General features: G+C 50.9%; 3 protein-coding genes across 4 annotated transcripts; 2 read left to right on the top strand and 1 right to left on the bottom strand.

The window, feature by feature from the left end:
* Positions 1–26,638: 26,638 nt before the first annotated feature.
* LOC311179449 (uncharacterized protein C20orf203) lies at positions 26,639–27,860 on the top strand (the record flags this gene model as incomplete). Its single annotated transcript, XM_084246656.1, is given in 5 exon segments — positions 26,639–26,769; positions 27,515–27,566; positions 27,568–27,668; positions 27,670–27,742; positions 27,744–27,860. Coding segments are annotated over 5 exon segments (474 nt in total).
* A 51,604-nt stretch (positions 27,861–79,464) lies between these two features.
* NOL4L (nucleolar protein 4 like) lies at positions 79,465–199,807 on the top strand (the record flags this gene model as incomplete). 2 transcript variants are annotated; one of them, XM_084246810.1, is made up of 11 exons in its annotated part: positions 79,465–79,785; positions 129,537–129,692; positions 135,394–135,505; positions 145,477–145,586; positions 176,914–177,055; positions 191,677–191,936; positions 193,992–194,177; positions 194,261–194,452; positions 194,728–194,850; positions 195,305–195,506; positions 199,587–199,807. In XM_084246810.1, the coding sequence occupies 11 exons, from the start codon at positions 79,465–79,467 to the stop codon at positions 199,805–199,807; spliced, it is 2,025 nt and encodes a 674-aa protein (XP_084102936.1). The 2 variants fall into 2 exon arrangements, with proteins under 2 accessions (XP_084102936.1, XP_084102935.1); XM_084246809.1 differs by having other exon boundaries at positions 191,677–191,954.
* A 9,541-nt stretch (positions 199,808–209,348) lies between these two features.
* ASXL1 (ASXL transcriptional regulator 1) lies at positions 209,349–281,346 on the bottom strand (the record flags this gene model as incomplete). The annotated part of the gene is given in 13 exon segments (XM_084247937.1): positions 209,349–212,261; positions 212,776–213,409; positions 213,696–213,801; positions 216,196–216,292; positions 216,387–216,550; positions 217,789–217,941; positions 218,418–218,511; positions 219,134–219,231; positions 219,308–219,428; positions 272,057–272,165; positions 275,508–275,509; positions 275,511–275,594; positions 281,290–281,346. Coding segments are annotated over 13 exon segments (4,632 nt in total).
* Between the last annotated feature and the right edge of the window lie 4,837 nt (positions 281,347–286,183).

Genomic DNA, 286,183 nt, shown 5'->3' with positions numbered 1-286,183 from the left:
AATAATAATCTCCTCTCTCACCACCCTACCCGAGGCCATCCATTCTCTAAGAAGCCTCGTGAGCCTGGCCAAGGAGCCTGAAAGCACAGCTGCCCTCCCCGTGTAGCTCCTGTAGCCCCCGTGCGTGCCCGTGTCAGGTGCTGGCATGTGCAGCCTTGTTCTCAGGAAGGTGGACAGTGGCTCCAGGGCATTGTTCCAGACCCCACTAGAGGGGCCCTGGAGCAGGGACCAAGAGGACTCAGTCAGAGACTAAGCCTATGAGAGGTGGCGACGGGGCTAGGCAAGCAGCAGGTATGACGGGGCAATGGCAGCCGAGGAGGTAGTGTCATCCTTACAGGGAAGGGGAAGGGCATGGCACTTATGGAAGAACTCGAGGTAGTTTAAGATGTCAGAGCCCAAGAGGCGAGTGTCAGGGACCACAGAAGAGAAGACCAGGAAGAATTCAGAGGCCGGATGCTACCAGGCGAACCTTAGGACTGGCCCCAGAGGAATCCTGTCCAGGCGCTAAGCGGGAGAGCGACAGAAGCACCTGTGCCCTCCTTTAGGCCTGCCGTGCCCTCCTTTAGGCCTGCCCTCCTCCTCAGTAGCTGCCTCCAGCTCAACTCAAGTGGGAGCAAAGGCCCCAAGGGCAAGGGGTGTGTCCAGCACTGCCCGCAGTAAGTGCTCAGACTGTCTTCACCTACAGTGCTGGAGACAGGAGCTGGGTGCCTTGATCCTAGAAGTCCTCCTCCCGCAACATGGTGCAGGTCCTGTGTGTTGGGGCAGCTAAGAAAGCCTGTAAAGCAGGCACCTGGGCAGTAATTCTAACTCTGGCCACTCTAGAGAATCACCTGGACAACGTCAGCAAAACACCAATGTCACACCAGCAGCCCAGGCCCCAGAATCAGGGTTTCTGGAGCAGCAGGGCCTGTATCAGTGTTTTTAGAAGCTCCCAGGTAGCCCCAATGCATGGCCAGGACTGCAGTGACTGGCAGCCTTCGCTGTGCCTCAGCGTCTCCCAGCCCCCAGGAATCAGCATGGGTCAGGACAGCTGCCTTTTTCCCAGGGTCCCCGAGTGATTTGAATGTTTTGAGAACCCTTGGTCCTATCATTTGGGTAGATTTACCTTGTCTTTTAACGTCGGTCTGAGTCTGGTGGGGGCTTGATAGAATGATCAGAGGATGACCCAGATGCAGCACAAAACACTTCTCAGGAAGCAGCACATGTCCCATGGGTCTCTGCCACTCTTGGGGGTGCGGAGGACTGGAAAAATGTTGGGTCATGGCATTAGGCTTACAGATTGCTCTTGTCCACTGTGCACCCAGGGGCCCTTGTTGACAGGGCACTTTCCTGGACCCGGGCTCCACCCTCACCCTCCAGGGCTAGACCAAGCCTCTGTCTCATCAGTGAAGACATGTTCTGACCACTTAACTGCTTGACTAGGTGGTGTGTTCAGAGAAGTTATTCATGTAACAGATATTTGTCAAGTCTACTCTGCACCAGGCATTATGCTTGGCCTTAGGGACACCATAGTGAGCAAAATCAACCTCCTGGGCTTACTCTGCCTGGGGAGGCAGGCAAACATAGGTAAAGAATTTTGTGTCAACTCATAATGTGGGTTAGGATGGGAACAATCTTCATGCAAAGTTAGGGAATAATATCATGTGTTCTTGTGGTGGTCAGGGAAGGTCTCTCTAAGGAGCTGACAAGGAACCTCATTCTGCAGGATAAGGAGCCTGACACAATGAATGAAAGATAGAAGGGGTGGCATGTGCAAAAGCCCTGGGGCTTGCTTGGTGTGTTTGAGAAACCAGGAGGCTAGATTGAATGGAGATGGAGATTGGGGGCAGTGTAAAGAGGGTTCAGTGATCAGCAGCATTCAGAGACCAAGGTCTGTGAAAAGGAATTAAATTCTTCAGTAGGGGAGCAAGCTGCATCTGACAAGCCAGGTAAGAGCACCACAGGGTTTGGGTCATGAAGAGTAAGAACAACAACGTGGAATATCATCTACACGTGGGACTCAAGTTGGAACTCACATGTGACCTGCGGCAGGTCCCTTCCCCTCTGTGCACCTTAGTTGTCCTCTGTGGGCACGTAGGCCCAGGATCCCATGTCTCACTATGTCTAGTCAGGTGTGCTGGGGGCCCCCAGCTATCCCTATAGGACCTAAAGATACAGCAGTGCTTCCCAATGGGGTGTGGCCAGGACAGTGAAAATCTCTTGGAAGTGGGGGCCTCCCTGGTGGCACAGGGGGCTAAGACGCAGCACAATGAAGCTATCCACAGCCACTGGAACATAAGCTCCATCCCCAGCCAGGGAGGTGACCCACATGGCGCAGCAGACCTCTCCTGTCTCGCCCGCTGCTCCCCTCAGCAGTGTATTTCGGTTCTTCTGCCTGTTCTGCTCCCTGCTCTGTCTCCGATGGATTCTCTTACCCTCCTGCGCCTCTGGCCTGTAACCCAGTGCTTGTATAAATAAAGAAATCTTTTAAAAAATTAAAATTAAAAACAAGTACATTAAAAAAAAAAAAGTCTCTTGGAAGCGGTGTGGCTGACATTTGTTCAAAATTGAGAGGAATCCTCACTCTTCTGTGGCTCTGCTGCCCCTCAGGGCTGGCAGCCCCTCAACACTTCCTTCAAGTGGCTTTCCCAGGAGAAAAGTGTAGGTGGCAGCAGGGAGGGGCGCAGGCCATGTGGCTGTGGAGCTGGCTCGGAGACAGTGGTTGGGGTGAGGCTGGAGCTGGGCGCTGGGAAGGTGTCATTTTTTATGAATGATTTCCTGACAGGTAGAGAGGCTGACTCAGCTGGCAGCCTCCCGTGGGCTGGTGTGTGGGGCCAGCTTTTCCGGAGCTGAATACTAATCTGCCTGGGGCAGCTGGCTTGAGGGAAGGAAGGGCCTCAGGATGGTGGGGCGGGCAACTGTGCATCTTTGGCGGTTTTTCTTCCCCAGAGCTTTTCTTAGCTTGTCCAGCGTGGGCTGTGGGGGAGGAACAGGCCCACCCTGTCTCCTCCTTTTTTTCTTTGCCTTCTCCCCTCCTGCCCTCAGAGGCCTGCTGTCAGCAGCTTTCAGCTCCACTGCCCGCCTCATGCTGCCTTCAACAGACATGTGTCTGAGGGAGGGGGTGAAGGCTACTCCCCAAGAACCCTCCGCCCAGCAGGCCTCTGCAGTCAGGTGCCCCTGGGGGATGGGGGGAGGGACATAGACTGAGCTCTCTGGAGACCAGGGTGGCAGAAATGAGGTGGGATTCTGCCTTCTCCATCCATGCTCCTGTCCCCGGGAGAGCTCTCTCCCTAGAGAATCTGTCACCGGCTCTGTCAGCTCCCCCCACCAGAGAAACCATTTCAGAGAGAGACCCTGTGCTTGTGGCTGATTTGGGAGCATTTTCAAGCCTGTCTCAAAGCCAGGGCAGAAGAGGCACATCTCAAACCTTGGGCGTATTTGCCCTCACAGAGGGGGAAGGGAGAGGGGACATGTAGAATGTCTGACCACCCCGAGGCCCCAGTGGGCCCTCACCCCCTGCCAGGGGCCTAGGAGCAGACACCTTATTGTGTGGAGTTCTTACTACGACATTAAGACATTATTACAGGTGAGGACATTTCACAGATGAGGCTCAGGGAAGGCAATTCATTTGCCCAAAGTCACAGAGCAATCAAGTGTCGGGGAGGGGGAGGGGAATGAAGCTTCAACCCAGAATGCCCAGCCCCAAGTATAAAGCCATGCCTTACGTCTGCTGCTTCCTCTTGGAGGGAAGGCGGTGAATTTAGAGGAAAAGTGTGTTTATCATGCACCAGAGAGGCTTGGCTGGGGAGCCAGGGGCCTGAGTGTGACCCGTGGCATGGTCTTGGGCAAATGGGGGCCCTTCTCTGCTCCTCTGTTACCCCGTCTATACCAGGAAAGGTTTAAACTAGATGTTTTTAAAATCCCGCTAGTGCCAACATTCTCCTTCTGGAATCATTAAGACCGAGCTTTGGAGGAGGCTGTGCACTGGCTGGCCTGAGCGTCCCACCACCAGGGACTGGCCTCTGAGCCTTGCTCAGCTCTGGATGGAGAGGCTTGCGGATAAGGGGCTCTGAGCTGAGCTGACTTGTAACCTGAGTAACCCAGCCCTAACCCCAGCTTTACCTGGAAGAGTCTGCGTGACCCTGGGTCAGTTACCGGCCTGCCCAGGCCTCAGAGAAGTGGGCCCATGACCCACATGCTTCCATGGTGCTGAGGGCCCTGGGAGGCTGCGGAAGGAGGCGCCCCAGTGCTCCCTCTCAGGTGTTGATTAGATTCCCGCTGTTGTTATCAACACTTGGAAGCAATTTGCAGGAGCTGCTGCTGTGGGCATGGAGGAGGGGAAGCAGCTGCCCCTGGAGGGCCTAGAAAATCTAGTTGCTCAGGAGCATCTGGGTCAAGGTCTTCTCCTCTCAGTCAGGCCTGCCCCCTCCTCTCCGTGCCAAACCCCTGTGCGGTCACTTGAAGACCCCAGAGCCCTGGGAGAAGCCGAGCAGTGCCCGGACGTCTTGGGAAGCAGCAGGCTCAGACTATGTACTTCCTCCCCACTCACACCTGCCACATCCGGGACGGGTGGTTTCTGTTCCCCTGCGAGGGCTGATAACCTGCCTACGGGGAGGCCCAGAGCGCTCCCCACCACGCTTCCCCCAAGCCCAGCTTCTAGAAGGCCCCAAACCTGGGAGATGCTTAATATGTGCTTGCTGGGTACCTGTCACGGGTGGGCTTTTCGTCCCCAGACCCCAGCGAGGTAGTGAGGAGAGCCAGGTAAGTCACATCAAAGAAAGCATGGAAGACGCCCTGACCACTCCCAGCTGGTGCTGTGGACGGGTGGACGACGGATGGGGGAGGGGTGAAGCCCATGGGAGGACCTGGGTTCTGAGATCTTTGGGGGGCACACACGCTCTCAGCACCACTAAGCCCTGACACCACAGTGATGGCTCCAGCCACGGGCCAGGAAAGACAGTGTGTTGGAGATGCAGCTGCTGCAAGACTGACCTGCCGTCCAGTTCCGCCCAGGAACTGTGTGGGCAGGTCAGTGCAGCCTGCAGCTCCCTCCCAACCCCAGGCACCAGCTGCCTCCTGGAGACACCAGACCACCCAGCTCAACAGTCGTGGTTTGAGCCCCTCCTGCACACCAGACACCGGGCCCCCTGAGATGGAGAATGTGCTTCCGCCCCGGGAAGCCCCGGGGTGACACAAGGCCCACACCAGGTGATCTCACACCAGTTGAGCAGAAGGTTGGGTACTCTGCATGGGGGCACTTAGGAGGGGGCACCTCACTAGTGGCACAACCACCTGTGAGTGTCCTGGCCTGTGCCTCAATGTCCTCATTTGTCCGGTCCAGCCCCACAGGGTCCAGCCCCTGTTTCTATTACCAGCTCCTCTCCCAGTCACTCCCTCTGCTGTTCCGGCCTCCTGCCGCTCCTCAGTTCAAGTGTCACCTCCTCCAGGAGGGCCTTCTGAGCCCTCTGGATCCTTAGATCCCCCGTCATTCTTTATGACACTTGACATGGGTGCAATAACACGTGTGTGTGTTCACCCTTTCATGAGCCTGGACCTTGCCGCTAGGTGAATGTTTGCTGAATGTATGAACGGGCCAGTGATCCCGGTCCCGTGGACCTTGCTCTCCATGCCAAGTGCTGCTCCTGGAGGGTCGGAAAGGCCAGAAGGATTGAAAATGGGGCGGCAGCAGAATGATCAGATCCGTGTTGTGACAAGGCTTTGCTGTCTCCCCCTTGAGTGTTGAGGAGGCAAGGGAAGCTGACTAGACCAGCGTCCAGGCTGTCACAGTCTCTTCCCCTCCTCCCTGCATCCCTCCAGGCCCCACCCCTTCCAAAATGGGGTTTTTCTGCTCAGAGTCCAGTTCTTCAGAAACTGTCCTTGCTGAGAAAACGGATTATTTTTCTTTTTTAAAAAAGATTTATTTATGCATACAAGAGCTGGGGTACAGGCCAGAGGTGTGTGTGGGGTGGGAGGTGTGAGATGATTCACCAGAGACAGAGTGGGGAACAGAACAGGCAGACTGACTGAAATCCACTGCTGAGGGGAGCAGCGGGCAAGGCAGGAGAGGTCTGTTGCACCATGTGGGTAGCTCCCTGGCCGGGGATTGAACTCATGCAGCAGTGGTTGGGGATAGCTTCTTCATAAGTTGCGTCTTAACCCCTTGTGCCACCAGGGAGGCCCAGGAAGATTATTTTCATTCCTTTTTTCTCTTTGGAAGACTAGCCTAATGAAAACTGCACCTCTGGGGAAAGAGAAACATATCCATGTCCGAGCTAGGGGGCCTGTACCCCTCTGGCCTGTAGCACCGAGGCCTGGGAAAGTGTGGCCTACACCATGTGCCTCTCAGGGCAGCTGCTTGACGCAGCTGACCGCAATGAATGTCCTCTGGGGCATCCAGGATCTGGCCCTGATGCTAAGGTGCGGTGCTGCAGGAGGCCCACCAAGCCTGTGGGGGAGAGGGCCATGAGGTTGTGGGGGCCAGAGGAAAACTCATTAGGTATTCTACAACTCAGAAGGAGTCTCTGGGGAGAGGTTGGGTCCTGTGAGGAGGTATCCAGACTTCCTATCACTGATCCCAGCACAAGCAGTGGCCTCCCTCCTGGCTCCTGGGGTTGCTGGGTCCTTGCCTGGACTCCCTGGGGTAGAGAGACAGTGTTGTGTGGGGCGGGCTCAGGGCAGATGCAGACCCAGGCCCCGGGGAGAAGGGTAAAGGCAGGCTGGCGGAAGACAGGAAGGGGAGACTTCGATGTGGACAAAGAGACAATGCAGGGGAGGTCATGGGTTGAGAGAGCTCCAAGCCCAGGGTCAATGCTTCATTTCATTGACTTTACTTTGGTTACTCTGGGCCCCCAGTTTCTTCCCACTCCTTGGCTGGGCAGGGCCTCTGTTTTCCCACTGTTCATAGGGGTAATTAGATTTTATGTAAGGGCCTCGCTGGTGGTGCAAGGGGTTAAGCGTCAGCACTAGGAAGCTATCAGCAGCCTCTGCAGCATGAGTTCAATCTCCAGCCAGGGAGCTACCCACATGGTGCTGCAGACCTCTCCCGTTTCTGGCCCACTGCTCCCCTCAGCAGTACATTTCAGTAGATCTCCCTGTTCTGCTCCCCTCTCTGTCTCTGGTGAATCTTCTCACCCTGCCCACACCTCTGGCCTACACCCCAGCTCTTGTATGCATAAATAAAATAAATCTTTAAAAAAAAGATTTTATGTAAGTTTCTTCCCCACCCCCCATGCTGACCCCTCCCTTTTTTATGTAAGTTTCTATGGATGCGTAAGTACATCATGGATGCATAAGTACATCATTAAGATTATTATGAAGTCCATGAAAGACATTGCACAAATTCCAGTTTCTAACAAATTGCATTCTGACCGAGGTGCTTGGGGATACAAAGAACTGACAGAAATACACCCAGCAGGGCAATGTAAGGGTCCAAAAGTGAGAATTGTGGGGGCTGATTTGGTTTGGTTTTTGGTAAGGATCATTGTTTGTGAGGAAGGGCAGAGAGGACACAAAACATGTGGATATTGTCTATAACAAAATCTTCAAGGGTGACACTAATTAAAAAAACCAGCAAGTCCTTAGAAGGGAGTCATTTTTGTTATTTAAATACAGGTGTTGGGTGGGAATTGTATGGGGACTATAACCAAGATGAAAATGCATACATTGTGCAAAAATGAAAAATGATGTAAAAAATATATAAAATGAAAAAGGAAAATAAATAAATAAATAAATACAGGTGCTCTGGGTTAACCTGATGGCACCCCTGACCCAAGGGCGCCCCCTAGTGATCAGTCATAAAATATGGACTGTTTTCCTGCTTGCTTTTTCCCCCTTATTAAAATAATGTATTGTTTTGATAACAACAGATTGCTTGAATTTTTACCTGAATACCAGATAAATCCAAATATAGCATATACTCTGTAAGACAGTTTTTTAGAAGCAGATGGGCTGGGTGGGAGGACATGGGTATTTTACAGACAGGGTGCCTCTAAGGCTCTTTCCCAAAAAAGTTTGAGTAGGGGCCTCCCTGGTGGCGCAAGGGGTAAAGACACAGCACTATGAAGCTACCCGCAGCCACTGCAGCAGGAATTCCATCCCTGGCCAGGGAGGTGACCCACATGGTGGAACAGACCTCTCCTGACTCGCCTGCTGCTCCCCTCAGCAGTGTAATTCAGTGACTCTGCCTGTTCTGTTCCTCACACCTCACATCTCTGGCCTGTATCCCAGTACTTATATGCATAAATAAATAAATCTTTATTTTATTTTTATTTTTAATTTTTTTTTTAATAGAGGCATGTTTTATTTATTTGTTTGTTTGTTTGTTTGTTTTGTTTATACAAGCACTGGGTACAGTCAGAAGCGCGGGAGGGTGAGAGAATTCACCAGAGCCAGAGCGGGGAGCAGAGCAGGCAGAAGGACCAAAGCACACTGCTGAGGGGAGCAGCGGGCGGCAGGAGAGGTCTGCACGCCATGTGGGACCCTCCTCTGGTGGCTGGGGAGCAGCCGGGGATTGAACCGGCGCTGCAGAGGCCGCTGGCAGCTTTGCAACCCAGCGCTCAACCGCTGCGCCACCGGGGAGGCCCAATAAATAAATCTTTAAAAAAAAGTTTGAGTCAATTTGTACTCCCTTTTTTGGTTCATTTAAACATAAATACCAAAATGAAATCAGGTGGGTCACTTTCTCCACAGTGTCTAGTCCTTAAAATAAAAGAAATAGATTTTTTTTTTAATGTGAGGGAACCAATCTTCTCTGAACACACGGTGGATGCATTGCCCTCAATGGACTGGGTGGGTGTGGTTAGGCCCACTGACCACGGAGACCCCAAGGCTGCGCAGGTCGCACAGTGAGGGGCTCAGTCACACATACTGGCCCTCAGCTGGCCTTGCCTCCCAAGTATGGCTGATCTCCAAACCCTTTGCTGCCCCCTCTCCCTCACCTCCTCTCAGCTTCTTCATCCATCCTGCAACAGACAGCTCCCTTACCAGGTTCTCTGCCTCCCGTGGGGGACACAACAGTGAGCAAAAGCAGGCCTGTCCCTGGACCCTTGAAGAGTCTCACAAATAAACATGTTATTGCAAATAGAGTCCAACAGCCAGAGAAGAGGCGCCGCTGGGTGCAGGTCGAGGGCAGTCTGCAGTCAGCCCGGGGCCAGCTGGTCAGCTGCTGTCTTTACCTGATGGCTCAGGGACCCTTGGGGGGCTTGAAGCAGAGGGTGGTGACTGAGTGAAAGATGGAGCAGAAAGATCAGCATGTGCTTTTGAAGGGGCGCCTGAGTCTCCCATTTTCTCACACATCCCTCAGCCCACCTGGGCCTCTGTGCCCAGGTCCTTCTGTGGCTGGGGCTCCCCCGTGTGGGAGCCTGAGGCCGCGGAGCCGCCTCTGGTAGCCAGGCCACTTCCGCCCTTTGAGCTCCCTGTGGTTGGCGGATGGGGCTGAAATGAGCGGCCAGTCCTGAGGGTGAGGGCAAGGGCAGCTGGACTGTCCCAGCAGCGGCTGTGGGCCTCTTAACTCCCAATTTGTCTGTGGTTCTGAGGGCCCAGCTCAGTCTCTTCCGGCCATTTGTTGCAGTCCTGGGTCTTATCAGGAGAGGATCTTTCCAGAGCTTCTCCCTCCTTCCTAGCCCCATCCTTTCCCCAGGCTTAGAGGTGGGACAAAGAGAGGTGCCCCGCCCTCACTACACAGGGGTCTGCAGGGTGGGGTGGGACTTTCTTTGTGGCCTGCCTTTTCAACCCCTCACTCCTGCTGCGCCCCATTCTTCTCTAGCCCTTGGGGTCTCCCAGGCCTGATGCCAGCGCGGCCTCCCCCTGTCTCAGTCAGAATCTTTTCTACCCTGTGGTGTTTCCCAGTCTGCTACCTGATCCAGTTTCAGTTAGATGGGGCGCGGGAAGGGGCAGGGGTACTCAGGGCTCGTTGGGCACTGCCCTTCAGAGCTCACAGCCCATTGGGATGAGTGCAAGTCAGGGGAAAAACACTTTCTTGGAATGTGTGGGAGTGTGTGCTTGGAGGCAGGGCAGAGGGAGGGGAGGGAAGAGACCTCCTAAATACATGACCCCTAAATACATGCATGCGTGCACTTGTGAACCCCTAAATACATGACCTGTTGGGAAGACAAATTGGGAGGTGGGGAGAGAAAGAGCAGAGAAAAAACACACCACACACACATACACACACACACAATGGTTAATTTCCCGCCACAAAAGTAAAACTATTCAGTTTGAATGACAATTCTTTATTCTGCAATGATGGCCTTCCTATTTTCTGGTGTTTTGTGTCCTTTTTCAGAAGGTGCTTTGTTGTTTGTTTTTTATTGTGGTTAATAAAAAAAAAAAACCCACAGACGCAACATGAAATATTAACCTATTTATGGAACAGTATCATTTACTGAACGCACAGATCTCCAGCACATAGTCATCTAGAGTGACTGACACTGTACCCATTTGACAATAGCTCCCTGTCTCTCCACCCCTGGCATCCCTGTTCTACTTTCTTTTTCTATGACTCTGACTACTCTGGGTACCGCACAAGTGCACTCATGCAATATTTGTTCTTCTGTGATTGGCTTGCCCGGCATAATATCCTCAAGTTTCATACATGTTGTAGTCTGTGTCAGTTTTCTTCTTTTTATGGCCGAGTAATATTCCACTGTGTGCATGTACCATATTGTCTTTGCCAGTCACCCATTGATGGAAGAGTAGGGTGTTCACCTCTTGGCTATTGTGAATAATGTTGCAATGAACATGGATGTGCTCATATCTCTTTAAGATCATCATCTCATTTCTTTCAGGTAAATACCCAGAAGGGAGATTACTGGATCGTTGGTAGTTCTAATTTTTTTTTTTTTTGAGGATCCTCTATACTGTCTTTCCTAATAGCTGAACCATGTCATAATCCCACCAACAGTGCCCAAGGCCTCTTTCCTCCATATTCCCCAATCCTTGTTAACACTTGTCTTGTTGACCAATAGCCATTCTCACATCTGAGGTGCTACCTGGGACTTGACTTTGGTTTCCCTGATGCATAGGGATAGTGAGCATCTTTTTATGTACCTGTTAGCCATTTGTACGTCGTCTTCTTTTTAGTTTAAGATTTATTTATTTATGCATACAAGAGCTGGGGTACAGGCCAGAGGTGAGGGAAGTGAGAGGATCCACCAGAGACAGAGTGGGGAGCAGAACAGGCAGATTGACTGAAACACGGCTGAGGGGAGCAGTAGGCGAGACAGGAGAGGTCTGCTGTGCCATTTGGGTCACCTCCATGGCTGGGGTTCAAACTTGGGCTGCAGTGACTGCGGACAGCTTCGTAGTGCTGTGCTTAACCCCTTGTGCCACCAGGGAAGCCCTTTTACTTTGTTTTCTTCTAGGAGTTTCATGGTTTCAGGTCTTACATGTCAGTCTTCCATTCAATTGGAAATGATTTGTGTATAGCGTAAGTTGAGGGTGCAGTTTTACTCTTTTGCAATTTCAGATAAGAAGCAGCTCCATGTAAAAGTCAGAAATTAGGTTCTGCTCCCTGCTCTGCCTCAGGCTTGCTGAGACAGTGGACCGATCCCTTCTTCTCCCCGGGTATGCCTCAGCTATCTCATCCACTAACAACACGTCACATAAAATGAGTGTCCCTGTGTGTCAGTGGTTGCTCTGAGCACTTTCATAGATATAAACCCATTTACTCCTCCTATGCACCCCAGAGATAGAGATTCTTCATGCTACCAGTATACAGAAGAGGCAAGGGAAGCCCAGATGGGCCAAGTACCTCATTCAAGGTCACACAACTAGCTAGAGGAGCAGCAGGTGGGCCCCCCCCAAGACCATGTCGTCATAATATGATACCTGAAAATTCTTCTTTTCTTGTTCAGAGACGCCATGGTTTGGTGAGATAAAGAAAGTGGAAGACTTTTCAATTCTAGACAAATGTTTCTTTTCTTTTTTTTTTTGAAGATTTATTTATTTATGCATACAGAACTGGGGTACAGGCCAGAGGTGGGGGAGTCATGAGAGGATTCATCAGAGACACAGTGGAGAGAGGAACAGGCAGACTGACTGAAATACATTGCTGAGGGGAGCAGCGGGTGAGTCAGGAGAGGTCTGCTGCGCCATGTGTGTTGCTCCCTGACTGGCCAGGGATTGAACTGCTGCAGAGGTTGTTGCAGAGGCTGCGGATAGCTTCACAGTGCTGTGCTTAATCCCTTGCATCACCAGGGAGGCCTCTAGGCAAGTGTTTCTGAGTCCCTCCAGGTTTTGTTAAACAGAAACCCTGCTGATCTCTTCCCTGGAGAAAGGCAACTATAGGGACAGGGATATTAGGGAAGAATTTGAGAGGAAAGAATAGAAAGCAAGGCCTGTCCTTCCATCTTGCTGTCTGTCCACCGGCTTCTTCAGTTTTCCCTGCAGCAACATTTGTCTGCCCCAGGCTAGGTCCAGGCTACCTGGGTCCGACTAGGGCATTTTCTCTGGGCAACTAACCTGCTTCAAGCGTTCCAGGTGGCAGCTGAAGTCAGCCTCTAACAGCAGCAGCAGATCACATCCTAGCCCTGCTTAAGCCCCTCCTGTGGTTCCTCAAAGCTCTTGGAGTAAAACTGAACGTACCCCCTCCTCACTTCTCCAGCCTTTTCGCTTGCCATACGATAGCCCGGATGTCCCACTCAGTAGCCACCAGCCATATGGAACTGCCGAGCCCTTGAGTGGTGACCAGTCTGAATCGAGAGAGGCTTGTCCATTTGAAATACACCTAGATCTCGAGGCCCTCGCACAAAAAAGGGGGTGTAAAATGTCTTATTAATCATTTTATATTGATTATATAAATATTTTTAAAAGATTTATTTATTTATTTATTTATACAAGCACTGGGTACAGTCAGAAGCGCGGGAGGGTGAGAGAATTCACCAGAGCCAGAGCGGGGAACAGAATAGGGAGACTGACAAAATATACTGCTGAGGGGAGCAGCAGGGGGCAGGAGAGGTCTGCGCGCCATGTGGGACCCTCGCTGGCAGCCGGGGATCGAACCGGTGCTGTGGAGGCTGCGGGCAGCTTCGCAGCCCAGCGCTCAACCGCTGTGCAACCAGGGGAGGCCCCAGCAGGGGGATCTTCAGCCAGGGCCTCTGTCCCCTGCTGGCCAGGGTGAGTGGACACAGGTGGAGGTGATAGCTCTGAGCAGAACTCACAGACTGTTTCAGAAGGACTTTGGGCTTTTTGTGGAATCTTGGGAACCTGCTGTGTTGGTAGAACCAGGATGTAGCGCTTCCCCAGACTTCGTCACCAGAACTCCTGCATCAGCCTGTGTCAGTCACTGCGTGTGCCAGGCCCTTGGAACATGCAGGCCTCTGCTGGGGCAGCCCAGGGTCCATCTTGGCCCTGCTGCTCAGCACATGGTGACCTTGGAGGTCACTCATGTCTGCTCTAAATGAGGATCAGTTCACTGCATAGGCCAGTGAGGACCAGGAGGTGACATGTGGTACAGCCCAGGGACACAGGTGCTCAGGTCAGCCCAGTGTCCTCGCTGCCCTCAGCCACCTCTGCAGGACACTGGCCACCATCACTGAAGCAATGCCTGGCCTCAGTACCTGAGCAAGGGGCACCCGCGCTACAGGGGGCCACCAGGTTATCTCCTCATTCTCTAGTTTCACCCTGAGGACCCTGCCTCTGGCAGAACCTAGAGGAGGAGACACCAGCATTTCTGCGAAAAAGGCCTGTGGGTTTTAATTGACCGTAAGCTCAGAGTGAATCAACGGGGTGACCTGATTGCTAAAATAGTCCAGGAGGAGAGCAGAAGCTTCTAGAACTGGGAGAGGGCAGCTGGGATCTCTGCTGGAGGAAGTGAAGGCACCATTCTTGGAATGCACCCAATTCCCCTCTGGAAAGCAGGAAGCCCCTTCTCTGGAAACCTCTGCCATGGTCCACACCCTGTGAGTGAGAACAGGGTGGGGCAGGAGGAGGCCCTGGCCTGAGAGAGGGCAAAGCCTGCTTCTCTGTCCTTTTCCAAACACTGCTCTTAAATGGACCCAGCGGGCTTTTCTGAAATGGGGCTACTGCCCCAGGCCTTCCCCTCCCAGGTTGGAAGGAATCGAGGGCGTAGGAGCTGGCAGGGTCCTGGGAGGCCAGGTGGACCTGGTGCTCCCTTCTCCCCCCCGGAGAGGCTGACAGCCTGCCCCAGCTTCCCGGAGTGACCGAGGCCAGTTCTCCACCCGCCTGCTGCGCTCAGCACCTCCGAAAGAAATGCCAGGAACAAAGAAGATGCTTCTCCCATAGAGCAGATAATGAACGCCCTGATTCCCAGCCCCTGAAAGCATCATCTCTCAGTGTCCCCAGCCAGGATATTTACAGCCTACAATCGATCTTTCCAGAGGGCCGGGGGCTGGCCTGAGCCGGAGAGGGCGGTGTCCCCAGCCGTTCTTCCATGGGCAGAGATGGCCAGTGACTCCTGGGAGCTCTGTGCCCGCTGCCCTGGCCCCCAATGCCCTGGCTGAGGTCCCTCAGCTCCACCAGGGCTGGCCACCCAGCTCCTTGTGTTAGAGGGAAGGGGGAAACGGAGGGACCCCCACTCTGCTTTCTCTTTTACGTTTAATTATAAAAGCAATTCATACTCATTGTAAAATTTAGAAACCGCAGAAAGGTAAAAAGGAGAAAATGAAAATCATCTGTCATCCCACTGCCCAGAAATAACAGCCGTGGCTATTTGGCTGTATTTCTCTCCAACCCTACTTTTCTACACAGATCACACATATGTATTTAAGTATGTATTTTAATTGTAATCATACTCTGTGGCTGGCTTCGCCCTCGCACCACATTCTAACCTGAACACTGTCTCCAGGGTTAACACTTTCTTTAAAGGTATTTAATGGCCACATAATACCCAATTATTTATTTATTTATTTATTTATTTTATTTATTTTTTAAAGATTTATTTATTTATTTATTTATACATACAAGCATTGGGTACAGTCAGAAGCGCGGGAGGGTGAGAGAATTCACCAGAGCCAGAGCGGGGAGCAGAGCAGGCAGAAGGACCGAAGTACACTGCTGAGGGGAGCAGCGGGCGGCAGGAGAGGTCTGCGCGCCATGTGGGACCCTCCTCTGGTGGCCGGGGAGCAGCTGGGGATCGAACCGGTGCTGCAGAGGCTGTGGGCAGCTTCACAACCCAGAGCTCAACCGCTGCGCCACCGGGGATGCCCCCAATTAATAATTTATTTCACCATTCTCCTTTTTAAAAATTTTCCTATTTTGACTCTTTTTCAACAAGAGAATTGTCAATTAAAAAAAATCCACTTAAAAATACTATAATCTGTCATTTTGGCCACTGAGATGGAGCAGTTCTGGGGTATCCTGTTTGCCATTTACATTTATAACATCTCAGGGTGACAGACAGCAAAGGTTGAGCACTTAGAAAAACCACAAACCCCAAAATAAAACCCAGCACTGTAACAGGGTGGTCCCCAGGAAAAAGGTAGTTTCCATGTTCCTTGCCTCACCCTAGGAAGGGTGGAGCTGAGCATGGAAAAGGAGCTGCAGAGGAGACTGAGGATGAAGGAAGAGGGATGGGGAGCATGAAAGGATCTGGAGGAGCCACATGGACAGAGAGACACGTGAAGGGGCTGAGAGACCCGCGGGCAGGTTAACAATGGCAGCATATATCTTGATTTTGATTTGACTCTTTCCCTTTCAGACTTGTCTGGCCATTTCTGACCCTTTTCTATGGGTCCCCACCAGAAGGTGCTTTAGACTTGTGCCAGGTTTTCGGGCCTCAGTGGCCCTGCTTTGGGCCACCCCTGTTGGCTGGGCATTTACGCACCAGGGGATGGGTAACTTCGGGTGCTTGATTTGAAAATTATATTCTTTGTCTTTTCCGTACTGGACACTAATTGTATTAAAGTTCCTTTCCATTAAAGGTCTTAATGCACTAGAGTATGTTTTGTCTTGATGCAGCGGATGGCAGAACCTATTTAGAGCAGGCAGGTTTGGGGATTCTGGGGTGCCCCTCTCCCAGCCCTGTAACAGCACCATAGAGGTTTGTGTGGGGTGGGGAGCCTAAGAGGGATTTTCCCTTTGTGCCCGCAGTTCAGCTGACCCAGTGGAGGGTAGTCAGGCTCCTCCCACCCGCACGCCCAGGTCTGGTGGCCTTTTCCGGCTGCCTCCTGGGTTGGGTAGGAAGGTGGGGGGATGGGCAGCTGTAAGCTGATCACAGGGTTGGGCAGCACCCAGCTCACTTTCAGCCTGTACTACAAGTTGACCATATGATATGGGCAAGTCCTTTCTCTGATTTTTCTCTCCAGTTCCTAGGCTGTGAATTGCACCATAGGCTGACATTGACCTCTCAAGGTGGCTGGCATTGAATGCAACAACGCTGCCTCTCAGCCAGGATGGCTGTAGTGGGGAGCAAAGGAGTAAAGGGGTGGCGGGGGACCTGGGTGGCCCCAGGAGGTGACTTTCACGTTGTAAAGAGCACACCCCTCCTGGCTCTGAGGCTCTCTGATGTGTCCCCAGCACCAGGACTCTGCAGCCACACCCTGCTGGCTGGCCCTGGCTAGCCTCCAGTCCTCCAGATGGGACAACTCCGTACCCCTCCCAGCTGTTCTGGCCTCTCCAGGACCCTGATCAGTCCCCTGCAGGAGGGGATTGGGTTCCCCAACCCTTCCTGTATGCCTGCTCAGCAGCTCAGAACCAGGCCCAAGTATGACTCATGGAGAAGCAGGTTGGCTGTATCTAGAGAAATCCTCCATTGTATTCAGGGCTCACAGGTCGTCTTGCAGGCTTTTCTGCAGCTTCTGAGCTGGATACCATGAGCCTGTGTGCGTCAGAGGGACAGGGAGCTTGTGCTTCTCATTTCCTGGTGCCCTCAGTGTCCACCCCCGGGCCTGGCCTACAGTAGACTGAATCAATACTAGCAAACTAAGGCAAGTCGTGACCGCTGCCTGCCTCAGATTCCCTTTCCAGTCTACCCTGCTAGGCCTTGAGCTCTGTGAGAGCAGAGATGAGCCTGGGCCAACTGAGTTCACAGTGCCCAAGAAAGACTGGCAGGTGCAGACGATCCGTGAGTGTGCAAAGGAACCGGGCACAGATAACTCGTGTCCAAGTCAGTGCGTGATGCAGGCCTCCCTTTCCCGCCTGCCCTCCATAGTGGGTCCTTCCCTCCCTCTAAAGAGTTTTGGATGGTTGCTTCCTTTGTCTCTCTTTGGCTGAACCTCTGAAGGCTCCTGCCTGTGTGACTTCGGACCTCAGTCAACCTCTCTGAGCCTCCATTACCTCTTCTGTAAAATGGGGCTGTATGGTATAATGAAAGGATTTTGTGAGGCTTGGTGTCCGATTTCCTAGCATGGTGGGTGCCTGGCAGGAGGCCAATCGGGAGACAGCCCTCCTCTTGCTGGCATGGCTTGGCCCTCTGCCCATGGTATGAGTCTCAACATCACTGAATGACTGATTGACTGATAGGGGGGTCTAGAGAATGGTCTTGGCCTGCGGCTGCCCAGGGAGGCAGTAGATGGTTACGCAGCTGGGGAGAGGGGTGCAATTCCCCAGGAACAACTGCTGTTGTCTTTTTTTTTCAAATTAATATATTTTATTTTGGGCCTCCCCTGGGGTGCAGTGATTGAGCGCTGGGCTGCAAAGCTGCCCACAGCCTCTGCAGCGCGGGTTCGATCCCCTGCCACAGGCAAGGGTCCCACATGGTGCGCCCACTGCTCCCCTCAGCAATGTATTTTGTCCATCTGCCTGTTTTGTTCCCCAGCTCTGGTGAATTCTCTCACCCTCCTGCGCTCCTGACTATACCCAGTACGTGTATAAATGAATAAATAAATCTTTAAAAAAAAAAAGAAAAGAAAATTGACTAAAATATAAAAATAGGGTCTCCCCTGGTGGCACAGCAGTTGAGCGCTGGGCTGCGAAGCTGCTGCAGCCTCTGCAGCACCGGTTCAATCCCCGGCTGCTCCCCGGCCACCGGAGGAGGGTCCTGCATGGCGCGCAGACCTCTCCCACAGCCCGCTGCTCCCCTCAGCAGTGTACTTCGGTCCTTCTGCCTGCTCTGCTCCCCGCTCTGGCTCTGGTGAATTCTCTCACCCTCCCGTGCTTCTGACTGTACCCAGTGCTTGTATAAATAAATAAATCTTAAAAAAAATAATAAAATATAAAAATATATATATATTTTATTTTATATAATTCTTACATCATCTTTCATTTTTGCACAATGTATGCATTTTCATTTTGGTTATATTCCCCATACAACTCCCACTCCCGAGAGCTGCTGTCTCTTCTCCCCTGCAAGGGCAGGAGGAATTCACTGCGGTGAGAGCCTTCACAACAGGAGCCCCATGCCTACAGACTATGAGTCTAAAATGGGGGGAAGTGGAGTTGGACCGAGGTTGCACAGGTCTGATGAAAGGAACAAACCAGCTTTGGTCACCGTAACGCACCCCAAGATGACATCACAGATGTACGAATGTCACCGGGAGCCAGGCCAGACCTGGCATGTGCCCCAGCCCCTTGCAGCTCGGGAGGCTGCTGGTGGGACAGCTGAGTCTCTGGCCTCCACCTGGCCCTGCCACAGAGTCACTGCAAGGTGCAGGCAAGTGACACCCCTCTAGCTTCAGTGTCCTCACTACAGAGCGAGGGCAGCCATCCTCCTGGGTACCTGGGGGGTTTCACTGAACCATGCTCATGAGGAGTCTGGGGTGTCCAGCACCAGAGAAAGGCGTTTCCAGCTACCTCCAGTTTTGAGCACCCATACCCTCTCTCTTAGACTCCCCCGACCTCAGTTTGCCTTCTGTAATAGTAAGATGATCTTACTATCCCTTCAGATCATAGGGAGGACTCAATAAAATGAACCACAGAATTCCCCCAGCACTGGTGCCCGGCTTGTGAAAGTGCTCACTTAGCATTAGTAGTGTCAGGGGGAAAGGATGTCCTGAGCTAATTCCATGCAGGCTTTGTGGCCTCCACCCCCACTCCAGACCAAAGCCATCAAGACATTGGGAAAGACAAATCCCATCACCACCAAAGGGAAGGTTGCTGGGACCTGAGGGTGGAGTTAAACAGCCAGGTTTGGTATAAAATCAGACATGTGGGTCTTGGGGGGCTCGCTCTCCTCTTGGCTTCACGGCTCGTGGCTCGCAGCCAGCTCTCAGAGTGCCATAGGGATTCCAGGGGAGCAGAAAGGGTAGGAGGCATTTAAGACTTTATTTCCCTCTCTTCTCCCTGAGTTGTACATTCCCTCATTTCCCCTTCCCTTGAAAATAAACCTTTTATTAACCTTTCGTGTGTGCCTGCAGTAGAGCATTGATAAGTCCTTTTTTTTTTTTTAAAGATTTATTTATTTATTTATTTATACAAGCACTGGGTACAGTCAGAAGCGCGGGAGGGTGAGAGAATTCACCAGAGCCAGAGCGGGGAGCAGAGCAGGCAGAAGGACCGAAGTACACTGCTGAGGGGAGCAGCGGGCAGCAGGAGAGGTCTGCGCGCCATGTGGGACCCTCCTCCGGTGACCGGGGAGCAGCTGGGGATCAAACCGGCGCTGCAGAGGCTGCGGGCAGCTTCGCAACCCAGTGCTCAACCGCTGCGCCACCGGGGAGGCCCTGATAAGTCCTTTTAAGCGCGCGGGTGAGGACCCACAGTCAAGCAACCTGTTTTAAATCGGGGCTGCCCTGTAACAATAGGGGCGTGTTTTTTGCTGGTAGTAGCAAAGCCAGCCAGGGTGAGAACCTGCCAGGGCATCACTGTGTCCAAGGCAGGGAACTGTACAGATGGGAGCATGGACCTCCATCAGCACCCCCAGTCCAGAACTGCATTTCCAGCGTCTCTTGAACGTGGGCCAGGCTGGACAACCAGGAACAACCAGGTCAACAACCAGGAAGATTTGGTGGGTCTGGGGGTCTTGGTTAGGCCATGGGGGGCCAGGCAGGTAATGACCTTGGGCTTCTAAAAGTGCCTGCCTCCCCTCCCAGCTGCTCGAGTGTCATCACAACCTACCTTCCTGCTCACACAAGTCAGGACTTAAAGGGAAGCCCAACACACAGCCAAGGGCTTTATTGTTTTTCTGATTGTAAAAGTAATTCTTGTTCATTGCATTAAAAAAAAAAAGAAAATTTAGGAAAACATAAATCAAGAGCACCCCAGACCTGGAACATCGAGACACTCCTGTATATATTGGTGGAGATTTTTTTTTTTTTACAAGAATGGAATCCTGCGATACCTGCTTTGAAAAAAAAAAACTGGTTATTTGTATTTGTATTTGTTAGTTATTTGTAAGTCTTTTTTTTAAAAAAAATATTTATTTTTTTATACAAGCACTGGGTACAGTCAGAAGCGCGGGAGGGTGAGAGAATTCACCAGAGCCAGAGGGGACAGCAGAACAGGCAGACTGACGAAATACACTGCTGAGGGCAGCAGCGGGCAGCAGGAGAGGTCTGCGCGCCATGTGGGACCCTCCCCCAGTGGCCGGGGATCAATCCAGTGCGGGCCGCCTCGCAACCCAGCACTCAACCGCTGCGCCACCAGGTAGGCCCTGTAAGTCTTTTTTTAAATGATAAAATATGCCACATCTAGAAAGATCATATAAAATAACTTTAACTTGAGTTATTGTAAGGAACCATTTCCCACGGGGGGAGCTCTGTCAGCCACCGGAGACCTTCACTCAAGTGCCCACCCCAACAGTACGCCCACCTCCCACCCTGGTTTCCAGCTCCCATTGTCCTGACTTTGGACACAGCATCTCTCGTCCTTGTTATCATCTGTGTGTGCGTTCCAGAGGCTATCATTCTGACTTAAAAAAAATCTGTTGGACCTCCCTGGTGGTACAGGGATTAAAGTCTCAGCGCTATCGCCAGCCACTGCTGCAGGAGTTGGCTCCCCAGCCAGGGAGCAACCCACATGGCACAGCAGACCTCTCCTGCCTCGCCTGCTGCTCCCCTCAGCAGTGTATTTCAGTACATCCGCCTGTTCTGCTCCCCACCGTGCACCTCTGGCCTACATTCCAGTTCCTGTATGCATTAAAAAACAACAACAAAAAAACCTGTCTCTTTAGTTCTATCAGTTTTTTTTTTAACTTGCTTTAAAAAAAATTTTTTTTTTTGATTTGGCATTCTCTCCTGGACCTGGTTCATGCCAGGGAAGGTGACTGTTTTCCAAGCTCCACTGTTGCCTTCCAGGGATGACTACCTGACCCATCCCATCCCCCTATGAATGAACTTACGTGAAATTCACTCTTCCGCTGTCACAAACAATACAGTGGTGAAATCTCCATAATATGCCCTTGTGCGATTGAATGATTCGTAGCAGAAATTTCTGGAAGTGGAGTCATGGGCCCCAAGGGCAGTTTTGTTTTGTTTTTTTAATCTCAGCTTTACTGAGACATGGCTCACATGCCATGCAGTTCATCTATCAAAAAGCATACTAGCCAATGGTTTTCAGCACATTCTGAGGTTCAGTCACCGCCACAATCAATTTTAGGGCATTTCCATCACCCCACAAAGAGCCTCCATATCCATTTCTCCCTAATCGCCCACCACCTAGTCCTAGGCAACTGCTAATCTGCTTTCTGTCTATGGATTTATTTGTTTCCTACATTTCATTTTAATACAATGGATGATTGTTTGTGTCTGACTTCTTCCAAGGCTCATCTAAGTTTCTCCCACTATTCTGAATGATTTTTTTAAAGATTTATTATTGGGCCTCCCCCCGGTGGCACAGTGGGTTGAGCACAGCACTGCGCTGTGAAGCTGTCCACAACCTCCATGGCACCGGTTCGATTCTCAGCTGGCCAGGGAGCTACCCACATGGCACAGCAGACCTCTCCTGTCTCTCCCACTGCTCTCTTCAGCAGTGTATTTCAGTCAATCTACCTGTTCTGTTCCCCCTTGTATCTGGTGAATCCTCTCACCCTCCAACGCCTCTGGCCTGTACTCCAGTTCTTGTATAAAATAAATAAAATCTTAAAAAAATAAGATTTATTTATCTATGTATACAAGAACTGGGGTCTAGGCCAGAGTGTCGGGGTTGAGAGAATTCACCAGACAGAATGGGAAGCAGAACAGGCAGATGTACTGAAATATACTGCTGAGGGGAGCAGCAGGCGAGACAGAAGAGGTCTGCTGTGCCATGTGGGTTAGCTCCCTGGCTGGGGATCAAACTTGTGCTTCAGTGGCAGCGGATTGCTTCATAGTGCTGAGACTTTAACCCCTGCACCACCAGGGAGGCCCTCTGAATCATGTTGTCATGAGCACTCATGTAAATTTTGCCTCTGTTTTCATTTCTCTGGGGTATGTACTTCCGAGGTGTGTTCAGAGGGACTGGGTCATATGAAAATTTGATGTTTGGGCCTCCCTGGTGGTGCAGCGGTTGAGCCCTGGGTTGTGAAGTTGCCCGCAGCCTCTGCAGCACCGGTTTGATCCCTGGCTGCTCCCCGGCCACCGGAGGAGGATCCCACATGGCACGCAGACCTCTCCTGCCGCCAGCTGCTCCCCTCAGCAGTGTACTTCGGTCCTTCTGCCTGCTCTGCTCCCTGCTCTGGCTCTGGTGAATTCTCTCACCCTCCTGCGCTTCTGACTGTACCCAGTGCTTGTATAAATAAATAAATAAATCTTTAAAAAAAAAAATTGATGTTTAACCTTTTGAGGAATTGCCAGACTTTTTTCCAAAGTGGTTACATTTCCACCAGTTGTGTGTGAGGGTTCTGATTTCTCTACATCCTTGTCAACACTTGCTATTATCTGTCTTCTTGACTGTGGCCATCCCAGTGTGGATGAAGTAGTGTTTGTCATGGTTTTGATTTGCATTTCCCTTGTGGCTAATATGTTCAGCATCTTTTCATGAACCTGTAGGTAATTTTTAAAAAAGATTTATTTATTTATGCATACAAGAGCTGGGGTACAGGTCAGAGATGAGGGGGGTGAGAGGATTCAGCAGAGACAGAGTGGGGAACAGTACAGGCAGACTGACTGAAATACACTGCTGAGGGGAGCAGCAGGTGAGACAGGAGAGGTCTGCTGCGCCAGGAGGGTTGTTCTCTGGCCGGCCGGGGATCAAACTCGTGTTGCAGAGGCTGCGGATAGCTTTTTAGTGCTGTGACTGAACCCCTTGCGCCACTAGGGAGGCCCCTGTAGGTCATTTTTATATCTTCTTTGGAGCCACATCTCTTCAGACCCTTTGCCCATTTTTAAATTGAGTTATTTGTAGTTATGAGCTCTGTATGCATTCTGGTTATAATTTCCTGCTCAGATATACAGTTTGAAAATATTTCCTTCCATTTGTGGGTTGTCTTCTCACTTTCTTAGTAATGTCCTTTGTAGTACAAAAATTTTCTATTTTTGTGATATCCAATTTACTTTTTGTGTTTTGCTAGTTTTGGTGTCCTATTGAAGAAGTGATTATAAAGAAAGTTATAAAGAACTATACCTGTTTTTTCCTCAGTATTTTATAGTTTTAGCTCTTACATGAGATCTAAGATTCATTTTGAGTTAGTTTTGTATAGAGTGGGGGGAAGTGTCCATCTTACTTCTTTTGCATGTGGATAGCCAGTTGTTCCTGCACCTTTTGTTGCAAAGACTGTCTTTTCTCCAAGGGTATCTTTTTTTAATTTTTAAAAAAGATTTATTTATTTATGCATACAAGAGCTGGGGCATAGGCCAGAGTTGTAGGGGCTGAGAGGATTCACCAGCGAGAGAGAGGGGAGCAGGACAGGTAGATCTACTGAAATACCTGCTGAGGGGAGCAGAGGGTGAGACAGGAGTGGTCTGCTGCACCATGTGGGTCAACTCCCTGACCTGGGTTCGAACTTGTGCTGCAGTGGTTGCGGATAGCTTCATAGTGCTGTGACTTAACCCCTTGCACCACCAGCGAAGCCCTCTCCAAAGGTATCTTGGCACCCTTGTTGAAAATCAGTTGGCTGTAAATGTCAAGGTTTATTTTTGGACTCTTAATTCAGTTCTATTCCATTGATCTATGTCTGTCCTTATGCCAGTACCTCACTGTTTTTATTATTATAACTGCAGAAACTTGAAATCAAAGTGTAGGTCTTGCAACACTGTTCTTTTTTCATTATTGCTTTGCTTATTTGAGGCAACTTAACTTTACATCTATTTTAAGGTCTTCTTGTCAATTTCTGCAAAGAAGCAAGTTGAAATTTTTTAAATTTTATTTTAGTTTTGGAGTTACATCTTTGCTCTTCCATATCTGCATGTGTTCCCCTCACCCTCCACCAAATGAGTTGCGCTAATGCCCTCTCTACCAACCTCCTCTCTGGTAACCATTTAAATATTTCATTAAGTCCAAGACTTATTCCTGCTGTATTTTGCCTGTGTGTTTTTATGGTATTTACACTCCACAGATGAGTGAAACAATTTGAAATCTACGTTTCATTTAGCATAATCACCTTGAGGTCCATCCATTTTGTCCCCAAAGCCACTAATCTTTTACACAGCTGCGTAGTATTTTTAAAAAAATATTTATTTATACAAGAACTGGGGTACAGGCCATATTCGCGGGAGGGTGAAAGGATTCACCTGAGACAGAGTGGGGAGCAAAACAGGTACACTAAAGAAATACACTGCTGAGGGGAGCAGCAGGTGAGACAGGAGAGGTCTGCTTGCCATGTGGGACCCTCGCTGGTCGGCAGCGATCGAACTGGCACTGGAGAGGCTGCGGACAGCTTCACAGCGTGGTGCTCAACCGCCTGCACCACCAGGAAAGGCCCACAGCTGTGTAGTATTCAGTAGAGTATATATTCCACAATTTCTTCATCTTTTTATCTGTGAAGAGCACTTAGTTGGTTACATGGATTGGCAATTAGTGGACAGTTCTTCTACATACATAGGCATACATAAATCTTTTTCCATTCGCATATTTTTGCAAGTTAGAATTTTGATGAGGATTGTGTTGAATCTGAAAATCAATTTGGGTAGTCTTGCCACCTTAATATTGGGTTTTGGATCCAGGAACATGGGGTGTTTTTTTCATTATTTAACCATACTTCAATTTTTTCCAACAACATTCTATAGTTTACAGAATTTACATTTTATACTTTCATTAAATTTATTTTGAACATTTAATTTTCTTTGGTGCTAATGTTAATGGGAATTATTTTCTCAATTATGTTTTGAAGTGTTCATTGCAAATGTATGGAAATACATTTCTATATTGTATATTCATCTTATATCCTGCAACCTTGCTGAACTTATCGATTCTCACACTTTTTTTTTGTGGATTCCATAGAGTTTTCTATATACGAGATCATTCCATCTATAAATAGAGATAGTTTTACTTCTCTCTTTGCAATCTGCATGCCTTTTTTTTTTTTTTCCTTATCCAAGTGTCCTGGCTGGAAATTTCCAGAACAGTTTTGAACAGAAGTGACAAGAATAGATGTCTTTGTCTTGTTCCTGGTCTCAGAGAAAAAGCACCAGTCTTTGACCATTTATTTCCATACTCACTATTGGAAGGTTCACATTATGATTGCCTGAAAGGTTGACGTTTAGCAGGTTAATGAGAGGGAGATCCAGTTCCCTCACTCCTGGCCAATGTAGTTGCTCGGGTTAGGAGGTGAGGAACCCAAGGCCAGGGAGGGGAAGTACTGCATGCCTCATCACAAATCTGCTCTTCTGCGTGTGGTGCAGCTGTCCACAGTCACTTGGGACTGAACCTCTTGGACACTCAGTCTTCCCTCCCCTGGTGGAGATGCCTTGAGACCCACTTCTGTCAAACTCTGGGCAAGCCACTTTCTCCCTGTGCCTCGGTTTCACCATCTGTGCAATGACAAGGAAGTCTACCCTGAAGTCCTCCAACTCTGACCACCTGTCATTAAACCAGCATAAGCTTGCACCATTGCCCAAAATGACCACCAGAGGGTGCCCCAGACTAGTATTTGACCAGTTCTGGCACAAGGGGCCCAGGGGAGGTTGTGAGGTAGGGTGTGTTTTCCATGAGCTGCCAGCTTTGCTTGTATTATATATGCTTCCTGTGGCTTCACCTGCCCAACCCCTCTGCCCCATTCTGCTGGCTGAGTTCTGAGCTTAGACAGGGAAAGTTGGAGACATCATCCACAAAGCCAGCAATCTCGCACTCATCCTTACTCGCTTTGAGTTGGCTCTTTAAGACCCGGGTGCTCCAGCATTAGGCCGACAGCCTTGAATTTCTCAGCCTGGAAAGCCTCCCACTATCTCTGAGCCTCTTATTGGATCTGCATCCTTCCCCCACTGCTTTGCCAGGCAATAGGAAGTCCCATCCCTGTGGGTGGCTGGCTGCCTAGAAGGGGCACGTCACAACCCATACTAGGGGTAGATGGATTCTTGGTGGGGTCAGTGAAGTCCTGAAACCACAGCATCCGGGACCCCCACACTCCTCCAGTGATAGACCCCACAATCACAGATGCAGGTACCATAGACATAAGGACCACCTGGTACTGCCTGAGCAGAGCATCTGGCTCCTTTTGTGAAAGACTCTCTTCAGAGCACCAGAGGGACTCTATCAGCACCCCCTCCAAACTCCCCCAATGCTGATTTTCTCCCCCAAATAGAAGCAGAACCTTTGCTTTGCAAGCAGATCTCTAAGACAAAGCAGTATCTCTCAGGCCCCCGGCGGAGTCCCTCCTCCCCCAGATACAGTCTCATAATTTGTTTTTCTCTACCCTTCCAGGCTGGGTTCCCTTGAAGGCAGAGGGACTCTCATATTCTCCCTGGCCCCCTCCATGATGGCTGGTTCAGGACTTGGAGCACAGAAGAAGCTCAACAGATGTCTCCACTGGAACCCCAGCCCCATCCTCTCCCCGCCACCGCGAGGGCTCCGGGCTGCCTCTGCCCCGACGGAGCTGTGTGGCTTCGAGTCAGTCACTTAACCTCACTGGGCATTCCCTTTATGCCCTTCTTTGCTCTTCTACTTCCCTCAAAATCTTGCTGAGGTCAGAGAGGGTGTGAGAGCCTTGAAGGAAGGTGACGGGACATCCTTGTCCTCACACAGGTCTCATAGAGGAGAGGCAGTTTCCACCACCCAAGCCCCCCAACATTTCCAGACCTGTTCTGTAGACCAAAAATGACACTAAGCAACCCCCCTGGATTATCATCCCCAGCTTTGCAGAAGGGGAAACAGGCATGGAGCCATTGGCTGCCTTGCCTGGGGCACACAGCTGGCAAATGGTGGGGCTGGGACTCAAACCCAGGTGTGTGGCCCCTGGAGCCCCTGAGCCACCCCTTCCCTCAGGTCGATGTGAGGCAGGGACAGGCAGCTCTGCTTGTGGTCTCTTCGTTCTCCGTATCCGAGTCTCCAAGGGTCTTCCAGAGCATTCGTTGTAGTCTTCTCTTATAGATTGGAGCGCTGAGGCCAGGAAGGAGCACGATCCTTCCACCTCTCACACTCACAAGAGCACCTGGGTGGTGGGACCCCACCAACGTCCTGGTGGTGAGGGCGGGGAAATTGGGTGATGCCTAATGTCGGGTGTCTCAAAATCTACAATTCTCACTCCCTAGAGTCACCATCTGACTTGGTTGGATTCATGTGCCCAAATTTGGGGCTTGGGAAGAAGGGGTGCAAGGGAGCACCTCTGAGGCTGAAACTGATGCCCACCTACCAGCCCAGACACTGGGCACCAACAGGCTCCTCCCCAACTGGGCCCTTATCAGGAAGGCAATTTGGGTTGGTGGGGAGGGGAAGTCCCAGGCCCCAGGCTGGAGCAAGGTGGGTAGGAGAGATAGGGAAGTGGGGAGGGGGCCGTGGGGCCCTGCTGGGAGGCCAGAGGGTGGAAGGGATGCCCAGAGCCAGCGGAGGGGGCTTTCGCCCAGTGCTGTCCTTGCTGGCCTGGGTCCTCGACATGGTGCCGGAGCAGCTCCTGCCTTCCACCCTTGCCAGGCAAGACGCCCGCACCTTTAATTAGCAAGCAGCAGCCTCTCCCCGATTCATCACAGTCACTGTTTAATTAGCCAAGCACCAGGCACCCCCACCCCCCAGCTCTGGGTTGAGCTGCCTGCCTCTGTCGCTGAGGCTGCCACCGCCTCATGGTGTCCCCTGTCCCCCACAGGCTGGGGGCGGGGGTGGGCACGCCTGGCTGAAACCTCAAGGAGATTCTGGGCATCGACGCTTGTATTCAAGGCATTCAGCAAACGTTGTTAGGGCCGCGGGTGTGTGCCAGCCTGGCGCTGGCGGCCTGGACTGCGTGGGGCGCCGGCCCTCGCCTGCCCGGCTGTGCGAGAATGGCTCTGCGCTGTGGAGGTGCCAGGACATCTCTCCAGCTGGTGTTGGGAAAAGACTGGAATAACCTTCCATGCTGCTCCCACCCCACGTGGGGAACGGGACGCCCATTTTCTCCTCCTTCTCCTCCCGGCCCAGAGCCCGGCAAGCTCCCCCAAGCAGGCCGCATCCTCTGGGATGGAGAGGGCCCTCCCCCCACCCCGCCTCCCCCAGCGGCCACATCCTGGAGGCCTAGGCCCAGCCTGTGGGCAAAGGGAGGCAGTGGGGGCGGGGGCCTCAGCCTCACTGCAGGCCTCGGGAAGTGGAGGGCATAGGAGTAGTCCACAGCCTGTCAACCAGCCCCCGGTTTCCCTGAAGCAGGGCGGGGCTGGTGGTCCTGGGAGCAGGTCCCATGCCCTTGTGGGGCAGAGTCAGGGCAACCGCCGCCCAGGGCAGCCAGCTGGATGTGGGGGGCTCTGGTTCTGTCTGGGCGCTGCACAGGGGTCCATGCTGTGGCTTCAGGCAAATCAGCCACACAGGGGTCTCAGCCCGGCCACGGAAGGGACAGGGACTAAGGGCGCAGGAGGACCGCTGTGCACTCTGGCGCCTGAGGGAGGCGCTGGGGCTTGTCCACTCTGGCAGTGACCCTCTGCATGGCCACCGGCCAGCACCAAGCTGGGCCGTGCCTCAGTTTGCCCACCATTCACAGCTCACACCTGGGTTGTCATGAGGATTAAGTGACTTACAATGTTTCAGGCACTTAGAACAGGGCAGAGGGAGCCATCGCTGGCTATATTTGCCATTATTTCCTCTCATTTACCAGCCAGTATTTATTGCCAGGTATGAGGGAGTTGGTGGTGAGTAAGAGAGGCAAACTCCCTGTTTCTCAGAGTTTACCTTCCAGCGGGGGAGGCAGTGAAGACGAGTACATAAATAAAGGAGAAGTAGAATATTATCTGAATAAAGTTTGCCGTTTAGTTCACGGCCATGCTCCAGTGTTGATTTCTTAGCTTTGGCAAAAGCACCACAGTTAAGTAACCGGCTGACATTAGGGCAAACTTGGTGGAATCCTTTGTGACTTTGCAACCTCTCTGTGAATCTAAAATTATTCCCTAGGGGTGTCTCTGGTGGCACAGGGGTTAAAGTCTCAGCGCTATCAAGCTATTGCCAGCCTCCGCAGCAAGAGTTCGATCCCCGGCCAGGGAGCTAACACACATGGCGCAGCAGACCTCTCCTGCCTCGCCCGCTGCTCCCCTCAGCAGTGTATTTCAGTCAGTCTGCCTGTTTTGCTCCCCACTCTGTCTCTTGTGAATCCTCTCATCCCACCTCGCCCCACACCTCTGGCCTACATCCCAGTTCTTGTACGCATAAGTAAATAAAAAAAAAATCTTAAAAAAATAAAATTATTCCCTAAAGTTTAGTTTAAAGACAAAATTACAATCTGGGCAGTGGGTAAACACCACGGAAAAACAGTAAACAGGGGAAAGAGGTGGCGAGAACAAGGTGCGGGTACCACTCAGGCAGGATAGTCTAGGAGGGCCTCTCTGAGGAGGCAACACTGGAGAGAAACTGAGTGATGGGAAAGGAGCCAACGTGGAGAGCAAGGAAGGTCTATGGGAGGGAGGTGGGAACAGCACCTGCAATGGCCCAGAGGCTGCCATTTGTTTGGGGGTTCTCTGCAGGGTGGCCAGAGAGGAGATGGGGGTCTAGGAGCACTGCTTCAAGGATGCATTGGCATCATTTTGCCCTCTCAAGGGACAGGAGGGAGGCTTGGCCAGTAACTAGCATTTTCCATGCATTTGTAGCTCATTTCAGTCCTTACGGTCACCCCATGAGGGAGGGACCTTCATCTCACTTACAGGGGAGACTGGGAGAGCCGAGACTCAGCTCATGTTGTGTGTTTGGAAGGAGACACCCTCATGGCCTGGAGGCCTTCTGGGGTCTGGCTGGGAGACATGGATCCCTCCAAAAGGCAGGGCCTGGGTAGCACCTGGCTGCGGCTGCAGACGAGTGGGCAGAGCCTGCAGCAGGGGCTGGTGGAGCAAGACCCTGGTCGGGCAAGGGAGCAGCTTTGAACAGTCACCGAGTGTGATCATAGTAAGAGTGTACGTGTGTCATGCAAAATTCTGAGGGTACAGAACAACATTGAGGGGAAAGTTAGGAAACCCCCCACTTGCCTTCCCCAGAGCTGCCCTCTGGCATCCTCCAGGGACCTCTCTGATGGCAGCCCCTTGACCACAAACACCGGCCAACAATTGCAGCCGCCAAGGGCCTCAGGCACCACCTGCCAGAAGGCCCTACCGACCCTGTGGTCTCTTAATCCTCATGCTGACTCTTGCCAGGTGTAGAGCAAGCGCTTTGTTTTCAATCAGAGGCACAGACAGGTTCAATCACTCACCCATGGCACACAGCTAGCACAGGGCATGGACTCAAGGACTCTAACAGCTTTGTAGATGCGGAAATGGAGGCACAGAGAGGCTGAGAAACCAACCCCTGGTTACCCAGCGAGGAGCTTGAGGAGCCAGGACTTGAGTTCAGGGGTCTCAGGCCAGAGCTCAAGCCTGACTCCTCACTGCAGGGGACTCTGCAGGGGTGAAAGGACCGCAGCTCTGAGTCAGCCAGACCCAGCCTGACACTGCTGCCTACTGCAGGGCCTGGGGCAAGTCACTGCTCCAACACTTCCAGCCTGAGACCCCCGTGTGGCTGATTTGCCTGAAGCCACAGCATGGACCCCTGCGCAGCGCCCAGACAGAGCCAGAGACCACTGCGTACAGCTGGCTGCCCTGGGCAGCGGTTGCCCTGACTCTGCCCCACAAGGGCATGGGACCTGCTCCCAGGGCCACCAGCCCCACCCTGCTTCAGGGAAACAGGGGGCTGGTTGACAGGCTGTGGACTACTCCTATACCCTCCACTTCCCAAGGCCTGCAGACAGTGAGGCTGGCCCCATCCCCCTGCCTCACTGTTCTAGTTTCTCTGCCCTACCCCCCCCCCCCCCAAGATGGAGAGGAAGGCTTGAGGATGAGCAGCAGGAGGGAGAGGTGTCTGGTGCCAAGGGATGCTGGGGTTCCTCCCCCCGACTCTCCTGTGCTCTTCCAGGGGTGGGCGGAGGAGCGCTGCTGCAGAGGGATGTTTCAGGGGCCTGGAGCTCAGGGCTTCCTTCCCTGCAGCCAAACTGACAGTGCAGGTGAGGTGCTCCCCAGGACAGTGGGGGTGGGGCCCTGCCTCCATCCTCTACCCACACCACAGCCACATGCAGACCCAGGAATTCTGGGGAGTTGGGAGAAGGGAAAGGTTTCCACAGATTTGTGTCATGGGCCCAGCCTCCCCTGCCCACCCCCATCCCCACCCAGGCTGAATGAGTGCCAGGACCCTGCGAGGCGGAGGCCGGTGGGCCAGAGGGGCGGGATGCAGGGAAGGAGGCTGAAGCCAGGAGGAGGCAGGAAGGACAAAGAGATAAGGGCCCAGCCAGGTGCTGACTCAGGCTGGGTCCCTGGGGAGGTCTTTATGCTGGCAGGGTCACCTCAGGCTGGTGGGCCGGCTCTCCATTTAGCAGTCTCAGAAAACTGACTTATCTGCCTGCCTCATCTCCTTCTCCCGGTTACCCCACCCCCTGCTCCATACACATATGCATAGGGATGATCAGATTTGGGGAGGCTGAACCAACCAGATTCTCCAAGCATTGACTGACAGGCCCAAATGCCTGTAGTTTCTTCAACTGTAGTTTCTTCTACTTCAATTGTAGTTTCTTCAACTACAATGTGGACCAGACAGTCAGGGCCTGGATGGTGTTAGCCTCCCCTCGGATCCCCTTTTTCCCGCGCAGGCCGCAGGCCTGAGAACCTGGACTAACAATGTGCAGGGGGCCTGGGGTCAGAAATGAATAATTGTTGGCAACCTCAGCCAGGTGCATTGAAGCAGGGAGCTCTTAGGTAAGAATCTCAGTTCCCTGGGCATATTAACTTACCGCTCAGAGCCTCAGTTTCCTCATCTATAAAATGGGGTTATTAGCAGAATGGAGAGCTCAGTGTAAAGACAAAACATCTCATACAAGGCCCAGCATGTAGTAGGTGCTCAATAGATGTCACTATTCCCCGTGACTAACTGATTAATCTCATTTCCCAAACCCCACAGGCCTGAGGCACACTTTGGCACTGGTTCTATGTTCTTGCCGTCTGGGAGATGTACTTTGGCTGTCAAATGCTAGAATCGCAGAGACATTTCCAGGGAGATGGGAGAGACTATTTGAAAGGGGTGCAGGGCACAATAAACTTTCCCTCCCTTTGAGAAATGTAGCCTGGCTCTCCTTTTCTTTACTGCACCGAACCTTTCATTTTGGTGCCGAAACCCGGGAAGGCAGTGTCCCCTGGCACCGGGGCCGACTTCTCGTCCCTGGGACCTCTCCTCTCCATTGCAGACGCCTCACACCCACCACCGGCCTTAATCCTTGGGGTAACTCACCTGCCTGACCCTCCTTCCTGGGAGGCCCTCGCCTCTGGCTATGCGGCTCCTCTCCTGACCCTCTACCTTGGTTGGCTGTTCCGTAAACCATGGGCCCACGTCAGCCTACTCCTGTTACACCTAGACCCTGGGTCTGGGGACGCCCGTCCAGACTAGGTGCCCAAATCCTAGGCAATAACCAAGCGGTGGAGACGTCCCCCTCGCTTGTTTGCCTCCGTTCCGAAGGCCAGGACTGAATCAGGGGTGCTGTCCTTACTAAGGAGTGGCCACAGGTCACCTCTGCAGGTGCCAGGAGGCTCCCGATCTGGCCCACACCTCCCTGCTCAAGGCTGGCTGCCTCCCTCGGCCACAGCAGCTCTTTTTCTGGCAACTTCTGTTTTCTAGAAGCTTCCTGGAAGATGCAACCTTCCATCCTGACAATGTTCTGGGTGCGCCATCTGGTCCGCTGGAGCCAAGACGGCTGCAACAGGTGAAAGGGGAGCTGGGCCACCCCCTCCGGCCAGGTGGGCATCCAGAGGGGGCTTTCCCGGAGCTGGGGCCTGAGAGCTTATGGCTGGAGCACGTGCTTTCCTGTGGGTGAGTGTGAAAGAGCTCGATAGACTGGAGGGCGCCTCTCAAACGGGGATGATGATTTTTAGAAAAACTGTCTTTCCTAAGTGAGGCAGAAACGAAGAGCTAGAAATGATTTTGACCATCAGTTTCTTCCAGCAAGGTGTTAAATTGATATTGAGCAGAAAAGGGCTTTCATGGTCAAACAAATTTGGGAAACACCAACTGAAACATCCTCTGGGTTTTTTCTCTGCAGGGCTTCTCAGAGCCTTCCAAGCCTCTCTGAAGTGCTAAGAGCATGTCTCTTGCCACCAGCAGCTGAGCCTGGAGACTCACGGTGTCCTTCCTGGTTGTTCTGGGACACCTCGTGAGTGTGGGGGGCCATTTGCAAAATGGCAAAATTGTCAAGAACCTGCCCCTCCTCCACCTGCCACAGCTAAAGCACTTGGGCACTCTGGAGGAATCTGGGGGGATGTGGGGTCCAAATAAGTTAAAAGGATTTAGAAGATGGTCTAGTCTTTGTTTTAAAGCTAAAATTTGGGGCCTCCCTTGTGGTACAAGAGGTTAAGTCACAGTACCATGAAGCTATCCGTAGCCACTACAGCACGAGTTTGATCCCCGGCCAGGGAGGTGACACACATGGTGCAACAGACCTCTCCTGACTCACCGGCTGCTCCCCTCAGCAGTGTATTTCAGTAGATCCACCTCTCTGCTCCCCACTCTGTCTCTGGTGAATACTCTCACCTACTCCCACACACCTCTGGTCTGTACCCCAGTTCTTGTATGCCTAAATAAATAAATCTTTTTTAAAAAAAAAAGCTAAAACTTGAATCCATATTGTACCTATATCAAAACATTTAATCTTTACTGCCTTTCTGTAAAGTATCTCTGTTGTCATTTCCGTTTTCTAATGGGTAAAACTGAGGCACAGAAAGGCAGTCCTTGCCTCTCCAGAGCAAGTAAGTGGTAGCACTGGGACTTGAACCCAGGCTGCCTGAGCGAGGAGCTATGCACCACTCTGTGACCACTCTGTGGCTTGCCTTTACCACGGAGGTGGCAAAGCTGCCCCAGCTCAGCAGCTGCACACTTAGGCTCCTGCTTGAGGGTGAACCTTCCCACAAGTGCTGGTCTCAAGGGTTCTTGGGAGAGTCTGTGGCTTCCATCTCACAGGGTGACAGTCCTCTGGCTCTGAGTCCAGGGCCTGCAGACACCCTGTGGGTAAGAATTCTCCATTCTATCTGACAGGCTCGGAGGGTAACTGAGTCACAGAGCGAGGAAATGATGAGGCTGGGACTAGAATCCAGGATCCAAACTCCAGAGGTGGATTTTCAAGATACTGTTGGTGGGTTTTAGTGGGTTTCTGCAGCCAGGGCGGTGGCATCACTCCACCATGCCCCTGCTCTCCTCTGACCCGCTGCTACCCCTGCACACCCACTGCAGTCCCCCTCCCAGACAGATATGCCCCCCACTTCTCTGCTAATCTCCCCAGGCTTCCCCTTCGCAGCCTCATTCGAGCCAACAGTCAGGAGCATACAAACAGGCAGATAAGTCACCACGGCAGAGAAGGGCGAAGAGGCAGCTGCAGTGGTGGCCTCTGGCCTCTCAGAGCTTTATCTCTACCTCCTGGAGAGGGGCCGCGGCCATTTCTTCCTGGGGTGCTGATTTTCGGCCTGGGTATTCTTCCTCTTTGGCTTACCGGTTCCTAGAGATAGAGTTGTCCATCTGTAGACGCTTGCTGTGCATCTGTTGTGGGCTGGGCCCTGGCCGGACTTGCTCCTGCAGCGGGTGTGCCGGCCTCTCCCGCCCAGAGGATGGGCAGGACTCCAGGGTACTGCGACCTTCTTGGAGACAGGGTGGGATCATGCAAGTGTGGGGTCTACTGCTTGACAGTAGAACACAGTCCAGACCAAGGCTTAAATTCTATTCCCAATAACTTAAAAATAAAGACACAAAAAACCCAATTTAAAAAATGGGCAAAGGATCCAAATAGACATTTCTCCAAAGAAGACATATAGAAGGCCAATAAAAAAACATAATCAGTCATTAGGGTTATGCAAATCAAACCCCCATGAGATACCTCTTTACACCCACAAGGATGGTGATAATCAAAAGGACAGGTAATAACTAGTGCTGGTGAGGATGTGGGAAAATCGGAACCCTCCAACACGCTGGTGGGATTGTCAAATGGGGCAGCTGTTTGGAAAACAGCTTGACAGCCCCTCAAAAGTTTAAACATAGAGTTACTGAGGTATAGTTACGAGCAATTCTACTCCTAAGTATCTACCCTAGATAACTGAAAACACACATTGACATCAAAAATTACACGGATGTCAATAACAACATTATTCATAATTGTCAAAAAAGTGAAAATAACCAAAATGTTATTTTCAATGATGAACTGATACTTTCCATGATGAACTGTTACTTTCAATGATGAACTGATAAATATAACATGGACTATTACTCAGCCATGAAAAGGAACGAAGTACTGGTATGCGTTACAATAGGAAAGGAACATGAAGACATCTTCCTAAGTGAAAGAGCCCCACCCAAAGGCACATACTGTCTGAATCCATTTGTATGAAATGTCCAGAGTAGACGAATCTATGGAGACAGAAGGTGGTTTGTTAGAACTGGGATGGGCCATTGTTTTTTTTTATTGTTGTTTGTTTTGTTTTTCATTTATTTATACAAGCACTGGGTACAGTCAGAAGCGCAGGAGGGTGAGAGAATTCACCAGAGCCAGAGCGGGGAGCAGAGCAGGCAGAAGGACCGAAGTACACTGCTGAGGGGAGCAGCGGGCGGCAGGAGAGGTCTGCGCGCCATGTGGGACCCTCCTCCGGTGGCCGGGGAGCAGCCGGGGATTGAACCGACGCTGCAGAGGCTGTGGGCAGCTTCGCAACCCAGCGCTCAACCGCTGCGCCACCGGGGATGGGCCATTTTTTTGTGGGGTTTTTTTTTGGGGGGAGTGATATTTGAAAGTATAGTCACAGCTCTGTGACTATGCTAAAAACCATTGCATGACACACTAATGGGTGAATTGCAGGATATGTAAATTATATCCCAATACTGCTGCTATAAAAAAAAATTAGGAAATACAGATAAGCAGGAGAAGAAAGCAAGAAAATGGTGACATCCATAATCCCGTCACCTGAGACAAGCACTGTGAACATTCTGATGACACGCTCCCACGTTACACTCCATTGCCCTCTCTGCAGCTTCTCCACTTAAATATAATGTAAGCATCTTTCCATGTCAATAAATACACCTCCACATAAAACCCAAATGTGCCCCTGCCACCCACCTCCAGTCAGCAGCCTGACCCCTCAGGGCCGTGGCCGCTGCCTGGCGGGGCTGGCAGAGGACTCTGCCAGGAGGAAGCCGTGAAGACCAAGGAATCAAAACCCGGCACCTGCCACAGACCCCCCACCCCACCCCCACCCGAGGAAGATACTCTGCAGGCGGAGACCCTGTCACGATGACGCTCGTCCTGGCGTGAGCCCCAGGGTCGGCTCACTTCTGTCCTGCATGTTCCAGCCAATCCCTGATTCCAGACAGCCATAGTTTAAAAGTAGGGAGGGGGTCAGGGGTAGACCCTGAAGGAGCCCAGGAGGGCGTCATCACCCGCCTCGGAAGGAAACCACCCTTCCCAAGCACCTGCTGTGTCATTTCCTCAAGTCCTTTCCTCTCACCCTCGTAATGATTGTTAGCAACCCCTTATGACCGAGAGGGAAACTGAGGCTGGGTGGCTCAGTCACTTGCCCTGTTCAAACACCTGAGGGTAGATCTGGGCTTCATTGTCAGGTTTGCCCTGGGAGGGACGGCTTGGAAAAGATTTGTCTTCTGCGGAAATGAGCCGTGCTATCTCCCGACCCAGAGCTGGGCGTCCGAAGGGGAAGTCAGGGCCCAGGAGAGGGGCTTTTGTATGGCCCTCTTCAGGCAGGTGGGTGACCAACTCTAATGGGGGACGGGAGACAGTCCTCTGTGGCTTCCACGCCCAATTATCAGATAGGAGAGGAAGCAGGGACACCATCCAACCCTTTCCCCAGCCAGACCCCTTCTCTCCTGTCCCCCAGTACCAGGCAGCCGCTCTGCACCACTGGCACTGGCCCCACACCTCTGTGCTCTGCCGTTTTTGTTTTTTTTTTAAAGATTTGTTTATTTATGCATACAAGAGCTGGGGTACAGGCCAGAGGGGCGGGGTGGGGGGTGGTGGTGGTGAGAGGATTCACCAGAGACAGAGCAGGGAGCAGAACAGGCAGATTGACTGAAACAGGCAGATTGACTGAAACACACTGCTGAGGGGAGCAGCAGGCGAGACAGGCGAGGTCTGCTACACCATGTGGGTAGCTCCCTGGCTGGAATCAAACTCGTGCTGCAGTGGCCAGCGATAGCTTCATAGTGCTGCGACTTAACCCCTTGTGCCACCAGGGAGGCCCCCCTCTGTGTTCTGCCTTCTGCCCACCTCTCTTGGGTCCCCCTCAGCGCCCACTCCAACCTGGCTGCCCACTGAGACACAAGCTGCCTTTAGGCCCTGCTGTGAATGCGGCTCCCCTCTGACCAGTTTGGTGACCACAGCTCCATCTCTCTGAACCCTGTTCCAGGTAACAGTGAGCTCTAGAAACTAATTCTGACTCCCCACTTACTCGCTGTGGCCTCCTGAGAAAGCAACCCCCTGCTTCGTACATTCCTCCCTACCTGTTGACACAGTGGGTGCTGATGTCTTGCACAAAAGTCTGTGAGAAGCAGGTCACCTTTTGCAGGAAGATGCATTCATTTCACACATTCATTCATTCCACTAATAACCTGCTGAGCACCTGCCATTCCGTTCTAGGCACTGGGGGTGTGGCAGCAAACAAAACAGACAAAGCCCTGCCTGGTAGGGCAGACACAAGTGGGAGTGAACAGTGACGGGGAATGTCAGTTAGTGGTCGATGCCAGGGATGCTCATCCAGCAGGGAGGCAGGGGGCTGGAATGGTGAGGGCTGTTGTTCCAGACAGGGAAGGCCCCATAAAGAAGGTGACAATTGGGCCTCCCTGGTGGAGCCGTGGTTGAGCGCTGGGTGGCAAAGCTGCCCGAGACATCTGCGGCACTGGTTCGATCCCCGGCTTCTCCCCTGCCTCTGGAGGAGGGTCCCACATGGCGCGCAGACCTCTCCTGCCGCCCGCTGCTCCCCTCAGCAGTGGACTTCGGTCCTTCTGCCTGCTCTGCTCCCCGCTCTGGCTCTGGTGAATTCTCTCACCCTCCCGCGCTTCTGACTGTACCCAGTGCTTGTATTAATTAATTAATTAATTAATTAAAAAAAAGGTGACAATTGAACAAAGATTCAAAGAGATGCAGTTATCGTTCATCCATTCCTTCATTCATTCGTTCATTCATTCATTAATTCCTCCAGGTGATCAGTCTCCATCAGCAAACACTCCCTTGGGCCTGTTTTGTTGCCTTGGTGGGCACGGGCATAGGGAGGGGGAGACAGAGTGGTTCCTGCCCCAAGTGGCTCACAAACAGGTATCCCCAGAAGTGAGGGGAAACATGTGTCCCCATAAGAGTCAATTCTAGATTTGTCCAGGATTGAGGGGTTCTGGGGATGGGGGACTATCAGTGCTCAACCAGAAAGTCCTGGGCAAACCCAGACAGGTAGTTACTCTCACAGGCGCTGCTTCCATGCCAAGGGACAAGGGAAGGAGAGCAAAGTGATGGCCTTGCCAGGCGAGCAAGAAGCGCAGATCTCCAAGCCGGTGTGGGACTGTGTTCCGGGGCCCGGGGTACAAGGCAGGAAGGGATGGCAGGGTGTGCGAGAAGAGATTGGCCTGACCTGGGCAGCTGGCTTCCAAGCAGGAGGGCAAAGCGCCCACAGGCACATTTTGGAAAGAGCCCGGCTCTGCTGTGCAAGGTTCTTTGCGGGGCTGAGGAGAGAGGGGAGCAACACCAGCAACTCCATCCTTCTCTCCTTCGTTCTAGGGGGCAGCGAGCACCTTCCAAATCCCAGCACTGTCCAGATGTCCACACTGGGTCAGCAGACAGACCGGGGAGAGTCAGCAAACAGTGGGGAGAGAGTAAGTAAAGAGATTAGTTATGGTGTTCGAGGCACTATTTTCTGTAGCTGTTTTTTTTATTTTTTATTTTTAAAGATTTATTTTTATTTGTGCATACAAGAACTGGGGTGTAGGCGAGAAGTGCGGGGGTAGGGGTGAGAGGATTCACCAGACAGAGACAGAGTGGGGAACAGAACAGGCAGACTGACCGAAGTACACTGCTGAGGGGAGCAGCGGGCAAGTCAGGAGAGGTTGCTCCCTGGCTGGGAATCAAACTCAGGCCATTTTGGTGGGCTTTTGCAGTAATAGTGCTGAAACTTAACCCCCTTGGCCACCAAGAAGGCCCCTATGTAGCTTGTTAGACATTTTAAAAATAAATTGTTGGGGGAGGATAAATGAAAATAAATTCTGTGTCTGTGTGAAGCATCTGGGGAAGTTGGCGAAACGGCAGCTACCTCCAGCAGCTCAGGGTCCAAGGGAGGGATCTCAGAGCATCAACCCAGTCTCCGGTGGCCACAGAGCAAGGGCTCTGAATGCAGGCAGGGACCCCACAGAAGCCCAAGCACAGAGGCTGGCACTCAGGAGAGGGCGCTCCGTGGGCTGGGAGCTACGGATCAGAAGAGGCTGGACAAGGGAGTCCTGGTCTCACAGGGTTTGTCTCCTAGACTCGGTTCTCTGAAAATAAAAGTGAGACTGGTGCATGGTTGCAAAATCAGAAAACACAGGAAATTATTTTTAAAAAGGAAATACAACCCCTAGGTTGGCCCATCACTGGAGATAACCACAGGAGGCATTTGGCACCTGTCTTCCTAATCTGTTGTCTGCACATATGCATGTGTATCTGAGCACGTATGCATCCTAACTTAGAATAATAAACTAGTTTGCATTTTGTTGGTTTTTAGTTAACATCGCATCAGACTCACTTTCAGATGACATTAAATTGTTCCTGAAAACCTGACTTCTAAGCCCTCAGGTGACTCCCACCAGTGGTAGTTCTTGGCTAAAGTGGCCATTTCTCATGGCTGGGAACTGAGATTGTTTTTACTTGCTAGCTATAAAAAATAGCACAGTGATAAACATCCCCCACATATGCGTGATTCCATGTCCACATCGCTGATTATTATTATTATTATTATTATTATTATTATTATTATTTTATCAATTCCTAGACAAGAGATTCTTGGAATCTCTTCACAGAGCTGGCTGGGCAGCGGGAGAGAGGGTGGGGCTTCCCAGGACAGCCCGGGGCCCAGCAGTAAGGAATAACCTGCACTTTTTGAACGGTTCACGCTTTCTCCTAGCTCCAGGCTCCGGTGTCCCAGGTGATCCAGGCCCCCACCCCCAACATTCTCTCCTCCCCTTCTCTCAGCCTTGCTAACTCTTCTTCATCTTTCTGGACTCCCACATAACCAACTTCAGGAAGCTTTTCTGGATCCCAGGCTAGAACCCTCACACCCCCCCTTCAGCTGAGCCTGGGCTACTTCCATCCCAGCAGCTATCTCACTGGCTTAGAGGCTGTTTCTTCATCTTATTTCCTTTGTCCCAGAGGACAACGACCAGGCTGGACTCATCATCTTTGAATTTCCAGTACCAGAGGTTGAGTTTGGTCATTTCAGTTTCAGTAAATCTTTGTTAAACAAAGAAATGAAGAGTTGGACAAATGAATGAATGAACAAATGAAATGAAGTCCATGGGGAGAGCTGAAACTCAGAGATCGGACTTTGGATGAGCATCTAGGCCAAGGAGACAGTGAGGTTGTATATAGCAGGGCCCCAAACCAGGAGTGGGGGACAAGAGTGTAAGATCTCTGTGCAAGATCTCTTGGGCTGGGCCCAAGGGTGCAATGCAATGAGGGAGGGGCCTACCTGGGGGGCTGATCTGAGTAGTCAGACTTAGGAAGCACAGATAGGTAATGCAGAAAAGAACATATCAGAAGAGGGGAAAGTGGCATTCTCTCTAGACTCCCTGTCTGGTTTCAAATCCTGACCCTGTTGCTTCTGAACTGTGTGACCCTGAGTGAGGGTCCGTGCTTGTTGTCCCATCTATAAAAAGAGAGTAATAAATGTCAGTACTTCATTCTTTCATTCATTTTACCTAAATACTTGCTGAGTGTCTGCTCCTGCCCAGGGTTGGTTAAGGAGGGACCACCACGGCTACTTGCTGCAGCAAGCGCTGCTCTCCAGCTGGCAGCTGGGTCTGCGGGCCCAGGTCTCTCCCTGAAGACCCACATTCTGTTCTGGGAGGCCTGGAGGAGGCGCCAGCTACCATGGTCCTGTGGCGTCTTCGTCATGGAGTGGGCTTCAGTGGCAGGCTCAGGCAAGGATGTGGAGAATGTCCATTCCTCTAAGCCTCAGTTTCCTTCCTGGTGACCAATCCTCATTCCCAGTCCTGGACTCTCAGGACTGTTGAACAAGGCAGAAGGTAGCATACAGGAAAGGCAGAAAGCACAGCACCAGAATTCTAGATCTGATTACATGAATATTGAAGAATTGTGTATGCCATGGAAATCCAGGCCTGCAAGAGAGCGAGCCAGCTTAGACGCCCTGCGATGGAATAAGCTTCAAGATACATATCTTTGGTGAAAAAAGCTAAGTAGGGAACACGTGGTGACGTGTGCTTCAGTGGGATCAGGGGAGGGAAGGAACGGACACGCTCTCTGGTGCCTGCCAGTGTCTCCTGGGCAGGGACCTGGGTGACCCGGGAGCAAAGGTGGGGCAAGGCTTCCTGCACTGTGTATCCTTTTGCACTGCTGGAATTTCTTTTTTTTTTTTTTTTTAGGATTTTTTTTTATTTATTTATACATGCACTGGGTACAGTCAGAAGCGCGGGAGGGTGAGAGAATTCACCAGAGCCAGAGCGGGGAGCAGAGCAGGCAGAAGGACCGAAGTCCACTGCTGAGGGGAGCAGCGGGCGGCAGGAGAGGTCTGCGCGCCATGTGGGACCCTCCTCTGGTGGCCGGGGAGCAGCCGGGGATGGAACGGGGCAGCAGAGGCTTCGGGCAGCTTCGCAACCCAGCGCTGTGCCACCGGGGAGTCCCTGGAATTTCTTTAACCCTTTGTTGTCATCTGGCTGAAACACCCTCTCTTTCCTGCCCCACCCTGAACAAAGTTTAAAGGTCAAAGTTACAGATTGGGGAAAGAACCTAGCTAGGAGCAGCCAGGAAGTGCTCCCTGAAGGGCTTCCTCCCCTCCCCCAGCCAGGCCCTAGATGGGTGTGGAAAGACACCTATGGGCTTCAATGTGGGCCCATCTTGAAGAGTAAAGGGTCCAGGATTCACAGGTGAGGGGACCTTATGCCGTTGCTGCTGCTGCCACTGCCAAAACCTGACTCCTCTGCTTCTGACCTGGGGAGCAGGAGTGGCAACATGAGACAACCCGCAGGCCAGGCCCCCATAGACCCTGCTTCCCCAAGCTGCTGGCCCAGCCCTCCCTCCAGCCCCCAGTTGCACAGCCGGGCTCCTCTTTCTTATTTTTTTTTTTTTAAGATTTATTTATCTATGCATACAAGAGCTGGGGTACAGACCAGAGGTGTGGGGGTGAGAGGATTCACCAGAGACAGAGTGGGGAACAGAACAGGCAGACTGACCAAAGTACACTGCTGAGAGGAGCAGCCGGCGAGTCAGGAGAGGTCTGCTGCGCCATGTGGGTTGCTCCCTTGTTGGGGATCGAACTTGTGCTGCAGTGGCTGCAGACAGCCTCAACCCTTGCACCGCCAGGGAGGCCCTCTTTCTTAGTTTTAAGTGCCATATCCTGAATATTTCAGGAAAATATCCTCAACAGCAGAGTGTCTCAAACATTAACAAAACAGAGCAAAGAAAAGTCCATATAATTCCCTCTACATCCCCCTCCCCAGAGGCCCATGCCCCTGAAACATGACTGTCAATTGGTGGATGTGGCTTTGAAGGTTTCATTGTCATGCACATAGTCTGTACTGGTACTACTATCTCTTTCTACCTGTGTCATTTAGATACAGGTGTGTATGCAGGGCTTACAAGTGCCCCTCCCGCAGCGCCAACACTCTGGGACTCTTGCTCTGCAGATGCCTATTCCACTGGCTGGGCCCAGGAGAGTGTTTTGTACCAGTAGGTCCACAGCCACCTCCTTTTTAACAGCCATGCCGTATTCCACAGTAAGCCGACCCTTTGTTCCTTCGGTTCCTGATGGAGGAACATTTTAAATTGTTTCCATTATTTTTTTTTTAATATACTTTTTTTTAAAGATTTTACTTATTTATGCATACAAGAGCTGGGGTACAGGCCAGAGGTGCAGGGGGTGAAAGAATTCACCAGAGACAGTGTGGGGAACAAAACAGTCAGGCTGACGAAATACACTGCTGAGGGGAGCAGTGGGTGAGTCAGGAGAGGTCTGCTGCACCATGTGGGTTGCTCCCTGGCCGGCCAGGGATCGAACTTGTGCTGCAGAGGCTGCGGATTGCTTCATAGTGCTGTGCTTAACCCCTTGCGCCAGCAGGGAGGCCCTGTTTCCATTATTTTGCTTCCACAAACAACCCTGGGCAGACCTTATCTTGGACTTGAGCAATTTCTCCAGGAGAGGCACCTGGGTAACCCCCTGGGACCTGTGAAGGGGATGGGTGCAGAATTCGTGGCCAGCACTAACAAGCCCCAAGAAGCCTGAGAACAGCCCCACTCGCCCAGAAAGCGGCCCCCTGTGTCTGCGCCATCGCCATGCTGAGCCAATCGGGGCCACCTTTGCATCAGCCGTCTCCTGGATGTACTCCTGAAGTCACAGACCCTCCACTGGATTGGCTTTGAAAGCTGGCTCTCAGAGAACTTCCCAACCCTCTTGGCCGGCCCTGCTGATGAGAGGCTTCCAGTCTGGGGCATCTTCAGGGAGAAGAAGTAGAAGTCCTCTGTTCCCCAAATTTCTCCCCATCTAAGACCACCCCTTCTAAGTTCCTCCTTGAAGGATGTGGTTTGGTGAAGGCAGCATGGAACATAGAAGGGAGGCTTGAGGGTAGAAAGCTGGGGGAATGAGAAGTAGAACCTCATTGACAGCCTTTCCTCAGAAGGTGCCTCCTGGGCATGCCCAGCACCCCCGCAGGCCTGGGGCACACACCCTACAGTGGGTGCTACAGTAACCTCCACCCAGAAAGTGGAAGCAAGGGTCAGAAGGAGGGGGATTTGAACTCGGGCTTCTGCAGCCCCAGAGCCCGGCCCTGTAACACAGGATGTAAGCTGCGCACTATGAGGCAGTGCCGGCCTTGGAGGCGCTGCACAGACAAAGGCTGGAGAGGCATGCGCGTGGGTGTGGGGGGGAGACGGGTGGAGAGTGGGGAGGAAGGGAAGGACCTTTCAGGTGGGCAGAGCAGCCTGAGCAAAGCCCAAGGTGGGAGTGAACTGGCGCGTTGAGAGGAGAAAGCCTACTCCGGTCATGGTGTGCTGTGCGCAGCTACAGGCGCTGGGACACCAGGCCTGCTCCACCCATTGCGAATGCCAGGACCAGCTTGCAACTAACCACCACCCTCATGATTAGCTATATCAATGACATCGTCTTTCCTGATACATTTGCTGCAGCTCTGACATTCCACGCCTGTGAGCTTACTCTGCCATCACCTCCAGAAGATGGACACTGGGACGTTCATTTTATAGATAAAGAAAATGACTAGACTGGGAGCCTGGTAAGGGGTGGGAGCGGGGCTGATGATTCACCCAGGATGCCCTGAACTCAGCACTGGGCCTGCCCTATGGGAAGAAGGAAGCAAGGGAAGAAGGGAGTAGGGAGGGAGGGAGGGAGAAAGCAGTGTGATGGATGGATGGATTAAGGTTGAGAGGTCAATGAATAAAGGCTGATGGTTGGATGGGTGGTGCGTGGATGGGTGGATGGGTGGATGGATGGATGGATGGATGGATGGAGAAATGTGCATGTATGTATGTATGTATGTATGTATAATGGATGAGCTATGCATACATATGGATGCACGGATGATGGACGGAGGGATGGATGAATAAACGTATGATGGATGGATAGTTGCATCTGCACCTCTACTCCCTAGTGTCTAAAAGGGAGATAACACTAGTCATAGAGTCATTCTGAGGATAGTGTCAGGAACCGAGGACAGACACTGTGCAGAGGGACAAGAACAATAATTAAAATATGGTGTGTGTCTTGTAGCCTAACCCTGTGTCAGGCACTCTTTAGGGGGCCTCACTTCATTTTTTCATTTATGGCTTCGGCACACGCCTGTGGTCATTTGCACTATTGAGATTCCTGCAGATGCTGGGCTGGCGGTGGCCTTCTCTCCTCACCTCTCCTCATAAAGTTGCTTTAACCCAGTGACCCACAAGTCCCTGGAGCTGAAGTTAGTTGTGGAACTAAACCTAGAACCCTCACTCCTGAAGTTGCATCCAGAGTTCTTTCTCCCACATTCCAAATGAAAACCCCACAGGCTTCACACAGATAGCTGGACCCCACAGAGCCCTGTGGATCAATGGGACATTACCTCCCCACCCCAACCCAGTCTTGGCTACTCCAGGATCTAGGAGGAGGTGCTTGGGATTCAGGCCCAGTCAGAGCCTCCATTTACCCCTCTGTTAGAATGAAGTGGCCAGACCCTATTGGGTATTTCTGTGGGCATTTCTGTTTGTCCTCAGCCCCCTGCCTCTCTTTTTCTATTACCAGAAAACACGCTGCTATAAAGAGTGGAGCTGGCCCAGCCTGGAGCTCCTGCTACCTCAGACTCAGGACAGAGCAGCTCTGAGCCATGGGGTGGGTCAAGAGTTCAAGTTCTGCTCTTGACACTCTCCAGCTGTAGCTTGAGTGACCCGTGCATGGTTCCTCCACTTAAGGGGCACTTGACGTCATGACCCTGTCCCCCTCTCTCTGCTTGGGCAAATCAAGTATCCAAGCCTCAGTGTCCTCAGGTTTCGGACGCCTCCCTGCCAACCTAGTACCAGGCTTGTTTGTAGCTAGTGTAAGGTGCTAGGTGGGAAAGAGCTTTGCAGATGGAAAACCTCAGCCAATAGGGAAGATTTATTGCCTTGTCTGTAAGTGTGAGGTCCAAAGGCCATTAGGGCCGGATGGCCTCTACCCAGAAGGCCCCTGCCCTAACAGAGGATCAGGCACCTTATCCCTGAGGCCCTTCAAGGGCTGGGTTCTCTTTAGCAAACATTGCCCCTCTTGTTTTCTCATGTCATCCTCTTATTCAGGGCCCTGGTCAGCTCTAGGTGACCGAGGTCTGAAGAGGGGACATAGCAGCCCAATCCCCTGGGTAAATCTGGAGCAGCAGGCCAAGCCCTCCATCATTCTCAGCCCCCATTCAACCTGCTACCCCCAGGGTGGCCTGGCCTCACCTGTGGTCCCTCGCTCTGTCAGCTTCCCACCTTCTTCCTGCCCCTCAATTTCCTATTCCGTCACCAGAGGTCTTTGGAAATCACAGATCCAGATGGCTCTGCCCTGTAAGTGCCTTCTGGGTGTGCTCTGCCAGTGTCTAGGCCAATTAGACCCCAAAGGGTGGCAGGGCCAAAGGAGAGGCCCTGTGGTCAGCTAGCCCCTGGCCTGCTGGGTGGCCTCTCATGGTTCCTCAGCCCTGTGTCCCGCCTGTGGTGTGCCCCGCACCATGACCTACAACAGGCCTTTCCAGGCCCAGGCTGTGCCCAGGCCTTCTCGCTTCTGCTTGGACCTCCTCCCTCAGTTTACATCAAGCATCGCTCAGACCCCTCTTCCCATGCTGCCTCCAGTCTGCAGGAGGGGGGCCCCTTTTTTTGTGTTTCCTGGACGGGGAGAGCTCCTGGCCTGTGGTGGCTGGTGGCCCCAAGCTCAGAGGGCCGAGGAACGCCTGCTTCATGGGTGGGGCTCTTGATCCAGCAAGGTGCCAGCACCACCAGACTCCTGAAACACTTTTGGGGTGCCTGCACAATGGACACCGCTCACCACCCTGCTCATGGCCACCCTAGGCTGTGGGGAGCGGGTGTGACCTCAAGCTCAGCCAGATGAACTATATTTAGACACCAGGGCCAGGGCGAGCTTCTGGGGTGGAGGAGGAGGAGGCGAGGCCCACAGCAGGGGGACGGGGGACCTCCTCACCCGAGGACAGTCCCTGTGTGAGAGGCCAGAGCCCAGACCAGTTGTTGTTGGCTCCCACTGCCCCCAAAAAGACCGAGCAAAGACTCCCTTTGAACAAAGGAGGCTCTCGGCTGGTGCTGTGTGACGTGTATTCATAGCTAGAAAAAATAAGTTCTGGTCTGGTTGGTCAGCTCCAAGGGTGGGCCAGAGGTGGGAGACAGGGGTAAAAGTGGGGGGTCTGTTGTCAGCCCCCTGCTGGCCCCTGCTGGACCTGACCTGCCTGTCTGCCCCTGCAGCCTGCACAGCTCTCCGCCCCTCCATACCTCGGTGGGCGTCATGCCAGGTCGGGGCGCGGCCACCCGGCGGGTGAGGAGGGGCTGCCCTGGCCCTGGCTGCTCGCTCCCCTGCTCTCTGGGGCGGGCAGGAGGCAGGATGGATGTTCGCAATAATTACCCAGCTGCAGCTTCCCCAGAGCTGCCGCCATAGCAACGGTGCCGGGCGCCCCAGCCGAGCGGCCAAGTGGCAGGAGGGGGATGTAGGCGCTCTGGGCAGGTCCAGGAGGGGGTGGCACAAGCCCCAGGCGCAGCCCCACTGGCTCCCTTTGTCAACTCCCTCACCACCCGCCCCCTCCCCAGAGGCCAGGGGGAGGGGGCTTTGTCTGGGCACAGGGAGGTTGGCACAGCCCAGGGGAGGCGCCAGCAGACACCCTGCTCCGACTGCCAGGGCCCGTGGGGCGAGGGGGAGCAGGTGTCAGGAGGGCTGGGACACTCAGGGTCCCTGGGGCTCAGGGCTTCACTTGGGGCATTCTGGTGCCCCTACTACTGGCCACTACACACCCCAGGACCCCTGGGTCTAATTGCCCACCGTGCTGTCTCCTCTCTCTGGAGGGGGGTGCAGGATCCCTGGGGCTCCCTGGGATGGGTGTTTACGAGTCCACTCACCCTGCCCTGCCTGGGTCATCTCAGATTCAGGCATAGCTCAGTTTTGTAGGACTGGCTTTGGAGGAGGTGTTCACACATGGGGGGCCTTGAAATCCACTGTGTCGAGGCCCCCAGAATCTTGTCCTCATGGCATGTCATGTTCCCCACCACACTTCAGGAGGCCCTGCAGCCTCCCTCTTGTGAAGAACCACTCTGATGAAGGGGACTGTGTTTGTCTCTGTTTTATAGATGAGGAAGCAGAGCCCAGAGAGGTTATGTGACCTGTCTAAGGTCACACAGCTAAAATGTGGAAACTCGACCTAGTTCAGTCTTGTCACTGCCTTGCTGTGGCTGTGTTGTTCACTGTGGTTGAAATTCCTGCCCCTGATCATCCCCCTGTAGTGGCAGTGTTGCCCAGTGGTTAGCTACAGTGCCTGCCTGGGGGGCAGGAAGCAGAGGGTTTGCGAGTCAACCTCTCCCAGCCTCAGTTGCCCTTTATAAAATGAGGATATGATTGAACCTCCCTTTATGGAATTATCTCGAGGACTAAAGAAAGCAGTGTCTGGAAAGCACAGCGCCTGGCACGTGGGAAGTGTTAGCTATTGTTATTGTTGGAATTATGATCATTTTTATTAGTGTTGTTACAACACGAGGAGGCGGACCTAGGTGCTCACCGAGACCCCTTTTGGCTTCAGCCTCCCTGGGCCCTCCAGTCGGCTCTTGGAAGGCGTGGTCTCTCTGGCAGGGTGGGAGGGCGCCAGTCAGGATGGGCGAGCTGGGAAGTGGGGAGTTCACAGCTTAGTGAGGAGGCGGGTGTTAATCGCCTAATCCCACAAGTGTGTCTGGGGTGTGGGCTGTGAGAGCAAAGAAGGAGACAAACTTGGTGTGAGATGGAGCAGTGTTGGGCGGGGTGAGACCCCTGTGTACAGAGTGATCAGGATCGGTTAAGGGGGGGCCTCTTCAGGGTGACGGTCTGGAAAGGTCTGGAGAAGAATGTTCTAGAACGTGGCCTTGCTTGAGGAACCAAAGGGAAGCCAGAGTCCTGTGGCAGAGAGGGGCAGGAAGACTGGAGTTGCCTGGGGGTGAATCTCCAGGGTTTTGTTTTTTTTTTTTTTTTCAATAGAGGCATGTTTTTATTTATTTATTTGTTTTGTTTGTTTGTTTTTTTGTTTATGCATGCACTGGGTACAGTCAGAAGCGCGGGAGGGCGAGAGAATTCACCAGAGCCAGAGCGGGGAGCAGAGCAGGCAGAAGGACCGAAGTACACTGCTGAGGGAAGCAGCGGGTGGCAGGAGAGGTCTGCGCGCCATGTGGGACCCTCCTTCGGTGGCCGGGGAGCAGCTGGGGATCGAACCGGCACCGCAGAGGCCGCGGGCAGCTTCGCAACCCAGCGCTCAACCGCTGCGCCACCGGGGAGGCCCTCTCCAGGGTTTTGTGGGGTTTGGGGATGTGATTCTAGAGACCATGAAAAGTTTGCAAGAAGTCTTAGGTAGGTAGAGAGAGTCAGTATTTATTTGTTAAGTGAAAAAGTGAATGAGCAGAAGTCTTATTCTGCGTTGGCCAAACACAGAGCCCCTCTGCCTCCACCTTTCCCTTCTTCCTCTATCAAGTCCCCTCCCCCATCAACCTCACTCTCCCTGGCTGGTTCAGTTCAGCCCTTTGTCAGCTGCTGCCCTGGGATCCTATGGTCATGGTAGAGGATCAACCAGTAAATGGGAACATTCCAGATCAGCTGTTTGGCCAAAATGGAGGAGTGTTCTGAGGAAAGGCTGCCACTAGTGAGGGCACTGTCTGAGAGGGGTGTTGAAGGATAAATAGAAGTTCACTAGGGGGCCTCCCTAGGGGTGCAGCGGTTGAGCACTGGGCTGTGAGGCTGCCCACAGCCTCTGCAGCACTGGTTCGTTCCCCGGCCGCCGGCGAGGGTCCCACAAAAAAAAAAAAAAAGAGGTTCACTAGGATGTCGAGGTGGAAGACACAGTCTGCACAGTCTCAGAGACAGGAAACAGCACAGTATGGCAGGGAATATTTTTAGTAGTTTCATGGGTCAGTGATAAAGATAATTAATTACCTTTCCTGAGTACTGACTATATCCCCAGCCCAACACTATAGTCCTGAGCTCACTGGACTCACAATTAAAACCCTGTTCCCTTTGTAGCTGAGACCTAGTTCATTCTTCTACATAAGGAATTGTGGTTCAGGCAAGTTAGGTAACTTGACCAAGGTCACACAGCAACCACAGAGCCCACGCTGTCCAACACATGGGGCAGGGTTGGAGAGACGGTCCACGTTAAGCCATGAAGGACACTGGAGTCCGGTTAAGGTGCAGGGCCCAACCCTGGGGTTGCTGAGGAGTCATGGTAGGGTTTGGCGTAGGGTTGGGAGTCATAGTAGGGGAGGGAAGGGGGTCAAAGCTGTGTCTGAGGGAGAAGACTGTGGATTCTGTGAATGAAGGTCAATCGGAGTAGCTGACACCAGCTGGGAGCCTACTGCAATCGTCCAAGCAAGGGCCGACACAGGGCTTGACTCCATGGGGACCCCTCGGGAAGCATAGGAAGGATGTTTTTGAGGGAGACTGCAAGGTAAATGGGAGGCCATGGGAGTGGAGCGAGGTCACTGGCGTGGAGGTGTGGATCATGATTAGAGTTCAAGTTCAGTGACTAACAGGAAGTTGATGCTCTTTCTTTCCATTTGCCAATTATTATTTCACTGATATCCTCAAGACTTGGCATTTTTTTCCCTGTATGATGACAGGCATGTTTAAAAAACAGCAATGAAGTAGCTGGGACAAGGCAATCCCTACCTATGACATTGCTGCCAGTGGGGGCACCCCAGGCCCAAGGGCCTCACCATGGGCGCCCCTCAGTCCCCAAGGCTGTAACAAAACAAGGGTATAGGCATCATTCCCCATGGCAGTGTGGGTGCATGTGGGAGCTGCATTTGTCAGGAGGCCTGGGCAGGGGTCAGTCTGCCCAGAAGTCGCTGGGTTTGCAGAAATTGGAGAAGCTTCTGGAAGCCTGGCAGTGGCATTTCTGACTTCCCTCTGGACTTCACAAGGCTGGGCCGGTGAACTGAGGCCCTTGACCTGCCTGCCCGCCGCTCTGGGCATATTGTCGCCCACAGCTAGGGAGGCAGTGGCTCGAGCTGCAGGTGCTGTGTCATCTGAGCCGGGGGCAGGCTGGCTCCACAGGAGGAGGGGACCGTGTTACTACACTGCCTGCCGCCTGGCCTGCTCTGGGCCAAGGGCCTTCCCTGGCCCAGAACCTGAGATGAAGGCGTTACTTTATCAACCCGTCCCCTCCCCAAACCCCTTCTAGGTGCCTAGTCCCAGTGAGAATTGGTCTGGAATCTACAGTCTGAAACCAAACAGTCCCAGATTTATAAATCCTGGCTTTGCTTCTTAACACTTAGATGGCTTTGGAAAAGTCAGCATTTCCTCTGAACCTCAGTTCCTCCACCTATAAATCGGGATTGGTAAAGAACAGAATGAGCTGGTGAATGTTGAGGCCATCCAGGAAGTGCAAGCTCCTGTCTCCTCTTCCTTTCGCTGCCAGCGCGACTGGGTGAGGAGATGGACCGAAACACAAACCAAAACAAACCCTGCAAGCCTGACGGATCTGGGAAAGATTGCTTGCAAGATGCCCTGCTAGATTCGGATGTGCCGTCAGCTTGGCGTCCAGATGGGTACCCAGAGCAGGGCACGCCTGGCCAGCCGTGGCGCACAGATGGTGTAAGCACAGGAGGCCAGACGCAGGTCTCCGGAGCCAGCGCTGGGACTGTGGCAAACTGGGGATGGAGGTGGCAGGGGCTCCTCTGGCCTCTGGGTGCTCCTGTCCTCCTTGTGGGCATCAGCTGCTGGGGTCAGCCTCTGTCAGTGGCAGTCACACTGCTGATCTTGGTGCTAAGCCTCACCAGTCTCCAGGAGCCCTTCTTTCTCAGTGACCTTGTGCCTCTGTGCCAGCGCAGACAGCTGGGGCCCCAGGAGCAGACAGCAGCTTCTGTCGACACAGCCGGGTCCTCTCCGGCACACCCAGATCCTCGCAGGGAGCAGAGTTTCATCTGGCCTCACCACTTTAGGGTTTTCTCCTCCCAGAATCTCTTGCAAGGCAGTCCGTGCAGTTCAGGCCACCACCACTCCACCCACAAACAGTGTAAGGGCACAGTCTATTCATTTTATTTTATTATTATTATTATTTTTTTAATAATGTAGTGGAAGTTAGGGTTTTTTTTTAAGATTTATTTATTTATTTATTTATACAAGCACTGGGTACAGTCAGAAGCGCGGGAGGGTGAGAGAATTCACCAGAGCCGGAGCGGGGAGCAGAGCAGGCAGAAGGACCGAAGTACACTGCTGAGGGGAGCAGCGGGCGGCAGGAGAGGTCTGCGCGCCATGTGGGACCCTCCTCTGGTGGCTGGGGAGCAGCCGGGGATCGAACCGGCGCTGCAGAGGCTGCGGGCAGCTTCACAACCCAGCGCTCAACCACTGCGCCACCGGGGAGGCCCTAGTCTATTCATTTTAAACCTCATTTGGATCCCGTCAGTCCCCTGCTCAGAGTGCACCCCTGCATCTCTGTCTTCCTAGAGAAATGTGGTGCAGCTGCCTCTCCCCTTGTACACTCCGTTCCACCCTTGGTGCTGTTCCTTATACACGCCAAGTGGGGATCCCTCACACAAGCCTCTGTGCTAACTGTTCCCTCTCCCTTCCCCAGAGCTCCATGAGGCAAACTCCCACAATTCCTTGAAGCTCTGCCCTAATGCTTACTATTCAGAGAAGCATGGCGTCTCCCCTCTCCCTTGTTACTGCTTGTTTCCTTCCTAGCACTTAGTGGACATATTTCAGTCCCTATCTGAATGTCTGCGCCCTGTGCTGTGAATTTCAGCCCAGAATGTGAGTTCCACCAAGCCAGGTCTTTGTCTTGCTCACGGCAGAATTCCCAGGGCCTGCCACAGTACCTGTGACACAGGAGGGACTTGATATAATTATCAAATGAATGAAGCAGCCAATGAATGAGCAAACAGATCAGCACTCTGCAAACACTTAGGATTGCTAGCGAGGGTCAGATCTTGTTACCCCTTACAGGGCCTGCAAGCCAAACCCTTGGCTGGCGTAGCTCACACCTAGGCCTTGAGGAGGTCACGACTGGGCAGATGACCCAAGGACAGAGAGCAGAGGACAGAAGGGGGCAGCAAAGAACCCTACAGGCCTGGGTTCCCGGTGGGGCCCACCTGCATTTCCTAACTGGTTTGGAGTTCAGCACTTGTCCCCTCTCAGCCCCACAGTCCTCCTCTGTGAAGTGGAGCTAAAAATACCGGCAAAGGGGTTCCAGCCTCCCCATCTCCTAGCCCATACCTGGGCGTATCTAAAATCCATCCTCCAAGGCAGCCAGAGGGGCCTTTCTTTATCTTTTCTCCCTTTTTTTTTGGGTCTTTATTCTTTTTTCTTTTGCTTCCAAAAAAGCATTTATTTATTTTTTGAATCGGTAACAAATTTGCTCGGCTCAAATTTCAAAAGGTGCAAAAAAATAATATAGAAAGAAGAAAGTATCCCGCCCACCGGGTCAAAACTCCTCCCAGAGGCAAGCACTGCTTCCTCCTATTTTCATCCATCATGCCAGAGATAATTTTATGCATATACAAGCCAATGCATACCTTTATCTTTCTCTTTTTTTTTAAAGCAGACAGTAGCCTGCTGTGGTTCTGCCCCATGCTTTTTTCACTTGACAATTTAATCTGGAGTGTTTTCAGGGGGTCTTTAAAAAAATGGACATTATAACTGCTTCTCCCCCTGCAAACCAGCTCTTCAGTAGGTCCTCGGCATTCTCAGAATAAAATCCAAACGTCTATCAGGTTCTCCACAGTCTGCCATGGCGGCATCTCTGACCTTACCTCCCCCTCTCTTCCACGGGCTCAGGTGCTCCCTCCAAGATGGCCAGGCCCTCTTGCTCCTCCAATACAGCAGGCGCAGTCCTGCCCCAGGACCTTTGCACTCACTGTTTGCTCTGCCCTTTTCCTCCAGAAGTCCTCTCAGCTCCCTTTCCTCTCAGGTCTCTTCTCAATTTTCACCTACCCAGAGAGCCTCTCCCAGATTATCTTAACCCAAGGGTCCACTGTCCCACCCTGTGCCTTTATTCTTCTTTATTTTCCTTGATAGTAATGATTACCAGTTGTGGTAGGAGGCATTTGTTCATTGTTTTACTCTTTTTTATTTATTTTATTTTATTTTTTACTCTTTTATTTTTAAGGTTCATTTGTTTATATATACAAGAACTGGGGTACAGAGCAGAGGTGTGGGGGGTTGAATCCATGGCCGGGGATTGAACTCATGCTGCAGTGGCTGTGGATAGCTTCATAGGGCTGCGTCTTAACTCCTCACGCCACCAGGGAGGCCCCCATTGTCTTACTCTTTGTGTGTCTAGACTCCATGGAAGCAAGCACTGGGTCTGACTTGGTCACGTGCTATCCCGATACCTAGATTTGGACAAGCCCTCCATAAATGTGGTCTGAATGAATAGACAGATCCCCATTTTACAGATGGAGAAAGAGAGGAGGGGAGTCTCTTGCCCAAAGTCAGCGGGGAGTCGCTGGAATTCACCCACCCCAGTGTGGGCTCTCATCCGAGTTCTGTGCTCTAGCTCCTAGCTGTGTGGTCTGGGGCTGACCTCTCGCCCTCTCTGATTCCCATAATGCTCACCTCCCGTCCCGGGACTGTGAGGGAAATGAGACGGGTGTCCGTGTGCTATCCTGGGAAGCAGGGCTTCAGCCGCACACCACAATGGGTCACCGTGTCCCTTTCCTGTGCCTTCCACCAGCAGCCCCACCCAGGCGGCCCATTATGGCATCTAATGCAATGAGAAGGTTCCTGGCCATTAACAGTATTTTTAAACAACGATCCCAAGGAAATATTTTTTAAATTCCGCGTCATGCTGGGGAACAGCTCTGAATTATTAACTACTCGGCAGCCCTGCTATATTTCTTGACAGAGTTTATTCCGACACATACAATTTTCCTCCTGGTAATTTATGAAAAGCGCGTTCTCTTCTTCAGGAAATCACACCCCCTTCTCCTGAGCACCCCCTCCCCCCCCCACCCCAAACTGGAATGTTTACTGGGTAAATTCAACAAACTTTTATCTTAAAGAGTGTCTGCTCTCTTGCCTGATGTTGGAGGACATTTCCCAGGAAGACACTGCAACTGTGTTTTCTGAAATGCCCAGCCTGGGGCTTTTTAGGAATTCAATAAAACCTTGTCAATTAGGATGAATTAATCATTGGAAGATTTTTCACTCATATCCCCCAGCAATGTCCCCTTTCCCTCCGCCCCACACTGTGGCGCCCTGTGGGAGATCACACATCTGCTTCATGTCCAGGTGCTTATGGGTTCGAGTCTCAGTGGAATCCTCTTTGCTGGGATCCAGCTGCTCTACCCTCTCCCCGCGTGGCATACCCCGACCTGCGTCATCAAGGACATGGACAGAGTTAAACGGACCTGGATTTAGAGGCAGAGGCTCTCAGGTCATAGACTTAGCTGAGTGATCTTGGGTTAGTCACCAATATTTCAAACCCCTTTGAAATATTCTTTTTTTAAAAAAGATTTATTTATTTGTGCATACAAGAGCTGGGGCACAGGTCAGAGGCATGGGGGGTGAGGGATTCACCAGAGACAGAGCAGGGAACAGAACAGGCAGACTGACTGAAATACACTGCTGAGGGGAGCAGTGGGCCAGTCAGGAGAGGTCTGCTGTGCCATGTGGGTTACTTCCTGGCTGGCCGGGGATTGAACTCGTGCTGCAGTGGCTGCGGACAGCTTCATAGGTTGTGTCTTAACCCCTTGTACCACCAGGGAGGCCCAGCAAACCCCTTTGATTCACTTGTTTTTTTGCTTGTTTATTTGTTTTTTAAACAGATTGTCTTTTCTTTTTTCAAAGTTTTTTTTTATTCGTGTATATAAGAACCAGGGTACAGGCAGATGTGCTGGAGGGTAAGAGGATTCACCAGACAGAGCGGGGAACAGAACAGGCAGACTGACCAAAGTACATTGCTGAGGGGAGGAGTGGGTCAGTCAGGAGAGGTCTGCCGCACCATGTGGGTATCTCCCCAGCCGGCCAGGATCGAACCTGCGCTACTGCAGAGGCTGAGAACAGCTTCACAGTGCTGTGTTCAACCACCTGCGACACCGGGGAGGCCCTGATCCAGTTGTTTTTGTGCCCTGATCCAGTTTTCTCATCCATAATGTGGAGGGTGATAAGCCAAATCCAGGCATCCATGTATCAAATATATAGACTGCCCCGTGCTGGGTACCGGGATCTAAGCCAGAGCCCATCCTCTTGAGCCCCTTCTATCTGGGAGTCAGCAGCTGGATCAGAGACACACATAAGTGCACTAACAAAATGCCAGCTGCTGGTAAGAGCACTGGAGAAAAGAAAGTGGTGGTGGGGCTGGGCAGTGCAGGGGGGGTGCAGCTCCCCAACCCCAACAGTCACCCCCTGGGAGACAGACATTTGGCAGTGTCTAGAGATGGTGGGTGTCACAAAACGGTGGGTGGTGCTGGCCTCTGCAGGCTGAGCCCATGGACACTGTGGGCATCTTCAGGGCACACAACCAGCCACCAGGGTCACCATCCAAATGCACTGACCCTGAAGGGGAGAAGCCCGACTTTGGGGCTGTGGGCAGTGATGGGACCCTGGGTTTTACGCCACATGATCCAGCAGCCATGGGGGTGGGGGGTTAAACAAAAGGAGGACATGGTCTGGCTGGGTGGGCTACACCAGAGAGCCCAGGGATGGACCGGGTGGCAAGACTCTCCCCGAGCCCTTGTTTGTCCTACTCGTGGGCACCAGGTGCTGTGCTCAGCATCAGACAAGGCGGAGAGGGTCTGCCCTCACTGAGCTTACAATCCACTCAAGGGAGAAAGGCGAGGCCACTGCTCTGCTCAGAGCCCACAGGACGCTCCTCCCACCCCAGTTGGAACGAGCTCCAGGTTCCCAGGCTCTGCCTGACCCCTCTCTGCCCTCTCTGACCCCGCACTCCTCGCGGCCCTCTCCGGTATCCTCTGGACATATGATTGATTCTTCCCAAATGTCACCTCCCTACCAAGGCTCTCCCAGCCCCCAAGTGCCCTGTCTAAACAGCCTTCACCTCTCGCTTTAACTTCTGGTTCCTTAGCTCCACCCATCAGCCTCCCATCCACCCTTCCGTGTATTCACTTGTTCCTTCATTCATTCAGCAAATATTCACTGGACCCCACGATAGAAAGACCTTGCGCTGGGTCAGGGGAGCCTGCAGGGGTGGCCAGTGCAGGGGCCATGTCACCGGGGGGGACAGATGTTACTAGTCATAGAAGCACATGCCTACAGCTATACCAAGAGCTATAAAATAGAGGTCCTGGGGCCAGGAGAACAAAAAATGAGAGTGCCTGGTAAGTGGGGGGGGGCAATGAGCACCCCTTCTTTGAGGAAGCGGTCACTGAGCTGAGACCTGAAGTTGAATAGGAGGTAAAAGGGTAGAGTGTGGTGCCTTGATAATGGGACTGTGGGGGGCCGAGGAAGTGCCCCAGCATCTAAGGTGGATGGGAGCGTGGTGGACCAGGGGAACCTTGAGGGGACTAGGGGGGGACTGGGAGCGGGAGAGAGGCCCTATGGACAAGGGGTGATTTGAGACAGGGGCACGTGGGAGCTTACTTCCATCCTGACTCCTCCTGTTCCTGGGGGACAGTCAGAAGTGGGAGCCCAGTGGGAAGGGGACTGGTCATCTAGGTTAGACAGCAGTGGCCCTTGCCAGGAAGTAACAGGGGAGACAGAGAGAACGTCAGAGGTGAAATAGATGGGCATGGACTGGCAAGGGACAGCCAAGAACTCATTCACCCACTGAGTCACCTCTTACCCGAGTGGAGCACCGAGGAGTTTCCCAGCCCAGGGATCCTTCTCTCCATCCAGCTTTCATCCTGTCTTGCCCTCGCTCTTCCCATCCTTCAACCCCACCTTCTGTCTCTACTCTGGCCACCTCAGGCAGGCAGGAATCTGGACGTCTAGTTTCAGTTAGGGGAACTTAACAAGGCTGGAAGGGCCCAGAGAGGTCACAAAGGCCAGATGTCATTGCTTCAGGGGCACAGAGGCCCTGAAAGGCTCAAGTCCCCACCCAAGGGGCTAGCTGGGGGGCCCAGAAGTAAGAGGACTGGGCTTGGACCAAAGGTCCCCATGCCTCCCACTCATTGCTGCCCTTTCTGCAAGTCTCCAGGAAGCCCTCCAGGGCCCTGTCAGCCCCACCTGAGGTCCTGCATCTGGGAGGGATGCAGCCTTCTGGGGGTCCACAGGCCCCTCCTGGCAGACCTCCTCGTCCTGCCCTCCACCCACTCCAAGGCAGCAGAAGGGGACTGGCTGGGAAAATGGTCCTTAATGCCCAAAGGGCCTCTGGGATGCTGATTCATGGCTCACAGGAGCTGCCTGTTAAATACGTGAGCCTGGCTGTGGTGTGCGCCGAGCTCTTTAAGGCTGGTTTGGGCCTCCCTACCAGCCAGCAGTCCCTGAGGACAGGAGCCAGGCAGGCCCTGTGCCTCGCTGCAGAGGCCTATGGACTCCAACCTGTTCGGGCAGCCTAGGCAGTGAGGAACCTGGGTTCAGAGGGGCCCTCCTTCTTCAATATCACACCCTCCCTGAAGGAAGGGGGCCTGGATCCCACACCAGGCAGCTGGAACCTTAAACCTGGGTTTGGGGCAACCCAAGTAGGTGACCAGCTATGGAGTTTGCCTGGAACTAAGGGGCAAACTGCAAGCAGTTGGTCACTCTTGTGAGGCTCTTCATCAAGGCCAGCCACCCCTTGCCGATGGTTCTTGGGGGTGCAGAATTCCGTGGTCCCGGGGCTGCCCACCTGGGATAGGGCTGCGTGACCTTGGGCAGGGCTCCTAATCTTTGTGAACTTCTATGTCCTCAGCTGCAGCGTGAAGGTGTGGCCGCGGCCCCGCCCCCCAGGGCAGTGGAGAGTCAGGCTGCCAGAGTGACTTTGATCCTTCATTTGAATCAATCTCTGTGCCTGGGGTCAGATGTCCTTGGGGACCACTGGGATGGCCTACGTGGGAACAGGGATCCACTGACTCACCCAGCACAGGGCCTGGCCCATGGAGGGGCTCACTGTGTATTGAATGAGTATGCTGCACGCACGAATGCGTGAATGCGTGAAAGGACAAGAGTTAGACACATGTCTGTGCCTCCTCTGGGCATGGAACTGGCAAAACAGAAGCAGACCCATCTCTGACATCAAGGAATCACCCTCAGGGGAGGGGAGACAGAAGAGGAGTCGGTGCTCTGGGTGGCCACAGTGAGAGTCTCTGGGTCATACTGTCTCCCTGCCGGGGGTGGGGGGCAGGGGTTCTGGAAAGACCTCCTCGCTGCTCTGGGCCTCAATATTCCCCATCTGAAAACAGCATTAAAATGGCACCTTCCTTGATGTGTCAAAAGAAGTGAGTGCGTGAACACGAGCGCAGCACCTGGAACGACCTCAGCTAGTGTTGCTGTGATTGTTCTGTGAGAGACGCAGATGGGGCAGAAGGGAGAAATTGCCAGGAGGAGGGGGCTGGGGTAGAGGCAGGATCCTGTAGGGAGACCTTGGAGAAGGCTCCAACCATCCATCCCAGGCTTCTAAGAGGAACTTAGAAGCTGCAGCTCTCAGGGCCCTGGGTTCTGCTGTCTGTGTCTGCACAGACTCCTTGGGCAGCCGAGCTCACTGCTTCGGGGTGTGGGGGTGCAGGGGTGGAGGAGGGGCCGGGTGACCCATCCTGGCACAAGCCCCTCTGCCCTGCCCACAGCTCAGCTGGCCGGGGTCAGATCCAAGGGCGAATCACACCATTGGCCTCCAGGCCAAGCAACCTCCAGCCCTGCTCGCAACCACACTCCGCAGGGCAGGGATCCCCAGCAGCTTGAGGTTCATCAGCTGCCTGATGAGCCAGGGCGGGGCAAACATTTCCTCCCCAGAGTCACCTCTGCCCCAACCTGTCCCCACGTAGAGCTCCTTCAGCTCTTCCAAGGAGGTGTGATATCCCCCATGGCCAGATAAAGAAACCCAAGCTCAGGGGTCCAGGTCACCGCCTGCGTTGCCAGTGAACAGGCAGAGCAGAGGCCAGGACGCAGGCAGCCAGTCTCCATCTGCCAACCCCTGTGCCCCAGGGGAGCCTGAGGGCCAGGGATGGATGACAGGGCTTCTCGCCGGCAGGGTGGGGGCCGGGGGAGGACACAGAGGCACAGGGGTATTATCAGTGATCATGACCATGCCAGCCAGCCTACTGCCCTCAGGCTCCGGTGCCCATAGCTACTGTCTCTTCTGCCCAGCCTTCCCGGAGGCTCTGTGGCCAGGCCCATTCATTGTGCAAAGGCCAGAATGGCTGGGCTGACTCTCTCTGCTCGACTCAGGTGAAGGATCCTTGGCGGAAGCCTGGGGACGGGGCCCACAGTGACCCAGCCAGGCGAGAGGCCTGCAGCCTGCCACTGCAATGTGTGGGCAGGGGTCCTGAGCCACTTCTGGGCACCCGCTCACTTGCTCAGCAGCGTTTGCCATAATTATCCAACCATCCCCTTCAAGTGTACGGCAACCATAGCAACAGACAGATGTTCTGTCCCAGCCACGGTCCACAGCGAGCCAGGAGCCAAGCACAGATTTAACCCCTTCCAGCTCAGCAGGAAGGGCAAGGCTGGACCGTGTGCCCGAGGCCCTCCCAACCCGGTGCCCGGCCTCGGTGAACCCTGTCGGTGGGACTGGGTGACTCCCAAGGACCCACTCATCTTTGACACTCACTCTCCCCTGTTTGCCTCCTCCCATTTTTTCCTACCCACTTCTACCGTCACCCAGAGCTGAAAATAATGGTGAGGGGTGGAGGTCATACCCGCAGGGCTGAGCCCTGAGTGCTACTTGTGGTACAGGGTGAAAAGCACAGGACGCAGTCAGCTGAGCAGAGCTGGGGTGCCTCAGTTCTGCGTGTAACTGCAAGAGGCGCAGACTCTATGAACCTCAAATGCTGCCTCTGTGCGGGTGCAGGTGAACTCTCGTGCCCTAGCTCCACACTATGGAGCATCACTGTGGTAGGCCCTGAAGAGACCTCAGGAACAAGATCCCAGGGAGCCAACACCCAACATGGGGATGGGGACACGGATGGTAGACAGGTGGATGACTGTCACTTTTGCTAGGTGCTGCAAAAGACCTAAAAACACCCTCTGATGGAGAATCAGAGGTGATGAGGGCTCACCTGCTTTAGATACATGGCCAAGGAAGATCTCTAAGGAGGTGATATTTGAACTGAGGCCTGAGGCTGAGCGGGAACCAGCCACGTGGCACTGGGGAGGAGAGCCCCTGGCATAGGAGCCTGCGGGGAAAAGTCTGGCAGAAGAAGCAAGTGAGCGGGCTGTGGCTAGACAGGGCACGGAAACCTGGTGGCTTCTTGGGCTTCCTGGGTGGAGAGGGCACCTGGGCAGGGGAAAGTGTGGGCACTGAAGCAAGGGAGGGGAGAAGCTGGAGTCCAGGCCACAGATGGTCCTACAGATGTTGGGCCCATCTGCCCCTGGACCCACCTGGCCCAGCTTCTGCAGTCCCTAAGCCTTTGGCCGTGAGGTGACCCTGCCTGCGAATCAGCCTCCACTCCAGCAGTTTGGGCCTCTCCTGACCGTGAAGCGTCACCCAAGAAGGCAGGGACAGAACTGCTCCCAGTGGGCCCCCTGCTCGCTCACTCTCTGGGCTTTGCCCCTGAGGCTGCTGGGCTGAGCCAATAGCTAGAGGTTCCTGACCCAGCAGGGCCCCATCTGGGTTAGTTATTAATGAGCAGAACGTGGGTGAGCCCCAGAGAGTGGCAGGGAGGGCCCCACCTGGGGAGGGGAGCCCCGAGTCTCTGGCCTTACATCCCAGTAGCTCCAAGTCCAGTCTCTCCTCTGCAATTTACTTCCTCTACCCAGAACATTCTTCCTTAAACTCAGTTCTCCATATCCTGAGTTTTTGCTCAATGCCACCTCAGAGAGACTCCCAACCACTCCAGTCAAAATAGAGCCCCTACATCTGCTCTCTCTCTCTCCCACGTGTCCAGGCTCTCTCTCCCCGCTCTCTGTGCTCCCGGTATTTCTAGACTGCACTCCTGTATTCAACATGGGGTTCCTCGCGCTTGGCACTGTCCTAGGTGCTGGGGACAGCGCTGAGAATGGAGCGGAGGGGAGGCCACTCTGGAAGGCGCGTACGAGTGCATGAGACAGAGAAGACAAAGAAAGCAGGGAGAGGAGTGGGGTGCTGGGGGGTCGATGATGGTGAGGGCCCCCGCCCCCCGAGACAGTGACATTTGAGCAGGACTCGAAGAAACAGAGACAGTTTGGGAAAGTGACAGAGGCAGAGCCCCGGGGAGGTATTCTGGCCCCCTCTCTAGAAGGCACCTCCAGCGCTCAGGTCGGGGTGTGCCTTCGTATTCCTCCCCCCAGCAGTACCCAGAGGTCCCTGACCCGGCTTATGACGTCCGGGTGGTTGTCACGGTGGGTGGGTGGAGGATTATGGATGCCACAGAACCTCTGCCATGGGGTCTGTCTGCACACCGTGGCCCTTAGGAAGGATGTCCCGTTGTGGGGTGCAGGGGTCAGGGTGTGGGGAAGCCAGGTGAAGAGAACCTCCTGGGCACAGGTGTCCGGGGTGGTCACCAAGATTCTCCCGTGCAGCCTGGGGCCTGGGACATCACCGTGGGCACGGCAGCCGTGGAAGGGCTGGTGGAGTGGATGCCACGTCATCACCAGGTTTGGATCATCACGTCATGATTAGATCCAGGCTTTTAAAGCCCGTCTACCGAGGACAATGGAGTGCATCTGAGTGGGACTGTGGGATGAAGGGACAGTGGGAGGCAGGCATCATGCGGGCCCAGGGAGAGCAGGGAAGCCTGGAGTAGGCCAGGGTGGCGGAAGCGGGAGGGGCCCAGGCTCAGGGAGCTCCCACATCTAGCCTCACACACCCCCCTGCCACTCCTGGGTCCCCAGTGCATCTGACTACGAGCACGTCTGCGTCCTGGGACTGTGAGGCAGGCCCTGTTCTAGGCCTGGGGGAGGGGCCGGGAACACTTGCACCTAGAACAGAAAACCCTGTCCTCCCAGGAGGGCCCAGCTATAGACAGGAGACGGGGAAGCCAGTGCGTGTGAGTGAGTAGGGAGGGCAGGAGGGGCAAGGAGAAGCTATGGATAGGGGGCCGGGGAAGAGCTCCCTGGGCACTTCTTGTGTGGGGGTGCAGCTGGGGGAAGAACACCCTGGGACAATCTCCCGAGGCAGGAGCTGGAGAAGCTGGGGGGCTGGCAGGGCCTGGGACGTCTTTCTAAGGATGGGGCATCTCTGTCTCTGAGGGGCAGGGACACGGCAGGGGGGGAGCTGGGGACTATGTGCCATGCTCCCGGAAATAGGGCCCTCTGGTCAGGCAGCGGGGACAGACACAGGAGAATGGGAGCTGTTTTGGGGTGAAGATCCAGGTAAGAGATGACGGAGGCTGGCTTCTACAGGGGGAGAATGAGCGAATGCAGAGAAGGGCTGGAAACAAGGCAAATTTGGGGGTGGGGTGGGGTGGCAGGAGGTGGGGCAGGAAGGAGCGCAGGATGTACTCCTGTTGGGCACGCGGCGTGGAAAGCACGGAGGCGCCACCGGCTGGGATGAGGACACGGAGGGTGGAAAAGGCCAAGGTGCAAACACCAGGAGCTGAGGCTGGAAGAAGGTGACCGAGCAGCCCGGGGAGAGTACAGGAGGGGGCAGCAGGGTGCTGGCCCTCAGGGGGACATCCAGGGTGAGGTCACCAGCCAGAACGTGTCTTTAGAGTCAGCCAGGGAGGAAGGTAGATGGAAAGAGACAAAGGAGCGAGGACTGGGCCCAGGGCCCCCCAGCCCTGAGGCAGGGTGGGGAGAGAAGGGGGAAGAAGCTGCCAGGGGCCTGAAGTGGGAAGAAAAGAGGAATCTGCAGCTCTGCTGTTTTCCTGTTTGACAGACAGAGAGGCCCGGAGAGGTCCCGTCACCAGGCTTGGTTCACAGAGCAGGTTAGCTGAGGTTGGGGGCAGATTTATCAGGCTGTGAGAGAGAGGCTGTGGGAGCGGGGGTCAGTGTGACCCCTGTTCTCAGCACAGTTTTACCGGGGGTTTCAGGGACCCTCCTCAGGCTGGGAAAAGGGAGAAGGGCAGGTCCAGATGTTGATTGTGGTTGGTTTGTGCTGAGTTTTCCTGTCTGTAAAATGCAGTTCATCGTAGAGTTGACCCTTCCAAGTCATGAGATTCAGACAAGCCGAGGTCAGTAAAGCCCTCAGAACAGGGCCCAGCCCCCAGTAAACGCCACGTAAGGTATTTGTTCCCATTATTCCGAGTCTGTCTAGTTGGGTGCCCAGGGGGACATCCATGCGGAAATGGCCTTGGGCAGGTGGCTCGTGAGTGAGTCTGGCAGGACAAGAGTGCTGATGGGAAACTCAGGGTCACATGAACCCTTTGGGGTCCTTTCCCAGCTCCGAGTTAAGTCTCTGGGTTTGAAGACCCAGCCTGTAAAGGACTCCAAGAGCCCCTAAGAAGTTCTAAGGGTGGGGCCTCTGAGACATGGGAAAGAGTCTTCCCTTCTGGAAGCTTGGGATCTTCCTCTGTGGCCTGTTGCTCACTTTGTGGCTGTAAGATGTGCTTTGGAGACACACCCCCTTGGAGTGACTGACAGCCCTGGGAGCGAGTTAGGAGAGCTGTATACCCTACCCACCCTGCCCTAATTTGCTGTGTGATCTTGGACAAGCAACCTAACCTCTCTGGGCTTTATCTATAAAAGCTGGTTAATGTTAAGGCTCCTGCAGATTATGGACTTAATCATTATTGACAGCTTCCTGATTTCATTAGGTGACAAGTCACTGGCTATTCATGGCAAGTTTTCAGGTCTTTAAGCCTAATTCTCACCAGGGTAGGACAAGAGCTGGAGCAAATAGCAGGTAGGGTCACCTGAATCTAAAGCATCCCACCTTTGGTGCAGCCAGGCACCAGACACACCCTGAGGTGCCTGGGGTGGCATCTCGGGTGGCCTGTGTTTCACTGATCCAGGACTGTGATGGTGTGGGTCCTTTCTCTGGACCCTTTCTCCTTCCTCTGTACCCATTTTACAGATGAGCATATCAAGGCTCAGAGGAACCACAACTCACCTATCCTCAGAGCCTTCCTCTTGCTGTAACTCCAGGTCATCACAAGGAGCTGGATCTTGGGGTGCAGATATCAACAACCAAGGGAGTTTTTGCCCTTGATTCCCCCATTCAGCCCCAGCGTGTGGCCCTCCCATGTGTTGGGCCCTGTCCTGGTCACTGGGGACACTAAGAGGACTCAGATGTGATCCCAACCTCCTCTAGTGGTAAAGACACTTGTAAACAGAAACAAAGAGAAGTTGAGAGGGCCTGGGACACCAGGAAGAAGAGATCTGTTCTGACCTAAAGATCTGGGGAGGCTTCCTGAAGGAGGCAGCACTAGAAATGGATCTGGAGCACCAAGTGCTGCTGACTTTTGAGCTAAGGCCTTGGGCTTCAGGGCATGGCCTCATCATCGTGAGGTAGGTACTACCCTCAGCCCATTTTACAGATGAGGAGACTGAGGGTCAGAGCTAGAGCGACACATCCACGGCCACACGACTTGTGAGAGCATGTTCCCAAGACCCACCCTCCCCTGAAGAGGCGGCCAGGGGAGACCCTCCACCCTGACAGCCTGGGAGACCCAGGTCTTCCTCTGACCAAGTGTCTTCAGCACCCAGTTTCACTTCCCAAAACAGCCCTATTTTGGATCCTGCTGACTTCCTTTCTCACCCATGGCTGTTCGGGCTCTGAGGACTGGGCAACTGTAGAATGGACCCGGCGCCCTGGGCCTTTCCCAATGCCCCTCTTACACCACCACCCCAGAGCCGGTGAAACTGCCGGGGACTGCTGCTCCCTTCTGCCTGCCTGGCCTGCAATGGCTCCCGGGATGGGCACAGACTGCAGGGGTTGGCCGGACCTGCTGCCTTGCAGCCCTGTGCCAGCTCAGCGCTCCTGCTCCAGCCCACGCTCAGCCTGAGTTAGTCAGGGTGGGAGGCTTGGGCCAAGTTCCAAGTCCCAGCCACACTGTGTCCTGGCCTTGTGACCTCAAGCAAATCGCTCCCCTCCCTGAACCCCAGCTTCCTTCTCTGCGACAGGAGACTAAGGTGGCCTCCTCCCCGGGCGGTTAGAGCCACCGAGAGTCAATGAAGTTTGACAGGCTCGCACCACTGCTCTTGGCCTCAGGATGCTGAAATCCTCATGTCGGGGTGAGGGGGATCGAGGGAGCTGAGAATAAATAATATGAATAAACCCATTAACTAGCATATTAGAAAGTGACGCAAATCATGGAGGAAATGAAGTTGAGGATGGGATGTGAGTGTGATGGAAGGAGGGGGCTGCCATTTTCAATGGGTGGTCATGGGGGCCTGCTGAGAGGTGACATCTGATGGCTTGAGGAGATGGAGCTGCCACACACATATCGGGAAAGAGTCCAGGCAGAGGGCACAGCATGTGCAAATGCCTGGGGGCAAGAATACCAAGGAGTTTGAGGACCAGCAGGAAGGAGAATGCACTGCAGCAGAGGGAGTGAGAGTAAAGGGGTGTGTGTTGGGGGGTGAGGACACACAGGCTGGACATGGAGACAGGGAAGCCAGATCATGAAGGCCTCAAGGGTCAAGGTCAGGGCCATACTCTGAGGGTCATTGGGAGCTATGACAGGCTTCGGAACAAGCCGGGGACGTGATCCACCTCGTGTTCTAGCTATTTCCCTCTGGCTGCCTTAGGGAGGGTATACCACAGAGCCAGGCAGGGACAAGGAGAGGCTGGCAGACCATCCTGGGGGTGCCCAGGGGGCAGCAGCGGGTAGTGAGGAATGGTCAGATTTCAGTTACACTTGCAGGTGGAGCCAAAAGGATTTGCTGACAGACCAGGTGTAGGGGTGAGAGAAGGGGGGCGGGGCTGGACGACTCCAAGGTTTTGGCCTAAGGACAGGAAGAATGGAATTTGAGTTTAATGAGATAGAAACGCAGTGCAGGGGCAGGGTTGGGGTGGAAGTTAGGCTCTCAGGCTTGGACATGTTCTGCTGAGGTGCCCTCAGCCCTCTGAGTAGTGAGGTCAAGGCAGCAGGTAGGCATGCCAGGATGCAGGTCAGAGACAGGAGCAGGCTGTGCAGTGTAGGCCCCCTCCCCCAGGTTTCCCTATTCCAGCTCCATCCTCTTTTAGGCCAGTCAGCCCCCCAAAACAAGAGGGGCCATTTAGAACCGAAGAGGGTGGACAGACCTTTCCAGTCGAATGACTTACTATCACTCTGGCCTACAGTCCAAACTCCTCACCTGGCCTGGCCCCAGCCTCATCTCTGTTCAGCTTGCTGGCCTCAGTTCAGGCTTGGTGCCGGCTGCAGGGCCTTTGTACTTGCTCTGCTGGGTGGCCCCTAGGCTCATGGCCCTGGAGGAGGATAAAGATTCAAACCAACCTACGTGGCCTTGAACAACACCCTTCCCTGCTCTGAGCCTCGTTTTCTCCACCTGGAGAGCAGGAATCACCATGGCTGAGGTCTGGCAACAACGGAGTAGGGTGCCTGGCACACAACTCATTGAGCAGGTACTCACTGAGCACCCCCCACGGCCTGTGTTGGGGGCTTCGAGAGTGGGCCTCAGCCTCAGTCCTGCCCTCCCAGAGCCCAGTGGACACTAAGCAAATGTGTGATCTCTGCTCAGGGCACACCCAAGTCCAGCCCCAAGGGCAGTGGGACTCTTTTTTTTAAGTTTTTTTTTTTTTTAATAGAGGCATTTTTTTTTATTTATTTGTTTGTTTGTTTGTTTGTTTTGTTTATACATGCACTGGGTACAGTCAGACGAGCAGGAGGGTGAGAGAATTCACCAGAGCCAGAGCGGGGAGCAGAGCAGGCAGAAGGACTGAAGTACACTGCTGAGGGGAGCAGCGGGCGGCAGGAGAGGTCTGCGCGCCATGTGGGACCCTCCTCCAGAGGCAGGGGAGAAGCCGGGGATCAAACCAGCGCCGCAGATGTCGCGGGCAGCTTCGCAACCCAGCGCTCAACCGCTGTGCCACCGGGGAGGCCCGGCAGTGGGACTCTTGCTGTGCCTTCCACCCGTACCCACTGCCTGAATTCTGCAAGGCCCAGCCTGGACCTCCCCCAGACTGCCTTCCCCAGGCCCACGCATCTCCCTTTGTCTTTCGGTCTCTAGGTCCCTCAGAGCCAAGCAGTCACAAGAGCAGGCTCTGGGTTTGATCCCCTCTTCTGCTGGCCTTAGGTTGTGGGGCTTGGACAAGTTGCTTGCCTAGGTCTTGGTTTCCACATCTGCAAGATGGGATCATGACAGAGCCTGCTTCCTAGGGTGGCTTTGAGGATGCAATAGGTTGTAGAGTACCGAGGATGAAAAGCAGAGAGCTGGGGCTTAGCCCGAGTCTCTAGGTCCATAGAAAAGAACCAATTACTTCTTTCTGCTGTGGTCAGGTCATCTCTACAGCTCACATATACTAGGGGTTGTCCCCGACCACTCCCTGCTCTAAGCGCTGTGTTATATATACTCATCAACCCAGATGTCCTTCACTTTACAAAAAAAGGAAACTGAGGCACAGAGAGGTTGAAGTAACCCCACCAAGATCACACAACTGGTGAATAAAGAGCTGTGGTTCAAACCCAGACAGCCTGGCACTACCCTGACATCCCCCTTAGGGTGCCTCTCCTGGCCTGATTCTCTCCCTGAGGTTTCCCTGTGCTGTTATCCGTCATCTGAAGCCACAGAATCACCCTGGGGTCAAACCCAGGGATCCTCTTCCTCAGCCCAGCAGGAGAAAAGTCTACGAATTCAAGGACCACTGATTCTCATTCCTACCTCCCTGTTGACTAACCAGGAAAACCTTGAACCAATCCTTTTTCCCTCTGTGCCTCAGTTTCCACCTTTGTCAAAAGAAACCTTCCAGCTTTGTAAGCCCCCAGGGTCCTAGCCCAGCCTTGTCATGTATTTGTTGTGTGGCCTTCCTCCAGCCAGTGGGTCCCTTGGGGCTGCTTGCCTTGTCTGCTAAATGGAGCTGATCTTTGCAAGCTCTCAGATGGCTGGGAGCCTCCCACGAGAGAGTATGGGTGTGGGTGTGAGTTTCAAATAGTTTTCAACATCAGGGGCAGCCAGTATACCCCCAGTTTACCCTCTGAAGGTAGAACCTGTCTGCAGCTCAGCTCCTGACCAAGAATGGGGCGGCCATTCCTCCATTCATTCCATAGCTGTTTGTTGAGCATCTACTTTGTGCCAAGCACTGAACACCAGAGATACAGCAGGGACCAAGACAGATCCAGCACTTGTCCTCACAGAATTTGTAGTCTTGGGAGGAGAGATATCAACAAAGGAAACATATAAATGTGAAATGCACTGGTGGTGCCTTATTATAAAGAAGGGGTACGGAGTTCCATGAGAGTGAGTCGTGGAAGAGATCTTGGGGGAGGGGTCTTCGGGGAGTGGTGATTGAGCTGAGAGCTGTAAGGATGAGATAAGTTTGTGGCAAGGGGCGAAGGGTTTGGGCAAACGTCCTGGGTAGGAGAGGGTTGAGGGTGTCATGTCTAGGGTCACGTGGTTTGTGAGACGGGCCCATTCCCAAGGCTCTGGCAATTTCAAGGAAGCAAAGGAAGCCCAGTGAAATGTGTGATGGCTGGTGGGGGAAGCGGGGGAACAGGGGTCAGACCTTACTGAGTGTCACAGTTTCAGGAGAAAAGGGTTCTCAGAAACCATCCAAGCCTCACACTACAGAGTTGAAACTGAGACTCAGCTTGATAAAGATATGGCCAAGGTCAAAGCAAGTAGGGGGCACACTCACATGAGAACCTGGGCTCTTTCTGCCTCCAGGGCATGACCCAAGAAAAGGGGGAGAAAACCAAACATCAATTGACCCCTACCCTATGACCCAGAATCCTGATGCACAGCCACACGCTTTACCGCTGGGTCCCTGGGCCTCACGCCAGAGCCTTGGCCTTGGGAATTTTTTTCAAAAAAGAGGAAAAGGAACCTTAGGAGGTCATTTGATCCCATCCCCTACTACTAAGACTTACCTTACCATCTTATTTGAAATCCCCCATGGGGAATGGACATTATAATTCCCGTCTTGTGGGTGAGCTCTCCAAGGGAAAGCGAGGCACTGACCTGAAGTCCCACAGTAATTATTGGTCAGGGCTGTTTTGCCTCTTAGTGTCCTTCCCGAGGTCACAGAGCCCAGGTTTGCGCTATCTGGCAGGGAAGAGCTCCTTCTTGCTGTCTACCTGAAATCTCTCCTGCTTTATTAGGTCAGCACCCTTTGTTAGGTGCCTGAAAATAGGGAGAAGTACAGTGACCCTCCTCATGGTACTTGACTATAATCTGGAGAGGATGGAGCTGGGGACAGGAAACTCAGGACCCTCCTTCACTTTCAAAATCCCGCCCCCTCCCCCATGAATCTGAATCCAGAGTGTGGGTTTGCTTGGTGGGATGGGGAAGGTAACCAGGCCATTTGCCACTGGAGACTTTCCTCTAAGGGAAAATTCTGAGAAACCTCTGGAAAGAATTCCCCAGGAAAGAAGTCCTTCTGGACCACCCCAAGGACACATGCTCTCTCCAGGATGCAGCTGCCCACGGGCTGAGCTCCCAGTCAGAGACCAGCAGAACTCAAGGCCTCAGACCCACCCCCGTGGCCAGAGGTGGCCTTGCATTTCCTCTACACACATGACTGTTCGACTTGCTTGTCAGAAACCACTCAACAAAATCCAATTTATAGAGCCAATATGAAATGGGGGAAAGTCTTCTAAACAAAAATGCCTCTTTTCAAATCAAAGAAGAGAAAGGAAGGACAGCTGGGCACCCAGACACCCAGATGAGCAGGCCTGGCGCTAAGACCCAGATTCAAACTGCATGAGGTAAGCCTGGCCTGCACCTAGTGTTTAGTTGGCACCTTTCTTCAGAGAGACCCACAACTCCCCAAAGATGTCAAGGCTCAGTGTGCCCAGTATTTCCTGAGAAAGCTGAGATTCTAGAGATGCTAGTGGCAATTTATTGTGGGCCTACTTTGCGCAGGTATTGTGCCAAGCACTCTGACATGGACAACTTCATTTGAACCCTCACAGAAGTCCCATGAGGTAGGTTATTGTCAACATCTAACAGACAAGGACATTGAAACTCAGAGAGGTTAAGTCACTTGGCCAAGGTCACACAGCTGGTGAGAGGGGCACAAGACTCAGATGCAGGCAGTCTGGCTCCAGAGTCCTCACTCTTAGCATTTTGCTACAGAGGTGACTTGTAGTTAGAGGGGGCCTGAGGAGTAGAAGGTAGAGACATAGTGGCGTAGAGGGAAGAGCACTGAGAGGGTGCGGAAGGCTAGACCCCAGGCCTAGTTCTGCCGTCAAGTGCCTGAATGTGCCCTTGTTCCTCTCTGGGTCTCAATTTCCCCTTGCCTGAAATGGAGCAGTTGGGTAAGTTGATTTAAGCTGGTACATAGTTCATCCTGTCCCTTAGTACACTAAAGGCTCTGAGAAGTCCCAAAGCAAAGAAAACCCAGTGAGTGGTTAACCTGAAGAGCTGACCAGCAAAATTTATTACCTAATGGTTCACAAGGTCTCAAGGCAAGTACAACCTTGAGTTGAGTCCCTTGTCAGTCAATTAGTTGACAACGATTAACAGGCCCTTTGGGAGATAAGAAGTGACATGACCCTGTCTTTGAGGAGCTCTGCATCTGGGGGGAAGGTAGCCAGGTGGAAGATAATAACAACTGGGAGGTCATTGTTCTGAAGGAGACCAACAAGGGAGCTCGAGGTGCCAGGGGGAAGTGTCATCTCACCCTTCTGGGGGTCAAGAGAAGTATGGCAGACAGGGTGACAACCAAATGGGGTTTTGAGGGATGAGTAGGAGTGTGCCAGGAAGAGATTTGGAGGGGAAGGAGAGTCTCAGTGGGGAGAGCAGCATCTACAAGTCATTGTCATGTGAGGGTTTATTGTTTGGAGGAGTGGAGAGTTCATTGTGCCTGGTAGACAGGAACAGGACCATGAAAGACTTTAAAAGCTAAGCAGAGGAGTTTGGACTTTATTCTGGGGAATAACAGATCATAACTGAGAGATGAGACCCTTTGGGTTGGGGTAGAGGGAAAAACTGACAGGCCAGGAGTCTGGTATACTGAGGAGGGTCTGGGCCAGACCAGAGGAGGTCCCAGTAGCTTGGAACAGATGGTATAGCTGATGAGGATCTTTGGATTGCAAGTGATCCAGCACAAAGGGACCTTGGTGAAAATACGAAGGGTTTTCAGGTACAACTGAATCCAGCAGCTCAAATGGTGCAGTCAGAAGTCTGTCCACCATCACAGTGGTCTAGGGGAAGGCCAGGGCTCAAGTCGGCCTCTTCCAGCTTCGTCCTCTGAATATGGAGAAGGGGCAGTTTCTCAAAGGAACTTCAGGTCGGTGGGGAATATTGCTAGACACTGTGGACAGTGCTGCCTTTAATGGTGGGTGGGCCCTTGCCCAGCTCAGATCTCTGAGGCAGTGGCACAGAAGTGAGGGCTGGTGTGGTGGGCACGTCAAGGGAGAAATGGGCCTGGGAGTAAGACCTGGGTGGTGGTAGGATCTGGGTGGCTGAGTGGGCACTTGGGGAGCAGAGGCTTTCATACAGAGATGTGGAGTAAGAGGGAGAGGACTTGCCTTCCAGCCAGTGAGCATGCCTGGCCTGGAGGGCCAGGGAAAGAGAGTGGAAGGAGGTCAGGCTGGAACCAAGAGCGAGAGGTCCCTCAATGCCAGGCCCCCTCTGGCCTAACTGGCCAGCCTCTTGGAATATACAGGTCAGGGGGAAAGGGTGACTTTATTGCTCAATGATCCCATGGCTTCCCACGGCCCAGCCCTGAGGCCCGAAGGCCTAGCCAGCATTCAAGGTCCCGGTGTACCCACTGCCCTCTTATTGGGCCCCTCTGCTGTCCCAAGGGGGCACGCCCACCACACTTTACACACAACACTCCCCTCTTCTTTGCTCTGCCTTTTCTCTTCCCCCTGAAATACTCCCCTCTTTAGTATTTCCACCCATCTGCTGAAGGCCAATTAAAGATCTTTACCTCCAGGAAGCCTCCAGGGGAATGGGCCTCCACTTACTTTCCAACTCCTAGAGCTCTTGATTTAGGGTTGTTGTTTTTTATTATATGCCCCTGAGCCCAGCCAGCTGATGAGGGCAAGGTGACTTGAGCCTGGGATCTGGGGTAGGTCAGATCTGGGTTCCAACTCTCTCTCTCTGCCACTCACTAGCTGTGTGACCTTGAACACATCAGTTGGCCTCTCCCTGATGACATTATCTGACCTATAAAATATGAAAAAGTCCTCACTGATGCCTAAGTATGGTTATACATATGAACAAGGTTCCCAGCACATATTAGGACCTTGTGTGACTCCCTCTGTTTTTGCTGATACTCAAATTATGAGTTATGTGCGTCTCACCCTCTATGAACTCAGGCCATCTGGTTTTACCCACTAGTATCTGGCACATAGTAGGGCATTTATAAGAATTGTCATATCAGTGTTGCTGGGCCAGGCAGGCCCATTCTCCCCACCCCATCACTCCTGGCGAAGGAAGGGGTAGGTCCCGATGGCCCCACACCTGCTCCCTGAGGCTGACCTGGAGAGCTGCTAGGTGCCAGCATCCAGCATCAATAAATTACTGGAGAGTTCAGATGACGGGACAGATCCAGTGTCAGCTTCCTCTGTGTCCTGCAGGAAGCCAGGCCCAGGGGATCCCCACTGATAGGCCTCCCCTACCTAGGGCTCCTCCAAAATAACAAACAGAGCTGCTAATAGGGCACCTACTGTGTGCCAGGCCCCATTTGGGCACTTTGCACCATATCTGATTGACATCACACAATGACTCTGCAAATCAGTACTAGCTCCACTGCACAGATGAGGAAACTGAGGCTCAGTGAAGGAAAGTGACTTGTAACAGACAAAATTAACTTCAGAAAGAAAAGCCTCTTTCCTTTCCAATTTGGCATAAATCTTCCTGGGTCTTATTGTAAGTTTTTACTTAACACACACACACAGAGTTTCTTCATTCATTCATTTAACAAGTATGTACTGAACACCTACTATGTGCCAGATTGTCCCAGACATTGGAGATACTGCAGTCAGCGAGATAGCCCCTCCCTCTCCTTTTGGAAGGTCCATTCCAGTGTGTGAGATGCACAGACACAGGGAAACAAATAAATACACATCCTGTCTGCGGATGGCGGTGCTGAGTGGAATAAAGCAGGGCAAGGGGATACCTTCACCTCTCGAAAGTGTGGTCAAGGAGCGCTCCTCTAGGAAAGTGGCATTTGACTGAAATTCCTTATTTCTTTGTTTTAGTTTCTGGAAAAAGATGCTGTAGTCAAGGGGTCCTCACATTCAGCACGGTGGGCAGAAGCTGTCCTCATCAGCTGTGGCTCTGCAGGCACCAGGGCAGTTACAGCCTGAGATAGTCTCCTCCCTCCCCTTCTCGTTGTCAAGTGCCTCTGTCCAGTGAGCCTTAGGGCAGGGCTAGGGCTTCAGAGACTCTCAACCCAGCCTCCTCCGGGAGTTTTCATGGTGCCTTTTGTTTTCTAATTCTCAATCCATTTGTCATGATCTTTAAAAGTCAGCCAGTCCCCAAGCTTCATGAGGGCCAGGCCCAGGCCCATTTGCCTATTGCTGCATTCCCAGCACCCAGCATGGCATCTGACACAGGGGACACTCAAATAAACAGCAGAGTACATGGCAGACAGACACAGGAGGAGAAGGAGGTAATGTTTATTGAGTGCCTGTTCTCAGTTCTGTGGTTAGGTATAATCATTATCCCCATTTTACTGGCACTAGAAACTGAGGCTTAGAGAGATGAAGGAACTTGGGTAAGATCACTTGACAGCAGGACCTGCTGGGAGGAGCACCCTAAATGTTGTAGTCATTGGCTAGGGGTAGGCAGAGCAGTGTGGTGAAAATGCTGTAGACTTCAGTTCGAGAGGTGCATTTGGAGAACAAGCCCAGCATTCATTCATTCGCTCATGCATTGATTCAGTTATTCAATGATTATTAAACCTCACCTCAGCTGCGCACTGGCAGGTACGGGCAGCCAGGTACTCGCCAAACAGTGGTCAGAGTTAGGATGGGGAGACCCCGGGGACCAGTGAGCAACCATGGAAGCCCCTGAACCAAACCTAGGGGTGGGGAGTCAGGAAACTTTCTGGGTGAGGCAAATCTGGAGCAGCTGGTCAGGTAGGGGACTATGGCCAGGTGTACTGCAAGGGGACATGGTGGCTGGCAATGGCCATCAGAGTCATTGATGGAAATGGCATCCGCACCTGACAGTGGAAACGACCCTTCCCCAAGGCTCCTGAGTCTCTCTGCTCCTCTCAAACTTTGGTGGCCAGCCTCTGGGGACACCTGAGTCACTCTGCCCCACCCTGGCCTGCCACTCTGCCCTGCCTCAGACTGGGTCTGCTCACCTCACCTTTGAATTACACTCATTCCCATCAATTGGGCCCAGGGTCAGAGAAAAGCGGAGAAACTGGGCCAAACCAGGCAAAGGCCGTTGCCCCACTCTGCCTGGCGGTGTGGGCCTCTTTGCTTCCCCTCAGTTTTCCCATCTGTGAAAAGCAGAGTTTGGACTGCACGCTAATCCCTGTGGCCAGCATTGGGTCAATAATGAGTGGATGTGCGTCCTGGAGGCCTGGGTTCCCTGTGCTTCAATTTGAGCCTCTCCTGGACATCTGGACTAAGGATAAAAAACAGCCCGGCTACCCACTGACCTATGATAAATGGGCGGCCCGACTTTGTCCTCTGGCAGGTGTCTGGAATGGGAAGAAAGGAGGAACAGTTGCCCCTGGAACTCTGCCTATTCTTTCCCCACTCCTTAAAGCTGGGCATTGTGAAAAATTGCCTTCCACCCAGCACGCTAAAGGACCCCCCATTATAGGATATCACTGACACGAACAGGTCAGAAGCCCAGGGATCAGTTTCCACCAAAATGGGGCCATGGCTGTCACCGCACTCTTCCCAGCACCCTCTCGGGGCAAGAGGCTGAGATGTGCCTGGTGTCCCATGAACAAGGCCACTGACCTCTGACCACCACACCCTTGACCACAGACCCTTGGGCCATGGCAGCAGCCTTCCATGCCTCACTTCCTCTGTAGTCCTCAGTCTCTTCCTTGTTTAATATTCACCAGTGGCTTCCCATCACATCTGGAATGCAACCCAAACGGTCTCCTGTCTTGCAGTGTGAGCCTCTTTTCCCACAGTCTCCTGTCTTCTAGCTCCTCCTCAGCTTACTTCACTCTAGCCACACTGGCCGCCTTTCAGCTCTGGACAATGCCATGCTCTTTCCCAACTCAGAACCTTTGCATATGCTGTTCCCTCTGCCTGGAATATTCTTCCCTCAGAACATACCATGGCTGGTTCCTTATCATTTAAGTCACTGCTCCAAAGCTACCCCCCAGAGGGGTCTTCCCTGATCCTTTTAAGAAAAGCAGTCCCTTCATCCATTATTTGCTAGCCATCACAGCTCCCTGTTTCTGTCACAGCCCCTCCCCCAAGCAGTAATTGTTGATAGTTGTTTTGTTCCATGGCCATCTTCCCCACCTATGAGTGACCTCCAAGAGGGCAGAGACCCTGGGGATCCCCTGGCTCTATACCCAGCACCTGGTACATAATGGCTGCTCAGGAAATGTCCGTTGAATGAGTGAAACATAGAAAACACCAACAAATGCTCATCTTCCATCTTGAGTACTTTGCAACCTCTAAGGAAGAGACAAATGGCATTTATTGGGCAGCTGTTATACAGCTGGCACTCTCACATAGATTATTCTGGTAAACCTTTTTGTCTGTAACATCCTATCCAAAAACAGATGATGAAGTTAGGGTTCAGTGACCCACCGGAGATCACCCAGTAAAGGGGTGCACTGATGGGTTCATTCAGATGGGAAGCAGTCAGCGGGACTTGTGGATATGAAGAAAGCCATAGAAATAGTAGTCAGGGCTCAATTCCAAGTCTGTTTTGTCCTACCGGAAGCTTATGTTCTTTTGGCTATACTTCCGCTACGCTGGTTGCCAGCCCAAGATTGACAACCAGGTTTTTAGGTTGTGAAAGGCAAACAGGCTTATATTGCATGGAGAGGTGGTCAGGGCTACTGGTTACTGAAGCGGGTCATGGCACTGGACAAAGAGACCCAGACGCAAGCAGGGCCCTCCCAGACGCAAGCAGGGCCCTACCACCTGGGCACCAGGGCACCCTTGCTGAAAGTGATCATTAGCATTGCTGGGCTGGTGCACCTTTGTTCTTGGGAAGGGAGTCAGCTGTAGGGGTAAGTATTGGAAAAGCCACGCTTCCAAATCTTGCAGATGCCCCTGCAAAATGGGCATGCCAATATGGAACCAAAAAGAGCTCTTGAAAAGATAAAGAGGGAAAATGACTATGGAGTTGTTAGTGTATATAAAGTAACATGGAAATGTAAATTATCTAAAAATAAATCTCCCATGTGAAATGCAAAGAGAGGTTGGGACTTAGAAGACCTCTGGGTTCTTTCAGCATTTATTGGCACCTACTGTGTGCCAGGTGCTGCGCTAGGGCCTGGGATAGAGGGATGAGTCAGACGTGGATTCTGAGTATCTGGAGCTCCTTGTCTACCCAGGGGCGTGAACAGGCATATATTGTGTGGGGATCCCTTTCATTGGGATGGTGGTGGTGGTGGGGGGACTTGGTGTATGAAGTAGTAGCAGGAGCCAGACAGACCTGAACTGAAACTCAGCTCTCCTCCCTGCATGACCTTGAGCAGGTCAGGCCACAGTTCTCAGAGCCCCAGGCCTTGATTGGTCTCTAAAGAGTCGGTCCCCTCTGTTAGAGGTGCCAGGCAAACTGTAGGTCTCAGGGTGGGGGGCCTTGGGATGGGGCAGCCAGTAATTTCTAGGCAGAAAATTGTCCTGTATTATTAGCCTAAATCTGGGCCTTAGGTGTGGGAGGTGACTTGCCTACAGAGTGGCCTGGGGATGTGGGGGTGGACCCCAGGGAACAGGAGGGAGAGAAACACAATTCCTAGGGCCTGGTAGAAATGAGGGCAGAAATCCTGAGGTTATTGGCCTGTGGCTTTATTTATGTTAGTAATTTCATTAACGGGGAGGGGGCCAGTTTCTACTCAAGGTCAGCCCTGCTCTCGGAGGCGGGGGGATAGCAGGGAGTTTACTCGGCAAGAAAATCTAGGGCAAGGTGCACCCACGAAGACAGGGTGTCTCAGGATGCATTTGTGGGTGTGCTGAGCACGGCCTGAAGCCCTGGTGGGGTTGTTGGCCCGAGTGCAGCCATGGCCAAGGTAGATGGCTTCCTGGGGGCCTGAGGCTGTCCCAGAGCAGCGAGGCTGGTAGAGGCAAGGCTGGCCAAACTTCAGAGGGATTCCGGGTGCGGCAGGGAAGTTTGGGGCCCCCTAAGGGCGGCGGTTTGGGGTTCCCCTGGGGAACCTAGCCCTGCTGGCCCTGGGCTCCAGCGGGAGAGGTCAGGCCGGCTGGGCTGCGCAAGGGAGGGAAGGGCGTCCGCCTGGTACCGCCCGGTGAGGGGCGCAAATCAGGCGTCGCTGCCCGGGGAGACAGGTTCGCTCGTGGCCGGGCGGGGTCTGCGCCCTCCCCCTGGGGAGGCTGCCCGGTCCGGGCCGAGCGCGGCCTGCGTGGCTCGGGACCAGGCCCGGCCGGAGGGAACTAGGTCCCAGGGCCGGGCGCCGCGCGCCCGCGGCTCCTGCCCTCCCGGCGGCGGCGGGCGCGGCGGCCCCAGCTCCCCCGGGGGCCGGGCCGGGGCGGGGGCTGGGCCCCGCGGGCGGGCGCGGGAGGGAGGGGGGTGGCGAGGGCTGCGCCGCTCTAACAGGTGGGATCCCGCGGCGTGGTGGAGGCGGGCGCGGGAGGAGGAGGAGGAGGAGGAAGAGCCGCGGCAGCGGGAGCCGGAGCCGGAGCAGGATGAGCCGCGCGAGCTGACAGCCGCGCCGCCGCCCGCGCCCAGGCTCGGTCTCGCCCTCCGCGCCCGGGGCCGCTCCCCGCCTCCCGCCTCCCCCGGCCGCCCGCGGGGCGGCCCGCCCCCTCTGCACCTCCGGGCCCGGCGCTGCCTCCATCGCTCCTGCATCCCGGCCGGGGGGAGGAGGAGGCGGAGCAGGAGGCGAGCCGGAGCCGCCGCCGCCAACGCCGCCGCCGCCGCCCGAGCAGGACAGAGCGCGCCGCAGCCCCGCGCGTCCGGCCGCCGCCCGCGCCCAGCGAGCAGCCGCGCCCGCGCCACCCCGCGGGACAGCCCCGGCCGCGGCGCGCCCGGCCCGGCCCGGCCCGGCCCGGCCCAGCCCAGCCCCGGCACCGGGCGGCCCGGCGGCCGGCCCGCCCCCGAGGGCGCCGGGCGCGGCGGGAGGATGCCGAAGCCGACGCTGCTGCTGCGCGGGGGCTGGGAGCGCGAGCGCAGCCCCGGGGACTCGGAGCTGGGCCGCCAGTTCCGGGACTGGTGCCTGCGCACCTACGGCGACTCGGCCAAGACCAAGACGGTGACGCGCAGCAAATACCAGCGGATCGCCGAGGTCCTGCAGGGCGGCGGCGGGACCGGCGCGGGCAGCGGCCCCGCGGCCGGCGAGAAAGGCAAGTTCCAGTTCTGGGTGCGCTCCAAGGGCTTCCGCCTGGGCAGCGGCCGGGAACCCAAGATGGGCCAAGTGGTGTATGTGCCGGTCAAGACGGGCTCGGTGAGTGCGCGCGCGGCGGCCGCTGGCCGGTCCCGCGCGGGGTCGGGTCGGGGCGGGCGGGGGCGGGGGCGGGGTGTGGGTGTGGGTGTGTGTCCGAACGTGTGTCCCCGGGGCTGTCCGTCGGCCCGGCCCGCCCGGGGCGCACGCGTCCCTGCTCGCCCGCCCTCCCTGGCGCCCGCCGGGGCAGCGCTCCGGGCTCGGGGCGTCCCTGCCCCCCTCTGCGCCGCTGCCCGGCCGTGGCCGCGTCGGGCGGGCTGTCCCGGGCTTCTCACCCCAGCATGTTCCGTCCCCGCGTCCCCTCCCCCCGCCAGCAGGCGGCTGCTCCGGAGCCCGAGCCTCCCCCCCGCCCGCCCCGGGGCTGCCTGTCCCGGGCGCCTCGCTCTCCCGCCCCCGGGCCGGCTGGGCGGTGTGTGTGTGTGTGTGTGTGTGTGTGTGTCTGTCTGTGTGTGCATGTGTGTGTGCGTCTGTGTGTGTGTCTAGGGTGGTGCCGCGGGAGGGGGTGGGCAGGGCGGCCGCGGGACGGGGAGTCCACTCGGCTGCCCAGCGCCGGGGAGGGGGCCCGCCCGGGCACTGTCTGCGCGACCCCACCCGGGGCCGGCTCGGGGAGGGGCGGTCCGAGCCGCAGCCTGGCGCAGGAGCAGCCTTCCGCGGGTGGGTGGGGCGCCCCCTCCGCCCCCCGGGCCCCCGGCTCCCCCCTCCCCGGGACGGGGGCGGCCTGACCTATCCATCCCCTCCCCTCCCCCGTCCCCGGGGCCGGCCCGGTCCGGGCGGGGTGGCGCGGGGGAGGGGGCGGGGAACCGCAGCCGCCGGGCGGGAGGAGGCGGGCGGGCGGCCGGGCGGGGGCGTCCCCTCCGGCCCGGGGCGCCCTGGCGAGGGCGTGCGGCGCGGGCCCCGCGGCTCCCCCGCCGGGACCTCATTGTTCTGCGGCGGGTGGGGGCTGGGGGGGGCGGCCGCTCCCGGGGCGCCGCTGCGCTTTGAACTTTCCGTGGCGGAGCCCCTCCATTAGTGCGTTCAGCCCCCGGCCCGGCCCGGCCGGCCGGCCTCCCTCCCCGCCCCCCTCGCTCCCTCCCCGGCCTCGCCCGGCCCGAGCGAGCGGGGCCGCCCCGCGCCGGCCTCCCTCCCTCCCCCGCTCCCCCGCTCCCCGCTCCCCCTCCGCGCTCCTCCCCCGGCCGGCCGCCCGCCCCGCGCGCAGCCCCGTCCCCGGCCGGAGCGGGCTCTTCACACACAATTGATTCGGTCGTTACGAAAAGTGCACTTGTCCCCTCCCCCTCCCCCGCCGGCGGCCGCCCGGGCCCGGCCCGCGGGGCGCGGGGGCCGCGAGGGAGGGAGGCGGGAGCCGGGGAGCGGATCCGGAGGCGCCTCCCCCCGCGCCCAGGGGACGGGGCTGCAGGCCGCGGGGAGCGGGGAGCCGCGAGCTCGGAGGGCGGGCGGCCCATCTGCGAGGAGCGCTGATCACCGCGCCGCTGCCGCGGCGGCCGCCAGCAGCCCATCTGCGCCGCGGCCGCCTCCGGCCGGACCCGAGCGAGGGGTCTGGCCGAGGGGCGCGCCTGGGCCGGATCCCCGAGGGGGAGGCCGGGCGGGCAGCGTCCCAGCCCGCGCGAATCAGGGAACCCCCCACCTTCTCCCGCCCCCACCCCCCCGCCTAGATTATTGCTCTACCCCAGACCCGGGGGAGTCAGGGTCATTGTCCCCTTCCTCCATGAGTTAGGGACCCTCCTCCAGCCCAAATCAGCTCCCGTTTTCCTACACAGGGACTGTGGGTCATTGGCTCTCCCCGCCTAGGTCAGCCCTCCCCACCCTGTCAATTCCGTACCCCCTTGGGTTTGCCCCCATCTTGGGTTAGTGTCCACAGCCGAAGTGTGGTTTTTCCAGGTCAGTGACCCACCAGGTGGTGGGCTGGGTGTGTGTCCCCTACCCTGGGTCATTGCCCTCAGCCATCCAGGCTTCCTCAGTCTTTTAGTGCCCCCCCCCCATCTTGGTTATCCCTCCCCAGGGAGCTGGAAGCCCTGGCCCAAGCTCCTCCTTAGGTCTCAGGCAGAATCCCCCACTCCACCCACGTCTGGAGCTGGGCGGCAGGTGACCCTCAACCCTGGCTCACTGGTTGGTTCTCTGTGTGGGCCAACCTCCCCTCTAGGGAGTGGGCAGCATGGGCAGTCCCCTTAGCCACACCGGTGTCCAGGTGGAGCAAGTCCACGCACATGCCCCCATCTAGGCTACATGCTGAAGTTGAGTACGAGGCCTGGACTCTCCAGCCCAGCTAATCTCTCCAACCCTTCCTGAGGCCCATGTCAGTCCCCTTTGCATGCCCCTGGCAGCCCGGGCCTCACCAGCCTCCACCCTGGCTCCCAGACCAATAATAAGCCTTCCCCAAGGGACCACCTGCCTGGGAGGCAGAGAAAGAGGACCCAGGCCTCCCTGCCCAGGCTGCCAGGAGGAAGACAAACACAACAGACGTGCCCTCCAGTGACAACCCGCCCCTCCAGCTCCCCACGCCAGCCTGCCTGGCCTGCCAGTCCCCTGAGAGCCCGTTAGTTACCTGCCACTCGCCCAGCCAACCAGAGCCAGCTTCAGGAGAGGGCCCTGGTCCTGCCGCCCCCATCTGCAAGCACCTTCCAGGGGCTCAGTTATTATTTTTTATATTTCCATTTTCCTTTTCACTGATCTAAGAGGAACAAATCCTGCTGGGAATTCTGGGGCAGCCATGCCCTCTTCCTGGGAGGGGCTGAATGGGACCTTTCTTTGAAAGGTGCAGAAAGAAGATGTCCCCTACCTTCGCTGGCCTACACACACGCACACGCACTCACACACACACACACGCACACACTATTAAAGTTATCATTGCCTCTGGTGGCAGTTGGGAGAGATCCTGTAGTTTTGTTCTGGGTGGGTTTTTGTGAAGGTCATTTGGCCATAAACCTTTGTCTCCGGCATTTGTTTAGCACCCACTGGCCCGTGGTGTGCTCTGGGTATTAGGGTGGGTCGGGCTCTGTGCCTGCGCCTGGGCACCCAGCTGGTGGGGTTGGTGGGCATAACTGAGGGTGTGATAAAGGAGCCCCGCAGAAGCTCTAGGGGAGGGCACGAAGGCAGAGCGAATTCAGAGAAGGGCTGTGTGGGTTCAGCCATCCAGCAGCTTAAAAGAGCCCCTCAGGCGGGCTTGGGTCTCCAGTGGGGCCACGGCGTGTCCTCCCTCTTCCATGTTGCTCCCTGGCCGCCCCCTCCCGGGGCCCCCTATCCTCCTCCCACAGCCATATGCGGTGCTGTGGTCGGCCCTGCCCTAGTCCCGGCCGGCCGCGGGTCGATGATCTGACACCACTTGTCCTGTCCCATCTGGCCCTGAGCTTTTTCTGGGTGTGTGTGACAAAGGCTTAATCTGTCCGGACGGGCCCAGGGCAGAGAGGAGGGCGAGGGGAATTACACTCTGGCGGGGCCTCCTGCAGCTGGGGCCCCGGTGGGGGGCGGGGCGGGGCGGGGGTCGAGCAGAAGCCTGGGCGTGGGGGGAGAGGCAAGTTGGTCGTCAGTCTGCAGGTTGTCACAGGAAATAGAAGTGGAGGCGGAGGGCTGAGGGGAGGAGGGCGGAGTCCTCCACCAGCGGGCACGGGGAACTCATGGGGATAAGATCTTTTTATGACAAGAGCCAGCCGGGGCCTCCTGGCTGGGCAAAGCCTGGTTAGGATTTATTATTTCTTGTGTTTGGCCTGCTCTGGCCAAGCAGGGGAAGCAAACCCCTTGGCGGTGAGACCCTCCTATTCCGTTCAAGCGTAGGCCACAAAGTGAACCAACCCCTTTCCTTTTCCTCTGGCCTTTCAGACCGGGGCTGTCCCTGGGGCCTGCAAGGGCCACAGGTTATGTCTAGGGCGGGGCCTGAGGCCATCTGTCAACTCCCAGAACCGGAGAGCCCCAAAGCTCTGTGGAGATAGGTGTTCTCAGCCCCATTCTGCCAGGTTCCAGATGGCAAAACTGAGGCTTCTGGAGAGGAAGTATCCTTCCGTCGGGGCCAGGACTGGAATGCAGATCTCTGTGCCCCTCAGCGGCTTCTCTGCGGGCCCATCGAGGAATCGCCCCATTAGAGCCCCGGGTCCCAAGGGGAAATGCCCGATTGCCAAACTCTGCTCTCACACCAGGCTTTTGAGAGCAGACCCCAGGTGTTCCGCTGGCCAAATTGACTAATAGTGGTCTTTTCCCAGTTTGCAGACAACGTTCATTTAGTGGAGAGCCTCTCACCCTCTTCAGGCTTTTTCCCCAGAGCTTTTGTGTAAACCTTTGGCACCTGCGGCCACTGGTCTGGGTGAGAAATAGCCTCTGACTTAGCACGGTGCAGTATATGCCGTGACCTTCAGTAGAAACCTGCGTGTTTTCTCCAAATGATCTCCACTGCCACCATTTCTGAAGTCGCCTACTGTGTGCCGTCACTAAGCTGAGGCTTGTCCAGGTCTCCCGGCAGCTTGGAGGTAGTGCTGCCAGTATCGCCATCCTTCAGGGGAATAAACTGAGATTTGGGAGTTAGGAACATCCCTGAGGTCGAACTTCCCTGAGGCCACCCACGCCAATGATGGGGGTCCTGACCCCAGTCCCTTGTACCCATCTCATTCTGACCCTGTCTGAAGTGTCGTGCAGCCTGGCAGCCCGCTTCAGCTTGAAAGCTTAGGTCCTTGGTGACCTGTGTTTAGTCCGGTACACCTTCATGTAAATTCCTTAGAAGAATCCTCCACTCAAGGTGTCTGTAATCACAGGCTGGTGCTTGAGGCTGGATTGACTCCTTTGGGGTGTTGGGTGGGGGTAGGGGTGGGGAGGTGGCTTTCTTGGGAGTCACTAGAATGGGAATGGGGTGAGCAGGGAGGAAGCCTCTGGTGTCCTGGGTCCTGGGGGAATGTGGGGGGAGAAGGTCGACAGTGACATCTGGCATGGGCCCGACTTGGATTTCTGAGTGTGGGAAGTAGGCTACTTTTTTCATCAAGCTTCGGTGATTCAGGTGAATGTGGTCCTAGGAACTCTGGGGGGCTGCCTTTTGCTTATGCTGGAGGATCAGGCTCTGCCTTCCTATCACCTCCCCTCCACGCCTTGGGTCGGTCTCCTGCCCTGGGGGGGGAGCAGTGGGGTGGGACAGCCTCCTCCTTCCTTGGTTAGATTGGCATGAGCATCCTCTCCCTCATGACCCCTGCAGGCTGCCTTTCCGTCCCGTTCCTGAGTGTCTGGGAGGTGAGGAGTCCTTCTGGGACCCTAAAAAGGCTGCTAGGAGGTTTGGGAGGTAGGGAACTTGGGGCTGGGGCTGCCATAGACAAAGGTCAAGGGCCTGATCTGATCTCAGGTAAACCTGGGCTTTTACAAGCTGAGCTCTTACCTTGGAGGTTGTGCTACTGACTGAGCACTGTGCACGTGGGGTGGAGCATGTGTGTGTAGATGGAAGCTGGGTGTGTGTGTCTGTGTAGAAGTGTGCATGTGCCTGTCTGTGTGTGGGTCAGGGATGCTTGTTTACCCAGGGCAGTGTGTATGTGTGTATGTGTGTGTGTACTGGTGGAGGGGAGACTGCCTGCTTGTGAATGTGTGTGATTGTGAGCGTCTGTGTTGGCAGATGTGCAGGCACCTGGGGTGTGGGCATTGGCAGGCCATGAGTGTGACTGTGTGTGCATGCACACGTGCGGGATCCTGGCTGGCTGGCAGTACAGTGCTGACAGGGGTGTCCTTCATCACAGCCCAGTCAGCCCAAGCTGTTGCCCTGCCCCTGCCGCCTCTGGGGTCTCTGCAGCCACTGAAGCCAAATGTGAGGGAGGGAGTAGACGTAAGAGGTGGTGCCATGTGCCTGTCCCTGTGAAACCACTTTGCTTCAAGCCTTCTTCCTCCCCTGCTCCCTGCCCTATAAGGACAACAGGGCGAAGCTTATGACCTTTGCCATGGGAGCATTTCCTGAGCCCACAACCTAGTACCAAGGGGAGTGGGGATGACTCTGAAATTGAAATGGGGGCCAGGACCCCCCCTAAGATATCAATTACTTCTTTGCATTCTCTCCCCGGGCAACTAGCCTGCTTGACCTCTCCAAGACTCAGTTTCCTTCTCTGGAAAATGGGCTCCAAAATCCCACTTTCAGGAGGTTTGACAAACTGGAAAAGCTCTTCTATCATTTGAGAAGGTCGCTCTGTAACTCTGTCAAAGCCAGGCTTGACTCTTGGGCTCCAAAGCAGGAGAGGGAACAGAAGGAAGCCGGGGCCCACCAGGATGGGCAGCTTATGAGAACAAGTCCCTGAGTCCATGCTCTGCCCTTGGCCCACCCTGGCATAGCAGGGAGGTGAAGGACTTCAGATTTCCCACAGGGCCCAGGGGTGAAATCCCAGGTCTGCCCTTTCCCAGTTTGGCCTTAGTTTTCTCATCTGTAAAATGGAGCTGATAATCCTCTCTCGTCAGAGTGGCTGGGAAATGCAAATTAATGCATGTGGCGCCTAAAGCAGGAGGCAAGTGTTAGGAAATGTTAGCTGCTGTGTGACCTCATTGATCCTGCTTCCTCATCTGGAAAATAGGGATGATGAGATGGAAGACGTCATGGATATTAAATGGGACCGTGAAGGTAAACCCCCAGCCCAGTCCCTGGCACATAGTAGGGGGCAGCAATTATTAGTTCCCTAGAGATTGTGTCTGAGTCATTGCCTTGTCTCCAGTGCCATCTGGGACCTGGAAAGTCGGAGCACTGTGAAATCACAGGCACGCCATAGGTGCACTCCCAGCTGGGGGCCTGAAGCTTAGGGTCTCTCTCTGCTCTGGCTGGCCCCTGCCCTGCTCTGAACCTCAGTTTCCCTGGTTACTACACAGGGTGTGTCCTGGGCGCCCTCCTACCTCTGAATCCTTTTCTGGTGCTGGGGAGGGATTGCTGGGGGGGGGGTAAGGGAGGTGGGGGTGGTGCCAGGTCCTAGAGGTCAAGGAAGAGGGGAGGTAGAAGCTTTACCAAGTCCTGTCGGTGCTTGCTGGGTAGAAGGGTCAACCTCCCCGGGCCTTTCACCTGCCCCCTTCCCCACTCACATCCCACCCCTGGTAGTCCCTGGCCCATGGAGTCTTGACAGAGAATCCAGTGAGGCTGGCTCACTCCAGCAGGGGTCTGAGCACATTTCCTGTGTTTTTAAGCTGCTGCCACATGCCAGACACTTTATTTCATTTAATCTCCCCTGGATTCTGTGAGGTGAACAAGAGCTTGGCATCTGAGAGGCCAGGTTCCCTCCCCAAGTCTACTGGGAGCAGGCGCAGGTCTTGTCTGGTGTGGCTCATCTGACCCTCTGAGGCAGGGTCCACCTCGACCCACGTGCCCACTCACCTGAGGGCGCTCCACAATAGCTTCCCAGAGCTTGAGGCCACCCTCCCACCTGCCCAGATCCTGCCTGGTAGGAGACAGGTGCCACCCCTCCCAGCATTCACCTTGCCTCTGCCCACTCAACTGCAGCGACAGGACTGACAGGTCCTCTCCCCACGAGGTCACGGACCCCTCGGCATCCAGTCCTCCCCGGATGTGGGTGTCCTCACCTGCACATGGGAAGCGAAGGCCGAGCGTGGCAGTAGCCCGTTCGGGGTCCCCAGGGCACTGGAGCTGCGGGTGAGGGGGGTCTGGTTCCAAAGCCTGGCAGCTCTTTCATTTTCTCCTTCACTGTCCTCGCCCTTGCACAGCCTTCTCCGTCTCCTTGCTCAGGCTCACCTGGGAGTCATTTGTGACTACTCCTTCTCTTACCACCCCTCTCCCCACCCAAACCATTTGCAAATCCTGTTAGTTCTACCTTTAAAATACATTGCAAATTCTACCTCTTCTCAGCACCCCACTGCCTCGAGCCTAGCCCAAGCCTGAAGGTGCATCAGCCTCCCTACTGGGCTCCCTGTGTCCACTCTGCCCGCTTCCGCTCCCTGAAGGCCCTCTCCACACAGCCGGAGGAACTGTGAAAAGCAAATGAGATTCTCCCCCTCCTCTGCTCAGAACTCCTTCCTCTCCTCCAAGACTCTTCACTCAGAGCAAGAGCCAGAGTCTTTCTCGAAGCTGACAAGGCCCTGCATGATCTGGCCCTGATTGCCTGCTGACCTCACCTCCCTCCGCTCTCCCCTGGCTCATTTGGTCTCAGCCACAGTGGCCTCCTGGCTACGCTACAAGCCATGGTCATAATCCTGCCCCAGATCCCTTGCAGTGGCTGTTCCCCAGCCCGAATGCTCTTCCTCTAGAGTGCTACGTGGCTGCCCCCCTCTCCTCTTTTGTTTCTGACATTTGTTCAAATGTCAGCTGCTCAGAAAGACCCTGCCTGATCACCACCAAGCAGGAGTACCTTAGGTTGAGGGGACCCTCTCCCCTATTTATTTTTTTTGCTTTATTTATTTTATTTTTTTTTGACTTATTTATTTATTTATACAAGCACTGGGTACAGTCAGAAGTGTGGGAGGGTGAGAGAATTCACCAGAGCCAGAGTGGGGAGCAGAGCAGGCAGAAGGACCGAAGGACACTGCTGAGGGGAGCAGCGGGTGGCAGGAGAGGTCTGCGCGCCATGTGGGACCCTCCTCTGGTGGCCGGGGAGCAGCCGGGGATGGAACCGGCGCTGCAGAGGCTGCGGGCAGCTTCGCAACCCAGCGCTTAACCGCTGCGCCATCGGGGAGGCCCTGCTTTATTTTGTTTTTGAGGTTCCACTGCCAATTTGTTATTTTTTTCAAATGAAGGAATGTTGGTTTACATCCTTTGTGTTTGGCGGTGTAGGATCCCTCCTTCAGGTATTGTTACCCGAGTGCACCCCTTAACAAAGCACCATAGTTCACCCCCGTAGTCCATCATACTCCCCCTCTGCACTCCCCTCTTAATTTTTCTGTAGCCCATATCACCCCCAGCATTATATATATTTACTTGTTTGTGTTCAGTGTCTCTCTCCCCACAAAACTATGAACTTTACCAGGACAGACCAGTCTGTTTTGTTCAGTGTTGTCTCCCCAGGGCCTAGAATAGCCTCTGCTCCCAAGAGGCTCTGGAGGACAGCAGGTGCCTCAGAGCAGGAATCTGAGAACCATCCATCTACTTCAGTACTCAGAGGGTCGCATGAACCCCAAGGCCAGGCCCATTCTCCTCCCTGCCTCAGGGAGATGACGTTGGAGCTGGGCCTGGAGGGCCACAATGAAATTTTCAGCAAGAGTAAAATTCTGGGAAGGGGTGTCAGCAGGACCTGGTGAGGAATGGGGCTGTGGATGATGGTGAGACCAGGGTGGCTTTCCTGGAAAAGCTAATCTGTAGACCATTTCAAATGGGGTGGGGATGGGTAAATTGTCAACTCAGCTTGAGAAGCACTTTGAGTCCTAGAGGGGATGAACTAGTGAAATTGGCTGGGACCAGAAGAGAAGGTTCTGGAAGACCACTCAGAGAGGAACTCGTGTCACCATCAAGAAGAGCAAGGAATTCGCATGAGGGTTTTTAAGTAGAGGAGGTCAAATTAGATACGGGTTTTAGAAAGAATTCGGAATGCTCTGGCAAGAGAGAAATGTGTTCTAGAGTAGGAGAAACAGGAGCCTGAAAAATAGTGAGGTGAGGAGAGAGAAGGCCTGGCTTGGGATGAAAAGAAAGGGCTGGTTCCCTCGAACAGGCGTTCACATAACTGGGCCTGGGTGACATGGGAAGTGGAGCTTGGGGGAGGGCTCAGGGTCACAATTGACACAGTATTCTTGGGTGGAAAAAGGGGAGTTGGAGAAGGCAAGGATGGAGGCAGAGGCACACATCTGGGATAAACGCATAGGGCAGGGTCCAGTGGGCAAAATCAGCATCCTCAGAGCTAGTGGCGGGCAGCAGAGGGAAGTCATGGAAGAGACCTGGTGACTGAGGTCTCCGGCCAGGCCAGCTCAGGGTCATCAAGTTCCAGAGGCCCCTTCCCAGCTTGGAACCTTCCCCACCCCCACTGGGACCCTATGCAGGCTCCTGGGAGGCCTGTGCTTGGATGACTCATCGTTTTCGCGACATCCCTGGGCTGAGGAAGTGCTCAGGGAGACACGGGCCCTTCCCTTGGCAGGCCAGGCCCTGGCTGGATGCTGACCTCAAGAAAGTCACATGCAGCCCTCAGACCTTGTCCGAGAGCATCCCAAGGGTGTGTCTCCAAGAGCCCCTGGCACCCACATGGTGCTTGCCTGGTCTTCAACCATCCCAGGAGGCTGTGATGACCCCATTCCACAGGTTAGCAAAACAAGGCATGGCCTTTCTGGCAACTAAGCTAAGTAACCACCTGGTGCTTCAGTTTCTTCATCTGGAAAATGGGCCTGATGATTGTCCCTCTGCTGCAGGGTTGTTCAGAAAGCCGAGGGGAAAATCCATGTGAAAGGCTTAAGCAATTGTTGTTTTCATGGGCATATGGAGGGGGGTCTGCTTGGATAGCCGAGCTCTACTGGGTAGAAGGGCCGTAGGGAAGCCCACAGGGTGACATAGCCAATGACACACCTGCATTTAGAGCCCACCTGTACCTCCAGCTTCTGGTTCAGGGCAAATGACTAAGCTCTCATCCCGACCCTATCTGCAGAAGTGGGTCATAACCCACACCCCGTAGGGTGGTTGGGAAGATGACAGCAAATCCCACCCGCCAGATAGGCACAAAGTAGGACTTCTTTGGGATCCTCTGATGAGCCCCCTCCCCATTAAGTAGATCTCCAACTAGGTAATTGTTAACTTCCCAAGGGTGGTTAGGAGGTGCTTTGTGCAGTGACAGGGAAGCCTGGGCACAGGCGGAGAGAAAGGAAGCAGTTCAGGCTGGGAAGCTCTGTGGAGGGTGGGGCCTGGGGAGCTCTGGAAGCGGAGGGGCACAGGGTTTCATACTGAATATGAGACCCCTGCAGGTCAGCAGAGCAGTGGGAGTGTAGAGGCAGAAGCTGGATTCAGACGGCCATTTCCTGCTGTGTAATTTTGGGCCAGTCGTCTCTCTGATCCTCAGTTTCCTCATCTGTAAGATGGGGTGATGATAACGGTGACCTTCTCTACTCTGTGCCATCTCTCTATAATACACACATATGCACATACCCCTCTATATTCTATAGTATATTCTATGTTCTGTAGCACAGAAGCATCTATCCCAGGCTGTGGACATGACCAAGCCCTCTATAAAAGGGAGCAATCATTAGGATTAGGATAGGGATTGAATCAATTGTCCTAGACTCTGTGACGAGGCCATGGAAAGTGGTTGCTGGGCTCTGGAACTCACACTGACCCTGGGTTTGAATTGAGCTTTGTGACTCACCAGCAGATGTCCTTGAGACAGGTCACTACCTGCCTCTGAGCCTCAGTTTCCTCTTCTGTCAAATGGGCCCAGTGTATTACCTGTCTCACAGGGTTGCTGTGAGGTGGGGAAGGGAGACTTCTTGCATGTGCCTGTGGTGTGTGCAGGTGGCAGTTAGACCCAGGGATGTGGGGTCTGGGGTGGGGCGGGGGATGCTGGCACAGAGAGTTGCAGAAGGGACAGTGGACAAAGATAGGAGCGATGGAGCAGGAGTGTCATGTGGGTAAACCAGAGAGGAGGTCTTCCACGGGGAGGGGTGGTCAGCCAGGTGCACCCTGAGGATGAACAGGCCCCCACCTCCCAGATTGGGAGAAAGCCCTGATGGAAGCCAGAGGGCGGAAGGAAGGCACGAAGCCAGAGCAGGTGGGAAGTAGAGGCCAAGAAGTCCTGCTGGTTCAGCGGAAGTCAGCTGTCGGGGAAGGAGGGTGAGGTGGGCAGTGGGCTTCAGAGTCTAGGCTGCCTAAGGGGCTAAGAGTAGGCATGCTTCCCGGGGCAGAGAGCCCTGGATTCAAATCCTTCCTCACCAGCCAGCTGTGCAACCTTGGACTCATCTCAACCTCTCTGCACCTCCGTTTCCACAACAATATAATGGGCATAGAAATACCAATGCCCTTTTAGGGTAGTTGTGGAAATAACTTGAGATGTATGAAGTGCTCGGTCAGTGTCTACTCCGGAGTAAAAACAGTGACAGTCACGACACAGCTAGCATTTGTAAAGTGCTTACAGAGTGCCTGGCACTCTGCTAAATCCTTTCTATTTCTACATAGAACCCATGTGCTTGTGCAAACATGGCTACCCTTATGATCCTTATCTTGCTGATAAGGATGTTGAGGCTCAGCAAGGTTCAGTAACATGCCTGAGGCCACACAGCTGGTACAAGGCAGAGCAGGGACTTGAGCATGTGCAGTGGGGTGGGGTGGTATACGTGGCTCCCTAAATCACCCATCCTCTCGACAGCAAGGCTCAGATCCTGGTGTTCCTGTGGTCTGACCTGGGCTTGGACTGTGGCTCTTCCCAGGAAGGGGTGGCAGACATGGGGCCGTCTGGCATAGTGTGCCCACCCCAGCACCGCCGCTTAGTCACACACAGTATGAGTGGGTGGGACTGACCTCGGGGGTCACCTCTCAACTCTGTGGCTTGGGAGGGCCACATCGCCGTGTGGAGTCCGCAGTCAGCAGCCGGTCCACCACCCCACTGCTTCAGCTGAGGCCCCCACGTGGACAAGGCACAGCCCACACCCAGGCTCCTGCCAGCTGCCGGTGGCCTGAGAGGAGACAGTGTTCACAGCCTGGATGGGGCAAGGAGAGGGTGTCATGGAGGATGGGGAGGAACCAGGGAGGGCTCTTATGAGGAGGTGAGCCCTGAACTGGGGACAGGAAGGGAGCGTGCTCCAGGGAAGGGATAAGGGCTGTGTGGGCAAAGGAGCGCATGAGAGGTTTGGTTGAAAGGTAATCTACACCCATGACTCACAAGGACAACAACTACAAAACAGCGGCCCAAGGGGGTGAGAAATGCCCTGTCTACTCCATCCCCCTCCTACTAGCTCCCCTGCCCAGAGGGGTCCAGTCCTGTATGTGTCCTCCCTGATGTACTTGGCTGTGGAGCTGGGCTGCCTGGTTTGAATCCTGAATTTGTCATACTGTGTGACTTGGGCAAATTACTCAAGCTCTCTGTGCCTCAGTTTCTACCTCTAAAAAGTGGGGGATAATAATAGGACCTGCTTCAAGAAGCTGTTGTGAGAATCAGGGCTCTCACAGCCTAGCAGGGCGCAGGCCCACAGTTGAGTGCGCCTGCCCACCGCCTGCCCCTCCGCTGTCCCTATTGCTGTGACCACTTGTGCTTGGGGTTTAAAAGCCCAGCTGCCCCTGCAGGTTCTGAAACTCAGGTTACATGGTTTCTGCCCCTTTAGGCGGGAGGCAGAGGTGGCAGGTCAGCCTGGAGGTCAGCCTGGTGGCCCTGGTTCTTGAGACAGGCCTCTGGTGTGGAGGGGACTTCTGTAATGGGATGGGCCCCAAGAACTAGTCACTGCCTCACCCAGGGCTCATCACTGGGTTGCTGGGTCCATTGGTCCTGTGCTGGGGACACAGGGTGGTTGTGGTGACAGGAAGGGCGAGGGGACTGTAGAGAGAACCCTTGGCCAGGCCCCAGAAGCTGGGATTTCAAGGTCCTCCTCTGCCACTTCTCAGCCTATGTCTTGAAAAAGTCCCCAGCCTGGGCCTCCCTGGTGGTGCAAGGGGTTGAGACGCAACCTATGGGGCAATCCACAGCACTGCAGCATGAGTTCGATCCCCAGCCAGGAAGCAACCCACATGGTGCAGCAGACCTCTCCTGTCTCGCCCACTGGTCCCCTCAGCAGTGTAGTTCAGTCAATCTGCCTGTTCTGTTTCCTACTCTGTCTCTGGTGAATCCTCTCACCCTCCGGCACATCTGGCCTGTGCCCCGGCTCTTGTATGCATGGATAAATAAATCTTTAAAAAAAAAAAAAAATGGGCCTCCCCGGTGGCGCAGTGGTTGAGCGCTGGGTTGCGAAGCTGCCCGCAGCCTCTGCAGCGCTGGTTCAATCCCCGGCTGCTCCCCAGCCACCGGAGGAGGGTCCCACATGGCGCACAGACCTCTCCTGCCACCCACTGCTCCCCTCAGCACTGTACTTCGGTCCTTCTGCCTGTTCTGCTCCCCGCTCTGGCTCTGGTGAATTCTCTCACCCTCCTGCACTTCTGATTGTACCCAGTGCTTGTATAAATAAATAAATAAATCTTAAAAAAAAAAAAAAAAGAAAAGAAAAAGTCCCCAGCTCCCGGCCTTGGTTTCCTACTCAGGATGGTGGTAACCCCGCCATGGTGAGAAGCCAAGGCAGCGGTGGCAGGGGATTGGGGTTGTTCGTTGGTTGTCCCAGCTGCAAGGCCCTGTCCTCGGGATTTACACTTGAACTGATGGTGTCATTGATAAGGTCCCAGTTTAGGAGGTATTAAAATATAGCTGAGAAAACCCAGCACTAGGTTCAAGGGTTCAAATACTGGCTGTGCAGCTTAGTAGCTGAGTGACCTTAGGGAAATAAATCAACCCCTCTGGGGATCCGTTTGCTCCTCTGTAAAGTGGGCACAGTGACAGAGCCTGCTGTGCTGAGCCTGACTCATCCAGTAAGGCTCTGTGATTGACAGCAGTTGCAATTATTTTAAGGAACTGAGATTAACATGAGATACCACCCCAAACAACACAGGGCTGCAGGCAATCCATTCATTCATTAATTTGTTTGGCAAAGTTTGATTGGCACCAATTCTTGTTCCTTTGTTCCAGAAAGATTTACTGAGCATTTACTAAGTGCTGGGGTGATAAATAGAACATGCTGATCTCTGTGCTTCCAGAGCTGGGAGTCCTGGTCACCCACACTAGCCGGTGGTGGTGGTGGGGAGGGAAGGCGGATGCAGCAACAACTTGGTGGGCCATCTAGCCACTGGCTCAGGCAGCGAGTGGCCCCTGTCGTGGTTTTGATGGTTTTGCCCGCTTGCTGAGCCCAAGGGGGCCGCTTCTGCCTGGAATCCCCAGTGCTAGGCCTGCTGCTACCATGTCCAGCTCTGCTGAGTCTCATTTTCCCAGAGACGTAGAACTCGGAGGTGTGGATCCTTATCCATCACCTCCCTTGCAACCCACTTCTTGTTCCCTCCCCCTAGCCATAGCACTTATTGTTTCCTCCTCCTACTTCCTCCCCTTTTCACACAGCAGGCAAAGTGCTGTGTTAAAAATGTAAACCTTACCAGGTTCCTTCTCTGCTTAATACCTATGGGTCCTCCCCACCCTTCGAGCAAAAGCCACAAAAGCCCATGAGGCCCAGAATATCTGGCCCCTCTCTCCACCTTCAAGACTCCTGCTCACTGCCCTTCAGCCACACTGATCCTCCAGCTCTCACTGGGTGCTGCTGAAATGTCACCTCCTCCTTGAGGCCCTTCCTGACTGACTTCACAATGCCCTTTGTTCCCTATCAAGCTGCTTATTCTAACTCCGAAACCCTTACCAATATCTGACCAATGCTGTATTTGTGTGCGCGTTCCTTTAGGTCTCTGAGGAGAAGGATATTGGCTCTCATTTAATGTTGTGTTCCCTGTAGCTCATGCATAGTAGGCATTTGGTAAGTATTTGTTAGATGAATGCCTCAAGTCTTTTCATTTATCTCTTTGTGCCTCAGTTTCCTCCTCTGCAAACAAAAAACCAGGGCCACGTGGGGCCGACATGAGAGCACGTGGGATGGCCAGGGCCCCACCCAGGGCTGTCTGACCTGCTCGCTAGCAGACCCTCCAAGCCTGGGGCTGAGCGAGACCAAGGAGGTGGGCAGGGTCAGCAGGACCGGGTCAGGGAGAGACCCAAGTCCCACATGGACATATCTGGACTGGCTTCTGGCTGTGTTGGGAAGCCCAAGGGGGTGTGGGGATCTAGACCGTGGGAAGTAGGGGAAGATTCTGGGGCCAGGGAGATGTGGCTGGGTGATCTCCTAATGGGGCCCCAAAAAGCCAGATCTTGAGCAATGGCAACTATTGATCGGGTGGGGGACATTTAGGGAGCTGAGTCTGATCTAGTATGTGCAAAGCAGAAATTGGAATCTGAGGACCAGGAGGGTCTGGTTCTAGGGGGCAGTGGCTCTCAAGAAAGCAGAAGCTACAGAAATGAAGTAGAAGGGACCAGGTTGGGGATGGGATGGGGTGGGGCTGAAGGAATTGATCTAACAGTCTACTCCTCCTATCAGCTGCTTTGTTCTCCTTAAAAACCTTTTCCTGGTTCGCTCATTTATTCATTAATTCACTCACTCATTTATTCATTCAACAACTTGGCAAGAGTCCCCTAGGGTGCAGGGGTGACCCCCACAGGTCTGACTCCTATCCTGGCAGAGCTTGTGGGGGACCGATGCTATGAGACACAGTGATGGTGCTGAGGGTGATGGTGGTCATGATGGTGAGGATGGTAGTGACAGTGGTGACAGCTGTGATGATGATAATGATGAAGATGATGGTGAGGATGGTGGTGTGTCAGCTTGCATTTGTGGAGTGCTCACTAGTTGCTCGCCTGCTCTAAGTGTTTCCTGTGTGTTTGCACACTGTGCTCCTGCAGCAACCCTGTGAGGCACTGAGATCTTACGCAATTTGCCCGAGGCCCCCAGTGAGCAAAGGGCGGCACCCGGATGTGAGCCCAGGCGGGCTGGCTGACCAGCAGCTGCTCCCAGTCCTGGGCACCTGCCACTTCCAGCAGGCAGCTCCCTCCTGCAGCCACAGGCAGCTCCCTCCCTGACCTCCTGGACCCAGCACCAGCATGGGGCCCAGTGCTGGGGAAAGCGCAGGAGTCTGACTCGCCTGAGCAGGGCTTGAGGTCTGGCTTTGCCCTACCTAGCAAGCATGGGCAGATGATGCCCTCGTCCCTCTGCCCTCAGCGCCTGGTCTGTGAACGGAGAGAACTGTCCTCCAGGGAGACCACAGCAAAGGCAAGGAACCTTCTCCCTCCCTGAGGCTGTTGATGTTTCCAGGGGAAGACCCCATTCCCCAAATTAGGAGGCAAGAAAGAAAAGAAGGTTCTCTTCCAAGTCCTGCCTCTGGGACCTGGGGTGGGGAGGGAGGGAGCAAGGTCTCCTGGGCAGACACACTCCCTTGCTGCTTCCCATATACGAGGGGGAGGGTGTTGTCCCACCCACTACTGTCTGCCATGCCTCAGGGTCCTCAGGTCTAGCAAGCCCAGGCTGAGGAGGGACCGCCACATTTAGAAAGCCCAGACTGAAGAGGGCCAGAAGATGGGGACTGAGAGCAGAAGACCTGGACACAAACGCTGCCTCTGTAAACCCTGTGTGGCTTGGGACCCATCGGTTTCCCTCTCTGGGCCTTTGTTTTATTTGGTTGTTCAAATATTTACTGAGCAGCTGCTCTGTGCCAGGCATGGTGCCAGGCTCTGGAGACATAAATGGAAATCTCTGCCCTCGAAGAGCTGACTTTCATTCTAGCGGGTGTGGATGCTATATAATAAATAATGAAAGCAACTATTTTGTCAAATGCAGGTGAATGCTGTGGAGAAAAATCAAGCAGAGTAAGGGGAAATGGAAATGCTAGGGTGGGAGGGATTGAAGTTGTAACCAGGGTGTCAGAGAGGGCCTCACAGGGGAGAGGGCCTCACGGAGAACAGGTGATATTTGGAGCAGAGTTCTGAAGAAGGTAGCAGAGCAAGTTTTGCACTTATCTGGTGAAACAGCACTCCACGTAGAGGGGCTGGTAGGTGCAAATGTCCTGAGGCAGGGGTGTATCTGGTGGGCTTGAGGAACAGTGAGGTCAGTGTCTGTACCCCTAGTATTTGGGAATCAGAGGATTGCATTTTACTCCTCAGGACGTTAGGCCCCCAAACAAGATCATTTCTGAGCTCTCATAGCCAGTCCAGTGAGAGCCAGTTATACCAGCCTCATGGAGGGCCTGGGACAGGGAACTCACTGCCCATTTCTTCGACCTGTTGGGTAGATTTTGAGACCTACGGAGGCTTAAAAAAAAAGAGTACACCATTCTCTTGACTTCTTACTTCAATGGCTGTCTCTCAAGGGGTTGTGGGTTCAAATCCTAGTCCATCACTTTTGAGCTGGGTGGCCTTTGGCAAATCTGAATGTGAGCATCCTCAGCTACAGAATGCAGCTGCCTGCCTCTCCATCAGAGTTGTGATGGGACTTGCAGGAAACATGCCAGGAAGTGTGTGAATAAGTGTCTCGTCTTGTGCCCGCCTGTAGGAGGTGCTCAGAAAATGTTTAAAACCAGAACCTAGCTTTTGTATTACTTTGAACTGTTTTCACAGCTGCTGGGAATCTGTCATATCACTGACTCTACTAAAACCTCTGTGAGGAAGAGGGACCAGGAAATAATATCCCCAGCTCACAGAGGGGTAAACTGAGGCCTGGAAAGAATGAACGGCTTGCCCAGGTCACCGTGAGTTAGAGTTGATAGAGCTTTAAGGCCTGGGTCTCTTGGCTCAGAGAACCCAGGTTGGGATGGGGGTGGGGGTCCAATGAGTGGAGATTGTCCAGGGTCCTCCCTTGTGGACGTGCATGGACACGCGCACCACCCCCACACCATGCAATAATAGACGTTCAGATTTGTGGTCCCCGAGCAGGTTTTGTAAGGCACGGCTTGGTGGGCTGGGAGGTCTGTTGTAAGGATGTTGAAAGGTCCAGAGCGTGGAGAAACTCAAGCCACAGGCAGGCAGAGTCTGAGGCAGGTCCCCGAGAAGAGGAAGAGGTCTGGGCTCATGTGATTGTCCACTTGGCCTGTTTCTCCATCCGGTGTCTGGCCTTGCTGGCCAGGGAGGGGTGGGTCTCCCGCCTGGTCTCCCAGCACCCATACCATGAGTCTCAGGACTGCCCTGCGGCAGGCGCGATGCAAATGAGGAAGCTGAACCTCAAAGGTGGGGTGGTGCCAGGATTTGGAACCAGGTCTGCCTGACCCCAGCCCAGCACTGGCCACCCCTCCTGGACAGTTACTCATGGCTCAGAGAGGTGGTGCCCAGTGGGCATTGTGCAGGAGGACCCCTTCCTTCCTCCAACCACAGTCCTAGCCACAGTCTGGCCTCCTCACCCTCGACATAAGTCCCTGCCTGTGAGTCTCTCCTCGCTGTTACAGTCTCACCCCTCATCCTAGGGCCCCAGGACCTAGACCCCTCTTCCCTGCCCCCACATCAGCCTGTTGTGGGTACTGGGCTGACCCCCGAGAGGTCAGGGAGCCCAATTATATTCACACCTTCAGGCCCCAGATAGTCTTTCCCCAGTGCCCACACAACTCAGGAGGCCCATTTTTTCGATGAAGAAAGGCAGGCACAAAGAGGAAAGGTGTATCCCCAAGTACACAGGCCATGAGAGAAGAGGTGGGGCTCCATATCCCATGCCTTCATCAAAACGTGACCCCCTGTTCTCAGTTTTCTCCTGCTGCAAAATGGGAGAGTAGAAATAGGCATAATGGGAATAGCACAAAGCCGAGCGACATGAGCACTGAATTCCAATCCTGGCTCCATGATGGACAGTCACCTCATGTCCCTGTGCCTGAGTTTTCTCCTCTGTAAATGAGTGCGGGCCACAGTGAGGCACAGCAAGCAATAGTCCAGGGTGCCCAGACCCCCTAGAGCCCTTAGAGGGCCCGTTAGTTTTGAAATTGCTGCAGCCCCTGCTCTCCCTTCCCTGCAGTGCTAGGAAGGCCACAGGGGCCATGATCACATTCTTCTTTACTCTTCCTGAGGCTTGATCTGGTGACCCAAACTGGACAGGGCCTGTGTGTGGATGTGTCCTGTGAACAGACAGGCTTGTTGGACAAGTGGATGACAAGCAGCAGCAGGTGGTTCTATAAGGTGGATGTGAGACCATCACAGGCTTCACTGGGCAGCCAAGGGCGCCTTTGTCCCTTTGTCTCCTCTTGTGCAAATTAGCAATTACCTTTCCTGCGCCTGCAAGCTCGGCCTTTCCTGGGAGAATTGCTCCAAAGCAGCCACTGAGCAAGCAGAAGCCTCCTGGTTAATTAGTGGGTGGCCACCAGGGACAGACTCAGGGCCTGGTGACCAGAATTGGGGCTACAGCTGCCCGTGGCTGGTGCCAGCTCTGCTGGAAGATCAGGTAATGCCCTGAGTTCCAGAACATCATGGGCTTTAGATCGTGGGGTTCAGATCCTGGCTCTACTTTTTTAGCTGTGTGACCTTGGGTAAGTTGCTTTGCCTCTCTGGGCAACAGTTCCCTGTCTTTACCATTAGAGTTGTGTGGTTTGGAGCCTGCACACTGTCACCATTACTGTCACCACTGCCACTGCCTTGGGCCTGTTGGTGATTCATGTGGGAGAACACAAGGAATGCAGAACACAATCCTTGGGGATCAGGTAGTGCCACCTTAGCATTACAGGGAACAGGAGAAGCCCAGCTAGCCTCCGACCCTTAGACAGGAGAGAGGCTTCATCTCTCTGAGCCTGAACTTCTTTTGCTCCTTCCAGTAATGGAATAATTGAGATGCTGTGTGGTCATGGGCCTAGAACAGGGCTAGCCCACAGCAAGTGCTCAATAAAGGTGGAGCACTTTCGCCATTTTCCTTTCCTCTCCTCCCTTCTTATCCCTCTTCCCTTCTTCCCCCTCTCCCTCCCCTCTCCCACATCTCTTCCCCCTCCTGTTCCTCTCCCCCCCCTTCCTCCCTCCCCATGCCTCAGGAAAACAGGAGCCAGGCAGTCTCAACTCCTGAGGACAGCAGGGCCGCCTGCCCCTGGCTGCGTAGTCAGGGCAAGTCAGAGGAGGGAGGGTCTGAACCAGACTCCCGGGGTGGCTCAGGATGGGTTGGGAGCCGCTGAGCAGTGTGTGTGAGTGTGCGTGTGGGAAGGTTCTGTGTGAGCAGAGGGAAGGAGTGGAGCACATGGCTAGGCTGCTAGGAGGCTGGTGGCCCGGGACAAAGGCTGCACCGGGCAGCTGTGGCAGGTTGAGGTGGGGCAGCCATTCCGGAGAAAGGGTTCTGACTGGGCCTCAGGTGCCAGGCCAGGTGCGTTCTCCCTCCGGCTATGACTCCAGGGAGGAGCACCGCGCAGTGGGTGGGGGGTGACTGTGAACTGAGCATTGTGGAGTACAGGAGAAGGTGTCCCTGGCTGGGTCTGAGGAGTGCCAGACTAGGAAGGATTCTGGAAGAGTAAACCTCAGTGCCGAGACTCACCAAGGAGTTAAGTTGAGGGTGGTGTCCCAGGCAAGAGAGAGCCTTGCAGAGGCCCAAAGCATGGTTCAAGGCAGGGCTCCGGAGGGCGTGGGGAGCAGGCCCGTCACAGAGGCCTCTGGTGCCTGGCACATGAGCCTGGTTTTTTTTCTCACCTGGGGAGGCAAGAAAGGTTTGGGGCAGGTGACTTTGAGATCAGATTTGCAAGTCCCATTCGTCGGAGGTAACGGTTGTGCAAACCAAAAGTCTGGGAGGGCCTGAAGTCAGTCTAGGGTCTTATCCTTCTGGGTGTCTGACCTGTCCCTCCTGCCCCTCACCTTCTGTGTGCTCAGTAAGTGGGCTGTGGGCCCTCTGCCCCTCTGAGTGCTGAGGGGCTGAAGCCAGCTTTATGCACACCTGGGCCCTGGCACCCTGTGGCAGCTCAGTGAAAAGGCACCTGTGATGGCTCACGGAGCACACACTCTACGCTAGGTATCTCGTGTGGTCGTGCCATTTTATTCTCTCAACCGCCCTTTTAGTCAGATCCTTCCTCCCTGTTCACTGAAGAGGAAACTGAGGCACCAGAAATGACTTGCTCAAAGGGCAGGACTGGGATTTGAGCCCAGTCTGGTCTGACCCCAGAGTCCTCGGTATTAGCCCCTCCACACCCTTGTCCCCAAGTGGGGCCCTGGCTGGGGCGTGGCTGGGGCGTGGCCAGTTCCCCAGCCAGTTCCTCAGGGCCCAGTTAATCCCTTCTCAAGACCCCCCCAGCACAAGGGCCAATTAGTGCCTGCTGTGTGGGGGGTACCACACCTGTCCCCCCGCCCTGCACCCCTCCAGAGGCCTCCCCAGATCTCTTGGGCACCACCCTGGGCTCTAGAAGCTGAAGCTTACACTATTGCGCCATTAAGAAAAAAGACTAAGGCTCATTTTTTGTCAGAGAAGCTGGGAGAAATAAAGCCAGCGAGAGACGCATCCCAGCATCAAGATTTTTCCAAGCCTGAGCCGGCCGCCTGTGGAGCACTGTCTCCCAGCTGTGGGCCGCCTGTCTCCCGGCTGCCTCCCTCTCCCCCACCCAGGGCCGTGGGCCCCTGCGAGTCCCCGGTGACAGGGGCCGCTGGTGGTGTTGCCTGCAGCTTCTCACCTGCGTGCCGGGTCTGGCTCCAGTGAGAAAGGAGGAGGAGGGAAAAAAGGTCCTTGAGATGGTGACAAAGGTCTGAGTGTGGGCCGCCAGAGCAGCCCGTTTCCAGGCAACTGCTCTACCCTGGGCTCCCTGCGGCGGCGGGCACATCCGTCATGCCGCCGCTGAGCTCCGCGAGGGAGCGCGGGCCGCCCCGGCAGCCAGCCGGGCACACAGCCCGCGGCCGGAGCTCCAGTCGTGCTGGGGACGCGAGGCCCCGCCGGTAGGGGCTGCACACCCGAAAGCACAGCTTTGTCATGGCGACTGCTGGCCAAGCACCTACTGGGTGTCCAGCCATGAGCCTGGGGCACACAGGGCAGAGCTCCCATTCATTAGTTCACCCTCCCGGCCATGCATCCCTGCCCCCCGGGCTAGAACAGGCTTAGCGTGCAGACTACAGATGGCTGGGTTGAAACCCCGCTCCCCTGCATACTAGTTGTCTTTGGTTACATTACTCTACCCTGCCGGGCCTCCATTAATGTATCTGTAAAATGGACATGATAATAGTTCTTACCTCATAGGGTTTTTGTGGGGATTAAATGACTTTATGCTCTAGGCACAGTGCCTGGCAACAAGCAAATGCTCAGTAAATATTAGTCGTCATTTCTATTTTTATTTGTAAAGAGACCGTCAGGGCAGTGGGACGCTTATGGTCTATTGCAATCAGGGAAAGCTGGGTGGGCTTGTTTTTGCCCCCCTTTCAATTCTGCAACATGAGGCAAGTTGCTTTGCCCCCTGAACCTCTATCCTCTTGGCTAAACGGAAGAGACAGTTTAGAGCCACCTTGGTACCTGGGCTCTTCAGCATAAGACCAAAGCCCCGTCTCTCTTTGGGCTGATGCGTGATGCCTTGTGCCCAGGGCTCTACCCTGATGTGCTCAGTACCCAGGATGGTGATTATTCAGATGGCCTCAGTTGGGGTGCCAGTGCAGGGGAAGGGAGAGGCTTCAGACCTGCTAGCCTGTGCTGGAAACCCTCCATCCACCTGATTTTCTAGCTGCAGGACCCCACCTGATTTTCTAGCTGCTGGGCCCTACAAGGCTGTCTCTCCACCCATGATTCTGATGGCTCCAGACTGCATCTGGGGGCTATCCACCCTCATCCTTCCTCTACCTTCTTTTTGAAAACAACCTCTGCTGGTGCCCCTAGCCTGGGCCCTAGGGAGAGAGCAAGAGGAGGAGGAGGAAGAGGAGGAGGCAGCAGCAAGAGTGCTAGGGGTCCGGGCACGCTGCCTGCCTTTGTCTGGGCTGCCCAGTGGCCCAAGCTTAGTTCCCCGGGGTAGACCACGTTGCTGGACTGCTGGCAGCTCAGGGAAGGCTGTGTGGGTAGCCGGGCCTGGGCAGGCCTGGGCTGGCAGCTGTCCCCCACCTCCCCCGTGGGACAGCCTGGCCCACTAGGCCAGGAGGGAAACCCAAGCCATGGAAGAGAGTGGGATCATGCTGGGCTCTCCATGACAGCTAGATTAGAGTGACCGTGTCTTTCTGGGGCTCAATATTGATATGTCTCAGCACCTACTATGAGCTGACAACAGTGGTAGCCACTAGCCCATCAGACCAGTCACATAGTCCAGTCCGGGAACCTGACAGCCTGGATTCAGATTGCACCTCTGCTATTTGTCAGTCGTGTGACCCCAACAAACTCTCACACTTCCAGTGTCCCACTGGCTACTCTGCAAAAAGAATTTAACAGTCCTACCTCAATGACTTGGAGCAACAAAGGAACAGAAAGCTCCCAGCAAGTGTCACTGGTATTGTAGTTGACTCGGTCCTTTTTTTTTTTTTTCCAGATTTATTTGTCTATGCATATAAGAGCTGGGGCACAGGCCAAAGGCGTGGGGGTCGGGGGGTGGCGGTGTGGCGGTAAGAGGATTCACCTGAGACAGAGCGGGGAACAGAACAGGCAGAACAACCGAAGTACACTGCTGAGGGGAGCAGCGGGCAAGCCAGGAGAGGTCTGCTGCGCCATGTGGGCTGCTCCCTGGCAGGCTGGGGATCGAACTTGTGCTACAGAGGCTGTGGATTGCTTCATAGGTTGCATATTAACCCCCTACGTCACCAGGGAGGCCCCCTGTCTCTGCCCTTTGAAGAAGGGACTGAACATTTCTGAGCTCCTACTGTGTGTTAAATCCCCTAAAGAGATGATCCATTTCAAGAAACCTTTACTGAGCACCAGCTGTGTACTAGCATCTGGGCTGGGCAGTGGGGATATCCAGATGAAAGCCCTGGCAGAAGTGGTGTTGGGAAAGAGAGGAAGGGAAAGGAGGAAAGGTGATATGTGTGGTCCTACTGTGTGCCAGGTCTTTGCTGAGCACTGGGAATCCAGAGGGCCACAAAGTGACCCCTGTCCTTGTGGTAAAGAAAGACACAGAAACCTAGAAATTGGTGATAATGACCCAGGATAATCAGTGCTGTGATGGAGGCACCCAGGAGGCTTCCCACCTAGCTTTGGGGGTCAGAAGAAGGCTTCCTGGAGGAAGTGATCGGAATCTTTGCATCGTGGTCCAACTTGTCAAATCCCCTCTGTAACAGCTCTGTCATGTTGTGGTCTGGGCTCCGTTTAAACATGTCAGGGGTGGGGACTCACTACCCAAGGAGGAATATACTTTTTCTACTTGCAGTCAGCTGACCTTCCCTGGGACCCATTCACAGCTCTCCCACTGCTCCCTCTCCAGTCCAGGCTGCAGTGGCTTCTGCATCTGTCTCCTGCTCCCTCTCTCACCCTTCCAGTCCGCTCTCCACCCAGCAGCCAGAGCAATCTTCTGAAACATAAATCAGACAACATCAGTTCCTAGCCTAAAACCCTTCAGTGGCTCCCCAGGGGCTCTTAGGACAAAGACCAGACTCCATACCACAGCCTGCAAGGCCCAGCCAGGCCCTCCGGAGCCGAACCTCCAGCCTCACTGAGCTGGGAAGGGGCCATGTCCAGGCCAGATCCCCCACCTGCCTACGCAGACTCTTAAGGGTGCAGGGGCAAATTTAATGCAGACAGAGTCCACCCATTGTGGCAGTTGGGATGAGCGGTGCAGGGTGATAGGCAAATGACGGGCCCAGCCTGACAGTATCATCTCAGCACTGCAGCTCCCTGCCATGGTTTCCCCATCAGTAAATCTGGGTGAGGCCCTCATTTTCTCGTGCAGAGTCCTGGGCCATTTGGGTTTTCACAAGCTCACCTCTGACCTCCGGTGACTCCTGTGATGGAATGTTTCATGCCCCCCAGATCTGATCCAAAGGAGAGACAAGTAAACTGGGGTTAGAGTATGATGTGGATTTCAATAGCACTCTTGATCCTGGGCTATGCTGAGGCCCAGAGGCGAAGTGAGCCACACTCACCTAATCTAGTAGCCACGCCCATCGCTCCTGCTGTCACTTACCTACAGTAGTGACAAGTGTCAAACTCGGGAACTGGAGGTGTTAATCCTTCCACTCAGAATCCTAGATTCTGTTATTATTTTTAATTTTAATTTTGTTTAGATGCACAGTGCTTTCACCCAATAGGAAATTTGAAAACTATAAAAAATTAGCTTTAAAAAAAAATCTTCTGACCCCTTTTCTTTTCCTCAGCCACCTAGTTCCCCTCTTAGAAGGCAGCACAGTGACAATTTCTTGTCTGGCTTTCCAGAGATATTTGATGCACCCAAGCAAATACTAATGCAATCTTTTTAGAGCTGGAAAGAACTGGGTGGTGTTGGGGTGTGCCCCCTGTCTACTGCTAAGGGCTAACTGGAGGTTGCAGAGCATGGTAGGGACTAGACCCCTCCCCCCATCCACTCCCTGCCCGGTCAGGAGGATTTGGGGAGCTAGCTGAGTTACTCCTGACTTCCTGAAGAGGCCAAAGATCCTGCTTTCAGAGAGTGCCTCTGAAGAAGTAGTGAGACCACAGAGATGTTGAGAACATTCTAACTGGCTACCCCAGCATCCTCAGCACTGTCAGCAAAGCAAGTGATTGGGGAGTTGGGGCCCTGACTCAGCAGATAGGTGCCTAGGGCAGCACCCCAGCAAGGGTGCCCATTCATTGGGGGCATCACCCTTAACATCAGCATTATTTAGTGAGTGCTAAACTTAACATCGTTTCATTTAATCTTCACCATCTCCCCACCAGGTAGGCCCCATGGGCCCCATGTTTCATTGAGGAAACATCCTAAAGAGATGAAATCCCTTGACCAAGCTCACATGGCTGGATTTGAACTCAGATCTGCCTGATTCCTAAGATTCCTCATCTGCCATGATGTTCCAGAGAACTTGGTCTATATTATATAACCCAGCTCCTGCAGAGCTCTGGGCCCTTCCACGCCCTCTTCTGAGGAAGGGGCAGGATGGCCATGTGGTCAGCGCTCTGGACATCCAGCTCTGGCTCCACTATTTACAGCTCAGTGGCCTTGGGCAGGTCATGCTCTCCCTGTGCTATGCCTGAGGTCAGCTCCTTCCATTCCCTCCTCAGCAGGAGGAGCTGAGACTCCTAGATGCACCAGCCTCTGATTGACTGTGTGACTTTGGGCCACCATGTCCCTTTCTGGGCCTCTGTTGTCTCCAGGCTCCCCAGAGGTTATCTTATTGGGGCGGTAGGGGGAAGCTTTTGGAAGCAGCAGCAGCAGCAGGGAGTTGGCAGGAAGTAGACAGAGTCAGAACTGGGAAGCAGGAAGAACAGGGTTCCAGGAGGCACATGGACAGGTAGCAGATGTGATGTACCTTTCCTATTGCTGACACCATGAATGAATTTTACATTTTTCAGCGAATTTGATTTTTTTTTTCTTTTTTTTTTTTTTTTTAAAAGAAAGAACCCACCCACAAAGTAGATTTTTTTTTTAACTTTATTTTTTTTTTAATAGAGGCATGCTTTATTTATTTGTTTGCTGGTTTGTTTGTTTTGTTTATACATGCACTGGGTACAGTCAGAAGCGCGGGAGGGTGAGAGAATTCACCAGAGCCAGAGCGGGGAGCAGAGCAGGCAGAAGGACCGAAGTACACTGCTGAGGGGAGCAGCGGGCGGCAGGAGAGGTCTGCGCGCCATGTGGGACCCTCCTCTGGTGGCCGGGGAGCAGCCGGGGATCGAACCGGCGCCGCAGAGGCCGTGCGCAGTTTCGCAACCCAGCGCTCAACCGCTGCGCCACCGGGGAGGCCCAGCGAATTTGATTTAAAGTTGCTAGACAAAACTGAGCCTGACATAGAGGAAGCCTTCCTACACCCAAAGAAATATTTGCGTCAGAAGAAGAATGAAGTTTAAAAGTTCCTGAAGCTTTAGATTTGCTGTTTTATGGGGAACAGGCACAAAGGGAGGCAAGAGTATTCTGCAAGGCCAGAGAGATTCGCCTGTCCTTTACTCCTGCACATGTTCGTGGAGCAACTGCTGGGCTGGGTGGAGACCAGGGCAGACCCAGCTGTGCCCTCAGGGTTCTCACTGCCTGCAGGGGAGATAGCAGCTAGCCAAATCCTCACACAAATAAACAGTGTCATGTGTGCAGAGAGGCACCATGAAATAAACGGTGCTGGGGAGTTTCTTTGAGACAGTTCATTCATGGGCTTGGACTGCCATGGCAAAGCACTGCAGTCGTGGGGCTTAAACAACAAGTTAATTTTCACACAACTCTGGAGACTAGGTCTGATATGAAAGTGTTGGCGGGTGGATTTCTTCGGAGGCCTCTCGCTAGTTTGCAGGTGGCTGTCTTCTCCCTGTGTCTTCATGTGGTCCTCCCTCTTTGTGTCTCTGTGTCCTGATCTGTTCTTAAAAGAACACCAGTCATATTAGATTAGGACCCACTCTAATAAACTTTTTAAAGACCCTCTTTACTTCTTTAAAGACCCTCACTCCAAATTCACATTCTGAGGTGCAGGGGTTAGAACTTTAACATAGGAATTTACCACGGGGAACACTAGAGGATTGGGAGCACATAATTCAGCTCGTAACACCCAAGCTGAGTCCTGAAGGTGATTGGAAGCTAATAGTATGGCAGAAGGGTGTTTCAGGCAGAGGGTACGCATGGGCACAGGACAAGACGGAGCATATGGTGCAGATGTGGTTCTGAGAGAAGCCAGCATGGTTAAAGTGCAGGGAGGGCATGGAGAGGGGTTCAATTTGAGACTGAGTAGATCAAATCCAGTGTGGTGGCTGCTTCATCACCCTGTAACTGCATCCTTTTCCAGTCATCGGTTTCCTTATTGGTGAAGGAGTAACCAAACCAGCCTTGAAGGAGTAACCAAAGCATTCCAGTCCCCTGGAATGAGGACACCTGGGTCTAAAATGTCTTGCCCGGTGCAGTTCCTAGAACAAGTTTTCCCTTTTCTTTTTTCTTTCTTGGTCTTCCTTTGTCCCCTCCTTGGCCCCTACCCTGATTTATATGACCCAGCTTAAGATTTTAGGATCTAGAACTGTTGGCTAGTATCATGACTTGGAGAGGCTGTTTGGGCCTCCTAGGGGCCAAGGAGAAAAGGACAATTGCTTGGAGAGCATGCCTGGCTGCCGAGCTCTATAGGGCCAGGCATGGAGTCTTAATAAAATGTCTGAGCCTCCTGTGCTATTTGGAAAGAAAAACCCCACCCTTTCCCAACACAACATTGCTTTTCATTGCAAAATAAATAGATCTCCAGTGACACGGGTTTCCTCTTGGGGGATGTTTGCCGGGTCTCTCTGCCATGAGCCACTTTCTTATTGCTTGTGTAGCCTGCGGTAAGTGCTGCACCTTTGAGCCTCATTTGCCCCTTTGTGCTTTCATCAAGAAATGTTTTAATTTTAAATGAGTGGTTTATTGTAGAACAATTTTATATTCACAAAAAAAGTTGCAAAGATAGTGCAGAGAGTTCCTGGATACCTCTCACCCATTTTCCCCTATTGTTAATATTTGACAATATTTTGGGTTGTTTGTCACAGCTAAAGAACCAGCAGAGGCGCAACACTTAACTAAACACATTTATTTTGGATTTACTACTTTTCTTCTGATGTCCTTTTTCTGTTCGAGGATCTCAATCATAATACCACATTACTTTTAATTATCTTATCTCCTTTACCTCCTCTGGTCTGTGACAGTTTTTCAGGACCCAGTTTTATTTCAACAAATATTTTTGAGCACCCACAATGTGCCTTGTTCTTGGTGCTGGGGAAAGAAGCAGAATTCTGCCTTTCATGGAGCCTACATCTGGGGGAGACAGATCACAAACAAGCAAGAACAAATAAACAAACAAATATTGAATACATCAGGTTTTACATAGAAAAATAAAGGAGGGGAGGGAGCTAGAACAGGTGGCTGCTGTTCACGATCTGATCCGGTGGTCTGGGAAGGCCTCCTTATGGGGAAAGGTTGGGGAAGGTACCTCACGTGGCTATCTGGTGAGAGAGTGTTCCAGGCAGAGAGCAGAGCTAGTGCAAAGAACCTGAGGCAGGAAGTAGCAAGTGAGGAACTGCCTGGCCAGTGGTGAGAAGCAGGAGCAGATCTAATGTGTCGTATAGATCAGGGGAGAAGCTGGGAGGAGGCTGGTGCTATGATCCAGGTGTAAAGGGGATAGTGGCCTGGGCCAGAGTGGTGCCTGTGGAGAGTGAAAAGTCAGCAGATTCTAGGCCTGCCTGCTTTGAAAGGAGCCACAGGATTTGCTAGTGGAAACAGGGAGGGTTCTGAACCCTCTGGCAGAGCTTGTATAAGGAATACAAGAGGATGGATGTTACCAAGGCTTAAAAACTGTGAAGTTGGGTTTCTCTCTTGATCTCTTGTGTTTCTGAGCTGCCTAGCCAAACCCATCCTCTGGCTGAGGGCCAGTGAGTAATAAACCACTGGTGGTTGTTTGTTCTGTTTTGTTTTTTAAGTGTAACATTTTGAAAAGGTGATAGAATCTCATTATTTGAAAAAAACAATTCATCAGGTTACCAATATACAGTGGGGGAAAAAAAATAGTCTCCATACAAATCCTGCCTGTCAGCCACTCAGTTCCCCTTTCCAGGGACAACCACTGCTTTTTCTGGGATGTCCTTCCAGAGATATTTTACACCTACAGATACACACATATATTTCTGGGGCTTTTTTTTTATACAAAATAAGTTGTACACTATCCTGTCGGTTGCTTTTTCTTACAATGACATTATTGCGATCAAATTCACACACCTTACAATTCACCCATTTAAAATACAACTCTAGGGGCCTCCCCGGTGGCGCAGCGGTTGAGCGCTGGGTTGCGAAGCTGCCCGCAGCCTCTGGGGCGCCAGTTCGATCCCCGGCTGCTCCCCGGCCACCGGGCGAGGGTCCCACATGGCGCGCAGACCTCCCCTGCCGCCCGCTGCTCCCCTCAGCAGTGTACTTGGGTCCTTCTGCCTGCTCTGCTCCCCGCTCTGGCTCTGGTGAATTCTCTCACCCTCCCGCGCTTCTGACTGTACCCAGTGCTTGTATAAATAAATAAATAAACAAATAAATAAATAATTTTTAAAAATTAAAAAAAAATACAACTCTAAAATAAAATAAAAACCCAATGGTTTTTATTATATCCAGAGCTGTGCAGACATCACCACAATCAATTTTAGAACATTTTCATCACCCCCCACAAGATACTCCATAGCCATCACTTGTCACTCTCCATGTCTCCCTGTCTTCTTCCCAGCCACCGATCTGCTTTTCTCTATATAGATTGGCCTTTGGGGCCTTGTCTATGAATGGAATCATACATTATGTGGTCTTTTGTGTCTGACTCCTTTCACTTAGTTTACACTTTTCAAAGTTTGTGCATGTTGTGGCATGTATTTCCTTCCTTTTTAGTGCTGAATACTATTCCATCACATGCATGGCCCACATTTGATTGACCTGCTCAAGAGCTCACGGACATTGTGTTGTTTCCAAATGTTGGCTGTTCTGAGTGATGCTACTGTGAGTAGTCAGGCACAAGCCTCTGTGTGGTTGTGTTTTCGGTTCTCCTTCACCTAGGAGTTGCTAGAAATCGCCATATCATATAATAATTCCTTTTTTTCCACTCTGAACTATTTTATTTATTGACATAATATTGTATTATAACATTATGTAAGTTTCAGGTGTGCTGGATTATAAATGGACAGCTCTATATCATAAAGTTTACCACTAAAAGTCCAATTTTATCTTCATCATACCCTTCCCTGTTCTTCCTTCCCTTCTGGTAACCACTAATTGGTCTTATACTCTAAAAGATTATTTTTGTTTCATTTAGTTCATCTGTTTGTTTGGTGTCTCTATATACTACACATGAGTGAAATCATACAGTGTTTGTCTTTCTCTGTCTGACTCATTTCACTAAGCGTAATCCCCTCTAGTTCTATCCATGTTGTTGCAAATGGCAGGATTTCTTTTTTTTTTTTTTTTAATAGTGGAGCAGTATTCTGTCGTGTATATGTATATATCACATCTTCTTATCCAGTCATGTTGATGGGCACTTAGGCTGTTCCCAGCTCTTGGCTATTGTGAAAAGTGCTGCAGTAAACACAGGGATTTGTGTGTCTCTTTAAATTAGAGTTTTGTACTTTTTGGGTAAGTACCCAGCCATGGGATAACTGAATCATGGAATTTCTATTTTTAAGGTCATATACTGAGGAACTGCCAGATTATTTTCCAAAGTGGCTGTGCCATTTTACAACCCCAGTAGCAGTGCATGAGGGTTCCGATTTTCCCACATCCTCACCAACGCTTGTTATTACCCGTCTTTTGACTAGAGCCATCCTAGTGGATATGAAGTGATATCTCATGGGGTTTTTTATTGCTTTTTTTAAAATTTATTTAACGGTTTACAACACCGTATATGATTTAGAGCTATAGGTTCACATCTTTTCAGAAAGATATGGGATGTTTCACAAATCTGTGTTGTTCTTGTGCATGGGCCATGCCCATCTTTTCTGCATCATTCCAATTTTAGTATATGTGCTGCCAAAGCAAGCACTCTTTTGGGCCTTTGATTTGCATTTCCCTGGTGGCTAAGTTGTTGATCATCTTCCATGCACTCATTGAATGTCTGTATATCTTTTTGAGGCTCTATTTAGATCCTTTGCCTGTTTTTAATTATTTGTTGCTTTATTATTGAGTTATAAGAGCTCTTTGTATATTCTACAATAAGTCCTAATCTAAACTTAAATTAGTACAATAGGTACTATTGTGCTTCTGACTCACGCAGATGGTAAAGGCTGTTCAGTCACTAGGGAATCTTAAATTAGTACCTGTTGTGTGCCTGGCATGTGTGACGTGCTGGGGGTGTCAGATGGGTGAGACGTGGCCTCTGCCCTCAGACCTTATTGCCTCCTAAGGCAGCTCAGACCCACACAGACTTCAAGAGTTATGGTCTGACTCAGGCATTTGGGCTGACAGCTTTAGGTCAGGCAAATGTGGATTCAGACCTGATTTCATCCCATATTACTTTGGGCAACTCACTTCCCTTCTTGGTTCATCTGGTTTCCATCTTGGTTCCCTTCAGTTTTTTTTTTTTTTATCAGTAAAACAGCACTTTTTGTTGTTTTGTTTTTTAAAGATTTTTATTTATGCATATAAGAACTGGGACACAGGCCAGAAGTGTTGGGGTAGGGGGGCAGAGAGAGGATTCACCAGAGACAGAGTGGGAAGCAGAACAGGGGGATTGACTGAAATACACTGCTGAGGGAGACAGGAGAGGTCTGCTGTGTCATCCGGGTCAACTCCCTGGCCGGGGATCGAACTCATGCCTCAGTGGCTTATGATAGCTTCATAGTGCTATAGCCCCTGAGCCACCTTAATAGTACCTTCCAGGAAATATCAATAAAAGGCAGACAATATGGCTGCAGACAGGGAAATCTTGGAGGTGGGAAGAGGGGTATTTGAATGAAAGGAGGAGGGAAAATGCCTCAGGAGCCAGGATGGCATCCTGAGCAGAGGGAACAGTGTACATCCAGGCACAAAGGCAGGGTGTCCCTAGGGCCAATGGGGAAGGAAAGCAGCTGGGGCAGTTGGAATGCTGGGTTTGTGCTGGGACCTGAGGGAGGAGATGTAACTAGAGCTACTTCCAGGGACCTCGAGTCCAGAGGTGGGTATTTGAGTATTATTTGAATAGCAATAGGGAGCCATGGAAGAATTATTGAGTTGGCAGTCCTGCCTAATACATCCCCAAACTGAATTTCGTTTAGAAGGGCAGCCTGAAATATTGTTTAAGAATGAGAATTCTGAGGCCAGGTTGCCTGTGTTGGTCTCTGGCTCAACCACTCCGGCTGTGTGACCTTGGTCATGTAATTAACCTCTCTGGGCCTCAGTTTCCTCAACTATAAAAGGAACTTGATCCTACTTCTTGAAATTACAGTGATGAGTAAATAAAATTAATATTTGTAAAGCACTTGGATCAGTATCTGGAATGTAATAAATGCTCAATAAGTGTTAGAGAGCAACATTAGGCATTAGATACTCTGTTTTCAGATGGGAAAATCGAGGCCCTCTAAAAGTGAGTGAAGGCCAGGAGGGTTTAATCATTCATCTGTTCATTCAACAACTATTTCCTGAACACATACTCTGTGCTGGACTCTGGCAGCTACTGGAGATCCAGTCTGGTGAACAAGACAACTTTCACCCTGTTCTGCCACCAGGGTGTTGACAGTCAGGATAGTCATTGCCTCAGACACCCACACACTCTTCTTTTGTCTGCCTGTGTCCTGCCCAGGCCAGAAGGGAATTAGGATTTTAACATGAAGTGTCATGAACTAGACTTTTCCCAGCTCCAAAATACGGACGAAGGAGTAATGGGAGTCAAAATGACCTACATAGTTTATTTTTCATTTTATTTTATTTTTTTAAAGATTTATTTATTTATGCACACAAGAGCTGGGGTACAGGCCAGAGATGCAGGGAGTAAGAGGATTCACCAGAGACAGAGTGGGGAACAGAACAGGCAGACTGACTGAAATACACTGCTGAAGGGAGCAGCGGGCGAGTCAGGAGAGGTCTGCTGCGCCATGTGGGTTTCTCCCTGGCCGGCCGGGGATCGAACTCGTGCTGCAGAGGCTGTGGATTGCTTCATAGCGCGGTTCTTAACCCTTGTGCCACAATGGGGGGCACCGACCTACATAGTTTATACCACCATCCTGCAGAGGAAGGAATTGACACCCTGACAGGGAGGGTGGGAGCTGGTCTCCAGTGCGCTCAACTGTCAACATATGCCTCCCTCCTGACTCCTAACCCATCCTGCAGCCCCTAGGGCTGGAGGTCAGGAACAGGGGTGTGGTAGAACGCAGTTGGGTTCTGGATATGGTTTAAAGGTGGTGCCAACAGGATTTGCAGATGGACAGGAATGAGGGCTGGCGGGGTGAGAGAAAGGGAGGAATCCAAGGTGGCTCTGTGGTGTTTGGCCTGAACAAGTGGAGATAGAGAAGGCTCCCAGCAGAGGACTTCTGGCGGAGGAGCTGTGGTGTTCCCAACACCCACTGGGGGAATGGAAGTCTGCCTTTCCCTGGAGCTCCAGAGGGTCCCTGGACAGCACTCACTTTCAGGTATGTCCAGTTGGCTGGCTGCAGGTAGAGGAGAGGCCCAGGCTGAAGGTGAACCCTGGAGGCCACAAAACAGACGAGGCTCCAGGACTGGGACATCAGGAGATTTCATCCAAAGTTTCTTCCCTGAAATTTCTTCCACGAAAGTTTCCAACTTTTAGAGATTGGCAATAAATTCAGAATCGCAATACATCTCTGCATCCTCCCCACCTCCAGTACTTCCAGAAGCCTTGTTCAGCATGTGGCCTGGTTAGGACCTCTGGTGTTTGATTCTGGAGTCAGTCTGCCTGGGTCTGAGCCTGCTCTCCTTGCCCAGCTGTGTGCCCTTAGGCAAGTGACTATCTCTGGGAATCTTGGTTTCCACACCTGAAAAATGGGTGTGCACAGCCTGCCCGTTCCTAGGCTTACAGTGGGGGCGCTATGGTTCACAGTTAGGATGAAACACTATCCAGGATAGATTTTATTAGCAACCAAAGCAGATGATGACAGAGGGTTAGAGCACCAGGCTTTGAGTTTACCTGGGGGGTAAGGGGGCGCCCATCTCTGCCTTGACAGGTGTGACCTCCGCAGCTAATTGTTAGACCATTCTGAAGAAATTTGTTATTCTGGAAGTTGGGAGATGGCCAGGATGCCCACTGAGGCCTCTGAGTCCCCACTAACCACTCTCTTTCCCTGCTTTCTTCCCTCCAGCCTCATCCACCCACCCCCTCCACCCAGAATGGTCTCTGGAAAGCAGAGCTCTCAGCATGGTCTTCCCTGCCTGGAGAAAAATTGTGATGTTGGCTCCCTGCTGCCTTCAGAAAAAAAGCCCTAAAGCCTTAGCCTGGCATGGAGAGGTGGGAGGCAGCCCTCACCTCTCTCCTCTCATCTCCTCCCACCAACCTTGTTGATGTACCTTGTTGATGTATGGGCACCGTGAGTGCCCGTGTTCCTCTGCTACCCGCCCCCAACCTGTCCACCCAAGTTACCAAGCCCCTGCTATTTTAAAAAAATTTACTTATGCATACAAGAGCTGGGGTATAGGCCAGAGGTGCAGGCGGTGAGAGGATTCACCAGAGACAGAGTGGGGTATAGAACAGGCAGATTGACTGAAATACACTGCTGAGGGGAGCAGCGGGCGAGACAGGAGAAGTCTGCTGCACCTTGTGGGTAACTCCCTGGCTGGGGATCAAACTCGTGCTGCAGTAGCTGCGATTGCTTCATAGTGCCGCGTCTTAACCCCTTGCACCACCAGGGAGCAACCCCCCTGCTATTTTTTGGATCCAACCACTTCCCTTCCCCAGTGACCCAACTGCTTCTCACAGGTCTCCCTGTGGTCCCTCTACCTCATCCTCTCCACAGCTCATTTTCTGCAAGCATATCACATCCAATGTGATTTGGATGGTGTCACCCTCCTGCTTAAAACCCCACTATGGCTGTCTGTCTCCCCGAATGGCAAGGCACAACCCAGTCCTGTCCCTCCAGTCACATTTTGCAGTTTCCCTGCTATTCGCTCACCCCTGCCTGTGGCACTGCCGCCCTCCGCTGCTGGGCCTTTGCACAGGCCAGTTCCCTTCCTCTGTGCTTTAAACATCACTCCCCAGGAGGGACTCCCTGACACCCTGCTCATATCCTCCCCATGGTCAGGAATCACTTGTTCCAGGCTAGAGGGTCTGCCTATGACTCTGCAGCCACAGTGCCGCTGGGATCCACCTTTGTTGACAAAAATGCCACTCACCCTTCGAGGTCCCGTCCAGATGTCACCTCCTTCCTGAGGCCCTCCTTCCTTAACACAGTCCCACACCCACAGTCCCATAGCCACGAGGGTGGGTGTGGGGACCCTCGTGGCTCATTCCCTTCTGGGGCATCCCCTGATGGCAGAGACAGCTACATCGTGGCTTCCTGTGAGCTTTCTTTTCTTCCCTTTCTGTCTCGCACTCAGCATTATAATTATCACTGGATGGTGACCTCCTCACGGCCTGGGAGCCTCACTGTAAGGAGAGCTAATGCCGATGAGTGAGCACTGACCCTGTCCTAAGCACTTGCCCGAATCCTCTCCTGAAGCCCTCATAACCCCATGGGGTCGGCTCTTCTGAAGCCCCACTCTAGAGAGAACTAGTGAGGATTTAAAGAGGCTAAGTCTCGCTCCCAGCATCACCCAGCAAGTCTGACACCAGAGCTGGAGCTTTGAAAGAACCATAGTAATAACTTCCATATAGCACCTTCCATACCCCAGGCACTGTACCGAGCCCTGCTCAGGGTTTCGTGTTCATAATAACTTTTATTTCAGCTCCACCTAATGGCTAGTGAAACGGGAGGCCCAGAGAGGTTAAGTAACTTGCTAAAGCTCAGGAAGCTGGTGCGCGTGGAATAGCACTTGACCTGTGCTGTCTGGCCCTCGCTCCTGCTCTCAGCACTCATGCTGTGCTAGTCGTTGTACCCTCCTCCCTTGCTGCCTGGGAGGGTGCTCGGCATTGCCAGCACCTGGAATAGCAGACAGTCCTCAGGAGCACTAGGCAGTGAGTGCGCAAGGAATGAAGGAGCAGGTAAGCCGTAGACATGGGCCCCTGCCCCAGCCATGGCAATGCCGTTTCTGGAAGCCCAGAGATACTGAGCCCCTCTCCTGGATTCTCTGCCCCCCACCACCCGGTTGTCCAGACAGTCCTGGAGAAGGACCAGATCCATAAACATGAGGCTCCACTTGGGCCCAGGAGGGGCTCTGGGCACTGTACAAGTCCTCAATATTATTGCTTTATTGTCATTTAAATGGAGCCTGCCTCAAACAGGCCACCCAGTTCTAGCCACCAGCGCTGGACAAAACCCCCATTGAAAAGCCAATTACAATCACTCCATCTAAATTGTCATGGATTTGTATAGAAAATTACATCTCCATTTAGTCCTGAAGCTACGTCCTGGGCATGGACAGAGGGGAGGCTGGCCCATTTACTCCGCCGGTTCAGCGCGGGTGCCGCAGGCAGAGAGAAAGCCCACACTGCTGTCTTGGCCAGCCTGGGGAACAAAGGCCAGTTTGTGGGGGCCCGGAGAGAAGTGGGGCCTCTCAGGGCGGCTCAGATTCCAGGCCTGGGCCGATGGACCCTGCACCGCCAGCTGGTCTCCCCTGCTGGCGGCTGTGGCCAGACGAGCTCCTGACAGCCGGCTTCAGGCGGCCCGTCAGCCCCGCCACCATCCAAGGCGGCTGGAGCTTGGCTCTTGTCCACGCTGCCAGGAAATGAAGGGGGTTAGCCCAGGGAACACTGGCCTGGGATCCCGAGATCTTCATTTCATTCGCTCATTTGTTCATTCATTCATTTGTTCATTCATTCATTCACATGTTATCAAGTGCCTGCTGGTGTGCGAGAAGTACAGTGGCATAAAGGGGGCTCCGCTTCAGGGTTTCCCCCGGTTTGGTTCCAGTCCCTATCTGTGGCTCTGAAGAGCAGCCTACTTCGTCTTACTCATTTGGTTGACAAAGTTGTTGAGCACCTGCTGTGCGCCAGAAAACAGTACAAACTGTCCTGACCCTTGATCCTGAAAGTTCAGTGGGGGAGTGGGGGGTGTCCACTCTTTCACAGATGAGAAGTGCCCTGAGGGTCAGAACTAGCGGCTGGCATGGGCTTTTGGAGGAGCTGTGTAAGTAGGCAACTCCGAAAGTAGCTGGTGATGCCAAGAGCAAGCAGGAAGGGCATTCCAGGCAGAGGCAACAGTGCGTGGGGTGAGTGGGCGTGAGGCAGACTGGAGCTGCAGAGTGGGAGCGTGACAGGAGACAGGTCAGGGGGGGCCCCAAAGGGTTCTGTGGGCCTCTTTTCTGAGCCTCAGTTTCCTGATCTGTGAAAATGGGAAGTAGGACCTCAGCAGCTGGGGGCTTAGGCCAGGAGATGTCAGCATGAAGCAGGGCACAGGGTGCTCCTGGCTGGCCAATGTAACCTAACAGTGCTCTCTGGGCCAGGCACGACAGGGCTTTGTAGACATTGGCTCACTAGTTCTCCTGATAGCCCTACAGGCTCTTACCCCCATTCCACAGATAAGGAAACTGAGGGATTAGCACAGTCAGCTAATTATTTTTCACTAGTCCAGTAATTCTTCCTGTGGGTTAGCTCCAAGGCCTGGCACAGAGCAGACCCTCAAAGAGCATTTGTTGGCTCAGTGAATACACCTGGAATGGGGGGTGTTGGGTGAGTGTGGGGAGCTCTGTGGAAGATTCCTATCTGTGTGCATGGGTGTGAGCAGTTCTGAGACTGGGTTACTGTCAGTGTGGGATTCGGAGTGTGACTGGGTGTGACACTGTCCAGTGATGGGGTATGGTTGTATATGTTTCTGAGTGTGTGTGGCGGTCTCTGTGTCACACACTTGTCTCCTGGAGTCGTTGTCCAAATGCCCGGTGGCTGTGGGGACTCTATCAGACTTACTGTGTGTGTGGCTGTGCCAGACTGTGTTTCACTGCCTACACACGCCTGTCTTGGGCCTGTCTGGGCCCAAAGGGACACTTGGCACTCTTCCTGGATGGCTGGCAGGCCCAGAGGCTGCCACAGGCAGGACTGGCAGGTTCAGAGGTGAGGAGGGCAGAGTCCTCATCCTCCCCCACCCAGCGTCACCACGCAGACAGGCAAATGGAAAAAATGTTCACACCCGGGCCAGGCGGGTGGCTGCCCCACCAGGGACTGCTCTGTACACAGAAAACAAGTTCTTCTGGTATCTGCCTGAGTTTGGCAGGAAGTGGCTTTTGGGTGGCAGGAAATTGGATTCAACTCATATCAGCCCCTGCCGAGGGGCTGGAGAGCAGTTATCTGGGGTTAAACAGAGAAGCAGGGCCCCAACACCCTATCCCCGATAGAGCTGAGGGTACAGCCTGCCCCTCCTGGTCATCTGGGATGTTGGATGGGGAAGAGAGAGGTCTTGTAAAGAAGTGCTGACCCATCACGTGCCTAGTGGCCCCAAATCCTGGACATTGCTCATCATCTACCTACCATTATCCCCGTTTAGCAAGATGTGTAGATTGAGTCTCTGGAGAGGCAGTGACAGGCCCAAGGTCACCAAGACGAATGGAGAGAGGAGAGAGACTGCAAGAAAGTTACAACTATCTAGAGATAAGAAAGAAAATAAGAAAAACCAAGAGAGCAGAGGGGAGATGGGAGCCGGACAGAGAAAGCAGTTGAATAAGCGTGCAAAGCAAGGCAACTGTGCCAGTGGGAAGACTTCTGGGGTGCCCCCTGCCTGCCAGGCCCTCACATGGACCTCATAGCTGACCTTGAGATTCTGAACCCCTTTTCCAGATGAGGGGAGCCTCATGAGTTGAGCCTCAGTGGCTGAGGCAGACCTAGAATCCAGGGCTAACTTCAGGCCCTGCCCCTATAGCCAACCTCTAGGGAAGGGAAAGGGCTGTCTTAGAAGGGATGCCTAGTTTGCCTGGGTATGCTGTTGAGGAACTCACCCAGTTGGCTAGTGGAGAGCCAGGGTTCAAACCCGGGCAGGGTGGCTACAGAACTCACATGTTTAACCAGGAGACAGGGTGTGCCAAGCATTATGCCAGGGCAGGCAAAGAAGACTATGGTCCTGCCCTCAGGCTGGGACCCCGAGGGTCCAGTCACTGACCTGAAGTCCCACAGCTCCACCTGGCAAGAAACCGAGTCTCCTAACTTCCAACTTTAGACACCCTGTGCCCCCACCCAGTCCACTAGAGCCCCTGGGGAATGGGCCGCTGGTCCTTCTGTTCTCATCCCGAAAGCAGCACCCAAGCTGTTCCCAGGCTGAGATGCTGATTTTAAGCTCAGTTTGCATGTCGTTCGCACATTACTCAGTGCATGTCAGAAGGTACGAACATCTCCCTTTCCCAGAGAGGGCTGCCGAGCCCCCTGCCCTCCTCCAGACAGCAAAAATGCCAGCCGGCTAGACAGGGAGCTGCGCCCTGGCCTCTGACAGCACCCGCCTGCTGCCACCTCCCCCATTCTCTCCTGGAGCCAAATTTAGGCAACTCTGCTACTGGGAGATGGGGAGAACGGAGGCAGGAAACCATGAGGTTGGAGGCAGCTTGGCCTTGGCCTGTGTGGGATGGGGTGGCCCCAGGGGTGCCCCTGTCCCTAAAGCCCTCAGCCCAGCCTCCCCCACCCCTCCTCCCACAGGAATGCAGGCTGGGTTGGAGAACGCTGGGTTCTCTGCTACAGGCCTGGGTGCTGGCTACCCTGGCCATGAGGGAGGAGGGAGAGATGGAGGGAGGGAGGAGGTCATGGCCAGGGCAATGGGGAAGGGATCAGATAGCCTCCTCCTGCCCCAGACACCAGCCGCCGCCACTGTGGACAGGAGCCTTGTGCTGCTTCTCAGCACTTCCTGCCTCTCCTTGGCTTGTCCCCTTCTCCCCACCCCCCACAAGCCTCATTGTGGGCTGGGGGGCAGGAAGCACAGCAGAGTCCTCAGGTACTGAACCCCTCCCAATGGCCTTCTCTTCCTCGGGCTAACCTCTTGCCTTAGTGGTCTTGATTTCCCTACCTGGGAAATGGAGAGGCTGGCCTAGAATGATTTCCGACTGGCTGCCCACGCTGAGAGCAAGGGCTTCTGGGAGGCATGGCAGAAATTAGGGATGTGGCAGTGGCTTTAGGACTGGATTTAGATTTCGCAGGTATGACTAGGAAGGGCAGCTCCTCACTGATCAGAGAAAGAAACCAGCACTACAGGGTGGGGTAGGTGGGATTAATAGTCCCCAGGAGCTAGAAGCAGGAATCCTGGGGTCTGACTACCTGTGTTTGACTCCCAGCTCTGCCACTCTATTTGTGACTGTCGCCAAGTCGCTTCAGCTTTCTGTGCCTCGGTTCCCTCACCTGTAAAATGGGAGCAATGAGCCTTCCAGGCCTGCTGAGAGAGTGAAATGAGGCAGTGACTGCTGCACCACGATGCCAGCCGCCAGTGTGGTTGTTTTGTCTCCTTGAGCTGTTGGGAGGCCCCCGGAGCTATAACGGATGCGGACGCGATGGGGAGGCGCTCTGGCGTGGTGGTTAAATGGACATCAGGATGGGGGTTCAAGGCTGCCTGACCCTGGGCAAACGGCCACACCCCGCGGCGCCCTGGGCGGGAACAGCAGAGGCGGCTACCGCGGAGGGTCTGTGAGGATTACGCAGATCAGGCTCTGGCACAGCGCCTGGCACATAGCGGGCGCTCCCCGAAGGAGAGCCGGCCAGATCGAATGGTACCGCCCCGCACAAAGGACAGGTGGGCAGCGTCCCGGGGAGGGGAGGGCGCGAGCAGGGCAGGTGCGCCGGGAGCGAGGAGGTGGGGCGGAGGGGGGACGCGAGGGCAGGCGGGCGGGCGCGCGCGCAGCAGGTGCGTGTGGAGTGGGCGGGGCCCCGCGCGGGCGGGGTCTCCAGGTGAGCGGGCGCGCGCCTGGAGGCGGGTGTCGGGGAGGGCGCGCCGCCTTGGCCCACCGTCGGAAAGCGTCCCTGTGTCTTTAACGCCCTCCTCCCCGAATCCCCCCCCCCGCCCCTTTGTGCGCCCCCCCTAGCCGGGCTGCAGCCGCGGAGCCATCCCCCCTGCACTGACAGCTGGTATCTAATTACTGTGTGAGAATGGAAAGTCAGGCTGTCCCAGCTCCGGGGAGAGGGGATTAACGTCTCCTGCAGAATACACTTCCTCTGGTGGGTTGCCATGGTTACTCTCATTACCTGCCTGCCCGCGAGGAGCCCGCGCGAACCGCTCCAGCAGGCCCTCCGAACCCAGGCCCGGCGCGCGCGCGCCTCCCCGCCCCTCCCCGCCGAGGCGCACGCGCGTGCGCCTTGGGGGAAACGCGAGCCGCCTCACCCCCGCCCCGCGCCCCGCCTTCACCCCCCTCCCCACGCCCGAGCAGCTGTCAGCGGCGCGCGCGGCCCGGCCAGCCCCAGAGCGCGCTGTCAACAGTCATTAGCGCGCGGGCCGCTCCCCTCCCCCTCGGCCCCTCCTCTTCCCTCCCGGCCCGGGGTGGGGCCCGCACCTGGGGCCCCCGCTCGTTAGCGCGCCCGGGCCGCCAGCCTCCGCCCCGAGGGACCCGCCCGCGGGGCCTGCTTGGCTCAGGGCCGCCCCCTTCCGCCTAGAATCCCCTCTCCGCGACCCCGTTCCGGTCCTCGGCCGCGGCGCCCGAGGGAGGCGGGTCCCCCGAGTCCTGGAGCGGTCCCCTTAAGAGTAGTAGTGACAGCGGTCATTTGTGGGTGTCTCGTCCAGGGCGGATGCTATTTGTGCATCGGTCGGATCCCCCACAGCTCTCCTATGAGGGGGTGAAAGTCACTGTGCGTGTTGTGTCACCTCAGCGCAGCTGGAAACTGAGACCCAGGCTGGCCAGCCCCTGGCCCTGATGCCTGCGACTTCAGCCCTAGACCACCTGTGCCCTCCTGGCACCCCCAGGCCAGAATCTCCAAGTCAGCCAGGGGCCCTGTCCTGCCTGAGAGTGTCTAGGGCACCACCACTTAACCGAGGTTATTGCCCCTCTCTTTCCTAGAGAGGAATACTTGAATCCACCGCACCCCTTCCTGTTCCCACCCCTTCCCCCTCACCCTCTCCAGACATCCCAGAGTTAACAAAACCAAAAAGGAAAAAGTGATATTCAGAGCTTGAAGGATATGGCATCCCTTCTATGTTGTTTGGGGGTTGATCCCAGGCACCTTTCTCTGTGGCCGGGGGTGTGCATTTCAGTCCCCGGCGTGATTTGAAAGAAGATGGAGGTTCAGCGAAGCAGAAAGGAGGTCTTGGAATATGTGAGGCCTGTTCCAGATGGCAGGTGCGACGCGGTGGCGGCTCCGCACTAACAGTTGGAGATTGTGCACAGGGGTGGAGAAGAGGCAGGTGCTGCATTGACTCCTCAGCTCCTTGTTTGTGTGTTTATTTATTTATGGGGGGAGATGTGGTCTCATCCCTCTGCCCCATTTCGGCCTGCAGAGCTCAAGCCAACTCTGGGTCCTAAAATTCTGGTGTGAATCTTTATCTTGGGGGGCTTTTCAGTCTCCAGTCCGCAGGAGGTAGTACTCATCACTGAGAGAAATTCTGTCTTTGCCCAATGTAAGCAATAACTGCCCCCCTCAATCATCTGATTGCCCTTTACAAATGATGACCAACTTGGGGATTCTGAGGAATTTCTCAGGTTGTGGGTGGTGGTCTTCATTCTGGTTTTCTATTCTTTTCCTTCTGTCGGTTCAGTGTGGTTTGAAAATTTCCTCTCTACCTCTTTCCCTCCTCCTGAAGGCCCCCTCCCTTCAGTCTTCTTTTAGCCCTGCCAGGAGTTAGAATTAGACTTTGTAGGACCTCTGCCCCCCCTCCACAACTGCCACCCTTACTTCCAGAACCCCAGTCCTGCCTGAATTTATTAAAATGCGGTTTGGGGAACAGCAGAGACAGTCATGGTTCTAGAAAGAACACGTTGCTAATGTGTGCGGTAGCTTTTGCTTGTAATCTCAGCCACTTAGCTGGCTGGCCCGGAGGGGATGGCGTGGCCTCCTCACATTTGCCTGTGCAATCAACCCCCTGAAGTCTTGGGCTCCCACACAAGTGGTAACCAAGGGTGTTTCCCCAGGGGTGTGTTCTGCTGGCTGACTTTCCCCTCTGACAGCAATTTCATTGATTTTTATACCTTATCAAGAGCTGGTTCTAAGATGCACCAAAAAGGCACGTCCTAAGGACTTTCTCTGTGGTTTCTCCCTTTACCTAGGAACCCAGTTGAGAAATGTCCCTGCTATTTAGCCACATCCTCTCAACCGTGGCCTCGTTGTTGCTGGGAGGCACACACCACTAATATAGTGACAGTGGTACACTAAATGGCATCCTGGTGGCCTGAAACAGTGCGCCCACCTTGCTAAGTATATAACTTATTACAGGCAACTGACTTAGAGGTTCCAACGGAGATGACAGAATTGCAATCCATTAGCAATTGGATCTCACCTGTCACCAAGGGTAGGGGTCCATTTAATTGACTTAGTGGGGAGACAGGCAAGATTCAGTCAGATTCAGAGGCTCACCTGCAGGGTGAGCCACCCTGGTGGGGCCCTGGTTAATGGCCTGGTAAGACGTGCTGATCTCCCTAATAGGTCTGCAACCCGGGATGTAGCAGACGTGCTGAGTATTCAGATCACTGGAGAAACTGAGGAAGCCAGAAAAGACCTGTCAGGGCATGACCTGCTTGAGTATCAATTCATGTTGCCAGAGAGGCTTTAAAAATCTGATCAGGACTGGAGTGGGGTACATGGCCCTTTCTTTTTTTTTTTTTTATAACTTTTTTTTTTTTTCAGTGTGGGGCTGATCCCAGGATCCACTCATTTTTTTATTTATTTTATTTTTTTTTTAAGATTTTTTTATTTATTTATACAAGCACTGGGCATAGTCAGAAGCACAGGAGGGTGAGAGAATTCACCAGAGCCAGAGCGGGGAGCAGAGCAGGCAGAAGGACCAAAGTACACTGCTGAGGGGAGCAGCGGGCGGCAGGAGAGGTCTGCGCACCATGTGGGACCCTCCTCCGGTGGCCGGGGAGCAGCCGGGGATCGAACCGGCGCCGCAGAGGCTGCGGCCTTTCTGTCCATAATCCACAGCAAGTATCTGGGCAGGTGTTTAGAATATATACTAATGTTTCCCAGTTGGATCCTTTTGTTCCCACTATTAGGAAAATTGGCCTTTACTGGAGAAGAAAATATTCAATATATTAGGCCTAGAAGCACAGAGCATATACATTTAATGAGCCAATCCCAGTTTTCCCACAAGTTGTCTTCCTGTCTCCATCATGGAAATATTCTAATCAAAAATCGCTAAAAATCAGTCCTGTATCAGACTCATCTTGGGAGGGGGCTGTTAAAACCCCAGAAGTGTTAGATTTGGTCTGTCTGTGGTGAGGCCTGAGAGTATGCACTTCTAGAAAGTTCCCCAGGTGATGTTGATGCAGGTGAGGACTACACTTTGCGGACCACTCTTCCAAATATTCTGAAATATCAGCAGTATTTAAGTAGGCATTAGATGATTTCCTCGGTGGGCTGGTTTTAAGGAAGATGATGCTGTCTAAGAAAGCTACTCCATGAATTTTTAAAAACTATTGCCAGCGGGCCTCCCTGGTGGCGCAGCGGTTGAGCGCTGGGTTGCGAAGCTGCCCGTAGCCTCAGCGGCACCGGTTCAATCCCCGGCTGCTCCCCGGCCACCGGAGGAGGGTCCCACATGGTGCGCAGACCTCTCCTGCCACCCGCTGCTCCCCTCAGCAGTGTACTTCGGTCCTTCTGCCTGCTCTGTTCTCCGCTCTGGCTCTGGTGAATTCTCTCACCCTCCCGTGCTTCTGACTGTACCCAGTGCATGTATAAACAAAACAAACAAACAAATAAATAAATAAATAAACATGCCTCTATAAAAAAAAAAAAAAATTAAAAAAAAAAAAAAAAAAAAAAAAAAAAAACTATTGCCAGCTCTGGTTTAGTTGGCTTGGGTCTGGCTAGCTATTTTGGAGTTGGATGGTTCAAAAGGATGGCGTGTGTTTCCATAGCAATATTATCCCCCCTGCGCCAGGGCCCCAGAGGTCGGTCCTGCGCAATTGGCAATGGGTGTGTTTTTCATGACTTTTCCCTTGGGGTGCTGCCGGGGGCCATTCCATCACTCCTGGTTGGCCTTCCCAGGAAGTCAGGATAGTCAGGAGGCTCCAGGCCCCCCCTTTTATCTAGCCTGTAAATGACACAGAGTTTCCTTTGTCAATCCAGGGCCCAGTTTGCTTAGGGCAGTGGATCAGATTAAGCTAATTTGGGTACAAAGCAGAAGTGGTTGGCAGAGGCGTCCCAAGGCTATGGGGAAGGTGCTTTCCTCTCCCTTAATTAGCAGTTCTTGCCTGGTGGTGCTGTGTCTGGATTCTCAGCTAGGGAAGGCACCTCTCCTGCAGCATTTAGCATGAAGGTTATTGCCTCTGTGGATCCAGGGCATGGCAGAGATGTCTGTAGCACGTGACAGCGTGGGATCCCTTTGTTCTCTTCCCAGGGTTCTCCTGGAAGGCCATATAGATATCCTGGTGTTCTTCCCTGAGGGTGTAGCACACATGGTGTGCAGGTGGCCACAGCTCACCGGAGGACAGTTCAAATGGTGTGGATTCTGGCCATTGCAGGCCGTCTCCCTTCCTGTGTCCTCTCTGCAGTCGAGGTAGACTGATTACGGGGTCCGGGTTTGAAACCAGGCAAGAGAGCAATCAATTTTGAAAGAGGGAACTACTGAAAATGTTCCCCTGAAGAGTTTCTCTGGGATAGTTTTGTGGCCACTTTCAGGTGCAAAGCTCTTGGTTCCTCATGTCTGCCTAAGAGTGAATGTGGGAGGGCCAGGCGCTGGGCAGTGTTTTGCTGTTTGATCTGGGTTAGCTACTCCTGGCTGCGGGAGGCTCATTCCAAGTTTGTGTGGCGTGTTACTTAGGAATTACAGTACGTAAGACTATGCAGCGCTACTGATGATGGGCTGACCTGGGGTGGGTGGCTGGGGGAGGTTGGCGGTCAGGAGGGTGGCTGTGCTTTCACCTGCATGGAACAGAGGGGCAGGAGGTGAGGGCAGATTCCTAAATCTCAAAGAGAATGTTTACAAGCCTGTATGTGGCAGCTGTCTGACATCTACCCTTACCTTATCCTAGGAACATCCAACTGGGACTTTTTTAGGCCCATTTTAACAGGTAAGAGGTCAAGAAATTACCTGCCTGAGATCACTGAGCTGATTAGGGAGCACTTCCCTTCTCCCCGTCTAAAACCTTATCTTTTCATTAAATTTCTGTCTTTATTCCCGCCTTTATTGATCATTTCCATAAATATCCGTGTTCTGACCTGAAATAATGTTTTGAGCAGGTAAGCCCATCATTACACCATGGGCTCAGATCACCAGAATGTGGCAGCACTACCCATGCCATCATGCTTCTTAAAAAAAAAGTAAACAATAAAAAATTAAAATCTAGTAGACATACAGAAAAGTACACAGATTGTAATTATTCAGATTAATGCCTTTTTATAAACTGAATGCACCTGTGTAACCACCGCCCAAATCAAGAAATAGAAACCCAGTTATATTTTCATTCTTAAGATTCTTTTGTTTGTTTTTGCCAACATGAGGCTCTCCTTAGAAGCATAATATAATTGACCTGTCAGAACATTTGTTCCATCTGGTTCTATGGTGGCAGTATTTCAAGGTCCCCCAAATGCTGGCGAGTTATAAGTCAACTAATGAATGAGTTAGTCACTGATGAGCCCTTGCGGATGGCTCAGGATTTCAAGAGGGGGACTTAAGATACCCCCCAAGAAAGAGGTAACAGTGTCTCCTGGGTTTAGAAACAGAGGAGAGATGGGGTTTTACAGCTCATTTCATAAGTGAAGCTCAGGGAGATTGAAGATTTTGCCCACAATCTCACAGCAAGGACCAGTAAGCACTCCTCACCCACACCCTATGCAGGCGCACACCTTACCCCCACACCCCAGATGTGTGCTATCTGAAAGTCCCCTTTGAATTGGATCCTGACCAGGAAGGAAGCCATTGGCAAGAGGGCCTGTACAGGGCTGGCGAGGTCACCGCTCAGAGTCATCACTCAGGCACTGCCTGCTGGCTCTAGGGTTTGGTACCCTACATCTCAGATGTCCAACTGCCCTTCCTCTCCCATCTGCTCTCTGCTCTCAAGTTGGCCCCTGGCAGAGAGACAGCCCTTGCTCACTGTTCCTGGCATGTTGGGGAAGCTGCTGGATAAAACCAAACCCTGGATGTTTTGTGAACGCTTGTCCCATTCGGCAGGGCCTTTATGCACCTCGGACTACGAAGACTAAGGGCCCAAGACAGCTCTGCTACTTCCCAGCCTCTGTCCCACAGGCAGGCCCTGACCCTAACTACCTCCCGGCGTGGTTGTGATGTTCAGATATCCTAGCTGGGAAAAGCTTGGAGAATGGCAAAGCACTTCTTAATAACAGTATTTTCCCCACAGTTCCTACGGGCTGGGCTTGGGGCTAAGTGCTGCATGCACATCTCACTTTTTCCTCTCTGTGACTCCTGGGAAAGGTGCTTCTCTTTTCCCCATTTTCTAGATCAAGGATCCAACACTGAGAGAAGCAAAATAACTGCACAGAGCCACTTACACAGCGCCCTGTCCAAACCAGATGAGCAGTTCTAAACTGCCCTGCCTGGCTGCCGGTCAGTAATCAGTCAGTGGTTATTCATGGAGCCTACTATGTGTCAGGCACTGTTCTAGATGCTGAGGAAACAGCCATGAGCCAACAGATGAAGCCCATACCCTCACAGAGCTGATGTTCTTGCGTGGGATCCTTTGGGGAAGACAAATGTCTTAGAGATTTGTCTTCGGGACACTTTTAGAGAAAAACCTGCCTTTTCCCCAACTCCTGCCCTTCCTGCCCCCCACCCCTTTGCTTTGAGTGTCCCTTTAGGGAGATGATGGCTGAGAGCTTGTGTCCCTGAGTCTCTGTGCTCGGTGCAAAAGGAGTGGTCATGCCCTGCAGACTCCCCACTCCCTCCCAGCCCCGTTGGGGGAGAGGGTGCAGGCTGGCTGGACCAAGCAGCTCTTTGCTTTGAAGGACCCCACCTCCATCCTGGCACACCTTGCCAGGGCCAGCTGACAGCACTCATGCCAGCCTGATAAGAGGCTGGGGGTGGGGGTGGCGCTCACGGCCACCCTGCTCACGCGGCCCTGCCACCTCCACGTGTCTGTTATTCTCTCCAGCTCCACACACAAAGAGCCCCGGTGCTGTTGCTGGCGCTCAGCTGCTGGAGTGGGGAGGGCGGGCAGTGGTGAAAAGCTTTGCTGAAAGGCCAGGGCGGAGGCAGGAGTCACCCAGGTGATCCTAGCATTCCCCTGGGACCCCAGCCCAGGACCACAGTGAAAGGTTACTGCTAATTGGCGAGCTCCTGATGGGGCCGCATCTATTTAGCACTCCCCCCTCCCCAGAGACTCCCAGGATGGTCTTGGCACAGCGTGTGATTCAAGAGCTCCCCGCCTGAGTCTGGCACAATCTGTCTGAAATTGTGAACATGGAGCCTCCTGGTTTTTTAATTTGTATTTTGGTTGTTGTCGTTCCCTGCCCATTGTTTGTGGTAGGTTTAGTAGCGGCAGCCACCCTGACTCTGGCACCCCCCGCCCAGGGGGGGCCCCTCAGCAGGCGCCTTCCACCTCTAACCCCTCAGACCTACCGCTGGCAGAGGAGGCCTTGCAGGGGTCAGGGAGCAGCGCCGCCATCCCTGCCCCCAACCCTGCCCCCAACCCGTCCCAGCGGCCTCAGGGCGCAGCTCTCACCCTCCATCCTCCCTGATACTAACACAGCTTGTCCACCCTGTCGCAGGGGGCAGATGGCCTGTCGGAGCCGGAGGGCATCTCTCTGAAGCGGGTCGCTGTGGTGGAAGATTTCTTTGACATCATCTACTCGATGCATGTGGAGAGCTCAGCGGAGCCAGGCAAAGCCCCCAAGCACGCTGGGCAGAAGAAAACCTACCGAGCGGTGAGATTTCTGTCTCTTTGCCTCTGCTGGCAGCCCCAGGCCTTGGCAAGAGGCCACGGGCTCTGCACATGTTGGGTGGAGGGCGGGGCAGGGAGCTGAGGCGTGATGAAACGGCCTTTGGGGACCTAGGGGGGCACAGGGCAAGGGCATGGCAGCCAGAGATGGCTCACGGGGCGAGGGGGCGGGTCCTGTGGTCTGAGCACAAAGGAGAAGCAGGTTGAAGGGAATGAGAGGGAGGGAAGGAGAGGGATGAGGGCAGGAGCAAACCCTCCTCCTCCCGGTTTCTGCTTCACTTATTCCTCCCTCCCCACCCAGCCCTTGCAGCCTGCTCCCGGGGCTGTGGCGGTTGGGGGGTGGGGGTGGCTAGATAATAATAATTAAAAGAGCAAACGCTTCAGTGGCATTTATTGTGTGCCCGGACTGTCCTGAATGCTTCCTATGTGTGAGTTCATTTGAGCCTCTACAACCCCATGAAGTCAGTATTGGGAGTCCCCAGGGGAACTCTGAGGACCTGGTCTCCACCCTCAAGATCACAGTTTGATTTGGGTAGAGAAGCTGAGAACAAAACCAAGACAGGAGAAGCAGAAATGTCTCCGAGACCAGCTTTGAGGAAACAAGAACCCAGCTACCTGGGCATTCGACAAAGGCACCTCTCGATACTAGAGTTCAGTGCTAAACCAGGGGGGGCTTCCTGGAGAAGGTGGCATGTAAGCTGGCAGTCTAAGCTTTAGGTAGGCAGAAGGCCTAGGCTAGGGGTAGGAAATGTCACACAGGGGAGGGGGAGGGGAGTGTGACCTGATGACGCTATATCACCATGGCTCATACACAGCTCTGAAACATTTGCCCCAGTGCCCACAACCAAGCCAGTGGAGCCCAACACTTGACGTTCATTCAGGCCTCACAGTAGTGTGGACTCTGGCTTCGGGGAGCCATGCCCTCTGTGACCAGGCCTTTCCACCCAGGGCAGATGTGACCACCCCCCAACCCAAAGTTCTTTGTATAAATAGCCTTGAACTGCAGTCGAGGTGACCTCTGTAAGTCTCTGATTTCCCCCATATGGCCTGATTTTTTAAAAAAAATCCGACAGTCTGGCTTGTCCTTGTCTTCACAATGATCCTTGCTCTCAACAAACCTTAAGGTTATGCCAAAGACCTCAGAGTGACCAGAGGGGTCGGCCAGGCTGAGGGGAATGGCATGATGATACCATCTGCCCCCCAGCCCTCTGCTTTACAGTACTTATGCTTTGGAGAACAATTTGAGTTCTGAGGGCATTTCCTCCCGAGGATCATGGATGAAGGGCAGGCTCAGGCTAGGCGGTGGGGTTTCGGTGGTGATGAGACCCAGCACCTTTTCTCAGCACTGACTTTGCCAGTGCCGGGTGGCTAGCATGTGCCAGGCCCTGTGCTCGGCACTCCTCCTGAACTGATTCTGAGCCGTCACTCATGGGAAGAATCTATATAGGAAGTACCCCCACTTTGCAGATGAGTAGAATGAGGCTCAGAGACGTGGAACCTGCCTCAAGGTCGACTTTCTGAGGCTCACAGCCATGCAGCCGGCCCCAGGGCCTGAGCCACAAGCACTGCACACCCTGCCTCTCACACACCTCCTGCAGCTGGCTAGTGAGCCCGATGACTTGCTGTGTCCTGATAGGTAGGCTTGGCCATGCGATTCCTCTGGCCCCTCAGGGCCCAGTACCAAGACTCACCACAGGCTCTCCCTGGGTATTCGTGAAGGCCGGGGCTTGTGGCCTCATCCTGTGGAGAGGGCAGGGCTGAACTGGTCCCTGGGCCAAGCGGACATCCAGCCCTTTGCTCTGCACTTCCTGGCTTCTCGTCCATATGCCCGCCGCGTGCCCCACTTCCCTCTGCCCAGCCTGGAGCTGGCACATGACTGGCAGTGAGCCAGCTGGGCTGCACACAGAGCTGGAATTTCAGCAGCAGGGCCAAGGCTGAGCGGAGCAGGCCTCCTGCAGTGGGTGTGAGGCCAAGGGGGCTGCACCTCCCTCCTCTCCCTTCTCCTCCTCTTCTCCATCTGTCACCCTTCTCATGCCACCCTTTTTTGGGGGGTAGGAGGTGGTGCCTGGCTGCTTTTGTCCCCCTCTTTTCATCTCCCATTTTCCTCAACCCAGCTCTGCCTCTTCAGCCTCACTCTGCAGACATGACACCCCCACCCCATCCATGCCTGTGGAAGGGAGCCCCTGAAGAAACTGATGCTGGTGGCTGCAGAGAGGCACAGCTTAGCCCCACGGGGTTTGCATTTGGCCCTTGGCTGAGGAGGGTTTGGACCTGACTGAATGTTTTGCCAAAAATGAATCCTGGGACTGCTTCACTGTCTCTAGGGCATCTGGGACATTTTGGATTCTTCCAGGCCGGGGGTGCCTGTAGGAAGACGGGAACTGGAAGGGAGATGGGCTGACTTGTACAGGGCATTACAGGAGGCACGTTCTTCAGTGGGAAGATCTTTCTAGCACCTACCACTGTCCAGCAGTGGACCAGAGAGGGCAGGCAATGAGCTCTCCACAGCTGGTCTGCGAGCCGGGGTAGATGGCCCTTTACAATGGGGAGCGTAGGGGGTTCCTGCATTACTTGCCCCCGAGGCAGTGTGATCTAAGGTTGGAGAATCCTGGGGGGTCTTGCCAATGCTGTGGAGGGTTGAAAGCAGGGGAGGGCTCTGAGCAGTTCTACCAAACTCCAGGAGCCCCCATGAAGGACTAGTATTTTTTCAAGGGGCTTTTCTGGTTTGTGCACCCATCTTGGGGGGCGGGGGGAGCCCTTTGCTCTTCCTTCCTCTCTCCCAGGGTGCCATAGCTAGATCGGATTCCGGAGTCCAGATCTGGCTGCCCAGACCACTTTGGAGCTGGGGCCAGATGTGGTCAGCAGCTGCTCCAGGCCCACCACGTGCTAATCCACCCACAGGGCAGAAGGAGGATCTTGTAAAGTGGTGCAAATCCCCCCAATTGGCCTCATCTGTCTTTGTCGGCCTCTGAGTTGGGGAGGGAAAATGGGGCCTTGCAAGTCAGCGACTCTGCAAATAGCTCCTGCTCTCTCCGCCAGTGAAATCTCTCTCAGTTTTTACCTCACTAAGAAAAAACATAAAAGGCACATTTATGTAAAAGGCAATGTCCAGGCAGGAAACCCCCCAAGCAAGCCCGCAGGCGGCTGAGGGAAGCTGGGTGGGGACAGGGGTCCTGGAGTTCCCCTCCTAAGCACAGCAGCTCCATCTTGATTCATCTTATGTTTTGGAGCTTCAGGATGAGTCTATTTCCAGAACAGTGTCTGTAGCTCTAAAACTATCTGCCAGCCACCATCCCACTGGCTGGAGCCTCCTCAGGGATCCTCCTAGTTCCAGGTCATCCGGTGCCGAGGCCGCGGGCATCGCTGTGACACACCGGAAGGACGGGTGAACCAAAAGATGCCTCTGAAGGTTGAAGGTCCCAGTAGGGGGGCATCCTCCTCTGTGGGGGCGCCTGTGGCAGCACAGAGGTGGGCTGGCTCTGCCATTCCGGACTCCGGGGAGCTCTCAGCAAGGCTGCAGACATGCCCTCCACGCCGGGCAGGGCTTCCCTGGACCACGGACCCCCAAGGACTTCCCGCCATCTGCCTTCTGTCCACCTCCGTGGAGCCCAGGGCCAGAGGAGTGCACCTGGCGCTCTCCCTCCCTGTAGTACCCCTGCCAGCCTTTGTGTGCTCTGGGGCCCTGCGAGGCCAGGAGAACTGTGGTCCCCATTGCGGCCCCCAGGCGGAGCCTGGTCTGGGAACTGTTCCTCTGCCTCAGGGAGCAGGTGGCAAGAAGGGCCGCTCCCCATCCCGTGGCCAGCCCTCCGCAGAGTGATCAGCCTAGGAAAGCACTCCCTGAGCCCTGCAAGATACACTTCTCTGCCCAGCAGCAGGCAGGCTCCATGGAGTTGTGCAGGGATGTCCCTGTGGTGTGAACCGTTCCTCCTTGGGAGACTGCGACCCTCCTCCCCCAAGTCCCTCCACTCTGCTCTTCTATGGCCTTAATTGGGACACAGCACCTCAGGGTGCCTATGTGGTCATGTGCCGGCCCAAGTCCACTACGGGCCTCCACTTTGCCTGGTCAATACCCTTCCCTCTAGCCGTCACCCTTTAGCAAACATGGGAGGGACGTGCAGCCCCTGAGGCTTCCCGGCAGCTCAGGGCTGGGAATGAAGATGTCCAAGTTCGTGGCAGGAAAGGCCCCATCCCGAGGCACCAGTACTGAGGAGGACAGGCCACACGGCTGAATGGTACCCTCCCATCTACCAGTTCCAATCAGAGACGGGGTTTGCCCTTGTCCTTGACCTCCAGAGGGAGGCAATCAGATAGGGAATTTGGAAGGGAGATAACTCATCAAGGAGCCTGCCTGCTCCGCAGAGCATCAAATCAGCTGAGAAATAACAATTGTGTCACCAAAATTAACTCTGCGTTTGCAGCCAGCCGCCAGGCGGGAGTGGCCCCCGGAACTCCGCAAGAAGACTGAGCTGGGAGCACAGCTAGGTCTGATCTTCTGAGGGCCTGGCTGCAGCCTGGGGGCCCCAGTTCCCTCCAACCCCACCCACCAACCTGCCCTTCCCGGCCTCCTGGCCTCCATGGAGCAAGGTGCATCCCCGGGAGCAGATCGGTGCTGTCCCGGAGAGCAGCCCCCGCCCCCTGTCCGCTGACCAGCGCCCTCCGCCAACTTTCCCCAGCTGGGCTGCGGCGAGGACGGCGGAACGCCGGGGTGATGCTGCCCCTTAGTGGAGAGGAGAGGGAGGGCCCGGCTTCTGAGGCGAAAACCAGCAACTGGGCAGCTACTGGCCTCAACCAGGGAACCTGGACCCAGGAGGTCCTCCTATCCCCTAAGGCAGCTAAACCAGAGCCAGTGGATTTCCCAAAGCCCAGAGCAAAAGGAGAGGGTTGGGATTCTGGTCTCGTGCGCCCCTCTTCCCCAATCCCCCACCCAGCCTTTTTCTTGTGTTCCCTCCCATCTATTTCACCTTCCCTACCCCACCCCTTTCTCCTGATAGCTAGGGGGGGGCTCTGGAGGCAGCTGTGGGGCCCTGTGGCCTGGCGCACGAGCTTTGCTGTGGCACTGCCTCCGAAGAGCTGTGTGATCTTGGGTGAATCAGTTCACATCTCTGGGCCTCATGACCTCACCCGGAACACAGGGGTCCCTAAGAGCCTGTCCAACTTGAAAAATCTGATCCTTGGCATCAGCCTTTCTTTGCAGTTATCCCTAAAAAGGCTCTTCATCTGTGAGTTATTGCAGGAAATATCTTGGAGAACCCGGGGTTCTGTTTACAGGCCCCAGAGTCAGTAGATTTATATGTGGGTCTCAGTTTATCCATCTCTAAGAGGGAAAATTGTTTTATCTTACTCTGGAGCAAGGTTTATAAGCTCATTTTTCAGCAGCTGCAATAAAATGTTCCAAGAGGAATATTACTTACTAGAACATAGGTTAAAGACTAGACACTGTTGAAATGTTTTCTGCTTTGTCAATTTTTAAGCTCCTGTATTCAAATTTTAGAAATAAACAGTTTTGGACCAAAGTACTGACTCATTTCCATGGCTCAGAATGGAGGACACCTGCCCTCCCCTCCTGGAATCCCCACCCTTCCTGTCAAGGGCCAGGAGCCTGCTGCCAAAGCACAGCCTTTGGTGACCCATGAGCCAGCAGCCTCCCCCCAGAGCCACATGCCGAGCGAGCCTCCTCTCTCCCCCAGATTGCAGAGACCTACGCCTTCCTTCCTCGAGAGGCTGTGACCCGGTTCCTGATGAGCTGCACGGAATGTCAGAAGAGGATGCACTTTAATTCCAATGGCCTGGAGCCCAAAGGTAGGGGGACAGCGGGCTTGCTGGGGACCTGGGGAGGCTGTGCAGGGAGGGGCTCCCCCACTAGAAGGCTCTCCCCTTACCAGCACAGACAAATATGTGCATGTCCAATAGTTGCCACAATCCCCAGCGGCCAGTGTGGGTGCAGGGGTTACTCAGAGAACCTTGTTTGGGTTCATTGTTTTGCTTTTTACCTTTTTTTTTTAAAATGACACGTTTCAGTTAGAGACCAACAGTACCTTCCTATTGCCCTTTAAGGCCCAGGCCAGACTCTCTTCTCCCTCTGAGGTTCCAAACAGAAATGGCCACGGTGCCCCATTTTCGAAGCTCTGTGATTCTTGCTCCCTGAGTCTCACCCTTGACTCCACCCCAGGGGGTCTGGTCTTGCTGACCCGGCTGTGAGATCTCATGAGACCAGGAGCACAGCCTCCCCTCTGCCCTGCAGCCACAACACCCGCCGGTGGTAGTAGTAGGTTCTCCCGACGGGTTTGTTTCCTTTCTGCACATCCAGGGAATCTTAAAAGATTGGCTGGAATTTAAAATGCCCAGAGCCCTTGTGACCAGCCAAAGTTGATCACTTGGTCCAATATCCAGACCCTCAGCTCTGCTCTGCCCAGTGAGATGCAGCAAGGACCCTTATTCCCCCTCACCCCCACCGCCCCGCCAACCTACACATATTCTTTCAACCTGCTCATCCCCAGAGGCCTCCACTAAATCTGGGGCCCATCTGTTGGCAGGTGGCTTTCGCACAGCGAGACAGGCCAATACATTCGGCTGGTATGATTATGACGCCGCCCTGAGCAATGGTACCCAGGTGGGCGGTTTATCAGGCCTCTCGCCTGCTCCTGGGCGTCAGGTCTGCAAAGGTTGCTGAAGTCAGTGGGTGTTTTACCTGCAAATGGGAACAGACCTGGAGTGAAGTGGGAGCCGTTGACTCAGTGGCGGTTAAGTGGCATTTTCCACATGTGGGGAAGGCGAAATCAAGGAAACCAAGGAGATGAAAACAAAGGAATTGTGGCATAGGCGTCGGATGGGGTTTTCCTCTCATTTGGGGTGTCTGTGGCTCACGTGGGCTCTGTGTGTCCAGAAGTGGGGAGCCCTTCCTGCCCATTACACCACGGCTGTGGCAAGGGGCTCACGGGAAAGCTACGGCAGAAGGAGGGAAGGGACTGAATCCAGCTACTCCCTCCTGTGCGCTGGGTCCCTGGCCTAGGGCAGGGGCTCCAGCCTGGGCTGGGGGGATGGGTGTCCTGGCTCTGCGGCTCAACGACCTTGTGTGCTGACATGATTTTGTGTCTCCGTTTCCTCATCCGTGAGTTAGGGTTACTAATAGTACCCTTCTCAGGGCGCTGGTGGGATTTGAGGGTCAATCCCTGTACCCAGAACCAGGCTCCCGTGTAGGAGAGTGCTGTGGCCATTGCAGTTATTGACATAGTGCTCCATGCGTGGTCAGACATTGGCTGAGTATCTGCAACTCCTGGGTCAAGATGGCACAAGGTACACGCAGGTGGGCCAGGAGGGCCTTCCCTGCTGGGTCTGGGCCCCGGGGGCTCGTGCCCTCCCTTGCCCACCCAGCTCCTGTCCCCTCCAGTTCTGGCCTGATTGTTTCCATAGCAACTGGTAGAGGCAGGCACAGAGCTACTAGCCTGGGGGAACAGAGGTGAAGCGAGAGGGGCTGAGATTGTGGGCTGCTCTGGGTTTATCTCCAGGCTCCATCTTCTGCTCCCTTGCTCTGCAGTGGAGTCAAGGACACTCCTCGACTCCCCTGCTCCGTAGTGAGCCCAGGGCCACTGCGATCCTCCTCCTCTGTGGGCTTCCATGTGGCCATGGCCAGGAGGGCACCAGGCCACAGCCTGATTTTTCTCAGTGCTGCCCCCACCATGCCCTGGCTCCAGGGAGGAAGAGGGAGGAGGAGAGAGGGAGCGAGCATAAGCGGGGAGCCGCCTGGAATATAAACCAGCTCCGGGGGTTCTGGCCCCTCTCCCCAGGGGCATACTCCCCCCTGGAATGTCACTTCTCTGTCCCCAGTCGCGGCTTCCCCAAGCAAGGCGAGGAGGAGACCCAGAGCGGGTAGGAGACAGAGCTTGGGGTACAGCCGGCCTGGGTGTGCCTCTGTTACTTGCTGTGTGTCCCTTGGTAGATGAGGGGACCTCTCTGAGCACCACCTGCTCGTAACAGCGCCCAAGAGCATGTGGAGCAGCCTATTCGTCCTGATTATAGTTGGGGAAATGAGGCATGAAGCAGTGTCAGGGAAAAATCACCTGGCCAGAGCCTCCCAGAAGGCAAGACTTGTTTCTCATCAGCAAAATGGGAGTGACTGAAAGGAGCGCTAGTGTAGGTGCCTGGTGCAGTGTGTGCCGGGAGAGCTTCGGCCTGGCCCTCCCATGTCACACTAGACACAAGACTGCCAGGGAAACCCCCAGTCAGCAGTGTGCCCCCACCCCAATCAGGCAAGCACCCTGGGTCCACAACCTGGACACTGGGCAAACGGGAAGGGTTTGGTTTCTGGAACTGCCAGTAGAAAGCCTCACAGTTGAAAAGACTCTCCTGTCTGCTTAATGGCCAGCGGCATCACTGCCTGCCCATCCTCGCCAGCTGGCAGGGTCTCCCTTCTCCTGCCTGGACTGAGCGCCTGGAGATCCTATCTCGGCGGCCATGTTGGCCTCCCTGGATGCGGCAGCCACGTGCTCTCTCAGGGCCACCCCTGCCAGCCCTCCCTCCTCCCTCTCCCACCGACCTACAGGGAAAGCCGAGCCTGTGCTGGGCCCCAGAGGCAGGGCCCTGTTCCTGTCCCCAGGAAGGTGGGGCAGGAGAGGCACAGGGAACAGGATGGAGACTTCTCGGGAGGCTGCTGGGAGAATGCCTCGCTTCCTGGCCTCGTGTTAGAAAGAAAGAAAGGAAGCAAAGCAGCCTCCCCTGCCTGGTGTTTGTCCCCGGCAGAGTGTGGGGCCGGACAGTCCTGTGCCCTCCCCCAGCACCAGCAGCACAAACAAAGGAGGTTGCCGAGGATCAGGAAGTCTGAGGATAGGAAATTCCAGGGCCTTCTGGCTCCACAGTCTTCTTCCACCAAACCCTGAGCACGTCTGGGTGGGGAGAGGACAGAGAATAAGAACCGGGTTGTGCCGGGTTTTTTGTTTTGTTTGACACAACAAAGTACTGAGTTAGCAGTGGCCAATGCATGTCAGCTGCGGAAGGGTCCCTTCACCAGTGACAGAGCCATCCGCTCTGTGGCAGCCACTCTGCAATCAGATGCAGACTCCTCCACATGGTTTCCAGAACCCCCCCACCCATGCCTGGCCCCTCCAGACACCTCCTTCCTGTCCCCCCCCACGTGATCACATTCCCGCCCCTGTAGAGCCTTTCCTGGGCTGGCCCTCTTGCTGGCCTGACCTCTCTTGACGCTCTCGGCTCGCTCACCGTGTCGCTGTGGGGAGGTTGCACAGCCTCATCTGTAAAATGGGAGCATTAATACCAGTGGCCACCTCTTGGTGGTCTTGGGAGCACCAAGCGGGAGCATCTGGCCAGAGCTCAGTAGCTCCCAGCTGAGTGATTCAACACCAGCCCCATTCAGAGCCTCTCCCCACAAAGCCGGCCAGAGCCACTCCCCAGCCCTCTGAGCTACTGCTCCTCAGCGCTCTGATGGACTCAGCGTCTATCCCACCCCGCTGAGCACAAAGCCTGCCTCTACGCAGGCCCCCCTCCTTCCCCGCCCCGATGCACACCCACCAGTGCTGTGAGCATGGATTCACTTCCCTGGGAAAGAAAGGCTTTTTTTCATCACCCTTTGAGTCAGCCCCAGGCTGAGATCTCTATTTCCAAATCTGAACCCCATGACAGGCCAACTGATCTCGTGGCTCCTCCAGTTCAGGATTTCAGCATGCACACGTCCTTGAACTCCTCCCCTGCTTGGGACAGCTCCTGCCCCTGGCACCCAGGAGCTACCAGTGTCTCCGGGCTGCAGGGTTCTTCCATTCTGTAGGTGAAAACCCACAAGAATTGCCACCGAGCGCTCCACCCCGAGGAGCCAGGGCCACTACCTGAGTTGAAACGCGCATTGGTGGATGAGTGCCACTGGGGCCCAGCTGAGGTTTCCCCCTCCCCGTGCCAACCCCTGCTCTGCCTAGGTAAACTCCAGGCCACTGGTTATTTTCAAGGCCTGTAAAGCTAGGTCTGGTACTTGGGCTGGTTTCAGTTTTCCTTGGCAGACAAGTGTTGAAACAGTCTTTGGGTGGTTCCTCTGCCTCACCCGCAACCTGCTGCATTATTTCTGCTCTGTGACCCTTGCCAGCTCCCAACTCACAGTGGAATCAGGTTATTTGTAGTGGCTGATCGTGACCATTGTATGCGCTGACCACAGCAGGGGGCAAGGAAAGTGACTTCTTCCTTGTTCATGTGTCCACTGTGCTGGCATTTGTCATGTTGCTGAGCACCTGACCCTACGGAGCCCCCACTGGCCCCCACTGCTCACCTCTTTCCTACTAAGCGGATCCTCTCAGTGCAAGCCACTTAGTCATCTCCAGAACTTGGGCCCCACCACCAGAACCTGCCTGAATCCTCACTGTGGTGCCTCTGAGCTCTGACCACCTCCCCACCCCCCCAACCCCCAACCTCTTCCACCCCCCCTACCCCCCCCATTGCCCCGCAGCAGCTGGCTCCCTGACACATTCCTTCACCTGTAGTGTCCCCCCCTACCTTGGTCCTTCCTCCCCGCGAAACTCTCACTTCTGGAACTGCAGACTCAAGCATTTCATTGCACACCAATCGCACGTGTGCGTGTGCATGTGTGTGTGTGTGTGTGAGAGACGGGTGGGGGCGGGTGGAGAGGGCGGGAGGGTGAGGTGGCCCAGCTTCCCCAGACAGGGCACCTGCCTCTCTTCAGCTCTCCCGACTCAGCTCTGGGCACCAGAAGCAGTCTCTCGTCTGTGAAAATGCTGGGGAGGGAACAAGCCAAGGAAGACCCTCCTCCGGCCTTCTGAGAACGCATCCTAGCCATTGTTTCTGTTTGTACCTTTCTAAACCAAGCTGTGACCGGCTTTATTAGCACATTCTCGTAAGCAGTCACGCACCCGCAGGACTCGGGTGACCCCAGTGAAAGAACACAGCCCCCAGCCTCGTGGACCACTGCACGCGTGGGACGCCAGTGAAGTCTTCGTTGTCAGCTGTGGCTTCATGCCCCATGTTGCCCAACAACTTTTCACCAGACAAGCCCCTGCCTTTTCGGAAATGAAACAGAAGCAGCAGAATTGTCAGTCTGGAGACACAGCCTCTGAAACAGGAACCGCGCCTCTCGGGGGTGATACGGTCTCCAAGTCGTCACTCGAATGTCTGTCTCACGTGTTGCATCCAGCCCTGTGGATTTCGTGGCGTCAGGTCCCCACATACCCCTGGGTTTAAAGCGTCAAGTCTGGGTTGAGATGGGGCAGGAAGGAGAAGAGGGCGTGAGGACACAAAAGCACATTATCTCCCCCCTCCCCCGCCCCCAGTACCAGCCCTCTGAGCCCAAGGGACTGATATGCATTGGTGTCACGGAACCAAAAGGAATTTTTTTTTAAGACTCATTTATTTATTATGTAGAAGAACTGGGGTGAGGCCAGAGGTGCGGGGAATGAGAGGGTTCACCAGAGAGGGCTCCCCACGGAGTGGAGAGCAGAACTGGCAAGCATATCTACTGAAATCCACTGCTGAGGGGAGCAGCAGGTGAGACAGGAGAGGTCTGCTGCGCCATGTGGGTAGCTCCCTGGGCAGGGATCAAACTCAGGCTCAGTGATAGCACTGAGACTTAGCCCCTACGCCAGGGAGGCCCCAAGAGGAACTTCCTTTAAAAAAAAAAGGAGGGGGGGTTGGCCCATTTCAAGCCAATCGCTGAGACTTTTTATTATTGACATTTACTTCTTCCTTGAAAAGCACAAATCTGCTACGAAGAACACAAAATTTCTGCATGTGACAACCTAGCTGTAAAAAGCAAAGCAGCTTTTGGCTTGGAGGAGACCAAGGTGCAGCCTCCTTTGGTTTGGGGAGTCCAGGTTCACCCAGCACTGGCCGCCTCCACCAAGCTCCCTAAGCTCCACCCAGCGAGACCAGAGCCCTGTGCCTGAGGTGCACTGGGAGAAGCCAGTGCCACATTTGCCTTGGCTCCCAAGATTGGGCTCCTGGGTCTGTCCCCCAAAAATATTGGTGATGACATCGCCAAGGCAAGCAGTGACAAAGGGTCAGAGCACAACAGTGAAATTGGCCATGCAGGACAGGGCCAGGTAGAGACAGTGCCCTCAGCTTCTGCTCCTCATCAGCGCCCTCAGGGAACTGCTGTGAGACAGGAAGCAGCAGTGGAAATCTCACCATTTCTGTGTGTTTTTGGGTCTATTTTTTCCCCACTGGGTTATTTATTACAATTTTGGAGGTACTTTTTTTTAAAAAAAATTAAGCATACAAGAGCTGGGGTACAGGCCAGAGGTGGGGGTTGGGGGTGAGAGGATTCACCAGAGCAGAGTGAGGAGCAGAACAGGCAGATCTACTGGAATACACTGCTGAAGGGAGCAGTGGGCAAGTTAAGAGACGTCTGCTGTGCCATGTGGGTAGCTCCCTCGCAGGGGATCAACTCATGCAGCAGTGGCTGCAGATAGCTTGATAGCTTGATAGTGCTGAGACTTTAACCCCTGCACCACCAGGGGGGCCCTTTGGGGTTAAACATTTTTACTCCCCTATATAAGCACGTGTTCCACTCATCCTCCATCAAACCACCCAGGCCAGTGCCCTCTCTCCACCCTCCTCAGAAATATCACTGTAGATGAGCTTGTCACGTAGCCCAGCAGATGTGCCGCTGATGATCTCCCTTCCCTCCCACCCTCCCCACCCTTCCTCGCTTTCTCTCGCCCCTCCCCCATGCATGCATTCATTCATTTTTACATTTTAAAAGGACGAGTTTATTAGGAAAAGGAGAAGGAATAAAAGACAGACACCTGCATAGTCACAGGTAGCAGGGAGGAGAGCTGCCGGCACCATCTCTAGCTGGAAGATCCCGACACTATTGAAGAGTTCCTGGGACCTTTCAGCCCCTGCATCGACAACAGTGGGGTGGGGTACCCTGCCAGTTAAGAGCTGCAAAGGAACATGTTTCAATAAAGGACCACTTAACAATGGAAAAAATAAGAAGCAAAGCAAAGTTCCATAGGTTTTTTTTAAAGATTTATTTATTTATTTATTCAAGCACTGGGTACAGTCAGAAGCGCGGGAGGGTGAGAGAATTCACCAGAGCCAGAGCGGGGAGCAGAGCAGGCAGAAGGACCGGAGCCAGAGCGGGGAGCAGAGCAGGCAGAAGGACCGAAGTACACTGCTGAGGGGAGCAGCGGGCGGCAGGAGAGGTCTGCACGCCATGTGGGACCCTCCTCTGGTGGCCGGGGAGCAGCCGGGGACCGAACCGGCGCCACAGAGGCCGCGGGCAGCTTCGCAACCCAGCGCTCAACCGCTGCGCCACCGGGGAGGCCCGAAAGTTCCATAGTTTTATAAAACTTTATAATAAATGTCACTCACACTGTCTAGTCACCACCAGTTTACCACCTCAAAATGGCACACTGGTCCCCTGGGATGGGTCTGCAGGGACCCTGTTTTCTGCAGGGCTGTTCTTACCCTTGCCAAGCAGGAATCCCTTGTCCCCACTGGGTAACTTCACCCTTTGTTTGCAGAGGCCTGTTTTACCTTTCTTGTGGCCAAATAGTGACAACATAAAACTTGCCGTTTTAATAAATTTTTATTATATAATCCAGTGGCGTGAATTAGTCTCATCATTGAGCAGCCCTCACCTTTGTCTAGTTCCAAAACCTTTTCATCACCTCGTCAACGGTGTGCCCATGAAGCAATGGTTTCCCATTACTCCCTCAACCCCAGTCCCCCACACCCTCGATCTTATTTTTTGTCTCTGTGATGTGAATATTCTAGATACTCCATCTAAGTGGAACCGCCCGGCATCTGTCCTTTTGTCTCAGTGTTCTTGGACTCAGTGTGTGTTTCCGAGGCCACTCTGGGCCAGATTCTGGCTCTGGAGCAATAGGTTTAACAAGTCGCCCTCGGAGAACCCTCTGCGTTCTCCCCCCTTGGCCCTGGCATGTGCTGCCCCTTCAGCCTGTGTTTGGGGCATGAGTGATGGTGGAGGGCAGACTGGACTTGGTCCAAAGATCACTCCCTCTTCTGCACGACTCAAATTCCAGCCCATGAACCGGAGTGGGCATCAGGGAGAACCTTGTAGGTAAAAGTCCTGGAGTCCTTAGAAGCAGGCAGGAGGAGGCCAGAGAATACAGCACCGAGACTATTCCCCAGGCAGAGGATGAGACAGAGTCAAAGGAGGGCAGCCTGAGTGACTGAATGACTAGCTGGGTCCCAGCTTCAGTGTGACTGCTCCAGGGTGTTGAGCTTGGCCATAGTCGGAGACATCTGAAGGGTAAGCTGAACTGGAAAAGGGGTGATGGACTCCCAGCTTCTTTCATTTATTCTTTCATTCTCTCCCAACATGGCACCTACAATGCAGAACACAGTGACTGGGCGGTGTCTACTGTAGCAGCCTGTGCAGAAGGTAGTTGGCCGGGGATTTCAGGAATTATTGAATATTCCTATCCTTCTCCCCATGAATTCTGTTTCTTGGATCTGTTCTAGAGAGGATGTGATCAGAAATAAAGATCAATATTAATGCACAAAGATGTTCCCTGCAGTGTTGTTTATAACAGTCCCCAATAGGAAACAACTTAAGCAACCAATTGAAGAATGACTTCCGTGAACTATGAGAAAATGGTACATGACTTTGGGAATTATATTTGCAGAGCAAATTTTTGATGTTGGGAGAAAAGCCTATGAGAAAATGTTAAGCAAAAAACATTTTTTTTTTTCCAGAGCAGACTATAATTCTCTGTATGCATTATGCTATCAAGGAAGGAAGGAAGAGAAATCACAGGGAAAAAAATAAACAGAAGCATATGCCAAGCTGCTTGGTGCAATTATGGCTTTAAATTTTTTTTTCTTTACATCTTTCCACACTGCAAATGCTCTACAAAAAGAACACGCGTTACTTTGATCTTCAGAACAACAAAGCAATAAATGGGATGAACAGTGCTGCTCACAGTGTGATTAAGGAGGAGCCAGAATGGGGGAGGGCAGGTACTGCAAGCCTGGCTCAGACCAGTGAGCCATATGGTACCTGAGGGGGTTGTGGGGGAATGAGGGAGGGGGGTGTTCACCAGGAAGAGAGCTGGCTTTGCCGGGGTTGTGGGCACTCAAGCATCATCACTGAGGGAAGGTGTGCAGCACACTAGGACATGGTGGGGACTGTGGAAAAATGGGGCACTCGCACCTTGTCTGAAAGAAGTGGCTGGCACTCAAACGCACTGGTTATATGCCATGTGGCCTGTGTGGCCAGACCCTGCTTTTTCAAACGAAGCCCCAAATCCCTGATTTTTTTTTTAGATTTCTTTTTGTTTATTTATGCATACAAGAACTGGGGTGTAGGCCAGAGGTTTGGGGGTGAGGGGATTCACTAGAGACAGAGTGGGGGGCAAAGCAGGCAGATTGACTGAAATACACTGCTGAGGGGAGCAGCAGACAAGACAGGAGAGGTCTGCTGTGCCATTTGGGTCAGCTCCCTGGCCGGGGATTGAACTCAGGTCAACCAGCAATAGCACTGAGACTTAACCCCTACACCACCAGGGAGGCCCCCAAATCCCTGATTTTTAAAATGTAAAATCTCTCAAAACACTGGCACTAATTTAAAATATTTTTAATACAATCCAGGCCACACCTGTGGTCCAGAGATGGTGGGTGAGCTACCAGTTTTGTGACATCTGGCCACAGACCGGTGACCACAAACTGGTGGCTGGGCCTGCATCTGCGGCTGGGTCCCTCCTCAGGCTCCATGCTGAGTTCTCCACGCGGTGTGTGGGGCTCCACTGGTGGCCCACAGCACTGAAGGGGTTTCCTTTTGTTCTTTCTGCCAGAAAACGAGCCTCCCTCGCCTCTGGTCTCCGGGATTATCGATTACAACATGCCTCTTACCTCCACGTACCTGAAGCAGATGAAGTTGCGTGTGATGAATTCCCAGGAGCAGGTAAGGCACCTGTCTCCCCTCATCCCACCTGGAGGCATCCAAACCTGCCTGGATGTGGTGGATTCTGTCCACGATGTTGGGCCACGGCCTGTGTAAACACACTAGAAATCAAAGAGGCCCTTACCTGGTTATCTAGGCCGTGCGGTCCAAGCTGAGTGGGGAGGGAAAGCATGTCCTCCTAGTTAGAGGGTCCGCTGGACAGAACAACCCCTGAGGTCTTCATGAAACCCAGGAAGCTCAGGCTTTGCCAAACCTCACCCAAGAGCAGGGTATGGGGGTGAAGGGGGCAAACCTTGACTCTTGTGCTCTGCTCTGCTCTTTTTCTGCTACTTCACTTGCCTCCTCTCCCCAGGGAGAAGGAAGAGAGAGGGAAGGGGGTCCTGACTGCTGCCTGTAGCCTCTGTTACCCTTGGGGCACAGGAAAGGCAGAAAGATGGGCCTTGGAGGGTGGCCGGGGCGAGATAAAGCCCTGGGGTCCCTGGCTGTCCAAGACTCCCCAGCTCTGGGTTGCCAAGGACTGCAGGAGCCATGGAAACAGGCCTTGAAAAGAAAACCACTCTCGCCTGCCTCCCCACACTCTGCAAAGCAAGAAGCCTGATCTTCCAAAGAAGGCCTAGGTGAGCGCTGCCCTCTCTATGCCACCCCGGCCAGAGCAGCCATCCCCACACCCGGCTTCACATGCGTTGGTCTGATGTGACATCCGAACCCACCGTGTCTTTGTGCTTTACTCCCCCATTCAAAGTCTCACTTCCAGCCCTGGGTGGTTGCAGCTGGTTTCCTTGGCAGCCTGAGCATGCAGACCCCAGCCAGGTGCCCAGTTTGAGGACTTGAGCTGGTTACTTGAACATCCCCAGTTCTGCGCTCCACAGAGGAACTGGGGGCGGCCGTCCCATCCCCACACCAGCTCAGCTCATAACAGGGCGGGGGGGGGGGGGGGCGCTCAACCCATTGCGTCGCAGCGTCTCCCGTGTCACCTAAGAGTGTCTGTTCTGTGATGGTCACATCCCTAAGAGCCCTCTCGTAATCAGAAAGCACGTCGGGGGAAATGGTGCTGCCCTGGGGCTTCCTGCTCAGAATGGCAAAGTTGTCCTGTGCAGGAGTGTCGGTGATAAGGGAGTTGCTTGCTGGCGTGGGACACACTGTCGGGCTCCTTGTGCTATTATCTCTGGCTCCCTCTGAAGAGGAACTTGTGGCCTGCCTTCCCCACAGAAGCGGCTCCATCCCATGCAGCATGGCTGCGAGCACAGAATGCCGCGGAGGACAACGTAGTGTTGGGGGCCAGTATGCGGGCAATATGGAAAATCAGCCCAGCCCTAATGTAGCCGAGAACCCAGCTTAATGATATTTTATTAATGCTGAAAAGCTCTTCATCCCAAAGCTCTGAGTGAGAAAAAAATTCCCAATCATTCATTTTTTTCCAGCATTAGCTATCCAAGGAATCAATAGTCAGGCGAGCAGAGCATTTTCCTTCCTTTGCTTTCAGCAGACAATGAACAGGTGGTGGGCTTTGCTTGTGAAAGGGCCAGAATCAGGTTACTTGCTGTCCGCGGGTGTGTCAGATTAACATACTGGGAAACGGGTCCTTCTCTGCAGAGGGTATTAGGTGATACGAAAATCCCTTAACAATATTCACACAAAGAGAAAAGATTTTTCTTGCGGTCTCGTTCAATGTGGCAACTACTTACGGGATCCTTGAGCTGCAAGACACTGGGAAGTCAGACCCCCCCCACCCCTCCCCGGACCTCCCTCCTTAGACATGGACCCCAAGAGCTGCCAGGGACCACACTTTGCTGACAGTAGGAAAGTGTAGCCTGATGGGACTGTCCCTCCCTTCCCCTTACTCTGTCCAGCTCTCATAAGGATATAAAATTGAAAATTTTTTTTATAAAGATTTATTTATTTTTATACAAGAACCGGGGTATAGGCCAGAGGTGTGGGAGGGTGAGAGGATTCACCAGAGACAGAGCGGGGAGCAGAACAGGCAGATGACAGAAATACACTGCTGAGGGGAGCCGCGGGCTCAACAGAATAGGTCTGAGACGCCATGTGGGATTCTCGCCGGCTGGCCGGGATCGAACCCACACTGCAGAGGCCGTGGAGAGCTTCACAGTGCAGCACTCAACCTGCTGCGCCACTGGGGAGGCCCTAAAATTGAAATATTTAGTTGCACTGATGATGACTCTGTCTTGTAGGGTCAGGGTAAGAAGACTTCCTGAAATGGGGCTGTCTGGGAGAGTTCTCCTTAGCCTTCTCAGATAAGATGAGCTCCCAGAAGGGGGGGAGCAGCCACACTCCGGGGGCGGGGGGGGGGGGGGGAGGCAGCCGTGAAAGCTGCAGCCCAGCTGCCCGGACTTCATGTCCACTTGCGAGGCTGTGTGCAAGATGCGCCCACAGTGCCGGGCCCCTGCTTCTCGACGCCCCTGCTCCTGTTCCATATCTCATTTGGTTTTCCCTCATACTTCTTGTTTGAATTACGTGAGTGGCACATGGCCTCAGTAGAAAAGTCAGTAGTTAACAAGCAAAAAGCCTTTGTGATAAAAACCACCATCATCCCATCACCCAGATCGCTGCGGACATTTCCATGTCCCCCTTCTAACCGTGGAGTGGAAAGGGACAAGCTGTATACCTTTCACGGGCTGCTTTGTCTTTTTTTTTTTTCTTTTTCTTTTTTAAAGATTTATTTATTTATGCATACAAGAGCTGGGTATAGGCCAGAGATGCGGGCAGGTGAGAGGATTCATCAGAGACAGAATGGGGAGCAGAACAGGCAGATCTACTGAAATACACTGCTGAGGGGAGCAGTGACGAGACAGGAGAGGTCTGCTGCGCCATGTGGGTGGCTCCCTGACCGGCTGGGGATTGCTTCCTAGTACAGTGCTTAACCCCTTGTGCCACCAGGGAGGTCCTGCTTTGTCTTTCTAATGCAGATTTCCCATATTATTCCAGAGCCTCTTTGTCCTCTTTGCCTTGGTGTTCCACCTAGCAAATAAGCTGGTTCTCTAGTTTTCCTGCCATCTCCTTCCATCCGTCTATTGGAGCACCTGAGCCAGGTACCAAGGAGAATTGGTGAACCGAGCAAAGGCTGTGCCCCCCCCCCCCCACAGCAGTGAGAGAGAGGCAGGGAAACCTAAATCAACACTCTGGGGTCTTTCGGAAGCGCTTACACAAGGGAGGAGGAGGGACAGGAGAGCAAGCAGGTGGGCCTTTAGTGGCCCCATTCTGTGCTCAGCACTTTACCCACTACACCCCCGGCTTTTAGCTCTGCAGTCCCGTATTATCCTTGTTTTACTGATCCTGTAGCTGAGACTCACCCGCGGTCAGCACTTACCAACATCAGGCATTAACCTGCAATGAGACTCAGATCTTTCCGTCCCTGAACCTGCGCCTGCACCACGGCCCCAGCCCTGCTTCCCTCCTGTACTGGGGGCAGCTGTGTTCCTTCGAACCCTAAGGGTGAGCCACCCCTCAGTCTGGCACCCAGCTCGGGTGGAGGGAGAGTGTCTTCTGCTCGGTGCCTGCAGAGCACGTCGAGGGCTTTGTCTGGCTGGGGAGCTGGGAGCCGCCTTAAATATACGATGCTTAAGGAAACGCTGGAAGAATCATTTGGCAGCCGTTTGGCATCCTGCCTTGTGAACGCTTGCTTATCTGCAGGGGTACGTGTAAAATTTGATGTCCACAAGGTGGGTGACATTATCCTGACCTCTCCTGAGAGCGTGGTGTTTGAACCAACACCCCCTTTTGTAGAAATCGCGCCCAGATCCGGAAGGAGAGAGACAGCACCCACTTGTCCTTTCATTTCATAGAACCGGAGCTGAGACACTGGGAGGTTCTGAGACTTTCCCAAGGCTACCCAGGCTCAGCTCTTTTTCCTTCCCACCCACACCGCCAACTCCTCGCTCTGCCCAGAGCAGGAAGGCTGTCAGCACCTTCCTCCCCCCCCCCCCGCGCCCCCCCCACCAGTTCCTGGAGCAGCGCTAATGTCCCACTAATGGTTTTAATGGTCCTCCCAGCCGCGTGTGAAGTGGTGCGCTGCTCCATTGTTTAAGCCGGTGTGATGGAGGCTCTTACTTGTCTCCATTAACCTCTGCCTCCCTCTCCTCTGCCGCGCTCTGCCCATGGTTTTCCATGGGTGGGGTGGGAGGGAACAGGCCGCCCCCTCCCCCCACACATGTGCAGCCTGCAGGGAGGGTAGCCAATGCCCAGGGCCCCTGGGGTCTCCACGGTGTTGGCCCTCTGGCTGCTTTCAGCAGGCCAGTGTGGAGCAGCACTGCTCCCCGCCAAGACTCCAGCCCCCCCCACCGCAGCCACAGACCCTGGAGTCAGGCTTGCGGCACCAGTTCCATCACCTAGGAGCTGGTGCGGGCAGATTGCTTCACCTCTCTGTGCTGATTCCCCTACCTCGCAGAGCCAGAGTTATTCCCAGAGTGAAGTGACACAAAGCCAGCCCAGCGCTTAGCACAGCGCCCGGCCTGGCACTGGAGAGGCACGGAGGAAATCTCTGACCCCGGCGGCTGTTGCCGGGGATGTTATTACACAACCTTTGCTTAATGGAGATTTAACAGAATGACCTTGTACAAGAGACCGGAGCCATAAAGATGCATAGGAGAGTGTCCTTGCTCTCAAGGAGCATTTCTTAGTAGAGCAGACAATGCAGAAGCCACGAAACTATAACCCAGGACAGAAAACAGAATGGAGAGAGGACCAGACACCTGACAAGTCGTTCAGAGCTTGCGTCTTTTAAAAGGGGCGAGCAGAGCGGTCCTGGGTGAGAAGCTGAGAGGTCACAGCAGGGTAGGGGTGGGGCGGGAAGAGCGTCTGGGCTAGGGGAGGCCTGAGCCAGGTTGCAGGGGCGAGAAGAGAGCAAGGGGAAGAAAGAGAAGTAGGGGATCCTGAAAATGGGCCTTTGTTGGAAATGAAGCCATGACAGTCCTTCCTGCATTGGCATCGGCACCGGCACTGGGGAGCTGGGCTAGGGCTGGGGCAGGAGAGGAGCTCAGTGGGGGTTGGGGGGGAGGCGGGGACTTCCCAGGCCCCCACTCCTGAGAGAAGGTCCGTCTCAGAACCTCTCCTCATCAAGTTTTGGGGTTTTTTTATAACTGCCCTAAATTATATTTCTGATAAAATGTGTCATTTTAACCATTTTTAAGCATACAGTTTAGCCAAGTTAAATATATTCGTGATGTTGTACAACACTCTGCTGTTTACAAAATTTTTTCACTACCCCAAACAGAAACTATCACTAAGCAATGATTCCCCATTCCCCGTCACCCCCAATCCCAGGTAACCAGCATTTCACCTTCTGACTCTGTGAATTGGACCACCGAGGTACCTCATTTAAGGAGGATCTTACACTGGCCTTCTGGGTCTGACTTCACTTAGCACAACTGGTCCAAGGTCTGTTCATGTTGTAACCTGGGTCAGGACTTGACCCCTTGTTTTTTTTCATCCCTCCATCCTCTCCCCCCTCCCTCTTAACCTCAGAGCCCTCAGGTTGTTTATTGGCCTCCCCTGGTTTTGAAAGTGTTTTTCATTATCAAATTATCTGCTTTGTAAATGTCTAGTAATTGCTTTTATTGTTTGGACTTACTTTGCCACACATGACATGATTCACCCAAATTCCCTCCATCTTGTTAAAAATGGCTGTATGTCATCCTTTCTTGGTATACCCCAAGGTGTGTGTATACCACATCGTCTTGATCCGATTGCCCGGTGATGGGCATCCAGGCTGCGTCCATGTCCCAGCCATTATAAGTAATATGCTGCTGTGAACATGGCAGAACATGGGGGCTCTGTGTCAAAGGCCTCACGTCTCTTGGATGGACAACCAAAAGTGGTATTGCTGGATTGTGCCGCATTTCCATTTTTAGCTTTTTTAAAAAATATTTTATTTATTTATTTATTTTTTAAGATTTATTTATTTGTGCATACAAGAGCTGGGATGCAGGCCAGAGCTGCAGGGGGCTGGTGAGAGGACTCACTAGAGACAGAGTAGGGAGCAGAACAGGTGGATTGACTGAAATATATGGCTGAGGGGAGCAGTGGGCACAACAGGAGAGGTCTGCTGCGCCATGTGGGCAGCTCCCTGGCTGGGCATGCTGCAGAGGCTGCGGATAGCTTCATAGTGCTGAGACTTAACCCTTTGTGCCACCAGGGCGGCCCCTCCATTTTTTAGCTTTTGAAGGTAAATCCAAATTCTTTTCCAAAGTGGTTTTACCACCCTACACCCCCCCATCGGTGTCACAGGGCTTCTCCACACCCTCGACGCATTTGTTGGAGGCCTTTTTCACAGGCATAAGATGGTATCTTGCTGGATTTAACTTGCATCTCTCTTATTAGAAGTGATGATGAATGTTTTTCCACATCTCTGTTGACCTTCTGGATATCCTCTTTGGCAAATTGTTTGTTTATTTCTACCACTCATTTATTAACTGGGTTTTTTTTTTTTTTTTTTTTTTTTTTAATAGAGGCATGTTTTATTTATTTATTTATTTGTTTGTTCGTTTGTTTTGTTTATACATGCACTGGGTACAGTCAGAAGCGCGGGAGGGTGAGAGAATTCACCAGAGCCAGAGCGGGAAGCAGAGCAGGCAGAAGGACCGAAGTACACTGCTGAGGGGAGCAGCGGGCGGCAGGAGAGGTCTGCGCGCCATGTGGGACCCTCCTCTGGTGGCCGGGGAGCAGCCAGGAATCGAACCGGCGCTGCAGAGGCTGCGGGCAGCTTCGCAACCCAGCGCTCAACCGCTGCGCCACCGGGGAGGCCCTTAACTGGGGTTTTTTTAATTGTTAAGCTGTATGACTTTTTCATGTATCTTGGACAAAAATAATCCCTTACCAGTTATATGTTGTGTAAATATTTTCTCCCATTCAATAGGATGTCTTTTTAATTGTCTTGTGTTTTCTTTTGCTCTATAGAAGCTTTTTAACCTCAGGTAATCCCACTTGTTTATTATTTTAATTCCTTTTTCATAGGGAACTTCATTCCTTTTTATGGCTGAATAATATTCCACCACATGGAATAGATCACATTTTGTTTATCCATTTATCTGCTGGTAGATAGTTGGGTTGTTTCTGCTTTTTGGCTCACCATATTCACTTTTTTTAATCCTCTGGACCAGGTTATGGGGCAGGGAGAGCTTAAGCATGTTCTCTTCCTTTACTGAGTCCATACCCATCTTTGAGGCTTTCATTTCTCATGAACACTCTCAACCTCCCATCTGCTCAGGAGGGCCCCAAGAAGAAGGGCAGGCTCTTACCTGTGGGGGAACAAGGAGTGCTGGCTTCGACTCCCAGATATCAGAATTTGACAGCAGTGGGTGGTGTCCTCCTTCCCTGGAGTTTACTGCCTTGACCACCCGATTCTACGATTCTAGTCCGTCTCATCCCCTTCCCCTCCGAACTCCCTCACAGAGGTATTCTGGGACCACTTTCTCAGATCCCACCCTTCTTCCATCCTTCCTGACTCCCAACCTTCCTGGCTGAGATGTTGGCTTCCTTTTCTTACGCCATCTCTCTCAGACACCTCCCTCCTCTCAGACACCTTGCACCGGCCTCAGCACCACCCTCCCCTCTCCCCCTTACTTATTATGTAGCTTATCCAAGGGGGTCTGGCTTTGCCTCCACAGAGCCCAAGAAAGGCCTGAAATGCCACTGGACACATTTTCAAGATCTGAGAAGCTTTTCCCATCTTAGTAAATCCCTGGAACGGTGGAAGGTTTGTGCTGCAGCAGGAAAAACACAAAGCAACTGAAATACTGACCTTGACCAAGGCTGTTTGGATTTCTCCAGGCAAAGAATGATCCTTGGCGCATTTCTGCTGTGAGAGGGTGTGCAGTCAGGGTAGCTGCTTTCAGGTTCTGCCTGTGCCCACCTCAGTCTCCCCCAAAACCTCAGGAGGGCTCACACTCAGAAAAGCTATCTTTTTTTTTTTGTTATTTTGTTATTTTGTGCTTATTTTTATTATTAGAACATATTTGAAAGTCAGCACTCTGTTCTGACCTCCCCACTTCAATTTCTACTCTCCAGAGACAGCCTCTTTTCTTTCCTGTCTTTGACTTTTCTAGTGCTTTACCTCCTGTTTCTAAATAACATGCAAATACTTCTAGTTCTTTTGTTGTTTACATTTAGTTCTTGATTTTTCAATCTAGACTCCTTTGATTGTTTAACTTCTTGCAGAAGGAGGTATTTTACACTGTTATCCCTTCTCATAAACATACTTATTTCTCTTCCCTCCATCCTTCAGTATGTCTGAATCTCTCTATTTAGATAAATCACTATCATTATTTATATCATTATGACTCTATTCCTATTATTCATAGCTAAGTCAATTAGCATGCCATGATTACATTTCCTCTCTTTTGATTCCCTGGAGTTAGCCATTGCCTCCTTTTTCCAACCGTCTAAGTTTTTATCTTGCTTATAGTGTTTTGTCATTTTTGTTTTTATGTATTCAAATGTGTCAGTTTTTTCCTTTAATGGCTTCTGCATTTGAGTCTTTAAAAGGCTAATTCCACACCACCTCCATGTTTTCTTTTAGCACTTTCATGTTTTATTTTTTTAGGCTATATATAGAAAAGTTTTAGATTTACAGAAAAATGAACACAGTACAGTATCCCCACATTGCCCCCCGCAGTTTATAGTATTATCAACATCTTTCGTTAGTATGATACGCTTATTACATTTAATGAACCACTACGGATACATCTTTATTAACTAACATTCATAGTTTATTGAGATTTCCTTAGTTTTTAACCTAATATCCTTTTCCGGCTCCTCCACTGTCTTATCCAGAACACAGCATTACATTGAGCTGTACTGTCTCTTTTTTTTTTATTTTATTTTAAAAACTTTTTTTTTTAAGATTTATTTTATTTTTATTTATACATGCACTGGGTACAGTCAGAAGCACCGGAGGGTGAGAGAATTCACCAGAGCCAGAGCGGGGAGCAGAGCAGGCAGAAGGACCGAAGTACACTGCTGAGGGGAGCAGTGGTGGCAGGAGAGGTCTGCGCGCCATGTGGGACCCTCCTCCTGTGGCCGAGGAGCAGCCGGGGATCGAACCGGCGCTGCAGAGGCTGCGGGCAGCTTCCCAACCCAGCGATCAACCGCTGCGCCACCGGGGAGGCCCTGTACTGTCTCTTTAGGCTCCTCTTTGCTCTGACAGTTTCTCAGACTTCCCCTGTTTGTTTGTTTGTTTGTTTAAAGATTTATTTTTAATTTTTCATGTATACAAGAGCTGGGGTGTAGGCCAGAGGTAAGGGAATGAGAGGATTCACCAGAGACAGAGTGGGGAGCAAAATAGGCGGATCTACTGAAATCCACTGCTGAGGGGAGCAGCGGGTGAGACAGGAGAGATCTGCTGCGCCATGTGGGTAGCTCCCTGGCAGGGGATGGAGCTCAGGCTGCAGTGGTGATAGCGCTGAGACTTAATCCCTAGGCCGCCAGGGAGGCCCAGACTTTCCCTGTTTTTTGATGACCTTGACAGTTTTGAGGAGTACCAGTTACATACTTTGTAGGATTTTGGAATTTGTTTGGTATTTTTCTCAATATAAAACTGGGTTATGGGTTCTTAGGAGGAAGACCACAGATACAGCGTGCTGTTTTTATCGCATCCAATCAAGGGTGCATACTGTCAGCGTGATTCATGGCTGTTGGTGTTGGCCTTGGTCACACCTGACTAAGATCATGTTTGTCAGGTTTCTTTACTGTACAGCAACTCTTTTTCCACCTCTCTACACTGGACGTTGGAAGGAAGTCACTGAGTGCAGCCCACACCTAAGAGTGGGGAATGTGCTTTCTCTCCTTGAGGGAAAAGTAGCTGCATACATTATTTGGAATTCTTTTGCATGGGAGATTTGTCTTTCCTTCCTCATTTATACATTTATTTAATTCAATCATTTATTTATATTGCTATTTATTTTATACATTGGGTTACGATGCAGTACCACTCTATTTATTTCATGCTCAAATGGTTCCATCGTTGGACACCAGGAACAAGAGCTCTTGGCTCCTGCACTGTTGACCTTTCCCTACCCCCCCCTCCACTGCCGCCCATAGTGAATATTTGGGGTATTTTTAGGGGGATATTTTTGTAGGTTGTCACTGTGGTTTTATTTTGGTGTTTCTTGACTTTCTTTTTTTTTTTTTTTTGTGGGACCCTCACGGGCGGCTAGGGAACGAACCGGCGCTGCAGAGGCTGCGGGCAGCCTCGCAGCCCAGCGCTCAACAACTGCGCCACCAGGGAAGGCTCTGTTTCTTGACTTTCTGACACTAAAAGATGCTCCAGTTTTATCTTATATTTTCCCTGCCCAATCTAGCATCAGCCATTCTCCAAGGAACTGATTCCTTTGCTTGAAGAAGCATTATTCGAAACTAAAATCTGGGTGCGAGGTGTGCTTGTTGCTACTGGGTGTCCTTTTAGGCCCTCTCAGCTGACAGCAAAAAATATATATGTCTTCATTTCTCGTATTTCATCTTTGAGCCCTTGAAGCTTGTCTGGTAGATTGGGAATATAAAAAAGTTTTATCTTTTTGTGTCCACATCATTTATTAAAGAGTCTATTTTTTTCTCCCATTGATATGAGATGCCACTTTTTTAATTTACAAAATTTCCATCTGAAACAGAACCTACTTCTGTACAGTCCATCGGTCTTGCTAGCTGTTCGTGCACCAACATCATACTGTTTAAAGTATTAAGACTAATGTTTTATTACCTGGTGGGAGGGATTCCCCTCCCCCCTTGTCCTTTTTAAAAGTTTTCCTGACTTGGAAAAAAGGCATTTGGAAAAATACTATTTAATACCTAAAAATGCTTGCATCCTCTTCGTGGCGTGGGGAAAATATCTCAAAGGCCCTGTTGATCTGACCACATCAACATTAAGCTAAGACACACCACAGGCCTTTCTGCTCACCTGACAAACAGGGATGACTGTGAGGAATAGCAGGACCCCAGCACTGACCCAGGGAGCTGTGGATGTGGGCAGGCTGGCCTTGCCATCCTCCTAAGGATGTTGTCCAGCAAAGTAAAGCATCTATCTCTGTACTTGAGGGAGGAAGTTTTCTTGGAAACCTCTTTTTTTGAGAGGACAAAGAGGGGAGAGGAAAGTCCATTATCAAGCCTTTTTGTTATGGGGTATTATTTTAGAGATCAATATATATTATTGAACATCCTCAGCCGCTTTCTAGAAACTTGCTTCAGTTTCCAAACACTCAAAGAAAATAAAGGTTTCCGTTGTTTTTCCAGGGCTGCCTGGGCTCAGAGAGGTCTATGCCTCTTTCTTCCTCCTGCTTCCCTGAAGCTGTGTAGGGGGAAAAAAAAGAAAAGCCAAAACAACTGACATCCTGTCTCCAAAGTCAGTTGCCTGATGGAGTCAGTAAATACCCAGAACCTAAGCGGCTATTGTCCGCATTAGCTCCTAAAGGCCCAGTCCCCTTCCCAGGCTGCGGTACCCACCCCCATTCGTGGAGGTAGCCGAGGTGGCCTTTCAACCTCATTATGCTGGGTGGGGGGGCGGGGAGAGGGATGCAAGCAGTGCCCATAATTTACTGGTGCAGGCAGGAGAGCTGCCTGGTGCCAGGAGCAGAATCCTGCATTCAGGGCTGGCCTGGAGATGCTTTATCTGTGTCAAGGGAGAAGCCAGCGCGAGGTCAGGAGCGCTACCTGGGTCTCCGTAAATGAGGGGGGGCAGCAGCAGCTCTGGCTCTCTGTCTCAGAGCTCTGGCTACAGACCAGCCCTGCAAGGCTACCCCCCGCTACCCCCCGCTGGTGTGTGAGGACCAGAGGTCCAACAGGAAAGGAGGCATCTCTCCCGGGCTGGGCCAGGAAGGAGCAGCTCAAAACATCCAGATGGTCACTGAACTGATCGCCGACCTTGTGACCCCCTCTCTCCCCACAACTCTGCACCCAGCCTGCTGAGGATCAGGAGGCCTTGTTGTCCTGTGACTAAGTCCTGTTGGCTTTTTGGTTTTGTTTTGTTTGTTATTTTTTTTAACGACTAAATCCACAGCTCCATTTCTCAGAAACGCCCAACTCTTTCATCTGGAACAAGTGGGACATTTCAGGCAGGGCACTTTCCAGCCCTCACTGGTTTTTTGTCACATTTTTTTGTGGGTGGGACCCTGGGCGGCTTTGTCCAGCCTTCCGCTTCAGGCACTGAAATGCAGACAGCTCAGCACCTGGTGGCTGGGCATTTATCAGTAGTGGCTTTACACAGATTTCTGACCCGCCTGACTCTGGCTAGCCCAGTTCTTCTCCTGTGGGGCCCAAACAGGTCCGGGCACCCCAGCAAAGAGCTGCTCCAAGAGACCTGACCCCACTCAGTGGGTGGGTGGGCCAGGGCTTTGTAACCAGACCTGGAGGATGCAGGAGGGTTGCAGACGCTTCAGCAGCTGATGTCTGGAGATCAATTAGAGATAATGGCTTCGGGTGGACTCAAGAAGCATGGCCAAGATTTTTCCTGCTTATGATTGTGTTTACCTCATTAACGGGCCTCCTTTTTTTCCTCTCAGGGTGGGAGGGCACAGTGTTGCGTGTGAATCCATGCGGCTGCTTTGTTTTGCTCAGGGTGACTGGGCGTGGACCCCCAGGGGGCCAATACCACCCCCTCTCCCTCCCCCTCAGCTAGGGAAGCCAGGGGCTCCTGGCTCCTGCGCAGTCAGTCTTCCCGCTCTTGCCCTCCCTGTGACCCTGCATTTGTTTAGTTTTTTAAAAATTTCTTTCTCCATTCATTCAAAATTCATTTTCATTTCCTACTACGTCCTGGACACTGTTCCGAGCACTAGGGTACAGCAGAGAAAGGCAAATTAAGGCGCCTACCCTTGGAGAACTCAGAGGCCGGCGAGGTGATAAGACAAGTCAGTAAGAAAAAAAATTCACAAAAGTGCAATGTTGGGGACAGAACCAGAACATGGTCATTTGACAGCAGCCAGCACTTCTGGGTGCGAAGGCCTCGGTGAAGAGGGGCCTCCAAACCAAGCCTGAAGGATAGGTGGGCCGCCCTGTGGATGAGGGGGGAGGCTGTCCAGATAGAGGAGACTAAAGGTCTGGGGGTGGAGGCAGCAGCGGGTTGGGGCAGAGGGCCAGGCGTAGCGTGGGGTGAGCCACAGGTCTGCCGGGACAGGTGGGGTCAGCCGGGTGGGGTCAGCCGCAGGTCTGCCGTTGACAGGGTCGCCTCTCTTCAAAGTGACTCCCTGGGAGATGGGTCCCAAGCTTGGCCCACCTGCCCCTCCCACCCCCAGGCCCCCTCTTTCTACAGTACCCCAATAACAGGGCCTGGATAGCCCTGCGCTTTGGGATGGTCAGGGCCTCAGCCCAGCATGACCACAGCAGCCTGGCCTCAGGCTGGGCACCCCCTCCCTCCTGCAGTATCCTCCTTGGTGGAAATGAGTAACAGAGCCCTCGCCTTGCCAGCCCCTTGCTTGTTTGAAGGCTTGGATGTTTGGAATGGCTCCAGGTGCCTCTTGAAAAAATAGGACTGAATCAGAAGATACTCTTTAACCCGAGCACTGTGTGGCTCAGGTGGTACCCAGGGACACCTACAAGGCCGCCTCTGCGTCTTGCCCTCCTGTGGCGTCATAGGCAAGGGAAGTAGGTACCTGTCTGCTCCTGAGCACCACAGCCCTCAGGCCCAGGCATGGCCCTCCTGCTGGGCCTCTGCAAGGAGTCAACACTCTAGAGAAAGGGCCGCCTTGGGGTGGGCTCCTTGCTGTCCGGTCCACTCACACACGGGAGCCCCGTGACTCAGTCAGGGCTGGCTGAGACCACAAGTGCAAAACCCCAATCGACTGAAGAGCAAAACACGAAGTACTTTGACTCCTGAAACAAGAAGTGTGGAGGAACCGCTCTTGTGCTCATGTCTGCAGGGTTGGGCTGGCGCCTGAGACGTTCTTGACCTTTATCTCTTGCTTGCAGGCTGTCTGCTATGGCTCCAACCATCTTGCCCACATCCAAGGCAAGATGGAGATAGGAAGGGGTAGGTGAACTCAGTCTCACAAAGCAGAAGCTGGCCAGCAGACCTTTTTTGGCATCTCACCGGACAGGGTCTTTTGGCCGTTCCCAGCTGCAATGGAGGCTGGGAAGAAAAGAATCTCCTTTTCCCGCCCTGTTGGGTTGCAGGTGAATTGTAGTATCTGCCAGCCTGGGCACCATCAGCTGAGCTAGAAGAGTGCATTTGAGTGTTAAGATGCCAAAGGTTTGGGCAGGAGAAAAGAAGAGCAAAGAAGCTGGAAAGAAGGGAAAGGGAGGCAGAGGAGGGAGGGAGGTCCAATTGTCGGGGGCCTTGTGGGTGCCAGACTACCTGGGGAAACTGAGGCTCAGCTTTAGAGATCTTAATTAACTGGTTTGAAGACACAGAGCTCGAGAGAAGGGAGAGCCCTGCTCCCTCCAACGTTGGTGCCGTTACTTCCCAAGGGAAGGGGAGGGAGAAGAGAAAGCCCTGGTGAGGGTGGTGAGGGTGGGGCAGGCCCAGTGCCCTGTGGCAGCGGCACATTCGGCTTTGTGACCGGCAGGCCTGGGTCTGCTTTATCTCCCCACTGCAGTTGGTGCCATGGGGTCGTATCCCAACACAGAGCGGAGACCAAGAAACATTGGTGGACTGTGGCTGTAGTTTTCATTCTTGGCTTTTTTTAACATTACCATCTTTATTAACACAGCTAAACTCTGGGTCTGAGGCGGTCCTGGCACATCCTGCATCATTGCATGGAAGCTCACTGCCACCTTCAGAAACAAGGTTCTTTGCTGTTGCCCCATTTTAGAGTTGAGAAAACCCAGGCTTAGGGAGATGAAGTCACTGGCCCGAGGTCACCCTAGGGAAAGGTCTGAATACAAACAAAAGTCTCCCCCCTCCACCCTGATGATGATCACCAAACATAACTCCAGGCCCCAGAAAGGGCTCGCCCCCCTGCCCCCAAATCCTTGGCTGTTACTCCCCCGCCACACTCACGTGCAGGCCCTGTCACGTGCAGAGATATAGGGGAGGAAAGGGGAGTACTACCTGCCCCTTTCTCTTGGGGTTTCCTGAGAGGAGAGTAAGTTAGCATCTGACAGCTGAGGGGCCTCTGCTCTCCTCCATCATCACTGAAGCAGCTAGAGTTTCAGCCCAGCCCAGCCTCCCCCAGGGGCTGCATAGAGAAGCCTTGGGGTCCAGCCAGCAGCCAAATGCCTCCAAGCAGCCCAAGCCCATTCCCAGTTCCTGCCTCCCCCTCCAAATCTCTGACCCCACGATGCCAGACTCATTCGCTCTGGTGGAGGCCAGCGGGGCACCACGCCACACCGTCCCCGCCTTTGCAGGGCCCACAGTGCACTCTGGGCGCCCACACGCCCTGCCTCAAGCCCCGCAGCCGCCGGCCTATGAGTGCCTGTTCCCTCGCTATTGGGTGACTGGATGAGTCATTTAATCTTCCTCCCCTACTCTTCACGTGCAGAACGGCAATAGCAACCCCGGGCTTTGGCTGATTAAATAAGGTAACACATACCACCACCCAGCACAGGTGCCTGGTATAGAGTGGGTCACGGTAGTTGCTTCCATCAAGCTCCAGGTCGTTCAGCCATGATAACTAACCTCGACTTCCTCACATTAAAAAAAAAATTTATATATTTATGCATACAAGAACTGGGGTCTAGGCCAGAGGTGCAGGGAGTGAGAGGATTCACCAGAGACAGAGCAGGGAACAGAACAGATGGATTGACTGAAATACACTGCTGAGGGGAGCAGCAGGCGAGTCGGGAGAGGTCTGCTGCACCATGAGGGTAGCTCCCTGGCCAGGGATCAAGCTGCAGTGGTTGCTGATAGCTTGACAGCACTGAGACTTTAACCCCTGCGCCACCAGGGAGGCCTGACTTTTTCAATTTTTCAAACATTTCCTGAAATGTAGCACGCACCTGGAAGAGAGCATTTATCATTAAGTAGACAGCACAGTACATTTTTATAAACTGAATCCACCTCCTGTGAACAGTTCCCAGGTCAAGAAACAAAGCATCATCAGCACCCAAAGACCCTTTGTGTCCCTTCCAGCCACCACCTCCCAGCAAGGGCGACTTCTCATGGCACCAATTGGTTTTGCCTGTTTGGAACTTTATGTAAATAGAATCACACAGCATCAACCAGTTTGTGAGGGCCACTGAGCGTGCCTGCAGGAGGGGCAGTTTGTTCCTCTCTGGTCCTGCCTGCGCCACCGTGCAGAGGGAGCACAGTTCTCTGTCGTCCACTGAGGGCACTGGGTGGGTTCCAGGCTAGGCAGTGTGAACAGGGCTGCTTTGCCCATTTGAGCATGTACCTCAGGGTCCACCTGTACTCTCTTCTGTTGTGGGTACACCAAGGAGTGGAGGTGCTGGGCTGTGGCCGGCCTTGGCTTTTTGGCTGAGCTCCTCCAAAGGTGCTGGGAAAGAAGGCACGCGCTCCGTAGGTGTTACAGTGTGGCCAGTGCTGAGCATGGAGGCTTTAACTCTGCTCTGGATTAAGCAGTGGGTGGGACAGGTGCCAGGTGACACGGTGAGGGGGACTTTGCTACCTAAGTGCCTGTGCCAGCCCTCGAGCACTCACGTCCAGTTGGGGAAGCGAGGCATAACCACTGGTGTGTTGAACGATGGAAAACTAAGAGATCTATCACTGGAGCCAGCTAGGTGGTCTGTGGGACTAGTGCCGTGAGTCAGAGGGGCCTAGATTTGGTGGGGATGAAGGCTGTTTTTGCTGCTGGCCCAAAGCACCTTTCATCTAGTGACTGTCCAGGTACCCAAGTATCACCCCCTCGGTGGAGCCCTCTGGGATCTGCTATGTCCTCCTCATACCCTGGGCAGTTCTTTTCTGCCAGGCCCCACAGATGTCAAGTACAAACCGAGTATATATTCCGTGACCAGAGCCACACAGTCATTTGTCTAACCACCACCTTCCTGCTGACCCGCAGGCCCAGAGTAGGCAGCACTGCATCTGTGTCGTTGGCTGCTCTGTCACTCGTACTTAGCACGGTGCCTGGCATACGGTACGGAAGCTGTTCTGTTCTTAGTTGTGTGTCTGAGACCCACAGAGGGGGGAACACACAGGTGACTGGGGGACATAGGTGGTAAGTCTGGTTGAAGTAGAGCTCATAGCTTGGAACAGAAGGGTGTAAGGCCAGCAAGGCTGTGGAAGGACTCAAACACCAGGCCAGAGAGCTATAACTTGATTCTGCCAACAACTGGGGGCCACTGAAGGTTTTGTAGTAGGAGAGTGGCATGAGCAGAGGTTGACTGATGACATTTCAAAGCAACACATTGCTGAAAAGTAGATTCATGAAATTGTAACTTTTACCTTTTGTTGTGGTTATTAGGAGAGTATATTTCAACAAGTCAGGCTCTTTTAGTTATATAGATAATGGGAAATTGGTCTAAATAAAGAAGGGATGAGTAAATGACATTTGACTACTTTGCCTAGATTTCAGCAAAGGTGTCCAGCTGCTCTGAGGTGGCAGCCAGCTGTGCAAAACTCAGCGAAGGCAGGAATAAATGGGTAAGCTGAGCTGCCAACCAGCCCGCAGATGGAATATTTTGAATTCAGGCATGTGTGGAGCCTTTGGTGCTTCTATAAACTTCTTTTCCTAAAGGGATGTCCTCCCCACTTGCCACCTGTCACATTCCTCCTGCCTTCCTTGGTTCAGAATAGATGTCACCAAGACTTCCAAGAATGCGCCCTCTACTCCCAGCTCCTTAGGCAGAAACCTCCCTCCTTTCTCGGTAACTGTGCCTCAGAGCTCTAAAGCCCCTCTTGGCTTCGGCAAGAGTTTGTCTTTCTTGTGCTAGCGGGGAGGTGGACAGGATCAGTTCCTAGGGAGAAGTGAGTACTGGCCCTACCTGGCATGAAGATATATTCTAGGCCTACAGTACTGGGACAGGAATCGCCATATCAGAGTACAATGGACACGTTGAAAAATAATGGGAGATTAGTGTATCAGAAAGATGGCATTCCCAGTCAGTGGATAAAGGTGTGTTATTTATTTATTTTCTCTCTCTCTCTTAAGATTTATTTATTTATGCATACAAGAACTGGGGTATAGGCCAGAGGTGTGGTGGGGTGAGAGGATTCACCAGAGACAGAGTGGGGAACAGAACAGGCAGACTGACTGAAACACACTGCTGAGGGGAGCAGCGGGCGAGACAGGAGAGGTCTGCTGCTCCATGTGGGTTCCTCCCTGACCAGGGATTGAACTCGTGCTGCAGTGGCTGCAGACAGCTTCATAAGTTGTGTCTCAACCCCGCCGTGCCACCAGGGAGGCCCAGGTGTGTTTTTTAAAAGATAGTATTGGAATCATCTTCCAGGAGGCTGTGGGCCCCAAATACCCGAACCTAACATCTGCCACGGCCCAGGCCCTGGCCCACTGTGCTGTTCTGTCCTCAAGTCAGAGCGTAAGGAGTGTCAGGTGGTAGAATATCTGAATGGGAGCTCACACAAAAGAAAAAAAAAAAATAGTATCAGGACAACTTGAATAGCCACTTGAAAAAAATAAGCTAGCTGGAATAAAGATTTAGTAAAGATGTAATGAAGCTTAAAATGTTCTCAAGGGAAATATGGGTGAATTCCTTTCATAATCATAGGGTGGGGAAAAAAACTTTTGGTTTGACCATAAGCCTAAAGCCCAAATGAAAAATATTTAATTAGGTGATATAAAAATGTCAAATTTCCATATGGCAAAAAAAAAATCCCATTGTAAGCAAAAGACAACAGAGGAAAATATATTTGTGAAATATATGATTAATAAGATTAGTTTCCTTCATTTTCAAAGAGTCCTTCAAAAAAAAAAAGACCACCAACCGAAATAGAGAAATGGGCAAAAGTATGAACAGGCTGTTCTAAAAAAAAATACAAGGGCCCAGCAGGCACATAAATGCACACTCATATTCCCAAAAGGGGAGGAACAAAGGACAGTAAGCGAGACCCTTCTTCACCGCTCAGGTGGGCGAAGATTAGCACTGACAGTGAGACAAGAACTGCTGGTTGCTGGTGCAGAGTGAACGGTACTGTGTTTATGGAGAAGGATAAGGCCGTCGCTGTGGAGATTTACAGTCAGGTGATGATGATGATGATGATGATGATGATGATGATGATGATGATGATGATGATGACGATGATGATGAGGCCACCAGCCAGCAAGGACGCCCTCTGGGGGAAATGGTGTATCTGTCTTTTATGATCTAACCTCAGAAGCCGTACATTTTCCTTCCACAATATCCACTGGTTCGACAGCCCTGTTGTCACAGGGGACTTGGGTGTGGTCCCAGCAGGTATTGACTATCCGGGTGTGGAGTATGGCGGCCACCCATATCTAGTTTCAAAGGGGAAACTCGGTTTTGAAACCCACTCCATTTGGCTGGGCCTCCTCACTGGTCTCCCCCCTGCCGCTCTTGCTCCCTTGTAATCTCATCTCCTCTGATCTAAAAACTTAATTCAGATTGTACCCTAGCCTCACTCCTAGAATCAAGCCACACACCTGGCAGTGGTGTGCCAGGCCCTGCAGGCCTTCATCGCTTCCTGCCCTCCCCACAACCGGCTGCACTCAAGCTGCCTTGGCTACCTTTCGGTTCCTCAAATGCCAAGTTCCTTCCCCCACCCCCAGGCCTTTTGCACCAGTGTGTCCTCTGCCTGGAAGATTGTGCCCCCCCCCCCAGGTCTTCGCCCAGTTGTCAATTTCTGCCATTCTCAGGTCAGGACACATGTTGGCTTATTCCTCGGAGGGGCCGTCCCTGACTACTCAGCCCAGAGCCCATTCTTATCTCCACCCTCAACCCCTGTCTCCACTTCCCTTTTACTCCTCCCATCTTCTGCCTCTCCTTCACCCTGTCTTGATCTCACTTGTCCCCAGATCCAGCCAAGATTCAACATTGCATTTAGTTATTTCAAGTTAATGACAATGAATCTTTTTAAGAGTCCAGGGCAGTTGTGTTGTAGAGAGTCTCTCTGTATTTCTTATCTGGTTGTCTCTTCATGATCAAATTCAGGTTAAGATTTTGTTGGAGAACATGGCATAGCAGAGACACAATATAAATGGCGATGTGTGCTCTTATTGCACGCCATCAGGAGGTGAGCACAAAGGGGCGCCATTTTGAAAATTGCTCCATTTGATCACTTGGTTCAGGGGTATCTCTCCGGTGTCTCCATTGTGCAGGTCCAAGTTCCACTTAGTAAATAATTTGTAGGGATAAATGGTTTTTTTAATGCCTTGAGATACTAGAACAGCATCCATTTTTTTAAGATTTATTTATGCATACAAGAACTGGGGAACAGGCCAGAGGTGTGGAAGGTAAGAGGATTCCCCAGAGACAGAGTGGGGAGCAGAACAGGCAGATCTACTGAAATCCACTGCTGAGGGGAATAGAGGGCGAGACTGGAGAGGTCTGCTGCGCCATGTGGGTTGCTCCCTGGCCGGGGTCGAATTCGTGCTGCAGTGGCTGCGGATAGCTTCATAGTGCTGCATCTTAACCCCTTGCGTCACCAGGGAAGCCCTGGCATCCATTTTGGTCACTCTAAGAGCCTGTTATTCCTAATAACAAACTCTTGGTTCCCATGGTCGGGCTCCCACTTGGGGAGAGCATTCTCATCTCCTGTAGGCATCTGCCTGGAGGCTTGGCTGTTGAAGGAGCTCCACAGAGCAAATGCCTTGCCAACTCTCCATTTACAAAAGCCCCCACTGTTCTCAGAACCTGGCAGTGACAAGAAGACAGTTACTGCCCCTGTAAGCCATGGGGAATGACCTTCTCTGCCGTGGTCTACCAGACTGGGGCTGGAAGAAGAGACACTATTGGGAGAATTCGTGATCTAGAAACTAGGTCATGCCATTCCTTGTTGGGATCTGCGCTATGCCACTTTAAGGATGGAGTTGTCCTGTGGCACAAGGACACTGAAAGCAGCCTACACAAGGTTACTCAAGGAGTGGCAGCTCTAGCAGGAATAAGGATCCAGGAGATTTCTGCAGGCTTCAGCACACATGAACACGTGCCTGAGCCGTAGTGCTGCTAAACAGCCAGGTTTCTCTAGAGCTCCCGACAGCTTTCTGTGGGCTGCGTGGGACTGGGGCCATTTTATCTCAGGGATAGTACAAGAGTTCACATTTCATGCCCAGCGAAAAGTACCGCTCTGCCCTCCTGGGCGGCACTAGCTCTTTTTTATTAGAGAAGAGGTGGGTTATCTGGGTTCGATTCCACCTTTGCACTTGAGTTGGACTGGGCCGTGTATTTCAAGCCCAGATGTGCACACTGCTGTGAAATAGTGAATCTGGCCAAAAGTCAGAGGTCTCTAGAAGTGCGATGGGAAGGGAAGGGACATATGGGACTGGGAAACATCTCCTCTTCTGAGGGAAGAAGGACACTTCCCACATTTGGGAAACCCCCACCTTTCCCTGGGTGGACTGGAGATTCCAGGCCAGTCATTCTAAAAATCATCATTGGGCACGAGCGTGTGATCGCTCAGGTCATGAAGTCGCCGCACTGCCCAGCACCACAGGGCGTGAGAGGAGAAGGTCTAATGCCTCAGCTTGGACAGCATCCTTGCCTTCAGGGATAAGACGTGCGGAGAGTAGCCTGCTTAGGCCCTCTTTGAAAAAGAAGGCCTGAGTTTTCTCATGTCGGCCAAACCTTGAGGACGTGCGGGGGGCCGTCCCTGCCGCTGGTCGGGGCGCTGTCTGGCATCTCCTCCTTTTTCTGCCGTGGACGCCGAGCCCGAGCCCGCGGCCGTGTCCTGCCGGCGCTCACCTGTAGAGGGAGCCCCGCTTACCTCGGATTGTTCACAATGCGGAGCTTTCAGTGGAAGAAAGAAAAAGGCTTTTTACAGGAAAAAAAGTTGGAGGGCTCAAGGCAGGCTGCTTCAAAATTGCAAACAATCGCGGCGGCGGTCTCGTGCTCCCGGCTGCGCTGGGGCGCCCGTGAATGAGTCGGAGCGTAAAGTCGGCAGCCGCTGCCTTTCCTTTTCGGATGCGCCCCGAGGAACCAGGAGGTGGGATCGTTATTGTTTTTTGCTTGTTTGTTTGTTTGTTTGTTTGTTTTTCCCCATTTCCTCAGAGAACCCCACGCGGTCACCCCCCACCCCCGTTAAGGCAAAGCCTTTGCCCCCGGAGGCCGCCGTGTGCCCGCGGAGGGCGTGAATTCGAGGAGGGGGCGCCGGCCCCGGATCCATCTTCTCGGTCCGGGTCTGACGGCGCCGTGTGGGGACGCGCGTGTTATGCTCCAGGCTGAGTGTGAGGTTGCTCCGAGGTGCGGGGTCCCCCACACCCCCGGCGGGCGAGGTCCCCCGCAGCCGAGGGCTGCCGCCCTGACCCGCGCGGAGTCCCCTCGGCGGCGCGGGGCGCCCGCGAGCGGGGCGCGCCCGGGGCGGGATGGAGCCGCGTCCTGATATTATCCGGTCACTTTCCGACCGCGGCGTCCGCGCCGCCGGGAGCTCGCGGCGAGCGGCCCGGGCGGCACAATGACCGGGGAGGGGGCGGGGCGGGGCCGCGGGCGGCGGCGCTCGGGGTCGCGGCGCGCGGGGCCGGGCAGGTGAGCGCGGGCGGGGCCCGCCGGGGAGGGCGCGGGGCCGGGGGGCGCAAACTAAGTGGTGGGGAAGAGACAAAGGAAGAGTGGAGAGCGAGACGGTGCGAGGAGCGGGAGGGGGAGGGGAGCGGAGCGGGCAGCGGGCGGGCAGCGCGCCGAGCAGCCTGAGCTTGAACTTGATCTAGAATCGGGGGCCCAGAGGTGGGAGTGGGGGGCCCGGCGGAGAGCTGCCCACGTGCCCGGCTTTCCCGGACCGGGTCTCGCTCCGACGGCCCGGGGGCCCGGCCCTCGGGCGCTGCAGCCCTGCCCCGCCGGACCCGCGTCCCTGGGGAGCCCGGAGACGCGCGGGGTCCAGAGCTGCCCCCGGGCCCCGGCGCCGAGAGTTCCGAAAGGTGCCCGAGTCACTTTCTTTGGGCCAAGTCTCCCCTCTCGGTCCGAGGGCACCGGCAGACCCGGCCTCCCCGCCACGCCGGCCCCGGGGACTGCGGCCTCGGGGAGGGGAAGGGCGCGGGCCCCCGCGCTCCCTCCGGGGCGCAGTCCGCGGCCGGGATCGAGCTCGCGGCGCTTCCCCCTTAAGAGCGCGCTCCCCTGCGCACGGCGGCGCGTCCGGCGCCCTCCTCCCTCCCCCTACCTGGCCCGGCACCCCTCCTTCCCCCCGCCCCCCTGCTTCTCTTCTCCCCGGTGCCCCCTCCTCCCGCCCGCCCCCCTCCGGCCGCTCCTCCTCCCGCTGCGTGCGCCTCCCCGCGCGCCCCTCCCCCCGCCCCCGCCCGCGCCCGGTCCCGCCCCTCCCCCGCCTCCCGTGCCCGGTGCCCCCTCCCCCGCCCGCCCTCCCGGCCGCGGCGCCGCCGCCGCTCGCTGGGCCCTCCCCCCGCCCCCCGCCCCCCGCCCCCCGCCCCCCCCGGGCCGGCCGTGACGCGCCGCGCGGTCCAGCCCCTCTCCCCGGCGGCCGCGGCGGCAGCAGCAGCTGGAGCCCGGGGCTGTCAGCGCCGCCCGCCCCGCGCACTCGCCAGCGGACCGCGGGCCCCCGCCTCGCCCCCCGCCCAGGTACGGAGTCCGCGCGATCCCGGCGATCGGGCCGTTTCCGGGCCCCCGGCCGCCGCCCCCCGCCTCCCGCCGGCCGTTGAGCTGCGGTTAGGGGGCGGGGGGCCGGCGGGGCTCCGGGGAGGGGGCGCGGGGGAGCTTCCTGCGCCCGGGCTGAGCAGGGGGGCGCCGGGGAGCGACTGCGCCCGGGGGGAGCGGGCTGGGGGGGGCGGGCGAGCGGGGTCGAGAGCGGGGGGGCCCGGGCGGCGGAGGCTGCGCTCTCGGGGCGGCGGGGTGCCCGAGAGGTGTGCCCGGCTCCGGGGGCCCCCAGGCGCACCCCACTCGGGGGCCCGTGCGCGCCGCGGGTCCTGGGGGGCGGTGATTGTGCGCGCCGCGCCGCGGCATTGTGCGGCGGCCGCTCGGGGTGCGGGGGGCCCGGCCCGGGGTCCCCCGGAGGAAGGCGTGCGCGGCGGCCGGGCGGGGGCCGGGCTCGCGGTGCGGCCGGCGCGGCCTCGGGAGAGGGAAGTGGCCCGGGCTTGGGGATGTGAGGACGGGAAGCGTGGAGCGGCGAGGGGGGGCTCCCCGCCCCGGCGCGGGGAGTTGAGGCGCGGTTTGCAGAGTTGCGCCCACTTCGGCAGGCCCTGCCCCTCCCGCGGCGGACGCGCTCAGGTGCGCGGCCGGCGCCGGAGCCCGGGGCGGGGGTGGGGCGGGGGTGGGGCGGGGGGCGCCCCCAGGACGGGGGCGCGCGGGGTTGGCTGGAGGCGGCCTGCCGGAGTGAGGGTGCGCGCGAGGGCTGAGTTGGGTTCACATCTCCGCCAGTCGCTCTCTGCTCTCCAGTTAGTCCTCCAGGAACGGACACTTGGGGGGGGGCGCGCGGAACGGGGGCGTGCGAGCCGGATTTTGATTCCAGCCGCTGGCGTCCAGGGGTGACCCTCCCTGCCCGCGCCCACCTGGAGCTGCTGCTCCCAGAGTCCGGCCGCCCCTGCCCGGCCGGGCCTCGCTTCCTGGGAGAAGTTCTCATTAAGCCTCGCTAATTAGCATTATTCCTGGGGAAAGGTTAAGGTTAAACCGTCCTTTTCCGTAACGCGAGGCCCACCCCCTTCCTCCCGGCTCCCTCGCGCTCCCTCCTCCCCAAGAGCACAAAAGCACAAAAAGAAAAGTGTGAAGAGGCGCAGATCAATGGAGAAGCCACAAACCCATTAATTCAAACGGAACCTTTCCCCCCCTCTAAAACATTGATTTTTTTTTTTTCTTTCTGTCTGCTCTGAGGGGGAGATTAATAACCTCCTGATTTCACCTGAAATGGTGTTTGGACTCTGTGATTTCCTCCTTTTTCTGAGAAGGATTGTGGCTTGAAATAGATTCTCCCTTGAGATAAAGCCCTACTTATCCCAGAATCAGCTGGAAACCCCGGTCTGCGCCGGCCTACCAGGTGGGGCTGTGGGAAGAGGTGAGGGGCTCTGGCCGCTGTCTGGGGAGAACCGTCTCTGTGAGGGGACCAGGGGCTCCCACTTGCCTGTGGGTTGGTCTGAGGGGAAAGGCCCACTCACAGTCCGGGCCTCGGTGGTAGCGTGACCCCCCGGTAGTAAATTACCCCTTCTCTGGAAAACCATTAGGGCCTAAATGTGTCCTTGAATAATATCAAGCTCCTGTCTAATCCCAGCTCAAGCCGGGCTTGATGTAGAGAGGAGGGTTTGGAGACAGCACCTCCTCCCACACCTGCTGCCAGGGCTGGGTGACAGGATGCCTTTCAGCACCTTCCTGCCTTCACGAGGGAGCAGAGCACCCCAGGGCCCGCCTTCCGCCGCCGAGAAGGCTGACTTTGGGGAACTTCTGTGGCCTTGGCTACCCCGCGGCCATGTGGAGCTGGCCAGCCCTCTGAGTTGCTCAAGAACTTTTTTGTCTTATGTCTGGGTCCTTTTCTTGGAAGGAAACTCCTGCGGGGGGGATTAGCTCAGAGTGGTTCCTCTCGGGCCCTTCTTTTGACTGGAAGAACCCTGTCTGCTGAAGCTCATTGCTCCCCTTTTAAAGCCTCCCTCTTAAAGAGACCCCTGTTAGCAGCCGGGGCTGGGGTATCCGTGGGGCCCGGGCGTTGAGGAGTGCTGGGAAAACAGCCAGTTGCCTTTGCTCAAGAAACAAAAGCCTGTTTTACGCTCCATACACTAGTAGGAAGGTGTTGAAAATGCTCACTCCCAGCAGCCAGGCATCCATGACAGCAGGGACAACGGAGCATCCCCATTTCCTTGTGACTGATGTCTCTGACAGTCCCCTGTGTGTGCGTGTGTGCATCTGTGTGTGTGTGTGTGTGTGAGAGAGAGAGAGAGAGAGAGAGAGAGAGAGAGAGAGAGAAACTACCTAAAATGTGGTAGGTGACTGGCCCTCGGCCCTCCCCGCTTCACATTTCCCAGCAGAGCTGGTGCTTGTCCGACTGGTAAGGAGGAATGTTAGCAGGAAGGAGAGCGGGAGCGTCCCTTGGAGGCTGGCCTCCTTCCCTGGTGACCAGGTGGGCTTGGGTTGTAGTGCGAAGGTGGTAGCCTTGGGACCGCTCAGATCACCTGAAAATTTCATTTGTACGGGCTCTTCACACAGAGATTTGAACCCTTGTTGCTTCAGTTCCTGGGGGGGTTTCCGTCTTCCGTTAATAAGCCATCTGATGAACTGAAGTGGTTAAGTTGGGGTCAAATGCGGTTCAGTACCTTCTTGGCATGCTCAGAAGGCTGTGTGTGTAACGCGCTGACATGGAGACCAGGGGAAGGATTGCCTCTTGCTGAAGAATTTCCAGGGCCTAGGGCGGGGTGGGGGGGGCCTGCAGGTGGTGCCCACTTTCTGCATCTTGGTGCCCCCCCTACTTAGGGTAGAGCTGTGCTGGGGCAACTGCCTGAGTCTGGCAAGAGCCCGGGGGCTGGACCAAGAGAGGGGCCCATTTCTTGCCTGGCCCAGAAACACCCCTGGCACATCCCTGCCCCCCACCCCTCCCCTGAAACGCACACCCAAGGCTCCTGGTCAGGGCTTATGGCTTACAATTGCACTAAATTCTCAGCAAATCCTCCTCCTCTTCTTTCTCAAAGCAAGTGCTAGAGATAGAGTTTCAGCTCGGAGGACGGGCCTGGAAAATGTTATGAGAGGCACACCCCAGGATCCCTATCCTGGAGGATGCAAATGGCTCAACTTTAGAGGCACCAGGAACCCAGTTCCCGAGAAATTGACCCCAGTTGTAAAATAATCAGGTTACTGATAGCACCTGCCCGTAGTTACATGCCATGGATACAGGCGCACGCTTTTCCACCATTTCCCCTCTGCTCTCCCATTTTCTCCTCCTCCTGGGCTGGGCCGGTGGTTGGTGCTAGTTTGCCTGCGGAGGAGGACGGGCCTCAGAACCTGGGTGGGGAGAAACTGAACCTGCCCGTGAATTTTGGACTGCAGATAAGAGCAGACAGGGTTTGGCTGACTCCTCTCCTCCTGCCCAGAGTCAGGGCTCCCAGATTGGGGTGTGTCCCAGGGACTGGCTGGGTGCTTCCTCCCCTGCCCCCAACTCGGGAGTTCCCTTTTCAGAAGGGTCAGAGGGCTGCTGGCCCTATCGCCCTGTGACCCCGCAATGGCTCAGACCCTTTGCTGCCCACGGTTGATGGACTTTTATCGACAGGTGGGCAAGGCTGCAGGCTTCAGAGGGCAGAGGTAAGAAAAGCCAGGGGTCAGCTGGTCGGCCAGTCACACGGGATCTGGGGCGAGGGGGGCCCGGATACAATGGATTGCACATGCTCTTTTATTTTCTAATAAAAGTTTTATTGAAGTTTGTTTACCGAAAGAGAGAAGTTAGCAGACCTAATTCCCTCACGATTCCAGGAGGAAAAAGCAAATAGTGCCCAACTCGTGACCTGTGGGCCAGCAGGGGCCACATCCTAGGTCAAGACTCAGGACTGGGGCCCTGCTCCTTGCCGACCTGTGCTGGCCACCGCCCTCCCTCCCTCCCTCCCTCGGTCCCTGAGGACCTGGGTGCGCTGCCCCCTCTGCACAGGTGTGGATGGGCTGTGATGGGCTGTGCGCTGGAAACCTAGACTAGATAGAATCACCCCTTACGAAACTGGGGTTCGCGTGGCAGAACCTTTCTTACTGGGCAGCAGATAGCTGCAGAGGAGGTTCCGCGGCCCCCTCCTCCGGCGTTTCTGCAGGTGGGTCACAATTTGTAGCCCCCCCACCTCTCTCTCTCTCTCTCTCTCTCTCCCCACCGAGATTCCTGCAGGAAAGGAACCTGCCGTGGTTATCTCTGTCCCTGGCGCCATAGCGGGCTCGGGAGCCGGTGCCCCATATAGATGGTGTGGGCCCCATATAGATTTGTGCGCAAGCACAAATGCAACTTTGTCGCCCCTGAGTTCCCTGTGGCTCTCATCTGGAGACACTTTGTTGTCAGGGAATCTGGCTCTTGTGATTGAAGGGAGGAAGTGTGGTGGGGCGGCCCTTGGTGTGGTGGCGCTGTGATGTGGGCTCGGGGCACAGGCGCCTGGGTTCAGATCTTGGCTCTGCTGCTGGCCGTGGTGCCCATGGGCAGCTGGGGCAGGTGCCAGATCTAGGCATGGGTGCCCGCTTCTTCATGGGCTGTTGCAAGGAAGTCTATAAAACCCTCGTGCCACAGCAGCCTGCATGTGGGCACTGGCTGCTGGCCATCCTCAGGTGGTGGCGATCTCAGTGCACAGTATAGCCCACCCCTTCCCAGTTGGACCTCTCAGGCGAGGGAGGGGTGGAGGGGGTTATCTGGTGGACAGTTAAGCAGCCCGAGCCTGAGAAGCCCTCCGCTGTGTGGGGGGTGGCTGGCAGCTGCTAGGCAGTGTGTTGCCTCAGACCCACCGGTCAGAGTCGAGGTTTCTTGCAGCCTTCACTCAAGAGCTCTGCGCCGTGGGGCCAAGTCCTTCGTTGTCAAACTGGTGCCATGTCCTCATCAAACACCAGCACCATGCCAGGCAATTCAGCTGACTGGACGGGGCTTGCTGGCCTTGGGGCGGGAAGCAGGGTGTCCAGGGAACATACAGACCAGTCCTCACTTCTGGAAGGATTGAAGGTTTTCTGGGGAAAGACAGGGCAGAGACCCACAGTGTGTTGACTCGAGGAGTATGTGAGTGTGTGTCTAACCGCTGGGTGCCGATGCCGGTAGACAGCGTGTGTAAGAAAGCAGCGGTGGCGACTGAGGCCAGTTGATGGAGAGGGAGGTGTGTGTTTAGAATTTGGATCACGTTGCGCTACAGAATCTGGGCTTCCAGGTGAGAGGCACAGCTCAGGGAGAAGCTTGCAGGCAGGAAGGGGAAGGGGCGTTTGGCCTTCCCGATGGCACACATCTGGCTCTGCCACTTGTTAGCACGTGGCCTTGCACCAGCGCCTTGACCCTCAGAAGGACGCTGATGTCTGTGCCCACCTGGCGACCTGTGGTGAGGGTGAGACGAGACCATGGAAAGTGAACACTTGGAGCCTGATAAACTTTGGCTGCTGCTGTCGTGTTTTAAGCTTGCCCAGTGAGCCTGGAGGGTAGTAGCCTGCAGCGCCGTGCCCAAAGGTTCTGACGTTTACCTGCTCGGTGAGACCCCTGCGTGCTCGGCGGGACAATCCTCTCAGAGCCGGAGACAGTCTTGCATGGGCTTATGGACACCTTGGGAAGGGGACACCCCCAGGTGACTCCACGACCCCCCAGCTCACCCTCCCCAGCCACACGGCCTCCTGGCTGCTCCTGGAACCTACCAGCATGTGCTGGTGCCCGGATCGCTCCCCATGTCCACCCCTGGCATGAGGACCCTCCTCGATGCCTGTAGCCGCCTGTTCAGAAGTCCCCTGACCAGTGAGACCCTCCTTGGCTACCCTGGCAAACACGGCCCTGCGGGCCCCCTGCCCTCGCGTGCTGCTTTGCTGTGCTTTGCCGCCGTCATCATCACCAACACGGTGTGGCTTTCTGTGCCCTGTCCATCTCCCCCCACTGGACAGTGAGCACCAGGAAGGCCAGGACTTTGTCTTGTCTGCTGCTGAATTTCTCCGCACCTGGGCAGGTGCTTGACTCATACTTGGTGTTCAGTAAATCCCTGTGGGGTGAATGGATGGAGCGTCTGGAGTATGTGGTGCTTCCGGGTATTCCTAGCCTACTTGGTCTTTGAAGTCATGAAGGTGTCAGCATCCCCAAGGGTGAGCGGGGGACCTGCCTACTGCAGCCCTGGCTTCAGGTCATCCCAGGGCAGCCAAGAAAGGGCAAGCCCAAGCACCGACACCCCTGTTCCTGGCTCCCACCGCCAGCAGCTCTGGGGTTCTGTCTGGTTAGTGTAGGGGAGGGTTTTGTTGTCCCTTTGTCCTCTTCCTGCAGACAAGTGCCTTTGCCACTGTGTGTTCCCTCCAGGTGTGAGAACACAGGCCAAGGGAAGTGTGAGTGTTTTCATCCCAGCAAGACTGTGGGTGGATGTGCTTGTGTGTAAGGAGCAGGGCGGCCTGTGCGAGGGAGGCAGAGGGAGTGTCTGCATGCCTGTGTGCAGGGGAGCCAGCGCGGGGCCCAGGTGGTCTCATCCTCCTCCTCGGAGTCTCTGGGTGAGCTGCCTGGACCCCCTCCCCCGGCCCCCCACCGCCAAGCTGGGCAGCGCTGGCTGGCAGCATGGCCCAGCTCTGGTCCTCCAGGCTCAGCTGCAGAGGGTGCACGCTCCTGCCGCACAGAAGCTGTAAATTCCAGGAAACTCCCTGCCAGCCCGGCACGGTGGGGGAGGGACAGGAGGCTAAGCACGCCAGTTCCCTGGCGCTTGGAGAGCAGATGTGTCTGCCTCAGGGACAGCAGCCGAAGAAAGTTCAAACTACAGCGTGTTTGCTCACTCTGTGAGGGGGCCCTGGAGGGGAGGCTTTTGGGGGGCGGTGCTCTGCTAGAGGTCCTTACACTGGGCCTCCACAGTAGCCATTGTATCTTGCTGGAGGGGAGAGAGGAGGGGGCAGAGCCAGAGCTGTGGGGTGTGGGAGCTGCTGGGTCATCTTTCTCTGCTTTTACGGCCAGCTCCCAAGCGCAGTTGCCTGCTGCTCCTGAAAGAGGCCGGGCCAGAAGGAGGTGGGGGCCCTTCCCGCTGGATGGAAGGGGCCCCGCCCCAGGGGTTCCCGGATGACTGCGAGGAGAGAGGGGGCAGGCGTGGTCCTCCCCAGCAGGCCCTCCGGCTGTTTGGAAGGCCCTGGCGGCCCCCCAGTCCCTTGAGCCGAACCCCCTTTGCGGTCTGATCCAAACCCTCGCCTGCCCCACCCCCTTCCTTCTCCACACTTCTGGGGCTGGCCTTTTCAGCTCTGGATGCCGCCCAAGAGCATATCTTTGAAGCACAGCAAAGGTTAGGAAGGAGGAAGACAGAAATGTCCTCTGGGCCGGGGGAGTGGGAGAAAGGAATTCCATGCATGCTCCGTGGAGTCGGGGCTGGAGTCGGGGCAGCAGGCGGCAGGCTGGTGGGGCCCATCGGCTCGGCTCCTGCCCTGCTGCCCACCTCCCGCCGCCTCGCCGAGTGCGGTGCCAGCCCGCTTCCCTGGCTGTGGGCAGGAAGAGCGGTGACCCTTGTTTACAGCGCTTGTCTCAACCTTGGCTCACAAGGGTAGGAGCCAGGCCCCGCTCTCCACCCCTACAGGATGCGAGACCTCGTAATTGTCTTCAATTACAGACAGTGCCGGGCCCCGTCCCGGCTTCCGACAGGAACCAGAGCCCCAGCCACTTCCACGGGGTGGGGGGGTGGGGGGAGAGGCAGGCATCCCAGCTCCCACCACAGGGCCTGGAGCTTTTGGGGGTTCATCCAAAAGGCTGCCTTGGGGCTGACGAGCACCCACCTTCTTTGTCCCTGATCAGGATGAAACTTCTGTGAGCAGTGAAGATTTTGATATGAACGACTCCACATGGATGTCAGCTGACCCACACCTGGCCTCCAGCCTGAGTCCCAGCCAGGACGAGAGGATGCGGAGCCCGCAGAACCTCCACAGCCAAGAGGATGGTGAGTACCTGCTGGCCACCAGGGAGGGGCTGCGCCTGACCTAGGCGGGCACCCCGGGATCTGGATCCTCTCGGGGGGGCCCAGGCTCATAGCTGCCCCCAACATTCTTGGCGTATCTGCGTGCCCCACTGCTCCAGCCCCCGGTTCCAGGAAGAGCGCCGTGTTGCTCCCAGAGGTCAGGGATAGAGGAGGCCAAGGGCTGGCAAGCGCGCCTCTCGCCCCGATGCTCATGGCCTGGTGGGGCAGGTCCTCGGAGTTAGCGCTGCAGGCCGAGGAGGTTCCCAGTGTGCCTGCTGCCCAACCCCGAAAGCCAGAGCTGGGCTTCTGTGACTTGACTCGTGAGTGTAGGTGCCCGTGAGCGGGCCGGGTACTTGTCATATGTGTGCCCTTGGGTGAGATGGGCCCCTGCTGGGCGCTTCCCCAGCACCTGCCCCGCCGCTGCCTCTGGCCTCCCTGGGGGTGGGAACGCTGGCGCTCTGGCACTCCGGTGCCTGCCTCATTCGGGTGCAGCTGTGGGCGTGGGGTGGCACCTTAGTCAGAGTGGCCCTGGCTTGGCTCTGATTTCCTGGGAGGAGGAGATGGAGGGTGGGGGATGAGCCAGAGTCAGGCCTCAGAGAACTGGGGTGTAGAGGCGGCAATTAGGAGGGGTCGAAGGTCGGGGCCTGGAATGTAGGAGGGAGGTTCAGGGTTAAAAAGGGGTGTAATGTTAACTCTGTGAAACGGGTTAGCCTTAAAGAGTAAATAAGGGGTAGGAGCCTTGCAGTTTGGGTCAAAGTTCATCTCCATGGCAGAACCCTTGAGCCTGCCTCCCTGCTGCCCTCGAAGACCTGAATCCGGCTTTGTCTGGGAGGAGACACAGCCTGGAGGCAGCTGGGATGGCTGGGCTGGAGGCTGGGGAGCCAGGGGGTGGTTCTTCGAGGAGTGGGGTGTGAGGCTGCTGGGGAAGAAAAGGCTTTTGTGTCTTGACGCCTCATGAGGTCAGCACAGCCCCCTCGTGCTGCCAGCCTTCCAGACCAGTACCTCCTTCCTGCGTTCCCACGGGGTGGGCCCCGAGGTGGGGCCGCCACACGCTCTGGGGGCTCTGGGGCTGGGGAGTGTCCAGCAGCTGACCTCTTGCCTCATCTGACCTGACTGAGGGCCACACCCAAAGGCCATACTAAGAGCCACACCAGCACAGCTCAGCCAAGCTCAGGGCCACCAAGTATACCTTCCCAAGAAGGATCTAGAACACTTTTTAAAACCTAGAATAGTGGGAATGAATGGGCCCCATACTCCTTCAACTCATCCTCAAAAATGTCGTGTGTCCCTCACCACCACCCCTTGGGGGTCTGACCTCTATGGGAGACACTTCCTGGGGAGATTTGGTGATTTGGGGGCCTCAGGATCAGGTGCCAGGGGGGAAGTATTGCTGTGGGGGTCACAGGCTTCCTCAGCATCGGTTAACCCCTGCCCGGAGGTTGGCTGATCATAAAGAGGAGGCCGAGAGAAGCAGAGGCTGGTGGGGTCAGCAGGTCCCGCAGCAGCCTGGTGTGCCCCGCCTGGGTGTCGTCACGCCTGCTCCCCTGTGCTGCAGCCCATTCAGTCCTTCCTCGCCGTGAATGCTGAGGCTGGCCTGCTGACAGCACAAGGATGGGTGTTTATTAGGGCAGGCAGCCAGAGCTGGGAGGATGGTGTTGACTATGATACCATCAATTTAATTATTTAATCAGAGGCTGTGTCTGGAGGCCGTGGGCTGATGTGCCGGTCTGAGGCCGACCAAGGCCCAGTGCTGGGGTCGCAGGCCTCGAAAGGTCCCAGCCATCTGGCTTGGTCTCTCCTTGGTTGACTGCCCTGTCTCTCCAGAGCAGTGGGTTCTGTAGGGTTCTGGGTGGACACAGAGCCGGCCTGGAGGCCCCGTCCAGCCCACCTGTCCCCACGTGGCATGTGGCCAGCTCCCCTCTCTGCAGGTGCATGCAGTGCAGACTCGAGTTAAGGGCCGTCCCCATTGGTGGTCAGTGGGAGGCTGTCAGTCTTCAAGGTGTTCTCATGTTTCTATTGAAGGACCAGGATGGGCACAGGCCCTGGCTGCTGCCGCCCTCCACACCACTGCAGTCTCCACCCAGCTCATGTGCCTTCACCCAGAAACTTCCCTAACCCCACTCACCCCCAGGGTGGTTGGTGTATGGCATCTGGCCCTCAGTCCTCCATGAAGGTATCTAGTTAGAAAGATGATGTCTGAGGTCCGCGCGGTGAGCGCCACGTGCTGTAGACCATGTTGGTCTTGCTCTCTGCCCCACTGTGTGCCTGGCACACTATACTTGTGACTACTTGTGACCTGAATGAATAGAGGAACAAACGTGTGTTGAGACCTACCGCCAGCACACCATCCAGAGGGAATCAGGCCCAAGAGTTGTGTTCTTTGTTCCTGAGGACACCCCCAAACTGGTAACATAGGGATCCCAACGGCTATGCCAGTAATGCAGGCTGGAAGCCTTTGAAGAAGCCAAGCAGTTTGCACAGATTCACACCTGTGGTGGATTTATAGGGACATCTTCCTCCTCCTTCCTTTCTAAGTTTTAACACAGAAGCAGAAGGTTGGGCCCCTGCAGGGCCAGTCCTGTGGCTGAGGCTGGGAATGATTTATTGGCACGCAGGCTCTCGCTCCTGGAGCTTGTGGCTGTTGCGCTTTTGCCCCCAAGCTTGCCGAGGCTGCCTCACTGGGGCCTGTGGCTGCCTGGGGTGAGCGCATGGCTCTTGTCCTCTCTCACAGGGGAGGCTACTGAGGATCATGGAGAGAACTGGGGTGATCTGGCTAGTCAGGAGGGGTCGCCAAGGCTGCACTCCTCCTCTTTCCTCTGGCAACTGTAGAGGGCATGTGTGAGGTTCCCCAGAAGGTGGGTGGCAGGGGAGGGGGATCTGGAACCAGAAGGAGGCGCCCCTCACACACATGCGGGGCCCAGATTGAGCCAGGCTGCTCACACCTCCCACCCACGCGCAGGTCCCCTCCTGACCTACTGCTGAGCTGACTGAGGCCGTGGGCTTCCCTTTTGAGTCCAGACCTGAGTGCATGGAGAATCACGGTGGCCTAGGGCTGCCCTGTGGGGGTAGAGAGAGGATGCAACTGTTGAGACTCTGTCTGGAGACACTGTGGTCTGGCGTCAGCTGGGGGCCCGGCAGCGCCACGTCAGTCTGTAATTTCGCCCCATCACTGGGATTATCTGCTTGATGCCCATCTCTTCCTCCAGATACATACGTGCCCGGATAGGCAGGACCCTCGCGCCGGACAGCGCTGGCATAGAGCAGGCAGGGCAGCGTCTGAGTGAGCGAGCGAGGGAAGAAGTGAATGAGGGTGCCCACAGGCAGGTGGGCCGGCGGCCGCTGGCGCAGCAGGTCCACGGCCAGACCAGCGGGAGGGGCTGGCCAGGGTCCACTCCTTCCTCTTCCCCTTGATGTGCTTCACCAGGCCACTTGCTCTGCCCCTTCCTGAACGGAAAATGTGAGGCCTGGCCTCCAGAAGGGATGCCTGGGGGCGGGGGAGCGGACATTACTCACCTCCTGGGCAGACAGGAAGCCAGCACCAGGGGAGCCGAGGGTCCAGCTTCCGTCTTCCTGCTGGAGGGGTTGTCAGGGGTTGTTGGGCAGGAGCTTTGTCGCATCCTGGGGCTCCTTGAGCCTCCAACCTCTGGGACCCACTGACCCCAGAGCTTCCCTCCCTCCCTCCAGGGACACGGTGTGAGCACTTCCCGCTGAGGACGGGAAGTTCGGGTGCCTCCCCTCTGGGACTCGCCGCCATGTCACGAGGCTGGACGCAGGCCACTGCGGGGCCTGGCTTAGGCCTTTGGTTCTGTCGGGAGAGTATCGAGCCCTTGGCATGAGGCTCACTGGTCCCGCTGTAGTCCCTGCTTTCGAGTCTGCAGGGTGGAGAGGACGTGGGGGCCCACCGGCTGTCAGCTCCCTGAGGGCAGGAGGTATGTCTGTGGAGGTGTATTGTGCTTTTCCCCTTATTTCAGTAGAGGAACACAAAGATGAAAGTCAAAAATACTGGTCTGTGGGGCGTATTTTCCTGAGGCTTTTCCATGTATGTGATCAAAATCTCATTTTCCTTAAAAGAAATAAAAGTGTTTGGAGCCACCTGTTTTCCCATGTAATGTCAGTTGCCCTCATCACATATTGTGGTGTTTTTTTTTTTTTTTAAAGATTTGTTTTTTTATTTATGCATACAAGAGCTGGGGTGTAGACCAGAGGGGCAGGGGGGTGAAACAACAGGCAGACTGACTGAAACACACTGCTGAGGGGAGCAGTGGGCGAGTCAGGAGAGGTCTGCTGCGCCGTGTGGGTAGCTCCCTGCCTGGGGCTCGAACTCAGGCTGCAGTGGCTGCACATTGCTTCACAGTGCTGAGACTTCACGCCTTGCGCCACCAGGGAGGCCCAATTGTGGGGTTTTTAAAGGCAGTGTGGTGAGTCCAGTGACCCGAGGCCCCATTCCTGAGCCTGATGGTGGTGGGTTCGCTGCGTGAGCTCAGACCTGTGGCTGGGCCTCTCCTTCAGAGGAGGAAACGGCACCTCCCGAGAGGGAAGTGAGCATGCCCAGACCTCAGGCAGCTCCAAGAGTCCCTCTGATTCCAGAGTCCGTGTTGGGCCCTTCCTAGGGAGGGACACCCAAGTACCTCTTTTTTACAAACAGTGCCACAGGGCGCACCCTCAGGACAAGGCCCTGTACAGCACCCTCTGGGCTGCCTCTCCAGCCCCACCATGCCCTAGAGCAGGTGTGCTGTTGAGTAACTCGTGGCAGAGACAGGGACCAGCAGAGGCCTTTTGGAGGCTGGGGTGGTGCTGATGGCAAGTGGAGGGGGCCCGAGGCATGCCCAGGAAGGTTGGGCAGGATGTCAGGAGGGGCCTGGGAAGGCAGGTGCTGAATGCCAGGGTTAAGATCACTTGTCTCCACAAATTCTCATGAACTGAAGCCCCAACCAGCAGAGGTCTTGGGCCAGGAGGCCATGGCCAGAATGCTGTCTTAAGGGTCTGGCATCAAGAGTTCCGGGAGGTGGAGAAGGTGGGGCTACCCCTCTGGGACTGGGGTCTTGAGTGGACCTGGTTCCCTGAAGGCTGGTCCCTGACACTCGCTTCAGAACCGCTGTGTGGGTGCTGGTCTGCCCTGTCCCCACACTGTGCCCCGGGTGACTGTGACCATTGTCCTGGTGTGTCCTCAGGAGCGCTCTGCAAGAACACCAGGCTTTCTCCTGCCAGTTCTTTGCTACCCTTGGGCAGAGCCCTTAACTCTCCAGGAATGCAAACTGGGCAGGTGTGGAACTTGCTTGCCCGCGGCTCAGCATTCACCATGAGGCTGCCTCTCCGTCCCCCACTGGCCTGGCCTCTCTCCCCTGATGCCCTTGCCTTGGTCTCTGTTGGGGGGCGGGGTGGTAGTGCATAGGTCAGCCAGGCTGCCCCAACCCGGGCTCATGTCCTGTCTTGGCTCCCTCCTTGTTCTGTGGCCTCAAGACAGTAATGCAGCCCCCCCCCCCCCCACCGGCGGCCGAGGATTAGAGGATGTGCGCGCAGGGCTCAGCCACGACTGGTACTTGGAGGATGTGAATTCAGTGAATGCTGTCACAGGACCCTTCCCCCCTGTGTGGCCAGGCAGGGGGTAGGGGGACTGTGCTTAAGGGCTAGATGCTGGGGGGCATGGCCGTTGGCACCCTTAGGCTTAGGGGCTCTGGGGGGGCCAGGACCCTCTTTCACTGGACCCGCTTGTTGCAGTCCTACCCTATCTCCTCATCTATCCAAGCGTCTCTGGTCCCCTCTGCCCAGGAGCCCTGAAGTCAGCGTTCTCAGCACAGCCTTCTTTACGGCACTCACAGCAGTGCCCCTGCCCTGGCCCCCGCTCTCAGCCCCCGGAGAGTCTTGCTACTTCCGGAAGGAGTTGGGCCAGGAGGGCTTGGGTGCTCCCCCCTCGCCCAGCAGCTCCTGCTTCCTGTCCCACTCCCACGCTCAGTGCAGGGCTTGTTAAGGGAGCCTCAGTCTCCCCGGGCCTTGCTCCTCGATCTGAAAAACGCAGGCCACGTTGGCAGGCAGCTCAGTGGGTGGCGAGGCATGAGTGCTGCCCTCCAGGGAGAAGAGCCTGGGTAGCAGCTTGCCTCCTGGGTGCCTGCTGGGCACTGAGGAATACCCGGGCAAGGGGACCAGCAGGAGGCCGTCCTGCTAGTGGGGAAGGGGTGAGTGGGAGTTGGGCCAGGCCACGTGGGCTCAGACAGTCACCTGCATCACCCCTAGGCCCTGGCCACTTCTGGTGTTCTCTGTGGGTGGTGTCCACCCTCCCAAGGGCGGCTCTCTCCCCCTCAGGAGCCACCTGGCTCCAGGCCTGCTGTGGCTGACTCCCGGCGGCCCCAACTCTCGTGGCTGGGCATCTCTCCTGTTGCCGTCACATACGGGGAGGACCCTGGCGCTTTCACTGTGGCATCCCTGAGTGGATTCTGAGTGGACTTTTTAAACACCTTCTCTCCTCCTCGCCCGCCAAGCCCATTCCTGCCCATCCCACTGCCCCGGCTTCATGCAGTGAGGTGGGAAACGGTCTGGGCCTTGTTGTCTGACCGTGGGTCACACATCCCCCTCCTAGAGCCAGGGCTGTTTGCTCCTGTCAAGGTTGCATGCGCCCATACCGGGTGGAGAGGCAGTGGTCGCCTGCCTCCCCTTCCCCCAGGAGCAGAGAACTGGGGCCCAGACCCTCCCCGGGATTGGCCGTGGGCCACCCTGGCAGTCCCAGGTCACAGGAAAGTGTCCATCATCAGCTGGGCCGCAGGCGGCACAGACAATGCCGGGCTGTCCTGGCCTTCCGCAGCCGAGGGGGACGAGGGTCTGGGAGACAGCGCCGAGAGATCCCTTTATCCCGGGAGGGGCTGGGGCTGGGCCTGCACAGCCCGAGCCTTGTGCAGGCTGCAGGGTCCTAGGCTCCCAGATGCCTGGTGAAGGCATTAGGGCGGGACAAGCTCCGGGGCTTCAGAGGTGATGGTCACCTGTAAGAAAAGGAGAGGGAGGAACAATTTCCCCCATTCGTCACCTGGACTGTTTGCCCAGGCCAGCCCGGCCACTGGGAAAGTCAGAGGCCTGCGTCTCCCCGTTCTCGAGCAGAACACACGTGGGCCGGCTTGCCCGGGCCCGCTGCGAAGGCAGGCTCTGCTGCGCTGGCGAGCAGGCCGCTGGGGTGCGGGAGAGGCATCACCACCCGCGCCTGTCCAAGGGCAGCTTTCCCAAGAACCAGGAAGTGACCGGGGCCACGTTGGCGTCATCACTCTGACCTAAGGACTGGGATGCACTGAACCCAGACCGACTTCTGGGCTCGGGGGCCAGGGCCCTTGCCCCGTGAATCACTCCCACGTGGTCTCCAGAAGGGCCTCTCTTTGCTCTCAGAGCACATGATTTGTTTTGGGGTGGGTGGGAGGGCAGTGGGCTCAGTACACTGAACTAGCGTTGATTTCTGAACGGCCTAGGGGTGGGGCCGGGCCGAATGTCTGGCCTGGGAGGACACAGGCCGCAACCCTCTACGTGGGGAGTGGGGTGAGCAGACGGCCGGAGGAGGCGCAGTGTTGGCAGGGGAAGGGGTTCTCCCATTGTCCAGATGGGCAAACTGAACCCTAGAAACGAAAGCCCTCAGGGTTGGATGTTTTGGGGAGACAGGCAGTGCTGGGGCCCTTCTGGGCTGTGCCACTCAAGCGGTGAGACAGCCGATGACTTCCCTTTGGGAGCCTCTGGCTCCTCCCTCATGCCTGCAGGGTGGGTCGTGGTGCAGTTCAGGGATGACCAGTGTGCCCTCCCCTGCCCCGTGCGTGGTGTCCGCTCCCCTGAAGGTGGCCGCCCTCCCCTGCGACCCGCCAACGGCCCCGCAGCCAACTCGGGCCACCCGCCCCAGCCCTGCTCAGGGTCAGGAGCCGAGGGTCCCTGCCCTGAGAAATGACTTCAGTTTTAGGGGGAAATCATGACAACGAAGTAGCCAGATGGCTGGGAAGCGCTCATGCAGGCCGAGGCCACTGTTTGCGTCCAGCAGAGTCTCAGAGACTGCCCTGTGAAAAAGTGTGAAATATCTCAGTTTTAATACAGTATTGACCACTTGCCGAAATAATATTTTGGATGTTCTAGGTCAAATAAAACAGATTATTAAAATTAATTCCACCTGCTGCTTTTTGATTTTTTAAATGTGGCTACTAGAAGAGTGAAGCCTCCCAACAGGGCTCCTGGCCTGTTTCTGTTGGATGGGGCCGCGCTAGGCCTCAGGCCCAGGGGTTGGCACCTGCTTAAGGAATGAGTCACTGAAGGCCAGGCAGGAAGGCGGGTGCTGTGGAAATAGAGGTGCAGGTGTCCCTGGGCTGGTGGCATTAGGAGGTGCGAGGAGGGCCCCCAGTGGGGAGGTGTCAGACCAAGCCTGGGAACTGCAGGGAGCCAGGTGCTCAGAGGGGGCAGCCAGGGCCTAAAGGCTAGGCCTGGTGGGGCTAGCACCCCGTGTGGCCCGTCACCCAGGACGGTGGATCCCCGTGGGACTGCCTCACCCTACTCAGTGTCCCCCATTTGACCCCTGGCCCTCCCCCTTCCTTCCGGGTAGCCCTTTGGGAGCCTGGTGCTCCCCGGAACTATGCATCCTGTAAACACAGCCCAGGCCCCTGGACTTTGTCAGAGCAGGCGGGGTCCAGCCCTGGTGAGCGCACACCCAAATTCCGAGCAGAGTCAGCGGCTGAAGCTGCTGTGGGGTGGGGAGGCCGCTGGCTGGCTCTCCAGAGACCTCCCTCCAGCCCGCGCTCGCCCCTCTCCTCCTCCCTGCTCGTCTCTTTTGTGCGTGAATTATTGATGCCCCCCCCCTCCCCTGCTGGAGGCTGCTGTGACAGAAGCCCACGGCGGGCGGGAGGCCTGGCTCCAGCAGCCACACCTCTGGCCACCGAAGGCTGCCTGTGCCCACCTGGCGTAGCCGGATGCCCGGCCGAGGTGCTGGGCATGGTGGACCTTCCCGCCTCTCCCCGCCCGCCTTGGGAGCGGCGCGGGTCGCCCACTGGGAGAGGGCGCTGCTGGCCCCGGCCCCAGAGCCCGGTGTGGCGATTGGCGGCTCACACAGAGCCGGGCTTGTGCGGGCTGCGGGGCACTGGCGCCCACATAAGGGCATTGTTTGCTGAGGTAAAAGGGGTTTTTGTCTCCTTCTGGAGACGGGACAGAGGGAGGAACAATTTCCCCCATTCATCGCTAATTCCCCCATGTGAATAGCAGCACATTGCCCCGCGTCAAAATCGATGGGTACAGCAGCCCTTTCCTGCCCGCAGGCGTTTGGGCACAGGTGGCGGGCTCCGGTCCTGCCCGCGAGGGAGCTGCCCTTCCCCAGAGCTGGGGCGGCCTGGCTCTGGGGACACGGTCCGAGGGGCGCACCCCTGGCGCTGGCCCCATGCGGGCCCTTCCCTCTGCCGCCTGCATGGTCACAGCTTGGGGGCAGTCTTGTCCTGCCTCATGCTCCCCGGCTCTGCGGGGTGGGCCTAGGGTGGGGTGTCGGTTCTCGAGGGGCCTCCCGGCAGAGAGCACACATAAGGACCTGGTAGGGACAGAGGCGCCCTGTCAGCTCCAGATCCGGGGCCTCGTCAACCAGAACTCACGCCTGCCCCAAGTGCCCCTCCACTGGCCGCCCGCGCCCCCCAGGCCCCGTTCCTCATCCATGGGCCGGGCCCTTGGTGCCCATGGGGCCAGCTGGGTTCTTTCACAGAGCCATAAAGTGTCGGAGCCCAGAGGGCGTCAGTGGCAACTCCCTGGGCTGCAGATAAGAGGAACCAAGGAGGCGGGCTGTGTCCAAGGTCAAGAGGCAGGGAGGCCCCGCGCCCACGCCCACTCGCCTGGCCTGCTCTTGTTGGGGTCTGGCTGCGTGTCTTTGTCTCTCTGACATCACTTTTGTTTGGAGGGCACCGGGAGGCAGAAGGATCGGGAATGGACCGGAACCTTCTCTGTTCCTTCTTTCCCCGGCGACGGGCTCTCCGGGCCGCGTCCTGTGCTGGGGGATGGCCGGGCTCTGTGGGTCCAGCCACGTCCGGACTGAGCCGGAGGGACACACCTGGGCATTGTGGGCCACGGCGAGGAGAGGACCCGGCTTGGAGTCCACTCCCTCGGCCCTTGCAGGGAAGCACCCTGGATCACCCCGAGACCATAAGCAGACATGCGCGATGCACGCGGTCTCTGACGGACTTCAGCAGCACGGAGGTGATTGTCTCCCACAGTCGGGAGGTCCAGGGCTTGTCTTTGGAGAAATAGGTGAAGGGGTCAGCATGCCAGAGTGGGCCAGGGCCCGAGCAGGGGAGGTCTTGCTGAGAAGATGACCTTTAAGCAAAGTCCTGGGGGGCTCACTGGGGAGGAACAGCAAGCACCAAGGCCCAGAGCACAGCTAGAGTGGGGTGAGTGGCTAGGGGCCACCGGTGCCCCACATACAGTTCAGCAACCTGCCCCGGCTTGGGTCTGGAGGTTTCAGCCCCTGCCCCGGGGCCTTCTAAGCTTTGTCCTTTGAGGCTTCTTCCTTGGGCTCCTTCTTCCAGGAAGCCTCCTCGTCCTGCTCTGCTCCTGCCGTGCCCAGCAGTGGTCTGGAGCTGAGGTGAGACTGGGCTCTGCCATCGGGGGGGCTTCCTGGAAGAGCGGGACGGAGGGGGTGTGGATTGAGGTTCAGAAAGTTTAGGACAGGCTCTTTGGCGCCCACTCTCCTGTCAGACCTTTATGTTTGGTTTCTTGAGCACTGGCGTGTGAACCCCCGAGACAGTGCCCACCCCTGTCTTTTCACCCGTGTCTCCAGTACCCCAGAGGAGGCCTGACACCCATTAGGTGTTACAGGAAGGAGAGAGCAGAAAGGGCCTCTCCCAGGTGCTTCGTCCTCTCCTTTATCCCCTCACTACACCCACCTCAAATTTGTCACCAGGCTGGCCTCTGAGGGGTCCCCAGAAGCCCATGCTGTAGCAGGGAAGCTGGGTGCACAGGAGGTTGGCAGAGCTTTGAAGTGAGAAAGCGTGGGGCCTGAGGGGCCAGGCTTTATAGACCAGGTGTGGTCTGCGCCCGATCCCTCACCCCCGACGGCCCCGCCTGAACGGAACCACGGCTCAAGAAGGCGAAGTAGCCTCTTGAAGGCGGGGTGTGTGTGTGTGTGTGTGTGTGTGTGTGTCTGGTGCCGCGCCCACCACGAAGCCCTTCTGCATTCTGCCTAACACCATGGCTCCCTGGTGGGCACAATGTGGCCCCGTCACCAGGCAGCCCTGCGCAGGGTCCTGGGCAGGCGGCAGCAGCATGAGGGCGGCCTAAGCATCGTGACCCTGACCCTCTTGTCTCGTCTCGGGTGGGCTTGGCCCCGGGAGCACACAGAGCCTGTGCGCTGGGGTCCACTGGCCTGCTCAAGGCTTTGGGGTATTCTTTTGTTTTGTTTTAGAGGGTTTTAAATTTTTTCTTGGTTTTTTCCTCCTTCAGTCTCGGGATTTTGTGTGTGTGGAGGGAGTCAGGGATGTACAGCGGTTGGCCATTTCTGTCGTGCCGTTCAGCAGTTTCATTCACAGTGTGGTGCGTCCAGCAGCGTTGTTTCCAAAATGGGGTTCATCACTCTAAGCAGAAACTCCTTGTCCGTTAAGCAGAAACTCACCATCCGCGCGCCCTCCTGCCAGCCCCCGGCACTCCTCATGTATTTTCTGTCTCCGAAGCGGCCTGTTCTAGGTACTGCGTGTAACTAGACTCATCCGGTGTTTGTCCCATCGTGCTCGTTTCGCTCAGCAGAACGTCTTCAAAGTTCATCCCTGTTGTGGCCAATGTGAGAATTTCATTCATTTTTCGCAGTTGAACAATAGTCCACAGCATGGATAGACCACATTGTTTTATTTCCTCTGGCTCCCAAGGTTTTTTCAAAATGTAAACAATGTTAAGTCAGTCAAGGATGTTTTAAAATCTGGATATTTACCTAATAGCACAGATTTCCAGTTCCTTATGAGAACTTGGACTACACGGCCACACCATGTCCACTCCCGATGGGTCCAGTCTGCCCAGCCCTTCTCTTACCAGGCCAGGGCGGCATCTGAGTAGCAGGAGGTCTGCTGCCATTGGGGCTGGTGCCTGTGTCTCCCTGGCAGAGCATTCCTGGGGCATGGGTGTTGGCAGGCAGCTGGACAGTGGGAGGGGCCCAGGAGCCCCCACTTGTGCATCCTCAGCAGCACCCAAGCCTCTGCCTCTGACATGCTCGTGCCTGCAGAGGCACAGGGCAGAGGGGCCCATCCCTCAGAGGAAAAACCTGGTTGAGGAAGCAGGTAGTTGGGTGTCACTTCTGGGCCCATATAGGGTGTGGCACACAAGGCCATGGGCTGGATGCCCTTGCTGAACGCAGTGGCGACTGGCTCACCATGTGCCAGGCATGGCGCTCATTGACCCAGAGGAAGAAGATAAGGCCCTTCGAAGTCAGGTGAGTGGTCTGGGGAGGGTGCCAGGGTGTGAAGTCATGCCTGTGAGGTGGCTCAGAATGGGCGCCTGCTGGGGCCATAGTTGCTCAGCCAGTTGCCCTCCAGCTCCTCAGCCGCTGCAAAAAAGGGTCCTGAACACCAGGTGTGGGGGCATCTGTGGCAAAAGACCTTGCCTTTGTGAGGGATGGGGAGCTCTCATGACTGATCCTGGACCAGGTGAAGGAGGGACAGGCACCTGACTGGGCTTGGGGCTTCGAGCACCTCCTTCCTAAGGACAGTGGAGGTGGAAGGGGCCAGCCCTGAGGAGGCAGCCCTTGAAGGTGGACTGAGCTGGCAGCAAACATGGCAGCTGGGCATGTGAGGTCCGGCAGCGGCCGGTGTAGCGGGACCTGGGCTGGGAGAGATTGCAGAGGTCGTGGAGCTCTCTGGGGACAGTGGGGACCAGGAAGATTATAGAACCAGGAGCCAATAATTAGGTGGGTTCTGGATAAGGATAGGGGTGTGAACCTGAGGGGGTCCCTGCTGCTGACAAGGCGACTCCTGGAAGCTGGGCAAGGTGGGTGGAGGAAACCAGTGCTTGGCAAGTTGGAGGCCCTTTCCCATGAATCACTTTCCTCATGGTTGGCAGGACTCTGTCCTCGCAGCAGCGCCGCCACCCCCAGGGCTACCGCAGGTTACAGTTACTTCTTTATTTCCCACCCTGGGACAAGGCCGGCGGGCAGTAGGTGCTCCGGAAATACTGCTGGGTAATTTGTTCATTCCACAAACATCTAGACAGGTCCCTGGAGAGCCTGCCAAGTGGTGACTGAGGAGGAAGCAGGGATGGCCAGTGAGGACCCAGGCGTAGCAGGGGCTCGGACCTGCGGGCGCCGAGGCCCCCGGAATGTAGCTGAGCACGGCGTGGGGGGCTGTGGGCAGACGGCGGAGCTGTGGAAGGAGGTGGAGGAGCAGCCTGATCCTTGGGGACCTGCAGCAGCCGAGGGGGAGGGGTGACACTTCTCCAGGCCTTTCCCATCCCCCTTGGCCCCGGCTGTTGGATGGGCAGGCCGGCCCCGCCCCTGGGCAGGCCGGAGGCCGGCGATTGGTTGGGGAGCTGGAGCTGCTCGGTCGCCATGGGGACGCTGGGTGGTGCGCCTGCTCCCGGCTCTCAGCGCCGAGGGCTAAATCTTCGTAATCTACCTGGGTGGGAGGGCGGAGGCGGGACCAGAGAGACCCTGGCGTGGGGAAGAGGCGGTTTGGGATGCGAGTCAGGAGTCACTGTGGCCGCCCCTCCCCCACCCACTCGGGGCAGTGGCCCGAGCTGCTGGGGAACCTGGGCGCACGGGGCACCACCGGACGGTGACCTGGGGAACCCAAGTGTGGCTTCTGACGCTGCCTCTCAGCTGATCAAAAAAGGAGGCAGAGGCTTGTTCGGGAGAGGGGCTGGAATTTGAAAATGTCCAGCGGCTACTCCGTTTGACTTTCTAAATCCCCCTGGCAGTGCTGGGCTCTGCACAGCAGGGGGCGCCCTCGGCAGGACTTTGTGGGGCTGCCAGCTCTTTCAGATACAGGGATACAGACGGAAACCCTGCAGCCCTGGCCCGAGGCCACATGCCCTGCAGAGAGGGCAAGCTGGGGGGTGATGTGCCTGCATAGTCATATCTGGACTGGGCCTGCTTGCAGGAGGAAGTGGGTAACTGGAGCCATCCCTCCCTCAGCAGGCAGAGGAAGGAGAAATTCCAGGGCTTGGTATGGGGACAGGTGCTATAGGGAGAAGGCAAGGCAGTGGTGAGGAAGAGGGGGCCACTGGCTGGAACCCCTGAGTGGAACGGTGCAATCCTAGTAACTGGGGAGAAGGGAGGGCCTGGCTAGGTCCCAGATGGCCTCTGGCATGTCCAAGGACCTCTGGCAGCCAGCAGGCTGGCCAGACGAGCTGTGGCCACTCACTTCCAGGCACTCGGCCTCCCTTGATGTGGCGTTTGTGGGTGTGGCATGCAGACCTCCCAGCCCTGTGCGCTCCAGGGCCAAGTCGCTCCTTTTGGCCCCGAGGCTTTCTGGCAGAGGGACCCTGCCCCCACCTCGGTCTTGGCACCTCCTATGGAGGCAGCAGTGCTCCCCTCCTCCCGGGGACACTCGAGAGGACTTCAGAGGGCAGGTAGTCCTGTGGCTGCCGTGTGGGGGGAGGGCCCACGGTGCTGGGGCGGGACCTCACAGCCAGGCCTCTTGTTCCAGATGACTCCTCCTCCGAGAGTGGCAGTGGCAATGGCTCCTCTACCCTGAACCCGTCCACATCCAGCAGCACACAGGGCGACCCGGCCTTCCCCGAGATGAACGGCAACGGCGCTGTGGCCCCCATGGACTTCACAGCCACCACGGAGGACCAGCCCATCAACCTGTGTGACAAGCTCCCACCAGGAACGGCGCTCAGCACACCCTCCTATCCCTCGGATGGCTGCGGCACGGATGGGCTGCGGAGCCGCGTCAAGTACGGAGTGAAGACCACCCCTGAGGTGTGTGGGGTGGTGGGAGGCCAAAATGTAAGCTTAGGTAGCCGGAGTTGTGACACCAAGACAGGACGGTGGCCGTGGCTGCTCTGCTGTCATTTTCCTGAGGAGGCTCTAGGAGGAGAGAACGCTCAGTGTGGGGCCTGCAGTGAGGCCCTCGCTTCTGAGTTTGGATCTCCCCCTTCTGTCAAGTGAGATTATGGCTCCTGCCTGGTGGAGGCAGTAGGGAGGTGTGGCCTGTTCCTCCTCCCCAGAACCCTCGGTGGCATTCTGCGCAGGAGCCCAAGGCCGCTCATTACCCGACTACTCGGTGTGCCTGGCCCCCTTTGCAGGCGGTGTGGGAGAAGGGTGAGGCCTTTGAGGGCCCAGGGATGAGGGTGTGGGAAACTCCTCAGTACACCAGGTTGGTGGGGGTGACAGATGCCCCTGGCATTGCTCCTGTTTTCTGGGGCCTCCCCTTACATGTCTACAAGCCGCCTCCAGCCCACTGAGGTCTCCTGCTGAGGTGCTGGGCAGCACTGGGCACGTGAGCACTACTAGGCACGAGTTCTCCTGCCGGGGCTGAGAGGCCAGAGGTACCATCTCAGAGTCCTGCACCTCTGGGCTCCAGCCACGCACCCCTGCCTGGGCCTGTTTCCTCTTCCGTAGAGAGGGTGGGTGGGTGCCAGTGCTGGCCTGGGACGGCGTGTGTCATGCGAGAGTTCTGTACAGACGGGTGAGCTCAGTTGTCACTGTGTGTCTGAGCTCAGGCTGTGGGGCCAGTATGTGAGACAGGGGATGGCACCAGGAGCAGGCAGAGCTGTTTCTGTGGTGAGCCAGAAGCTGGAGAGGGTGAGTTTGCCGCCACGGTCTCAGGCCACACGTGTGAGCCAAGGAAGTAAGCTGAGAGCATGAATTAGCCGATCTCTTAGTTGCTGTCTCCTCTGATCTGGCAGAGGTTTTGGCTAAGGAGCAGCTTGGGTATGTGACTTGTCCTGGGCCCGGGGGACTCTTGACTCTCCCTTGCAAGTGTAGCACAGCCCAGTGGGAAGTCAGATGACCTGATAGGGTTGACCCCTATGGGTGTGGTAACAGGAGGCCCAGTGGTGGCAACCACTACGGGCCTGGGCACCAATGCCCATCTTCTGCCATCTCTCAGTCAGAGCTGTGGTCGCCTCCCAGGTGACCACGTGGCCACATTCTAAGGAGCTTGGGGGCAGAGATAGCATCCCCAGGACACAGCTAGTCAGGGGCCCAGTGAGTGAAACCAGGCTGCAAATTTTCTAAAAGGCAGTGAGCGGTCTTAGAGAATCTGTCCAGAGCAGGGTAGCGGGACGGAAACTGAGGCATAAGGGCTGAAAAAAGATGGAGAAAGCAGGGAGCTGGGAAGTGCTCCAAGGCGAGAGAGGAGCAGGGCCGAGCTGGTAGGGTGCGAGTGAAGGGCTGGGTCCCTTCATTGCTGTAGGCCAGGTGATGGCCCGTGGGCCTGGTTCCCTTCCCCCCTTTCTACACCTGCACTCTGCATCGGGGCCACGGTGTCTTTGTGGGAGGTGGCAGACACGAGAAGCCCAGCTCGGGAGCCTGAGGAACACTTTGCCTAATGGCCCCGTCGCCTTGGCTGGCTCCCTGTCCCAGCCCATCTGTTCCTCCTCCCCGACAGACAGCACACGCCTGCTTTCCTGACAGCTCGGTTGTCAACCCAAGGTTGCAGCCCCTGGGGATCCGGGAGGAAAACCTCGAAGCCAGAACAGATGTTGGCAGAACCCAAAGGGGCTGGCTGGCGGTGGGCACTGCCATCGAGTACACCAACACCCCGTACCCGGTGCCAGGCGTGTGCTGTGCAGGCAGTTCCTCCTCAGCCACCCGAGGAGGGTGGGGGCATCACCGATGTCCCCACTTCACAGATGAAGGAAGCGGGGCGGGGACTTGCTGGAGCTCACAGATGTGGCTCATGGGGCAGCCGCATGTGCTCGTCATCCAGTCCCCAGGCTCCCCGTGGCATTTGGAGACCAAGAGGTGGTGGTGGGCAGCCACCTGGCCTGACACTCCACCCCTCGCCCTCAGTCTCCCCCCTATAGCTCGGGAAGCTACGATTCCATCAAAACCGAGGTCAGTGGCTGCCCTGAGGACCTAACAGTGGGCCGGGCCCCCACAGCAGATGACGACGACGACGACCACGATGACCACGAGGACAATGACAAGATGAACGACTCTGAGGGCATGGACCCCGAGCGCCTCAAGGCCTTCAACGTGAGCACCGGTGAAGAGCGGGCGGGGACGGGGCCCTCAGCCATGGCCAGCTCCCCCCATCCCATGGCCCGTGTCTCCCACAGATGTTTGTGCGTCTCTTTGTGGACGAGAACCTGGACCGCATGGTGCCCATATCCAAGCAGCCCAAGGAGAAGATCCAGGCCATCATCGAGTCCTGCAGCCGGCAGTTTCCTGAGTTCCAGGAGCGGGCCCGCAAGCGCATTCGCACGTACCTCAAGTCCTGCCGTCGCATGAAGAAGAACGGCATGGAGATGGTGAGCCCCACCCCTGCCCTCTGCCCTGCCACTGACCTTCAGCCACAACCTGCAACTCCTGGGCGACCCCCAGGACCCTTTATGCACAAACCTCCTAGTGACCCTGGAAACAGGCACCGTGACTCTGATTTTCAGAGGGCACGGAGGCCCAAAAAGATTGCCCAGCATGATTGATAGGGCTTTGGAACCAGAACCCCAGCCCTGCATCACCCGCACTCTAAGGCAGGGTCTCTGTTCAAGTGCCAACGCTGAATCCATCCCTGTTTTGCCTGCAGACCAGACCCACACCTCCCCACCTGACCTCGGCCATGGCAGAAAACATCCTGGCAGCTGCCTGTGAGAGCGAGACGAGAAAAGCAGCCAAAAGGATGCGCCTGGAGATCTACCAGCCCTCGCAGGTAGCAGGGCTCACCCCCTGGGGAGATGAGAGGTGGTCACCGATCATTCCACAGACATGGGGGTGCCTCGTGTATGGCAGTAGAGGGCAGTGCTCAACTAGTGCCTGAGCTAAGATGGGCAGCTGTGACTGGGGCGGTGGGGCAAGCCAGAGGAGCCCCCTCAAACAGACCCTGCAGACCTAGGGAGTCTGGACGTCAGCCAGAGGGCCCTTCCCATTGAGCAGGAGGGTCAAATCTAGGCCCACCCCCCCAACACCACCACAGGAAGGTGAACAGAGCAGGTGGGGCCTGGGCACGCAACCAGGGAGCAGGAGCAGAAAAGCCTTCCATTGAGCCAGCCACAGCATAGGCTCCCAGGAACTCTGGGGCTCTAGCCTTCATATACCCTGTCCAGGGACAGGGGTGAGGACTTGCTGCCCCTTCGGTTCTCCAGCTCCTTCCTCCCCCTCTGCAGGACGAGCCCATAGCCCTAGACAAGCAGCACTCCCGGGACTCTGCAGCCATCACCCACTCCACCTACTCACTGCCAGCCTCCTCCTACTCCCAGGACCCTGTGTATGTCAACGGTGGCCTCAATTACAGTTACCGCGGTTACGGGGCCTTGGGCAGCAACCTGCAGCCCCCTGCCTCCCTCCAAACAGGAAATCACAGTAATGGTGAGTAGGGGAGACCCGGGCTTCCAGACCAGCCCCCAGCTGGGTCTGCACTACAGACTCAGGGAAGGGGGTCGGGCAGGTGGGGAAGAGGCCGGTGAGACGGAGCGACTCCCTCGTGGCACAGGGACACTCTCATTTCATCATCTTAGCCAGACCTTAGATTGGAAGGTGAGGAAAACTTCAACTTCCGACCTTTGGGCTTGCTCTATTGCTTCATTCCCTGCACGGTGGCGCCTCTGTCTGGTTCCACTCGCCCTAAGGGCACCTGAGAGCACTGAGCTCCTGCCATGGCGCTGCTCTCCACATCCCCACTGTAGACCCGTGCTGACCAAGACTATGAGATGGTGATTGGCCCAGGTCACACACAGCTGGTGGCGGTGCCAGTATTTGGCCCAGTTCAGATGCAGCCCAGCTCACCTGACTCACTTGTGAGATGAAGGTTCAGTCAGCCCTTGCCTCGCAGTGGAGCTCCCTCTAGATCACCCCTGGCAACACTAAACAGGCATCCCCCTACTGTGCCCCATAGGCTGGTGCTTCCCTAACTGATATCCCTGTACCATCGCCCCAGGCAACTCTGATGCAGAGACGACACAGACCAGTATTGGAGAAACTGTTTCCTAAAAGATACATATACCTCCCTGTGGAGCTGGGTGCTGCCTGAGAGATACCAGAGTGGGGCCTCAGGCCCATGCACACCAAGGCAGCGGTGGTGGGGGCTGGGTCTTCTGGGCTGGAGAGCAGCAGGGGGATTTTAGGGCCTCTTGGATCAGACACTTGAATTTTGTTGTGTGCGCAGTGGGAGCCATTGACAGGTTTTAAGCAAAAGAGGGTCATGAATTATGCTATTTGCCCTTGTAGTGAGAAGATTTGAACAGGGGAGGGCAGGAGGCAGCTGCAATGTGCTCTGGGATCGCTCAAAGGCCAGGGGCTGAGAGGAAGAGCTGAGGATAACACCCAGTTGCTATGTGAGTAGGCTAGAAGGCACTGCCCACAGGCCAGGGAACCCTGGTTCTAGGTGCTGGCCGAACGTGTCTGAGAATTCCTCTAGCCTTGCCCTTGGCTGCAGGAGACCCCCTCACTGTGCTGAGCAGTAAGGGAGGAGGCTGGTCCCTACCCAGCCCCCATGGTAGAAAGCCCAGGCACCTTCCACTCATCTTGTTCCCCACTGCCAGGAAATAAGTTCAGGTCCTAGGAAGATTCCCGCCTGGGCTTAACTCTCATCCCTCCCTAATGCCTCTTAACCTAAAATAAGAGGCTGCCTGGCCCTAATCCCTGAGGCGGAGGCCAGAGTGGCTGACTGCGGTGAGAGGCGGCAGGCTGCTTTCCTTCCATCCAACAGCCCTGCTAAATGGGGACTCGGTGTGTCTGAGGACAGGTTCCAGGGCAGGGAGGTTAGAACCCCCATTATATGTGGGGAGGTCTGGGACCCAGTGGTGGCAGTAGCAACCAGATCTTCCTTTGAGGGGGCAGCGCTGCCCCCGTGCTTCTCAAGCAGATTCGTGGTCATTTAACTCCTCGCCGAGGCAGCCTGTGAGCTTGGAGCCGAGAGCTTAGGATAAAGGACAATGGTTGTGTGGCTGCAGGGGCCCCCGGCCCCACTGCCTTCCCAGCAGGTGCCCTTTAAATGATTGGTCAGATGGCACTTTGGATGGACAGCCCTATTATTGTTCCGGCTCCTCACTTTGCTCATTACATTGTCATCTGGAGATGCAAATCAAATCAGCTTAGATAGAACTTGGGCTGTGCCGGTATTCCTGGGGTGCTGCTCAACTTATGCCCGTTTCTCTCCCTCCAGCAACCACCCAAGTGTCTGCCTGTAATAGAGCCTATGGGAAGAAGTCCCCAGAGCAGACTGGCTGTAGGAAAAAGGGACATTCTTCTGTCCAGGCTGGAGCTACAGCAGAGGCGAGGACAACTCTGAGCATAGGAGTGAACAGGATGACTTAGGGGTAGAGGAAGGAAAGAGGAACCCCAGGGCCCTCTAACTATGGCAGGTAGCTCTAGCCTTCCTCTGCTGTCCCCAGGCATGGTCTGCAGGGGACCAGATCTCCTGCTGTCTTCTCTGTCCAGCCCTAGTTGCACCCCCGCAGGAGCCAGCATCGGATCCTGCTCCCAGCCTGTCCCAGTAGCCCATTTGGCCACCTACATGGGCGTCAGTCACCTGCTTGGCTGCTGTTCTCAGCAAGTCACAGTCCCTTCCATCAAGTGGCAGCTCTTCCCGCCTGTGTTTTGTTTTAACATACTTGACTCTTAAGTCCAAGGGCCCTCTTCAGCGAGCCAGTTCCTAGGACCTCCTTGACATCCATGTTCTCTGGCCAGAGAGGAAATAACTCCATGTGACAAAGTGTCCCATCTTAGACTCCAACTTCCTTCCCCATTTGGGGCTGCACCAGCTTCCTTTTAGCAGCAGCCATTTCCATAATTTCTTCCAGCATGTTATTTCTGGTCTAGATGTTTCCAATGATAAGAACTTACTCATCTCTATGGCAGGCATGAAACCTGCCACTGTAAATGCAACAGTGAGTGAGAAGGGCTTTCAGAAGCTGTGGTGTGGCGGGGAGACAGCTGGTAACCAAGAGCAGCAGCCTCACATACCAGCATAAGAGCCTCTGCAGACTCGGGGTAAGGGCAGGGAGCGGGGAAACCAAGCAGGCTGAGTCAGAGCAGGCTTCCAAGGGAAGTTCCAGTTCCCACACCCCAGACCCTCACTTCTTAGCTGTTTTCTTTCCAAACACCTCTCAAGAATGCTTTTCAAATTTCTGTAGCTTCCCTGTCTCCTGGGAGCCCATTCAAAAGCCCTGAAGCCTGTCTGAAGCCCTTTCCCAGGGGGCCTCCCCCTCTCCCCCCCAGGCTGTGAGGGTTTCAATCATGGCTCAGCCTCCCAAGTCTCCTCCTGTTGCAGACAGGGGAGCTGATGCTTGGGGAAGTTAAAATAATTGCCTGTGGAGTTGCTCCAAAGCCAGCGGCCCACCCCATGGAGTTGCTTGGGAAAGGGGAAGAGGAAATGGGACCTGGTGAACACCCCCCCCCCCCACCCCCTAGTATGTTCCAGCAGATACCTGGCTCCTCTTCGCCACCATCCCAAGGCACAGGGGAGGTGATCTAGCCAGATACCACCTCTGGGTCCTGAGGTGACCCTTCCCACACTCCCGTGCCCCAGCGACTTAACCTTCTCCTCATTCAGGCACAAAGAACTTAAAAAAGACAGGGGTATTTGAGGTGTTGCAGCTTATCAGCTTAATACCCCACCCCTTCCTCAAGCATGCACTGTAGGGGTATGGTCGGTCCATCCTCTACCTCTTTCCCATGCTAGGCAGGGCTAGTTCTATCCAGCTGGACAGAAGCCCCCTCCTTGTCCAAGCACACATACGGGTGTTTCTGTTTCTGGCCTGTGACTCCACTGTGGACTCCCGGGCTTTCTACTCACGCATTCTTCTTGGGACACGACGCCCCAAGATGCAGCAGTGTCTCGAACACCATCTTCCCTGTTGGGGACAGGGGGAGGGAACAGCACACACCTGCACCAACCCAGACACACTGACAGCTCTCCTCCCAGGGCTAGCCCCATGCTTCCTCGCAGGCCTGCCAGTTCTGCCCACCATGTTGGGGAGTCAGGGAAGTCCCTTTACCTCAAGGCTGCCGCCTCACCTGGAGACCGGAGCCAGGACTGTGCCTTTTTGGGGGGTGTACCATCAACCGGCCAGTTCTTAGAAAGCAGTAGAGGTGTGATCAGCACTGGGGAACAAAAGGTAAGCACCCCACTCTGCCCAATACCAAAACGTACGCCTTTGTCTCATGCCAGCCTATCCTAGATGCGCAGCTGCTGAGCACACCTCACATTTGCCATGTGATCTCGGGCATGCTTCGCCCACCTGTCACACGATGGTAGTCTCCTTCCTCGCAGGACCACTCTGAGGGTTCACAGAGCACCCCATGTCTTATCTGTTGGTATCAGGCCCCATTCTAGGCTCTAGGGATACAACCTTGGAGACAGAACAGGGCCTCAGGCAGGCCCCCGTAAAGAGTGTCACCTCCCAGAAGCCACTCCCTACCGTCCCTCATTCTCCCCCCTCTCCACAGGGCCCACAGACCTCAGCATGAAAGGTGGGGCCTCCACCACCTCCACAACGCCCACGCCCACACCCTCCAGCAACAGCACCAGCAGGACCATGCCCACCGCCCAGCTCAGCCCCACGGAGATCAGCGCTGTGCGGCAGCTCATCGCCGGTTACCGAGAGTCCGCCGCCTTCCTGCTGCGCTCTGCAGACGAACTGGAAAACCTCATTTTACAGCAGAACTGACCCCAGCGGCACCTGGAGTGCACTGCCCTAGGGGAAGGAGGTTGTTCTGCCCTGGACCTGGCTTCCTGCCTCACCAGTTGGTACATTTTGATTTTTGAAAGAGGTGGGATCCAAAAGAGCTGTTTCTAGCCACACTCCAAGCACCTGAGACTTTGGGCACAAGGACACTTTTTTTTTGGAATCTCACCACACGGGTGCTCTGACCTGCTTGGAAGAGGCCAGTGGAGCAGCTTTGGAAGGGCTGGGACTCCCCTGACAAGTGCTGGGGCCGCAGCTCTATTTAGAATCATCTTCGTGGACCCTGATGTTAGAATCCCACCCCCAGATAATTACCTTTCAAGTCTTAGGTGAGCAGAATTGCATATTTATTGAGAAAAACAAAGTGGACCCTTTCTTCCTCTCCCCTTAGTAATTTATTTTTCTGAAAATGGATTCTTTTGTGTTTGTACAGATTGCCAGTCTGTGTCTGTCTGATCAGAAGGATATATATCCCTGTGACCTAACATTCCATATCACTACACTGGCGAGGGTGGGGTGGGGTGGGGTGGGTGCCGGGCTGGCTGTCCCTCTTGATTGCTCAGCACCGCCAAGTAGGAGGACCTCACCCACACCCACTGCAAAGCAAAAACAAACTGCTCCCCCCACTCCACAGAAGCCCCAGTCACACGGTCACCTGTATTCTACCTCACACTCCAGCATGGGCTTTTTCCAGGATGTGCCCTGAGCCTGTTCTGAATGGCAGTCTCCCCAACTCCCTCACACGATGTGTCTGCCTGGGAGGTAAGTCCAGATTGGTGACCAGGAGCTGGAGCCTAGGGAGGGCCCGTCCCTTATAAGCAGCAGCTTGCAGTCCCCTGACCCCAGACCTCTCTCAGCTGCTGGGAGACCGCAACCAATCTGCAGGACCCTGCCCCCAGGGAGCCAGGTCCAAACACTTCTGTGCACAGCCCCAGTGCCCACAGACACCTGCAGGGAAGGACCCGTGTCTTCAGGGTAAGCCCCTGGCTGTTAGGCAGCCACCAAACAGGAAAGAAAGCTTTGAGACCTGGGAAGACTGCAGCTCTCGACCCCTACCCCCGTGGTTAGAGTAAAGGGACCATCAACAGTAGTGGAGAAGCCACTTGGGTTCTACTAGGATAGCCTTCCTCTGGGAGGACCAGTCCTAGAAGAAACCCATAATCCCTGGAGTGTGAAAACGGGCAAAAAGAAAAAGCCGGCCTGGTTTCCTTCCTCCCTGATAGGCACTTCCTCTTGCTCAGTGCAATACCTTACCAGTGCTGCTAAAACCAGGGATTCGCCCAGACCTCAGAAGGCCCACAGGGCCTCTCCGAGCAACACTCCGTAGCCATGGCAGCAGCTGTCTGCTGCCCGCCCCTGCCCAGAGCTGGCAGAAGCCCTCTGTTGCCTTTCCTCCCTCAGAGCAAAGAGGCCCCAGGGGAGCCAGGGCCAAGTGGACCCTAGGACAGCCACAGAGCCACTTGATCCCAGAGCAGGCACCCCTTCCCAAACCAGCTTTTCTGCAGCCAACTGCCTCCTGGCACTGGCAGACCCTCAGGAGGAGTGGGGAAAGGGCTCTAATGTGGATGCCCCCAACCCTGCCTCAGACCCATGACTGAGCTGTGGGCCCCAGATCCAGAACCTGCAAGGTAGGATGTCCCACCCCATGCTTAAGTTTCAGCCACAAGAGGTTGGGGGTGGTCTTATTTCTCAAGTGGCCTCCAACATCCCACCCAGCCACACCACCTCTGCCTTCCATCCCGGGCCTCTGTCAGGACCAGGACACCCAAGACTTGCCCTTAACACAGCACAAAGTCCAGTGCCCAAGGCCCCTTCCACACCCCTGCCATCAACACGTCCAGCCCCCACCTGCTCAGTACCACCCCCGGATGTTTGAACTTTGTGTAAATATTTATTTTTGTGTGTGAACAATACTACAAAGTAATCAGTAGATCCTTTGCAAAATGTTACCCCAGGCAATTTGTGAAAATCTTAAATGTTAAAAACTGGCAGAGACAATCGCCGCCTTAGAATTCTTGACAACAATTGCTTAATATGTCATCTCTCCTCCCGGAGACAGGACCCAGCCCAGGCACAAACGGTTCTAATTTCTTAACAGACAGGAGTGAGAAAGACTGGGGGAAGGAGCTTTCATCACCAACCCACACGAGGGATTTCTAGATCTAAAGATCAGTATAAGCTACAGTTTGAAGTCATGTTATTCCAAGTTCAAGCTGTCCTGACCGACCACTTTCAGCCTGCCTTAGTACTGCAGCGAGAGTGTAGGTTTAAATTTTAAAGAGAAAGGAAAGGAATGCCAGTGGTAAAAGTCCATGGGGGCTCCCAGTGGCCCATCCAGGACAGATTCTGCCATGTTGACCCCACCTCTTGGTGGGCTCCTTCCCAGTGAAGCTACACATGAAGCCCTGGTAATGGCAGAATCAGGAGCAAGTTACTATGTGGAAACAGGTTTCAATTAGCTAGTTCAGTCAGGGAACTTGTTCTGTTTTGCTTTTGTTTTAAAAGATGCAGCTTCAACCCTTCCCTCTCCTGACTTGGAGAGCACCAAAGAGCTGGTTCTGCTGAACCCAGCTCATTGCCGTCCCGCCTTCACCCCAGGGACTGCCTTCTCCCAAAGGGAGCTTCCAAAGCCCTGATCCACAGCCATTTAAAATTCACATGGAGGGCCTCAGGGCACACAATTAATTATTTGGGATCCTAAGGTAAAAGACCACAGTAGAATACACCAACTCCAGGGTCTTTGCAGAGGGCTAATCCCACCAGAAGGAAACGACTCACAGAAATGGGAATTTGGTTTTAGTGGTGGATCTAATAGACCAGTAATAGTGTAACCCATCTGAAATTCATTTTACTGTCACCACTCGTAGAAAGGGGCAGTTTATACCCAAGAACAGTGTTGAGGGGGAGGGGAACAGGTAGGGGATTAGGAAGGTTTTAGAGGACTTTCAACAGGTGGAAACCAGCCACCCCTAGTCCCAAGGGCCACTCATGACTTCAGGGGCGGTTACAGGATTAACTACCAGTCCATTTTCAAAATGCTGCTTTGAACTCAGAGGGTTGATACTTTTAATTTGTAATTTTTTGTAAAACTTTTTACAAGATAGTAAAGTATTTCACCAGAATACCAGTTTCAATCCGTCCATGGTCTGATTTTTATATAATTTAGTGGTGCTTTAGAAACTTTGTTTTTGTTGTTTCTGAGCTAAATAGCTCGATCCTTTTTCGCCTGTATCTACCTAAGACCAATGTGAACCTTTGTATTTTTGCTCCTAATTTTGGACTCAGTGAAAGTGTACTGTTTACATGTACAGATGCCCCAGTCCCTGTGTGTTCTGCAAGACTCTCTCTTGAGGAGGAAGGTGCACCTCACTAAGCTCATCTGCTTAGCAAAGCCACAAAACAAAACCTCTCTTTTTACCTATGATTCCACCTAAAAACAAAACAAAACTTACACCACATAGAATTCAGATTTGCTGAAAAACTTTTATACGCTCAGAAAAATCTCTGTGCAGCAGATGACTGAGAATAGACTATTGGCCGCTGGGTGGGTAACTGCATGGACACACAAGACATGAAATGAAAGCAGGACTTTGCTGCAGAGTTGTGGGATGGGTCTAATTCTCCCAGCAGCCTGGGAATGGAAGGTCAAAGTGATTTATGTTATCTTCCGGGTCAAGCCACCTAGGATTTAGGAACCCAAGAGGTTTGTCCATCCCCTGGCATAACTTAATATTTTAAAAGAGCATCAGTTCCCCATCTGAGATGAGATTTTAAGACTTTTCAGTGCAGATGGTACAAACATTTTTCAGGGTTCCCTTGAGGCAGCTCATTCATGAGGCATCACCTCTGGGGAGGGGCTGGAGGGTCCAGACAGCATATGGCACTTAAGGCAAACAATGGATGGCACCAACTTTTAAAGGTGACTCTTTATTAATCAATGGCTTCACCTCTAAATTATATTTTTACAGATATGCACCTATGCAACTTAACGTGGCTCTTCTAAGCAGGTGAGGACTTCCTCCTCAATGCTCTATAAAAATTATTTGTGTTCTATATAGTGAGTTTTTCCAGTAAATGTGGCTTAATATTTTAATTCTTAGAATGTGTCTTCTCTATGTGATGCAACTAAATTCTGTTTTGTTTGTGGAATGACTAGCACAGGCCAACTCCCTCTCCCCTCACTTAACAAAAGACCAATGAGCTGTTAATCGAGCTGTTATCTCCATGGTATTACTTGCTAAATGCACTGATTTCATAAGTATGTGGAATCCTTTTTCTTTTGAATCTGTATATCATATATAAGACTGAATCTACTTAATAAACACTGAATAACAAACCGAATGTGTGTTTTCTTCCCCCACTGTGTCCTCTCCTCACCTGCCCTGCCAGCTAGTTCTCGTCCTTCCAAATCTAGTTTGGCACTAAAATACCTAAAGAGCAGATGTCACCTTTTCTTGGCCTCTGAGCCATCACCTAGAAGGTCCTTCCCTTCACTCCTAGGCTGTCAGAAAGGAAACACACTGGAGGTGCTCTTCTTCCCACTTACAGGGAATGGGCACATCCCCTTTCCTAGAAGCAGCCAGTCACCGAGCAAGGTCTTAGTTTAAACTTACTCCCTGCAAAGAGCATCCCTTCTACCCCAAAGTTCAGCTTCTACTGACAAATAGTTTCTCAGCTTGGAAAGTGAGGAAACACCATCACTTTTCCGAACCTTCATCCATTCGACCCAAAACCTCGAAGGAAACAAATGCTTTTCCCAAAATGATGTTTGTGCCTGGGCTTTCCACCCCTTCTACTTACATGACTTGTGTATTAACGTCCTGGAAATTTTGCAGGAATATGGCTGGGCAAACCTGATTATCATGAACTTAAAAACAATTCTGTATTAGTTAAAAGCATAAATTTAGCTATTAAAATTGCCTTGTGTGTATACACAGACATACTATACAGCACTTGTTTTTAAAACATTTTTGTAATGGGCATAATTTGTTAAATTAAAATTCAGTCAAATAAATAGAATGGATAGGAGAAGGGCTAATAGTTTGAAGCCATGGCACCAAGTGAGTACCTGCTGGCTTCCTTACCGACAGTAGCAGTACAGCCAGAGCAGGAGCTGGAACCTCAGTGCCTCATCTTTCCTTGCTCTACAGAGACCAAAGACAGCACATCCTCAGTAATCCATGAAAATTCCTGCCCTATTGAAGCTCCCACTGATAAGAAGCACCAACTAACCATTAAAATCCCTCAACCTGAGAACACATTCAGAACCCTGACCCATCTCATGCAGACTACACCAGTCAGCTGGAAAAGCACTTACCTCCAGATGAGGTGCTGCAGCTCTCGGAGCACTGGGATCCAAAGTCACTCGAGGACAGGGCAGTGCTGCTTGATCCTGTCTGGTTTCTTTAAACGGGGCACCAGATAACTGGTGGTAATGGTGTACAGGACAATAGCAAACAGAAATGCCCCCAGGCAACAGTGAATTAAAACTTAACCAATGTCAAATCTGATAACCTCTTTTAATTGTGTAATTGCACTTTTAACAGTAATTTAAAATGTGTTAGGGAAGCATAGTTGTTAAGGAGCACTAAAGATCCCTTGCGTCCTCTCTCTGATCTTTTGTATAAACTAAGATTTTATCAGGATTACCATCAATCAGGGGCTCTTAAATAATGGGCCCCAGTTGCCTAATGAGCTCGTGAACCCTGTGAAATAGCATGCACAACCGTATGTATTCCTGGGGGAAGAGCTTGACCAGCTCTCAAATGAGCCAGTCCTCAGAAAGGTAAGGAACCACCAAATTGACAATTCCTTTTGTTACTCACTATTTTCCTTACATAGCTTTTGTCTCTATCTTTTGATGGTTAGAGATGTTCATTTTTGGGCCTTCAAATTGACGCTCAAGAGACAAAAGGAAGCAGGTATCTGATTTCAAGTATGAACCTCCAACATCACAAGACCCACTCTTCACCACTACAAGTCACCCACACAAGGGCAACACAGGCCGTGTCACCTTCTCTCAGAGCGCAGGGAGGGCAAATCTTTGGCTCCCTAAGGCCCCTGATGAGTTTGAGGCACTCTACTGCATACACACATACCCACACACCCCTCTTTTAAGCAGGGTCTGACTTCAAAAAGAGACATAAAATAAATTGACACCACGTCCAGCCAGTAAGATAGCTTTTTCATATTCCAAACCATTTCCTCAATCTTTGTACCACAAGTAAAATAATCCTCTCTTGCCAAGCACTCAGTCTCTAAACTCAGAACGTGTACTGAATGGCTGTAGTAGTTCAAACGGCAGATGGCCAACTAGAGCCCACACTACCTCTTTAGCACAGCACTTGTAGCAGCCCCATGGCTCCCCTCTGGGGTGAGGGTCAAGCAAAACAGGAGCTTGTACAGATTGCTACTGTAAGGTCACATGGCCAGCCACTACTTTGTAATGGAGACGCTGTAATTCCCATTGAGGAAGAAGCTGGCAGAGAAGCCAAGGAACTTACCCTAATCACAGACCTTGGGAGGTAACAAAGTCTAACCCGCCCCCACACCATTCTACCTTCCTGCTGAGATTCGATGGGCAATGTCAGGTCCCAACCCTGCAGATGAAGCAGGCACTGTGTGACACAAAGTCACACACACACACACCACCAAAGTAGTTGCCCAGTCACCACACAGCCACCTGACTCTAACTTCTCCAACTGCCCTTCTGTCTAACAGCACCACCACCAAACACCAGCTCCAACTGCCCTTATAGAGCTTTTGCCTCTATCTTTTGGTGGTTAGAGATGTTCATTTCGGGCCTCAAATTGACGCACAAGAGACAAGAGGAAGCAAGGGGCACCATCAGCATCTGGTTTCAAGTATGAATCTCCAACACCACAAAGCCCACTCTTCACCACTGAAAGTCACCCACAAGAGGGCAACACAGACTGTGCTTCCACCAAAGGTATTCCACCATACAGTATACCTTCTCCAATTCACAAGAAACAAATTAAAGGATATGTATTTTAGCTTTCGCTTCCATCTTTTTTCCCCTGTGCTTTCAGCTTATTTATAAACTGAGTTTCTGATATGCCCAAATCATTATGAAGTACTCCATTTAAGTCTGAGGACTTTTAACTGGGAACCTCTTACAGCCTGTCATCCACTCAGGCTCACTTGACTAGTCTGACTTCCTCTTATGCCAGCACCTCCTTCACTGCTGCCTGCTATTGCTCAGAGAGATTCTTGCATTTATGGCTTTTCAAGGTCATAACTGGTCACCCGCCCCACAGATGAGCAGCCATTAGGAAATCTCTTCAGCAATCTCAGTCTTGATGAGGCAGCTGGGGTAAGTAGCTATGGAGGGATGTGAGTTCATGGCTTTGACACACAAGGCAAAAACACCCCATCAGTTTCATTAGATTTCTGCTGCTAGTGCACACAGTGAAAGTTGGCCAAGTTTTGCAGATCCAAATACCAGTGAAACTGACGAGTCATCTGTAGAACTAAGTTCACAAGAGTCACATTTGTTCCAGAGCCAAGGTGATGTCAGCTGGGGTTTGCTCCTTCAATGCAGCTTCTACTCTCCAACCTGGCCTTCCTTCCCATCCCATCAGGGTGGCCACAGAAGATGACCGAGACCACAAATGCAGGTTGTACAGGTTTATTTTTCCAATACCACAAGAGACATACAAGAGCAGTGCTTTCCCTGGGCAGCCCCATGGACCAGACCAGTTTCAAACTACCCTAGAGTGGCCCCAAAGGTCACAGCAGAAGAAGAGGATCAGACACACTTAGGCCTCTGTTCCCTATCTTTGGTAAACAGACTCTGGAAGTTGACAACTTGGACTTTGCCAATACTGCAGTTAAATCACCACCACATCATTGCCAACTTTTCACTCATGCTTCAGATGACAAAAATGCCACAGTGGATGAAATGGGGGTGGGGGAGAAACCCTTCAGATGAAATGAGGCTTGCTGAGGCCATACCAAATTTATACTCCATACAGAAGCACTCACACAGGGAGACCTGGGTTAAATAGGGAGGACTCTCAACTCTGCCGCAAGTCAAGGTACAAGAAATAAGGCAGGGCAGGAAGAGGGAAGACAACTATGGAGACATCTACTTGTTTCTTTCCCGACTTGTCAAAACTAAGTCAAAAGGAGTCCTGTGGCACCAGGAGAGTGTGGTCCCAGGTACTGCTGACAGATGGTGACCCTAGAGCCAGTTCTGGAAGGCCTGCTTGGGGCTGCCCAGGGCACTCACCCATAAATCCAGGAGCACTTAACACTGGTGGTGGTTTGTCCCAAATGGCAGCAAGCAGCCAGTGAAGGTTGGAGAAGAGGTGAGGAGCAAGATGCATTTGCTCAGTAGCTTACAGGAGTGACTGTGGCTCGGCAGGCTGTGGCGGGGTATGTGGGCCAACCTGGTAAAACACCAGTCAATCACGCCCCTCTCATATTAGGCAGCACAGCACGCAGTGGCTCTGGCACAGGTAGAGAGAAGTCAATTACACCACTTGAATGCAATGACGCTGAAGACGTAAAATAAGGGAGAGATGGTCATGTTCTCTGTATAATACATCCATTTACAGAATTGGCCAGCACTGTGTACAACATATAAATACATGATAAAACATTAGAGGTGCATAGAGCATACTTACAGAAGCCAAAAAGTTCACTTTATACATCCAAGGATAAAGAGTTAAAAATATAAAAATAAGAAACACACACTGCTTTGAAATGTAAAATGACTGTCACATACACAGGTGCGTGGAGATGCCCATTCCCAGAGTCCAAAGTGACGGGGAGGGTGTCAAGCAGAGGAATTCACCCGCCAAATGCCTGGGCATCTGATTTAGAAGGTCTACAGATGGCATTTCAAGAGTAAAGACAGGCCTATGCCCAACCCTATTGTCCAAGCAGGGCTATTCAAGGTTCCAAAAGCTCCTGTGGGCCAGTGGATAAAGTTCCAGATCTGCTTCAGCAACAGAACCAAAGGTCAACAGGCAAATGACTGACTGTGACCCTTAAGTCAGCAGGTACTTGAGCCCCCTGGTGGGCACTGCTGGGAGTTAACTGGAACCCTTTGCTGGCTTCTTACCAACCATCAACTCCCCAGACTGGGTAGAAGGAAAGATGGTAGAGAGGGGGCAGTGGAAGACTGACATTTCTACTCAGTTCAGGTAGGTGAATTCCCTTGGTGGAGGACACAACCTTCTTGCCTCAGCTTCAAGTCCCTCTAGGGGTCAGGCTGGCTCCCCACGACGCACCAGGCTGTCTGCATTGGGAGCTCAGGCTGGTTAGTCAGCTGTGGGCAGCCCAACAAGTTGCCCTGCAGGAAACCCCTCCAGTTAGACCAGAAGGGTTAGTTAAATGATGGAGGAGCTTTAACACTACAGATTTTAGGGAGAGGCAAGAATGCTCTTGCCTGGAGAGACAGTCTATTATATCAATGATATTCTGTATGCAGATTTAAGATCAATCATTATCAAAATACACACACTAAATATACAGCTTTTCCCATGGCCATAATTTATTATCTCACCACAAGGCACAATACACAGAGTTTTGAGGGTCCAATACAGTCATCATGACAGAATGCACCACAGCCCTGGCACATGATCATGGCTTTCAGGCTGCACGCACACTGGAGTGAGATGCTTTCCAGCCTGCTGCTGTCGGTGAGCATCTGCAAAGACAGTGATGCACTATGGCTCGCACCAAAGTGTGCTTTGTGGCTCAGCTGCACCACACTCCCAGCAAGGCCTTTGGGAAAGGTGAGGGAGCTGGAAGGATAATTAAAGCTGGTGGAACTTAACTGGAATTTGGAAAGCTTCCCATAAAATGCCTGTTTGATGTTGAGTTGGGAAGGGATGGAGGAAGGCTCAAGAGGCTGACTGAGTCCTTTCCCAGGTTCTCGGGGTAATTTCCAGAAGGGCAGGTCAAGGACAAAGGGCATTCCCTGCAAGTGATCCACCAGCTCCCGAGTACTAGGCCCCGCAGCGTTTCTGTTCTCTGCATTCGCCTTGAGAGGGCCCCCCACAAAAGTCTTCTGACTCTTGATGCTGTTAACAGAGGCAGGTGGTGGCTTTGGAGCCCAATCCTCCCTGGGAGTCTGTACCCCACCAGATACAGGGTTTTTGCTTGGCTCCAACTTCCTACTAGGAAAGCCAGGAGTATCAGCAGGTTGTGGCGCTGGTGCCACAGGCCTGGGACACTGAAGGGCTGCAGTCACATTCCTAGAGCCAAAGAGTTTCTTCCCTTGGCCTCCAGCACTGTTCTGATCACTCAGGGCCCGGACTGTCTGATCAGGACCCATGGAGATCACATTTGGAGATGAGAAACAAGGGGCTCTCGAGGTAGTGAGATTTCCTGGACTCTTGCCTGGGACAGTAATGGGATTACTGCACTGGGATAGGTCATGGCCTTCCTTTTGATCTTCAGAACTGAAGAGAGAGAACTGCTCTTTGGAATCCCCTTGGAGTTTCCCAGAGGCAGCCATTGGATTTGTCACTGGATAGAGGGAGTCTAAACTTGGGGCTGTCTTGAAATTCTTTTGGGGCGCACCAGAAGTTGGGGTGGCCTCTAGTCTGGCAAGATTACTGCTTGCTTCATGGCTCTCGATTAGAAGTGGTTCCTTCGAAGATGTTAGAGTACTAGGGTTGCTTTTGCCAAACTTGCACCGGTTTTCTCCAGGATCTTGTAAAGATCCCATTCCATGGGATCCACCCTGGCTCTGCTCTTCCATGAGTGGGAGGTGTGCAGATTCAGGTTTGCTGTTGAGGGCTGGAGGAAGAATCTTCTCTAGAGGCAGGCTGCCCTGTAGCAACTGCATCACTAGTGGGTTAGTCACCTCCACTGAGGACCCGCATCTGCCCAGTGGCATGGGGCTTGGCTGGTACTCAGTACTGGCCAGAAGCAGGGAGTCTGGGATCCGTTGAGGGGTTGCACATACTCGAGACACCCAGCTCTGAGGAGCAGCTATTTCATCTGTCCTTGAAATCAGACTTGGGTCACTGTTCACCTTGGACAGTGAGGCAGATAGGTTACAGTCATGTTTCTCCTCCTTGTCTGCCACCAAAGATTCCTTTGTCACTGTGGCTTCACTAGGATCAGCCTCACTGCTGTCTTCAGAGAGGTGGCCTTCAAAGTCAGAAGCTGTGTCTGTGGACTCACTGTGAGGACTCAATGCTTCACAGTCTCCATTGATTTTCAGCCTCTCAACTTCCACCTGTTTGCAGTTGTTGCCAGAACTGTCAGCATATCCTCCAGCCAGCACTGTCCAGAGTGAAGGAAAGCTACTGGGGGGTTCTAGACCCTCTTCAGCTATCAACCCCCCAGGCAATGCAGAAGTGAGGGGAGGAGCTTCTTTCGGCTCTTTGCTGACCTGGGGCTCAACAGATGGGACATTTTCTTCAGAGTTCAGTTCAGGCTGTCCCACTGTCTTGTCATTCGATGGGCCAGGCATCCAAGCAGCAGCACCGGCAAAGACAAGAGCCTTAGTTTTCAAGTTTTCTTGTCTAGTAGCACTTTCCCTTATGGGTGGGCATGAGTCACCAAGACCTAATTCGTCATCAAATTGTCTGTCCTGCAGGCAACCAGCAAATGACGATTCAGGAGTGAAAATGGGGGTCACATTCACAGGCTCCTTCATGGTGGGACAGTCACCATCTACAGTCTGGCCAGTTCCCTCTTCTAATACAATATCCCCCACCAGAGACTGAATAGCACTGTTCTCTGTGGGTACAGTGGGTCCTTGTTCTTTATCATTTTCCCAGGAAGTGGTACCAGACCCACATTCAGTTCTAACATCTCGATGCAATGGAGGCTGCTCAATTAATCTCTCAGGTGCTGGGGTTGTGGAGGACAGGGAATCTGGGATCCTTTGAGGGCACAGCTGATCCCCAGTTGGAGCAACGGGGAGTTGGGAGGCATCATCCAGTCTGCTTGTGAGGACGTCTGAAACCCTTAGTACAGGACTGCTCTCTCCCTTTTTGAGAGACATGAGGTCCTCTCTCTTGGCTCTGGACACATCATTTATGGCCTGGGCTTGCTCCCCATTTAGAGGACAAGGCGGCAGTAGTTGTGTTCGCTGTAGATCTGACGCACATTCTCCAGGGGTGCTCGGGGATCCCCTGGGCTTAGGGTGGTCACAGGCCTCACCACCATTACTACTGCCGCCGCCTCTGCCACCTCCCTCATCGGTGGCCCCGCCGCCACCTCCACCCGGGCCACCCCCCCCTCCGATGGCAGTGGTGGCCGCCTCTCGATGGCAGTGGTGGCCTCTCGTCCCTCTGACCTGCAGAGCACGGGCTTTAATGTCTGCGAGGGTCCTGGCACCAGTCCAGCCCCGGCAGGAGGACTCCGTGATGGGGATGATGCGGGGGCATATCTGGTAAGTGGACTGACCTTTAACCACCCAGGGTGGTTTGATACGTGAAAGTTGAATCTGCAAGATAAGAATTGGAAAACCATTTTAATGAACTATGTGCTCTGGCCTAGGATTTATAAAGCTAAATTGGAATTCTAACAGCTTAGGGGTCATGGCTTAGAGAAGCAATAATTTTCCTTACAATTGAAATAATCCTGAGAAAACAGCTACATACAACACCGCACCAATTCTGAGCAGAGTATGCTCAAGGGCTGTTACATGCCACACTTCTAAATTTAATTTCTGGTGGGACCATGTGAGTCACTCACTACACTAATAAAAGACTGAGAAACCCCAAAGGATTCCCAATCCTAGCGATAATTTCAACAGAGTAAAAAGTGAAGAAGAACAGAAACTTATTTCCTTGATCATCAAAGTCTGGCTCAAGAATGACTCTCTTCGACAGGGCACTACATGCACACATTAACAACAAGAGGCCCAGGGCTTTCTGTCCCTGCAAAGATTCCATATATCTCCTGACCCCCAGAGGAATCACGGTCCCAGGGCAGTCAAAATTCAAACAGCTTCCTACCCTGATGGGCGGGACTTTGGGCTCCTCTTTGGTGGGCTGTGGCTTTTCGGTGTAAACACTTTCAATTGTGTTACGAAAGGACTGACGATCTTCAAGCCGGGGCTTCTTTTCGGGAAAGGATGCAGAGGTCGCCTGCTCAAAGGATTTTCTCTTCTGATCCTTGGGCTCTTGATCCACAGTCTCCTGAGGCAAGCTGGGAATTCTATCTGGAGAAGAAGAGGCACGCACCAGATCCTCTGTTTCGGTCTGGATCTGGGAAGCCAGAGGTTCACCTGGGGATTCAAGACCCTCTGGGTTAGGTGCTGCAGAAGATGTTCCTGGCAGGTGGGGGCTGCCACCCTCTGGTGCATCAGTCTCAGCCTCCCCCTCCTTGTAGAGGGGAGTATCTGGGACCACAGACTGTGTGTCTTTTGCAATCCCTGTTTGTTCTGGTTCCTGCTTCTTGTACAGATTCCTCCTGGCTCTGGTTCGGAGATCTGGCCGAGAGCGTTTCTTGAAATGCCCATCTCGCTGGCGGGTGGCTGGACCACGCTGTGAACGTGCCGATTCTCCTGGGACACACAAATTACTCTTCATTTCAGTCTCCTCGCGGCCCACATTCTGCTGCAACGACTCTTCCTTGGTCAACCCCAATCTGCAAACCAAACTTACAGCATCAGTTACAGGCCAGAGAGAGCAAATTTACTTTATTTCCCTAAACGTATCCATAACAGTTATCTCAAAACAAAATAAATCTGCACGGTATATGACACTAATCAAAGAAAACATGTCAGCTTCCCTATGAATGGCACTCAGCGGAATAACCTAAGTCACTGCAATCTCCACATTCTCATACAATGTAAGCTGCATGACTTGGAGAACATCTACCACTATCTCCACCCACCGAAAGTCCAACTAGGACTCAGCACTAAGTGTCTTACTTCTGTCCATAGTAGTCTTCAAAGAACTTTTCTTTCCATTGTTCCACCTTCTTTTCCTTCTCCATTTCCTGTCGTATCCTGACTTGCATCTCATGAGTGAATTCACCTAAAGAGAAATAAAACTTTTGGAGTGCATGCATTCAGAACATTAATGTCGATCTTACAGAAAGCCAAATCTTGCAATTATACCACATCAGGAGTTTTCAAAATACATGTGACTTCAGAGATTTTTTTTTTTTAAAGATTTTATTTATTTATGCATACAAGAGCTGGGGTGTAGGCCAGAGGTGCAGGGGGTGAAAGGATTCACCAGTGACAGAGTGAGCAGCAGAGCAGGCAGATCTATTGAAATACACTGCTGGGGTTGAGCACAGCGCTGTGAAGCTGTCCACGGCGTCTGCAGTGCGGTTTGATGCATATCACAGCAGACCTCTCCTGTCTCGCCCGCTGCACCCCTCAGCAGTGTACTTCGTCAGTCTTCCTGTTCTGTTCCCTGCTCTGTCTCTGGTGAATCCTCTCACTCTCCTGCGCATCTGTCCTGTACTCCGGTTCTAAGAAAGAGAGAGAGAGAGAGACAGAGAGACAGAGAGGGAGGAAGGAGGGAGGCAGGGAGGGAGGGAGGAAGGAAGGAAAGAAGGAAGAAAGGAAGGAAGGAAGGAGGGGACAGAAAGACAGAGAGAAAGAAAAAGAAAAGAAAGAAAGAAAGAGGGGGAGAGAGAGAAAGAAAGGGGGAGAGAGAGAGACAGAGAGAGATAAAGGAAGAGAAAGAGAGAGAGGAGGGAGGGAGGGAGGGAAGAAGGAAGGAAGGGAAAGGAAAGGGAAAAGAAAGGGAAAGGAAAGGAAAGAAAGAAAGGAAAGAGACAGAAAAACAGAGAGAGAGAGAGAGAGAGAGAGAGAGAGAGAGAGAGAGAGAGAGAGAGAGAGAGAGACAGAGACATACACTGCTGGGGGAGCAGAGGGCGAGACAGGAGAGGTCTACTGCAACAAATGGACCAGTTCCCTGGCCAGGGATTGAACTTGTGCTGTAATGGCTGCGCATTGCTTCATAGTGCTGAGAATTAACCCATTTTACCACCCCAGGGAGGCCTTGGACATTTTTTTTAACCCTCACCATCTTTTCACACTGGTCTGTCTCCTCCAGAGGCTATCTCACATGACAGACCAACACATCTATTATAAGGGAAACTGACTCTTCACTAGGGTAATTAAGCAACACATCAATCCAAAAAGCAAAACAAGGGCCTCCCTGGTGGCGCAAGGGGTGAAGCACTGCACTAAGAAGCAATCCGCAGCCTCTGCAGCACCAGTTCGATCCCCAGCCAGCCAGGGAGCAACCCACACGGTGCAGCAGACTTCTCCTGTCTCGCCCGCTGCACTCCTCAGCATTGTATTTCAGTCAGTCTGCCTGTTCTGTTCCCCACTCTGTCGCTGGTGAATCCTCTCACCCCCCACATCTCTGGCCTGTACCCCAGCTCTTGTATGCATAAATAAATAAATCTTTTTTAAAAAAAAAAAGCAAAACAATAAACAAAAGACCTATTCTTACTTTCTGTGCATAGAAAGTAACACAGCAGGCCTGGCTGCTTACCCTTAAGAAGGTCTGCTTAGGTAAGTCTTTACCTTTGGCTGACATCTGAGAACTTGATTTCAGGAGGGTTCCCACCTTTCCCTAAATTGATATGAATGGCTCACTGTGCCTAAGCTTTTTATGCAAATAAGACTGTTTATGGCAAGTACCTGCTTTCCTTTGGGGAATCTGGAATTTGGGTGTGTGCCAGCTAGAGGTCCTGCATGATCAGTTCCCAAAGAAAACCCTGGGCACTGAGTCTTTAACAAGCTTCTGTGGTAGACAACACTTCACATGTGTTGTCACAACTCACTGCTGCAAGAATAAGTATATCTTGTGTGACACCACAAGGAGAGAATTTTGGAAGCTCACTCCTGAACTTCATTTCAGGTGTCTTTTCCCTTTACTGATTTTGCTATATAGTTTTTCATTCCAAGAATGTATAACTCTGGGTATCACTACATACGGAGTCCACAAATCCTAGTCAATTACCAAACCTGAAGGGGGTGCCTTTGGGACCTCTCAACCCTTCCATGTAGCTTTCCTGCAAAACTAAGCTAACAATCATTCCAAGTGGCAATGTCCGACAAAACAGCACCTGGTAGTTTGCTGTGTAGTTCAATGCCACAGTGCACTTTCTTCCACCCATCTAGACAATGCCATGGTTACCAGAAAGATTACAATTTTAACGATGAAGAAGTGATGCAACACAGGAACATACAAATGAAATGAAAGCCCAAATACTCCCTAGCTTCATTAGCACTATGGAGCACAGTAATACCCATCACATTTATTAATTTTGTGAGGAAAGTCTGACTTATATTAAATACCCATTGGGGGAAAAAAGATGGAAAATGTATGGAATTTAAATGCCAGCAACACCACACATGGTAGTTACGTCTCTAGCCATCTGAGATGAGAAAGTCTACTCACCATCAGCCAGACGTTCCCGCCAGCTCTGAGCCGCATGGGTGAAAAACTCGTTGTTCAGTGCACTACTGCTAAGACGAAACAAGCCATCTGTCCCCACCTAGAAGGAGCAGGTAGAAAATCCAATAAGCAAATATAAGAAAGGAAAAGAAGCCTATCCATAAAGAAGCAAAGAGGAAGCCACCCAACTGCACCTGTCTGTCCACTTCTGGCAGGAGGAAGAGGAGCTGCTGCTGAAAGTGGGATGGCAGGGCGTGGAAAGTCCGAGAATTTATCAGGGCCCGGAGATTGGTGTTTACAAGAATGGACCCAGGCGTCTCAAAATCTATCTCTTCCCCTCTGTTGCGCTTCATTTGACCTGTGATTTTTGAAGCAGTAAGAAGCAAAATAAAGGTTTTTCAGCTTTTTAAATCATGATAGCAAATGCCAACTGAGGGAGAAATTTTGGTGGCAGCACCCAAGCTACCCAGAACTTATCTATACACAATCTGCTCTATCGTTCAGTTCACTCTAATATACAATTACTCTTTTTAGAGTACTCTCGTTGCCATCAAACCTAAGAGAAAATTTGGCCTTACATCCTTCCAGATAAGACTGTGCCATGCTGTGTCACAGCCTGAGGAGGACACTCTTCCCATAGAAAACCAGGCAAGGAGGCAAACTCTCAGCTTCCCTCCAAAGTTGGAGGACAGGTTACAAAAGCCAACTGGAGAAATGATAGAAGTTGTCTAAAAGCATATCTTGTTAGCGTACTATAGAAAAAGTCTGAAGACTTCTATAAATGGGCTGAAGAGGTATCTCCATGTCAAAAGGGACTTAAGAGTTGTTTCAAGTCTACTGGAGTATCAATACTTCTCAAAAGTCACTACACGTTAGTTTTATGTGGAAAAAAAATTCTATTAGAGACCTGCAAGACCTTAGACTGAGCATTACTGATGGGGTAGAAAAGCATTAAGACAATAAAACTAGTTCCCACTCAGGCAATGGTTTATTCAAATTTTCAGGATCCAAAGCTAGTCGTCTTCATGGCTTCATGTGGCCTATCTACAAGTAACTGCCATGTAGGCTTTGAGATGTAAATCCTGAAATAGCAAGCATCATACTAGCCTTGTAAATAATAGCCCTGTGTGGGAGGTGCAGGCTACTGAATTTGCTTGTATCCCCAAAATTCCCCATTGGCTCCCATTCAACATACTGACTAGTTTTTAAAAAAGGGCATCTGACATAGACTACAGATGTTGAGAACCAGTGTGGCAGGATACTACCAAAGAAAGAAATCCAATTTGGAATTCTTCACTGAGAAACTCAGAAGCCATTTTCACTCACTTGAACACTTACTATGACCAAGGCAGCATGGGCTAGGACCTTTTGGGGGACATACAAAGAGTGATGTGGCACCATCTCTGCCCACAAGTCTTTCAGTCTAGCAGAGATCTATATATGACATAATCAAAATACAAGGTAAAAACAAAAAATGGAGGGCCACCCAAGAAGTAAAAAGAAAGTGATAAAGGAAGTGGAGAAGACACCATCTTCCTACTAGGCCTGTAGGGGCCCCCCCTTTACAGGCAGAGAAATGAGTGCCAAGCCACTCACCTGTGGCTGGCTTCCGGAAGCCTCTCAGGAGCGGGGCAGGGTCCCGGGCGACCTCGGCCTGGCCACGAATAGCAGCGCTGCCCAGGGCCAGAGAGCCGCTGCTGCTGCTGGACGGGCTGCCGCTCTCGCCATCGGCGTGGCGGCCCGAGAACCCTGAAGGCACAGCATTCCACTGGTCAAAAGTATCCATGCCGCGCCCATGGCTCTCAGACAAGCTTACTTCTCCCAGCTCTCCCTGAGATGCTGCCAGCAATACCGGGGGCTTCCAAAGCCCAATCTCTGGCTGTCAAGATCACCACCTCATGGGCTGGCTTTAAAATATCATGTAAGAATGCCAAACTGCAGTCTTAGTTTGTATAGCATTAAAGCATTGTACAGCACATTTTACACAGCACCTGCATAAACCTCCATACAATCCTCACAACTGCCCTGTGAGGCAAAGGGGAGAGCATAACAGAACCTAGCACTGGAACCTAGGTCAGGTCTCACCACCACAGCATGCTGCCTGCCAGAGGAGGATGTCCTGACTCTACTGGCACCATACTACCTAGGTCAGAAACCACTGCCACAGGGAGGCAAGGTCCTCAGGACCTGTGGAAGAACCATCACGGTCACGAGTTTACACATACCTGATGCAGATTCCAGGTGGGCCCCGTTTACCTTCAGAGGTGTCAGAACAACTCGAGGCAGCATCACCCCAGTCTTTTTCTTTTGCTTGTTTCCCTATATGTCCCCAAGGAATACATAAAGAGCCCGAGTCACTTCGGAGCCACAACTCCAGCCCTCTTCACCATGCCTCCATCTACTCTCTTGTGAAACAGAGCTCCTATTCAGCCAGCTTGAACCTGCTGAGCAGCACTGACTAATGTTAGTGAGCCAGGTGCTGACCACTGTGCCAAGCATCACCCTCAGCTGAAGAATGTATTGTCATTCCTAATTTTATAGATAATGAATCTGCCCAAGGGTCCAAAGCTAGTGAGTGACAGGGCCATTAATTCCAACTGCTGACTCACAGGCTTGCATTCCCCTCACTCCACACTAAGCTACACTTCTCCATGGATGTTCAATGTGTTCATTGTAAGTACAAACAAACTATCCACCATGGTAGAGAGAAAAAACAATCACTCTGTTTGCTCTCAGATCTACTGCTTATTTTTCCCACAGTCCATTTTCAAATGGTACTGGCAGACACCAAACTGACTTTCTCCACTCTTTAAATACATTCACAGTCAACTGCAAAAGGAGAAGAATCTTAATCCTGGGGCTGGTCTTATTTATTCTCCCTGCCCACCTGTCCTCTTCCCCGCCTCCCCACCACATATTCATCATCAACTCTCCTCCCTACCTGTGTGGAAACTCTGTAGCTGTCCCTGGGATTGGAAAGAGGCCGGCTCTGAGATTCTGTAGAACAAGATGCATTTGAAGATGTTTCATCAAGAGACACTAGAAGAAAGGGATACAGAGGTCAGTTTCCAGCAACTGCTTATGGCTCCTCGCCCGTCTTGTTAAGGGCACTTACCATCATTTTCACCACTCACAGTGCTGGCTTCATTAGACCCACAGCTCTCCACATCAGCTGTGTCCTCTGTCTCCTCTCCTTCTACTGCAGATGGATTGCGAGACCATTGCAGGGCATCCTTCTGTAACAGCAAGGCACAACTCAGGTGAACAAAACCCTACAAATCCTGTAAGTACAGCAGTCATTTCTAAATATGTATTGCTTTTGGAACAGACTACTAAGTTCCTAACCCTTTCTAACTGACCTCTGTCTCAGTAAGTTCTTTTCATATATAAAGTAAGTTCTTTTCTTACATAAAGACAGATATAATTTTGCATTCACTCATTCATTAAATAGTTACGGGATAGCTCCTACAAGGTACATCATGATATCTCCTGATTGGGGGAGGAGGGAAGAGGCATGGAAGGTAGAGAAACAGGAGTCTGCCCCCAAAGAGTTCAATTGAGATGGTTAAAAAAATCAGATCCATCATAGTAACACAATGCAGTGATAGGAGGAGGTATGAGCTGTGGCAGCCCAGAAGGGCGGGCATCTAACTCCTGGAATTGGAGGGTAAAAAGCATGGAAATACAGAAAAGTAAGAATCAGGGAGGTACTTTGGAGGTAAAGCTCCAAGGAGATAGGATGAGTTGAATTTCAGAAATTAGCTAGTACGCAGATGCAAAGGCAGTGGGGGAAAGGGAGTTCTAGCTAGTGAGATGAACAAAGTGGAAGAATATCCTAAAACTCAAGGAAAATGTAATTTCAGTAGGAGTAGGCGGCAAGAAAGATGATAAAGACACTGAGCTTAGGGAGTAAGATTTTTTTCTAAGATTTATTTATTTATTTATTTATTTATTTGCAGGGGCATGTTTTATTTGTTTGTTTGTTTTGTTTATGCAAGCACTGGGTACAGTCAGGAGCGCGGGAGGGTGAGAGAATTCACCAGAGCCAGAGCGGGGAGCACAGCAGGCAGCAGGAGAGCAGCCGGGGATCGAACCGGCGCCGCAGAGGCCACGGGCAGCTTCGCAACCCAGCGCTCAACCGCTGCGCCACCGGGGAGGCCCAAGATTTATTTTTTATACAAGAACCAGGGTACAGGCCAGATGCGCAGGAGGGTGAGAGGATTCACCAGAGACAGAGCAGGGAACAGAACAGGCAGACTGATGAAATATAATGCTGAGGGGAGCAGCGGGCGTGACAGGAGAGGTCTGCCGCGCCATGTGGGACCCTTGCCAGCTGACCAGCCGGGATCAAACCGACGCTGCAGAGGCTGTGGACAGCTTCACAGTGCGGCGCTCAACCGCCTGCACCACCAGGGGAGGCCCAAGATTTTTTTTTTTTAATTCTTATTCATGTATACATACAAGAACTGGGGTACAGGCTAGAGAGGATTCACCAGAGACAGAGTGGGGAGCAGAACAGGCAGATCTACTGAAATACACTGCTGAGGGAGCACTGGGTAAAACAGGAGAGGTCTGCTGTGCCATGTGGGTCAGCTCCCTGGCCAAGGATTGAACTCATGCAGCAGTGGCTGGTGATAGCTAGATAATGCTGAGACTTTAACCCCTGTGCCACCAGGGAGGCCCAGGGATTAAGATTTTGATTCTTTCAGAGTTCCTGAAAAATATCAATCAGGGGAATGGTCTGAGTATTAGGCGTTTCATTCTGGCAACCATGGGAAGGAGGTATGAAGGCAGAAGAGTTACTACGATAGAAGTTTCCAGTGAAAACGATGAACTAAAGTAAGATAGCAAAAAACAAGGTTAGAATGCAGACTTCCCTTCAATTTCAATCCCCAGCACATGCTTCCCAGAGTCTCACAAAATTAGACTTCATCTATTTCCCAGGAAAACTTAGGAGCTACTTCATGCCTCAGAACTAGGAAGGAGTATAAATTAATATTGTGAGAGGAAATCAGCAGAGATGAATTGGGGCAGGGATGTCTTCTTTCAATAAAAGTACATGAAGTATACAAAGTATATAAGCATAAAAAGTATATACATGAAGTATACAAAGTACATGAAGTATATAAAATCATGATTCTACCTCTTCCAGATACAGCAGAGATTTATGAGGAAAATACACAAAAATCTAATATCAATTTCCTGGGCCCCTTGACGTACTATATTGAGTTTTTTGGTTTTTTTTTTTTTTTTTAAGATTATTTATGCATACAAGAGTTGGGGTACAGGCCAGAGATGCAAGCGGTAAGAGGAGCCACCAGAAACAGACTGGGGAACAGAACAGGCAGACTTGACTGAAACACACTGCTGAGGGGAGCAGTGGGCAAGTCAGGAGAGGTCTGCTGTGCCATGTGAGTAGCTCCCTGCCCGGCCAGGGATCAAACTGCTGCAGAGGCTGCAGATTGCTTCCTAGTGCGGTGGTTAACCCCTTGCGCCACCAGGGAGGCCTTCACTATATTAAGTTTTAATAGATTTTCACTACCTTAAACTCCAAATCATGCTGATTTTAATAAAGAATAATGCTTTTTAGATTCAAATCTCTCTTCTCCACTGGCCACAAATGTTTCTCAGAATCAAAGCCTAAAGAATATATTTAGTATTAATCTTGCAATTATGCTTATCAACTAACACGTTCTTGGAAAGATGCAACAAATTTATTTTCTAAATCTCATGAGCAAACTAAGTTACTCATTAATGAAAGAAGAGTTCTATTACATTGGCAAAAATGAACCCAAAAGTGGGGCCTTCCTTGTGGAGCAGGGATTAAAGACAGTGCTGTCAAACTATCACCAGCCACTGCAGCACACGGCACAGCAGACCTCTCCTTATTTGCCCGCTGCTCCCCTCAGCAGTGTATTTCAGTAGATCTGACTGTTCTGCTCCCCATTCTGTCTCTGGTGAATCCTTTCACACACAAACCCCCAGCTCTGGCTTATACCCCACTTCTTGTAAGCATAAATAAATCTTAAAAAAAAAAAAAAAAAAGACCCCAAAATGACCCATGGCAAGAGCATGGGGAAATTACGCATATATTGTTGGTGAGAATGAAGATGGTATCAAAAGTTCACACTGCCAATGGGGAAGTAAACTACAAGCAAAAATCTAAAACACATACTATAGTTTTTAACCCAATACTCCTAAGATTTTCATAGGACATGAAAAGCATTAATCCTTAAAATCTATGTTAAAATTAAGATCCTCCATTCAACAAAAGACAACATTAATGGAGTAAAAAAGGCAAGTTAGGTAGAGTTGAGGAAGAATGTGCAACTCATTTAACCAATCGAGAACTTGTATGAAGACTACATGAATCAATAAGAAAAAAAAGCAATCCAGAAGAAAAACAGACGAAAGACATGAATTAGGCACTATACCAAACAGGATATCCAAATGGCCAACAATTATATAAAAAGGTATTTAATTTCAAAGACATAAAACAATGAAAATTAAAACCACAATGAGGTATCAGCACATTCACAGTAGCTCAAGTCAAGGTTTAATAATACTAAATAGTGCTAATGAGGATATGGAATAGGTATACCAAAACTGAACCCTTTGATAATATAGTTTCGCATAATCTGGTATAGTTGAAGATTCAAATATCCTATGATTCAGCAAAGCCAGAGGTTTGGATTGCCTAGAGATGTACATGTGTAGGGCCTCCCCGGTGGCACAGCGGGTTGAATGCCGCGCTGTGAAGCTGTCTGCAGCCTCTGCAGCACGGGTTCGATACCCAGCCAGCCAGGGAGATTCCCACATGGCGCAGCAGACCTCTCCTGCCTTGCCGGCTGCGCCCCTCAGCAATGTCTTCCATCCATCTGCCTGTTCTGCTTCCCACTCTGTCTCAGGTGAATTCTCTCACACTCCCATGGCTGTGACTATATCCCAGTTCTTGTACAAATAAATAAATCTTTTTTTTTAAAAAAAAAGAAGTACGTGTATACACACACATCGGGAAGCACATCCAGATGTTCATGGCAGCATCATTTGTAATCGGGCTATAAAAACCGAAGTGCCCATCATCAAAATAAATACATGGTAGTGCATTAAATGGGTTAATGACCTATAGTTACTCATAATATGATGAATCTTAAAAACAAAATATTAAACAAAAGCCAGATAAAAGACTGCATACTGTAATGATTCCATTTGTATAAGGTCGAAAAACTAGAGAAGCAAACACAAGTGGGAAATAAAGAAAAACAAACAAACAAAAAAAACTTCCATAAAGTCAGAACAGTAGTTACCTTTAAGGGGAAAGAAGGGATGGTGATTGGGAAAGGATACTCAGGGGGCTCCTGGCTGCTGACCATATTCAATGTCTTGATCTGAGTGGCAATTACAAGGGTGTTTATTTTCTAATAACTCATCAAGCTGAACATGTGTTCTATGTATTTTACTGTCTCATATTTCTACAATAAAAAGTTTAGAAACAAATCATTACAGTATTTCCATCAAGAAATACTACCATAGAGAGACACTTGAAATAAAGCTAAGGAGAAATACTGACACAGCAAATGAATTAACCAGTTAACTATACTGTATGATTCCACCATAAGATGAAAATTATGCGAATGTGTTTATATGCGCAAATGGCCAGAGAAACATTCCCTAAAGTGTGAGCCACCTAGAGGTGTTGGAGATGAGTACTTCCTTTTTGATTTGGGGTATTTTCTACAGTTAACTTACAATGTTTTGTTTTGTTTATGATCAAGAAAATAACATTTAAAAGGAAAACAGGGTACCAAGCGCCAACAGCTAAGTAAAATGTCCTTCCTCTAGGTTCCATAGTCTAATTGCAAATCTCATTAAACAAACAAAAATACTGCCAGCTTGTTTGCAATTCGAACAAATAAACAGATTTCTAAAGCCATACATTTCCAGTAAAAAGCAAACAACAAAACTCTGCAATTGAAAGAAATGTAAAAAGAAAATGAAAACAAGACTTGCAATTCTAATTCTACACTTTTAAAGATAGTTACTTTTTCCATACAAATGCGAGGCTTTGAACTTTTTGTAATTCCCAAATGATAAGAAGTCTGACAAAAATGAAATGGGCTACTGAAAATTGTAAGGACCAGAAAATATGCCCTAGGATGTGAGACTAAATTTTTTCAAGGATATTTTCCATCAACAAGTTTTTTTTTTAAAGATTTATTTATTCATTCATTCATTCATTCATTCATTCATTCATTCATTCAAGCACTGGGTACAGTCAGAAGCACGGGAGGGTGAGAGAATTCACCAGAGCCAGAGCGGGGAGCAGAGCAGGCAAAAGGACCGAGGTACACTGCTGAGGGGAGCAGCGGGCAGCAGGAGAGGTCTGCGGGCCATGCGGGACCCGGTGGCCAGGGATCGAACCGGCACTGCAGAGGCCGCGGGCAGCTTCGCAACCCAGCGCTCAACCGCTGCGCCACCGGGGAGGACCCCATCAACAAGTTTTTAAGAAAAATTAACAGGCAAGGCCCTTCATGGAGTCTGAAAATAAAAGATGCTTTGAAAGACTCTTGGGATATTTGAATGTGAACTGCAGAGTAGATACTAGGGTGGCATTAATGTTAAATTTCTGGGTGTGATAACTGTCTTGTGCTTATGCAGATGAATGCCCTTGTGTTCTTCCCTTATTTTTCAAAAAACTGAGGTATAAATACAGAGTAAAATGCATAGATCTTAAATATATCATTTGGTGAGTTTTGACAAATGCAAGATACTGAACATTTCCGACACCACTAAAAATTTCCTTGTGTCCTTTCCTGTTCTATCAGTCCCCACTCTACACTGCCCCTTCCATCCCACTAAGACTATGGTTGTTCCAATTTCTGTCACTGAAAATCTGTTCTTGGTCTTCATGTAAGTAGAATCAGATGGTATGTGTGTTTTCCGCTTGGCATCTTTAGCTCAATCTACTATTTATGAGATTCATTTGTCCGTGCATCAGTAGTTCGGTATTTGTTACTGGAGTAGTATATTCATATAAAACCTTTTATCTAATATTCTCATATTGAAATACATTATGGGTTATTTCCACATTTGTTATGTTACTATGAACATTCTTATACACAACTTTTTATGGAGAAGTTTTCATTTCTCTTGAGTAAAAACCTAGAAGTAGAATTGCTGGGATTGGAAAGATGAAATTTTTTAACTTTATTATTAAAAAATCAAAACAAAAATCTCTCTCCTGCCCACCTGTGACTGTGACTATGCAGGTGCCTCTTTTTCCTTTTCCTAACAAACTGTCCTTTTAAAAATAAAAAATAAATAAATAAATAAAAAGCCTGTCAAACATTTGAGATTCACACGCCCAACAGCACTCTATCAAAGTTCCAGTTGCTCTATAACCTCATCAACATTTGGTGTTGTAAGTCATATTATAGCCATTCTAGTCAGAGGGCAATGGAACCTCACTTGTTGGTTGTAATTTTTACTTTCCTGTGACTAAAATAGTGAACACTTTTTTACATGTTTGTTGTCCATTTTTGTGTATTTTTTGAAGTATCTATTCAACTCTTTTGCTTATTTTTAAATTTTTTTTGAAGATCTTTTGTTTTTATTTATTTATGCATAGAAGAATTGGTGTAGGCCAGAGGTGCAGGGGTTGAGAGTATCACCAGAGACAGAGTGGAAAGCAGAACAGGAGGATCTACTGAAATATACTGCTCAGATGAGCAGTGGGCAGGAGAGACAGGAGAGGCCTGCTGCGCCATATGTGTGTCTGTTTGTCATTTCTTTCGCCGACTCCCTGACCACCCTGCACGCTTCTCTCAACCCTGAGGTGGCCTCATCGTCTACTGCTGTGCTGGTCTGCGGCAGTTGGGGATCAAACTCTGGCCTCAAGCTGCAGTGGTGATATCGTGATAGCACTGAGACTTAGGAGGCCCTTCTGCTCATTTTTTAATGGAGCTATTTGTCTTTGGATTAAGAGGTACCAGTAATTATTGTCAACAGAAGTGTGGGAATGAAAATGGGAGAACTACTGGTTGGAAGTCTGAACAAGACACCTCAAAGTCCCTTGTCTCCAAATAATCAGGCAATATTCTTTCTGCAGCTCCCAATTTCTATTCTGGGGAGGGAGGTGCCACACTAAACAGAGGCAGTAAGTCAAAGACCATGTACAAGATGGTGATACCAACAGCCTTCCCCAACTTGGCTCTCATAAATTCCCCAAACTGTGGTAGTCCTATGACCTTAACTCCAGTCTACTCTCAGCTAGCTGGCCAGAGATGAGAGGATTTTCTCTTCTTGGAAAAAGTGAGAAAACAGCTTCAGACACAGATATAATTGAGAGATTAAAAAAAAAAAACAAAAAACAAAAACCCACAACAAAACCCATCTGAGCACCCACTATCACAGTCAACAAGTAGTGTCCACAAGCAGAGAAGCCATCAAGTCTCTCATTGTGAATGACTGCCAGATATTTTAGCACAAAGGTTATTATAAAAGACAGCTACCAAAATAAGCAAAAAGGAATTGAAAGGAAACAATGAAGATTCACAGTGAATGTTCTCAGAGAGTTCCAAGTACAGAGTGCTATTTTTTTTTAATGAAGGAATACCAGAGAAAATGAGCAATCTGTAAGAAATTAAAAGCGAGGTACCAACTCCCATCCCCCCAATCCCCCCTCACAAAACAGCAGCAACAGGCCTCCCTGGTGGCGCAAGGGGCTAAGCACCACACTATGAAGCAATCCACAGCCTCTGCAGCACGAGTTGATTCCCGGCCGGCCAGGGAGCTACTCACATGGCACAGCAGACCTCTCCTGTCTCGCCCACTGCTCCCCTCAGCAGTGTGTTTCAGTCAGTCTGCCTATTCTGTTCCCCACTCTGTCTCTGGAGGGTCCTCTCACCCCCCGCATCTCTGGCCTGTATCCCAGCTCTTGTATGCATAAATCAATCAATCTTAAAAAAAAAAAAAAAAAAAAAACCAGCAGCAACACCAACTAGGTTACTTCCCAGAGAAGTGACCCCTGCCTCAAAAAAGAAAATAGACTCTATCAATAAAGACCTATATCCAAGCGAACAGAAGTACCAGGAAGGGAAAAATAAAAAAGACAAAAATATACTAAGTTTTCAAAATGAAAAGACCAGCATTTCCAGGTTTATTTTTTTTTTAAGATTTATTTATTTTTATTTATACAATAGCTATGGTACAAGCCAGATGCACGGGAGGGTGAGAGGATTCACCAGAGACAGAGTGGGGAGCAGAATAGGCAGACTAAAAGCACTGCTGAAGGGAACAGTGGGCAAGACAGGAGAGGTCTGCCGCGCCATGTGGGAATCTCCCTGGCCAGCCAGGAATCAAACCAGCACTGCAGAGGCTGTGGACAGCTTCACAGCGCAGCGCTCAACCTGCTGCACCACCGGGGAGGCCCCCCCAAGTTTCCAGGTTTAATAAAACAAAATGCCAAGCATAATGAATGAAAAAGATCTATTTCACAACACCACACAATAAAATTTCAGAATATAACATAGAAAAAGATTCTAAAATTTTCTAGTTCAAGAGAACACATCATATACAAAGGAATGAGAATGGCACTGTACTTCTCAAGAGCAGTTTTGGAAAATGTGATGGAATTCAGGTTCAAATAAATAAGAGGGGGTCAAATAATAATGAGAGATATCAGGGTCAAATAATAATGAGAGAGAAAAACACTTAGAATCTCAATTTACTGCTTGTATACCTATTTTTAGAAGTAACTGGAGGATATGTATTATATAACTAATACATGAGATTATGTATTAGTGGCATGAGATTTAACAAGAAGATAAAACACAATAGAAAGGTGAAGAGAATTGTCAAGATGAGGCTAAGTGGCAGTCACACAAAAATATTAGCCATGTTAAACAAGGTAACCAACTTGCCCCAGTGTGCCCGGAGAGTCCCAGTTTCAGCACTTAAAGTCCTGCATCCTAAAAATTCCTCAGTCCTGGGCAAACCAGAGTGACTGGCCACCCTATAATCATACAGGGATCAAGAGAAAGAAGAGCTCTAGGAGTAACCTTCAAAAAGAACAATCAAACTGATGTGTTTGACCATATAAAGGAGTTTTACAGCCCTTTAACAGCATCTGGCTTCGTTTTTTTCTGTTTGTAATCCATTTTGTTTTTTATTCCTCATCTTTTTTGTTTTATTTATTTTTAAGTATGTGAAATATAAGGGGTTATAAAAGTTACATAAGATGTTCCACTCAGGCCTCCCCAGTGGCGCAGTGGTTGAGCGCTGGGTTGTGAAGCTGCCCGCAACCTCTGCAGCGCTGGTTCGATTCCTGGCTGCTCCCCGGCCACTGGAGGAGGGTCCCACATAGCACGCAGACCTCTCCTGCTGCCCGCTGCTCCCCTCAGCAGTGTACCCCAGTCCTTCTGCCTGCTCTGCTCCCCGCTCTGGCTCTGGTGAATTCTCTCACCCTCCCGCGCTTCTGACTGCACCCAGTGCTTGTATAAATAAATAAATCTTTTATTAAAAAAAAAAAGTTACACTCAGAGAAATGACATTGGCCACCCATCCCCCATCTCTTCCTACTCTCCCTGTAAACTTTCTACTCCATTCCTTCCAATACCCTCTTAGGAAACCAATCTTGTAAATTTCTGGTCTATTCTTTTTTCCCCAAATACAATACAATATACATTTTATTTCTTCCTCACCCTTAGACAAAAGAAACTTGCCTGACCTAGCTATTATTTTGCACTTCAAGTTTTTCACTTAACTGAACATCCTGGAAATCATGGCACAGCTAATTTAATCTTCATTATCTCTGTTGCATAATATTCCATGACGTACCATAGTTTATGCAACTACTCCGCCATGTACTGGATATTTGGATGGCTTTTAATAATTTGCAAATTAGAAACACGACTGCTTTGAATGACCTTGTGAACCTGTACTTTTGTATAGCTGAAGGTGTATCTTCAGAATAAATTCTTGTAGTGAAAATGTGGGGTCAAAAGGTGTAGATGCAGGGCCTCCCCTGGTGGCGCAGCGGTTGAGCGCTGGGCTAGCCTCTGCAGCGCCAGTTCACTTTCCAGCCACCAGCGAGGGTCCCACCAAAAAAACACACACAAAAAAAGGTGTAGATGCAAGTGTAATTTTGTTAACAGTGCCAGATTCCCCTCAGGAAAAAGCTGTCCAATTTGTGTTCCTAATAGCAATGTATGAGAGTGCCTGTTTTCCCAGAGTTTTGAAAAGACTTTTAATTTTTTTTCTAATATGTATTTCAAATGACTAACATAACCACACTGAAATAGGAGCAGTGGCCCAACTTAACTCTTGAACACAGTATTTTTAACTATGTAAACTTGGGCTATTAAATAAATGAACTGTAAACAAATAATGAGCTTCAGTTAAATTTGTTTTTCAGTGTAACAGACTTGCAACCCTGAAACTATTAGAAATTTTTTCTAGAACTGAGACACAAAGTAGATCATGAAACAAGGTTTTCTCACTGTTGTCAAAATTGTGGAAGAGGGTAAAGCTAGAATGAACCTTCTAAGAGACTGGAAATGAAGACAGCAGTATAAACCAACATCTGTAAAGATAGACAAATACAGAGACAGAGGTGTGTACATATACTTTTCTAAACTAAAAGGATCCAGAGCTTCCTGGGAAGATGGCTAACTCCAGAGCAGGGGCTGGAAAAATACATGCTAAATCCAGAGTCTGCAGGGCCAGAAAGTCGGTAAATAAAGTGTTCAGGAATGAAGAGGATATGTTAGGAGAACCCAAAAGCAAGAAAGGGAAGTTCCAATGGTCAACTCTACAATTTAAGTTAGTTAATAATGACAGTAACAGATAACTAAGTAATAAATTATAAATTCATAAAGAAAACAAATGGGTGAGAAAGGAAGGTTCTTATAAGTAGAATGCCAATTAATAATGAATGGTAGAATTTTAAATGTCACACTACAACCATCAGAATAATAACTGTACCAGGCAAGAATCACTTCTCAGTGGATGCTAAAATTAGTGGTTGAAAGTTTGACACTACATAGTCTCAAATTATCTCTTCACAAGATACTTATTATTTATAGTGGAGAAACATGGGAGATACTACCTTAACTAAATGACTGAAGTTATCACTATCAGAAATCAGACAAATGGGATCACTTGTCTCCTAATACAATGCACTGAAAAGGACAACATAATTTCTGAGATATTCCTGTCACATATGTATCACTTGAATCGACTAATGAAAAAACATCAGACAAACCCAAACTAGGAACTCTCTAGAAAATAAATGCCCTGCACTCTTAAAGGAAATGGAAGAGATTTAACAAACGTACTACATATGATCCAGGACTAAATGGAACCTCAATGAGAGCTTTCTAAATTTTAAAATAAGCATTAGTCAAACAGGTAAAATTTGAATGAAGGAAGTAGGTTAGACAGCAAGAAGTACTATATCAATGTTAATTCTTTGATTTTGATAATTACATGTGGTTATAAAAGAGAATTTCCTTGTTTTTAGTAAGTATTTAGGGTAAAGGGCATTATAGCTACAATTTACTCTGATATACAATAAAATACATGTAGAAAGAGAATAAAATATCAAAAATTATATAAAAATTAAGATTTTTTAAAAAGTCTATTTATATATGCAAAAGCAAAAAACCTGGCAAACAAAATTTAGAAACTATTTTCACATACAGTGTCAACATTTAAAAATTATTTGTTTTTACTTTTTAATTTTTTTTAACATTTAAAAATTCTTATGAAGAAAAAAAATTTAGACAAGCAAGACCTCACTGGAAATATAAACTACTACTAAGAAAAATTAAAAACCGGGCCTCCCCGGTGGCGCAGCGGTTGAGCGCTGGGTTGCGAAGCTGCCCGCAGCCTCTGCAGAGCCGGTTCGATCCCCGGCTGCTCCCCGGCCACCGGAGGAGGGTCCCACATGGCGCGCAGACCTCTCCTGCCGCCCGCTGCTCCCCTCAGCAGTGTACTTCGGTCCTTCTGCCTGCTCTGTTCACGGCTCTGGCTCTGGTGAATTCTCTCACCCTCCCGCGCTTCTGACTGTACCCAGTGCTTGTATGTATAAATAAATAAAAAATAAATCTAAAAAAAAAAAAAAGTTATAAAAAAAAAAGAAAAAAAAAAAAAAGAAAAATTAAAAACCAAAATAAAGGGCCTCCCCAGTGGCGCAGCGGCTGAGCGCTGGGTTGCGAAGCTGCCCGCAGCCTCTGCGGCGCCGGTTCGATCCCCGGCTGCTCCCCGGCCACTGGAGGAGGGTCCCACATGGCGTGCAGACCTCTCCTGCCGCCCGCTGCTCCCCTCAGCAGTGTACTTCGGTCCTTCTGCCTGCTCTGCTCCCCGCTCTGGCTCTGGTGAATTCTCTCACCCTCCCACGCTTCTGACTGTACCCAGTGCATGTATAAACAAAACAAACAAGTAAATAAATAAATAAATAAAGCATGCCTCTTAAAAAAAAAAAAATAAAAAAAATAAATGGTGAGATATAACATGTTCGTGGATTGGGAAAAAAAAAAATCACTGTTAAGATTTTAATTCTCCCTAAATTGATCAGCAGCTTCAACACAATCCCAGTCAAAATCCCCAATATACACTGTTTTGGCAAAAAATGGTAAGTATATTTTAAAATATCTATGAAAAGACCCTGAAACAACCAAAATAATCTTTTTAAAATTATCTTCAATTTATATTTTAAAAAGATTTATTTATGCATAGAAGAACTGGGGTGTAGGCCAGAGGTGCGGGGGGCGGGGGGGTGGAAGGACTCACCAGAGACAGAGTAGGCAGCTGAATAGGCAGATTTATTGAAAAACACTGCTAAGGGGAGCAGCGGGCGAGACAGAAGAGGTCTGTTGCACCATATGTGGGTTAGCTCCCTGGTCAGAGTAGAACTCAGGCTGCCACGGTGGGCTATTGCAGTGATAGCACTGAGACTTAATAGCTAGACCACCAGGGAGGCCCAAAACAATCTTGAAAAGAAATCATAAAAGAAAATATTGAAAACATTAACCATATAATTTTTTGATTTGATAAAAGACTTTTTCAAATTGAAAATTTCTAACCAAACGCCTTAATAAAAACAAGAAAACTAAACAAACTGGGGAAAAGTATTTACAAAACACACATCTCACAAAGAATTTATAACAAACCTACAACTGGGCTTCCCTGGTGGCATAAGGGGTTAAGACACAACCTATAAAGCAATCCACAGCCACTGCAGCATGAGTTCGATTCCCAGGCCAGCCAGGGAGCAACCCACATGGTGCAGCAGACCTCTCCTGACTCACCCACTGCTCCCCTTAGCAGTGTATCTCAGTGTATTTCGATCTGCCTGTTCTGTTCCCCACTCTGTCTCTGGTGACTCCTCTCACCATCCACACTTCTGGCCTGTACCCTGGTTCTTATATGCATAAATAAATCTTTAAAAAAAAAAAAAAACCTACAACTGAAAAACAAGACTTTTTTTTTTTTTTTTTTTTAAAGTAAAGAGCTATAAGGCCTTTCCTTCCATTAGGTGGTTGGGGGGTGGTGGGTGGAGAGAGCTGGTTGTGTCCATGCAAGAGAGTAGACGCATTAGGTATGGGTATGGGGTCTGCAATACTCAGAATACAAGACATGGGGCAGGATATCAAATCCCAAGTTGGGTGAGGACAGCATTTATATGAGACAACAGTTCAATGGTCAGAGCTTGAGGAGGGAGAGGCTCATCAATGGAGGCCAACATAGGACAACATAGGAGGAATAAAGAGGATATCTGCATAAGGGAGGGCCAGCAACCGTGATGGGAAAGATTAGTCACATAACAAGGTGAGAGGATTAAACAATTAAGCAGACCCCTGTTATTAGAAATAACAGGAAAATTATGAGTCAGGTTTCTCACTTTTGGAGAAGGCAGTTACAAACATGGAAAGGGGAGAAAACTAGAATGGAACCTCTGGGTTTGTATTGGAGCTTGTATTATTGGCATAAACTCAAAGTTTTTAGCATATTTAGATAAGGCTAGACATAAATACTGATGCTTATATAAGTAAATACACCCAAATATTCCTTAACTTGTTTCTACTGAGAGGAACTGAGATGAGCAACACTCCAATAGCTGCAAGCATATCTCTAACCTAGATCCTAGCTTCCAAACTTCCACTATATATCGAAGAAACAGGACTCCAGGAAGAAATGGTTAATAGAGGGTGAAGTCAGGAAAAGTACACAGTGAGCCTAGATCACCCTTTTAGTAATAGTACTCCAAGAATGATGGGAATATGCCAAAGGGACACAGAAGCCAGACTGACAAAATTCCCACCAGCCAAATCAGGCAGAATGAAAAACTAAGCAGTAATAATAAGTTATAACCCACTGAATAAAAAAGAAAACCTTGATTTCATGCAGATGTAAATAAATCAAAATTCAGAAAAGAAATGGGAATTCTCAAATCTTTAAAGTCCTTCCTCACAAAACTGCAATTAAAAAGGGTGGGGGATGAGGGGTAGAGTTATACCTGACAAATGTGCTATCTTAGTTAAATGATAGAAGTTGGTATCAGTAAGACAAATTAAAATAATGACACAGCCTACAGGATGCACTAAGAACACAGGGCAACTTCTCTGACATACCAGATAAAGATGTATAACCTGAATCTAATTATGACAAAACCTTAAAAGGACAAACTGAACAACATTCTATGAAATAACTGGTCTACAATATTAAAAAGGGTAAAAGGTCACGAAAGTCAATGGAAAATACTGTTCTAGACTAAAGGAAACCAAAGATTTATGACAACTACATATAACATAGAATTTTGAACTATCTCCTTTAGGTAGAAAAGGCATTAGAGGGACAATTAGCAAAATTTCAACAGAATCTGAATATTACATGGTAAAAATGTCTCAATGTAATTTTCTGAACTTGATGGATGTATTACAGACATACAACAGGTGTGCTTACTTATCACACACAAACACTGAAATGTTAAAACTGAATTATTAAGGTATAATGAGGTTCTAAAATGGCTTCAGAAGACAAACTCTTTACACTTAAAAAGTCTCCGAATTTTTTCAGTATTACCAAACAAAAGCTGTAACATACAAAATGCTTTAATAGACAATGCACATAGGAAAATGATACAAATGGCCAATAAGCACATGAAAGAAAAGATATTCATCATCACTTACTAGAGAAATGTAAATTAAAACAGTCAGATATGAAGAACATATGGTTCATATCCACAAATGCAAAAAAAAATCTTGTTGACAAAACTTAACACACAATTACGATTTAAAAAAAAAAAACAAAAACAGAACAAGAGGGAACTTTTTTAACTTGGTAAGGAAGAACTACAAAATGTCTATAGTTAACATCATACTAACTGTGAAAGACTGCTTTTTCTCCAAGAATGGGAAGAAAGGCACATACCACTCCTATTCAACACAGCAGTTAAAGTCCTAGTAGGTGAAACCAGTCAAGAAAAGGAAATAAAAGATGTAAATTAGAAGGAACATAAAAAATTGGCCCTATTCATATGACATGATGGTCTACACAGAAAATCCCAAGGAAATTTAAAGAAAAACTCCTAGATCCAGTAAGTTTGCCAAGTTTATGGGATACGGGTCATCACACAAAATTAATACTGTTTAAAAACAACACAACAACAAAAAAACCCAAACTGTTTACTTGCTAACAATGAAAAATTAAGAAACCAAAATTAAAAGCATGATACAATATACAATTTACAATTTGCTCCCCCCAAATACTAAGATACAGATTTAACATGACATGTACAGAATCCACATGCTAAAAACTACAAAGTGTTGATGAAAATATCAAAGACAAACTAAATAAATGAAGACATAACATATCCATAGATGGAAGACTCAACATAGTTAAGATGTCGATTCTCCCAAACTGATCTACTGATTTAATGTATTTGCTATTACAATTGCAGCAAAAAAAATTTCTAGAGGTAATTAGGGCAATAGTATACAGAAAGGCAAAGAAACTAGAATAGCTGTAACAATTGTGAAAAAGAATAAACACAGGAACCACACCAAATGGTTTTACTACCAATCTTATGACTATACAACAGTAATCAAGACAATGTGGTACTGACAGTTGGACAGACACACAGGTAAATGGAATACATTCCGAAAGCAGACTCTTTTACAAAAATATGGTCAACTGATTTTTTTTAAAGATTTATTTATTTATTTATACAAGCAATACAGTCAGAAGTGCAGGAGGGTGAGAGAATTCACCAGAGTCAGAGGGGAGAGCAGAGCAGGCAGACAGACGAAATACACTGCTGAGGGGAGCAGCGGGCACAGCAGAGGTCTGTTGCACTATGTGGGACCCTCGCCAGCGGCTGGGGATCAAACTAGCGCTGCAGAGGCTGTGGGCAGCTTCGCAACCCAGCGCTCAACTGCTGCGCCACTGGGGAGGCCCAGGTCAACTGATTTTTGACAGAGGTGTAAAAAAACAACTTAATAGTCTTAATGCAGCAAATGGCCATCCACAGACAAAAAAACAAAAAAATCTTGACATAACCTTACATCTAATTAAAAAATTAATTCAAAGGGAATCACAGACCAAATGTAAATCACATATTCAACAGTCTGTATTTAGAACATACTATATTCAATAATAAAACAATCCAATTAGAAAATGGCCAAGAAACTTGAACATAAACTGCCCCCCCCCAAAAAAAAAAAAATTCAGGGCCTCCCTGGTGGTGCAAGGGGTTAATCACCGTACTATGAAGCGGCCTCTGCAGCACAAGTTTGATCCCCAGCCAGCCAGGAAGCAACCCACATGGCAGCAGCAGACCTCTCCTGTCTCGCCCACTGCTCCTCTCAGTAGTGCATTTCAGTCAGTCTGCCTTGTTCTGTTCCCCACTCTGTCTCTGGTGGATCCTCTCAACCCCCACATCTCTGGCCTGTTCTCCAGCTCTTGTATGCATAAATAAATCTTTAAAAAAAAATTCAGATGCGGGCCTCCCCTGGTGGCACAGCGGTTGAGCACTGGGCTGTGAAGCTGCCCGCAGCCTCTGCAGCGCCGGTTCGATCCCCAGCCGCCAGGTGAGGGTCCCACATGGCGCTGCAGACCTCTCCTGTCACACCTGCTGCTCCCCTCAGCAGTGTATTTCATCAGTCTGCCTGCTCCCCACTCTGTCTCTGGTGAATCCTCTCACCCTCCCGCACATCTGGTCTGTACCCCAGTTTTTGTATAAAAAAAAAATTCAGATGCAAGTACATGGTAGGATATTCAGTATCATTAGCCATTAAGGAAATGCAAATAAAAGGCCTTCCGAGACTCCACTGTACCTTTATTAGAATGAATAAAAGGACAAATACCAAGTGCTAGTGAGAAAGCTAACAGCTCACACAATCGCCAGTGGCAATGGAAAAGTACCATCACTCTGGAAAACAGCGTGGCAGTCACAACACACATACCATAAGACCCAGTAGTTCCACTCATAAGTAACCTATAGAAATAAATGTATTTTCACACTAAAACATGTATGCAAACTTTCACAGTAGCTTTATCTGGACTAGCCCTAAATTCATAATTAGGTCGACGTTCTTCAAAAAAATAATAATGTCAACGTTCTTCAATGAAAGAATGGATAAACTATGGTATGTCCACAAAATGGACTACCACTCAACAAAAAAGGGACACCATTGATACATGCAACTTGGCTAAATCTGAAAGGTACTATGCTAAATGGGGAGGGAAAAAAAGCAAAGCTCAAACGGTAACATATTATATGATTCTATTTATATGACAGACTGGCAAGGATAAGAATATAAAGTAATCTTATCTCCAAGGTATTACTCTCCTAGTATAAAGTAATACTCTCCATGGTATTACTTTTCCTACTGTTGTAACAAATTAATCACAAACTTAGTGACTTAAAACAATACACATTTATTATTTCAAGTTTCCAGAGGTAAGGAGTCTGGGTGAGGTTTGGCTGGGACATCTGGTCAGGGCCTCATTAAGTTCAAAGCAGATATGAACTAAGTGGCTTTCTTTTTTGGAGCTAAGCGTCCTTTTCCAAGCTCACAGTTATTGGCAGAAAACAACTTCTTGTGGTTGGATGACTAAGATTACTTTCTTGCTGGCTGTCAGCTAGATTCTACACTTGGCCTGCCAGCGATCCTCACAATCTGACTGTCTATAGCCCTCTTAGAACATGGCAGCTAGCTTTGTCACAGCCAGCAGAACTGATTCTCCCATCTCTGACATCGGAGTCCTCTTTTAAAAGTCTTGCCTGATTGGGTGATGCCAACTGAAGGTCATCCCCCTCTCTGTGTTAGGATCCACCTTAATTACAACTGGAAAATCTCTTCAACTTTGCTATATCCTATTGGTGAAAAGCAAGTAACAATTCTCACTGCTATGCTTAAAAGAGAGATGATAGAAAGGCATAGTTTATTTGGGATCATCACCAGCATCCAACCATCCCTCCAACTAACCACAGATATATCAGAGAGCTCAGCCAAAATATTTGCAGATGATCTGAACCTGGCAGAGCAGGGGAAAAAAAAAAAAAAAAACCACCCAACCCAAAGAACTGTGAGTTAAATATACAACTACTGTTTAAGTTACCATTTTGGGGGGATGGTATGATATACTGATACAAAACACAGAAAATACTTAGCCATACAGCTATATAATAGGGTGGGGGAGGGGGGTACTCAAGGATTAGACTGAAAACATCAGTTTGGACATAATACTGATAATGCAAGTACAAAGGACACTAAGAAAACAACAGAACCAGAAGGGGGAACACAGGTTGGTAATCAGGTAAAAAAAAAAAAAAAAAAGCCATCAATTATATGGTGAAGGATATAATCAGATTTTTAGTGCTGAACTTAATGTAGTATATACAAATTTTGATTTATAAAGACGCATACCTGAAATTTGTTATGATGCAATGTGATGACAATAAAAATTTTCTTCAAAACAAAAAACACAAAGCAGAGCTGACATTTTACAAGTATATAAACTCTTCATCAGATTTGTTTATACGGTCAAATCATGCCTGAAAAGGAGCTGACCTAAAGCATTTAAAATTATATAAAACAACTAATCTGACAAAAGTACAAAGAACATGCAAATGGAACAAGGACAGTTTGTTCAATAAATGGTGCTGGGATAACTGGATTGCTACATGCAAAAAAAAAAAAAATAAAGCTAGACTACTACCTCACACCATGCACACCAACTCAAAATGGATAAAATACCTGCATATAAGACTTAAAACTGTAAAATACATAGAAGAAAATATAGGCAAAACACTACATGACATACATCTCAGTAACATCTTTAAAGGAAAGTGAAGGAAAAGATGAACAGTTGGGACTATATCAAATTAAAAAGCTTCTGTACAGCAAAACAGACATTAACCAAAACAAAGAGACACCCGATTGATTGGGAAAATATTTTTGCACACAATACTACTGATAAGGGACTGATCACAAAGATCTACAAAGAGCTTAAGAGACTCAACAAAAACAGGGCCTCCCCTCATGGCACAGTGGTTGAGTGCTGGGCTGCGAAGCTGCCCACAGCCTCCGCAGAGCTGGAGCTGGTTCGATCCCCGGCCGCCAGTGAGGGTTCCACATGGTGCGCAGACCTCTCCTGCCGCGCCCGTTGCTCCCCTCAGAAGTGTATTTCGTCAGTCTGCCTGTTCTGTTCCCCGCACTGGAGAATTGTCTCACTGTCCCGTGCTTCTGACTGTACCCAGTGCTTGTATGTATGTATGTATAAATAAATAAATAAATAGATAGATAAATAAATGAGACTCAACAAAAACAAAGTAAACAATCCAGTCAAAAAATGGGCAGAAGAGCTAAAAAGACACTTCTCCAAAGAGGAAATGCAAAGAGCCAACAGGTACATGAAAAAAATGTTCAACATCACTTGTAATCAAGGAAATGCAAATCAAAACCACGAGATACAGGCCTCCCCGGCAGCGCAGCGGTTGAGTGCTGGATTGCAAAGCTGCCTGCAGTCTCTGCAGCGCCGGTTTGATCCCCGGCTGCTCCCCGGCCACTGGAGGAGGGTCCCGCATGGCGCGCAGACCTCTCCTGCCGCCCACTGCTCCCCTCAGCAGTGTACTTCGGTCCTTCTGCCTGCTCTGCTCCCCGCTCTGGCTCTGGTGAATTCTCTCACCCTCCAGCGCTTCTGACTGTACCCAAGTGCTTGTATAAATAAATAAATAAATAAATCTTAAAAAAAAAAAAAAAAAAAACCCATGAGATACTGCCTTACACCAGCAAGAAATGTTGGCAAGAATGTGGAGAAAAAGGAACTCTCTTACACTACTGGTGGGAATGCAAACTGTTCCAACCACTATGGAAAGCTGTGAAGAGATTCCTCAAACTACTAGAAATGGAACTTTCATATGACCCAGCAATTCCACTCCTAGGTATATATACCCAAAAGACACAAAAACATTAATTCAAAAAGATACCTGCATCCTATGTTTACTGCAGCACTATTTAATACAATAGGTAAGACATGGAAACAACCCAAATGCCCAAAAATAGATGATGGATCAAGAAGATGTGGTACATACACAACAGAATACTATTCAGCAGTCAAAAAAGATAAACTCATGCCATTTGCAGCAACATGGATGGAGCTGGTAGGGATTATGCCCAGTGAAATAAGCCAGAAAGAGAAAGAAAAATATCAGATGGTTTCATTTATAGGAGGAATGTAGGGGAACCAAATAGGGAATAAGGAAAAAAAATTATATTAAATTAATAGGCAACTATTAATCAAAGACACTCTGCAGGGGAGGGGAAGAGAAAGGAATCAAAACAGGGGAGGGAAGAACACAAGGGATTAGGGTGATGGTGCACGGGTGAATTGGTGGTAGGAATTTAACGGGGACTGCACCTGAGAAGAGAAAGCATACATTGTACAAAAAGGAAGAATGATGTAATATATATATATAATACATAATAAAACATTAGATAAAACTAGTTAAAATATAACATCCTCACTCATTAAACAATGTCATTCTAATGTTAACTACTTTTAAACTATAGTGTAATTTTAAAATACTTTAAAATTTCTCTTTTAGGGTATTTTTACAGTGGACATTACAAAATATATGCTGTCTTACATGTACTAGGTATGTGTGCATAACGTATCATTAAACATATATATAAAACACATATACATATATACAATACTGAGGATGTGAAGTCAAAATTTTTCTATTACCAATAAAAGAATAACAACGTTAATTCCACTGCGATAGGCCCTGAAAAGCAATGCAGTGACTTTATCAGAGTAGCGCTTTAGAATCATTCTGACATCAATCTGAACACTGCATTAGAGATGGAAAGAATATGGAAATTAGAGCACTAATCAAGAGACTAATGCAATTGTTAGGCCAGAAGTAATTACTGCCTGAGTAAGAATGTTCAGAACTATAAGAAGAAACAGTATTATAAGCATTAAATAAAGAATGAAAAAAAGAACACATACAGGGTATTTTTGTAAAAGAAAACATTATATCTGTATAGCTTTATAAAATTAAAGGAACTATAAACCTAATGTAACACAATTTGAAAGTATTTCCAAGTAACTTTTCTGTATTCCAGAACAAAGGTCAAAAATACTGACATGGATACAAAAATATCCAGAACCCAAAGTAAAATCTGCAATGTCTGCCATCTGATCAAAAATAAGGAATAAAAAAGGAAAAGAAAAAAGGAAAATCTGACCCATATTGATAAGGAAAATAAACAGAAACAGATCCCAAATGATACATCTGATAGCAGAAGAGGATGTTAAATTTGAAACTATTATTTCAAGAGTTGAACACTGACTAGTGATCAAAAAACCCACCAAAACAGAACTTCTAGAAATGAAATATACAAGATCTGGACCAACAGAAGATTAACATTGCAGAAAAAATATTAATGGGGCTATATACCAGTAAAGACTAGGCAAAACATAAAGTAAAAAGACTGCAAAAATGAACATGTCAACATCAAGTAGCCATATACTTGTCTACAGTCCCCAAAGGGAGAGGGAAAGTCTAGAAGAAAAATATTTGAAGAAACAATGGTTGAATTTTTAACTTTTTTAAGAAAAGATTTATTTATGCATACAAGAACTGGGGTACAGGCCAGAGGTGCAGGAGGAGAGAGGATTCCCCCAGAGACAGACTGGGGAACAGAACAGGCAGAATGACTGAAATACAATGCTGAGGGGAGCAGTGGGCGAGTCAGGAGAGGTCTGCTGCACCATGTGGGTATCTCCCTGGCCAGGGATGGAACTTGTGCTGCAGTGGCTGTGGATAGCTTCACAGGTTGCGTCTTAACCCCTTGCACCATCAGGAAGACCCTACTGTACCATTCTTATAGGGGAAGTGGTATATTATTACTTATAAGTACCTTTACAATAAACACTAATGTAACCACTAAATAACAAAAAGGTAAAACTAAGACAAAAAAGGAAATAAAAATTATTAAATATTCTTATTCCAAAAGAAGACAGAGAAAGGAAAAAATAACAAAGAATGATGGAACAAATAGAAAACTAACAAGATGGTAGATTTAAACTCTGTAACACCAGTAATAACATTATACATAAGTGGTCTACACACCCCAATGAAAAAATAGAGATTATCAAACTGGATAAAAGCAATATCCAACAATATGATGTGTGCACAAAAAAACAACCACCAAAAAAACCTTGAAATATAAAGACAGGTTAAAAGTTAAAGGATGGGAAAATATATACTATACAAGCACTAACTGAATGAAAAGTGGAGGGCTATATTATGAGAAAAAGCTTTTGAATGAAGGAGTATTACCAGAGATAAAAGGGATCATTTCAAAATAACAAAGCAAGTCAGTTCATCAAAAGGACGTCAACCCAAAATGTTTATGGATCTTTTAAGATACACAAAGCAAAAACTCAAAGCAAATCCACAATGAGAGATTTTAATATATCCTCTCTATAACTGATCAGAAAATCAGTACATCTATAGATGTGAATACTATCAACTAACAAACTAACCAACATTAATGAACACACCACCTGACAGTAACAGAACACACATTCAAATACACATGGGACATGTATTAAGACAGACTTTTTATTCTGAGCCATAAAATAATCCAATAAATTTAAAAGACTCCAAATCATACAAGGTATGTTCTCTTACCACCCACAATGGAATCATATTAGGAATAAAAGACCGCTGGACATTCTCCAAGTATAGGGAAACTAAGTATCATTTCTAAAGAACCAATGAGTTAAGTGAAAAGAAAAATTAGGTATTTTGAAATTAATGAAAATAACACGACATATCAAAATTTGTGTATATATTAAATACCTATCTTATAAAAGAGAAAGGTTCTCAAATAACCTCAGCTTCCATCATGAGAAACTGGGAAGTAAATTAAACACAAATCAAGAATAAGGAAGAAAATAAAAAGAACAGAGATCAATAAAATAGAAACAGAAAAACAATTAAGTCAATAAAACCAAAAGTTGGTTTCTGAGATGACTGCTAAAACTGATGAACCACTAGCCAGACTAATAAAACAGAAGACACAAATTACTAATATCAGGAAGAGAACAGTGATACCATTATAGATTCTATTAATATTTAAAGGCCAATAAAGGATTATGACCAATTTTGACAATTTAGAAGAAATGGACATAAATGAGTAAGACTCATCCACAAAGAAATAAATATTTATATCTCTGTATCTGTATAAGAAATTAAATCCATTGGAAAACAACAACAACAACAACAAAAGCCTCTTGGCTCAGATGGCTTCATTTGCTCCATACTTCCCAAATGCCTGTTCTAAACGTTCAGGTCCCTCTGAAATTCACAAGCTGGAATCACTGTACCCAATGTGATGGTGGAGCCTTATGAGGGAGGGCTGGATTAAGGGGGAGGATAGTGCCATCATGAATGGTATTAGCAGTTTTATAAAAAAGTTCCCACAGAGCTCCCTACCCCCTTCTACCATGTGAATACTGAAAAGGGTCCTCACCTGACCATGCTGGCACACTGATCTTAAGACTTCCAGCTTTCAAAACAGTGAGAAATAAATTATTGCTTATGTACTACCTACTCTATGGTATTCTGTTACAGACTTTGGAACAGACTAAAATACTAATCCATTCTATAAAGGAGAAAATTACTTTTACATGAAAATCAAACAAACACATAAGAAAATTACATTCCAATATACCTCATGAACACAGATGCAAAAACTTTTATTAGCAAATTAATTTTTAATTAGTTTCATTTAATTTAATTAGTTTAATTTTAGCAAATTAAACCTGACATTTTACAAAAAGAACACTAGATCATGACCAAGGGACTTTTGTTCCAGAAATAGGAGGTTCAGTTTAACATTCAGACAAAAAAGGGAGAAACCATTATTTCATCCTGGTAGATGCAGAAAGAGAATGTGAAGAAACCCCAAATCCAATGCTAACAAATGTTACATGAATAACATGAATTCATTTAATGTTATAATTTGAATTTGGGTAAATGGATTAAGAGCTTTTTGGGTTTTGTTTGTTTTGCTATTTATCTTGGCAACTTTTCTGTGAGTTCGAATTTCCAAATAGAGTTTTCTTAAAATGGTAACGCATGAAAAGCTTCCAGTTCCTGAAACAAATAAAAAGTTCAATACACCCAAACTATAACAACCACCTAACGCAACTCTTCATATTACAGGTGATGAAACAGACTGAGAATAAAAATACATCATCCAAAATCATCCTCCTGCTAGTCAATGATGAAAACCCAAGTGTCTAAGCATCAGCTCTCCTCCATCTCCAACACAAACAATTTCATAATTACTTACTAACCCATTTAAAATGGAACCACACAAACAGGACATTTTGTGGAATTTCACCAAAATTTAGGATGAGAAAGGAGTGTAAGAAGGTGGGATTTTAGTCTAAGTAGATTAAATAGACCAACATATCAGAAAGGAATACTGAGACATGAGATTTTGATCTAAATATATTATCACCCTAGTACCATTATAGAGAGAAAAAACAGAATGCTTTATGAAAGCAATAATGTGCTTTAGCAAGGGATTGCAGAGAGAAGAAAAGGGAGAAGCCAACCAAACTTGCGTTTTGACTTTGCATTACTGCAAAGACAGTGACAGCATAGACAAAACAGAAGAGGAAGGATGACTTGTAGTAAGATAAAACTGGATGAAGAAAGAGATGGACTATAATACCAGCTGAATCTTTTGAGTGGAAAATGGATCTGCAGATCTGGAGTTCTGGAATTAGAGACAGATGGGGGCATCTGCCCATTCAGTTAAGATAGTTGAAGATTAGATCACAACAACAGAAGGTGAGGAATCTTTTCTCTATCCCAAATATAACTAAACTCAGAGACTAGCAGTGGGCTTACTCCAGTGATTCTTTCCCACAAGAAATGTTGATAAGAACTGTGCTACAGCATAAGGCAATCAAAGGCACTGACCAATCAAGCTACAAAGGACCGTGTTAGGAATGTCAAGTGCCACTGCAGCGTGAAATATTGCTTTATGGGCAAAGTGAACCAATTTTGGCCACATCACAGCTGCATCACTGGTAGTAGCAGGTAAGTTCTAAAAGAACTCAAAAAATTTATGTTTTAGTGAGTTACACCTGTTTTACAGGGTGTCATCACAAGGAATGTATGGTAGATTCTCCCACTGAATATGACAGGCAGGTCTAGCACAGAAGCACTCATCTTCCAATTTGAAAACATAGAAATGCAGTGCAAAATATAATACATACACACAGGCAAGCCCAAAAGCAAGGAGTGATTTATTCGATGCTAGAAACAGCAAAGCTATTCAAAAATCAAGTAATTCACAAGTGCTTCTAAAACCAGATATAGATCCTAGGGTTTGGGGTAACTGTTTTAATGTCTACAAAACATTAGGAGTTAAGAAACTTAAAATGAGTTGAATGCATAAAATATTAAAAAGACCCCCAAAAAATACAAAACAGAAAGAGATGACTTCAACATCTAGGTAGCAAAGAACAATAAAGAGACCTAAAAATATTTAGGTTTAAGATGTATAAAATCAGAAATAAAAACCGTAAGACAAAAGCAGGATAGAATGAGAAAGTAAGTAAATTTCAAAAAGAATCATAGAATATCTAGAAATAAAAATGTGATAAAATGGCTGAATGTTTCAGTCAAAACTAAACAATCAGTGAGCTTATTACTGATCTAAAATAATCTCACAGAATATAGCACAGAGAGGCAGAAAATATGAAAGTGAATTATGAAAACAAAATGAAAAGTTTTAACATGGTAAAATACAAATGTCAGAAAGGGAGATCAGAAAGGTGATATTCAAATATACACTGGCCAAAATTGAAGTCCAAGTCTTCATATTGTACATGTATTCAATACACGTACACCGTAGTAAAAAACTATAGAATAATAAAACAAAATAGGAAAAGCAACCAAGAAAAGGAGGATTATAAAGAAACAATGATTAGATTCCTGATGTCTCAAATACAGCAATAAATGCCAGGAAATAAGGAAATGATACCTTCCTGTGAAGGAGGTAAGTCAACTACAAATCACACAGCTAAAATGCCACCTGAGAGTAAGGACAAAAAAGAAGTCTTAAGGTATTCAAAGACTTGCTGAAAAAACTTGACAAATGATATGCAGTTACTACAAAAGAAATTAAATACAATGAAAGAGCTGGATGTAAGAAGTAATGACAAACCAATAAATTCATAGTATCTCAACATAAATACTAACTTTAAAAAAATTTTATTAAGACCCAGCTTGGAGAGATTTAAAATAAGGTCAAAACTGGACAAGAACCAGGAAGAGGTAAAACACTCAAAATTTTAATTGAGGTAACACTGGTTTACAACGCTGTATATGAATCAGTAAGTCTAGAATCTTATCTCTTCAGATTTAAGTTAGCACACCTCACACACCATCAAGACAGCTACAGTTCTCTACTGTAGTCCACTGGGCCCCTCCACACCCAGCTCCACCCTCACTTTCCCCCTCCGGCAGCCTCAAAGCTAGTCAGACTTTCAGGGTCTGTAGTTGTTATTTTCACTGACCCTTTGTGTTTTGTTTCTCTACATATAAGAAAGCATGTCTTTCTCCTGATTTATTTCACTTAGTTTTATCCCATTCAGATCCACTCATATTGTCACAAACAGGAAAAGTTTATTTTTTTGAATAATTGAGTAGTATTCCACAGTCTATATAGGCCACATTTTCCTGATCCACTCATCTGATCCTTGGGCACTTAAGCCGTTCCCATGTAACCTGGCTATTGTAAATAGTGCTGCAATGACCACAGAGTGCACAGATCCCTTTGAATTAGTGTTTTTGCATTCTTCAGAGATACACCTCAGAGTGAAACTGTTGGATCACATGGTAGATCTATTTCTAATATTTTGAGAAACCTCCATACCATTTCCCAAAAGGGCTAGAACAGTTTACATTCCCACCAACAGAGTAGGAGGGGTTTTTTTTTCTTCTCATCCTCACCAACATTTCTTGTTTCTGGTCTTTTTGATATAGGTCAGTCTCACAGGCGTGAGATGGCAAGTCATTGTGGCTTAGCATCTCCCTGGTAAGTGATGAACAATTTTTAAATACAAGTATAATTCGTGAAGAAAAGATTCACTTTAAACTAGGTTTTCAGGTTGAAACAACATAAACAAACTACAGCCTGAGTTCAATCCCCCTGCCAGGGAGCTAACCCAGTTGGCACAGCAGACCTCTCCTGTCTCGCCTGCTACTCCCCTCAACAGTGTTATCTCAGTAGATCTGCCTGTTTTTGGTGAGTCCTCTAAACCCCCTAACACCTCTGGCCTACACCCCAGTTTTTGAGTGCATGAATATATAAAAATTAAAAAAAAAATCTCCATGTACATTTATGGAGTGATCACCTGGACATACCATTAAATAAAAATGTAGGGCCTCCCTTGGTGGCGCAGCAGTTGAGCGCTGGGCTGCTAAGCTGCCTGCAGCCTCTGCAGCACCGGTTCAATCCCCAGCCGCCAGCGAGGGTCCCACATGGCGCAGCAGTGTATTTTGTCAGTCTGTCTGTTCTGTTCCCCGCTCTGGCGCTGGTGAATTCTCTCACCCTCCTGCTCTTCTGACTGTACCCAGTGCTTGTATAAATAAATAAATCTTAAAAAAAATAAAATGTAAATAAAGTAGGATAAAGTGTTTGTGTGTGATGCCATACTAACAAAAGTTACAAATGCTGCTTCTATTTCTCAAAATGAAGGAAAATAAAAAACAAAATTTTTAACCATAAGGCAAAGATGGAACAGGTAAATGGATCACAGGAGACAGGCTCCATTAAAAAAAAAAAAAAAAAACACCAACAACAAATGTGCAATATTTTCTATCACTGCAATGATTAAAATTTATCAAAGCAATCCCTAAAAACAAAACAAAAGGTAGAGCACACTAAGGAATCACAATATGTATTAAGTCGATGGCACACAAATGACTATTTCAAGTGACTTTATTTTTTTATTTTTTTATAGAGGCATGTTTATTTATTTATTTATTTGTTTGTTTGTTTGTTTTGTTTACACATGCACTGGGTACAGCCAGAAGCATGGGAGGGTGAGAGAATTCACCAGAGCCAGAGCGGGGAGCAGAGCAGGCAGAAGGACCGAAGTCCACTGCTGAGGGGAGCAGCGGGCGGCAGGAGAGGTCTGCGCGCCATGTGGGACCCTCCTCCGGTGGTCGGGGAGCAGCCGGGGATCGAACCGGCGACGCAGAGGCCGCGGGCAGGTTCGCAACCCAGCGCTCAACTGCTGCACCACCGGGGAGGCCCTCAAGTGACTTTAAATTACAATAATGTACAAATCCCAAGAGAGCCATACCCTTAAAGCCAACAAAGTCCCTTTAAGTAGTAACATTGTTGGTGTGGTATTGTTATTCTGAGACTACTGGAGAAAGCGAATGAGTAATTATATGGCATCATTATGAACCAGAATTTCCACATGAGAAAGTACCCATGTAAAATTTTAAAAGATCAAGCAAAAAAACTCTAGTCTTGGATTGGAATTGGTGTTATTATGAAGTCTGAGTTTTAACTTCAGGCAGAAAACAGGGGCAATTATAGGATTTAGTTGAAGTATCTTAATATCTATCTGTACACATGCATACAAACACATATATATGCATACACACACACACACACAAAACACACCGACTTTCACTTTAGGCCATAAGAGACTAGCAGTTGCTAAATTTACCCTCCACTATAAACTAAAAAACTGAGCAGTATATGTAAAACAACTTTTCAACATTAGAAAACAGGAAACATAAGACTGTAATCCTGAAGAGAAGAAAATAAACTAAGTCTTACAATTGCCCCTGTTTTCTGCCTGAAGTTAAAACTCAGACTACAGGGAAGGGGGGAACCCCAGCAGAGCCCAGAAGTTTTCCTGAGTTGAAATGGAGATCAAAGTCCTGGGAGGCTGAGATAGGTGCAAACTGCACAGCAGAATTCCAGAATGGAAGAAGCTACGCCAAAAAAAGACCTTCAGAAATACAAATGAGGTGTCTGCATTTCTGTATAGGGTGAAATTCCACAAGGGTGGACAATGAATGGGCCATTAATTCCCAGAGCAGGTGAGGAGACAATGTTACAACCAGAATGGAGAGACACTGTTAAATATCTGAAGGCTTAGGTAGAGACCCCAGAAGACAAATACCTTAGTAGAAGAGTAAAATTCGCCTTACAGACTGCTCCAAAGTACTCAGAGTTTAAAAACAAGCCTCAAATGGAATAAAGGAATCTACTTGTAACACAATACACTACAAAAATAAAACACTCTTAAAAGGAAGATAAATGAAGAAACAATGTAAAATTCACATTATTCACCATATAAACTACTAGATATGCTAAGAAGCAGGAAAATTTAACTCATAAATGGGTGAACAATCAATAGCAATAGACCCAAAAATGAACAAAGTCCTAAGAAATAGCTACTATGAATACATACAACAGGACCAAGGATTAAAGAATAGAATAACAGGAGAAAAACAAAAGAGAAAATATATAGTATCCATGATGAAAAATTTACTGGATGAGATTAACAACAAATTAGACGCTACAGAGTCAATGTCAGTAAACTTGAAGTAGCAATAGAAAGTATCCACAATGGGCCTTCCCTGGTTGCCCAGCGGTTGAGCGCTGGGCTGCGAGGCTGCCCGCAGCCTCTGCAGCACCAGTTTGTTCCCCGGCCACAGGAGAGGGTCCCACCAAAAAAAAAAAAAAAAAGAAAGAAAGTATCTACAGTGGAGCAAAGGGGGAAAAAAACACTGAAAAAAATTAACATCGCCTCAGTGATGTATATGAGACAATATAAAGCAGTCTAATATACATGTCATCCCAAAATAGGACAAGAGGGGAAAAAGAAATACTGAAGTGGCTGAAAATGTTTCCAAAAAATTTTTTTTAAAGATTTATTTATTTATACAAGAACTAGAGACCGGCCAGAGACCCAGGAGGGTGAGAGAATTCACCAGAGACAGAGCCGGGAGCAGAACAGGCAGACGGGCCGAAGACACTGCTGAGGGGAAATTTGACCAGACAACTAGAAGTTCACCAAGGTGCATCATAACCAAATTGTCAAAACCTATGATAAAGAGGAGGACAATTCATTAAAACCAGTCACAGGAAAAAAGAGGAATACAATTACTACAGATCTCATCAGAAATTATGCAAACCTGAAGACAAAGGATTGGCTTCTTTAAAATTTGGAAAGAAAAAAAATTTCAACCTGAAATTCAGTATCTAGGAAAAATATATTCAAGAAAAGGATAAAAGCTTCATTTAAAAAAAAAAAAAAGGCTGTCAGAATTTGTCACAGCAAACCTGTAACAGGAAGTATTAAGGGTATTCCTTCAGTAGATAGGGAAATGGTTACAAATGGCAACCTAGACATCCACAAAAGAATGAACACCAGAACTGGTAAACATGTTGGTAAAAATAAGACTTTTCCCCTATTTTTGAATTTCTTTAAAAGAACTGAAGCAAAGTTAGTAATGTTTTATGAAGATTTAACCCATACAGAAGTAAAATGTATGGAAAGCATAGCACAAAGACAGGGGAGGGAGGTATAAATGGAAAAATAGTGTCATAAGGATCTTACATTTTACATGAAATGGTGTAATACTATTTAAAGGTAGTTTGTGACAAGTTAAAGATGCATTTTGCAAAAGATACAGCAACCTCTGAAAAAATTACAGTCAGTAAGTTAATAGTGGTGATAAAGGGAATTAAACAAAATCTGATCAAAAAGTGGCAGGAAAAAGAAAACAAGAAAGTAGAAAACAAAAAAATCAAATGGCAGGTATAATCCAATCACATCAATAATTAAATGTACACTGACCAAGCACCAGAAATAAAAAGCAGAAATTAACAGATTGAAAGAGAAAAAAAAAAAAATCAAGCGCCAGTTAGAAATATAGAAAACTTTAAAATATGAAAACAAAGGTGGGTTAACAGGAAAAATAGATAACGCAAAAACTAATTGTAAAACACAGAATTGGCTATATTAATATGAAGTAGATTGCAGGAAATAAATGACAAAGCCAGGAAGAAAAAGGAGGAATTTTATTTAAAGAACAAAAGACTTGAATCTAAGATGGTACAGCTACTTTGTAAAACAGCTTGGTCATTTCTTTAAAAAGTAAAACAGGGGCCTCCCTGGTGGCGCAGCGGTTGAGCGCTGGGTTGCGAAGCTGCCCACAGCCTCTGCAGCGCCATTCGATCCCCCGCCACCGGGCGAGGGTCCCACATGGCGCGCAGACCTCTCCTGCCGCCCACAGCTCCCCTCAGCAGTGTACTGTCAGTCTGCCTTCTCTGCTCTCCACTCTGGCTCTAGTGAATTTGCTCACCCTCCTGTGCTTCTGACTGTATCCCAGTGCTTGTATAAATAAATCTTAAAATAAAATAAAATAATAAAAAGTAAAACAGGGCCTCCCTAGTGGCACAAGGGATTAAGATGCAACCTATGAAGATATCCGCAGCCACTGCAGCACTAGTTCAACCCCTCCCTCCAAGCCAGGGAACAACCCACATGGTGCAGCAGACCTGCAGCAGTGTACTTCAGTCAATCTGCCTGTTCTGTTCCCCACTCTGTCTCTGGTGAATCCTCTCACCCCCAACACCTCTGGCCTGTACCCCAACTCTTATATGCATAAATCAATCAATCTTTAAAAAAATAAAAAGCAAAACATACAACAATACAACTCAACAATTCCGCTCCTGGGTATCTACCTAAGAGGGAAAAAAAGGTACACCTACACAAAAATCATCACTTGCATGTAAATATTCACATTATTATTCTTAATAGTCAAAAGGAAGAAATGTTTATCATTTGAGAAGTGGATAAGCAAAATGTAGTAAATCCACACAATGTGATATTATTTGGCAACAAAAAGGAACTATATACAGCACAAGATGAATAAATCTCAAAGACCTCATATTAAGTGAAGGAAGCCATACTCAAAAGACTATTAACGGCCTCCCCGGTGGCGCAGCGGTTGAGCGCTGGGTTGCGAAGCTGCCCGCAGCCTCTGCAGCGCTGGTTCGATCCCCGGCTGCTCCCCCGCCACCAGAGGAGGGTCCCACATGGCGCGCAGACCTCTCCTGCCACCCACTGCTCCCCTCAGCAGTGTACTTTGGTCCTTCTGCCTGCTCTGTTCCCCACTCTGGCTCTGGTGAATTCTCTCACCCTCCCCTACCTCTGTCCTATACCCCAGCTCTTGTATAAATAAATAAATCTTTAAAAAAAAACTATTAATGTATGATTTCATTTATATGACATTCTGAAAAAGGCAGGACTGCAAGAATAGAAAATAAATCAGTGGTTGTCAGGAGCTGAGGTAAAGAGAGGAACTGACTGTAAAAGGTTGGAGGAAGCTTATGGAGTGATGGAATTTTTTTGTATCTTAATTATGGCAGTGATTACACATATATGTAATGTTTGGGATGATAACCTTAAAAAGGTAAACTTTACTGTATGCAAATATAAAAGTGAACTTTGAAGAGGAAGAGGAGCACATTAGCATCAACATTTACTGTAACTGCATCGTCACATATGGCAAACAAACAGCACTGTTAAAATGCCAAATCAAATGTCAAATCATATCTAAACTTAAAAAAAAAAAAAAACCCTTGTACTAGTACAACAAAACAGGTGAATTTTACTGTACACAAATTATGTGATAATTTAAAAACAGGGAAAAAACACAAAATATTATTTTATACCCATAATACTAAGACTGTGGGCCACCAGTAATTCTCATATTCTCTGGAAAACAGCTGCACTACCTAGTCATGATCTATGCAAAACCTGGTTAGTCCCATTTCCAACACTATACACATCACACCCTAGAAGTTACTGTAACACATGCACCAGCAGACACATAGAGTGTTCGAGATAGCACTGTTACACCAAGAACTAGAAACAACCCAAATATTAGCCAAGTGAAGAATGAACTAAAAATCATGGTATAATCCTACCATGCAACAGCATACAAGAAAATATGAAGCATTTCAATTAAATGCACCAACACAGACCTAGCTCAGAAACAATGATCAACAAGAACAGCAAACTGGAGAAAAATACACATAGTATGACTCCATTCACATAAAGATTTTTTTTTTAAAGATTTATTTATTTATACAAGCACTGGGGTACAGGCCAGAGGCACGGGAGGGTGAGAAAATTCACCAGAGACAGAGCAGGGAGCAGAACAGGCAGAATGACCGAAATACACTGCTGAGGGGAGCAGTGGGTGGGACAGGAGAAGTCTGCTGCACCATATGGGAATCTCCCTAGCCAGCCGGGAATCCAATCGGCGCAGCAGAGGTTGCGGAGAGCTTCACAGAGCTGCGATCAACCCACTGCGCCACAGTGGAGGCCCCACATAAAGATATTTTTTAAAGACCTGTTCAGCAATAATATGTGAGTAAAATCTGGAACTGGAAGGGAATGATTAATATGAAAAATCTAAATCTAAGTGCTTATCTTCAGGGAGAGAAAGGGATATGCTAAGAAGCAGGAATACTTAACTCATAAGAATTAAATTTATACTCAGAGTGTAAAGGACATTCTGTTCTTTTTTTTTTTTAAGATTTTTTTTTTAAATTTATACAAGAACTGGGGTACAGGCCAGAGGCATGGGAGGGTGAGAGGATTCACCAGAGACAGAGTGGGGAGTAGAACAGGCAGATGGACTGAATACACTGCTGAGGGTAGCAGCGGGCGAGGCAGGAGAGGTCCACCGCACCATGTGGGCTACTCCCTGGCAGGTCAGTAATCAAACCCGCACTGCAGAGGCTGCGGACAGCTTCACAGCGCTGTGCTCAACCCGCTGCGCCACCGGGGAGGCCCTAGAACATTGTTCATGAGCTCTCTGGTAGAATGCAGGTGCACAGTTTATTTTTTAACTATTCTTTAACACAAACTTACATATACTCTTTTGTACAAATTATCTCAATAAAAAGGAAAAGCAATGTATCCTTAAAATAAAACACACAACATCCTGCAGGCTTCATAGGCGTGTTCTACTAATAATCTTTATCTTAATTTAAGGACTGATGACAAAGATATACAAAGAACTCACACTACTCAACAAAAACAAAATAAACAATCCAGTCAAGAAATGAGCAGAACTTAAAAGACATTTCTCCAAAGAGGAAATGCAAGTGGCCAAGAGGCATATGAAAAAATGTTCAAGATCCCTAATAATCAGGGAAATGCAAATTAAACCAGATTGAGATACCACTTTATACTAGTAAGAATAACACATTATCAAAAAAAAAAAAAAACAAGCAACAACAGGGCCTCCCCTGGTGGTGCAGTGGTTGAGCGCTGAGCTGCAAGCTGCCCACAGCCTCTGCAGCACCGGTTTGATCCCTGGTAAAGGTCCCACATGGTGAGACAGACCTCTCCTGCCACGCCTGCTGCTCCCCTCAGCAGTGTATTTCGTCAGTCTTCCTGCTCTGTTCCCCACTCTGGCTCTGGTGAATTCTCTCACCCTCCCGCGCTTCTGACTGTACCCAGTGCTTGTATAAATAAATAAATAAATCTTTAAAAAAAAAAAACAAGCAACAACAAATGTTGGTGAGAGGGGCCTCCCCTGGTGGCGCAGCGGTTGAGTGCTGGGTTGTGAAGCTACCCGCAGCCTCTGCAGAACCGGTTCGTTCCCCGGCCACCGGCGAGAGTCCCACATGGCACACAGACCTCTCCTGCTCTGCCCGCTGCTCCCCTCAGCAGTGTGCTTCATCAGTCTGCCTGTTCTGTCTCCCGCTCCGGCTCTGGTGAATTCTCTCACCCTCCCATGCTTCTGACTGTACCCAACGCTTGTATAAATAAATAAATAAATAAATAAATAAATAAATAAATAAATAAATAAATCTTAAAAAAAAAATAAAAAAAAATAAAAAAAATGTTGGTGAGAATGTGGTGAAAAAGGAACTCTCCTACATTGCTGGTGGGAGCACAAACTGGTCCAACCACTATGGAAAGCTATTTGGAGGTTCCTCAGCCTACTAAAATGGAGCTACCATATGACCCAGCAATTTCACTCCTAGGGATCTACCCACAGGACACAAAAAACATTGATTCAAAAGACCACCGTACCCCTAAGTTTACTGCAGCACTATTTACAATAGGTAAAACCTGGAACAACCCAAATGCCCCAAAATAGATGACTGGATCAAGAAGATGTGGCATATATACACAATGGAATATTATCCAGCAATCAAAGAAGAAAAAATCATGCCATTCGCAGCAATGTGGATGGAGCTAGAAGGAATTATGCTCAGTGAAATAAGCCAGAAGGAAAAAGAAAAATATCGGATGGTTTCACTTATAGCAGGAATATAGGGGAACCAAATAAGACATCAGTGTAAAAAAGTAACAGTACAAAGCACAACAAAGCAAAAACAGACAATTATAAACCAGAGACATCCTGCAGGGAAGGAGGCGGGAGAGGGATCAGAGGGAGGAAGGGAGAAGCACAGGGGACTAAGGTGATGGTACATGCGTGCACGGGTGAAGGAAATTCTATGGGGATTACAACTGGGCAGTATTTGGGCAATATTTGCAGGGGAAGCAAATATTGTTTAAAAATGAACAATGATGTAAAGAAATTAATGAAAAATAATAATCATCTTTATCTTAAAGACAAGAGGGGAAACAGCAGTTTGTTTTGCTATCAAAACAGGACAAAGTTTGAAATCGAAATACAAAAGACATGTGATATTAATTCAGATGTAAAAATCCTAAATTATTCATAATCTAAGTCCAGCAACATGTATTTAAAAAGAAAACATGTCAAAATAACATTTATCCTAGGAAAACAGGAATACCTGAGCGCTGAAAATCTAGAAATAAAATTCACTGTATTACCAAAGTTAAAAGAAACTGATTCATTTGCTCACACAAATATTTATTCACTACTTCCTTGAGACATTGTGATTTATAGGAAATATAGATAGATGTATCTCTATCTTACATATTTGGTCTTCATCCACAGCTCTTGGCTCATAGCTCCCAATGCCTTGGAATTTCACTTGTAGAGAATGTTTAGGGTATCTCTTCTTACGTTAAAGTGATGACTTTCAAGAAGCACCAAAAGATGGGGGCGGGTTGCCAGGGGAACCAACAAGAATAAAGAATTGGAACCACCAGGGAGAGGGAAAGTGCTAAAGGTTAAGTTCAATATCCTAAGGTCAAAGAGTTAATATATATAAATCAAACCTATGTAATAAAACCTCCATAAACACTCAAAGGAAGGGATTTCAGAGGGCTTGGGGTTCACATGGTGAACATGTGAGAATTGGGGAGAGAGTGGCACACCTGAAGACAGGACTTGGAAGCTCTGTGCTGTCCCCCCATATATGCCCTGTGGAGGTCTTCCATCTAACTGCTATTTCATATCCTTTAATATCTTTTATAATAAATTGGTCATCTAGTGAGTAAACTAGTTCCTGAGTTGCGTGTGCCATTTTAGCAAATTAGTGGAACCTGAGGAGAGGGTTGTGCAAACTTTTAATTTATAGTCATTTGGTCAGAGCAGAGATAATCTGAGCTTGTGAAGGGTAACTGGAGTCTGAAGAGGAGGTTATGGGAATCTCTGATCTATAGCTGTCTGGTCAAAGTGTTAGCAGGCAGAATGAAGTATAACCCAGGAGCCCCACACCGGCCTCATGCCATCCGCCACATCAAAACAAAACATACTCTTGGGGCCTCCCTGGTGGCGCAAGGGGTTAAGTCACAGCACTAAGAAGCTACCCACAGCCTCTGCAGCACTACATGAGTTCAAATCCATCCCTGGCCAGCCAGGGAGCTACCCACATGGCGCAGCAGACCTCTCCTGTCTCGCCCGCTGCTCCCCTTGCAGTGTATTTCAGTAGATTCACCTGTTCTGCTCCCTACTGTCTCTGGTAAATCCTCTTACCTATCCCCCACCCCCGCACCTCTGGCCTACACCCCAGATCTGGTATGCAAAAATAAAATCCTTGAAAACAAAGCAAAACAAAAAAGGGGCCTCCCTCACAGGCCTCTGCTCCGCGCCCCATTCAGCCCCCTTGCCCTCCTGTATTTTTTCCTTCCAGCTCCTTTATAGCTTCTCCTGCTATTCAGCTCCATCCTTCAATGGGCAGGGAGGGAACACGCCTGGAACCTCCCCTTCCTGCAGGGATCACATGGTTACAAAAGCCTGGGCAACACTCCATGGAACCTGACACTACCTCTGGGCAGTGCACATCAGAATTGAGCTGAATTCTTGGATACCCTGAAAGTGTCTGAGAACTGCTTGTTGGTATGGCAAAGTCTCCACACATCCCTGGGTCCAGGAACCCAGTTTCTATAATGCACTTTCTCCAGAGAGGCCAGGAAAAAGAACAGCTAACTAAAATTAAAAACCCTTCCTCTAGTGGAGGCTGTATGATCTACCCAAAGGAGACAATTACAAGAAACAAAATACATACATAATATATATCAAACAGTGATGAATACCAAGAAGAAAAATATAAGGCAAAAGAAGCAATTATTGGGAGTGGCACGGGGGGTAGTGATGGCAGGGTGTGTAGGTATTTCGATGGAAAGCATTCAGGATAGCTGAAAAAGCAAGGGCAAAAACTGAGAGGAATCATGCCAGCATGTTTAAGGCTTACCAAGGAGACCAGGGGAGAAATTACGTAAGAGGAAAAGGGATGGGAATGAGGGAAAGAGGCAAAACAGTAAGGGAGGGCCTCCCCAGTGGCGCAGCGGGTTGAGCGCCGCACTGTGAAGCTATCCGCAGCCTCTGCAGTGTGGGTTTGATCCTGACCAAGCGGCGAGAATCCCACATGGTGCCGCAGACCTCTCCTGTTGCAGCCACTGTTCTCCTCAGCAGTGTATTTCTGTCATCTGCCTGTTCTGCTCCCTGCTCTGTGTCTCTGGTGAATCCTCTCACCCTTCCACGCCTCTGGCCTGTACCCCAGCTCTTGTATAAAAATAAATAAATCTTAAAAAAAAAAAAAAACTGAGTAAGAACATTGCAAGTCACTCTAAGGATTTTGGCCTTTACCCTGAGTGAATGGGGGGGTAGAAGGGGTGGGGATGTTTGAACACTGGAGAGTTTTGAACAGAGGAATTGACATATCGGATGTTTTTAAAAACTCTTCCTGGTTCCATTGCTGAGGAGGGTGGGTGGCAAGAGTGGAAGCAAGGAGACCAATCAGGAAACTACAATCATCTAGGAGAAAAATATAATGGTGGCTTAAACCAGGAAAGTTGTGAAGGAAGAGGTAAAATGTAATATATTCTGAAAGTAAAATCACAAATATTTTTTGATGCGTATGTGGGCCATGAAAAGAAAGTGGTCAAAAATAACTCCAAGATATCTGACCTAAGCAACTTAAAAGATGGAGTTCCCACCGACTGAAATACATTAAGACATGAGTGAAAGGTCTGAGGAGGTAAAATCATGCGATTAGTCTTGGACAAGTTTGAATTTTGAGATGCCATTAGTATCCAAATAGCAATTTTTGAGTAGGCAATTGAATATATACAAGTCTGACATTCAGGGGGCAATATCCAGGGTGGGACTGTAATTTGGAAATTGTCAGTGTCAGAAAAACAGAAGCAAAGAAGACAAGTTAGAAAAGCGAAGAATATTAAATCTAAGAATCTTGGAGGGAGCTACTAAAAAGAAACAAGCAGAGACACCTCCTAGACTAAAAAGAACAAAGTAGATTCACCCCCAAACTAAGAAGAATGAAGCAGATTCACCCCCTAGACTAAAAAGAATTAAGCAGATTCATCCCCTAAACTACAAATAGGCTGATAACTTAAACTAGGTACCATGATAGACAAGGATGAGACATGAGGTTGAGAACACAAGGGTTGTTGAAAGTCTGCATTAGGAGCTAGGCAGCCCTATTCCAAAAGCACGCATCTAAACAACCACCACCCATAGCTGCAGAAGACAACTGAAATCAAAAACCACAATGCACTGAATCTCCCATTAGTACTTAAGAGTCAACTCTCAAAGAGTCAAGTCCTCAACCAAGGATCATCAGAGATTTGAGTAAGACTGTAATGTGAAAGAAAAAGAGACTGACTTGCAGAGAAGCATTGGCTGTTTAATATATATTTTAAGTTTTATATTATGAAGTGTTTCTAACAAAGATAAACAAACAGAATTAGAACAAACACCTGAGCACCTAAGACCCACGAAAAAAACTTTCCCCCCCTAGACCTCAGAGACATGTGTTGATAGACTATCAAGCACACAGGCTGAAAAAAGAGCCACACTTAAGCAGTTTGAATTGTGGTGCACAGGACGAATGGACAGTTGGTATCAAAGTGTCTGACCAGCCCTTTCTCTACCTTGTTTATTTGAGCTTCAGAAGAATGCAAGTTGTCTAGTGGTAAGGCTAAGAAGGACTTTGGAAAAGTCAAGAAAAAGGTGGTTTCCCTCTCCCACAGGACTAGCAGCAGTTCCCATGGTGCACATTCACTGACACCTAAAGTCCAGGACCACCAGGCATATGGGCACCACTGTGTATAAAGCAACCATCCTGGAGTAGTTCATGAGAGGTACTTTAGTTAGAAGGAAATGCATCAAAGGATTTAACGTAAAGCATATTACTCCTTGTCACTTACAACTGGCTATTCATGGAGATGAAGACCTGAACTCTCATTAAGACTAAAATTGCCGGTGGTAGTGTCATCCATAAATGTGACTGAGAAGAAAGGAAAACAAAATTTCCAATTTTCAAAAGGATGCCTGTATTCCTTATTACCTCAGGACTCTAACATCTATCCAATGTTGTTGATTCCATGGACTACATCTCTGTGAAATACACAATTTTGCCTTTCTGTAATTCTATTTAAGCAAGCTGGAAGTTTAATGTTCCAACCAACCAAATTTTGGCATTCCAGTCTTACCCACATTTAAGTGTTACTGTGGCTTCAAAGACAGTATTGATTATAGGTAGTGGGTTTTGATGATGTTAACTTTAAAAAAAAAAAAATTGTGATGCAGAAGTTATAGTAACAAACACTTGCTTTAAAAAAAAAATTATTTATTTATACAAGAACCGGGGAACAGGCCAGATGTGCGGGAGGTGAGAGGATTCACCAGAGACAGAGTGGGGAACAGAACAGGAAGACTGACGAAATACAATGCTGAGGGGAGCAGCAGGCAAGACAGGAGAGGTCTGCTGTGCCATGTGGGATTCTCACCGGCCAGCCAGGATCGAACTCACGCTGCAGCGGCTGCAGACAGCTTCACAGCGCAGCGGTCAACTGCCTGCGCCACCAGGGAGGCCCAAACACTTGCTTTTGTACAGATATTACTTCCACCCTGGTGAATAAGCTCAATAAAGGTAATTAAAAACAAACAAACAAGACCCACACTAAAGTGATTAATCATGGAAAGGAAAAAATCCTCAAAGTTTTAGGGGAAGCAGTGGGGAGAAAGAGGGGAGCAAATATAAGAGATGAATCAATAGGGCACTAAAGTTCAAGAGCAAAGCTGGATATAACTTTTTTTCTTTTGAGAAAATAAAGTTTATACTTTGAAGATTTTCAAATATTCCATTCCATAGGAAATAGATCCTGGTAAACATTCCATACTATGTAATTCTATTTTGATACTAAAAATTACTATCCCAAATTCAACTGTTACACATAGAGAATTGCTACCAATCGAGTTATAACAATCTCCTGTGTGTGTTCCTACAAACAAAATTGAGCACCTACTACCAAAGATTCTAAGGGTATAGGCAAGAACATAATGATAGTCATGGATCATGAATCACTCAAAGACAGTGATGCTGAAAAATGCATCATTAATTAGGCAATTCCGTCACTGTGCAAAAGTGAGATAAGTATAATTACACAAACCTTGATGGTATAGCCTAGTACACACATAGGTTGTATGGACAGCCTATTGGAACCACTCTCATATTATGTGTTCCATCACTGATTAGAAGGTCATTAAGTGACATTATTGTACAGATTTTCTCTGCCTCTGATGTCAGGAGACTCATCAAACAATCACCCTATAACTATAAAATCATAACCTTGTAAGTAATAAGAAGTAACTTCAGGGCACAATAGGAAAATACAATTTAGAGAAAGAAGGGTTCCTCTGAGGAAATGACAGTTGATAACCACTGCCAAGCAAAAGGGAAAAAGATTTCTAATTAGGAGACCCTAAAATTAAAAAAGTGCTGAAAAGTAATTCAAAAAGTACTGAAAGGCAGTAGAGTTGAGCAAGATACAACTTTTTGGTAAATGTCATGGGAAACCATTGACAGGTATAGCAAACAAATGTATCGTGATGAAATTATGTTTTAAAAAAAGGCACCCTGGCTGCTACTTGGCTTACAGAAAAGTAAACTGGATTCTACAGAGAGAAAAGTGAAAGCAAGAAGAGCAGTAGGATACTATTTCAGTAGCCAGCCTATGAGGGTAACTTAGACTAAAGTGGTGACAACGAAAATGGAGATCAAAACACAAGTACAAGTTTTAAAAGGAATACTGTCAGGAGTTATTTTTCCAAAGAAAACACATCTCTCAAAAGATGAAAACATAAGAATTAGCTGAGACTTAAAAGTACACATTCCATGGGCCTCCCCTGGTGGTGCAACAGTTGAGCACTGGGCTGCGAAACTGCCCACAGCCTCTGCAGCGCCAGTTCGATCCCGGCCACTGGTGAGGGTCCCACATAGCGAGACAGACCTCTCCTGCCATGCCTGCTGCTCCCCTTAGCAGCTTATTTCATCAGTCTGTCTGTTCTGCTCCTCACTCTGGTGAATTCTCTCACCCTCCCGCACTTCTGATTGTACCCAGTGCTTATATAAATAAATAAATCTTAAAAAAAAAAAAGTACACATTCCAGAGCCTACCCAATAAAACTGAAAAAAACTAAAACAATAATTCTTCCAGAACAAAAGACAAGACAGCTTTTTGCTTCTTATTCCTCTCCTGCCTCATGATCCACAAAGAATCTGAAGATATTCAGATCCTGAGTATCTTTCTCAAACATATAAGCACCAACAGGACACTAAATTTCAAGAGCAAAGCTGGATATTACTTTTTTCCTTTTGAGAAAATAAAACTTATACTTTGGAGATTTTAAGAAATTCCATTCCATAGAAAATAGATCCTGATAAACATTCTCTACTATGTAATTCTATTTTGATACTAAAAATATCCCAAACAAATTGAACTGTTAAAAACTTTAGTTTTTAACTAAAGTTAAAAACTTTAAACCTCCTAACCTGTCCTCTGTGTGCTAAGTACAAATCTCTTTTAACTAAAAGTGAGACTACCATTTACTTAAACTCAGGCTGCTTCCCCATTAGTACAGAAGTAGCAAACACACTTATGTTTCAAAAAAGACTGTGAGGAGTATGATGCCTGTCTGAAATACAGTTAATGCTCAATTAAAAAATCAGTTTCCAGGGTCTCCCCAGTGGCGCAGTGGTTGAGCGCTGGGTCGCGAAGCTGCCCACAGCCTCTGCAGCACCAGTTAGATCCCCGGCTGCCGGGCGAGGGTCCCACATGGCGCGCAGACCTCTCCTGCCACCCGCTGCTCCCCTCAGCAGTGTACTTTGTCACTCTGCCTGTTCTGCTCTCCGCTCTGGCGAATTCTCTCATCCTCCCATGTCTCTGACTGTACCCAGTGCTTGTATAAATAAATAAATAAATCTTTAAAAAAAAAAAAAAAAAACAAGAAAAACCTAGTTACATATTTTCAAAAAAGAATATAATCAGTTTCCAGGGGCCTCCCTGGTGGCCCAGGCGGTTGAGCACAGCGCTGTGGAGCTATACCCAGCCTCTGCAGTGCCGGTTTGATTCCTGCCAGCCTCAGAGCAACCCACACGGCAAACAGACCTCTCCGGTCTTGCCCGCCGCTCCCCTCAAGTGTATTTTGTCAGTCTGCCTGTTCTGTTCCCCACTCTGTCTCTGGTGAATCCTCTTACCCTTCCATGCAACTGGCCTGTGCCCCGGTTCTTGTATAAATAAAATAAATCTTTTAAAAAAAAAATCAGTTTCCATCTTTTCTTCAGATTTAATTCAGCAAAACAAGTTCCTCAAAACTCTTATCTGAGTAAATAAGAGCTCAACTGCAGTTTTCTTATTAGCTGAAGTCCAAGGAAGCTACACAATCGCCTCATTTTCCTAGAAAACTTGGATTCTTTAAAAAAAAAAAAAAAAAAGTCCATAACTTCTTTTTAAAAATATTTTAATCACTTTAGCAACTCTGTTATCAGCCTGTCCAACCTCCTGAGCTACCACAAAATCATTCCTGTGGTAGTGCTTTCCAAACCTCTGTTACCTGATCTCTACCATTTAGAGGGCTTTGACTTTCCAGAGGTAGAAGGACAAAAGACTGCTCATCTTAGGCATAAAACCAGATTCTGACCAGGCTCTGAAAACAATGAAGTTCTGTTTTTGCCCTGAGTTGAACTGGCTGGGAATCCTGACAATGGAATACCCCCCTCCCTTTTCAAAGGCAGACCTAGATATCCCTTGAGAATTCTTCAAATAAGAAACCTTTTACCAACCAAGGGGTCAAAGCCTCCATCAAAGGCAAACTGCTGCTATAATTAACCACAGCAAATGGTAGTGCCCTAGTAACTGTGCCCTTCGGTACACAACTCCCACAGTACGGTGGTACAGTTTGCAATAAAAATAGTCAGCTTCCAGTAAATACTAAATGCATGCAAAAAAAGAAAAATAACTAAGACTAATCTTTCACACAAGAGTTAAGATGCTAGAATGTCAGCATATAAAGGTACTTCGCTGAAGTTTTTATTCTAAGAAGCTGTCAACAGAGCTCCAGGTTTTCAACAGAACCCACAAAAGATAGACAAGCTGGGCCCCCATTCCTGTTCCAACCAGAGCAGTTTCAGCTATGTATTTGTAATTTTCAGCCCCACCTCATGAGAGAAAGGGTTTTACAATTTAAAGATTTAACTTTTCAGGCCTCCTCTGGTGGCGCAGCAGTTGATCGCTGGCCTGCAAAGCTGCCCGCAGCCTCTTCAGCAGCACTGGTTCGCTCCCCAGCCGGCTGGCAAGGGTCCCACACGGCGCGACAGACCTCTCCTGCCGCACCCGCTGCTCCATTCAGCAGTGTACTTCGTCAGTCTGCCTGTTCTGTTCCCTGCGCTGGCTCTGGTGAATTCTCTCACCCTCCCGCACTTCTGACTGTACCCAGTGCTTGTATAAATAAATACTTTCAAAAAAAAAGTTTAACTTTTCAACTCCTCAGTGGTAGAAACAGAAATCTAAGTGGAGATATGCAGTAATTCACGAGGTGCTTTGCTGGAATCCAAAGCTTGACTCCTATTCCAATGCCCTTATAACCACTACAAATCACTCACTTGGCACAAAAAAGAATGCCTACTATCAGAAATGTAAATACAATTAGTGAAGAGTGCAGAAATTCAAAACAACGCCATAACTAAATAATTCATACCTAAGAGTATTAAAAATTTTGCTTAGCAATTATGTGAACTGTCGTTAGGGTAAAACTGACATATTGAGAAACACTGAAGAACTCATAAGAAACTTCGAAAAGATTAAGTAGCCAAAGGTAATAAAAATCTGAAGAAAAACTCTCATTCTATATTGGCATAATGAAAAGGAATCAAACTCAAAAGGTATAACCTTTTTCCTGGATTCTAACCCCAACATGGCCACATGCATCTGTCATACAGATAAATGGCCACAGAGAAATCATGAAATCATGTCATTAGAAGCACAGTTTTCTATCTGCAAAAGGAAAATGGACTGGATGTTTTGAGATTCCCTACCTAATATTATAGAATTGTAAGCATCAAAGAGATCAAATTTGATAGACTGTAAAAGACACTATCTAAAAATGTCACTACTAAATGAAAGTAGAAGTTATTATTATTTTTTAAAGATTTATTTATTTATTTATTTATACAAGCACTGGGTACAGTCAGAAGCACGGGGAGGGTGAGAGAATTCACCAGAGCCAGAGCAGGGAGCAGAACAGGCAGAAGGACCAAAGTACACTGCTGAGGGGAACAGCGGGCGGCAGGAGAGGTCTGCGCACCATGCGGGACCCTCCTCCGGTGGCCAGGGAGCAGCCGGGGATCGAACCAGCGCTGCAGAGGCTGTGGGCAGCTTCGCAACCCAGCGCTCAACCGCTGCACCACCGGGGAGGCCCATAAAGTAGAAATTACTTTTTCTAACAAGCAAGGTGATCAAAGTTCAAAACTCTGAAAGGAATATAATATTCCAAAACTACCTAAAATGTTTAAACTGTCTCTACTGGCTCAATTTCTGTCTTCAGCAATTAAGAGGAACCAATTATGGCCAGAGCCTGGGAAAGATTTACTTCTAGAATCAGCAGATTCTTTCACAGATTCATGTAGAACTGCTCAAAAAAAGCACAAGGAAAAAAAGGGCTCTCAGAAGTCAACTTGCTGAGAAGAAAAAACCCAAAATATGTCTGTTTTATAATAAAAATAAAGGTGAACTATAAGGAGAATCAGCTGGCTAAGATTTTGATGATGCTACCTCCTTTCCTTCCTCCAACAGTATTCCTAAGTACCTATGATGTGTCAGATACAAGAAATAGAGTGAAAACTTAGATTCTAGTTGGTGGGTAGAGGCTAACCCTAACCAAGTAATCAGACAAAAAAGATAATTTTTGACACTGACAGGTCTACAAAGCAAACAAATCCTCTCATAATGTTGTGGAATTACAGTGACAGAGAAAGCTTCACTGAGAAGACCCAAATGATAAGAAGCTACCAGAGTTCTCCAGGCAAAGGCACTAGGCAAGTGCAAGGGTCCTGAGATGGACGTGTTTGGAGTGTCTGGGAAACAGAACGATTGCCAGGGTGGCTGAAGTACAATGACCAAGGAGAAAGTGACAGTAGAACAAGAGTCAGCAGGATAGTGGTATGATGCTTGCTATGCATAGATCAAAAACTAAAATGGATTCTGATCCTGCCTTTCAAATGCTAGACTGACTGTATTGTATCTAAGCTTAGGCTTATTCCATTTGTTCTTCTCAGTATTTAATGGTAATAAAAATAGTTTAGAAATTGCTTAAGTGGGGAGTTGTGCGTGATTATTTTAATCGTAGTTATATAAATAACATTGTGAGAATGCAATCATTATCTCCCTCTCTTCCTCCATTTGCTTTTACTTGCAAACTGTGGATTTTAATGATGCATAGTGTTAGCATACTCATCTATTTCTTTTACCAAGATGTTTTTATACTTTATAAAATATTCCAGGGCCTCCCTGGTGGCCTAGGGGGTGTCTCTGCGCTACCTCCATGGCCCTCTGCAGGGGTCTGATTTCAATCCCGGGCCAGGGAGCTACCCATGTGGTGCCGCAGACCTCTCCTGGCTTGCCTGCTGCTCCCCTCAGCAGTGTATGTATTTCAGTAAATCTGCCAGTTCTGCTCCCCACTCTGTCTCTAGTGAATCCTCTCACCCCCTGTACCTCTGGCCTATAGCCCAGTTTTTCTACAGAAAATTAAATAAAATCTTTAATAAAAATAATAAAAACCAAATGAAAAAGTGTCACAAAAAAAATTCTAAACATTGAAAAGATTCATCTGAGCTTGTAAATGGAATTAAAAGACCTTGAGGGTTGGTCAGGCTCTCTATGGCCACATGAAACATAATGAAGTACCAATAGCCATAACATAAATATCTCAATTTGAATACACATCTTAAATCATTCCACAAAACTGAACAATGTTCAGATGACTGTTGTTATACCTGACAGTTACTGCTGAAATTCACCAACCCATGTTAAACTCACCAACAATCACCAAGTTACAAAAGCTTAGTAGCTCAGCATGAAAGTCCTAAAAATACACAAAGGCATTCACAGTGGTTTTATAAGGACAGAAAATCCCAAGTGTGAAAAATGATAATAAATCCTACCTCTACCAGAACATTGACAGATGAATTCAGGAAAAGCTTAAGGAAAGCAATTCAAATCATGAATTTAAAGTATGGATAGATTTTATCTATCCCATCCATCCCTGAGGCCTAGTTCTGAGGACTAATGCAAGCATCTATATATAAACTTTCAAACACAGTATCACATTACCCAGAACAACTTATGTCAGATAAGGAACTCTATAGCATGCTCCCCAAAATTCCAGTTAATCAGTAAACCTTTGGTAACCATAGATAATATAACACAAATGTACCTAGAACTGAAAAAGCTCCTGTTTTCAAATAAGTAGTAAAACCCCATAAATACAAATCTGACCTTGATGGTTAACTAAAGAGATTTCCAAATAGAAGGAAGAATACCGACCTACTCCACACATGCTTTTCCTTAACACATGAGAGAAAAGTTAAGGAAAGAAAATGCCACAGGATTTCAGAGGTGTCACTACCAACTTCAAAAAGAAAAATGAGAAACGTGAGTTAAATAGTTTATGTCTTCCTGTTTCTTATCATAAAGATCCTGACTACTCTACCCATAGGTAAACCACTATACAAAATACCCCATCCTTCACTGCTGAGTGGCTAGGCTACTACCTGAAACAACAGACAAGTTCTAGCAGTACAAATGTAAAGGAGTCCATAAATAACAAAGATTTCAACATGTTCTACAGTCCTTTAAAATCGTACTTAGTTCTACAAAAAGCCCAACTAACCTGGTCTTTCAAAAATATCAACTCCCTGGTGGTATAAGGGGTTAAGCATCAGCACTGTGAAGCTGTCTGCAACTACTACAGGAAACTACTGCAGCACAAGTTCAATCCCCAGCCAGGGAGGTGACCCACATGGCACAGCAGACCTCCTGCCTCACCCACTGCACCCCTCAGCAGTGTATTTCAGTCACTCTGCCTGTTCTGCTCGCCACTCTGTCTCTGGTGAATTCTCTCACCTCCCGCACCTCTGGCCTACACCCTAGTTCTTGTATGCATAAATAAATATAGCTTTAAAAAAATGTATCAGGGCTTTCCCTGGTGGCGCAGTGGTTGAGCGCTGGACTGCGAAGCTGCCCGCAGCCTCTGCTGCACCGGTAAGGGTCCCACATGGCACAGCAGACCTCTCCTGCCATGCCCACTGCTTCCCTCAGCAGTATATTTCATCAGTCTGCCTGTTCTGTTCCCCACTCTGGTGAATTCGCTCACCCTCCAGCGCTTCTGACTGTACCCAGTGCTTGTATAAATAAATAAATCTTTAAAAAAAATATATATATATATCAATGCCATAAAAGACAAAACAAGGCAAGGGAAATAGTCTACATTAAGGGCGATTAAACAGACAATGACAACCAAGTGTAAAGAGATTCTTGATTAGATCCTGGATTTAAAAAATAAGCTATAAAGACTATTTTTGGAACCTGGGAAAATCTGAATATGTTTGAACATGTATGTATTATATACTACTAAACAGACATTAAGTTGCTTGAATATGACGATGATATCATCCTATGCAGGAAAATATTCCTTGTGCTCCTAAAACATACATTCTAAGATATTTAGGGGTGATGTACCATGTTTGTACTAGTTATGTATGTACAGAAGGGATAAAATAAATGGGGTAAACTTGTAACAGTAAGAAAGAGAGACCTATGAGTGGAGAAGTCACTGTAAAACTCAACTTTTCTGTACATTTAAAATTTTTTCAAAATTAAAAAAATGTACTTAACACCACCTTAGACACAAGTGTTCACTGAGCAGATCTGGATTCTCAGGTGATTAGGATGGTTATCAGTTAGGGTTGTTTTTTTTTTGGTATCCTTTCTTACCCATTCCTGAGTAACAATAAATGTCTGTACAACTTTTGGAAGGTAGTATGGTGGTGATGAGGCATTTAACAAGAGACTATTAAAATTACCACATTCATAACCTGGACTCTGGAGTACTATGTTAATCTAAAAAAATTTCAGGCATGTTTATATGTATCATCATGGGAAATATACTTACTAAATAAAGCTAATATCAAAATCATAAGTATAATTTTTTCAAATATTAGTAATATAAATTCTTACTTAAGTTACAGGTGGCAGAATTTATACATTACTTTCTCTTTGTCTGTTGCCCTTTGCTTTCTATGGATTTGCATATATTGCTTCTGTAACAGGTCAAAATGTTGAAAGAGATACACACAAATAAATAACCAAGCTAGGGCCTCACCAGTGGCACAGCAGTTGAACACTGGGTTGCGAAATTGCCCACAGCCTCTGTAGCGCCGGTTTGATCCCCGGCTGCTCCCCGGCCACCGGAGGAGGGTCCCACATGGAGGGTCCCACATGGTGCGCAGACCTCTCCTGCCACCCGCTGCTCCCCTCAGCAGTGTACTTCGGTCCTTCTGCCTGCTTTGCTCCCCACTCTGGCTCTGGTGAATTCTCTCACCCTCCCGCGCTTCTGTCTGTACCCAGTGCTTGTAAAAATAAATAAATAAATAAATAAATCTTTAAAAAAAAAAAAAAAAAACAAGCTAAAATTCTACCAAAGCTATAGGAGTAAGCATTCTTCATTTTGGCTGAGATATGAGCTAGATGCCAGAGGCAGATGTAGCAACAGTTTCATCAAGATTATGAGCAGTATTTATCAGCAAATGTCAAAACAAAGGAGGATAATAATAAAGGACCAGATTGTAGTCATCATACACTAAGTCACTTATTAAGCATGCATTTATTGAAGTCTGTTTTGTACAGTATCCCAGTTAATACTGAAATGAGTAACACCTAGTCTGTCTGCGCCCCCAAGTCTAACTGGGGAAATCAGACAAGCAAAACATTAACCCAAAGGAACACAAAGAGTATTAGAGAGGTGATGCTTGCTGATATACAACTCCAATAACCAACAGAAAGCCAAAGGGAGAGGAGATGACAAGCTGAGCACCATCTTCAGTTGATGATCTCAGACATGTGTTGCAGAGTAAAAGAACATCTCCATGCTTACAGCAGATTCATACAATGGTGCTTACTCAGATAGATTAAAATTAAAATGAAGAAATTTAATTCCATTCAAATACTAGAGCATAGACTATGCCAAGAATTCTGCTCAGGGCCAAGTTACAAAGACAAAACTCAGTTCCTACCCTCAAGGTGCTCAGAGATAAAGGTAATCCTCCGCCCTCTTAAAATAGAAATACACCATTAACAAGCATGTTCATGATATGTACAATACATATATTATAGTAATAATTATATATAATTATGTTATCACTGCCTATATACAATGGAAAATGGCATTAGCTAGTAACAAAGGATGAAAAACCCAGGACTACTGTAACAGTTGCCATTTCCTAAGGACTGTGTAGTGTGAGGGACTCAGGTTCCAGTGTAAAAAGAGGTTACATTCAACCCAGGTGACAAAGCGAGGTTTTATACTCAGGACTCTCCTGAACTTTATTCCTAACACATTGTGCTCCCTCTTAACAAAGAAAGTCCAAAATAATAAAAAACAAAACAAAAGAGAACAGCACAGACACCTAATCAGAAGATGTGTATGTAAAGATCAATTTTTTTAAACTTTTTTTTTAAAAAAGATTTTATTTATTTATTTATTTATTTATTTATTTATTTATTTATACAAGCACTGGGTACAGTCAGAAGAGCGGGAAGGTGAGAGAATTCACCAGAGCCAGCACGGGGAGCAGAAAAGGCAGAATGATGGAAGTATACTTCTGAGGGGAGCAGCAGGAGAGGTCTGAGCGCCATGTGGGACCCTCACCAGCGGCCGGGGATCGAACCGGCACTGCAGAGGTTGCAGGCAGCTTCGCAGCCCAGCGCTCAACTGCTGCGCCACCAGGGAGGCCCAAGATCAATTTTTTAAAGATTTATTTATTTATGCATACAAGAACTGGGGAGTAGGTCAGAGATGTGGGAGAGCAAGAGGATTCACTAGAGACAGAATGGGGAGCAAAACAGGCAGATCAACTGAAATACACTGCAGAGGGGAACAGCAGACAAGACAGGAGAGGCCTGCTGCGCTGTATGTCGGTTAGCTTGATAGTGCTGAGACTTTAACCCCTGCGCCACCAGGGAGGCTCAAAGACCAATTTTTATGTCTGCAACTCATATATCCTTGGTATTGGCTTAAGTGTTTTTGATTAAACAAAAAAAAAAATTTTATTAAGAAAACAAAACTAAAAGGGGGAAAAAAAGTCTGCCTAGAGACTACAACAATTTATAACTACGTTATAGACGAATATAAGGACCAGTATCAAACTTTCAGGTTCCTCAGAAAAAAAATTTCCTCTTATGCCTATATCATGGGTCAGCAAACAATGGCCCCAAGCCCAATCTAGCCCACTTCTGTTTTTGTAAATTAAGTTTTACTGGAACCCAGTCATGCCCATTCATATATGTATTATCTATGGCTGCTTTCCTGGGACAATGGCATAGTTAAGTAGTTATGCAGAAATAGAATGGTCTATAAAACCTGAATTATCTGTTATTTATTACAGAAAATGTCTGCTGACTTGTGGTTTAAAGGATATCACAAACGGTAGAAAAATAATTAGCTTTCTTTCAGTCCTCTATGAACCTTATTACGAACTTTACGTTGTCTTCCTTTACAATCAATGTTACTTAGTAAATGCTAGTTACTGTATTTCACAAGTATATTCGTATTTCAGTTATTTTCCATTGAGCAGATCTTACTTTAGCTGTCCAGTAATTCATCCTTCACAAAATTATTACAAAATCCTAATTAAGGGACCTATGCAATTACCTCCACACATACTTATCTTTCTATCGTATACAATCTGCAAAGATAAGTCTAGCAAAAGCTGAGTATAAAGACAATAGCTAATATTACAAAACAATTTCTAATACTCTGATCACACTAGGAAAGTGCCATTTAGGATCAACAGCATCAGCATCACCTGACTTGCTTATAAGAAATGCAAAAGTCGGGCCTCCCGGGTGGCGCAGCGGTTGGGCACTGGGTTGCGAAACTGCCCACAGCCTCTGCAGCGCCGGTTCGATCCCCGGCTGCTCCCCGGCCACCAGAAGAGGGTCCCGCATGGCGCGCAGACCTCTCCTGCCGCCCGCTGCTCCCCTCAGCAGTGTACCTTGGTTCTTCTGCCTGTTCTGCTCCCCGCTCTGGCTCTGGTGGATTCTCTCACCCTCCCACACTTCTGACTATACCCAGTGCTTGTATAAATAAATAAAAATAAATCTTTAAAAAAACAAAAAAAAAAAAAAACAAAAAAAAAAAAAAGAAATGCAAAAGTCATGGACCTCATTCCAGATACAGCAGGTGATTTTTACATAACCTGAAAGTTTAAGAACTACCACAATAACAGAGTATATTACTCACCTTCAGAGTGAAAAGACTGATTCGGCCAGGCAATTTATAAAACAGGCTCTCTCCTCCTCTTGAATTGGAATGTAGCATGGCATTGAGACACGCAAGAGGGGATGTTCCGCTGTGAAAACAGACAAAGATGGATGAGGGTCATAAAAATGCATATGTCTACTTACTCAAAGATCTAATACCCGCTAACTCATTCTTAAATCAAGAAGTAGAATGGGAAACACAAAGAAAAAGACAATACCAATTTCACGAAAGTAGCAAAAGAATAACCAAATAAAACTGACAGCCAGCGAACTCTGGATAAGATCTGCTCCACACCCGACACCTCCTTAGTGGTCTTTTGATAATGTGAACCAGGGGCCTCTCTGGTGGCCTAGGAGTTAAGTCTCAGTACTTCTACCACAATGGCCTGAGTTCGATGCCCAGGTCAAGGAGCGTGGCGCACAGACCCGCATGGCACAGCAGACCTCTCCTGTCTTGCCTGCTGCTCCCCTTCAGCAGTGTATTTCAGTACATCTACTTGTTCTGCTCCCCACTCTGTTTCTGGTGAATCCTCTGGTCAATACCCTAGTTCTTCTATGCAAAATAAATAAAATCTTTAAAAAGACAGAAAATGTGAACCAAATTCTCAAGAAACTTATAAACCCAAAATATTGAAAAAGAAATTTATAAAACCAACACTGATTTTTCAAGTTAACTCAAGGTTTGAAAAAACACATCCGATATTTTAATAAAAATTTAAATTTTAAATATTAATTAAAAATAAATCTGGGGAGGGCCTCCCTGGTGGCACAAGGGGTTAAGCACCACACTATGAAGCAATCCGCAGCCTCTGCAGCATGAGTTCGATCCCTGGCCAGCCAGAGAGCAACCCACATGGCGAAGCTGACCTCTCCTGGCTCACCCGCTGCTCCCCTCAGCAGTGTATTTCGTTCAGTCTGCCTATTATGTTCCCCACTCTGTCTCTGGTGAATCCTCTCACCCCCCACATCTCTGGCCTGTACCCTACCTCTTGTTTGCATAAATAAATTTTTAAAAAATTAAATAAAAAAAAATCTGGGGATTTTGTACCTGGTGGTACAAGGGGTTAAGGTGCAGCACTATGAAGCTATTCACAGCTACTGCAGCACGAGTTCAATCCCTAGCCAGGGAGGTGACACACATGGTGCAGCAGACCTCTCCTGCCTTGCCTGCTGCTCCCCTCAGCAATGTATTTCAGTACACCTGCCTGTTCTGCTCCCCACTGTCTCTGGTGAATCCTCTCACCCACTGCATCTCTGGCCTGTACCCCAGCTCTGGTATGCATAAAAAACCCCAAATGTTTAAAATAAATAAATTGGAGGATTTCCTATCTTCTAGATTTCGACCTGCATATCAGGTTTAGAAACTGCCACATAACAATGTCAATACAAAGACCACAAAATCAATGGTGTTGTCCCAAGAAAACAAGCACTCCTTTTTTTCCCCAGTTAAATATTTTCTAATAAGCACACAAAAGGAATAGTACTTCATTTGCTTTTTCTCTGTCAGAAAGGAGAAAAGATGGGTTTTATTCTACATCGACCCAAGGGCAATCATTCAAATTTGAATATAAAAAGAAAAGTCATATGGGTTTAGTACCCGATAATGTGCAAAGCATTAAAGCAACAAAAAAGTATATATATAGCACATTAAATTATTTCATGTTTCTGCTACAACTCAGTGGTTAGAGGCTTTCTACTAAATCTTAAGCTAGAAAAGCTGAAAAAAATAGACAAATGCCCATTAAAAATAATGAGTTTGGCACTAGCATTAGTACTAGCACTCACCTGTACACTGTCTCTTCCTGCCCCCCCCATGTTCAAAAAATATATCTGAAGTAAAAATTCTTAACTTTTTAGAACTAGAGGTCCTAATTTATGTAGCATGTTAAAAATAAATTCTGAGTCTAAAAAAGTCTTTAAAAAAAAAACCTATTACTTATTCTGCTTTGGAACACATTGAATGCTAAAAAAAATTTCACCAAGAACCAATGTCTAAAAGAAACCTTATGCAGAATCTGGAGTATCATGTGGGTGTGCTAACTCTGCTACAAGGAGGAACAGCATGCTGGCAGAGTCCTTCCGTGAAGTGTGACTCCTACACTCTATACCTCTGTCTACAAATTACACAGCTGCTCACTCATCACAAGCCACCATGACTGCTTCATAATTCCTGTAAGAGCTAGAAGCGGAAACAGTTAAGGCTTTCAATTCCATCTGTCCCAAAAGGACTAATTTACCTTCTATAGACATAGTGGTCCAACAGCAGTGCAGACAGCAGCAGCATGATGGGAAGTAGCCCAGAAAAACAAAAATAAAGCACAATTTTAACACTGCACAGTACAAAGGTACCATTTAAATCAATGTGATCTAACAATCCAGATCGCCCCTCCCCACAAAATGTCAACAGAATATCTGAACTGAGATCTAAAAAATGAGGCTCTTTAGACCCAAAAAGGTCAATTTCAAGTAGCAAAAGCTTACCAGGCAAAAACATGCTGTTGGTTCTAAGTGCTAAGAAACTGTTTTGTGTTCTTTTCATTCATCATTTACATTAAAAATAAAGAAAAGGTTTGGGATGAGGATGAGAACAGAAATGGATTAAGAAGGGACAGTCGGGCCTCCCTGGTGGCACAGTGGTTGAGCGCTGGGTTGCGAAGCTGCCTGCAGCCCCTGCAGCGCCGGTTCGATCCCCGGCTGCTCCCCTGCCACTGCAGGAGGGTCCCACATGGTGCGCAGACCTCTCCTGCCGCCCGCTGCTCCCCTCAGCAGTGTACTTCGGTCCTTCTGCCTGCTCTGCTCCCCGCTCAGGCTCTGGTGAATCCTCTCACCCTCCCATGCTTCTGACTGTACCCAGTGCTTGTATAAATAAATAAATAAATCTTAAAAAAAAAAAAAAGACAGTCACTAGTTTTCATGCCTACAATTTCTTATATATTTACAACTTGTTGCTTCTAGGCAAACTACATCATAGGATGAGAAAACCAAGGTCACCCCAAAATTAGTATATTCATATTATGAATGACTTGAATCAGTGGGCAGGTTAAAAGCCAGTGGGCCTTATAAGTGATGAGACTACCCTTCTTTGATGCTAAATCAAAGGACAAAGATATGGTAGTTTTAGACACACTGAGCGTATCAGATTCTCTATAACTAAAACTTGCAAAACAGAATACAAAATGACTCCTCACACAAAAAAAACAAGCCCATGTCTAGAATTAAGGAAGAACCAGGAACCAGGACAGGAAAAGCTGTTGTGTTTCTAATGAAACGAAATGGATGTCACCCATTCCTACCCTCTGTTCAGATACACAACCTGGGAGATAATTCCATACCACCACCAAATATATACATATGTGAATTTACTGACATCACTACAGAACTAGAGAAAGACATACATCCTTTCAAACTCTATTAAGCAGCAAGAGCAATACAAACCTCATTTCTTTTAGTCCTTCTGCCTCTATGACCTGCAGAATCTGTTTTGGTGTCATTGGAGCATCCGAGTAGTTTTCTAATACCTGAAGAAATATAAACATTCTGATTTCAGTGTCCACTTTCCATTTATATCCATCAATCTATGGTATGGCCTACAGTTCTGCTGCAGTACCACTGTTGACAATGTCATTTTTTCATAGTTAAGATTACATCAGAAAACAAATTACAGGTATACCCATTTGCTGGGGAAATATTGCAATTAGCTATTCTAAAGACAATCTAAAAACAAAGCTATTCTAAAGACAAATCTTAGCATATATGGCATCCGGTTACTGTTTGAGAGTGTTAACATAGCTAAAACACAGAATACACAGTACTACACTGTGTATTTTAAGGCAGAAATGTATTCAAAATTTTCTTTCCCAAGGAAGTTTGATTAGAACCCATATTTTAAAATTATTTTGCCAGAGCATTGTGAAATTCTAGTATCAACTGCCACAGTACATTCTGCCACTTGGTAACAGGATACTATGATTCTATGAGAAAGACAAAAACAGTAAGAAATGGAGCATCCCATTTATGTTAGCATCATCTATAATTAATAGCAGTAGTTTCTTAGTTACCAACTGCAATTCTTCCACTTTAATAAGTTGAGTTGTTTTAGAAGGGTTATCCTTCTAAGAGAAGACAAAGACAGGCTGTCAATATCTCTACTTTTGCAGCCACTGAAGTTACTCCAAATCAGTTAACATCTAATAGTCATATAACTGCCATAACCAAAATACTGCTCAGTCACAAATAAAATGTAAAGCAAAAAGTCTGACAGGACCACCGCTGAGGTTTCTCTCTAAAGAACATGAGCCTGGGCCTCCCCGGTGGTGCAGCAGTTGAGCGCTGGGTTGCAAGGCTGCCTGCAGCCTCTGCAGCGCCGGTTCGATCCCAGGCTGCTCCCAGGCCACTGGAGGAGGGTCCCACATGGCGCGCAGACCTCTCCTGCCGCCCGCTGCTCCCCTCAGCAGTGTACTTCGGTCCTTCTGCCTGCTCTGCTCCCCGCTCTGCTCCCAGCTCTAGCTCTGGTGAATTCTCTCACCCTCCCACGTTTCTGACCATACCCTGTGCTTGTATAAATAAATCTTTAAAATAAATAAACAAACAAATAAATAAAATAAAGAACATGAGCCTAAGCACCAAAGGGAGTCGAGTTTTGGTAAAGTGAGTGCTGAAATAAAAGCCCTATTTACCATGTATCATTCTTAGCCTCTCTTCAATTTTTATATTCTCCTTGGGTAGCATTACCATCTCTCAGTTTCAACTACTATCTAAATTCTGATAACCCCCAAATCTCTATCTCTAGTCTAGACTTCTCCCTGAGTATCAGGCTCAATCTTCAGTTCTGTACTGAACATGTCTCCCCCACCCCACCCCTTGACTGTCTAATTTATTTCCATTCTAATTCATTAAATCAGCAACTCGAATTAATCTCCCCTCCAGACCCACTCTTCTATCCCTTACCTTGCTGGGTAGCCAATCTACTCATCTAATTCAGAAACCAAGGCATTATCCTTCAATCTCACTCAGCTCCCAGTTCCCACAGCCAGTTTCTTACTTGACCCAACACTTTAAAAGCCTCTTCACTAATATCCCTGCATTCAGTCCCGCTTTCCTCAAATCCATTCTTATTCTGCTGTCATTCTTCATTCCACACATAAATGAAAAACCCAGTCTGTGCCAGGGACAATTCCAGGAATTCATCAGTAAACAAGACCAAATCCCTACTTTTACAAAACTGAGAGGCTGTAGTCAAGAAGACAAAGCTGCACTCATCCTTTTCCCATTTTGAAATCCTTCGACAGGATTTTAAACTTTATTAAACAATACAGCAAAATCTAAAGCTTCCAGTAGCCACCGGACCATTAGAAAGTAGAGGCTTTTTAGAACCAGACAGATGTAGTTCCAATTTTGGCCTTCTAAACTACCCAAGTTAAGCACAGGTTGCCTCACTAGTAAAGTAAGGATACTGCTATCTTCCTTTCAAATTTGTTTCAGATTAGCAATCATGTAAGTGGTGCCTACAGTGCCTGGCTCAAAGTGCTCACTGGCCTGGCATATAAGCCCCTCAAAACAGGGCCTGTCTCTCTACCTGATTGCCAAACTGATACTTCACAAACCTTCTCTTCAGTAACTATACATAGCTATATACTATGTATACTAGTTATATACTATGTAACTACAGTTATTGGAATTCCCAATTCTCACACTCCCACCCCTACCCTTAAGCAATCGCCCAGCCCCCACCGCACCCCTCTCCTGCTATTTCTTGTCACAGCTCACCCTTCAAGATTAAGTTCACAAAGTACATTCCTTCAGGAAACCTCTCTGATTTCTGCCAGGCAGAGTTAAATGTCTTTTTAATTTCCTCATAGTTCCACAACATTTATAATCTATCTTCAATGCAGGAGATTGGAGAGTTAAAGGAGGAACTACTCATAACTATGTCTGGACAATAAGCAGGAACCAGGGTGTCTGCTTACCATTTATACATCTCTGACCCCAATTACACCTGTAAGTAAAATTCTGTTCATGTGTTTGGACCCTTCCCATCCCCAGAGACAAACCTTATCCATATTTGTATTCAAAATCCTAAGTGCTAAGATAAGATAGACAGTGTTGACTTTAACAAACCCACAATAAAGCCTGGTACAAGCAACTAATATTCAATGCCACAAATATCATCTCTTTGGTATATATTCATTGTGAGATGAGTTGGCGAATTTTTGTAGAATTTTTATTTCATGAAGCATGACTGATAAATTAGTTACCAATTATTTAAACAGCAGGCAGGAGAGCTTGAGAAACTAAGGCAGAGGAAACAAAATCTCTAAAGGGAAGTCACATCAAAAGATACAAAATATTCACTAGCAATAAAAGTAAAAAAAAAAAAACAAACAGTCCAGCTTTTAGTATAAGAACAATTCAGCAGTGTTCTATTCCTAGTCTCTTTCTAGAGCACACTTTGAAAAGAAAAAAAAAAGTATCTCTTCTACTTCAAAGGGGAAAAAAATGTTTGATGTAAGAATGGTCAGCCATGAATCAAAGTGAAAGATAAAGCATGCGATGAAGAGTTTCTCAAAGCCAGGAAGAATCCCTTTAAGGGCATTCAATTTAAAGGGAAATCCCCTAGGCTATTTCTCCCCAAATTGTTCCTAACAAGCAGGAAGATTTATACTCATCCATCCCCCTACAGTCCACCTCTGACATCTAGGAAATACCATACAACAAATATTTGAAAGAATACCCTACCTTTTCAACAACATAATTAACTTCTGCAAAAATCATTCTCCTGGGACATATTCCACCACTGAAATTCTCCAGAAGTCTCCGCTTTCCTATCAAAACAGTTTTTTAAAGGACTCCCTGTATCACTCCAGACACCAATCTAAGCAAGGTCAGAAGTAATATGAAACTGACCCCAAGCAAGTGGCAAGCACTCCAAATTCACCTGTCCAGAGCGTCAGTTCTAACCTACTACTGTTCTACCGTTAGAGATCCACTCTAATCTGTCTGGTGTAAATAATAATCATTTCCACACACAAATGTTACAGCACTTTTTTCAAAAGGGAAAAAAAAGACCTCTAAAAAGGTTCCTCTTTCAGTTCCCCAACCAGTCCCATCCAAAAGGACAGAAAGTCCTAAAAGAAAAAATATAAAAGATACACAAAATTATACATCATGTTCCCTCCCATGAATTGTCTTCCACGTGTTTAAATGAACCACAAAGTAATTTCTATTCATATTACAACTTTTTAAAAGAAGAGCCAAAGAAGAAAAAGAATTTACTCTGCTAATCTGGCATGAAGTTGAGTCAATGATAGAACAACCTGGACAGTGGAATCTGCATCATAGTAAATATAAGAACCTGAAGAGTTTTGGCAGAAAAGTGAAGCCCGAATTCCTCCAGTCTCTAGACTATTAAGAGCCAATAGAGATTCGAGACAGATTTTGTCAGGACATTAAAAAAACATGATTAAAAGTACTTCCACCTACCTCTAGCAAGTAAAAATCTGGCAAGCAAATTTCTTTTTGGAGCCCAGAGTCATAAACACCTGGGTAACAGAAACTCAGAAGAGAATTTCAATGATACCTAAGACTCAACCTTGAGAAGAAAGAGAGCTGGTACTTTAGGCTATTCCCTGCTCTCCTTCAGAACTAAATTTGTTTCCAGGTAAAGTAACATTGAAAAAATCCTAAAGTTTTCAAGAGAGTCTCTAACGCTGGCCAACACATCTATAATTTTGACTGAAAACAATATTTAGGAGCTTCAAAAATGTTCCAATTTAACAAACCAAAACTAATTAACTGAAACACAAAACTTCAGCGCACAAATACCCAAGGAAGAAAACCAGTGAAAATTCTCCTATAGCTACACCAGTTTCTTATAAACCAACTGAATTTTACAGGTTGTGAGACAAGATATACAACAGATCTGTAGCAATCTCCCACATACATCCATATATTTTTGCACAACACATTTCATTAGAAACCTCACTCCCCAATAAAACAAAAGATAAGAAGATTGAGTTTCATTCTCACCATTAAGAGTGAATTCTAGCAATTACATATAAAATACAGGGTGTCAGGAGACAAGTATGCTCTCTGCACCACAACCCTGCTGTGACAGTTGAGAAAGTGACATCTCTGGAAGAAGTACAACCTGTTACTATTGTCACCCACAAAATTTTACATGAACATGCCTCAAAGTATCTCAGCTTTGTGGGTAGGTGCATGCCCAAAAGGAAGACATTCCACTTACAAATCCTGACAGTCTGAAAACAGAAAATTCACAATCCTCCTCACACAGCAGCGTCAAGTACTCAGTATTTTCTCCATTGCTAAGTCCTCAATGAGCAGTGTCTTCAGAGACTCTTGGTCTCTGTCCAACATTTCATGTACACATGCGACCAGAACACCAAGAAATAAAGATTACAGACGCACACTCTTTGCAAAATGTAGTCAGCGTTCTTCAGAGTGCCTAGCTCAAGTCTAACTCGCGAAAACACTCGTCAATGTTTCTCAAAGTGAGGTCCGTGGGCCACCTGCATTAGAAGCAACCTGGAAAGCAGGTTAAAATGATTCTCTGGCCTGAAGAATCCCAGGCTCGTGAGATCATAAGTAGGGTCCTAGCACGAGGCTTCCTGGAGAACCTCCCCAGGTGTCCCCACAGTAGAATCAAGTTCGAGAACCGCAGCTCAGGGTTCAAGCAGGAAACTAACACTTGCTTCCCTCCTCACACCTGGTTTAAACTGGGGGCGCTCGAAAGGCTACTCGCGTCCTTGAAAGCGGGGGCGCTGTCCCACCCCGGAGCCAAACTCCCTGCCCCACTGCCCACCAGGAAGCGAGGGAGGAGCTTCCGACCCTTCCCGGAAACCCAACTCCCCCGAGAGCAAAAAACGCAGCCTCCCAGACCCCCAGACGCTGCCAAATAGTGGGGGAGGGGAGGCTGGAGCCCCGCGCCCGGAGAGGGAGGAGCCGGCCAGTCCGCGCGCCCCTCCGCAGGAATTCGGGGGCGGGGGGCGCGTGCAGAAAAAGGCGCCACTTGCTCTCCGGAGGGGGACCTCTCCCCACCCCACGCCCTCGGGGGTTCGTCCGGCTCCGGGAGCGGGTGGCCCCGCCTCCCCTGCGGTGGGCCGGGCTTTCGCCCCTCCCCCTCCCGGCGTGGGGGGTGCGCGGCGAGCCCACCCCCCACGCCCCCCGCGGAGTCCCCCCGAGCGGCCGCCTCACCAGGCGCGCGGCCTCGGCCCACGTGCGCTCCTTCTTCCTCTTCTGTTTGTCCTTCATCTTCCTCCTCCCCGGCGGCGGCGGCGGCGGCTCCACGCGGGACCTCCGGGCGGGGCGGGCTGGGGCGGCGGCGCGGGGCTGTGGCGGCGGCGGCGGCGGCGGCGGCGGGGGGCGCGTGGCGGCGGCGCGCGAGGACTCGGGTGCGGCCGGGAGGAGAGGGCGGGCGCGCGGGGACCGGCTGGCGCGAGACCCTGTGCGAGGGCGACGGTGGGGGAGGGGTGGCGGCGGCTCCACGCGCCCGCGCTGCGTCAGTCGCCCACGGCGGCGGCGGCGGCCCCGCGATCGCTAAGGAATGCGGCGGCTCCGCATAACCAAGGGGTCAGAGGTCACGGCTCCGGCCTCCGCTTTCCCGCTCTGCTGAGGGACCGAGACTGGACTGGCGGCGGGGCGTGAAGGCGAGACGCGGCTTTCCCCTCGGCGCCCGGGTGTGTGCGTGTCTGCCGTGGGTGTGTGTGAGTGTGTGTGAAGAGTGAGGAGGGGGACTGTGGGTTTTTTTTTTTTGAACAAAAACAAACCGAAAAGGCGGCTGGGAGTCGTAGTCCCTGCTGCCTCGCTAGCCTTCCTCGCTCCGGAAGAATATGGCTGCGCGAACCGCTTGGACCACACTTCCCGGCGTGCCCCGCGGGCCCTTTCCGCCCTCCCCTCTCAGCCTCCGCCTCGCGCCCAACTGGGTAAGGAAGGAAAACGAACGGTGGTTCGGGGAAGGGACTGGGCGGAGTCTCGCGAGGTGCGGGAACTGCTGGGGGCCTGAGGCATTCTGGGAAGCGATGCTGGGAAGGGGCGGTGGCTGGCCACCCCCAACCACTTTTAACTCTTTCGGTGCTTTTCCTCCCTCCGGGCCACGGGGCGGGTAAGGTTGGGGGCTGAGAGTTGGTCCTCGGCTCCCAGTGCCCACTTTATGCCTCTCCCGGTCTCAGCAGCTCTCACCTCCACTCTTCATAAGTAACAGAAGCAGGACTTTCCCATTGGGTCCTCCCTTAAATGACTCACTGCCGTGTAATAATGAGACAAAAAGACACTCATACCAGTAAGACGGTTATTCCACTGATTGGTGAACCTAGACAGCTCCCCACTTCCTCCTGTGCTTTCATACCGCCATGTATTTGCAGAAGTTGCACCCCCAGTGTAGAACTGCTTTACCCCTTAGTGAACTTCTTGATGACGGGTAGCTTGAAGAACTTGGACTTTGGGGTCATAACAGAATGCACCTGAGGCCCTTTTTCAGAGGCAGTAACCTGCAAAGGATACAGGCTTTGGAGTCAGAGCCTAGGCTGGCGTCCTGGCTAAAGCATTACTGGTTCTTGGTCTAAAACTAGGGATTCAACCTCTCTGAGCCTCAACTTCTAATCTACATTAGTTTATACCTCACAGCATTGCTAGGATTAAAATTAGCAAAAAAAAAAAAAAAAAAAAAAAAAAAACACCTGGCAGGTTGGAAGAGGGCGTGAAGGGAGGACCTTCACAGTGAGGCCCATATAATTCGGTTGCTGACAGAACAGGTGCTTAGAAATTGGTACCAGCTGAGAGACAATGGGCGCTGTACTTAGTCCTGCAGCAACCTTGGTAGCAGAGCATTAAAGGAAATGAGGCTCAACATGCCCAACACACAGGTGTTTGGTGCCTATTTGTTGAATCAATATCCAGAAACATTCCTCGAATCAGAACTAAACTAGGTTAGTGGCCAACACTTAAAAATTAGGGAGACAGGGTAAATGACCACATTTAAGGCTTCCCTAGGTGAGGAAACACAACCGCCACCCCCTGGTCTTAGCACATGGGCAATCCAGAACTGAGAGAAAACCAGATTATATTGCCCAACAGCTAACACCATAGAGTTCAGTGTTCTTGTTTCTAATGCTCATCACATAGAAGACTTTGACGTCCATAAGTAAAATCCTGCAAAGTGAATAGACTGTAAAAGGTGAAATATACACCTTCATTCCAAGTGTGGAAAAGAACACAAACATCCCCCCCCCCAAAAAAAAAAAGTTTGCCCTGATTTTTAGAAAGATTTCTTTTGTTTAAATCTACAGCTGATTCAGTAACCTTTGATAAGTCATTTCAAATGTTCCCTAGAATAGCTTCAACCCCCTCTGAGCTTCTGAACTAGAGAAGATTCATTCTAAAATTTCCATGTTTAGTTCAGGCACTATAGTAGACAAAATGATATCTCCCCCACCAAGTTCACCAAAACTATCCACATCCTAGTCCCTGGAACCTGTAAATATGTTATATTCCATGTCAAAAGAGACTTTGCAGATGGAATTAGGACCTTAAAATAAGGAAATTATCCTGGATTTCCTTGGTGGACCCTTAAAAACAGAAGAGGAGGGCAAAAGAGCTGCTTGGGAGTGATGAGACAGGAGGAGAATCAGACGCAAACCTTGAGAGTAGTTCGATCCACTTTAGTAACATTGAAGGGAACCATAGTCAGCGATAGTAGGCAGCTTCCGGAGGCAGAACAAGCCCTGCCAGCAAGTATCTGGACTTTAGTCCTACAACCTCTTGGAACTGGATTCTGGCAACCTGGGTAAGCTTGGAAGCATGTTCTCCCCTCTTCAAGAATATGTAGAAAGCAAAGTAGTCCTGCCAATACTTTGATTTTCTCCTTAAAAACTGAGACACCCAACTGAGCCACACTGTCCAGACCCCTAGCCCACAGAAAATGAGAGCTATAATGGATATTTTAAGCCTCTAAATCTGTGATAACCTCTTTTGGTAGCAAAAGAAGTTAACACAGGCACTGTGGAAATGCCTTTCTTTATTTTCAGTCATTTCTGTCTGGCTTTCACAGTTGGGTCACGCCCTGGGGGAATCCGGATGTGACTATTTCAGGGTCTTTGCCTTTGCAGAATCAAACAAACTAATGACGACATCAAATGTGAAAAGGGATTAAAATTTAAAAAGTGAAAGGGGTATGTTCAGGATTATAAAATTGGGTTTAGCCATTAACTCATATCTGTGATTTTTTTTTTTTTTTTGGAAGTTAGTGACACTCATGAGTTTCTTGTCAGAAGCACCAAAAAACAAACCTGCACATTTTTTGGTATGTATTTTTCTGTTTCATCACAGTGCTTTTCCTACAAAATAGCTTTGAAGTGAACACAGGTGCCACAGAGCACTGTAAGAGAAAGAGGACTGATACTCAACCCTGCCTTGTCTGGGGATGAGTCACTTTTCAAACTATGGTTAGGAGCAAAGCACACGTTCAGGAATCTAAATTACAAGCACACCACCAGCAGACAGCAAGTCATACCCAAAAGGACACATACACCCCCTGAACCACACCATGAAATTATGTATTGCATTAGCGTTGGACTTCAGCAGATCTGGGTTTGAATCTTGCAGTCTTTCTCCAGCTGTGTGGCTTTAGTCAAATTATGCAAACTTTCATTGACTCAGTGTCATCATTCAGACAACAGGGTACATAGCAAACTCAAAGAGGGGAAATTGGTATTAAATGGCATCTTTGTAAAGCAACTTGCACACAGCAGACACTATGTCAGCTCTCTGCCTCTGAGAAGATTTAATGGCTGAAGTGTAAAAAGTGCCTCATTTTAAATTTCAGTAACCCGTCCCTGGATCAGTTTGCCAATCTAATGAATGTTATCTCTCAATAACTCAGATCTCATTTTCAACTGAAGTTGAGGTTCAGAAAGGTCATATTACCTCCCCCAGGTCCCAGATGACTGAATGAGATCACACTTGCTAAACTTCCAGCATAGCAGTTAATCAAATAAGTACCTCTCCTGCCCCCACCCCTATTTCATTTCTTTGTAGATTTCTGGTTTCATGTCTGTGCCCATCACACCTCTGGCACACATCTGGCACAGTCTTGGCACATGGCAGGTGTCTGTTGAATGAATGGTCTTACTCAATACTTAATTGGAAAAAAATCTCGAGGATTAATTTACCATGAATGAGCCCTAAAGAGTACTTGGAACTTGCCCAGGCAGAATTGGGAAAGACTGAGGCAGGATTTCACCCATATCTTTGCAAATTGTAAAGATGCTTAGGAATAGAAACGTTGTGACCTCACAATTGTTGCAAAGATCTGCCCACATGGTGGACAGCCCTAAGTCAGTTTACCTACCTTCAGCATCATTTAAATCTATTCCTGTTTTTCAGTCTCTCATGGGACTGGAAAAGATGTTTAAATTCCATTTTATTCCACCAAAATATTAATAAAAGAAATAACTTCCATTATAATGATGCACACTTGAAACATGTAATGTTATAAAAGCAAGGTTGCTACAATAAAAAAACAAAAAATGCTTAGCTTACTTCTGGATTGTAAGACTATGGCTGTTTTTTTCTACAGAGTATTACATCTTTTTAATTGGAATTTTTTTTTCATTTCAACCCAGAAAAGAGAATTTAGATTAATGTGGCAGATGTTGTATTTTCTACTTCTTTACACTTGTATTTCCCAAATCTTCTGGAATAAGTGCTACTCATCATATATATATATATATATATATATATATATATATATATATAAATTGTAATGCTCAATAGTGTGAGAACATCTTTAATAATAAATTCCTCTTTTCATACTACTTAAAAAGATTTGTGGAACCTCCTAAAGTGGCTTCAAAAGATGACCTCAGGGCCTCCCTGGTGGCGGAGGGGTTAAAGACAGCGCTATCAAGCTATGGCCAGCCACTGCAGCACAAGTTCGATCGCAGGCAGCCAGGAGCAACCCACATGGTGCAGCAGATCTCTCCTGTCTTGCCCACTTCTCCCCTCAGCAGTGTATTTCAGTAGATTTGCCTATTTTGCTCCCCACTCTGTCTCTGGTGAATCCTCTCACCCCCCAGACCTCTGGTTTGCACCC

This window comes from Talpa europaea (assembly GCF_964194135.1).
Source record: "Talpa europaea genome assembly, chromosome: 11".
NCBI classification, from domain to species: domain Eukaryota; kingdom Metazoa; phylum Chordata; class Mammalia; order Eulipotyphla; family Talpidae; genus Talpa; species Talpa europaea.
The sequence above is the reverse complement of the archived record's forward strand: the minus strand, read 5'-3'. Positions and strand labels throughout refer to the sequence as shown.